The sequence below is a fragment of the Microcaecilia unicolor genome, chromosome 2, assembly GCF_901765095.1.
Source record: "Microcaecilia unicolor chromosome 2, aMicUni1.1, whole genome shotgun sequence".
Taxonomy (NCBI): Eukaryota; Metazoa; Chordata; class Amphibia; order Gymnophiona; family Siphonopidae; genus Microcaecilia; species Microcaecilia unicolor.
In genome coordinates this window covers 91,277,650-91,547,279 of record NC_044032.1, presented here as the reverse complement: position 1 = coordinate 91,547,279, position 269,630 = coordinate 91,277,650, and the positions used below count along the sequence as shown (strand labels likewise).

General features: G+C 43.0%; 1 protein-coding gene across 1 annotated transcript; it reads right to left on the bottom strand.

Moving 5' to 3' along the window:
- Nucleotides 1–29,692: 29,692 nt before the first annotated feature.
- Nucleotides 29,693–230,961, bottom strand: NDUFS4 (NADH:ubiquinone oxidoreductase subunit S4). The gene is made up of 5 exons (XM_030193122.1): nt 230,800–230,961; nt 175,346–175,424; nt 80,244–80,416; nt 53,223–53,296; nt 29,693–29,910 (listed from the first exon to the last, which is right to left on the bottom strand). Exons 1-5 carry the CDS (start codon nt 230,910–230,912, stop codon nt 29,807–29,809), a joined length of 543 nt encoding a protein of 180 aa, XP_030048982.1. The 5' UTR covers nt 230,913–230,961; the 3' UTR covers nt 29,693–29,806.
- Nucleotides 230,962–269,630: the final 38,669 nt, after the last annotated feature.

Sequence of the window (269,630 nt, the reverse complement as noted above, 5' to 3'; positions counted from 1 at the left end):
GGTAAAAGGGGGTGTGTGCTGATGCTAGCGCAGGCTCCTTTTTACCGCAGCTTAGTAAAAGGACCCCAAAATGAGCAAAGCAAGATCCTCCCTCATCACAGAAGCAGGCCAGCTTGAAGGAGTCTGAGGTTGCTCTGCAAAACCACTAACAGAACTAAGAGTGGAAATTTAGGACATGAAAAATGCACTTGGTTTGCAGATGGTTCGAATGGAAGTGATGGAACAAAAAACATAAGCACATACTGTGCAGCTAGCAGTACTGTAGCAGCAAAGCAAGACCTGTCAGTCATATCAAGGAGGGCTTTGTACCAGGCATGGCAACTTATGAAGTCTAGGGGTACTGAAAGAGGCTGAAGGTTTCTGATACCATAGCTTCCATGAATTTTAGACACCATCTTTAAGTTCCCGCTAGAGGTGAAAAGAAAACATAGAATACCACAAAGCACCTGTGCTCAATATTTACAGACACACATTACCTGGCTTGGTGTGCCTCCAGGAGAGGTTTGAGAAGCACTGGTGTAGGGCAATGGAGATGCCAATGGTCTGAAAGACCCAACTGTTTCATTACTGATTGCAACACTGCTGAAACCTTAGATGACTTACCAATACATCTAGATTGATTATCCAGAATCCAATCCAACAGTTTAAAATCCCCCCCCCCCCTCAAATGGTCTACCAAGGTGAAGAATCTGCTGCAGTACACCTCACAATAGCCAGCCCCCCCCCCCCCCCCCCAGTCACAGAATCTATGGCAAGGCAGAATTGATGTGTAGAGCCTGAGCTCTTTCATTAAAACTTGGGGTCCATGGGTCAATTTTAGTAGACAATGGAAAAGGTGCCAGTACTCAGTACCCCCAAATACCCCCACAAAAAAGCCCTGGTTATACATAAAGCCATGTGTTTGAAACTGGCAGATTGAGATTATGAACTAAAGGCATTCACAGTTGCTCAAGGTAAAGAAAACAGGGTTGCCATTTTCTTTAAAATACCGTTGTAGGTCAGTATTTTGCAACAAGTCTCTGACAATGAGGGGCAAGATGGGTTAAGCTGATTGTAAGTAGCAGAGTGGAGAAGTACATTTTGGGGGTAATTCTGTAAAGGTCACCCAAATTTGGGAGCTAAAATATAGGGTGCTTAGTGTGAATTCTAACATGGCATCTGAGTGCCCTGATTCTCTTTTGCAATAGAGGGTAAGTCGACAGTCATATGCCAAGATTTAGGTGCTATCACTTATATGCCATATAAAAGACAGGTGTAAATGGCAGCACATAGATGTTGCACTTTAGAGCATAACATAGCATTCTTTAAGTTATGTGCATAAATTTGGAACCCAACTTTGCCCCACCCATGTGTATACCCCCTAAAGGTTCAGCAGTGTTGTGTTTGGTTATGAAACAGTTAGGTCTTTTAGACCAATGGCAGATCCAATATCCTACAGCAGTGCTTCTCAAGCATTTCCTGGAGGCACACCAAGAGGGGCATAATCAAAAGGGGCGCCCAAGTTTTCCTGAGGACGTCCTAGCAGGACGTCCCGGCAAAGGGGCGGGGAAACCGCTATTATCGAAACAAGATGGGCGTCCATCTTTCATTTCGATAATAAGGTCGGGGACACCCAAATTGCGAAGTTTAGGTTGACCTTAGAGATGGTCGTCCCCGATTTTCGCCGATAATGGAAACAGAGGACGCCCATCTCAGAAACAACCAAATCCAAGTCCTTTGGTTGTGGGACAAGCCAGCATTCGTAGTGCACTGGTCCCCCTCACATGCCAGGACACCAACCGGGCACCCTAGGAGGCACTGCAGTGGACTTCAGAAATTGCTCCCAGGTGCATAGCTCCCTTACCTTGTGTGCTGAGCCCCCCAAAACCCACTGCCCACAACTGGACACCACTACCATAGCCCTTATGGGTGAAGGGGGCACCTAGATGTGGGTACAGTGGGTTTCTGGTGGGTTTTAGAGGGCTCATATTTACCACCACAAGTGTAACAGGTAGGGGGGATGGGCCTGGGTCTGCCTGCCTGAAGTGCACTGCACCCACTAAAACTGCTCCAGGGACCTGTATACTGCTGTCATGGAGCTGGGTATGACATTTGAAGCTGGCATAGAGGCTGGAAAAATATATTTTTTTATTTTTTTTGAGGGTGGGAGGGGGTTGGTGACCACTGAGGGAGTAAGGGGAGGTCATCCCCGATTCCCTCCGGTGGTCATCTGGTCATTTAGGGAACATTTTTGTGGCTTAGTCGATAGAAAAAAAGGACCAGGTAAAGTCATCCACGTGTTCATCAGGGATGCCCTTCTTTTTTCCGTTATCGGTCGAGGACGCCCCAGTCCCGCCTTTGCTATGTCTCTGATACGCCGCCCCTGTGAACTTTTGTCATCCCCGTGACATAAAGCAGTTGAGGATGCCCAAAATCGGCTTTCGATTATGCCAATTTGGGCAACCCTGTGAGGACGCCAATCTTGTGATTTGTGTCGAAAGATGGGCGCCCTTCTCTTTCGAAAATAAGTCTGCAAGTTAGGTGATTTTTCAGGATTACCACAATAAATATAAATGAGACAGATTTGCAAGTAATGGGTCTCTGCTATATGCAAATTTATCTCATGCATATTCATTGTGGCAATCCTGAAAACCTGACTGGTTAGGTGTTCCTCAAGCAGAGGCTTGAGAAGCACCGAGAAGGTTGGATGAAAACAGGAGATGGGATGATGTCAAAAAGTTGAAGCCAATTAGGTTAATTTTTTCCTACTCCTCCACAGAGCCATCGTCCCCTTACACTCAAAACAAAGCGAACAAAAGTATGAGTTCTGCATCCATGTGGTCATTCTTTATTGCTGGTAGCATTTTTATTTGATACCGCTTATATTTTCAAACATGCCGGCTTGTGCAGCATACAGATGTCAAAAGAGGAAGCATAATAACAGAATAACATTTCATAGGTAGAGTAGTAATGTGTTGTAATCAGTGTGTCATTTGGAGAGGCTGGTTAAAGGGACACTCTACCACGTGCTATAGTCATGCAGAGTTTTTTTTTCACCTGGTAAATGGCCACTAAAACAGACATCATACTATGAGAATCAGGTGCTCAAAATTTAGAGTTTCTATTTACTTCTTTATGACATTTATATCCCACATCAAACATGAATTAGGTTGAAACCTAGGAGCATTAATTTTTTTTTCCTTTGCCTCAATGAAAGGAGAAAGATGGTTTGTGGGAACTTGCTCCTTTTCTTTTGTGGAATGCAGTGGTATACTATAAAAATGCACTTATTATTACTACTATTTATAAGAGAAAGATATTGAATAATGTATATAGATGCATCCTGGCAATAATGATGGTTAAAGGAAAGCAGCAGTAGATGCATAGCTTGATGCGTTTTCTTTGTTGTAAGACCAGAGTAAATAATTTCTTAGCCTCTTGTTTAAAAACCACGGAGGAACAAATCTGGTGGAGGGGAAATGAGTCAGTATGAGTTCAGCAAACAAAATCTAGCCTTAAAACCATTAGCTGGTTGATATTCAGCAGAAGTTAACCAAGAGGGGCATAATCGAACCAGGCACCCAAGTTTTGCTGAGGGCGTCCTCGCAGGACATCCCGCGAAGGGGCGGGGAAACCCGTATTATCGAAACAAGATGGGCGTCCATCTTTCATTTCGATAATACGGTCGGAGACGTTGAAATCTCAACATTTAGGTCGACCTTACAGATGATTGACATAAATGTTGAGATGGTCGACCTTAGAGATGGTCGTCCCCGGTTTTTGGCCATAATGGAAACAGAGGATGCCCATCTCAAAAATGACCAAATCCAACTCACTTGGTCGTGGGAGGAGCCAGCATTCATAGTGCACTGGTCCCTCTCACATGCCAGGACACCAACCGGGCATCCCTAGGGGGCACTGCAATGGACTAACGATGCACTAACTGAACGGAAAAAGCCCTTCCCTTACCGATCCCTTAGCGATTCGGAAAGGAATGGGCATGCATGAAGGAAATTGCATGCAAATGAGCTGCTCACTGGTAGCTCATTTGCACACGATTTCCTTCCTAAGGAGGGGAAGCCAATGCAGAGCAGCCAAGCATTATGCGTGGCTGCTCTGCGCATGCCAAAGATGGCTTTATACATGCAGACAAGCTGCGTGTATAATAGCCATCTACAACCTTAGAAAAATACAAGTCTAAGTGAAAACGTCCAAGTGCTTGTCAGGGACGTCTTTTTCTTTCTTTTTTTTTTTTTTTTTTTTGAGTATGGGTGAAGGACATCCTTCACTATGCCTCCGTCCCTGCGATGGCAGTTGAGGACGTCCAAAATGTGGATGTTTCTGTGAGAAGGATGTCCTTGCCTGGATGTTTCTGTGAGAAGGACGCCCATGCCTGCTATGCCTCTGACACCCCTTTATTTATTCGGATTTTGGATCACAAGTAGCAGCAGTGGGAATTGAACTGGCCACCTCTGGATTGCAAGACCAGTGCTCTAACCACTAGGCCACTCCTCCACTCCACTCCCTTGAAATTTTACCGTCCCTGTGGGGGGGGGGGGGGGGCAGTTCAGGACGTCCAAAATGTTTGAAAGAAGGACATCCACACCTTTGCTATGCCTCCGCTGACACACACATGCCTCCCCTCCCAGGGACCTGCATAGTGCTGTGATGGACCTGAGTATGACATTTGAGGCTGGCAAAAAAAGTTTTTAAAGTTGTTTTTTCAGGGTGGGGGGGGGGGGGTAGTCACCACTGGGGGAGTCAGGGGAGGTCATCCCTAATTCCCTCCAGTGGTCATCTGGTCAGTTCGCGCACCTTTTTGAGGCTTGGTCTTAAGAAAAAATGGACCAAGTAAAGTCGCCCAAGTGATCATCAGGGACGCCCTTCTTTTTTCCATTATCGCTCTAGGATGCCCATCTGTTAGGCACGCCCCAGTCCCACCTTCGCTACGCCTCCTACATGCCCCCGGGAACTTTGGTCATCCCCGCAATGGGAAGCAGTTGGGGACGACCAAAATTGGCTTTCGATTATGCCAATTTGGGCGACCCTGAGAGAAGGACGCCCATCTCCTGATTTGTGTCAAAAGATGGGCACCCTTCTCTTTCGAAAATAAGCCTGCAAGTCGACTTCAAGCTTCCTAATATGATTTGATAACAGCATGTTCTCAGGTATTGCCCAAATACGAACACAATTATAATGTTAATTATATGACCGGGTCTGCCTCTGATGATTGTTAGGCTAACCCAGTGTTTCCCAAACCTGATCCTGGAGGCACCCCAGCCAGTCAGGTTTTCAGGATATCCATAATGAATATTCATGAGACAGATTTGCATGCAGTGCATGTAAATATCTCTCATGGATATTCATTGTGGATATCCTGAAAATCTGACTGGCTGGGGTGCCTCCAGGACCAGGTTTGTGAACCACTGGGCTAACCCATCCATACAATAGTAGCCGCAGTCCACAATTTGGTAATTGTTAAATGGTTTTTTTTTTGCTTACGTTTCCATCAGAGCCCTTTCTTCAACAGCGTTGGATTTCTGCAGTGTTGTGTTTCTTGTTTTGAAATAGTGCAGCCTGTGTTAACAAACTTCTCAAACAGAACTATCTCCACCACATGTGTAAATATGATCCAGTAGGAAATCATGTGCTTTTGTTACTTAAAGCTGTGGCGGAAAAATATTTGCAAGTGCATTTTATTATGCAGGCAAACAATACTCCACCAAAATACAAAACAGCAAGCAGTACAGTATTAGCCACCAAGTTCATACAAAGTTAATTATTTCAGTAGAAAATAAATCTATTGCCTGTCTGCTATGTGAATATTCCATCACTATTTCATTATTACTATGAAGTATTACATATTTAGGGCATACACCTTAAACATAGATTGTTTAAATTCACTTATCTAGACCTTACATGCACATGGCATTGCTTGTTAAGCCCAAAGGAAACACCTAAGGGTGGTTAAACAATTTGATATAAACTGTTTTGTTTATGACTTTACTTTTTTTGTACTGCTTTGGGTCCTACTGATTTGTATATCGGTTTTGTTATTTTGGCGGGTGGAAACAGTCAGGTGGGCTTACAGGGAGGGAGGAGCATACGGGAGGGGAAGGGTTCTTCGGATATGTCCTCAAGTTTATATTGTTGTTTTGTATGAAGCTTATCAACCAACATGTTTTGCTTTTAATAAAGATGACTAAAACATAAAAAATAAGTTTTATGTGATTTCATGTGCCCCCTTCAATTTAATTTCAGTCTATTCCATCTTTATAATACCAGGCTTCCCAAGGCAGATTACAATAGTTAAGATGAACCCATCAGGAAACAGGATATCCTCACTGAAATTTGGCCGTCTGTATTGTATAGAACAGTGTAGAAAAATAGGCACAAAATACAGAGTTTATAACCACTGTTTCTACCAGCTACATTAATTTTTTAAAGCTTAGTGGTATTCAATTGTTATTTTATGATACTTATACCTATGGGAAGTTTTCAAATAAATTAAAAAGCTGTCACATAAGTTTATTAAAAAATTGTCCTCCATCGTTTAAGGTATTGCCTATCCAATTGGAACAGCTTTAGACTTTTTACAGATGGAGCACACAGAGAGTCCGCTATTTCTAATAATCTTTTGCTATTGTTTTTAATAGTGTTTGCTATTGTTTTGGGTGAACTAAAATGGTGGCAAACTCTACCTACTCACTTCAGCCCATATATAATGGGCTAGATAGGCACAACCCGTGTCCTGTTTTCATCCTACCTCCTTGAGAAGCACTGCCCTACAAGGAAGGAATTTTCTTTTTACTTCCTGCCCTATCAAACCTATTCTAGGATTATTTTCTGATTTCATCTTCCCTGCTTCCAAATCTTGTGAGCACAAGTATTGTCCCCTAATGCTATATCAGACTATGCCTCTATGAAAGTTAAGTATTAATCCTACTTGCACTTTGCCATATGTGGTGGAATGATGGTTCAATACAGCCCTCTTGGAGAATCAGGAGTGTCATGATCTAGTGAAAATTATTAGCGTTTGTTATTTCAGCAAAATCTGCCTAGTGATACTCTTATAGAGGTCTGGTGGGATATATATAAAAAGCCACCAAGTGGGAGAATTTTCTACTCTGGTGGAATACATTGGTGGTGGTGGGGGGGGGGGGGGGGGGGGGGGGGGGGAATAGCAGAATTGGAAGCAGAGATTGCATGGCTGAAGCACAGACATATTAGATAGAGAAGCAAATGCTCTCCTACTACTACATATCCTAAAATATAAATAGAATTGCCTGATTATTCAGTAAACTAGGATGGCTGATTATTATGAAGGTGCTAATATAAGTGGACTCTTAGGAGGCAATGTGACCAGGCATCACTGTGCCTAACATTTATGTGCCTGCAGTTATACCAACAACAAACCAAGTATAACTGCCGCTATATAAATGCAACAAGGGTGATGCTAGATGTATAAGTGAGAGAGAAGGGAAGAGAGAAAGGGCAATGGTGAACCTAGGGAGAAGGGGGAAAGAGCGATGCTGAACAGATGGGTGGGTGGGAGGGAGGAGAGAGAGATGGAACAATGCTGGACAGATCAGTGGGTGGATGGGAGGGGAGAGAGTAGGGGCAATGTTGTGCTGCGGTAAGGGAGAGAGATGGGATGATGCTAGACAGGTGGGTGGGAACTAAGAGAGGAGGAGCAATGGTAAATGGGGGGAGGAGGGAAGAGAAAAGGGAGATGCAGGGAGGGGGTGAGAAGGAAAGCAAAGGAAAATGGGGATATGCTGAATGGGGAGGGAAGAAAAAAGGGATTTTTTTAATAGCAATAATTTTTTTTTAAGTTTTTACTTCTGGTTACTTTCCACAATATGGTTCCTTCCTGATCTTGGTAAACATTCTTCAAAAAGATTTTAAGTGAAAATGTCACTATGTTTGCCTATGCAAGCTACTTGGAGCCATTTCATTTTTCCAACATGGTAATATGAGAATCGTGCTTCTCCACTGCATGTAGCTATATGCTGTGGTTTCCTCTGCTCTTTTCAACTATGCTTCAAAAATATATGTACACTTTTCTTGCAAATCTGTGAGAAGTTTCTCTCTCTTCACCGCTATTGTCCTGTTAAGATATTAACCAAGTCAAACCCTCGCTTACTGCATCTTGAGGGGTTTAACTTCCCTCTCAATATTCCACCGCCAATGCGTTTCTTTCACAGCATCTTCAAAAATTTAACTTTTCTCAAATTGTTGACTATATATTCATGATGGGACTCCTACAGCTGTCTGGAGCAATGGTGCCAAGGCTTCTCAAGAGGGGGAAACTTTACAACTTGTTGAACCATTTTACAATCAACTGCCAATATGGAACAACGCTGCGAATCCCTTGGCATTCCCGTGGCATCTGACCTCAGGGTAGCTAATCATGGGAGAATGATTTAAAACCTTCTCAGAACTGTGGCAAGAATTTGGACTCCTAAGTAAATTCTTCAATCAATTCTGGAAACAGCAACGCTGTATCCAGAATTGACCTTGTCCACAATAGATACAGAGTTATGTATGCTGCATTTGCCAAGTATGTTCTAGCGTCAAAGCAGTTTCACATTTTTTATAGTCTTCTGAATGAGAGCATGAGGAAACACCAGTTGGGCATTCAAAAGGTATGGGAGCTCTCTTGGAGTAAACTAATCCTGTTTTCTTTTCCTTGCTCTCTAGCTCAGTCTGCATTTCCTGGCTCACCAAGCATTGTATGCACTCCAAAGTTGCAGGACTTTCTGGTGATAGAAATGTGCTAAGCTGTGGCACTGGGGCATATTTTCCAATATGATTTCCTACTGTCTTAATCTCGCATTGTTTTGGGATCCAGTGTAGAGGCAAATTTGTGAGATATTGCAATTTCATGAAGAGCTGACAGATTGTTGTTTGGAGATCTCTTGCAATGCATACAAAACTTACTATGTTTAAATTGCAGCTACTCACACTGCTGATTAACATAATGCAAAAGTGATACTTTGCAACTGGAAAGATAACTCTAGGTTGGACTTTGATGCATGGTAGAAGACACTATGTCTTATTCACAGGTATGACAGGGCTGCAAAGGAGAAAGGCAATTGATTGCTCAAACACTGGGATTCTGTCAATGAATTTGTAAAAGGCTAACACCAGGGGTTTATTTCCTCTGTTAATCCTTTTCTGGTTGTAATGTTGGTGAAAAGTCAATAAAGAGATCTGAACTTAAAACAAACTGAAGATAGTTCAATGGACATTATACTATGCTCTTTTTTTTTTTTGGGCAAGGAGGAAGATAGAATTTTCTAGCTACAGATCGGGTGGTATAACAGATGCATGGTAACCTTGAGGATCTCTATTAAGTCTATATGGCACAGGTCACCATGGGGGTCTTTTTTTCCTAAAGGATGTTAAGCTCTTAATGTGTTTAGTGCGTGCAACCAGACTACAGCAGAAACACGTTAAAACATACTGAAATATTTTGCCTGTTTGCGTGCGCTAACCCACATTACTGACTTTAAAAAAATACTTGGGGGGGGGGGGGTCATAGGTGGAGAGTGTGAAAGCTGACATGTAGATTAAATGCTGGAGCACTTAGTGACTCCTAAATAGAAGGTGATAAGTGCTCCTGCATTAACTCTAAGCAGGTATTGCATGCTAATGACATTAATGCACAAACTGCGATGAAGTATGTTAAAAAAATCTCTCAAAAGTGTTGTGTTAAATTTGGGCTTAGTGCACATGGTAAAATTCTCTGTTACCACATGTTAAGCCCAGATTCTAGCACATTTTAGTAAAAGGGCCCCCAAATTCCTACAAACATAAGGCCTGATATTCAAACTGACTTATACATTTAGCAGCCACCACTAAACGTATAATCCAGTATCCATTGATTTTCAGTGCTGCTATAGAAATAAGTAGTAGTAACAACAATTACAATGGAAAGGTTAAAAGGAAGAGTATTTATTCAACTGTGGAACTGTCTTCATTGACCAATTTAAACTCTGTCACAAAACTTTATGGGCCTTATCAATTTAAAAAGAGTAATACTGAAATCAAGTGGGTGTTCAAACCTTTGGAAATAATGAGTGACTACAGTAGATGCAACCTGTTAAAATCTGAAAATAAATAGTATTTATGCATTACATTTTCATAAAGATGCTATGTATATAAATAATTGATGAGGCTCAGGGGATTCTTTTTATTCTTCTATTTGATTTTTTAAATTTGATATTTTCTTGCTTCTTAAGCCTTTTCATTGGATTTGTGGATTGTACTGTTGAAAATTAATAAAGACAAAGAGGAGGTGGGGTGGGGGAAGATGTCATGTTTATCTATGTACCAGCTTCTGTTTACTTAAGGGTTCATTGGAACATTTAAGTTGATCAGGAGTGCCTAGACTTTCACACACAACTATCTCCCACTGCAAAAGCTACTCACTCACTGTAAGCTCTTGTTGGTAAGGGCTATGTTTGTTGTAAAGCAACCTGATTTATAAGACTAAGAAAAATGTAATAGGTGTAGATTGTCTGCTTTGTTTTGGGGGTGGGAAAGAAGTATGGAGCTCAGGTTAGTGAACTTTCTTGTCCTCCCTCAGACTGGCACCCAAAAACACTTTCTCATTTTTCTTTTGTTTCACATTTCTTCACCCCTCTTATTTTTAAACAGGTCAACAAACACCAGCTATAAACATGTGGATACTAGCACTGAACATCTGGGTATGGTGGTGAATTCTATAATTATCCAGTTGACTATCCAGATAACTTAGGACAGCTTTTTCACTCCTCTGTTATCTGGATAGTTATCCAGATAGTGGTGGTGAATTTTCTGCTCTATTTTGTCTCTGCCCCAGAGTGCCCTGGTGCTTATCCAGTCTGCAAGGACTTTCAGCAGTACCATCTGGTAGCAGGTACTTCTACCCAGAGATAAGTGGTTTTACTGTGCCCTAAGTTTATTTCTTCTGTTACCCATTTTATTCTTGCATTTCCTCTAGATTTTTCCATTCCATTCTTCTTCTTGGTAAAGATACAGTTTCTTTACTTTTTCCTATTTCATTGTGTTTTCCTTTCTCACCTATTCTTTTCCCATTCATCTCTCCTTCCCTTCCTGCTTCCTCTCATACACCTCTCCACATTCTTCCTCCCTACTCACTCACCTTTTCCCATTTCACCATGATTTCCTCATCCTTCCCCTTTCCCTCATCTCTCTACCCCTCCCCTCCTTTCTACTCTATTCTCTACACCACCCTTTTCCATTTTCTTTCTCTCCCGTTCTCCTTCCCACTCATCTCTCCTCCCCACCCTTTTCCATTTTCTTTCTCTCCCGTTCTCCTTCCCACTCATCTCTCCTCCCCACCCTTTTCCACTTTCTTTCTCTCCCGTTCTCCTTCCCACTCATCTCTCCTCCCCACCTTTCTCTCAGCTCTTCTTCTCCATCTCACCTTTCCCTCTTCCTAATCCTCTCTTCTTCCCTATTTCTATCTTTCCTCCATCTTCTCTCCATCCTTTATCTCTCCTTCCCCCTCCTCTCATCCTTCCCTCTTATTTGTCTCCTATCGCTGAACTTCCTCCTCCCTAGCACTCTCTTTCTCTCACCCTCCCACTCCTCCAGACACACCTTCTCTTGAGGCACTCTATTCCTCAATCTCCCCTTTCTTAACCACCCTCTCAGCACACAAACATATAACTCTCCACTGCCAGATGCTGTGTGAAGTTACCATATATACACAACTATAAGTCAATCCCATGCATAAGTCAAGGGCAGTTTTAGACCTAAAATGGTGTAAAATCAGTGACCCTCATCCGGGAAAGCACCTCTTTCTCCCTCCCTTCCAACTCCGGGATCCAAATCTTTTCCCTTTCTCGCTCCCCTTCCTCTGGCAGCACGCAGGATCAGCATGTCAACCCCCTCCACCCTCCCTGTATATCTGAAAAAGTAGATTCCTCAGAGCCACTGAAGTACAGCAATCCTCCTAGGCTGCCTGCTTCCTGCACCACAGCACACCCTCTGATTCGTCCCACCCCCTTCTAACTCAACTTCTTGTTTGGCAGGATGAATCAGAAAGAGTGCTCCAGGACAGGAAGCTTAGGAGGATCACTGCACTGCAGTGGCTATATGGAAACTACTTTTGCAGGTACACAGGGAGAAGAAGTTGGGATTAATGGGCTGGGAAGGAAGAAAGAGAACAGTTTTGGACCCCAGAGGTGGAAGGGAGAGAGAGAGAGAGAGAGGTGCTGGCCCTATGACTGCTTCATAGATAAGAGAACTCTGATTTTAAAAAAAAATTTTTGAGCAAAATTTCTCAACTTATAGTCAAGCATATACAGTAATACAAAACCCTGGAAATGGACACTCGCCATACCATATCAGTACTATGACACTGAACCTCCAAGCATGCCACACCATACCAGTACCTAGCATCATTTTCTCATGTACAGAACAAAGTACAAGAAATGCACATTTTCCAACCTACATATTTCATTTTTTAAAACAATTTTTTATACCTTTGATGGCTGACCATTTTGTTTTTCCAATTGGGCTGTCGATCTCCCCTTTTGTTGATTTTCTCTTAAGTTCTTTTCCAAGATCTCATTTACCTTTTCTGTTTCTTCACTGTACTACTCCCTCTCTTCTTCCCTTCTATCCATCTGAAATTGATCTTTTTGTAGTAGTGGATGCTTGGAATGCCCTCCCGTGGGAGGTGGTGGAATTGAAAACGGTAACGGAATTCAAACATGCGTGGGATAAACATAGAGGAATCCTTTTCAGAAGGAATGGATCCTAAGGCGCTTAGCTGAGATTGGGTGGCAGAGCCAGTGGCGGGAGGCGGGGATGGTGCTGAGCAGACTTATACGGTCTGTGCCAGAGCCAGGGGTGGGTGGTTGGGAGGCGGGGATAGTGCTGGGCAGACTTATACGGTCTGTGCCCTGAAAAGGACAGGTACAAATCAAGGTAAGGTATACACAAAAATAGCACGTATGAGTTTATCTTGTTGGGCAGACTGGCTGGACCGTGCAGGTCTTTTTCTGCCGTCATCTACTATGTTACTCACACCTGTCTTTTGATCTACCTATAGATTTAATTTCTCCTTCTCCTCCATCCCCAGTCAATCTCTTTCCACCTTTCATTTATATGCCAGCTTTTCTCTTCCTCCACTTAACTCCCTAATCTTTTCATTTCCACCTGTGCCACTTATTGCTCTCCCCAGCCACCTATTCCCCTTGTCTTTCGTTCACTTTCTACCCACATTTTCATCCTCTGTACTTGTCACCTATTCAGCTTCTCATCCACTCACTAACCCCACTTCCTTCTCTATCAACTCCAATCTGTTCTTACCCCATTATCCACATTCTCCTATTCTCCCTTTTGCTTCCCCATTTCCACCCTCTCTCATCTCAGGGGCGTAGCCAAGGGTGGACCTGGGCCCACCCACTTTGGGCTAATGCTCACCCAGCAACGGTGCACCTCATAGATGCCCAAACTGCGACTTTCCCCTTCCTGCTGCTCACTTCAGCTTTCCCTCCTCTCAGCCACCCGCCGGCATGCTGCAGGTTTTGTTCCCTCCCTTGTCTTGTCTGGTGTTAGTTCTGCTGCTTCAGCAGAGCCGCGCGGTGCCAGGGCTGTCTGTATGCTGCTACAAATGCTTCCTCTGTGCTGGCCCCACCTCTTCAGAAAGAGTATCAGAGGTGAAGCCGACTGGAAGGAAGAAATCGCGTAGCAGCAGCATGCTGACGGACACGGTGCCATGTGGTTTTGCTGTAGACATGTAGAGTTAGACCGTGGCGCTGCCCGACGGAGATGGGAGGGGAAAGAAGGCCTGCAGTATGCTGGCGGGTGGCTGGGAAGTGGGAGAGAACAAAAACTGCAGTGGGTGGCTGGTGGGGAGAGAGGGGAAAATGTGCAGCAAGTCAGCGGGTGGCTGGGGGGAGGGAGGGAGGGAAAAAACTTGAAGCATGCCGGTAGGTGGTGACTGAGGCCTGGTGGAGGGAGGAATCAAAACCTACATCAGGTGGCTGGGGGGGGGGGGGGAGGAGAAAAATCTACAGCATGCCAGCTGTGGCTGGGGAAAGGGAGGGAAAAAAACTGCAGCATGCTGGCAGGTGGCTTGAGGGGTCAGGGAGAGACAGGAGTACTGTTGGGATGAGGGAGTGAGACAGAGTAGTGCTAGGTGGGGTGGAGGAATAATTGTTCGATGTGGGGAAGGGATGGAGAGATGCTGCAAGGGGAAAGAGAGGGAGAATTGTTGGATATGGGTGAGGTGGGATGGGGAGAGGGAGGGAAAGGCTGCATAGGAGTGTTAAAGGACCAGAGAGGAAAAAAAAGTGTTGGACATGGAAGTGGAAGGAAAGGAGGGAGAGAAGAGAGGGGAAACGTTGAACATGGCATTGAAGTGAGGGGAAGGAAGGATGGAGAGATGCTGTGTGGTAGGGGGTAGAGTGAGATGTTACTAGGGGCTCAAGGCAGGGAGAGGGAGAAAAGTTGGACATGAAGGTGGAGAGGAGAGGAAAGGAGAGATGCACAAGCGGGTGAGGGAAGATGGATCCAGGGAGAGAAGATGGATAATGGATGGTAGGGAAGAGAAAGGGAAAAATGCTGAACAATGGGGGAGTGGAGGGGAGAGAGATGGACAGGAAGATGCTGGTGGTGGGAGGTAAAAGGGATAGGGAGATATCAGGCTACGAGGGTGAGGATGGGAGAAAGAGGGAACAGATGTTGGGCTGGAAGGGTGGAGGGAGGGAGACACTGGGAATGGTGGAAAGCATGGGGGAGACGCCCAGGGAGTGGAGATAGCAAGGAAATAAATGAGAGAACAGTGATTACAGGGGGTAGAAATATGGTAATGGTGCGTAGATTGAAGATGGAAGGGAATGATAAGCTGGGAAGGAGCGAGATGAGGAATGGGAGAGCTAGTGAGTGAAAGGAAATGGAAATGTGATAGATATCTGAAAAGTAAAAAGAAGAAAAAGACTTAGAAAGAGGATGAAATTTGAGTGTACAGAGGCAGAAAAGGAAAAAGAAAGAGCTAAAATGGAAAGATCAATATTTCAGAGGCAGGTGCAGTGAGGAAATGAAACGACAGGAGAACAAAGGCAAATGGGCAGCCCCTTGAAGAATTAGCAGAAGACAGACAGGAAAGCGGGAAAGAGAAACTGGAACCAACATGATGGAAAAATAAAATGTCCAGACAATAAAGGTAGAAAAATCATTCTATTTTGAATGTTTTAAATGAAATATGTTAGCTTTGGGAAATGTGCATAGTGGATGTCTCTTTACTGTGTTAAGTAGAAAAGGAAATGCACTTTTGTTTTTTTTTCCCCTCCGGTGTTGCAGTGCATGCTGAGGTTCCCAGTTCAATTTTGTCTACATATTTTTATTTCTAATTTGTGATCCCTTGTTCTGTAATTTGTGAGGGTCTGTCAGTGTGACTGTAACAGCAGATGAAGAGATTGGAGAGGGAATTGGGGGAGGGGCTTCTTTATTTTCTGCCCTGGTCACCAGCATGGTTAACAGCAGCCCTGACTCTTGCTGTAGCTAGTGGGGATCCCCAAGCCCTACTAGCTGGGGATCTCTTATGAAGCTGGCCAGAGTTGCCTTCTACTGAGCTTGGCAGATGGGGGCAGCATCCTGGAGCCACTGACAACTAAGCATGTATGGGGTGCTGGCATCAGTGGCTCGAGGAGTTGCTGCTGCCTGCTGGGCTTGGTGGAGAGGAGGTCTGGCCATCTTTAGTGGAGGTCTTCAGCTGACAGAGATTGGGGATCCTCATCAGCTAAAGTATTTATATTTTGAGTTGGGAAGTGCTGGGGGAGAGGGGGGGGGGGGGGGGGGAAGAGAAAATTTTGTGCCCACCCACTTTGTGCTCAGGCCCACCCAAAATTGGCTGTCTGGCTACGCCACTGTCTCATCTCCTTCAAAGACTGGTCCCCTTTCTTTGTCTCTCAACCTCTTCATAGTTCTCTGCCTCTGTGTTCCCTTTATCACAGGATGCAATGCTGCTGTCTCTCCCCCATTCTTAGTGTTCATTCCCCCACATCTTGGTCCTCATAACCCTCCCTCCTTCTCCACTATCTGCCCACCTCCAGCATCGATCCCTGTACTTAAGTTTCTGCCCTCTTCCTTTTCTTTACCCCAGCCCTTGTATCAGCCTCCAGTGCTGCCTTTTCAGCCACAACATCAGATCCTTCTCCCAAATCATCCCCTTCTCCAGCATCTGCAGGAGCTGTCCCCCAGTCCTGGCATCAGATCCTTCTTTTAACAAGATAGCATCTCTCACCCTAGCATCTACCAACATTAGCATACTTGTCTCTCTCTTTTCCCTTACCTCCCTTATGGATCATCTCCCTATCTCTCCCCACAGGTTCCAACATCTCCCTCTCTCTCCTTCCAGATCTAGCATATCCCCCTCTCCCCCCGGGGTCCAGCATCTTCTCTCCACTTGGGATCTAGCATCCGCTCCTCTCTCTCCCTTCCAACTGGATCTAGCATCTCCACCTTTCTCTTCCTGCACCAAGTATCTCCCCCAGAGTCTATCATTTCTCCCCTGGGGTCTAGCATAACCCCCTTTCTTCTTCCCAATGTCTATCCTCTTCCCCTTTTTCATCATGGGTCTACAATCTGCTACCTTCCCCAGAGTCTAGAATCTCCCCCTCATCTCTCTTCTTCCCCAAGGTATACCAAGCTCTAAAGTGGGCCAAATTAGACCAGGGGTTCCAGAGAAATAAGCACCCCTTCCATGGCACAGTGAATGTCTACGGGAAAAGGAGTTTTAAAGGTGGAAATACCTACCCCAAACTGCTCCAACCCCTCAGAAATGCCTCTCCCAAACTGCCCAGCCCAAAAACTACCCTACTCTGTCACATCACCCTGCAAATTGTTTTATCTGCAAAAACTACACCTGCAACTGCTTCATCTACTTGCAAACTGCCCTATCCCAAAAACTGTCCCCTGTAATACCTCAGATCCATAAATGAATCCTGCAATTGCCACGCAGCCCTACATACTGCCCCCACACCCAAAAAATATCCTCAGCAGCTACCTTAATACCCCTAAACTGCCTACACCCCCTAAAATTACCTCCTGCATACTGTCCCATGGCAAAAAACTACCAACTGGCCCACCACCTTGTAGACATTCCCATCTCCAAAACCTACCCCTGCAATTATCCCACTACCCTGCAAACTACCTCTAAAATAACTTCCTACAAACTAATCCACACACCTGCCTCCATGAGCTAACTGCAATGCATAGTCCACACCTAGTCACCACCTCATAAACCTCTCTGCAGTTAGCACATACTGCCATATTAGCATAGTAATAATTACTGCACTACTCATGTGCTAGCAGCACAGGATAAATTAAAGCCCAGGGTGTGTTACAAACAAATATCTCCTCCTTTATCCCATTTTACAAGAAAATATACCCAATCTGCCCTCTAACCCATCTCAACAGAACTCTTCTTCACTTAACAAAGGCCTTGGTATAAAACCATGTTTTAAACTTTTCTTAAAATGTGGAGTACTTATTAAGCTGCAATTCCACCCACAATATATTCCACAACTTATGTTCAATTAATGTAAACACTCGTGAACAGGTGGACTGCACATTCCCAGGAACCAAAAGAAAAAACTTCCAACAAATGCAGCCTCCCAGGATGCTCATTCACCTGAAATAACTGCTTAGCATAATTTAGTAAAAATGACCCATAGGCTTAATATAGTATCTGTTGCTTTTATGATGTACAACAAAATCTTTAGTATTTACCCAGGCTATTACCAACCATTAATGCAATGCATTTTGAACTGCAGCTGCATTTTTAAAAAGATTGCTCATAAAATAAGCCTTTTGTCTCTAATTGCTTTCTGTCTGATTCTTATAATTATCCCATTAATGCCTGAAGAAATATGTCTAACCTAAGTATTAATTAAAATGGATTCCTACAAACTGTTATGTGCTATTGTATGATTTAAAGCAGAACAAACTTCTGTTTTATAAAATGAGAGATGGAAAAAGAATCTGAAAAAAAAAAAAATCACATTTATTTAAAAGTATTTTATATCCTGTCCTTGAGTGAACCCAGTAAAGATGGTTTACAGATTAATAAGCAATAGAGGTATAAGATTGAAAAATCAGGTATAGAGGCATCATAAAAGCTAAATACTATTCTGTGAAGATATTTTTGGGTGGAAGCATCCAAAAATATTAAAGTTAACCCTTAGTATTTGTTATGAAATAGAATGTTAATGCTGAACAGCATACCTGTGATCTGGAAGTCAGCAATAGAGACCTTAGAGCAAAGAGATCTTAGATTCTCTACAGGAAGAATTGTTCCAGCAGTGGGTGACGGAACCGACGTGGGATGGAGCTGTTCTGGACCTGGTGCTTATGAATGAAGAGTACGTTTCTGACGTCAAGGTGGCAGACCATTTGGCATCTAGTGATCATCGTATGGTATGGTTCAATATTAAAACAGAAGAGAGGGCTCACTCGAGATTGAAGGTCCTAGATTTCAAAGGAACTAAATTTGCTGAGATGGGAATTTCTCAAGGAACAGTTAGTGGGATGGGAACAGCTGAAGGATGTAGAACAGCAATGGCCAAGACTGAAAGGAGCTATATTAAAGGCAACTAACCTTTATGTTAGAAAATTACACAAAAGTAAGAGGAAAAGAAGGCCTCCCTGGTACTCGAATGTAGTAACTGAAAAGATAAGGGGAAGGAGGCTAGCCTTTGCACGTTACAAGATGTCTCAGAAAGATGAGGACAGGAGAGAATACCTAAATAATCGAAGAGAAGCTGGAAAAGCTATCAGGAAAGTGAAGCGGCAAATGGAGGAAAAGATAGCTAATACGGTAAAATTGGGGGACAAGACCTTTTTCAGATATGTAAGTGACAAGAGGAAGGGCCATAATAGCATTGTGAGGCTCAAAGCTGAGGGAGATAAGGATAAAGCTGAACTGCTTTATGATTATTTCAGCTCTGTGTTCACAAATGAAAGACTGGGGGTAGGGCTGCAGAAAACAAAGGCTAAAGGCGATGGATGTATGGTAGACCAAGACCCGTTTACAGAGGACTGTGTTCGTGAGGAGCTTGCCAAACTAAAAGCAGACAGAGCGATGGGGCCTGATGGGATACACCCGAGGGTGCTTAAGGAACTCGGAGAAGTTCTGTCGGCTCCGCTGATGGACCTCTTCAATGCTTCCTTAGATACTGGAGTGGTCCCGGTGGACTGGAGAAAGGCGAATGTGGTTCCTCTGCACAAGAGTGGAAGTAAGGAGGAAGTTGGGAATTACAGACCTGTCAGTCTGACCTTGGTGGTGAGTAAGCTAATGGAAACGCTTCTAAAGAGGAGGATTGTGAGCTTTCTTGAACTACATAGAATGCGGGACCCGAGGCAGCATGGCTTCACTAGTGGCAGGTTGTGTCAGACGAATCTGACTGACTTCTTTGACTGGGTGACCAAACAGTTGGATGTGGGAGGGGCGCTTGACGTGGTATACTTGGATTTCAGCAAAGCCTTTGAAACAGTTCTGCACAGGCGACTGATAAATAAATTCAGTGCCCTCGGTATGGGACCTAGAGTAACGGATTGGGTTAAAAATTGGTTGACTTGTAGGAGACAGAGGGTAGTGGTAAATGGAGCTTGCTCTGAAGAAAAGGATGTTGTCAGTGGAGTACCGCAGGGATCGGTCCTAGGGCCGGCTCTTTTTAATGTCTGTGAGCGATATTGCGGAGGGGCTGTCTGGTAAGGTTTGTCTCTTTGCGGATGATACTAAACTCTGCAGCAGGATGGACACCCTGGAGGGTGTGAATGACATGAGGAAGGACCTAGCGAAGCTAGAGGAATGAACCAATATTTGGCAACTAAGGTTTAATTCCAAAAAATGCAGGGTCATGCACTTGGGTCGCAAAAATCCGAGGGAACGGTACAGTATAGGGGGGTGAAGTGTGCAGTGTACGAAGGAAGAGCGGGACTTGGGGGTGATTGTGTCTGATGACCTTAAAGCTTTCAAACAGGTAGAAAAAGCGACGGCCAAAGCCAGAAGGATGCTTGGGTGCATAAAGAGAGGCATGACCAGCAGGAAAAAGGAGGTGATAGTGCCATTGTATAAGTCTCTGGTGAGGCCTCATTTGGAGCACTGCGTGCAGTTCTGGAGACCGCACCTACGGAAAGATATAAATAGGATAGAGTTGGTCCAGAGGGTGGCTACGAAATTAGTAAACGGTCTTGAATGCAAAAATGATAGGGACAGGCTTATGAACCTCAACATGTATACGCTGGAAGAGAGGCGGGACAGAGGAGACATGATAGAAACGTTTAAATATCTCAAGGGAATTTATGTACAGGAAGACAGCCTTTTTCAAATGAAGGAGAGCTCTGGAATGAGGGGGCATATAACAAAGTTAAGAGGGAATAGGCTTAGGAGTAACCTAAGGAAGTATTATTTCACAGAAAGGGTGGTGGAGGCGTGGAATGGCCTCCCGGTGGAGGAGCCTAGGACTCTTCTAGAATTTAAAAAGGCATGGGATAAGCATGTGGGATCGCTTAGGAACAGGTAGAATTGGGGGTTACTGAGGATGGGCAGACTGGATGGGTCATTTGGCCTTTATCTGCTGTCATGTTTCTATGTTTCTAGCTCTTCTGACATCAAAACTCTAGTATTAGTATTGCTTAATTCAGGTTTGAGTTGAATATTGACTTGTACCACACGGTGAAAACTAGACCTTACATTTTCCCTTACCATGAAGTCATTGGTACTGTCTCTATACATCAGTTTCAGATCTACCACTGCATCTCCTTGAGTGGGTTTTTCTGTAAACAAGATGAGAGCAGATTCCCCTCTTCCATAGTGGCTCCAGGTCTGTGGTTTTGTTAAAAGACTTCAAGCTTTGGTATACATAGTCCCAAAAGATACTGGTCCTCCACTTCTTTTTTTTCTCCCTTTTTATAGCCATCAAGATAGCTATTAGAAAAATGTCAGTTCTGATTTTTGTTTCATTTTTGTTGTATTTCTGTGACTGGATCACAAATGAATAATCAAAACGTAAAGACCTTCAAATCTTAAGAGTTGTAAATTAGGGCTGGCTCAGTGGCAGAGGATTGGCTCTTGGGCAAAGCTCCTCCTCAAGTCAGTCATAACTGGGAAAACTGTGGAAGCAGCATTTACAATCTCAGTGGCATTTAAGGCTGCCATCACTCAGTAGTGGCACCTAATAGGCAGACATAAGGTTCAACTTAGCCATGTTCAAAGAAGGAGCTGTGGTTTGTGACTCCTGGCCAAAGAAATCAAGAGAGCTATTTCACAGATCCACAAGAGGAGCCCATACCAAGCTCTGAACTTCATTCCCCAATCTCAACTGTTCCACACTACAAGTTGATTTCCTTCAAAGGGGAGAGCAATGTAAAATCCTCTGAACTGTCTGACTGCTGCCACAGTAAAGGTCTTCTCATGGCAACTGCCTCCTTTGCAATAGCCTGAGCTGGATCTTCAGAGGAGAAATTTCTACTTTTCCTCTCTTTCTTAGCCATATCCAGAGGTAGACAGAATGCTGCACACCACCAACCCCAATTAGGCATTTGTAACCCTGATGTCCAGTCATGCTGCCTGCTAATTCTATTTCAATTTCCTAACTCCTATTTGTTCTAGTCCATCCCTTTCTCCACACCCCTGATGCTTCAGGGTGACTCGTTGAAATTCTGTGATAAACTACATATTTTTAAAAGATATTTTTGACTCCCACCTGACATTCAAAGACCATATCAACAAGACTATTCAATCCTGTCTTTTATTTCACCTTTCAATGCATTAGATCTATCAGGCTGTACCTACCCTCTTCTTGCATTTGCACTCTGCTTCTTTCCTTTGTCATTACTCACCTTGATTAGTAAAATAAAGTAATTCTCTCTAAAGCAATTAGAACTCATCCACTCTACTGCTGTCAATCTCTTACATGGTGCCCACAAATTCAATCACGTCACCCCGTTACTCAGGTCTGAGCACTGGCTCCCAGTCTCATTTCACATTCATTTGAAGTTACTCACACTAGTTTACAAAGGACTGCTACCTTCTGCTCCAGATTATATTTCCAATTTGCTCTTCCCTTCTCGTACTTTACTCTCATCCCAATTATACATCCCTTCACTTATCCGTATCTACCTGTGCCTCTGCATTTGCCTACATTGGACCTCTATTTTGGAACACTCTACCCCTTGAATTCAAAACTGAACCTTCTTTCCTAGTTTTCAAGAAATTACTCAAATTTTTGCTTTTTAATCAGGCTCTCTCGGACTAATTTTGGTAGTCATCACCTTTCTCTCCATTTTTACCTTCCTCCTATCTCTGCAGCTCACTTCTGAGCTTTTATTTTTTTAAACCACCTAGATGTCATTTGTGGTGATTGGTGGTATATCAAATAAAAGGAAATTTAAAAAAATGATAATGCTTACATTGAAAGATTGATCAATGTTGACTTTTGCTCAGCGATATTTCCCCCCTTTTTTCCCAAATTAATATCATCATTCTGAAGCATTGGCATATTCTCGAGTTGATACCTATTTTTTTTGACAAACCCATTTTTGCATCCCAACGGAGTCCAAATATAGGGGAACTGGTGAGTTCATGGAAGGGCGCCTGGGTTGGGAATAAACAATGTGGTAACACATAACCCTTGTGGTCATTGCCAGTGGTGCAGTACACCTATTGCTGGACCCAGTTGGAATTATGTTGGAACGGATCAAATGTACTATTCTGAGTTTTATATCACATGTGATACAGCTAATATGGTTTATTTAGTTCAGTGCCCCTGTTGGTTGGTAGATGTGGGGCTTACCTCTCAACCAATCATATTGCACCTTAATGAGCACAAATCGTGGATTAATACTAAGAATGAGAATGCCCCTTTAGTAACACATTGGCTGAATTAACAACATTCAATTAAGGACATTAGATAGGTATCAGGCGAGTTCCCACCCACCAGACAGCAAACCTTCTCTATTTAAAGAGTAACACCTGTTAGTGGAGTCTTTCTTGGAAGCCCGCAAGATACGGGAGACACCCTCTGGAAATCAGAGGGTTTCTACGCTTTCAACATCCAAGCCGTGAGGGCCAGAGATTGGAGGCTGGGATGCAGAAGTGACCATTTGTTCTGCATGATGAGGGTTGGAAAACAATCCAATCTCCACGAATCTTCTGAAGACAACTCCAGAAGAAAAGGGAACTGTGTCTGCTGCAGTCAATGAGGAGTGATCAGTATTATGGTGCCTCGAGGTCTTGCCTGAGTTTCAGCAAGGTCTTCTCTATCAGAGGTATAGGAGGTTACACATACAGAAGTCCTCTTCTCCAATGTTGGAAAAAGGCATCTGATGCTAGTCTGCAGTGTGATCTGAGCCTGAAGCAGAATTGAGAAACCTTGTTGTTGAGATCAGTGGCGAAAAGATCCACTGAGGGGGTGCCTTATTCTTGGCAGATCTTTTGGGCTATGCCCATGTTGACAGACCGCTGAGTCTGTCTGCCAGGCAGTTGTTTTTGCTGGGAAGGTATTCAGCATTGAGGCTCATCCCGTGGAGAGCCCATTGTGACATATCTACTGCTTCCTGACACAAGGGGTCAGATTCTGTACCCCCCTGCTTGCTGACATAAAACATTGCTAACGTGTTGTCTGTCTGAATTTGGATAATGTGGTTTTGGAGTCAGTCTCCGAGCATTCAAAATGGCCTTTAGCTCGAGGAGATTGATTTGAAGATGAACCTCCTGAGCGGACCACTGACTGAGTGCGAACCCCATCCACATGAGTTCCCCAACCTAGGTTGGATGCATCCATTGTCAACACCCTTTGATGCAGTGGAATTCGGAATGAAAACCTCCAGAGTCAAATTGGGCCGGATCACCCACCAGAGAAGGGTGTGAGCCAACTCTGGTGGGACACGGAGGGCATCTGTTAGGTTCCCCATGGCTTGAGACCACTGGGAGGCTAAGGTACACTGGACCGCTCTCAAATGGAGCCATGCCATAGGAGTGACCTGCACTGAGGAGGCTATATGGCCCATCAGTCTCAACATTTGTCAAGCTAAAACCTGCTGGCTGCTGTGGATCTGTAAGGCAAGTGCTACCAAGGTATCTGTTCTTGAACAGCCAATCATCCAGGCAAGGAAACATATATGCTCCCAGTCTGTGTAGATATGATGCAACCACCACCATCAGGCACTTGGTGAAAACTCTGGAGGCAAACGCTAGGTGAAATGGCAGAACACGATACTGGAAGTGGCATTTCCCTATTCAAAATCTGAGATACCTCCTGTGACTAGGAAGTATCAAAATACACATATAGGCATCCTTTAAGTCCAGAGAGCATAGCCAATTGTTTTCTGAATGATAGGAAGTAGGGAGCCCAGGGAAATCATCCTGAACTTTTCACCAGAAATTTGGTCAGGGCCTTAAGTCTAGGATGGGCCAGAATCACCTTACTTCTTGATCACAAGAAAGTACCTGGAATAGAATCCCTGTCCCTCCTCCCATGGAGGTACAGGTTCGACCACTCTGGCCTGCGGAAAGGCTGAGATTTCCTGTATAAGAACTTGCTTGTGCCAAGAGCTTAGGTAAGACTTTCTCAGCGGGCAATTTGGAGGTCGCCAACACCAATTTACAGCATACCCCACGACGGACTATTTGAAGCACCCACTGGTTGGAGGTTATAAGGGGCTGTCTGTGGTGGTAAAAAGTCAGCCTCCCACCGACTGGTAGAGAACGGATACTCAGAGCGGCTATGCTCTGCTGGAGCCAGTCAAAAGCGTGTGCCTTACTTTGAATAGCTGGCTGGATTTCTGGGGACAGGAGCCCCGAGACTACTCAGGCCAAGTCACCTGAGTAGACTGAGTGGAAGGCTGGTACCTATGTCTTTGAGAGTAGTAGGAACTGTGTCTCAGCCAAGTTGAAAATCTTCTTGTTGAAGAAGATGCAGATACAGGTTGCTGAGAGAGAATCTGGATAGTATCAGTGTGCTTTTTAATGAGGGCAGCGACCTCTTCCACTTTCTCTCTAAACAGGATGTCCCTTCAGCAGGGCATGCCCACTAACCTCTCCTGAATAGCCTGTTCCAGGTCACAGACATGCAGCCTTGAGAGTCTACACATCCCCACGCTCATTCCAGACAGTCTGGAAGCAATATCAAAAGTGTTGTAAGCACACCTGCACAAATAATATAGACATTCCATCTCTTATTGGCCAACTGGGAATGTGCTGTTGACCCAGCAGTTAGCAGAGGTGCAACAGAAAACCAGTACAGAGTATGTCAATGTGCAGGAGCAACGGGAGAAAGTGGACCTACTGGACATTAGAGTACACGTACTGCACAACTAACTGGCACAGAGTCAGGTTCAGCTGGCAGTCTCCAGAGATGACACTTGGAAGGAGTTAGAGGATTTGGCTTCCCAGTTCACAAAGGTTTCACCGTAAAGGGTTACTTTGGAGAAATGTAAGTGTATGTTGGAGAACCAGCTGAAACACACCAAGAGGAGAGTAAAGAGAAGCAAAACGCTCAGGTCCTTACTCAAGACTTCAAAAGGCAATTGGAGGGAGGATCAGAAACCACAAAGGGCATAGCAGATGCCTTACAGATTGCTAACAGATTTGAAGTGGACTCGGGCACAACGGGAGCCGAAGACCAAGATCAGATGCCAGAGGTTGCTCGTCTGAGTGATTACTGAATTTGTTCAATAGCGAAACAAGTGTGTGCCTAGTGTGCAGCTGGAACCAGAAGTACCATGCAGGAAAGACAGCAGCATGACCAGTACTGAGCAAGAGGGCCAGTCCAGTGTCCCAGAGTTCTGGAGAACATTCACGAAGAATGTTTAAGTGTTCAGTGAATTGTTTCAGAAATATGAGGAAGCTACTGTAAAGCAGTTGGACGATATTAAATGAAGTTCTCCGAAAATGGGAAACCCGTGAGATTTGTGTTGGAATTTCACCCTGAACCCAGCATCCAGGGTGCAGTTACAGTGAGAAGTTGCAGAAGAGCTCACATAAGCCAGGGGTCCTCAAATCCAGTCCCTGAGGTGTACAACCCAGCCTGGTTTTCAGGATCTTTAGAATGAATCTGTATGAGATCTATTTGCATTTACTGCTTCCACTGCATGCAAATAGCTCTCATACATATTTATTGTGGAAATCCTGAAAGCCAGGCTGGGTTGTGCAGCTCAAGGACTGGATTTGAGGACCCTTTTACTAAATTGTGATGGTGGTTCCGTACCAGAAGTGGAAAGCAGCTTCCAACTGGGGTTGAGTAGCATAGAAGAGAGTGTCAGTGAACATGAGGATGCTGTAGTTGGAAGACGTATACTGACTATGCAGTTGGATCCCTGGGCAATGCTTCAGCTCCATATGGAAGAAGGAATGAAGCCAGAGTGTCATTTGATGAAACTAGGATCTCCAGTTGTAGAATTGGACAGTATGATGAGAGAGGTCTGACCTGCAAAGAGGCTGCTATATAGGAATGGGCTTGGAAGGAGCCAAAACATCTCAGACATGGACACCTTAAGAAAAGATAGTGTAGTCTAAGAACGTCCCTTGGTGTGAAACAGAGTCTGAAAGCGGTAGTCACCTGAAGATGTGGTACCAGAATGGAGAAGAGATGGTAAAAGATCTAGATGGTTTGAGAGTACTGGTGTGATGGGGTCCAATATACTGTGCCCTGTCTATGTAATAGCAATAAGAGTGGTTGCCTGTCTAGAGCAGGTTTCTGGAATTGGTCTAAGGACAGTTTTGGTGACCGGGTGTCAGTAGGAGCCATGGGTGCCCTAGTGAATGGCAGCCCTTGCTTTTAATTGAGGTGGTCCCTGTAGTAGCACATGCTCAAACTGGGAAGGTTGATCTCAGGGGGATGATACGTGAGGCAGTGGGTGGAATAAGGAAGTCTTTACTCAGGAACACTCCCTCACTGAAGCAGAGTCACCTTAAGAATAGGTATGTTAGCCTCTCTGACCAGGAGGGCAGGGCTCAAGCAGAGAGCAGGAAGTTAAAAACCCTCTGGCAGAATAGAACAGAGAGGCCCCCGAGCGAAGATCCTCCCAGAGTACTCTGGCTTGGCTGCAGTACTTGAGAGGAGTTCTAGGGAAGAGGAGTGGCCCTAGCTCAGAAGCTTGTGTTGTAAGAAGCCTCAAGTCCATGCCTCCAGGGATACTAGTGATTCCAGGCGTTGTGCGAGAGGTAACTGAAGTCTGTCAAGGTAGGCCAATTATCCCTTGGCAGTTGAAACTAATGAAGCCATGTCTGGAGACAGACTAATTGAACTGTGCTTATGCTAGAGAAAATTATTACATATTGACGTGTGTAGCCATGTCAGGGACAGGCTACTGAAACTGGGACTGTGCTTGAAGTGACTTTAGTAGAAGTACCAAGGCCTGTGAGGAAAATAAAGCTAATTATTTTCTTTGTATACATAAAGTGCTTTGAATTTTACCTGCAACCTGTGTATGCTGCATTTTTTTTAAGGTCCCACAGTCAGCCACTAAATTCACGCTACAAATAGAAATAGATGATAAATGAATTATTATGGACACTAGGCTATTTGGCTATGGAGCTCAGAATGCTAAATATCATGCATTCTCTTGCTCCTCGATTAAAGGTAGTCTGGTGATACATTGACAATTAGCCTCATACAGTTGTCTAGTGTTTACTCTCAAGCTTCTCTATTTTCTGAGAGGATAAAGTGAGCATATCCTCAAATTCCCTCACCCTGTATTTCACATCATCCAGCCAGCTGGAACTCTCCTGGAAAGTGGACACTATGCAACTTGGCCAACACCACAGCCACTTAAACATGGGAGTTCAATTTCTTAGAATCTTGGTTGCAAGGCTCTTCCTATGAATCCTTAATAGCATCTCAGTGGTGAAGAAAGCACACCAACCCAAAGTTCATCTTTTGAGCATCACACCTCACCCTCTCTGCAGCTGCTTTTTTGCTTGGTCTTGATATCTTGATCAGCCCACACTACTGGAATGGAATGTTTGGTTGACTCTTTAGATATACTCTCAGCTGAAAATCAAGCATTGAGACATGATAAAATAGCGAAAAATATTAATTTAATGGTGGGAGACATGTGAGCACACTGCCTATAGGTTCAGAGAAACAAGTGACCCCCTGAGTTTATCTAATGTTTTGATGAATCTTAAAATATATACTAATGCAAACTAATATTGCACAGTTCTTTTTTTAAAGTAGACACTAAAACTAAACAAATGTATGCATCTCTACCCTGTAAAGTATTTTGCCATTAGTTTATGTAACAAGATTTAGAGGTGGGAATGGCTTTGGGCATTACGATTGGTTTAAATATAGTATGAAACATGCCATTGGTATTCAAAGGAGAAAGCTTACTGTGGGAAAATATTTGTTCATTATATAGCTACATGTAAAATTCACAGGTGTGGTATATACTTATATAATTAGCACCAGTCTAATGCTTTGTGAGCACCTGCTGCTGAGTTCACTTCTCTAAGTTGCCTGATATGTATGGGGATTTTGATTACTTCACACAACTAGCTGCGCCTTAGGCAAATTCTCATTGACACACCCTAATCTTATTCTTTCTGACTCGGGCCTAGGGGACTATATATTTTCTTTTCCCAAAGATAACTAGACTATGCTGATTTGCTACCCTGACCATACATACTTTTGAAAAGTTATTTATACTTTACAGTTTTGTTGAGATTGTAAAACAACATATATTTCCTTTCTTACAACAAGAATTTCTGTGATTAGCAGATATGAGATTTATCTGATGTGCATGTCTTGATGTTTAGAATGTTTTACCAAGAAAAAACTATTTAAAAATGTGGCAGTTCCAAACAAGTTATCAAACTACAGAATTATTGTGAAAGGTGTGCCATAATCTCAAACTGAACAAAAATTATATCCCTGATACATGAACAAAAATCAAAATCAACTAACCCAACAGTTCAGTATGATTTGCCAATAAAAATGCTGCAATTAAGAAGAGGGACCATCAGAAACTCTGCTGACCCATATGCAACTACTGATCACTGTTGCTTTAAAGCAGGGGTTCTCAACAAAAACACTCAGATTTTCAGGATACGCGTATCGAATATGAATGAGACAGATATGCATACAATGGAGGCAGTGCAAGTAAATGTAGCTCATGCATATTCATTTGAGGGTATCCTCAATACCTGACTGGCTAGGTATGTTTCAAGGAATGGGTTGAGAATTCCTGCTTTTTATAAGCTTGCTATTTCTTCAATCACAGTTACCCTCAAATATTCTCCAAATGTGCAAATCACATGATTTTCTGTGTGTGTTGTGCTCAGTATTTTCACAATCCTCTGTACCTTCCTCTATTACACTTCCAATATCCAATAAAGCAGAATGAAAATAAATGAAACCATTCTACAACAAAAGCAGAAATATACTTAGTTTATAAATCACTCTTCATTAAGCAGAATGAAAATAAATGAAACCATTCTACAACAAAAGCAGAAATATACTTAGTTTATAAATCACTCTTCATTAAGCTGTTTTGCTAGTGCTGTTCCTTGTCCCTCTCTCTAACGCTGTAGCTAATATAAAATGATCCTGTTACCCAAATTCCAAGTATTACAAGTTCCTAGAGGTATGAACATCCCAAATCTCATCTCTATATAGGGAAGCTTGTCACAGGTTCAATCTGAGACATCAAAAACATTTTAAACAGACACTGTAAGATGCAATTGTAGTTTAAAGGTCAAATTTATTAGGAGATTAAGAGTTGTATTATACATGGTCTATAAATAAAGCACAGCTGACGTTATTCACAGTCAAGCTTTGAGGTAGTCACTACCAACTTATTTTGTGGACACCCTTGTTCTTTTGTTCCAAGAAAAGTTCGCTCCATAAGACTTGACTTTAGGTTTTGGAATCCTTCTTTCATCCACCTCATAGGCCCATCCTAGGAAGAAACAAACAGCAATAAAATAAATTTTTAAAAGGACAATGGAAAGGCCAAAACTACAACATACTGGAACTTTATAAAGAAAACAGGAGAAAGTATTTACAGTACACCTCAGTCTACAGGAAAATAAATAAAACCAGTATAACTTTATGGATATATACGTTTACAAAAAAAAAATGTTAAGCTTATAAACTAAAACTCGGTGGTTCTTTTACTAAGCTGCGGTAAGCAATAACACATGCTTACCGCAGCGAAATATGCCTTACAGTGGGCTGAGGTGCCCTATGGTAATGCGCACGCTACCCACAAAATAAAAAAAAATATTTTTTAGTGCTGGGGCAGAGTTGGCATTATCTATGCTAATTGGTTAATGCAGCTCTATATTGCCGTTCATTAACTGAATAGTGCATGGTTAGCATATGAGCCTTTACCGCTTACAAAATAACGGGTATTTTTAGAAAGATGTGTTAGCGTTTTTAATGCGCCTGTAAATTTAAGGCACGTTAAATGCTAATGCGCCTATACATTTCTATGGGCGCGTTAGCGTTTAGCGCGTGTAAACCATTTACACGTGTTAAAACCACTAATGTGCCCATATCGCCGCTTAGTAAACATAGGCGCAAGTGGTGGTAAGGGCTCATGCGCTAATGGCTACAATGCTTATGGGAAAATTGGCAAGTGGCCATTACTACTGGAAATACAAAAATTGGCCATTTTACCCCTGTTGTCTGAGGTTACAAGGAGCAATTGATTTGCAAAAAATTTCACCTCCCTCTTATCGGAAGGTTGTCTGAAAAGATGAAGGGACTGAAGCTACTTTATCCTGAAGTTTGTCAAAACCCCATCCCTGGATTTGGCTGCAGAGCTGCTTGGGACTTATGGTCCTCTGCTCTTTGGGATGAGAGCGAGATACCTATCTAATTTGGAAGGAGTGGGAGGGTGGAAGATGCCTATGCCTTTTTGGAGTAGAGGTCATCCATTGCCCACTACCCTGCTATCTCCTAGAAAAGGAGGCCAGGTGAAGGTCTTACAGATATCACTATACTGCCTGATGAGAATAGGAGCCTCTTGCATCTTAATATCTATGAAGAGATTCTCTACATAGCATGGCAGATAAGTGTACTTTAACTTTACGCCAAACCTTAGGTTTAAATGCCCTCAGCCAAGTGACAGGTGCTAATACCCATAGCAGAAACTCTTGATATTGAATTGAAAATATCACAGGTCACACATGGATCATGCATTTTCTGCACATCTTCCCTTTAGTTACTAGCCCAAGGAGTTCTTCAACCTTGTCTCTAAAGAGAAATCTAGCTGCGGTATTTTGAGCAGTTTGCAGTCATTTTTAGAAAGCTCACCTTGCAACCAGCAGTAAATGGAGTTACAGAGGCATATTTTCAAAGCACTTTGGGAGGCTAAGTTCCATAGGTTTCTATGGAACTTTGGGAGGCTAAGTGCTTTGAAAATGAGCCTCACAGTAATCAAGATGAGTTAAGACTAGGGACTGTACAAGTAACCTGAAGATATCTGGTGAATTGAAGGATCAAAAAGATATATGCACAAGAGCACAAAAAATCTAGCAAGTGGCCATTTTTGAAAATAAAAAATGATAAGCTGTTTTGCTGTTTTGAAAATGGCTATATTTCCTATTCAGATTCTGGACTTTTTGAGCAAAATTACAGAGGATATCAGAGATTCAAAAGTTAGATGCTGATCTATAACTACACCTAATATTTGTACATTAGTTTTCAAAGGATAAGACGTATGAGCTATGGTGAAACTGTTGTATGGACCACAGTCAAAAGGATTTATAATTACTAAGAATTTCTTATGGATTTAGCACCACATTATATAGAAAACCGACAGCCAAAAATCAATTCTTGCATTATGAAAGCTGTCACACCACCAGTCTCAAAAATAATTTACCATATTCTTAATTTTTAAGATTGGGACAACTGTGCAGTATCTTTGAGGAATTTTAAGTGCAGGCTGAAGAAATGAGCCAAGGATTTTTGAATAGGGAATCCTGAGACACATATATAGCAAGGTTTATTGAAAACAAGATCTGCAAGCAGAGAGGAACTTCAGACACCCATTACTATGTTGTCATAATGTTTTCGATTGTTTGGCATATGCATTCAACCAAATATACATTTTTTAACAATGATCTCACATGTGCAAACTTTAGTTTTATGATTTTTTGGAATACATGCATTGTTTGTTAGACACATTATATATTGTTATACCTATGTTTATGCTATTTGCTAACTTATTGATGATCCTTGTATACGTTTACAGTATTTTGACATCTGAATTTTGGGATCGTAGACCCCTATAGGAGGATATGACACATTACAACTTTGCTGTGGTATTTAAGTGTTGGTGTGATATACATTTCTAACACTTCACATGTGGCATGCAGTTTTAACACGATAATGTTTTTTTGAGACTTATTTTATGATGTTTTGATTCATTCATATATGTTTTTATATTTTTATGTATATAGATCCCTGACGCAGGCATTTGCCAAAACAGGGGCCATGTCGGGTCTTTGAAATAAATTGCTTCATTGACAATTTGGCTCTGCCTAGTTGTTTCATCTGAGACCCTCTACACTGGTACTGCATTGCGATTATGTTACTGTTTCCCTTTGACCTGCTTCACCTCTTCCAAATATAGTCATACTAGTAAAAAAGGCCCGTTTCTCAAAGAAATGAAACGGGCGCTAGCAAAGTTTTCCTCGGAGTGTGTATGTTTGAGACAGTAACTGTGTGAGAGAGTGAATGTGCGAGTGTGTGACAGAGAGAGAGTGAGACTGGGTGCGAGTGTGTCTGTGTGAGAGAGTGTGTGTGTGAGATTTAGAGTGTGTGCCAGGGGCCCTCCTCCCTCCCTCCCAGTTCCAGTGTCCCCCCCCCTCCCTCCGTGTTCCAGGGTCATCGTCCCATCCCCCTCCCTTCCTCCGAGTTTCAGGGTCTCCCTCCCTCCCAGTTCCAGGGGCCCCCTCCCTCCCAATTCCAGGGTCATCGTCCCTCCCTTCCAGTTCCAGGCCCCCTCCCTCCGATTTTTAAAACTCATATTCACTTACCAAGTCAGGGTTATGGCGGCGGCCAGCAGTGGTAAAACGCGTGCAGGCTCAGCCCTTCTCTCTCTTTCTCAGCTGTGGTCCCGCCCTTTGCGGAAACAGGAAATGAGGGTGGGACCACAGCTGAAAGAGAAGGGCCGAGCCTGCACGCGTTTTACCGCTGCTGGCCGCCGCCATAACCCTGACTTGGTAAGTGAATATGACTTTTAAGAATCGGAGGGAGGGGGCCTGGAACTGGAAGGGAGGGACGACGACAACCTCATGCGTGTGACGTGCCCTTCCCTCTCACTGTTCCACCCTTGATGGCATCACGTTTTGACGCGCGGGTGGGACAATGAGAGCCAATGAACCGCTGAATGACAGACTTATGAACCCTACACTGCCACAGTGGCACGGAGCCAGCTTAAGAACATTGGAGGTTGTTTTTATTATAGTAGATTAAATGTCTTTTTGTTCATAAGGCATACCGAGTGAGTAGGATTACCACTCTAATATCACTTAATGATCTAAGAGCTATCTCTGGTTGATATAACTGAGCAAAATCTTGTAGGTAAGCAAGGGCCAAACCATGAAGAATTTAAAAATCATAATCAGAAGTTTAAATTTGACCCTGGCTTTACAGGGGAGCCAGTGCAACTTTTTCAAAACCAGATTCAAACCAATGGCCTCCCTATGGGGGTCTTTTACTAAAGATTAGCTTGTGTTATGAGCGGCAGGTCCCATAGAAATAAAATGGGATCTGCTGCAGATAACTCGAACTAACCCTTAGTAAAAGACCCCCTATATTGGTTTAGCTACTGCATTTTTCACAATCTGTAATCTCTTTTATTGCTTCTCTGGAAGATCCAAACGTTATTATAATAGTCTAGAATAGTTATTACCATTGCCTGTACAATAACCTGAAAATAATTAAGTTCCAAAAAATATGACAAATCATCTTCAATTTTAAAAAGCATTTATGAACCACATTATTTATTTGTGAAGACATTGTCAGGCCTGAATCTAGACAAAGCCCCAATAACTTAGATTTTCTCTTTGAGGGATATCCCCACTCTTGTTAGCTTAGGGAGTAATTTCTGTATACTTTGTGTTGTATTCTTTACCTACAATATATTTGTCTTGTCTGGATTTATATTCAAATCAAAGGAGAAAAAACAAGGCAAATAGAACACCAAAAACTTCTTTCATTAGATAATAAACTGATGTTAAGTTGTTCTGCATAGAGAAATATCTAATTCCAAAACATTCTAAAATCTTTCCTATGTCCCCAAGATAAAAGTTAAAAAGTATATGGGAGAGCGGAGAACATTGTTGAACCCATTTCAGACCTTGTATATGAAAAATGCTTCTGCAAAAGTACCTGGACAGATCTATGTTTCAAAAATACGGTGAACCGTGTTTACATAGAATACTCTTATTTACTATTTTGCTTTATGATTTTAGAATAGATTTTATCTCCTATTTTGAAACCATTGTGATGTTTCTCAAGAATCTCCCTTTTCTTTTGCTCTTTAACATTTATATAAATTCATTAGGATCTGTTATTTGAAGAAGGTGTACATCTTTATCCATATGCTTACAATATTTTTGCTTTAGTTCTGGTGCAACATGAGTTAAATCAACGTACCTTCTTAGTCGAAATTACATTGAGAAGCTCGAGTTGGACATCTGCCTAATTACATTGCAAAACAATGGGGAAAGGAGTTGAAAATATGGGATAGTGGAATACTCAGATACCATCTATTTTAAAAAAATAACACATAAACCAACCAATTCACTTACTTTCATATTTTTTTGTATATGTGCTCATAGAATTTTCTTAAGGACCAGCACAGATCAACTCAGTCTTATATTGCCCACAGGCTGCTAATCATTGCACATATTTTTTTATATGTGCCATTACATGCTCCATTTAAACACACTTAACTAAGTAAAATGCCACTTAGCTTTTAATGGTCCTGGGTCCTGCCATGGTGTCAAGTATCAGTTACTGAATGTTTTAAGTGGGACTTTCGCAGCTGATATGTAAAGCTAGTCGGGTCCCTTGAAACAGCAGGTCAGCGAAACATGGTCCATGACGGAACACAGGACCAATGGAGTATGTAATGGCATGTATAAAAAAAAAATACCTCAAATTCCAATATACAGGATACAAACTGATCAACAATGTAATATATAAAATTTCAGTTTGTGTAAAAGCTACCAAACCCTCATGGTTCCCTAGCTACGAAAATGAAGTAAAGGATTGGTTTCTTCCTGAAACAGTAGGCTCCGGTGAAATAAGGCACTTTTGTTGAAGAAGAATTTTGAACAACTTCATTTTAGATTCAACAGTGGATCTGATATAATTTGAACTGAACATTGAAGCAGCTGATTAAAGTTTAGTCCGGTACATCATTCGACAACAGGATCCATGGGAGGATTCATGAAGCTGGAGTGTCAACATTCATAAGTACTAGTTGTTTGCAAAAATTGCTATGAATATTTCTAGGTCAGTTTTTTTGATATATAGATCTGTTGATTTTATTGAAGTGTATGGTCTACCACTTTCGATGTTTTTTTATACATTAAAAAGCACAGCCTTTCATGGTTTCTTAGTAATGTATAGGGTGGATTTTTTGGAATCAATCCTTTTTCTTCAGATTGTGGAGTTTTTTCATCGATTCTTTTTCCCCCCTTTTATGATATAGAAACCAATAATAATATCTCACTCCATTACAGTTGGAGATGAGCCTATTAGTGGCACACAAATTCTTGTTTGAATATCTTCATTGGGAGTTTTTGAGGTTTCATTTGTAAATTTTTTTTCTGTTTTGCGTAGCTAGGGAACCATGAGGGTTTGGTAGTTTTTACACAAACTGAAATTTTTTTTGACGAATAAAAAATATGTGTAATGATTAGCAGCCTGTGGACAATATAAGACCGAGTTGGTCTGTACAGGTCCTTAACAACTTTCTATGAGCACATACACAAAAATCATTATAAAATAAGTGAATTGGTTGGTTTATATGCATGTGTTATTTTTTGATATAGATGGGATCTGAATATAGCATTGAACATACAAAAAGTAAGATTCTTTGTTTTATTATTTCTGCCAAGTTTTGTCACACTATATTCTCTGGTGAGCAATTTTAAGTGGAAAGAACCACCAGGGTTTCAAGAGTAATTTTATATAGTTCACTGTCCATACAGCCTCAGGTAAATAACCTCTGCAAAAAGGTGTTCTTTAAGTTTAAACAACTGGGGCTCATACATCCTAATTTTCATGAAGAGCTTTTTGGCATATTAGTACATTTATTGATCTTGTCTCAGTTGGATTACTGCAACATTTTATATTCAGGAGTATATCAAAAATTGTTGAGGAAGCTACAGCTTTTGGAAAACATGGCAGCAAGATCAATTTATAGATTAAAGAAGCTGGAAAGTACTACTACTCCACTACTGATTCCCTTTCACTGGTTACTTATTCAAGCTCGGATTATTTTTTTAATTGGTTTTAGAATATTTTATAGGATAGGTCCTAAAAATTTAATTTCCCTAAGTGGTACCAGCTCCAGACTGCACCTCTCATTTCTCTCTTGAAATTTCCAATGGTTAAGGTATTAGCCGCATTGAGCCTGCCATGAGTGGGAAAGCGCGGGGTACAAATATAACAAAAATTAAAAAATAAAAATAAAATTATGATTTACATGTATACTAGATGCCTCCTTCCCTTATTGGGCAGCTTATATTTGGAATAGCCTACCTTTATATATCAAATGACAATCTTCTTGTTTTTCTTTTTCAAAGCAGTTAAAGATGTATCTTTTTGATAAATATTTGATTCAGAAAAATATGTTAATTAGTTATTGTAATTTCCCAGTGTCTTTCACTGGCTCTCTTTTTGTAACCTGCTTTGGACTTTATTAGAAATAAGGTGCCAGGGATCCTGTTGGACATGTCGTCTGGGAAAATAGCCATAGCAAAATCAAACAATTCAATAATGAAAAACAGCAGGATGAGCGCTTGAGGCCTAATATCACCCAAATCAAGCTGCTGAGAAAAAAAGAAAACTTACAAATGGCCAAAACGTAAGCATGCAACAGTGACAGGACTTATACAAAAGGAATATTTTCAGAGTGGAAGTAAAGCACTGAGGTGCCTGCAATATGAAAGATGTCAGATCAGTTCTATGAAAAACTAAGGACTGAGAGGGGTCTCATGTAACAGCAGCAGGTGGGACCAAATACATACACATGATTGGAGTATTCTGTAAAGGTCTGGCAAAGTGCTGGACAAAAGTTCCCCTGCAGGCTCTCTTGAAGTTACCTATATGTGAGAATTCAGCTATCTTGCTTTTTTTCAGAGAACATTTTACAATATTATACAAATGTGGACATTAACATGATATATATGATAAAACAGACTTTCTATGGTCACTGTAAATCTGCCTGCAATCATAGCTGTGATGGCCCTGGTGTCAAATAGTAAAATGGAAGTTTAAATACTGTTTGTGAGCAGTGTGGAAGGCAATAATATAACTGGGGAAGGATGTCTGGCACTCAGGGTGAGGCCAACAGAAACTGACCAAAGATAAAGATCATATGGCCTACCCAGTATGTTCCATCCATATCTACTAACAAACTCTACAATTTTTTTCTCTCCCTTAGAGATCCTCTGAGCTTGTCCCATATTTTCCTGAATTCAGATCAAGTTCTCATCACCATCACGCCTGCTGGGAGGCTGTTCCATACATTCACCACACTCTCCATAAAGGAAATATCCCCTTAGATTACTCCCACATCTATCCCCTTTCACCTTTATTTTTATATGATCAGATGCTTCAAAAGCCAAAGCCATATCTCTGTTAATCTCAATCGTAAACTGGTCTCATGATAAAAAAGTAGATGCTTCAGATCTGGCAAAATAAGACCAAAGAAGACCAACTTATTCTTGAGAATAAGTTCTATAGATTTGAGAACATCCTTTATGGGAGATTATAGCAATTTGTATACTACATGGAAACAGAAATGAGTCTGTGGGCTTGGCCACTTCAGCGTATGTGGAACTTCCACCATTTTGAAGACCTCTACATAGTAAAGTTATCTGGCATTTTGAGTCTCTGAGTCTCTGCCCAAGGCTTCATACTCTTCTGCTTGGACCAATGCTTTGAGCTCACTGAAGAAGTGGGCCTAGGTGCAGGATTGCACGAACAGGGCTTAACCACAAGTGGTATTTGTTATGCCTTAAGTGTTTTTCTTAGACTATGGGGTCTGCTTTAAACAAGATTTCTTTTTATCAACAAGATCTTTTTCTTCTAGACTTAAGCCACTCGAGACTAAAACTTTCAATATATGCTGCATCAACAGATGCCTTGAGGAAGCAGTAGAACTGTCCACAATGATTTGTGAGCAATATCTTAAATGCATCAGTCTATTGGGTTTTTGGATTTTCCTTGGTGGGTTGGTCATACCACAGCAGATGGATCCTCTTAAAGTAGAAGATCAAAAGGTGAAGATTTGGCATTGCTTTCCCCAGCCCCCATGGGGGCTGAAGATTGAAAATGCCTATGTTGCACCTCCTCCCAATGAAGTCCACTGGGGCCAGAGAATGAATACACCAGAATCGCATCCCCTGATCAATCAGCCTAAGGGGTCCTCAGCCAGTGGAGCCACTGATGCTGCAACTCGTGTCCCATGTGATATCCAGAATGAAAGAGAAGCTTCTGCACCACAGAAAACTTGAAACATCTTGCTCAATCTTCCTTGAAAGGTAAGAGAAGACAAAATATGTCACTGCCTAGGGGGACTCTTCCCCTCTCTTCTCCAGAAGGTCACTCCATCTACAATCTGCATTTGAATCAGAGCAACTCTTGCAGCTGCCAGCCTGCTTTGACAACATTTCTGAATAAGACATAGTAGAAATGAAGCCAAAATATTATATTTTGCTTCAGGAAAGACAACTTTATGACAGAGAAAAAGACAACCAATCAGTTTATGGACCTTGCTTGATGTAGTGTAAGAAAAAAGGATGACCTAATGAGAAAAACAATGGCAACAATTAAGAACATTTTAAAAAATACTAAAGGCATACTAAGTAAAGAGAAAAACAAGAGACGAGGAAGAACAATGAAAAAGCATAAAAAGAACAAAAGGTTCAGAGAAACTCTAATTGGAGAGCAAACAAGATTAAAGTGAAAGTTGGTCAGGTGTCATATAGGTCCCTTTCCATGCAAACTGAGATTTTCTGAAAGGTTAAGAATTTCTAGCAATAATGCAAGCAAACTTGTCATGGGACCCTTTTGAATGATTCCATGGAAGCTGCTTGTTATTAAAACACTGCTCTTTAAGTGTATGATATTAGGAATCAAAGTCATTTAACATCTAATATTAGCACTTGCCAAGGAATTGTTAAGAGGGGAGGGGGGAGAAAACTGGGGAAGAAAAGTGTTTGGCGATGTTGAATATGTTGTAAGAATGCTGTTTTGTATATCAAGCAATGCTATATGAATATTCTAAGTCAATTTGTACTGTGATAATCGTCAATAAAACAGTTTAAACATAAAAAAACACTGCTCTTTAGTTAACTTTATCATTTAATTTAATCCAATGAAACAGAACTGTTTGTTTCAAATGTACTACTTAGTAACTTCATGTTCTTTTAGAGAGAATAAACAATTGATTCACATTTACCCATTCCAATCCACTCAGGATTTTTATATACTTATCATATCTCCCCCTCAGCTGTCTTCACCAAGCTGAAGAATTCTGATGTCTTTAGCCTTTCCTCATAGAAGTCACTACATTCCCCTTATTTTGATTACTCTTCTCTGTACGTCATCCATTTCTGCTAGATCCTTTTTTGAGATGCAGTGACCAGAACTGCATACAGTACTCAAGGTGAAGTCACAGAATGGAGCCATTCAGAGGCAGTGATATTTTTTGTTTTCTACTCCTCTAGTAGTATGCCTTTAAATTATTATATTTTTTTTTTTTGGCCACTGCCACACACTGAGTGGAAGATTTCAATATATTGCCCATGACGTCACTTAAAAAAGCACCAGACCTAGTACAAATTCTTGGAGTAATCTATCATTCACCTTTCTTCATTAAGAAAATTGACCATTTAACCCTACTCTCTATTTTCTTTTAACCAATTTCTGTTCCACAACAGAATACTGCCTCCAATCACATGGCTTTTTAAAATTCTTCATGAGTGTCATGTTGTAGCATGATTTTTTTGATGACTGGCAGCTATTGCACTTAAACAAAGCTGTATTTAATGGACAAATATGTTCAGGTATCGCCTTAAATACATGGCAGATTTTGAGAATTAACATTCTCCATTTGAGGATCAGATTATATGGTAAGGTGTAGATATAACAATGATATTTTTATGTTGTGGAAAGGAACTGAAGGAGAGTTACTAAAAGGCTCATTTTCAAAGCACATTGACTTGCAAAATTATATAGGTTACTATCAGGCTTATTTGTGAAAGAGAAGGATGACGCCCATCTTTCGACACAAATCGGAAGACGGGCGTCCTTCTCCCAGGGTCACCCAAATCGGCATAATCGAAAGCCTATTTTGGGCATCCCTAACTGCTTTCCGTCGTGGGGACAACCAAAGTTCCCAGGGGGCGTGTCAGAGGCGTAGCAAAGGCGGGACTTGGGCATGCCTAACACATGGGCGTCCTCGACCCATAATCAGAAAAAAGGGCGTCCCTGATGAGCACTTGGACGACTTTACGTGGTCCTTTTTTTGTTATGACCAAGCCACGAAAAGGTGCCCGAACTGACCAGATGACCACCGGAGGGAATCAGGGATGACCTCCCCTTACTCCCCCAGTGGTCACTAACCCCCTCCCACCCTCAAAAAATAGTTTAAAAATATTTTGTGCCAGCCTCAAATGTCATACTCAGGTCCATCGCAGCAGTATGCAGGTCCCTGGAGCAGTTTTAGTGGGTGCAGTGCACTTTAGGCAGGCGGACCCAGGCCCCCCCCCCCCCCACCTGTTACACTTGTGGTGGTGGTAAACGTGAGCCCTCCAAAACCCACCACAAACCCACTGTACCCACATGTAGGTGCCCCCCTTCACCCATAAGGGCTATGGTAGTGGTGTACAGTTGTGGGTGGTGGGTTTTTTTTGGGGGGGGGGCTTTGGGGGGCTCAGCACACAAGGTAAGGGAGCTATGAACCTGGGAGCTTTTTCTGAAGTCCACTGCAGTGCCCCCTAGGGTGCCCGGTTGGTGTCCTGGCATGTGAGGAATGCTGGCTCCTCCCATGACCAAAGGGCTTGCATTTGGTCGTTTCTAAGATGGGCGTCCTTAGTTTCCATTATCGCCGAAAATCAGAAATGACCATTTCTAAGGACGACCATCTCTAGGGACGACCTAAATGTCAAGATTTGGGTGTTCCCGACCGTATTATCGAAACGAAAGATGGATGCCCATCTTGTTTCGATAATACGGGTTTCCATGCCCCTTCGCAGGGACGTCCTGCGAGGATGTCCTCAGGAAAACTTGGGTGCCCCTTTCGATTATGCCCCGCCACGTAACTTTGTAAGTCTATGTACTTTGAAAATTAGCAACTAGCATTTAAATTTCAGATGCTTGATGTTTTGTGGTCATACTTTGTTTTAGTTTATTTTTTGCACTGGAGTTTAATTATTTGGTGCTAGGAGCACTACTCTCCAATCTACTCATTTCCCCTCAAGCGTCTGCAAAAGACCCCTGAGGAAGGCTTTTTAAGCCGAAACATGGCACGTGTAGGGTCAAGATTGTATGCACATTGGAGAATTGTCAGAGAATAAAGAATTTTAAGGAGCTTTGGATTTCATGTTTTAGACTGATTTCCTGGAACTCGATTCTTCTACTTTTTTTTTTTTTTTTTTTTTGCTACTTACACTTTAGCCACAAAGAGACATAATTGGCTGTGTGGCTTTCACTGAAGTTTTTATTTTCTTCATCCATCTTCAACAGTAATGAACATACTTATAGGCTTGAGAGTGGTTTTATTCTTTACTGTTTTGATTGCACCACTTGCTTTCTCTTTTTATAGTATGATATCGTAGATATTGTGATCCATGTGTTTGGAAATAAGGTTCGTCTCTCATTGATAAGTGATGCTGACCACTGATGAGAGACTGTTTATGTCTGAAGTACATAAAAAGAGGCAGAAATTTGGATTGTGGTGAAGATGGTAGCTTTGTATGCCTTCTCTCTTAGTCTTTGCTGTTGCTGAGAGATTGGCCATGAAATATACTTAAAAACTGTTACTATGGACTTCTAGACAGGAGAGCTGTTCTGATGTTACTGACAGAGCCTGGAGTGTTGCACAATGGTCTTTCATGAGATCTACAGTCTACTCCTTGAATCAGATTTTTCCTTGTCCATAGTACATCAGTTAACTGAAAAGGCATTGAACAAAAACCTGCAAAGTCACAAAAAATACATTTTTGACAAAATCAGATCATGTATTTAGATTTTTGTTTCTGTGAAAGCCATCATTCACAGGTTACATTATTGTTGACTTACCTGACAAAGCAATGTCAGAATAACAAAAACGAAGGCAAAGACTACTGTCTAAAGCTTAACACATTTTGTCTAAATATTAATATCTGATTAATAATGCAATAGTTGTGCTAATAAAAGGACTGTTTATATCCTAAATTAATTCACAGTTCTCTTCCATTTCATTTGCTTAACTATTTACTGAACTACAATCTGATGGTAGAAGTCTAATTTCTCGACTAAACTCTGGACATCTTTCACCTTTGCCGCCTTTTGTGGAACAAGTCCAGAATACGCAGGAGTTCTTAGGTTCGATGACTGTTTTCCTTTCTTCAAAGCATGAAAACACACTGAATAAAAATGTTTAAATTTTCATATCCATGTCATGCTTATTGTACATCACAAAAGTAGCACTTGATACAACTGTCAGGTTAAGTCTTCTCATCTTAAATAGTGAGCTGCAGCTTGGTTTTCCATTTTCATTTTGGAATCGATACTGTTTGACATCTAATTTTATCATCATTCCTCACAGTTACAGATTCTGTGTGGCATGATCTCTGATTTTATTGAAAGGATTTCTTGTTTACTTTGGTAATTTAAACCATCCATACAGCAGGGCGTGCAACCACAGTCAAGGCTAGTAGACCGCCGCAGTACTGTCTGTCCTTTTCTATTCAGAAATTCCTCTCCCTTTGTACATGTAATTTTTGTTACAGTTCATTTTGTTGCTGTCATCATGCATTTGTTTTTTTCAAAAATATTTTGGCAGGATAATTTGACATTTTAACTTATGGCTGCCATGCTCGAAAAAACAAAGAATTGCTTTGCCTTGTAGTGTTGAATGATCAGCTAGGCTAGCGTGGGCCCAAACATATGTTACTATGCATATCACTACAAATTAAGTTGACCTAAATTAGCTGTTTAAAATTAATTATAGCATTTGTTAGCAGATACAAGAATATTGTGCATACAAAGTGATTAATATATTAGGAAATTAGTTTCTTTATTTCGTTTCCTGTGGGACTACTTCCTGTGGACTTAACAGGGTTTTGCACAAAGCAAAAGGCACAACAAAATTTTGCTATGGCTAATGAGGGACTTGATATGCTTTTCAGCAAAAAAATAAGTAGATAATGAATAGCCCTATGAAAAATATGTCAGTAAGAAAATTTCAGTTTGTCCCTAAAGTGGACTTATCGGGCTTTTGTGTAACACCCGTCAACTGTTGACACATGTCTTCTCTCAAGCCTAATACACTTAAAAAGGCTTGTTTCCTGGCTACCACAGCCACAGCTAAGGTACAGGCAGTGGTACCAAATGACTCATAGGTCATTAACAATCAAGTTTCTGCCACTCTCATAAGTAACTAATAGTTGAGAAATTGAGATTTCTCATTTTGTGGTAGGTGCTCTGTTTAAGCTGCTAGCTTTTGAATGAACTGATGCATATCCTCAGCCATATGTGGCTGGTGAGCCCCTATGCAGGAAACAAAGCATTGCTAATTTGAAAGCATTTCTTCCTAATTGGTCTAATGTTTTTGTATCTTTTCCAGAAGGTGCACCAGAATTAATTTTTGACAACTTTGCTTTATTTTTTCTCTTTAAATGCAGACTCGATGGAGCTATAGAATTACATGAAAGCCTATACAATGCACTGCAATGTAGTCAGAGTATGTCTGAAGACATGCCAGAGTTGGCATAGATATTCTAGAATTGTTTCTGGGTTACATTAAAAATAACCATGGCCACTCACAGAACACCCTATAGATAATCTCTTCCACTTGAAGGCAAAACATTCATCTGGAGGGCTTCTTTGCTACAAGAATGTCTTGAATTTGTGTTGGTAGATTAAAGGAGGCTAACATTCAGCTGTTCAATTTTCTCACTGTTAGAGCATGAGATTTGAGACTGGGATGCACGTACTTTGTTTTGTGCTATTAAGTCCAGAAACGCTTGAAGAGAGACTGGAAGTTAACTGAATACCTCTAAAGAAGAAAACAGTTTTGTTGAGGCCACTACAGCACTTTGAAAATCATAATACACAGTAGTGATTGGAATTTTTTAGCCATTAGTGGCACTGGAATATACTGATGGAAATGGGACCAAGTTCATTCCACAGCTACAGCATCATGATCCCGATGATCAAGAGATGGTCATCTGAAGCAGTACAGGGGAAGCTTGGCATTCTTGTTGGTGGTGAACAGGTTTATACAAAGTATTCTGTACTGGTATAAAAGATGGATTGTAGTATTACTGAGTTGAATGACCATTTGTGAGGTTAGAGACCTCTGCTGAATCTGCTAACTTGTTTTGCTGTCCTGTAATTAATTAGCTTAGATGAATATTTGGATCAACGCTAACCGACCCTGTAGAAGGTAAACAGATACCTAAGGAGAATAGTATATTGCTCTCTGTTCTAGATAAATCAATGTTGGAAGCATTGGTGGTGCATACACAATGAATGTTCCCGAGACATAAAGAAAAATCCATAAGGTTGCTGACTTGTACTATCCATCATTGGAAGTGGTTTGTAGATTAGCAAAAACAATGATTTTGGAGGGCAAACAATGTATAGCCTGATTCCACTGAAACTTTAGGCCCTATTGTGGTTATCTCATCTTGAGGGTGGGCAAAAATGGCTACATGTACCTCGGAAGCCCCATGACCCAACATTCTCAAGTAAGCTTTGGATGTAATAAAAATGAAGCACTGGGCCACATATACATTTTGGAGGTGCTGTTGTAGATTGTCTAGCAGAAGAAAGGCTTTGCCTCTGAAAAAGAATGACTCTCTGCTAGGAGCAGGTTAGATCTGACAAAGCTGAATAGAAACCTCAACAAATGAAGTGGAATTATGATTTCATTCCTTAGAGAGATTGCTAGATCTGACATGGACTGCAAGGAGACAGTCACCCAGATAGAGCACCAGCAAACTTTTCCATAGGTAAGATGCCATAATTGCTCAACATTTCAACTGAGGAGGGTATGAAAAGCAAGAATCATGATAGCAGGCCACATGTATAAAGTGAAGATATTTTCAGTGATTCTTAAGAATTGGAATGCCAGCGTACACATCCAGCCAATTCCCCCTTGTTAAGTAGGAAAGGCTGATGGATAAAGTATTCATTTAAATTTTTCTTCAACATGAAACAGTTTCAGATCTCTTAGACCACAGATTCCATACTATTTGACTTCTCTGGGATGGGAAAATAATTGGAATAAAACTCCTGAGTTATTTCTATGAATGACGCTTGTTCTATTGCCTTCACTGGTAAAAGCATAAAGGCTTCTTTAAAAAGCTGGAAATTAGACTGTACTGGAAAATTTGGCCTGAGCAGCCTTTGGAGGAGGAGCAAACGAAAATGACACTCTGTTATGACTCTGTAGAGCCCCAAGGAGTCTGTTATGGCCTCCCATGCTCTGAGGAAACATGGGGTTTTGTATTCAAAAGCACTTATGCACATAGCAGCAGCTGCTATACAGATAAGTGCCCAATCCAAGAATTTTCAGCAGCATTATACAGACAGTGCTGGAAATTTTTACAGATTTGTATACTGGAGAGAGGGCAGAGCATTGGCATTATACCTAACTCTATGGAGACAGCTGGTGGTATTCATCTGCTATCTATATAACTATGAAATTTAGGTTGTCAGTAAAACAGCTTTTTTTTTTTTTTTTGTCACTTTTATTGTCATTCACCAATACAACAATGAGCAAAAGTGAAACTCCAAGATCAGTGTTCTCCCCATCCCACACCCAACAAATATTTCCTCCCCTCCTCCCATAGGAGCAGCATGAACCCATAGGATATACACAGTCATAATAAATCACAGCCAGCTAATCCATCTCAAAAATACATCAATAAGAGCCTTTATTCACCGAGATTTAAAACACAGTTGGACTGCACATTGATCAGACTCGACACAGCTGTGTTTTGGCAATAATAACTGCGTCAGGAGTCAAAATGATCCAACAGTAATACCGCTTTGCACTTGTGGGCAATGATGTATAAATAATTACAACTGCAAGTTTCACCCAGTAATATGTCAGCACAACAAGTGTCTGTACTGGTAACTGCAATTTGAATCTGTGTGCTATTCAACTGTGTTTGGGATCTTGGTTAATAATGGCTCTCATTATATATAACGTCTTGTGTGCCTTGTTCTTCTTCAGTTCTAAGTGCTGTCAGTTTAGTCATTTCATAAACACAGTCAATCTTATGCCGCACTATCAGCATAGAAGGTATACTAAGTTGTTTCCAGGCCGCTAATAGAGCAATTTTGCTTGCTGTATAAATGCTAGTTGCTACTTTGTGATATTCCCGCTTTACTCCATAAGGTTTAAAGTGTAGCAAACAATACTCCACCTTGGTTGGGTACTCTATCTTGAGTATCCCAATAAAGTTGCACTTTAGGGCAAGACCACCAGATATGATACATATCTCCAAGTACTCCACATTCCCTCGAGCACAGACCTGAGCCATGCTTAAACATTTTGAGAAGCCTTTGAGGAGTGTAATACCACCTACTAGGTGGCTAGCTATAGATACCTTCAATAAATATTGAATACCTATTTCTCATCCCAAATGTAGTCCCCATATCCACCTTCCAGCAAATTAATATAACGTACTAATGGTGTTGCTACAGGAGAACAGAGAACCACATAAGTGAGCGATACAGTCTATGCCATTGTTCCCCCCTCAGCGTCCGCTCTAATAGTGTCTCTGTTAACTCAAGCTTTCCCCTGGCTCTGCGCTGAAGATAGTCCAAAATTTGTCTATAATGGAAAACATGATGTGGTAGTAACCTATGCTTCTCCTGTAGCTCAGAAAAAGGTAAGACTTTCCCCTCTTTCCATACAAAGCCTAATGTGTGGTCTCCATTTCTCCTTTGGTGCATAGCGAATAGCTGTATGTAGAAAATAATTTTTTCTATCTGGGAAGAATTTAGCTCAAATTTTATACCAAGTCATGAAGGGATGGCCACCCCCCCCCCCCCCCCCCAAAGGGGCTTTTTTAACATTCTCCAACAAATTGTGTTTGGGAACCCATAAGAAAGTCCAAAGTGGAACAGTGTCCAACCATCCTTGTTCCAATTTAATCCATATTTTGGCCGGGCTGTGTAGCCACTCTGCCGATACCCAAAGCTGGGCCGTCTGATAATATAAATGGAAAGCAGGGGACTCCCATCCCACCCTTCAGCCTAGTTTGGTATAACATCGTCTTGGGGGGGGAAGCACTTTTTTCCAAATAATAGGAGAAAGTTTTCCTCCAAAGCTGAACAAAAAATCTTATAGAAATAGGTAGTAGCAGAGCTAAAAATAAATGCAGGAGCTTAGGCAAAATCATCAGTTTGATATCCTGGACCCTTCCAAGTCAGGATAGGTTCTTTCCCTCCCATCTTTCAAGATCCTTAAAAAGTTCATTCAGATTTAGAGGAAAGTGTATCACAAAAGGAACAGTGTAGGTGTTACGTCTGTGTTCATCTCGCCCTCTGGTGGCCAGAACCGGTGGCTGCTGTGGATCGTCACCCGTTCCAGATTTCAGCCCAGTCCGGTCCAGATCTTCCAGGCTGCCAGGTTTGCTTGTGCCGTTTGAGCCTGCACAGCACCCGTAGCTGCCTGGTGATTGCAGCAGCTGAGTTCCAACTGCTTTTGGGCTTATCAGCCATCTTGGAACATTTCTACTTGCCTTTGCATTTTGTTTAAGGCCCTGGTATGTTGGGGTGCTGGTGCACTTCTGCTGTTTCCAGTTCTAGTTTTTGCCTGCCTTGATTCTTGTCTGTTCTTGCTAGTCTGTGGATGGATAGATTAGATTGTTGTTTATTTGCTTGTCTCTGAGTGGTAGTTTGGTGTTTAGTCCTTGTCTGTTTGTATCCTGCTGGCTGCTCTGCAGCTTTTAGTTCTGTGTCTTGTTAGTCAGTGTTTTGTTCCCTGTTTCAGTGGCTGCTTGCAGCTTCCAGTTTCTGTCCCCTAGCTTGTCCTGTCCCTGCCTTGTGTTGTATTGTCTAGCCCAGTTTTCTGCCTTACTGCCCTTGTTCCTTCCTTTCCCCTCGGACACTCAGTCCCTGTGCTGCCTAGCTGTTATCCAGCTCCTGCCCTGCAAAGTCCTGTCGGCCACCTGAAGCTGGGAGCTTAACTCCTGGTGGAAAGTGGCCAGGTACAGGTGAAGCCTAACTGTTGTCAGAGTTCTGCCTTGCCACTGGTGTGGGGTGGTTTTGCCTGCCACTGCCGCTCCTCGGCAGTGGCCCAAGGGCTCACAACCCAGTTCCAGATTTGAAAACGTGACAGTAGGTGCCATTGATTTTTAAACATGGTAGGGGGATTAGTATGCAGTAAATGTAGCCAATGAAGATGGTGCCCGGAAATCCCCATCTTTCTAATATCGAGAACACACTACCAATTTACATGATCTAACACTTTTTCTGCATCTAGAGAGAGCAAGAGCATTGGGATTGCTTTTGCCTTAGCCTGATACATCAAATGTAATGTTCTGCGGATGTTATCGAATATTTGCCTCCCTGTAATGACATCTGCTTGGTCATCATGAATAATAGAGGGCAAAAGGCACCATAGATGACGTGCCAAAAGTTTGTTAAAGATTTTATAATTTGACCCAAGGAATGAGATTAGCCTATAGGAAGTGCAGGACAATGAATTCTTCCTGGGATTCAGATAATTGCTACAAAGAGCCAAGAATAATGCAGTTCTCTAAGCTCTCTAGATCACTGAAAACCCTTAAGCAGTGGTGCCAAACGTTTGCTATAACATTTATAAAACTTGTTTGTGAATCTATCAGACCCCAGAGCCTTGCCGTTAGGGAGATCTCAAATGGTCCACTGAATTTTGTCCAGTGCGATAGGCTTAGAAAGGGCCTCCAGCTCAATCTCAGGATATCTGTATCTGTAGGCAAGATATCTGGCTGATACAGAAGTATTGTATTGTACAAATATCTTGTATATCCTTGGTTGTGTGTGATTGCCCATTCTCATGTGCAATTAAGGGGATGTGGTTACGACGCTCCAATTTTTTAAATGTATTGGCTAACAGATGACTAGCCTTGTTTCCAGATTCAAAATGTGTTTGTTGTGCTCTTTGTAGATTTTTAGAGATCTATGCTAATTGAATATCATGGAGCTCTAACTTCAATCTATGGAGTTGCTCATCTAAAGTTGGAGATTTGGGGCCCCTCTTTAGTTGTTGATCTAATCTCTATCTGGTCATGCAACTGCCCCTGTCTTGCTAAATGGATTTTGCACTGGTAGGCATGAAGGGCAATTATTTTCACACATATCACCGCTTTAAGCCCTTCTCATAATGTCCCTGAGGATACCTCTCCAGCATCATTCAGCTGAATATATTGTACAAGATCTTTCTCCAGTTGGGTCACATTACCAGGGTCTAGCAAGATAGTGTCATTTAGGCGCTGACAGCAGATTCCTCCTGGATCAGAGGATAAGGTTAAGGTCAACAGCATTGGGGCCTGATCAGACTATGTTTGTATTCTATATCTGGGTGTTTTGAACCCTATGTAATATAGATGGGTCCCCAAACCAATAATCAATACAGCTGTCCTAAATTAAATCACATACCTAGAGCCAACATAAGGAAAAATTCTAGACTTAGTCCTTAGCGGAGTGCATGTTCTGGTGCAGGAGGCAATGGTGCTGGTGCCGCTTGATAACAGTGATCAAAATGTGATCAGATTTGATATCGCCTATGGAGTAAGTACACACAGGAAATCTAATATGTTAGCATTTAACTTTCAAAAAGGAGATGATGACAAAATGGTGAAAATGGAGAAGAATGGTGAAAAAAAAAAACAACAAGAAGAGCAGCTGCGAAGGTCAAAAATTTACATCAGAGTGAGGTGGAGCAGACATTAAAGTTTTCACATTAATCGGAGGCTAAGCCAAGCTGAAGGCGGATGGTCAAGAATGGAGCCCCTAGTGGCAGCCCTAGAAGCTGCTGGAGTGATAAGTATTATGGATAGTTTTTTACTTGTATAAGCAGGCTGAGTTTTTGAAGAACCTGGTGGAAGAAAAAATGATTTTTTTAATTCTCCAAAAACTTGCCAGTTATCTCCAATGGAATTGATTAAAAAGTATTTTCAAGAGGTACTATAATTACCTGATGATTCTAGTGAGATATCTAAATTATAATATATTTCCTCTAGAGCTTCTGTAGCTGAAGCTACTTTGAATCTTGCTAACTGATACCCACTAGGGTCACTCTTCTGGTCTCCCTGGCTATAGAAGCAGATATAGGGGCCCTTTTATTAAGTTGCACTAGGAAATGGACTTGGTGTGCAGCAAAGTCCCGCATTAGCACTCACAAATCCATTTCTAGCGCAGCCATAAATTCAGCCTTTTAAAATTATTTCATTTTCCGGCCATGCGCTGATGTTAGCATTATTGTATGGCCACTGAAAAAAAAAATTAGCAAGAGGTGGTAAGTGTTCCCACATTAAGTTAGTGTTATTCAGTCAGCGGTGTTGAAGTTGAATAGCTCTTCCACGCTCATTCTCACAAGTAGGGAGTTCCACAAAGATGGGGCCAGGAAGCTGAAGACTGTACAATGTGTGGGCTCCAATCTAATCTTCAGTGGAGAAACAATAACCAGACGATTAGATTGTGATGATCTTAGTCCTTACAGGGAATAACAAGGGGATTTAAATCGTGGGGCAGACTGAAGTAAAAAGTGCAGAGGGCTAGAATCAGTGTTTTTAATGTTATTGTGCAGGCAATTGGAAGCCAGTGTTGATTCATTAGCAAGGGTGATAGAAGATCAAAGCATTTTGCATCATACAAATTCGTCGTGGTTTAGGATCATTCACTTCTATTTCACTTTAAAGCAAAGCAGATTATATGATAAAAGCGCACATAATAGTGGGCCCAAATCATTCTTGATATCTATAAATTGAAACTGTACAAACAGATAGTGTGACTTTTCCAAGGCACTTCTAGTACCTTTTTGTACTTCAGGTACCTCGAAGTTGATGACTGGCTTTAAACGAGAGCAACTGTAGCTGTGCTACTAGTGCCAAATGTAGGTCATTGAAACAAAAGGTGTGACTTTTGTGTTGAGTATTGTAGCAGCAACAACAACAAACTATAAATACAATGTATTTACTAAACTGTGTTAGCTGTTTAATAAGAGAATTACTGATGTTAATTGTTAATACTTTGTAACTGTACAATTACATAGCTAATAAGGAAAATGTCATTTTGGAGAGCTGGTGGTTGGGAGGCGGGGCTAGTGCCGGGCAGACTTATACGGTCTGTGCTGGGACTGGTGGTTGGGAGGCGGGGCTAGTGCTGGGCAGACTTATACGGTCTGTGCTGGGACTGGTGGTTGGGAAGCGGGACTAGTGCTGGGCAGACTTATACGGTCTGTGCTGGGACTGGTAGTTGGGAGGCGGGGATAGTGCTGGGCAGACTTATACGGTCTGTGCACTGAAGAGGACAGTACAAATAAAAAAGTAGCACATATGAATTTATCTTCTTGATCAGACTGGATGGACCGTGCAGGTCTTTTTCTGCCGTCATCTACTATGTTTACTATGGAGCTTGTAAGGGGTGCAGAATATGCCTTTCAGTTAAAGCAGATGTCATTACTATACATTCTCTTCTAAAATAACAGAGAATGTAGTGCAGTTGAAATGTGTGGCTATCTGTATTTCAGTTTACCTGCTATGCAGTTAACAAAGCATAGCAAATGTGCTAACCATTACTGCAGAGTATACCCTAACTTCTACAATTAACACAAGTTAGGTGTAAGACCTGGGCACACTTCATTAAATAGGGGCCTAAATGCATTCATATGGGGATCAAGAAAAAAAAAAAAAAAAAAGATTAAAAAGATGTCCACTGTTGAGTGAAACAGTTGAAAAAATCAATAGTCAAAAATGGTAACAGTTTGATGGGAAGGTGTCCTCCTTCAAAATACAAAGTACAAACTGATGAGCAGTGCGGTTTGCTAGGCTACGCATGCTTCAAGGATTTCCTAGACAGGACTTGGTTGAGAACCCAAGGGCTTGACCTCTGGATACACAGCCAGCCAGGTTTTCAGGATATCCACAATGAGTGGCCTAGTGGTTAGGGTGGTGGACTTTGGTCCTAGGGAACTGAGCTCGATTTCCACTTCAGGCACAGGCAGCTCCTTGTGACTCTGGGCAAGTGACTTAACCCTCCATTGCCCCAGGTACAAATAAGTACCTGTATACAATATGTAAGCCGCATTGAGCCTGCCATGAGTGGGAAAGCGCGGGGTACAAATGAACAAAAAAAAAATATGCATGCATGAGATAGATTTGCATACATTGCTTCCATTATATGCACATCTGTTTCATGCATAAACCCAACTGGCTAGGTGTGTCCCGAGGACTGGGTTGAAAACCCCTGGTCTAGACTAGCCTTGTCCAAGTTCAGTCCTCAAAGACCGCAAACAGGTTAGGTTTTCAGGATATCCCTACTGAATTCAATAGGAATAGCCTGAAAACCTGGCATGTTTGTGGCCTTCGAGAACTGAGCTCGGACATGCCTGGTCTACATGATGTTCTGTGCCAGCATGAGACACTTGCCTGGCTCAGCTGGGTGGCTCTGTACTTGTCTGTCAGATACGTCTTAATGATATATATTTAAATATGCACTGAAACAAAGTTCATGTATGTTGCCCACCAACAAACAAAACAGTACAAACTGGCTCTTGGTGAAACAATGTATTTAAAATGATATACTTACCATTCTTTTCTGCAAAAGCAATGGCATCTTCCTTACAAGAGAAGCTTAGAACCATATTGGACAAAGGATCGGCCCTATGTAAAGAAAAAAAAAATCAAAGCTAGAACTAAACATTTTGCCAGTACATTGTAGAATCAACATGATAGCTACATTAGATTAAATGAAAGCTGTACTTGCTGAAGAGTGCAATATAACTATGCTTTTATGAATATAGAAGGTTACAATCAATCAATCTGAAAGCAGCTACAGTTAAATTATTTTAAAAAACCCCAATGCAGTACAAGGAAGATTAATAGACAAAAACTTATTTTATCATAAGATTAACTTACACAATGAGGCTCAAAAACAATAAGAAACCAGGGCTATTATATTTTTCAGAGATCTCAGTGTGGCTATAGACTAGGTTCTCAAATGACATATCAGCTATCACAAATCTATCATCAAAAGAGTGATCAGCTGATGAAGTGACTGTCTTTAATAAAGGACTGTCCTATGTGCCTATCACTCTTCAAAACTGTTAAGAAATGAGTACACATTTTTGACTAGAAATAAAAACTTTTGTGCAGCATTACTGAGGATCAATCACTAGTACCCAGAAAGTTGACAAAAATTCAATATGGCTTGAATGATTGACCTATTGATATATTTCATTGAACAATTTTGGATGAATAGAAAACTTTGGAAACTATTCCTCAAATATTTTGGAACTATGTCACAAGAAATGTTGCAGGTAATACTGATTTGTATATCAAACCAGGTGGGATCACGATAAATACATAGCAGGTTCATGATCCCTTTTTATACCACAAAAAGGTTAATATATAATTATTATAAAACTAATTATCTGAAAATCCAAAATCTAAATTAGAAGGGTATTTAATAACTGGAAGAGATCAAGGCTTTTTAATAAAAAGATTTGAATTTTTGAAACTACAAATTGTGCCTAATTAATGGGTCATTTTCAAAAATTACTTAGTGCCCCTTTTACCAAGCTGTGGTAAAAGAGGTCCCGAGGTAGTGTTGGCGCGTGGATATGCCACATGCCGAGGCCCCTTTTACCGCAGTGGGTAAAAGGGGGGGGGGGAAGAGGAAATATTTGTGTGCTAAGTGAATACTTGCCGTGTGGCCATTTCTGGGGTAGCCCTTATTGTCACCTATTTAGGAGGTGGTAAGGGCTCCCATGCTAACCCAGTGGTAACTGGGTAGCGCCCAGAGCAAAACAAATTTCTGTCACTACAGAAATGGTGCATGATGTGGGCAGCACTACTGCCGGCTCCCACGGTGGGCCGGCGGAAGTGTTGGATTGGCACATGCCAACACTGTGGTAGCTCTACTGTGGCATTGTAAAAGGGTCCCTAAATGAAAAAGATAACTTATTTTTAAATGGGTCTTTTTATGAACATTTTCAGTGGACTCTAACTGGCTAAGATTTTGGCTAAAAATTTTCTAAATCTAGCCAGACAATGTGGCTGCTATATGTGCGACCACGGCTGAGTGGCTAACCTTAGCTGGTGAGTGCTGAAAATCAGTACTAGCTAGCTAAGTCATATGCTTGCCCTGTGAACACCCCTGGAAATAGCCTTTGTGCCTGGCTGAATTTAGCCACCTTATTAATTTTGGGTGGTTTAATTTAGCCAGTAAGCAGATGACAATTTCTTTTAAAGCAAAATTTTAACTCCCTTAATAGCCAGCTAGGACTTAAAAATTCATCACTAAGCATTTTTTCCATTGACACAGTAAGGTTTGGCTTTTAGGATGATAAACACAGATAAAACATCCCCATACACAGAAATCACACCAGAAAAATACTGCTACCCTAATTGCTTATCCTTTCTTTTTGCCTGCCATAGATTCTTCACTCTATGGTTATGCCTTGTCTGTCCTGACAAACCCTCCAGTCCCCAAGTTTTTAGCAGCTGCTGAGCTTCCATGGGAAAAGTGGAACAAATGCTGAGGTGGAGGAAACAGTGCAGATGCCGGTGGCAGCACAAGTATTGCTTTGTTATGGAAGTACATTCGGATTATAAGAACATAAGAGGTGCCAAACTGGGATAGACCAAACATCCATCAAGCCCAGTATCCTGTTTTCAACAATGGCCAATCCAGGTCACAAGTACCTGGCAATATCCCAAAACAGTACAGTTTATGCTGCTTATCCTAGAAATAAGCAGTGGATTTTCCCACAAGTCCATCTTAATAATGGCTTATGGACTTTTCTTTTAGGGGGCATCATTCTTCATTTTAGTGGGAAGGGTGAAGTTGCAGAGCCATTAACCACCACGTCAACTGTCAGGCTTCTGTAAAGTGCTTTCACTACTGTAAGAACCCCCCCCTCCCACCAAACCATAGAGCGTTTTACACCTGAAATAAATACTACCAGCCCACCCTATCAAATGCTTTCTTGACATCGAAGCTGATGAGTACGGTTTTTTGTCTGACAAAATTTTGTGTTCGCTATCACTTTCCTAGCACAAAGAACTGAATATCATCCCCAATCATCTTGAGCAGCTTCTCTGTGGCCAGGATCTTAGCTAAATCCTTGATATCAAAGTTAAGTTGGGATATGGTCCTATACAATCTCAGGTTGTAACTATTTCTTTCAAGGCTTGGGTTTCACTGTGATGAATGCATTCTTGGGACAAGAATCCTTGCTCTATTCCATCCTGGAACAGTTACCAGTGGTGGGAGTGGTGGGGTAACCTGATGTTCAACAATCTTATAAAATTCTCCTCTGAAGCCATTGGGCCCCAGCCTCTTATATAGAGCCACTTTCTGAATGGCTGTCTGTACCTCTGCTGCAGTCAGGGGTGCATTCAACTCAGCCTTCTGAGGGTAGATAATGGAATATTCTGCAAAAAACAGTGATTACCTCTGGATTTACTCTTTCTTCTTCATACAGGGCTGAAGTGAAGGTGCTAAAGTCCTACCAATATGCTGGGCACTATTAATATGGGTTCTTGAATCACACAGAATATGTACATAAGTAATGCCATGCTGGGAAAGACCAAAGGTCCATCGAGCCCAGCATCCTGTTTGCAACAGTGGTCAATCCAGGTTACAAATACCCAGCAACATCCAAAAATGTACAAAACATTTTATACTGCTTATCCCAGAAATAGTGGATTTTCCCCAAGTCCATTTAATAACGGTCTATGGACTTTGCCTTTAGGAAGCCGTCCAAACCTTTTTAAAACTCTGCTAAGCTAACCGCCTTTACCACATTCTCTGGCAACGAATTCCAGAGTTTAATTACACGTTGAGTGAAGAAACGTTTTCTCCGATTCGTTTTAAATTTACTACATTGTAGCTTCATCGCATGCCCCCTAGTCCTAGTATTTTTGGAAAGCGTGGACGCTTCACATCTACCCATTCAACTCCACTCATTATTTTATAGACCTCTATCATATCTCCCCTCAGCCGCCTTTTCTCCAAGCTTAAGAGACCTAGCCGCTTTAGCCTTTCCTCATAGGGAAGTCGTCCCATCCTGTTTATCATTTTCGTCGCCCTTCTCTGCACCTTTTCTAATTCCACTATATCTTTTTTGAGATGCGGCGACCAGAATTGAACACAATATTCGAGGTGCGGTCGCACCATGGAGCGATACAAAGGAATTATAACATCCTCATTTTTGTTTTCCATTCCTTTCCTAATAATACCTAACATTCTATTTGCTTTCTTAGCCGCAGCAGCACACTGAGCAGAAGGTTTAAACGTATCATCAACGATGACACCTAGATCTCATTCTTGGTCTGTAACTCCTAACGTGGAACCTTGCATGACATAGCTATAATTCGGGTTCCTCTTTCCCACATGCATCACTTTGCACTTGCGCACATTAAACGTCATCTGCCATTTAGACGCCCAGTCTCCCAGTCTTGTAAGGTCCTCTTGTAATTTTTCACAATCCTCCCGCAATTTAACGACTTTGAATAACTTTGTGTCATCAGCAAATTTAATTACCTCACTAGTTACTCCCATCTCTAGGTCATTTATAAATATGTTAAAAAAGCAGCGGTCCCAGCACAGAGCCCTGGGGAATCCCACTAACTACCCTTCTCCATTGAGAATACTGACGGAGACTGATCCAAGATGGCGTCAGGTTAAGACGTGATAATCCTACCTCGGATAGTCTTACCTTAAATTTTTTTCTTTTCCTCTTTAACTATGCCCAAAAGGAAGGGAAAGACGAGGGGAGGTAAAAGCTCCTTACCCTCCACGATACCTCCTCGAGGGCAAATTCCGATCACGGATTTCACTGTCTCTGTCGCTAATTTGGGCGCCCCGCCAGCCGAGGCAGAGAGGAGCCTTGGCCAGGAAAGTGAATTATCACTTAGCCCAAGAAGCCCCCGTTTGCCCCGTGTAGCAGGAAGTGACGCCGGAGGAAGTCCCGTCCAGCAGCCCGAACTCGAAGCTGCGGTCTTGGGGAAGGAGCACTCCCTCGACGCTACGCTGTTCCCGCCGAGTTTTTCCGGCGAAGATCCGAGTCAAACATCCACCCCTAGGAGTAGGGGTAACATGGATAACATCCAGGTGGAAGCCCGAACCGCGCAGGAGATGGCGGATCGACAGCTGGGACCTGCACTGCAACTCCTACCCCTAGAGAAGCCATCTAAGGTGACATCGGAGTCTTTGTGGGGGGCGATGGAATCTTTGCATAAAATATGTTTAACTTTTGTTTCTAGCTCTTAAGCTAACACTTTAAAGATAGAATCTTTACAGAACAATTTGGCTTCTCAAGCTAGTAATTTAAAGCAATGTGAGACTACCATCTCTTCATTGAAAGAACAAGAATGTAAACTGTTCCAAAATGCGGACTTGATGCACAGGAAGATTGAAAATCTAGAAAATGGGGCTAGAAATTTAAATTTGAGGTTTTTGAACTTTCCCTTTGTAAAATACACCCCATTAAGAGACATGTTTCATAAGTTGCTGAAGGAAATTTTCAATTACTCTGATACAAACTTTCCTCCAATACAAAAACTTTATATGATTCCTGCTCGAGCACCTAAGGAAAAAGATAATGAGCTTACTGAAAAAGTTTTGGAACATTTAGATGTATCCGCGTTACTCGAGCAATCACAAGAAGTGGTTGAGTATAGATCCACTTTGCTGGTATCTTTTGTTTTCTTGGTGGATAAGGAAGCTATCCTGAGGCAATATCTGAGACAAACCTCTTCTATGGTCTTTCTGGGGGAACGATTCCAACTATTTCCAGATGTATCGAGAACCACACAGGAACGGAGGAAAAAATTCCTGATAATGAGACAAGAGACAATACAGATAGGAGCTAAGTTTCAGCTCCGATTTCCTTGCAAATGTATAGTTTCTTATGAAAATAAGACTTATCACTTCTTTGAGCCTTTGCAACTTCGTTCATTTTTGAATGCAAAGTTACCTAACCCCCCATAAGGATCCAACAGTGCGGACTATATGTGTTTATTAGTGATAACTTGATGCCATACTTGTATTATAATTTTATATTTCTTTGTTAAACATCCTTATCCTCTTGTAAGGTTTCATTTCAGTCTCCCCAAGTAGAGGACTATGAAGACTAAGAGTTTCCTATGGGATTTTCCCAAATAATGATTACTGTTATTGACATTATTGTGTTATTTCTTGACAAAGCTTTGCTTTGGTATGTAATTTAAAACTTATAAATAAAAAAAAAAAGAAAAAAAAAAAAAAGAGAATACTGACCATTTAACCCTACTCTCTGTTTTCTATCTTTTAACCAGTTTTTAATCCACAATAGAACACCACCTCCTATCCCATGACTCTCCAATTTCCTCTGGAGTCTTTCATGAGGTACTTTGTCAAACGCCTTCTGAAAATCCAGATACACAATATCAACCGGCTCCCCTTTATACATATCTGAGACCCAACCATGCCCTTGTCAGATTTGTCATCCCATCCCCCCACCCTTAGCTTTGTTACCAAACTTATACCACTGAGCTTTATAATAAGAGATCTCTTTTTTTAAGTATGCTCATGAAATGGCTGTGTTCAGGGCCACTTGGGTAGCCTCAAAAGGCTCCCCTGCCTGGTCTGAAGGTCCCTCTGTATACATCTTCTTGTCTCACTCGAGCTGCCTCTCTAGAGCTAATATGCACCAAGATAGCACCTTCTTCTACCTTGACATAAGCTATATTTCCATGCAATACTACTTTTGCATTTTCCCCAAAAGAGGCCTGGGGTTGTTTGGTGTTCTGCATTAAGTCCCTGAAACTCCTTCCATTTATTGCTCTCAGAAGCCTGGAAATCAGTGTCCCTAAAAGAGACTGGGAATGTCCATTGCCTTACATCTGTTATCTCCCAGATTCTATATAGTACCACTTGAGTTGCGCGTGCAATGCATGTTGTATTCTGTATTGCACACACAATTTAATTATCTTAAAAAGCCAATCAGTGCCAACAGGCAATTATTGATACTAATTGGCTTTAATTAGAATTTACATGAACAACTTGCAAGCATATTCTATAAAGTTTTGTCCGTAAATTCTAATGTGCGCTGTCAAAAAGGAGGCGTGGCCATGGGCATTACTAAAAATTATGTATGTTGTAGTAAAATACACCCGCTCTGTGCCTAACCTCCACCAAATTTTACTTGGCGTTAATTCCCGTGACCAGATTTAGTCACGTGGATGGGCCCTAGGTGTATTCTATAAATTAGGCACGGTTTATAGAATGCACTTAGGCATTTTTTTTCCCAGTGCTGATTTTTATGGCACCATATACAGAATCTAGCTATATATGCCTAAACCTTTCAAGATTTATCCAAATGGGATATGGTCCAATACCCCAGGAGGACCAATCATTGTCCCAGTTACTTTACCAAAAATGATCTGACAAACAGAAATATAATCAATCCAGGACATGCTAGTATGGGCCCTTGTGCCATGTATATAATCCTATAAGGCCATGTTTAACAGCCAGTTAAGGCCATCTCTTCTCAAAATCGTCCTACTAAGACTATTTATTATGACTTCTATTCCACTTTGAACCCAATAGTGCAAAGTAGATTATAGAAGTAATAAGAAAACCTCAATTGGAAGGAATTCACATTAAACAAAAAAAAGCTTACAATCCTCTATTATAAATTCCAATATTAAATAAACTAATTCACTTACTATAAAATGAAAATAGGTACATTTAAGTGCTTTGTGAAAAAAAATAGATAAGATGTAACCAAACAAATTCATCTTAACAGAAGGAAAATCAAGCAAAATCATTGAATTCATGTGAGAAATTTTAGAACTTCTCACATGATTCATATTAGTCAGAAATAAAAGTAAATCTCCTACCATTTCTGAATTTAACCCAAAGAAACTTTTATAAAAACTAGACATACAACTTTAAAATAAATATGGGATTCCAGTTTTAGCCAATAGAGATTATTTGCTTATAGGTAGCTATCAAACCCCTCAAATACTGTTGAATTTGCAAATAGGGATACCAGTCCTGAGCCAACAAACCATATTGTTGTCTTAATACCATAAAATCCACTACACGGACTTCATCAATCTCTAAAACATCTGACACATCACGAATGCCCTTGCTACGGCAAAGTTTAAAAGTTGCTCTGCATCCCCGGAGAAAAATATCCATTCTTCAGCAAGAGCAAATACAGAGAGAAATGTGGGGTCAGCACTGCACATTTGCAAGCCAACCCCCAAACCTAATGCACAGATTTTACAAAAATGTGGTAAGCTAAAGCTTGGGGTAGTGAGCCCATCTTAGCATGTAAAACTTACTTGATAAGTCTAAGGAAGTACTAACACACCGCTCATAAGACATCATCACAAATATCATTGGTCTCAAAAACCCAATCTCTGGTATAAGGTAAACTACATGACTAACTTCATAGGCTTTAATGTATTACACAATTAAGCTATACCCATTTCACTCCTCCATTTAAACACCAATATTAGAATCTTAACTTAATTCTGTAAACCACTGGAAGTCAGAAGAGACTCTTAATAAAATGAAATGTGTTGGTTTGGTACGCCAAATATTTGAATTGTTTAGTGTAACTTACTTACCTTAGTAAAGCTTCCTCTCAGTTTTTCTAATAAAAATTGATTTCATCTTATTTTGATTAATTTAGTATTTTTCACCAAAATTCAACTATAATTCAGAATAATTTTGGAACATGGTAATTCAAGGGCCCTGTTTACTAAACAGCACTAAGGGCGTGTTAGTTGTTTTAGCACACACTGATTAGCATGCGCTAAACGCTAAGTCGCCTATAGGAACATATTTTTTATTTATTTTATTTTAGTTACATTTGTACCCTGTGCTTTCCCACTCATGGCAGGCTCAATGCGGCTTACATATACAGGTACTTATTTGTACCTGGGGCAATGGAGGGTTAAGTGACTTGCCCAGAGTCACAAGGAGCTGTGCCTGAAGTGGGAATCGAACTCAGTTCCTCAGTTCCCCAGGACCAGAGTCCACCACCCTAACCATTAGACCACTCCTCGACTCTAGCATTTAGCGCGCACTAAAAACTCTTGTACGGCTTACTGAACAGGGCCCCGAGTTTGTTACAACACATACAACTTAACCCATGGAAAAGTTGTGTGCTCTGTATTTCTTGCCATTACAACCTTATACTCCTTATTTTGCCTTATAGACTTCCAGAGGTGGAATTCACAGCAAGAAATGGGAGCAAGCAGTCCTACATTATACTTCATTCAAATTCAAAATTAAATGTATTCACTTGTACCATAGAGGATTTAGCATTTGGGTCAACCAGGAAGCCAGAACTCCTACCCTCCCTATAGTCCCTATTCGAACAATCTTAACCCATACAGTCAAAGCCTTCTGTAGCCAGTGTTACAGCTGGCGTGGTCAGAAATAAATTGGGAGAAGAGAGGACAAAGAGGCATACTTTCAAAGCACTTAGCCTTCCAAAGTTCCATAGGTTTCTATGGCACTTTGGAAGGCTAAGTGCTTTGAAAATATGCCTGAAAGTGAACATGGGTAGGCACTATACCATTTCCTCTGCCTCTTCTCTTTTCCTTTCTTCTTCCTTCTTTTCCCCCTCCCCCAAAGCCTTGCAGGCTGAAGAAATCCAACACACGTCAGCAGAGAGCCAAAGTAGTATAGTAGTCAGTGGCACCACTTCAAGATGCTATAGCTAGAACTGTTTATTTATTTATTTGTGACACTTATATCCCACATTATCCCAAATATGTTTGAGTTCAATGAGGCTTACAATAAACAGTATAGGATAACATAACAAAAAATAATGCGTAAGAAAGTAATTTGTTGTAAGAATCCAATTTTACAATACAATATCATAAACATACTGGGATAGCTACGGATGTTTAACATTTAGAAAATCTATTATGAATGAGAAATTGTACATGAAGCAAATGGTAAAAAGACTAATAACCAATTCAGGTAATAATTAATTGTTTGAGATATGGTTGTTCTTTGACAGGGTTTGTTTGAATAGGAACGATTTGAGGATTTTGTGGAATCTAGCATATTCCTGTGTATTTCTTATTTTGGGTGGTAGGGAGTTCCACCATTTGGTTCCTAGGTAAGTGAAGTCTGCAGAGTTTTGTAGATCACTTTTTTGCAATTTGGGAGGTGTAGTCTGAGATAGTTTCTTGCCTCATATTTAGTGTTTCTTTGAGGTAAGTTTAGTAATGGTACCATATAGTCTGGACCTGTACCATTTAGTATTTGAAAGATAAAGATACATAATTTGAAAATGATTCTCGCTTTGATGGGAAGCCAGTGTAATTTGTTAACATGTTGAGTAGTTGCAGTACTCACAGTGAAGGCATCAACAGCTTAAAGTGCTGCCACTAACTGCTGCTCTTCTTCTGAGCTCAGCCAATTACAGCAGTAGTGCATCTGGCTGCTGGGGGGCCTGAGGCAAAAGTGGAGGGGCACTGGCAATGTTTCTGATCTTGGTAAAACACTTTAAGCAGCAAAATACTTCTAAGACTGTCACAGCAGGATCACAAACCCTATCTATTTAGGATTAAGAATTAATCTGTGGTACTTTTGAGTTATCAGAACACACCCTTTTTTGTATATAGTAATAAGAGATTGCTGCAATGTCTGTCATAGTAAGTTCGCTTCCAAATGGCTCTTGGCTCACCCAGCTGTGTGTTTCTAATCACCAGGTAAAATAAAAATTATGTTCATGAATAGGCAGGTTATAACAAGATTGTCTCGTCTCCTGCTGTGTGGAAAAAAAACAACAACAAACAACATCCAAGTCGCAACATTCATTTCCTATAAATCTTGGGCAGACTTATACGGTGGTCTGTGCCAGAACCGGTGGTGGGAGATGGGGCTGGTGGTTGGGAGGCGGGGATAGTGCTGGGCAGACTTATACGGTCTGTGCCAGAGCCGGTGGTGGGAGGTGGGGCTGGTGGTTGGGAGGCGGGAATAGTGCTGGGCAGACTTATACGGTCTGTGCCAGAGCCGGTGGTTGGGAGGCGGGGCTGGTGGTTTGGAGGCGGGGATAGTGCTGGGCAGACTTATACGGTCTATGCCAGAGCTGGTGGTTGGGAGGCGGGGCTGGTGGTTTGGAGGCGGGGATAGTGCTGGGCAGACTTATACGGTCTGTGCCCTGAAGAGGACAGGTACAAATCAAGGTATACACAAAAAGTAGCACATATGAGTTTATCTTGTTGGGCAGACTGGATGGACCGTGCAGGTCTTTTTCTGCCGTCATCTACTATGTTATGGTTTGATTTATCCAGCCTAAGGCCAGAAAGGAGGTTATGGTGAATAGCAGTTAAAAAAGGTCAGCAAATATTTTAAGAAAATATTTTAAGAAAATATTTTAAAAAGTGGTGCAAAGGCTGTGCAGAAGGTTAAAAGCAGCAAATTAGGTGATTATTAGCATATAAACAATTAAATCAATGGGGATCACATCTTACTCTTACAATATATAATGCGTACTATAAAATGGATAAAGTGTGATGTATAATTTATGTTGAAGATGGCAATCCATATAAGAACAATAAAAACTAAAGCTGAAAATAAAATTAAATGTAGATCCACACATTCAACCTGTGAAATGAATTAGTAGCCTCATTTCCTTATGCATGCCTCATTATCACTTTCAGATATGCAAAGTCATTCAGATGGGGAAAAAGGTAGTAAAACCATTTTAAGCACCCATAAGCCATGACACTAGCTTAAACTGAGAACAAGCAGTCAAAACCACCTGTTCTCCAATTTCTTTCTTGGTTCTCCTCTAAACTGTAGACTATTGGGGTGAAAATTATTGAATTTTCAATTTATTTCCTTTGTAATGTTACTGAATTTCTTGTTCAACGTCTTATTCTTTGATTGTATAAATAAATACCCCCTCCTCAGCTGCTCTCACTTTGTCGCACTATCTCATTTAATATTTTCAGACCAAACAGTCCTGATAAAGAGATTCCTCATAATCTGGAGCTAGAGCAGAATATTCTGCCACCTGGGTACCAGAAAGTAGAAGTGGAGGAGGCAAGGGTGTCCTGTTTGTTGATGGAGGTCCTTCAGAGAAGGTATGGGGGACCAGCTGTGACTGGTGGAGGAGAATCACCCTATATTTTCCAGTAGGGATCCGTTACTGTCCCATCACGGCACCTAGTCTCTCAAGTGTTTTTTTTCATGCTGGTATGAAAACTACCATGTTCTCCTGCCTTCACACTGTGTGTCATTTGGTTCAGCTTTTTCAGAATACACCTGTTTTTCTTCTCTGTTGTGTATGCGTTGTGTGCACTGTGGCATTTTTCTCTCTGATTCTGTGCTCCATATAGTGGAAAAACACACACCATTTCTGTGTTTCCTGGGTAATACTGATCATGTTACCTGTCTTACTGTTTTTTTTTTGTTGCTTTGAATATCTTCTCTCATACATTTCCTGTCTTTGAATTCTCTTTCTATTTTTTTTAATGTGACTCATAAAATTACTTCCCTATTTCATGATCACCTTAGGAACTTTAAATAACTAAACTCATCACCAATACCAAGGAGCATCACCTTGGTGTGGAACAAATGACCCCATAGCCAGGAACTGCCATCCAGGTGATGAAATACCATATCACATCAAAGATGGGCATGTGCCCAAGAGGGAAGGGTTAGGATGGCTACTGTAGTTGAAGTTTCAATTATTAGGAACGAAAATAGCTAGGTGGCTGCTGGGATTGCTTGATAACTTGCCTGCCTGATGCAGAGGTGGCAGATGTCATGCAACATCTAGATAAGATTTTAGACTGTGATGAGGAACAGCTGGCTGTCTTGCTATTACTTGTAGGTAGCTACAGTATAGGAAAGTGCATGAAGAAGATTACAGAAGGCAGTTTAGGCTATTAAGCATAAAGTTGAAATCAAGAACTTTCAGGGTAGCATTCATCATGTCTTTATTTGATATACCAGTAATTCAAGAGAAGCTAAATGGTTTACAATAAGTAAGTTTAAAAAGGGAAACACAAAACTAGCAAAGTGTAAAAAGACATAACTGAAAACTAAACATATATAAGCTGGTCTAGGTTACACTAAAATGATTATAAATGCATAACATTCAGTAGGAAGGAGAAAACATTAATTAAAATCTCCAAAATCAATTATTTGAAATGCCAGAAAGCAGAGTTAAGACCCAAGATACAAGTGGGGAAGGCCTGCACTAAATAATAAGCCTTCAACTGAGCTTTAAACCTTTTAAATCTAATCTAAGATCCAATGGCAGCCTGTTCCAACATCACAATTTTATAATCTCTAGTTGACTTTTACAGCGAGAGGGTTATCTCAAGCAAACTTTGCTTCTGGACCTTAGAGATTGAGAGGGGGTATAAGGAACAAGTGAATTAGCAATAAAAACCAATATATGGTATAATCAATATTTTTGAAGTAATCTGATAAGATACTGGGAGCCAATGCTCATTCCTGAACAAAAGGTGTCACAAACTGTTTAGTTCCCAAGAACTGCATAGAATGGCAGTACAACCCTAACCTCACTTCTGGGGAGACTACCCAGACCATTCTGATCTTTACCTGCTGTCATTTATGTTAGTACGAGTAATTTTTTCTATATCTTTTTATTAACAATGTTCAATTTAAAATTCATCAAATAAATCATTCCAGATCAGTTAGTACAATGTTAACTTATTTGTAAGCCAATAAACCAAACAAAAACAACCAGTGTTTCACATTCTTGCAGCTTTATTATAAACCCCCTCTGCCACCTTCCACAAACATATGAAAAGAACTCCTAGATTCAGTTGGTTTCCTTACACCAAATCCAGAAAAACAGACAGTACATAGCATTACCCTTGTTCTTCTGGATCACAAAACTATCCTCTTCCTAGCTATTCAACTATGTGACACTGCTGACCACACAGGCTCCCCCACACCTCTGGGAACATTTCAATCTTCAGAACTGGTTACACCCAATTCAAAACCACTTTACTACTACTAGTACTTATCATTTCTATAGCGCTACTAGACATACACAGCGCTATACACTTGAACATGAAGAGACAGTCCCTGCTCAACAGAGCTTACAATCTAATTAGAACAGGACAAATAAGAGATAAGGGAATTACTAAGGTGGGGAAATGCATAGGGCATTGAATGAAGGCTATCTACAATGCCACATTTTCTGCTTTTACATTTTTTTATGAACGCTGGATCTAGTCAAACTGGTTTGGAACTTGAATTAAATGCCTGTACGTTTCCATTTGCACGTATTCTTCTGTTTTACAGTCAGGCTGATTGTAATCGATCTATATGGAGGGAGAGAAGTCAAGGAAACAGAGGAAGAGATACTAGAGAAATGCTAGCTTTGGGAATGGACAGCTTAGATCTTTATACAGTACAGTCTTGATTATCTGACCTTCGCTAATCTGAACATCCGGCATAGCTGATAGACCCCCCCCCCCCCAGTGACATCATCACATTGCTGTTAGGAAGCGTGCGCCTTCTCTTCCTGTTTTCTGAATTCACACACTGCAAGGAAGCCATCTTTGCGTCGAGACTGCTTCTCTGCAAGGGAACCATGCTTTGTAGCTGATGCTCCTTCATGCACCCCTCATCTGAGTTAAGAAGCACACGGCTTCTCTTCCTGTTTTCTGAATTCACATGCTGCAAGGAAGCCATCTTTGCATTGAGACTGCTACTCTGCAAGAGAACCATGCTTTGCAGCTGATGCTCCTTCATGCACCCCTCATCTCAGTTAAAAAGCACGCGGCTTCTCTTCCTGTTTTCTGAATTCACATGCTGCATAACCATTATAGTATATAATTATGCCACTGCGTGATATTTGGTGATTCTTGTGTCCTCCAATTAAGGAAAATGCTTTTTTTTTTTTTTTGTTACATTTGTACCCCGCGCTTTCCCATTCATGGCAGGCTCAATGCGGCTTACATGGGGCAATGCAGGGTTAAGTGACTTGCCCAGAGTCACAAGGAGCTGCCTGTGCCTGAAGTGGGAATCGAACTCAGTTCCTCAGTTCCCTAGGACCAAAGTCCACCACCCTAACCACTAGGCCACTCCTCCACTCCACTATATTAAAGAAGTTCTCTTTAATATATGTTCCTATTGCTTACTACATAACTAAAACAAAATCAGCAAACAAAAAAAGCTGGGGATGAAATAGGAGACTGATGCACGAAGTGAGAAAACCCCTTCTCAAAGAGGTGAATGTCCCCACAATTTCCAAAATAAATGGCCCAATATAGTTGTGGTCCATTTTCACACTTTAAACAAGTGGTATGCATGTTAATATCCATCTTAGCAGCCTAGTGGAGGAAATACATGCTTAAATAGAAATTTACTGCATTGTTCCTGAATCCTTGCATTTAATAACTTCCCTGTGGGTGGGAAGCTGTCAAAATTTTATAAAGCTATTCCAATTTAATTTCCACTCTGAAGTCTTTTGCCCATCCTCCCATTTACTCATGTCCAGAGGCAGGATGTCTGCTAGAAGAATCTTATACAACATGCCCCCTTGAAATTTGGACATCCTTGCGACGGACTTCAGTTAGAGATGTCCAAAATTGGGTTTTCATTATACCGATTTGGACGTCTCTGGGAGATGGACGTCCATGTTCTGATTTATGTCGGAAGATGGACGTCCATCTCTTTCGAAAATGAGCCTGATGGTAACATAGTAAGTGTCAGCAGATAAAGACCTGAATGGTCCATCCAGTCTGTCCAACAGATTTAAATCAATAATGAACGTCATATTATATACATGATCTTGGTCCTTCTTTGGTCTTTCTGGGACATAGACCATAGAAGTCCGCCTGGCTATGCCCTTATGTTTCAACTACTGGAGTTGCCATCAAAGCCCACTCCAAATCCAGCCTATCCAAATCCATCTTGTCATTTGCAGGACAAAGACCATATAAGTCTGCCCGGCACTGTCCTCATGTTCCAAATTACTACTACTACTTATCATTTCTATAGCGCTACTAGACGTACGCAGCGCTGTACACTTGAACATGAAAATTACTGGAGTTTCCGTTGAAGCTCTCTCCAGCCCATCCTAAATTGGATTGCTATATGTGGGACTCAGACCATACAAGCCAGCCTAGCACCGGCCCTAGCTGATGCAGCCAGTATCGCCATCTAAGCACCACTTGACATGCAAACTCATATGCAACCCTTTAAGTTTTGTTTTTTTACATCCATCATTTTCTAATTAGAGCTCCCCTGTGTTCATCCCATGCCTTTTGGAATTCCGCCAGTTTTTTTTTCTCTCCATCACCTGCCTCAGGAGGGCATTCCAGGCATCAACTACCCTCTCTGTGAAAAATAATTTTCTGACATTACTCCTAAGTCTACCACCCCACAACCTCAACTCATGTCCTCTAGTTTTACCACTTTCCCATCTCTGGAAAATATTTGTTTCCATATTAATACCTTTCAAGTATTTAAACGTCTATATCATATCTGCCCTGTCCCTATTAGTCCAGTTATTCAAAAACACAGTAACATAGTAGATGACAGCAGATAAAGACCTGCACAGTCCACCCAGTCTGCCCAGTAAGATAAACTTCATAGGATGTGTTGCAACATAACACATATATTCTTGATCTGTCCTTGCCATTTTCAGGGGTCAGACCGTAGAAGTCTGCTTGACACTGGATATACATCCTACTGTTGGAGTTACTGTCAAAACCCACTCCAGCTCATTCAAATGCTTCTAGCCATAGTCAGAGCACAAGCCATAGAAGTCTACCTGGCAGTGGCTTTATATCCAAATTACTGGAGTTACCATCTAAGCACTTCTAAGTTTGGTTTTGCTTCCATTCTCTTTCCATATAGAAATCCTGTGTGTTTATCCCACACATTTTTGAATTCTGTTACCATTTTTACTTACTGATATTACTCTTAAGTCGACCCCCTTCCCCCACACCTATCTTCTCTGCATCTGCCTTTTACTCTGGCTCCTCTGACACCACATTCTTCACAAGATATAACAAGGGCAGGCTTCTTCAGCCACATAGCCCTTTTCCTGTTCCCTCTAATTCTACTGTTGCCTCTTTCCATATGTTCACAGTGGCAGGACATTTCTCCTCACAATTCAGACTCTTTCACCTCAGATGAAGAGGCAATCCCTCTTCCAAGTACCTTGCCTGTTCCACCTGTATCTGCATCTTCCAGTTAAGAACTTGTAACAAAACATACAATTTATACAAAAGTTCTAAATAACCTAGCTGTAGGCTCTCCTGATAAATATACTGACAAAAAAGGATTTGGAAGAAATTTTAATATCTTTTGATACTCCCAGAGGTGTGATTGGGATGCCTATTCACTCAGTACTACAAGGTCTCCAGTCCAAAATATGGCAGAACCCCAATTCTTCACAACAAATATCAAAACGTTTGGATGCTAAGTACAAAGTGCAGCCTACCCCTGGTCACAAAAAAATTCTCAATTCTCTCCTCCCCTCCTTGGTAGTCCTTGAAGCACTCTTAAAAAGAAGTCAATCCAGTCAATCTACCTTCCAGTATCCACCTGGAAAAGACCCTAAAATCCTTAACACAGTGAGCAAGAAAGTTTATTCAGAAGCCATGTTAGTTGAAAGAATAGCAGCTCATGAACTACAGATACCACTGTCAGGACTCTAAAAAGCACTAGACATACTTGCTTCCAAATCCATCAGAATCTCTAGCTGAACACCTCAACAACATTGAGGAATGTACCCTTCATCTGATTAACATTAGATATGATGGAGAGGAAGTGACGTCACGGACAGGGATGGCAGCCTGAACACAGAGCTCCATTGGGGAGCTATTAAAAGTGAGCAAATCCCGTAGATTTGAGCAGCATCTCGAAGCTTGGATTGCAGGGCAGAGGCCCCAGAGCTATGCTGCCAAAGAAGGGGCTGGAGCGATTCCGTTTCACGATGGAACAAATCAAAAAAACGCCGGCGGTCTCAGCGGGGCCAGAGCAGAGCAAGTCCAAGATGGTGGCGATTCCAGCTGTAGCTAAGGAGGAGCATGCTGAGGAAGTACTGGAGGACTCTGGCGAGATTACTAAATTGGATGTGGTGGGTTGGTTTCAGGACTTGAATGCCGATCTGGCAGGGGTCCAAAAGGATGTCCAAAACGCCCTGAGAGAAATTAGGGCTGAAATCTGCGACCTGGGAACGTATGTCGGTGAGGTGGAGGAGGGGATGGAGACTCAAGCAGGACATGGGAAAACTCCATAAAGTAGTGAATGCTGACATGGTGGAAGTGCAACAACTAAAGGAGCAGTTAGATGATCTAGAGAATAGATCGCGCCGAAATAATTTGAGATTTAAAGGAATCCCAGACTTGGATATGTTCAGCAACTGTGAAGCAGTGATTCGAGAGCTGTGCGGGCACTTATTGAATTCCGAGGAAGGGGGTCAATTACCGGACCTCCACATCCAGAGAGCGCACAGAGTGGCTGGCTCGCAGCGAGATTCCAACCCAAGGGACATTGTAGTGTGTTTCGCTGATTTTCCCATGAAGGAGCAGATATTGTCTAAAGTGAGGCAGCAAAAAGAGATTCTTTGGAAGAACTGCAAGATTGGAGTGTTTCAAGATCTGGCATGGACTACTTTACAAAAGCGTCGATCCTTTAGAGAAGTCTCGATATTCATGAGGTCAAGAGGGATCCGCTACAGGTGGCTATTCCCCTTTCCGATGTGGCTAACAGTGGATGGGAAGTCACGCAAAGTGAAGACCCCGGGTGACGCCTGGTCAACATTGCGATCTTTGGGGTGTAGAGGTGTCCTAGTACAGACGAAGTTACCAGAGACCGCCAAGGGACCCAGAGCGAATTCAGCATGGCAGACGGTGGTAGATCGGGGAAAGACATCTGATAAGCAGGCATCCTGAAGGAAAACAGACTTAAGTGGACTGGCGACAGATTGATTAATTCGCTGAGGACATTATGCGGAAAAGCAACTATTTCAGGGGGTGCTATGCATAGGGGGTCGGGTGGGGAGAGGGGAGGGTAGGCATGGCACCCTGGTGAGAGTGGGGAGCATGTTGGAACATTGTGAGGGGTGAGCTGAGACACTGAATTGGGGGGATTTTGGGTGTGGGAAATATAATTGTGTGGGTCTGGGGGTGGAAGGGTGGAGGGATGCTAGACAGGAGGGTAATGGTTCAGTGAACGTAGTGGGTGTGGGGAGTGTGGGGTGACGGGAGGGCAGGGGATGGACTGTTGTGAGGCCAAAGCCCGGGAGAGTGCATTTATTTCTCGTGGGCTGATCTACTGATAGAGAGATCGGCTAAAGGGAGGGGGAGGGTTGGGGAGGGACTGTGGATAAGTTAAAGCAGGGGAGAATGGGTTTGGAGCAGGGGGAGGGACGAGGATTGGCCGGGGTGGGGAGGGCTCAATAAATCAGGGGAAGCGCAGTAGAGTATTTAAGGAGTTGAGCAGGCTGAAGTGGGACGTAACGTTTTTACAAGAAACACACTTAAGACCAAGAGATTCTCACATGCTGCGTTGTAGGCCTTTTCGGGAAGTGGTGGTACATCATGGAGAAGGACCAAAGAGGATGGGGGGAGTGGCCATATTGATAAGACAAAATTGTGGGATTGTGATTACCGAATGTGGGGCAGAAGAAATTCTTTCAAACATTAAAAGGAGAGATTCTGGGATTTGTGGGAGGGCAGGTAGTGGTGGGGGGGGGGGGGGGGGGGGATTTTAATCTCACCCTGGATGCAAGGTTAGACCATTCCGACAGGAGGAGGGCAGCAGAGTGGTCCTGGGCGGAAGGCATTGTTGCAATTTATGAAGGGATTGGAAGTGGTGGATTGTTGGAGGTTGCTACATGAGGTGCAGCGGAATTACACCTTTTACTCGCATGCAGCGCAGACCTATTCCTGTATAGATGGGTGGTGGGTGCATCGTAATGGACGCCATATGGTGGAGGCGGCTGGGATAGAGACAATTTGTGTTTCTGATCTTGCGCCAATGTGGATTAAACTAACTGGGCTGGGTCATTGCAGGCGACAAGGAGTCTGGAGACTTAATGAGTCACTGCTAGCGATGAGAAAGTGAAGTAAGATATTAAGCTTAATATTCAAGAGTTCTGTCGCTTTAATGATAATGGGGAAGTAACTGACAGGGTGTTATGGGATGCGTTGAAGGTAGTGGTGAGGGGGGCCTTGATTAAGTGGGGATCGCACAAGAAAAGGGAAAAAGGACAACACTTGCTAACTTTGCATATGAGGTTATTACACTTAGAAAAGTTGCACAAACGAAACCCTACACCACAGATATGGGAAGACCTTAAACAAGTGACAGGGGAAATAGCACAATTGCAGATGGTAGACGTTCATTTCATGAGAACTAAGCTAAAGCAGCAATATTTTGAGTTTGCCAATAAATCAAGTGCAATGTTGGCCCGTTATTTACGGGCAAGGAGAGGGCGCTCCCTTATTCAAAAGTTGAAAGACGGTGGGGGAGGTTGGCACTATGCTGATTCAGACATTGGAAAATGCTTTGTGCAATATTACCAAGGCTTATATAGTGCCTCTGAGGGTGCATCGGCTGCAGATATAGCTCGTTATTTGGATCAGGTTCCATTACAATGATTGGATGAATCTGAAAGGGCTCAGCTTAAGGAACCTATTAGACTAGGGGAGGTACAGGGGGTGATAAGAAGGCTTCCTAATGGTAAGGCCCCAATAGCTTGGTTACGGGCTTCAGGTCTACATGAGCTGTACAACTGCCTTGTTGATGCCCTGCATCAAAAATACAATCTATTTGGAGACAAAGTGAAAGGAGAAATTAGATCTCACCTGATAATGTTCCTTCCAATAGGAGTGGAGGAGTGGCCTAGTGGTTAGAGCACTGGTCTTGCAATCCAGAGGTGGCCGGTTCAAATCCCACTGCTGCTCCTTGTGATCTTGGGCAAGTCACTTAACCCTCCACTGCCTCAGGTACAAACTTAGATTGTGAGTCCTCCTGAGATAGAGAAATATCCAGAGTACCTGAATGTAACTCACCTTGAGCTACTACTGAAAAAGGTGTGAGCAAAATCTAAATAAATAAATAGATGGATACTCAGTGAGGTTTTACAAGTGTTTTGTGGAGGAGCTGGGAGATTTATTGGTGCGAGTGGGTAATGGCGTTTTGGAGGGCAGTGGGCTCCCGGTATCCATGTCTGAGGCTGGGAAAGACCCCACTGTTTGTGGTTCATATAGACCTATTTCACTTCTGAATGCAGACGCAAAGATAGTGGCTAAGATCCTGCCGAAATTGATTCATATACATCAATCTGGATTTATCCCAAAGAGGCAGGTAGGGAATAACATAAGGCGTACTCTTCATTTAATAAGGGAGGCACAAAGATCCCGGTCTAGTACAGCTATGTTAGCCATAGATGCAGAAAAGGCTTTTGACCAGGTCAGTTGGGGGTTTTTGCGAGCAGTGATGAATTGCATGGGCCTTGGAGATAATTTTGGTACCTGGCTGGCAGCCTTATATGCAGATCCGAAGGCATGCCTTAATATTAATGGGGGATATACATCTTTTTTTACAATTGGTAGGGGGACTAGGCAGGGGTGTCCCTTGTCGCCCCTTCTATTTGCACTGTACATAGAGCCATTAGCAGAAATGATATGTCAACATCCAGATTTCTGGGGTATTAGGGTTGGGGGGACGGAACATTGTATTGCGCGGTTTGCGGATGATGTGCTACTTTATTTGGTGGATCCGGAGCAGATGCTACCTATGGTGTTGGACATCCTTGGGGAATTTGAAAGATATGCTGGTTTAAAGGTTAAAATGGATAAAAGTGAGCTATTGGGGATTTCTCTAACCCACATGGAAGAGAGTAGATTGAAAGCACTGTTTGCTTTCAAATGGGCCAAGAATCACGTTCGATATTTGGGGATTCAGACTCCCAGGGATCTGAGAAGGGTGTATAGTTTAAATTATGGGAGGATCGTGGACCAAATTCGGGTGGAGTTATCCTGATGGAAGGGGTTGTGGCTTTCCTGGTGGGGGCGCATGGCAGTGGTGAAGATAAATTTGCTGCCTAGATTTTTATTTCTGTTTCAGTCACTGCCAGTGGCGGTTCCGAGGCTGACACTTAAACAACTGCAGGGTTTTCTGTCACAGTTTATTTGGGAGCTCCTGAGAGGGGGGCTCCTGAGAGGGGGGGGTAGAGCGGTGCCCAATATCGAGTGGTATTATTTTGCTGCCCAACTGCGGATGATTATAGACTGAGAGAGGGGGAAAACAAAGCCAGCTAGACAAGTGGAGCAGTCGTATAGCCCTCATAGGCCAATTAGTTCCTACTTGTGGATTATTGAAGGAGTGGGAGTGATTTTGGCTGGGATACAAAATCCGTTTCTGAGGCATCTGGTGGAATGTGGGGAGAAATGCAGAGGAAATGAGGCCAGACTGATAGGGTATCTACACTTGCGTCTTTGCGATGGGAGCCAGAATTTGGGGCTGGGAGAGAAAATGCATATTTGTTAAGTGGGAACAAATGGGTATATTGAATTTCCGAGCTGTGCTGCAGAGGGGTAGGATAAAGAGTTTTGATATGCTGTGCTCCATGCATGACCTGCCCGGGGGGAGATATTTTTTCCTATTTACAGATTCAACACTTTGTGGGGACATTGGGTTGGAGGGGGGAGAACCCTCAAGAGCTGAAAATATGGAAAACCTGTGGCTTTGGTTCAGGAGGGTGCCCCGACCAATATCAGTGATATATAAATTTTTTAGGGGATGTGATCCCAGACCATTTGGTTTTCAGGGCCCTGGGAGGAAGATTTAAACTGCCGTTTTTCTGATCAGGAAAGCTATTTGTGGGGAGGTCCAGAAAGCTTTGGTATGTGTTTTGGTGCAGGAAAATGCATATAAAGTCTTATCCAGATGGTATTACACACCTGAGAGATTGAAGCGGATGTACCCTGGTACATCAGACATAAGCTGGAGGTGTAAATCCCAGCTGGGTTCTTTTCTACAAATATGGTGGACTGCCCAAGAGTGGGTCCCTTCTGACAGGCCGTTATGAAGGCATTAGTAATAATCTCTCTTGTCGTCCTCCTTCTCCTCCACTGCTAACTCCAGGCTTCGCTCCTTTTCTCTCGCAGCACCTTATGCCTGGAATAGACTTCCTGGACCTATACGTCTAGCTCCATCTCTACCTGTTTTCAAATCTATGCTGAAAACCCACCTTTTCACTACTGCTTTTGGCTCCTAGCCACAATTGCCCTCCCCTTGTCCCTTCCTCCCTTCTCACCCATTACTTCCCTCACCTGTAACTGTCTTGTCTGTCTGTATTATTTAGATTGTAAGCTCTTTTGGGCAGGGAGTGTCTCTTTGTATCAGTTGTTCAGCGCTGCGTGCGTCTGGTAGCGCTATACAAATGCTAATGCTAATAATAATAATTAGTAATATTGATTGAATCATCATTGGTGTGTAGTCCTGTGGTATGCCGCATGGGTTTGTATAGCGAGCGGGATTCTTGGGAGGAGAGCAAATGGGTGCGATGGGGGTTGGCAGCAGCCAAGTGCCTTATAGCACAGCATTGGAAAAAGGTAGACCCCCCCCCCCCCCCGACATTGGGTGACTGGAAATGCAAATTGGGTCAGTTAATACAAATGGAGCGCCTCACGGCTTATCGCAGGGAGGGGGGTCTGCGACATAAGGGTGGGGGGGGGCTCGATTCCAATAGCGATTACTATGCATTTAGGATGATGGAGAATTAGAGGATGTTTATTTATTTGTTGCACTTGTATCCAACATTTTCCCACCTATTTGCAGGCTCAATGTGGCTTACAAAATGTTACAACGACATATACACATTATAGAATAAGAATTTCAGAATAAAGATACAGATAGGTGCACAAGAATATCATGTTGATGGGCTTGGGGGTGAGACAGCGTGCCTCAAAGAACCAAGGGGCATTCTGAAGTTATGAAGGGGCCGGAAGAGGTTGGAGGGTTTGGGGGGGGGGGGGGCACATATTATTGGTGCACAGTCTATTTGGGGTGTGGAAGTTGTTTAAGGGACTAATTATATAACAAATAACGTAGAGGAGTTCAACTAGCTGATAAGCTTCAGTGTGCTGTATTAGTCTAGAAATTGTTAGCCCCTGTGTGGGCACAAATGAGCAGGATGTGCTCTTTCTGAAAGTTGACTGTTACAAAATTATTATAATAAAAATTTAAAGTGGAAAAAACCCCCCATTAGATATGACATTTCTGATACTGCTTCATGTAACATACCGGTAGTAATATAGTAGATGACGGCAGGAAAAGACCTGCACGGTCCATCCAGTCTGCCCAACAAGATAAACTCATATGTGTATACCTTACCTTGATTTGTATCTGCCATTTTCAGGGCACAGACCGTAGAAGTCTGCCCAGCACTAGCCCCGCCTCCCACCACCGGCTCTGCCACCCAATCTCGGCTAAGGTTCTGAGGATCCATTCCTTCTGAACAGGATTCCTTTATGTTTATCCCACGCATGTTTGAATTCCATTACCGTTTTCATTTCCACCACCTCCCGTGGGAAGGCATTCCAAGTATCCACCACTCTCTCCGTGAAAAAATACTTCCTGACATTTTTCTTGAGTCTGCCCCCCTTCAATCTCATTTCATTGTCCTCTAGTTCTACCGCCTTCCCATCTACGGAAAAGGTTCATTGTGGCCGTCTTCATTGCAATCCGCACAATAGTTTTGTTACGGGCTTCAGGTCTACATGAGTTGTACAACTGCCTTGTTGATGCCCTGCATCAAAAATACAATCTATCTGGAGACAAAGTTAAAGGAGAAATTAGATCTCACTTGATAATGTTCCTTCCATTAGTCCTTCCCTCTATTCCTGAAACTATGGGATAGTTGTGTCCATTAACCAGCAGGTGGAGATAGAGAACTGAAAACTGAGCTGAGACATATCTTTTTTGGCATCTAACCCAGCTCCTCAGTATTTACGTAGACAAACAGTAAGGATAAACTCAGAATAAACACAACAACCTTAAACAACCCACTAAACTAACACTAACCAGAGAAGCAAACATGTGTAGACCTATCTCATTTCTAGACAACTTATACAGAACAAGAGATATGCAGGAAGCACCATGCAAGGTGACGGTCATTGTTTGACCCATTACTTCGCAATGCCTAAATATCTCAGAAACATTGAGTGGGCCCTCTGGAATACTAAGAAGGACTAATGGAAAGTACAGTAACAGGTAAGATCAATTTTCTTCCATTATGTAACTTCTCACTATTCCAGAACCTGTGAGATGTTTAAAAGCAATCCCTAGAGTGGGTGGGATCTTGGCGTTACCACCCTGAGGACCGAAGCCCTAAAACTGGTTTCTGTTATCTTCTGCTTGGTTGTTATTATTTTTACTTAAGGCCATCTGATCCACTACGGTCTCTTTGACATCCTTACCTATAAGGAACTTTTTCTTCCCTGTTCGGGTGATATCCACAAAAGATACCTTATCCTGAACCATGCGCTTTTGAGCGACTGTCAGCCTTCCCCCCCGTTTCTTGTTTAAAAGCTGTTCTAGTTCCTTTTTAAATGTTGATGTCAGCAGCCTGGTCCCACCCTGGTTAAGGTGAAGCCCATCAGATCGGAATAGGTTCTCCCTTCCCCAGAATGCTGCCCAGTTCCTGGCAAATCCAAAACCCTCATCCCCGCACCATCGTCTCATCCACGCATTGAGACTCCGAATCTCTGCCTGTTGCTTGGGCCCTGTGCGTGGAACAGGTAGTATTTCAGAAAATGCTACCCTGGAGGATCTGGATTTGAGCTTCCTTCCTAAAAGCCTAAATTTGGCTTCCAGAACCTCTCTCCCACATTTTCCTACGCCGTTGGTACCCACGTGTACCAAGACGGCCGACTCCTCTCCAGCACTATCTAAAATCTTGTCTAGGTGCCGCGTGAGGTCCGCCACCGTCGTACCAGGCAGGCAAGTCACAATGCGATCCTCACGTCCACCAGCCACCCAGCTATCTACATGCCTAATGACTGAGTTTCCAACTACAACAGCGGTTCTATCTTTTTCCCTCTGGGCTCTAATCAGAGACATATCCTTGGTGCGAGAGGATAATACATCCTGTGGTGGGCAGGTCCTGGGTACAGGAGCACTTCCTACTTCACCAGGGCAATGCTCTCCTTCTAGGAGACCTCTCTCCTCCGAAGTAGCACAGGGGCTACCCGGCTGGAGGTGGGACCTCTCTACAAAATCCCTGTAGGTCTCATCTATGTATTGTTCTATCTCCCTCATCTCTACCAAGTCTTGTACTCTAGACTCGAGAGAACGGACCTTCTCTCTGAGAGCCAGGAGTTCTATGCACCAGGCACACACATAAGACTTCACACCAACTGGGAGATAATCATACATGTGACAGTGCAAAAGACTGGGTAGCACCCCTCTTGCTGCTGGACTACACAATATATATTCACAGGACAAATTATTTAAGAAATAAGCAATAAAGTCTAGAGAACATAAGTACATAAGTAATGCCACACTGGGAAAAGACCAAGGGTCCATCGAGCCCAGCATCCTGTCCACGACAGCGGCCAATCCAGGCCAAGGGCACCTGGCAAGCTTGCCAAACGTACAAACATTCTATGCCTGTTATTCCTGGAATTGTGGATTTTTCCCAAGTCCATTTAGTAGTGGTTTATGGACTTGTCCTTTAGGAAACCGTCTAACCCCTTTTTAAACTCTGCTAAGCTAACTGCCTTCACCACGTTCTCCGGCAATGAATTCCAGATATTAGATAGCTAAACCTGTAGCCAGAAAGTTGAGAAATTAAGAATAAAATATCTTAAAACACTCAGCAGTATTAGGGTTCAGGTCCAGCACATGAAATGCTTCAAAGTAGTCTGTTTCCCTATGCAGAGCCCAATCACCTCCTGCTGGGCTGATGATTACCTCCCAGTGAGTCAGCCAAATCCTCTATCAAAAAGTTCTCTAGGAGGTGCAAACAATGATGGTGACACAATTTGGTACAAAAAAATCAAATTCAGTTTGATACCTCAATCCAACTCAGTTACAAAATAACTTCTTTAAATCTAAATATTCCCAAGAATTAAAGCAGTTTGCAAATTAAACCAGTTGTAAGACTAAAGCTTTTTTTATAAACCTAGGACTGACAATGGACAAAGACAGAGAAGCACACCACAACACAGATTCACAGGACAAATTAATTAAGCAATGAGCAATAAAGTCTAAAGAACAGATAAATCAGGTAGAGCCCAGTTCTGGAGACCGTCTCCAAATGGGTATAGAAAGTGTGGTCCAGAGAAGAGCTACCAAAATGATGTGAACATACATAATTTGGGACTTAAACTTTATGAACTGATACACAGTTTTTCTGGCTGTTGTAGAAAGCATCATAAAGTAACAGGAAAGACATGAATTGTGCAGTTAAAACGCAAGACCATGCTGAGAGAGTCTTTTTTTTTTTTTTTTTTTAACATGAGATGGCTACAGAGAAACCCGATAAACCACCTTTCTGTGTGATCTAGTCTGGAAGGACTGCACTTCACTGAAAAACGTTTTGTAACTTTAGAATTTATGTGAACTTACGTAGATGCCCAGCCCATCAAAGGATTTTCCCAGCGCTCCCGGGTATCAAACTCCATCTTCCACTTCTTTGTGTTGTTTACGCCAGACTGCATGGCATTTCGTGTGGGAACAAAAATATGAACTTTTCTTGTTCTTATGTGTTCCTCTGGCACACCAGTTAAAGATGTGATATCCTAGAAAAACAAAAAGGCAAATATTCATAAATAATAGCACATTATAGTGATCACGTCAATGTGTTCTTTTATCCAATAAATACTGAAATACTACATTCTGAAAGATTATGTCAAATTCAACAGCAAAGATTTGGCAGCTATCTTCCTAAGAAGCTACATTAAACTGTATAGAGTAATTGTAGGTATATCATTGATGAAATAATATGGCCTGATGTTCCAGACACCATCTTTACTAATTTTTCTGGCTGTCTGAATTACTACAAACTTCATAGTAAATCGTGAGAAGGAGTCTAAGTATGCCTTAGTAGAAGACCCCCCCTTTAGCTTTTTTACAAGTATGGGACTTGTAAAAAAGCTAAAGGGAGGGGTCTTTTACTAAAGCACGCTAGCATTTTTAGCACGCGCTAAACGTTAGTGACGTCCATAGTATTCCTATGGATATCGCTAACGTTTAGCATGCCCTAAATATTAGTGCGCACTAAAAATGCTAGCGTGGCTTAGTAAAAAAAGAAGCCCTAAGTTATTACTGTAGCAGGTGTTCTCTGAGGACAGCAGGCATAAATTCTCAAATGTGTTTATATTTATGTTTATTGATTACTATACCGCCTTTCTGTACAAAACAACAAAACACATTCACAGAGTTTGATGTAGAAACTGTCAAGTGCACTGTTCCAATGATTGTGCATCCCCCTCCCATACAAAAAAATAAAAATGTATAGTCAAGAAACCTTTTCCAACGTTCTATATACTGAAACCATTCTGATTGATAAATATACTTTTCCTCAAAAGCTGCAACCACTAGTGACCACTGAGGATGCTGCTGAAGCTCCCATGGTCACTCCTTGAATTTATTGATAGCATTTTCCTTGAAACCAAAAATAATGTTTTTGAACTACTAAAAGACGCTAAATCCATTAAGAATGCAATAGGGATCTTTTGTTGCTGTCCTTTACGTAAAACATTCTTTATGTCTGCTAAAGCCTCACTTTGTGAATTTGAGTATATAAAGATACTACAGACAACAACAAAAACAACAACAACAACAACAACAACAAAAAAACAGTTTTTGATGCTAATTTAAGATCTTGAATCAGCCTCAAAAAGTGTGTAGTATCTTGTATGTAAGATTTCACCAGTTTCGCCTCTTATCTCAACAGATTACTTACTGACTCCAATATTGAATCTCTCATCAACACTATGGAAAGGCCCGAAGGTGATAAAACATTTTTATATATCTTTGGTACAAAGTATATTCTGGGAGTTTTGGGATGTCTTTTGCATAAATATGCATCTCTTTTGATGCTAAAATGTTTTATAAAAATGCTTCTCCCACAATTTGTCTATTAATTTGTTGTAACTGAATCATAGGATCTCCATCCAATTATTTATAAACCTGTGTATTAACCAACTGAGACTAGCCTTCTTCGAAATACAAGACTATAGGTTTAATTATGGTTGCTCCTTCTTTATCTGCTCTCAAAATCATTAATCGTTTATCATCTTTAAGATGTTATAATACGTTTCTTTGATATGTCATATTCTGCCATCCCTTAAAATATTTGATTGATTTCTCTAAAATGGTTAAATCTCTGAACACTAATTTCTGAAATGTTTGTATTCTTGGATCAACAGGTCCTACTGGAGTTCAAGTCAAGTCAATTTTGGTTTCATAATAGATATTTCTGATTGTTCCACTGCTTGTTCAAAATGCTTCCTTAAATGTAATTTGAATATGAACCGATGTAATGGTATTACACATCTTAAATGAATCATATCTCTGTGTAGGGACAAAATCCAAACCTAGCTCCAACAGTTTCCCATTGTCGATAAGAAATGTTTGCTTCTGATATAGTGACTACTGTCGATCCAGTCTTTCCTTTGTCCTCCTGGTATGAGTCCATGGTCCTGGGCCTTGTTGTTGTTGCTCCTTAAAAGCTGATTCTCAGGAGGCTGCCTTGATTAACCAATTGTATGCCCCATTTGAATACTGCTGCAGATACTACTATGAGACACTTCATGAAAACGTGAGGAGCTGAAAAACAAGCCAAATGGTAAAACCTTGTATTGATAGTGCAGAGTTCCACAGCGAAAATGGAGGAATTTTATGTGTGCAGGGAGAATAGGTATATGTGTGTATGTGTCTGAGATCTAGAGAGCAAAGCTAATCATTGAGTTGTATCATGGGAAGTAGTGATCCCGGGGATACCATGCAAAGCTTTTGAGTAGAAACATATTTAAGTCTCGTAGATAGAGAATTGGACACACTCCCCCCCCCAGTCTTTTTTGGTATGAGAAAATACCTGGAATAGAACCCTCAACCCTTGTCTGGCATATGAACTGTTTTTAAATGCATTCTGACGGAGGAAGGCTGAGAGCTCCTCCTGAAGTAGTCTCATTTGGAGGGAGTTGAAACGAGATACTCTTGGTGGATGGTCAGGTGGTCTTCTTTGCCAATGCAGAGTGTAGCCATGCTGAATGGTATGTAGTACCCAATGGTCGGAGGTTATGAGAAGCCACATCTGTTGTTATAGTGAGATCCTCTCTCTGACACGTAGGTCACTTGGCATGGACAACTGTACTGTGGAAATGCTTTCTAGGAAGGAGTCATAAATTAGGTTGTTTAGACAGAGGGTGTCTGGGTTTTCTGACCCCACTGCAGGTCTTGGATGTGAGAACTGGGGCACAGTCCTTTGAGGTGGAGGACGAGTAGGAGTGTAACGACACTTAGTAATTTGAGCGCTGATATCCTTCTGCAGAAGTTTGTGGCCTGGATAAAGTCTTAATAATATCTGTATGTTTTTTAAATTAGGTTAGCCACCTACTCGACTGTCTCCAAATAAGCTTTCTCCATGACAAGGGACATCTGCTAGATGGTCCTGGGCAGCAGATTCGAGGTCGGAGACCCAGAGCCAGGAGAGACGTCTCATTGTTACTGCTTAGGCAGAAATACGTGATGAGACATTGAAAGTATCAAAAGCGTGTCTGGCCAGATATATACAACAGTCAAGATGTTTTCTGTGAAATTTATTGATGTTGATGAAGAACCAAAATGTTTTTCTTGCAGGCTTTAAGGGTCCTTGCTTGCATGCACAGGCAGAGGTTGCACTGTATATCTCAGTGACCTGGACACATCAGTTATGGGGTTTCTGTGCTTGAAATTGTCCTATTACATCGAGTACACTTCTTAAAGCCACTCAGTACCGTCTCTGACATGGAGGGAAAAATGGTTGCTGCTAGGTCAAAAGGTCCTATGGACCAGGGTGCTCGAGTAATTGCATAACCAAAAATAGTCTATGCTTCCCAGGTAAGAGAAGGGCTCAGAGGCACTAAAAGGCCAAAAATTGAAAAATGAAAATAATTGTAAAAAAAATATGTATAAACTGAATAAATTAATACTGAAAACAGAAAAATACAGCATAAAAAAAGGTCCCCCAAAAAAGGGAAGGCACCAAAAAGGCAAAAATTTGATGCACTGAGGAGAGATCAAAAAGTCAAGCTCTCTGCTCTGTGGAAAATGACAGACTGTTGGTGTGGTGCATGAGTGTTGGGCGGGAAGGCACCCATGCGTGTGTGGTGGGGGCACTGCCTCAAAGATTTAAAGTGACAGTGCACTTGGCAGTGTCTACACAGGCTCCGTGGATGACATCACCCACATGTGAGAACATTATGCCTGCTTGTCCTCGGAGAATACTAAAATAAAAAAAATAGGGACAGTACCATAAATATCATTATACACTAAAATTTATGCAAAATACATTCCATTAAATACAAAAATATGAAATATGTGCTCAGACGCAAGTGATCATCAAATGGTACAGGCAACTTGATATTCCATCACTGCACTCAACTTTTTCAAAAATCTTCAAAATCGCAAAAACAATAAACACTTCTCTTAGTTGTGTAGATTGTACCAGTCTCAATCCAAAGTCTGAAGCCTATACCGCAGAGAATATGCAGTGAAGAATAAAAAATTTCCTGCTCCCTCAACACAAGACTGTGTTTCACTAACAGGACTTCATCAGGAGGAAGCAAGAATCAACCTATTAGTCTCTGAGAAACATTACCACCACGATAAGCATGCAATTGACATAATACAACAAAGTAAAATTCTAATCTGCTGATCACTTCCCTCAGACATTTAGAATGTGTGTGTAAGTTCTGGATTTATCCGCCACAGTACAGGCAAGGTCAGAAACCCGACTTCAGTGTCAAGACACAAAGCACTGCCAACAATTCAGGCACAAGGCTGGCTCATAATATGATTTTTTTATTCCTAAGTCAAAAATTATTTTCCACTATAAATCTTTTGTGATCCAAATGTGGGTGAAGTAAGCCAATAGAGAGGAATGTCTGTAATTTCTCTGCTTTTTTTTTTTTTTTTTTTTGCAAAAACTCTGAACTCGTATAATAGACGCCTTAGGGCCCTGTTTACTAAGCTGCGTTACAGACACGTTAGCATCTTTAATGTGCGTTAACCATGTACACACAAACTGTATGCACCTACAACATCCTTATAGGCGTCTACACGGTTAGAGCGTGAGCTAATTGTAGGCGCGTGAAAAATGCTAACGCGCCTTAGTAAACAGGGCTCTTAATGTTGAACAACCTGAATTTTTATCTATTATTTTGAGGCCTGCCAATTTCTTGCCATCCAATTTTAAGCTATTTTGAGTTTGGGTCCTATGAGCCATTTTCAATTGCTCACCCAGCTTTGGCATCAAAATAAAGATTCTTCATGGAGGGGGTCCTTTTATTAAGCTGCGCTAATGGATTTAGCGCACGCTAAATGATAAAGACGCCCATTATATTCCTATATACGTCTTAAGTAGCACGCGCTAAATCTGTTAGTGCATCTTAGTAAAAGGACCCCTGACATGTTCATCTTTCCCTCTGTAATTCTCTGACAATAGCTGGTGAGTTCCACTAATGCAGGAAGGCTGTACTCCCTTTCCTGGGGATGCGATTACTGGATCAGTCTCAAGAACGAGAAATGATTTTTCACATACTTTTTAATCTTTCTGTCCTGCCATAGTGTAGCATGGATGAATTAGCATCAAAGTAGCAACATTCACAGACCTCCATCCAAACTACTAGCTCTGCCTGTTACAGGTTACCTGCTATTTATTTTACTCATGCTTATGACAGGCACTTATATATATATTGCTGAAAATTCAAGCATGTTAATGACTGCACCTGGAATATATTTTGAATTTTAATAATTAATACTCTTTATTAAGTCTAATTTATATGCAAAAAGTTGCAGCCTGTAACACTTGATCCGTGTTGAAATACATGTACTTAATTAAGTTTTCAGGATCTAATTCATGTTAAACATTTAAAAAAATGAAAATAATAAATGTCTATGAAAAAACAGTAACTTCTAAAGGTGTGGAGATCACAGACCTGAATTTCTAAAACAATACAAGGTTTACAGGAAACATTTATGGCTTGATTTTATAACAGGGCAACTATATGAGAAGTTCAAAAAGGTACCCATTTTAACAAGGTATCATGTGCAACAATGTACCTTTTTTTTTTTTAAGGCTCCAGGATCCAGCCCCAATAGCACACAAATGCTGACACAAATTTACACCTGCTCCATGTAGTAAATGTGTGTTCATTTGTATTTTATAAAACTCTTGTGTACATCACAACCCAGCCTCATATGTATATCACAAAGTATATGCACATTTTCTGTGTGCATACTTTTTACATGCATATGCAGTCACACTATTTTATAAAAGCCCTTTTCTGAATGTTAAATAAGCTTTATGGACCAAATTCTATAAATGGCACTGAAAAAAATGAGCACTATTCTAAAAATGGCAATGCGAGTTGGGCACCGTTTATAGAATAGGAACTAGCACCAGGATCTGTGCCTAACTTCTAGGTGTAAGGATTGACACAAACTGAAACCTGGTGCAAATCCCTGTGCCTAAATAAGGTACAGATCGGGTGTATTCTATAACAGTGTGTGCAATTCTTGGAACACCCATGACCTGTCCATGGCCAAGGCCCTTTTCAGATCCATATGCTAGAATTTAAATGCACATCTTTATAGAATACGCCTAGCAAGATGTGCACGTAAATTCTTAATTGCTGCCAATTAGCACTAATTGATTAGTAGCACCCAATTATCAGCACTAATTGTTTCATTATTGAATTAACTTGTGTGTGGAAATTGGGCGCACACAATTTTGAAAGCTATACATAAAATTTGGGGGTATATGCAGAAATAAAATTTACAAAAGATGAAGACCACCACAAACGAATGCAACACAGCATATGAATAATGGAATTTTTCTAACCATCTTCTGTGTGCACACGTGTGTATCTCTGTCCTGAAGGGGATGTAGGAAGAATCATGTAAATTGAGCAGTTTCCAAATATTTCATTGGCTTTGAAAGAATAAAATAAAATTGAGAAAGATATTCCTAACCATTAGATGTCACCATCAACAGAATTCAATATTTAAACCACAGGGTGCAAGCGTAACAAGGCAAAAGGTATAGCAACCAGTAACAAAGTATAAAGTTCAGTTACATTCACTAGGCTTCCCCACAGAGCTTACAGAAAAGCCAAGTGAGGAACTGTGCACAGCTTGACTAATTCATTCTTTGTTTGTGCGTGCCTATTTTGGTTTATATGTACAAGTGGATATGTTTCTGAAGATATGTGAATCTACGTTGGCTCTATGTGACAGTGACAAGGACAGTACAGAAGAACAGAGGCAGTGCTGTAAGAACCAATTCCCTATCTGCTATGTTTGAGTGTATTAAAGTTTCTAATGATGCAGAAGTTGGAATGGTGCCTCCAAAAAAGAAATGCAGTGTGCCTTTTTTTTTGGTGAGTTTATTTCTCTGGAACAACTGGTATAATCTGGCCCATTTTAAGCTTGATGTGTCTTTTCATCAAATCTTGTCCAATTCTGCTGCGCTCTTGGAGTGCCATTCCCCCTGGACAGACAATCTTGACCCCTTAAGCATAATCTCTTTCCAACATTCCATTGGAAATAGGCTTGGCATCACATACTTGACTGGGCATCTAAATGGCAGATGACATTTAATGTGAGCAAGTGCAAAGTGATGTATGAGGGAAAAAGGAACCCGAATTATAGCTACATAATGCGAGGTTCCATGTTAGGAGTCACCGACCAGGAAAGGGAACTAGGCATCACCGTTGATGATCCATTGAAACCCTCTGCTCAGTGTGTGGCGGTGGTGGCTAAGAAAGCAAACAGAATGTTAGATATTATTAGGAAATTTATTTATTTATTTGCATTTGTATCCCACATTTTCCCACCTATTTGCGGGCTCAGTGTGGCTTACAATACATTGTAAATAATGGAAGTACAATTGGTTGCAGTACAATAATGGGTTACACTGTGAAGAGTTATATAAGACAGAGTAAATACAGGATATTATTAGGGGATGGAACAGTGGAATATAACAGTGGTGAGTTGAGAGGGGGACAAAGCAGTATCGAGGGAACAGGGAGGTCTGACAATTTTATCTGTGAGTAGGGTTTAGGAGTGGTGAGAGCGCGGGAGAAGAGATTTCAGAGAGTGTATTGGTGCGTGTCTATGAGATTGTATGGGCTTCATGTGTTTTGATCCTTGCCGTAGATTTTCTCGAAGAGATAAGTCTTTAGTAGTTTGCGGAAGTCGGTCAGTTCGTAGGTCGTTTTCAGGCTGCGTGGTAGTGTATTCCAGAATTGTGTGCTCATGTATGTGAAAGTCGATCCGTGCAGTACTTTGTATTTTATGCCTTTGCACTTAGGGAAATGGAGATTGAGGAAGGAATGGAAAACAAAAATTAGGGCGTTATAATGCTGCACCTCGAATATTGCATTCTGGTCACCGCATCTCAAAAAAGATATAGAGGGGCATAATCAAAAGGGAAGTCCAAGTTTTCCTGAGGACGTCCTCGCAGGACGTCCTGACGAAGGGGCGGGGAAACCCGTATTATCAAAACAAAATGGGCGTCCATCTTTCGTTTCGATAATACGGTGGGGACGCCCAAATCTTGACATTTAGGTCATCCCTAGAGATGGTCATCCTTAGATTTGGTCGTTTCTGATTTTCGGCAATAATGGAAACTAAGGACGCCCATCTCAGAAACGACCAAATGCAAGCCCTTTGGTCGTGGGAGGAGCCAGCATTCGTAGTGCACTGGTCTCCCTGACATGCCAGGACACCAACCGGGCACCCAAGGGGGCACTGCAGTGGACTTCAGAAAAAGCTCCCAGGTACATAGCTCCCTTACCTTGTGTGCTGAGCCCCCCACCCCCTCCAAAAACCCACCACCCAGAACTGTACACCACTACCATAGCCCTAAGTGGTGAAGGGGGGCACCTACATGTGGGTACAGTGTGTTTCTGGTGGGTTTTGGAGGGTTCACATTTACCACCACAAACATAATAGGTAGGGGGGGATGGGCCTGGGACCGCTTGCCTGAAGTACACTGCACCCACTCAAACTATTCCAGGGACCTGCATACTACTGCGATGGACCTGCGTATGACATTTGAGGCTGGCAAAAATATTTTTAAAGTTGTTTTTTGAGGGTGGGAGGGGGTTAGTGACCACTGGGGGAGTAAGGGGAGGTGATCCCCCGATTCTCTCCGGTGGTCATCTGGTCAGTTCGGGCACCTTTTTGTGCCTTGGTCGTAAGAAAAACTGGACCAAGTAAAGACGTCCAAATGCTCATCAGGGACTTCCTTTTTCTTTTTCCATTATGGGTCGAGGATGCCCATGTGTTAGGAATGCCAAGTCCCGCCTTCGCTACGCCTCCGACACGCCCCCCCCGGGAACTTTGGTCGTTCCTGCAATGGAAAGCAGTTGGGGACGGCCAAAATCGGCTTTGGATTATACTGATTTGGGCGACCCTGTGAGAAGGTCGCCCATCTTCCAATTTGTGTTGAAAGATGGGCGTCCTTCTCTTTCGAAAATAAGCCTGATAGTGGAATTAGAAAAGGTACCGAGAAGGATGACGAAAATGATGAAGGGGATGGGATGACTTCCCTATGAGAAAAAGCTAAAGTGGCTAGGGCTTTTCAGCTTGGAGAAAAGATTGCTGAGGGGAGATATGATAGAGGTCTATAAAATAATGAGTAGAGTGGAACGGGTAGATGTGAATCACTTGTTTACTCTTTCCAAAAATACTTGGACTAGGGGGCACGCAATGAAGCTACAAAGTAGTAAATTTAAAATGAATCAAATTAACTATTTCTGCACTCAACATGTAATTAAACTCTGGAACTCGTTGCAGAGAATGTAGTAAAAGCAGTTAGCTTTTAAAAAAGGTTTGGATGGCTTCCTAAAGGAAAAGTCCATAGACCATTATTAAAATGGACTTGGGGAAAATCCACTGCTTATTTCTAGAACAAACAGCATAAAATGTATTGTACTGTTTTGGGATCTTGCCAGGTACTTGTGACCTGGTTTGGCCACTGTTGGAAACAGGATGCTGGGCTTGATGAACCTTCGGTCTGTCTCAGTATGGCAATACTTATGTCTAATGGACAGAAGACCCAGGAAAAGCAGAAGAGTCACAGACCAAATCAAAAGGAAAAAATAAAACGCTCAGATTACAAAAGGTAGAAAAAGAAATGTATTTTGAATTTATCAGTTGGAACATGTCAGCTTTGGGGAAAAAAAATTGCATCTCTGATATCTTGCATTTCCATTTCTGTTTGCTGTATATGCAGAGTCTGACTCCTTGAGGTTTCTGGTTCAGTTTTTTGCCTTCATATCTATCACTGCTCTGTGACTCCTTGTTTCATATTTGCTGACAGTCTGTGTGTTTTGCATGTGTGAACAAGATATGTTACTCTGCTAGCATTTTATTTCTGTCTAGAGATCTGTAGCAGTCCCATTTGTTCTGTTTTCTCACTAGATACTGTTTTGGGATTTTAGGGTCTGTGCATTTTCACAGATAAGGTGGTTTCTCTGAGTCCTGGGAGTTAGTGCTGCTATGGTACAGTATGGTTGAGTGTGTTTTTGCAACCGTTTGTGCTTCGTGTTTTGCAGTGGAGGGATTGTGTGACACCAAAGAAGGAGCTGGATGATGTGTAGTTCATGCAAAAGTTTTATTCAAACATCTAATGGACTCGATATGAATTGTGTTTTGGCCACATAAGCCTGCCTCAGGAGTCCCTTGAGAATGGATGTGTTCAACCCTCTAGCCCTCATATAGAATCTAAAGTCAATGCACCTTTACACATACAGTGTAATTGATGGAGCTATCATAGCTACTGGCTCATATGTGAAGCAGCAAAACTACACATCTAGCTCCTTCTTTGGTGTCACCTTCACTGTGCTTTGCTTGCTTGTTTGATTTGTGTAGAGGAGTGTGTGTTGGACTTCACAACTTTAAATCAATTTTAGTTTGTTATAACATCAAACAAGGTTTGTGAAATAATCATCACATCTCTCTAAATAAAACGCACCACCAACGTTCTGAAGCCTCACTTTTCCAACGTTCTAAATGTGAGGCGCCAGAGATCTATTTTTCATCCATGACTGTCTGCCCCGCCCACACGTCAAACGTGATGACCTCGTGGGCGGAGCAATGACACTCACAGACCGTGTAACACGTCTGATTGGCTGAGTTGGGTGAAGCCACGGATGACGTCGCCAGCACAGCTGCTCCACAAAAAAGCAAGGAAAGGGGGAGGAGTAGGGAAACTACTCCTCCCCCTGCCTAGGAATTCATGCAACTCAGCACCCCCCCCTTCCGATACAAACACAAAACAAAACTCCCCCCCCCCCCAATGCATCTCATTTTACAACTACAGGCAATGCGCAAACACGAAGATCAGCCTCCTTTCCTTTCCAGGGTCACAGTTCAAATTCCTCAACTCCACCCATGGATCTCATTTCTCATCTACAGGCAACGCACGAGCACGAAGATCCGCCTCCTTTCCATCCCAGTGTCAGAGTTCAAATTCCTACAGCTCACCCAAACCCCCCCCCCTTTCCGATACCACAACTACTACTTATCATTTCTATAGCGCTACTACACGTACGCAGCACTGTACACTTGAAACCTCTCCCCCCCATGTATCTCACTTTACATCTACAGACAACGCACGAGAACGAACATCCGCCTCCTTTAAGTTATGACAGCAAGCAAGGAATCACCCTGACAGCAACAAATCACCCACTCCTTTTCCTAGCAACCAGGAAGAGATTTTGCAGCCAATCAACGATGGTCTTATTGTTGGTGCTCCTGCCCTTGGGGCTGACTACTACTCTGTGCTCTGAAGAATTGTTTTCGCGAGGCAGGGTTACAAATGACACAGCTTCCCCATAGCAGATTGGGAAACACTTAACATGATCCTAAAAGAAGCAACTCCTCCTCCCCTCTTCCAACAGCAAGCAAACCAGCCGAGCAAGCTCGCTCCTGAAGTGTTAACGTTGATGTGGCAATAAAAGGGTTAAGGGCTGCAGTCGCTGACACGGTACCATTGTGCTTCTGAGGGGGAGACGGGACAGAAAACACAGATTTCTTTTACATTCAATGTGTATTTCCCATGTTAACATGAAAAATACTGAGGGTTTGGTTGGCTTTTTAGTTTTCCACTTTGCAATTCACTTTGCTGCGGTTCTGTTTCCTTGGGAAGTACTGTGCATGGTAAAGCACTTTCAGCACTGCTTTTGCACTAAACCTGTAGTTCACAAAACAACATTTTTGAAAGCTTGCTTGCCTTTTACCATATGCTTACAAACATTTAATTACTTGAAAGGAGTATTGACAATTCTTTTACCAGCATTTCATTCCTGAAATACCTCAGTCAGAAATCTCTTTTCTTCACACTCACTATCGGTCTCACACAGTCTGTCTCTCTCTCTTACTCACACAAACACTCTGTCACAGTGACCGCCCCTGTGGTCCACACACACACACTCTCTCTGTATCTCTCTGTCACACAAACACACACACACTCTTTCAATCCCTCTGTCTCACACACACTCACTGTATGATTCACACAGTCTGTCTCTCTGTCTTACACACACTCTCACTCACACAAACATTCTGTCACAATGACCGCCCCTGTGGTCCTGCACACACACTCTCTCACATCAGATGGAAGGAGAGCAAGGGAAGGATGGAGTCATGGAACTCAATTCCACACACACACTCTCTGTATCTCTCTGTCACACAAACACACAGTCTCTATCACACACACACAGACACACTCTTTCAATCCCTCTGTATCACTCTCACACACACACACTCTCGGACTCACACAGTCTGTCTCTCTGTCTTACATACACAAACACTCTGTCAAAAAGGACCGCACCTGTGGTCCTACACAGGGCCTCCTCCTTCCTCATTATACACCCTTCACTATTACTCCATCTCATTACAATACTTTAATATTAAATATTTGGTTAACAAAAAACAACTAATCAATATAACCTTGCTAGCACCCGTTTCATTTGTGTCAGAAACGGGCCTTTTTTACTAGTCTATATAAATAATTCTCACCTTGAACATTCTGAAGCTCACTATGTGGTTCACTCTGTGGCAGGGACACACTGAAGCCCTGCAGTGTTGGTAGGCTAGGCTGTCAGCACCACTCACCTCATGTACCCTCACTCACTCTCAGTCAGAGACCCACCCACAGCTACGCCCCTTCCGGACATAATTTGCAACCTCAACGTTCTAAATGAAGCTGCAACTTCCGCTCTTGCATGGTGGTGTAGATCGAAATTTGGATGTCACACAGGACTGTCTGCCCCGCCCTCGCGTCACGACGTCGTGACGTGGAGGGCGGAGCTATGACAATCAACGAGTCCCATCGCACAGCAGCCCCGCCATTGCGTCTACACGTCATGACGTCGAGGGCGGGTCATGGAAAAAACTAACGTACTGCAGAGAGACACTGACGAAGCGACGCCCCTTCCAGGCTCCGAAACGCTCTGCCTGTGCGCCCCCGCCCCCCATAGCAACATCAACCCCCTCGCCACCCTTCCCTCGCTGTCCGGCCGCTGCTGCTGCAAAAAACAGACACAACTTAAAGGTGAGAGGGAGGGAGGCGAGCAGGCAGGCAGCCTGAACGTCTGAAGAAGGGAGGGAGGGAGCGAAGCAACCAAACAACCAGCCAGGAATGGAGGGAGGGAGCCAGCTTGATCATCGCAGTGCCAGGGATGAAAACCTTGCTAGCGCTCGTTTCATTAGTCTCTGAAACGGGCCTTTCTTACTAGTGTACATATATGTGTCAATTTTTTCTTCTGAGATGGCAACCTAGTGTGAACATTTGGTTGTAGAGGGGCAGGGTGAGGGAAGGGTGCAACAGTAGGTGTGGCAAGGGACTTGGGGGGGGGGGGGCATATGGAGGGGTTAGGTTTTTTCTTTCAAAAAGTTGGGAGCCTGACCTGTGAGGTTTCCCTAGCTACTCTGACTTGCTATAGCTGAGGAAAAATTTGCTGTGTTGTCTTGTGATTGTCTTTAGTGAAATATGTCTTTTTGGGAACCTATGCACTGGACATCTTTTTTGGATACTAGGGGGCTTTCCAGTGTTGCCTCTCTGTATTGGTGAGTTACAGTAATGGGGAAATTTTAAAAGTACTCTGCCCACATACCTGGATCGTTTCTTAGTAAATATTTATGCTTTATTCTTCTCTGTTATGAGAATTGTAACTCCTAATTGTAATGGGCTTGAACGGAACAATTTCTGGTTATTTTCTTTGTGTGTGTGTGTGTGTGTGTGTGTAAAACAAACCCCTCCATATCATTCTCCCCCCCCCCCCCCCCCCCCCGAAAATAAAAATTATACAGTCCAACAAAATCCGTACTGGAAATATAAAAATACAGAGCATCAGCAACCCCCCCCCCCACCAAAAAAAAACAACAACATTAACCAACCAACATACAAGTGTATATACTGTGGTTTATTCAGCAAACACTCCATAAACTAACCCCCTTCCCCCTGATCGAACAACCCTGTCAAATGAGTAAATTCCTCTTGTGATGGATCAAAAAAGCTGTGTCTGTGATCGGTCAATTGTTCCAGGTCCCACATCACCTTAACTCTCAAAAGTCAATCCTGCGAAGTGGCAATAACACACTTGGCTGCAGCCAAGAAAATACATTTAACTCTTCTATGCCACTTAGGTCCTCTCTTATTGCTGAGACTCAACAAACAAGCCGCTGCGTCCAAAGGAAACCAAGTTGTGGGGAGTGGGGTTTTGGGGGGTGGTGGGGGGGGGGGCATTGGGGGGTCTCAGCACTGAAGGTAAGGGAGCTATGTAGCTGGGAGCCATTTGTGAAGTCCACTGCAGTGCCCCCTAGGGTGCCCGGTTGGTGTCCTGGCATGTCAGGGGGACCAGTGCACTACGAATGCTGGCTCCTCCCACGACCAAAGGGCTTGGATTTGGTCATTTTTGAGATGGGCATCCTTGGTTTCCATTATGGCCGAAAACCGGGGACGACCATCTCCAAAGGTCGACCATCTCAATATTTAGCTCGACCTAAATCTTGAGATTTGGGTGTCCCCAACCGTATTATCGAAACGAAAGATGGACGCCCATCTTGTTTTGATAATATGGGTTTCCCCGTCCCTTCGCCGGGACGTCCTTAGAGATGGGTGCCCCCATTCGATTATGCCCCTCCACGTATCAAGTTGAAATTTTCTGTTTGAGACCCATGTATTTGTGTTAAATTTGGGTAACACTGAAGGGAATGCAGCTGCTCCACACTGAAATAACTGAATGATTAGCTTCTGCCTTCATGAAACCACAAACACTGGATTTAGCAATTATTTCTGTTTGCCCCACCTATGTAACCTTATTTATTTTTATTTATTTGTAGCATTTGTATCCCACATTTTCCCACCTATTTGCAGGCTCAATGTGGCTTACAGTTTATACTTGTTACTAAGGTGGTATGCACATTACTTTTTGTATGTAATATGAATTTAAAGAGGCATTTATTCTTCTGCATGTTTTAACAGATATTCTTTAAGAAAAAATATCTTTCCTACTAGATGTCTTGCAGACTTAGATTTTCCATATAAAACCTAATAGGACAAGATGAACATTGAAACATCTTTAAAAAATATGAATATATTGAGATCAGATAATCTTCTGTAATAACTATAACCATCAATATGGCTTGGTTAGGAGACTTACACATCACACTTGTTAAGTCATAATAAAGTAGCTCTAATTGTACATACTTTATGATTTATCATGTTCCTTCAGATATACACTAAGGGAAATTATTAAAACAATTTTGCATTAATATTCAGTGTTACACAAACAATTTTGTGCAGCAGTGAGTTTGAATTGTATAGCAAATTTAAAGTAATTTGATTAATATTTTACAGTTTTGTTCTCAAATATTTCTTGGGGAGTGCTAGCCAGTCAAATTTTCAGGATATCTACAGTTGCCAGGGGTGGTACACCACCAATCGCTCCAGCCTCCTGTGCCTCCGTCATACTCAAACTTACTTCTGGTCGCGGAGGGGCTGTATTCGGAGGAGGGCTAAGCGAAGCTCCCTCGATGCTATGGTCCGCTTCAGCAGGGGCGGACCTTGCAGAATCGAGTTGTCGCTCTCCGAGGATCGTCACTCCATAAGATTCCAAGACGGTCTGGCGCACAGTGGGGTTCACAGCTAAGCTCGGGGAGGTAAGAGCTTTAGCTTTCCCCTTTCGCTTTCCCAGTTATTAGGGAAACTTGCGTTCGATCATTTGGATACTCAGGAGCTCTGAGCCTCGCGTCCTTTCAAGCCGTCATCTTGGATCATTCACCCTGCCTATAGCATCTTGTATCATTGCCAATCAGGTGTTAGGTGATACCAAAGCGCACAAGCAGCACTATTGTTGCTAAGTCATGATTTGTTGAACTACCTGAATAAGGTGATAATTCTTTGTTGGTACTGCTCTACTTAATTCTGTGTTTGATACAATTAATCAAGCTATATTAATGAAGATTTAGCTGCTATCTGGGCAAGCCATTGGTTTGGATAGCCTTCTTTCTTTATGATAGGGTTTAGTTTGTGACAACTGGAATTCAGGTTTCACATTCTGATGTTCTCCCTTCTGGAGTTTCCCAAGGGATGCTTACTAACAGAGGTTTTACAAAAGTGTTTAGCACTTTTGTAAAGCCTCTATCAGTTATTATTGCCACTTTTGGCATCTGCTTTCACATGGCTGTGGATGATTTCCATCTTTTTATTCCATTGGGAGAGGCTCACAGATCACTATGGGCTATAAAGGAGTGATAACCCTGAATAAATTGGCTTTGATTCCTCCCAAAAAACAGAGGTGCATTGGATTCACCGTAAAGGATATGTGGCTTCATACCCCTCACTTGTTTTGGAAGGGGTTCAGCTATAAGGAAAAGATTAAGGTTGTACCTTGGGCATAAAATCGGATGGTGAATTGCATTTTGAGAACTGGGTTTCTCAGGCCGGGGGTGGGGGGGTGGGGGGTGGGGGGGTGTGGAATCAAGCTTTTTATCTGTGTCAGTTGAGAAGAATGTCTTTTTTGGAACAGGATTTTGTCTCAATTGTGCATGCTCTCTTTTGTGGGCCTACTGTAAAATTCTTATATTCTGGTCCAAAATGTTGTAATCAAGATATTAGTCACTGCAGGTACAAGGAACCATGTTTTTCCTATCCTTAATTTAATAGAAGCACTTCTATCCTGCTTAACCTAAAAGTTCAAAGCGGGTTAGAACAATAAAATCTTTACAATACAAAGCAGCAACCTGAAGCACGAAATAGCTCATATATATTGGATGTCTCCAATTTTCACCTAAATGAGCGTGCATGTCGCAAAAATAAGACAGAGCTAGCGCTGGAAGCTTGGAAAGTCAACCATGGCAAATGTAAGTATGCCATCAAGAAAGCCAAATGGTTTTATTTTTCCTTGAAACTAAAAACTGCAGGTAATGATTGCAAAAAGCTAAACCAGCTCTTGAACTCTTTTCTCGCCACAAATAAGCTAGAGATCACTCAGGATGATCCACCTTCGGCGGACCAACTTGCAACTTATTTCAAGGACAAAATACAAGTTCTCAGGTCAACGCTAACTAGTTCCCCAGCGGATGTGGATGACTTCTTAGATTCACTGAATCCGGGCACTGCTTCCTGCCCAGCCGACCGCACATGGACTGCCTTTGAAAGCGTTCCTGTAGACCACGTTTCTAAAACACTCCTGAAGTTTTCCAACAAGTTTTGTGGTTTGGATGCTTGCCCCAGTCACCTTTTAAAAGCGGCCCCGAAGCGCTTCATCGTTGACCTAACTACCTATCTTAATTACATGTTGAGCCATGGCATCTTCGCCCCAGAGCATGGCAGAATCCTTCTCACGCCTATTCCGAAGAATCCAAAGGTAAGAGCCGACGTCACTTCAAACTACCGACCAGTGGCGCCAATACCGCTGTCAAAGTAATGGACAGCTTGGTGAATACTCAGTTAAATGAATTCCTTGAAACCTTTGACATTCTGCACTACTCTCAGTCAGGTTTCCGTGCTCAGTTCAGCACTGAAACGGTTCTGGTCACAGCTCTGTCTGATTTTAAAAGGGGCATTTCTGTTGGTAAGAAAATATTACTCATGCAGTTCGACATGTCCAGCGCGTTTGATATGGTGGACCACAACATCCTACTACATCTACTGGACACCCTAGGCATCGGAGGGTGCGTGTTACACTGGTTTAAGGGTTTTCTGTCCACCAGAACTTACCAGGTCAAAGGCACTCCAGATCATTCAGCTCCTTGGAAGGCTTCTTGTGGGGTTCCCCAAGGTTCGCCCCTTTCTCCAACCCTATTCAATATCATGCTGTTTCCCCTTGCAACCGCTCTAGCCAACCTAGGCCTGAAACCATTTATCTACGCAGATGACATAACCATCTCCATCCCCTTCCATTCCTCATTAGATGAAATCACAGATCTGATCGAAGCAAGCTTTTCTATCTTGGAACGTTGGGCTGAGGTATTTCGGTTTAAGTTAAACAAAGACAAATCTCAGTGTCTTGTGCTCTCATCCGTCCATGCCAGATTTTCCTCAAGCTCCCTTGTCATTAAAGACCAGACCCTCCCCATTTCACAGAGCCTTAGACTTCTGGGTGTTGAGCTGGACCCTCACCTGCACCTGGATCTGCAAGTGCGAGCGGTCACCAAGCGGTTGTTCTATGCAATGTGGAGGCTGCGGCGTGTTAGGTTTTGTCTCACCAGAGAGCTCTTCCGCACACTCGTCCATTGGCTGGTTCTGTCTCACCTGGACTACTGTAGTGGGATTTATGCAGGTTGCCAGGAGCACCTACTAAGGAAATTCCAGACTGCCCAGAATACTGCTGCGAGACTCATCTTGGGCGAATCGCGCATGGTTCCTGCGCAGCCCCTACGTTTCCGACTACACTGGCTACCTGTGAGAGAAAGAATCGCATTCAAGATCTGCACATTGACACATAAAATAATTTACGGATTAGCACCGGAATACATGATTCCTCTAATAGATCTCCCACCTAGAAATGCCATCACTACAGCCCGTACCTTTTTACAACTACATTACCCATCTTGCAGGGGTGTTAAATACAAGCTTCTATTTGCCTCTACTTTCCACTACTCCAGCCCGAAGACTTGGAATGCTCTTCCCCTGTTCCTGAAAACGCAAGCTGACCACCATCTTTTCAAGAAGCTGCTGAAAACGTATCTTTTTGAAAAAGTGTATCCCATTAGTAACTCTGCTGTTTAGCCTTCCTAATTGCTGCTAGCATATTATCCTTTTCTACTGTACACTTCATATGTTGTGTCTTTTAACTTTTGTAATTCATGGAAGCCACATTGTGCCTGCATTTGTGGGAAAATGTGGGGTAGAAATGAACCATAAATAAATATATATACTTCTTTAACAAAGCTTACAAAAGTCACCCTCAATGACACAAATCATCCCCCAAACCACCCAAGCACACCTAAAACACTTCTCACACAATCCACCCAACATCTGCCCATCTAAATCCTCTTTTACCTCAACTTATGATCTACTGAATTTAAATCATGTACTGACTTTATCATAACCTTACTCTGTAAGCCTCATTGAGCCTGCAAAAAGGTGGGATAATGTGGGGTACAAATGTAATGTAATAATAATAATTATATATATATATATATATATATATATATATATATATATATATATATATATATATATATATATATATCAGTAAAATATCCCAGGTATAAAATACCTTTACAATCCAAATACTGAATGACGATCCTTCTCAAAAACTCATATAATGAGGACTATTTCTAATAACAGAAAAAGTTATTTATCCTTACAAAAATAGTTGAAATAGCCAGGTCTTTATAGCTCTTCTAAAACTCATATAGGAAGAAATAATTCTAACAGCAGAAGCGAGGTGTCACGTCTGTGGTCGTGACCCCTCTCAGGCTTACCTTATTTCTGGCGGTCAGCTTCTAGCTGGCTTCTGTTTGGTCTTTGTAAGTTAGCTCTGTCTCTGTGTGCTGGCTGCTTCCAGCATGGCTCTGATTATTCTACTATACTGCACCTGTGTGTGTTAAGCTTCTCTGTGCTTCAGTATACTTTCTGCCTGTGTCTTGGTTTGTGTTCCTCTTGCCCTCTGGTGGCCAGACCTCGTGGCTGCATTGGATTGCCTGTATGCTGTTCCAGACTTCAGCCCAGTCCAGTCCGGATCTTCCGGTCTGCCAGACTTGCTTGTCTTGTTTGAGCCTGCACAGCACCCGTAGCTGCCTTGTGATTGCTGCAGCTGAATCTCAGCTCTGCTGGGCTTATTAGCCATTTGGAAACTTTCTGCCTTTGCATCGTCTAAGGTCCCTGGTATGTTGGGGTGCTGGTGCACTTCTGCCTAGTCCAGTGTATAGTCTGTAATTCTTGCCTGATTCTAGTTTAGTCTTTGTGTAGCTTCTTGTTCGGTATTGCTTGTTTTCCAGTCTTGTTTCTTGTTTGTATGTCTTTGTCTAGTTCTTAGTTGCCTGTGTTTCTTGTTCAGTAGCTGCCTGGCAGCTTTCAGTTCTGTTTCCTGTCTATCTGTGGTTGTTCCCTGTTTCAGTGGCTGCTTGCAGCTTTCAGTTCTTTCCTTTGTCTGCCTGAGAGTCCTAGTCTAGTCTTCTGCCTAGCCTCCTTGTGTGCATCCTGCTGGTATCCTGTTCTGGCCCTGTCCGGCAAGTCTTGCCGGCCACCTGCACCCAGGGGCTCAACTCCTGGGGAAGGGTGGCCAGGTGCAGGTGAAGTCTAGCCGTCCCTGTCAGAGTTCTGTCTTATCCCTGTGTGGGGTGGTTTTGCCTGCCACTCCTCGGCAGTGGCCCAAGGGCTCACGATCCTAGTTCCTGCTTTGGAAAACATGACACGGGGCTATTTCAAGATTCTGGAGAAGTGCCGATAAAGCATTTTTAGTATGGCTTAAACAACAGTCAATGAAGGTAATGCCAACAGTAGTTCTCTCGCAGATCTTGTACATCTAGAGGATTTATACACATTCACAAATCTGGTCAAATATACAGGACACAGATAATATAAAATTTTGAACACAAAAGACAACATTTTGAATTCAATTCTGGCGTGCATAGGTAACTAATGCAAATCCCATAAAAACGGTGCTGCATGATCATATCTACTACCATTCAGTATCAGTTTGGCAGACACATTCTGTAATGCAATCTATACAAATGCTTTGAAGAAATTCCTAATAAATATTACAATAATCAGGAGATGTAAGAATAACTGCCTAGATAATCATCACTTGACTGGTTACACCAAAACAAATTGATTCTTAATCCAAATAAATCAAGCTGCATCTTTTCTCAAATTGTTCCAATGCCCCTCTATCTCAACCTATCCTTCTTGGTACAACCATTATTCCTCAATTACCAAATACAAACATTTTAGGTTTCATTTTAGCAGTGCATTTTTTCTAGCGAAAAAGGTGCCAGTACTCAAATGCCGGGCTACCCTTCAGAGGGTGAGGTGATCACTGAGGAACCCATCCCACAATAGCTAGGCCCCTTGCAACCAGTCACAGAATCTATGACAAAGCAGAATTGGTGTGTACAGCCTCAGCTCTTTCATTAAAACTTGGGGAATATGGGTCAATTTTAGTAAGCAATGGAAAAGGTGCCGGTACTCAGTACCCCCAAGTACCCCCTCAAAAAAAGCCCTGCATTTTACATGAATCACTTTCTTTCCAGCTGCAAATCACTAATGTAATCAAGCACTGTTTCCATAGACTTCGGCAAATTCATTCAATTCGCTCTCTTCTTGATCCACCTGTGCTAAATATACTTATTCATTCCTTTGTCATCAGCAAACTTGATTACTGTAACTCATTGTACCCGGGTCTCAAAACAACTGATATCAGGCATCTACAAATAGCCCACAATACCACAAACAATTATTGGAAAAAAGAAATTTGACAACGTTGATCCACTCTCCACTCTTGAAATTGGCCCATTGGCTCCCCCTGCCTCACTGTATTATTTACAAAACTCATCTGTGTGGTGAACCACCATAGCTCTCTTGCATGTTAACCCCATTTTCTAATTCAAGAACATTGCGATCATCATTCCAAAATCCACTGATAGTGCCAACACATTCATCAACACACTAGGAAGGTAATTTTCTCAGTTCAGGGTCCTGAACATTAGAATAAAGGGAAGGGAAATGGGACTTGATATACCGCCTTTCTGTGGTATTTTGCAACTACATTCAAAGCGGTTTACATATATACAGGTACTTATTTTGTACCTGGGGCAATGGAGGGTTAAGTGACTTGCCCACAGTTCACCCCAATCTCTTCGGTATCAAACATCTCTTCAAAAAAGAACAATCCTCTTTTCTGATGCTTATCCCTAGTCTTTCTATTGTAGTCCATGGATGTGCATGCAAATCTGTTTCATGAATATTCATTGTAGATATCCTGAAAACCTGACTAGATGGTGCCTCCAGGACCAGGTATAGGAACCACTGTCTTAGTCTATGTAATAATTTCAGCTTATACATAACCTTTTGAAACAAATGGATAATGTGCATTTCCATAGTGAAATTAGAATCGAACCAAATACCCAGAAGCTTAATTTCTGATTTAATAAGTATGTCAGCATTGTGAAGCCGTACAACCTATTATCCTTCTGATGTCCAATATCTTGAACCTTTGTTACTTTACTAAAAAAAAAAAAAAAACAAACCCCACCCTTAAAACATTTGTTTAGTCTGGATTAATCTTTAAAAAAATGCTGGGACATCCAATCACATATTTCCAGAAAAGTAACATTCATCTTAACCACCCTGTCATTACCGGAAAACTCAAAACATCTGCATATAAAAAATATTCAATGTTTTGCCTCCCTAGCAATAAACTCAATTCACTCATATACTTTAAAAAGAACAGGGGACAAAGGAGATCCCTGAGGTACACCCTGGCTCATATGCTAAGGGTCAGAATATTCATTCTGCCAACAAACCTTCAGATGTCTCTTTTCCAGAAAACCTTGGAACTATTTTAATACATACCAACCTACTCCTAAATCTTCTAATTTACACAACAATACCTCATGGTTCAGCAGGTCAAATATTGCTGACAGATCTAACTGCATCCGTAGCACTTCAACTCGCCTATCAAGATAACCCCGGAGTGGACATTAAAGCTAAAATTACTGTCTGTGTATTATATAGTGGGCAAAAGCCCGACTGGCATAGATCTAGTAAGTCAAAATGGTCCAAATATTCCTGCAGCTGAGATGTAATAATAGCATCAATCACTTACTCAGAGTGGGAATATTCACTATTAGGCGATAGTTATTACAATCCATGGGGTCCAAATTACCCCCTTTCAGCAAAGGTTTAAACGTAGTAACTCCCATCTCCTCTAAATAATCACCATCCACGAGCACAGAATTAATTAAATCTGTGAGCCAGTGATACAGTGCATCGGGCAAAGATCTAAGGTGTTCAGCTGCACAAGGATCCAAAATACAGTATCCTTTAGCAAATCTATTCACGGTGTCTTTAACATACTCTTTATTCACTAATCTGAAAGAAGTCCATAAATGATCAACAAGTACATCACTCAAGGATACTCCAACACTGAAGAAACAACAGGTATTATCTTTCATTTACTGCACTGGTTAGCCACAGCTCAACATGTTTAGTTCAAGTTACTAATATTGGCATTTAAGATTTTGCATCAGATGGAACTGTTCATATTATGGAGAAGGTGTGAAGGTATCAAACTGGGCAGGTATAATGATCTCAAGACCACCAAGTTTTTGGTCTTACCTGCAGCTAAATCATGGCAGCTTTCACTAGCTAGGGTTTTGCATTTTCTTGTAGAATTTTATCGCAATTATATACCATCTATAATGAAACATCAGTATCTCAGCATTTGATGGCAATCTGGCTAGGTCTTATTTGCCTTAAAAATAAAGTTATTTCCATCAGCTGAGTAACTGAAAAGGGTCTTAGGACTGCAATATAGGACTGTTGTCCTTAGGCTACTGGAACTGATGCTATTACTATTATATTTGTGATTGTTATTGTGTTTTCTGAGTGTTTTTATGTACTCTGCCCTACGTATTTTCAAAAGGACAGGTTACATATTAAAAATAAATGAAATGAAGATATATTTCATGTATATTCATTGCAGATAGCCTGAAAATGTGACTAGATAATGATACCCCTTTGTGTGAAGTAGTGGACATTTCGATGTAGGCATACTTGGCGATGTGAACTCTGAGCATGAGGGTTGCAGATCACTGTATGCACTACAAACACTGTAGTTCACACTACAGTGTAATGTAATTATACAGGCCTCAACAATTTTTCATTAAATCTAGGAGCCTGCCAATATAGAACACATGAATTACAGGAATATCAGCAAATAATTTTTTTTTTGCTTAATTATAATAAGGAATAGCCAACTCTTCTTAATTAGACTACAATAAGTTGGGGCGCAAAAACCTGAAATACAAAGAAAAAAGGAAAAGGCTATTAACACGATTATCTCCCTAGTCATATTTCTTATCTGCAAACAAGGAGAAAGCGTAGATAGTTGTTTTTTTTTTAACTCAACAAAAAAGAAGCTGATTAGGAGCAAAAAATACATATTTAACCCCTAGATAACATCACACATTTACAAGGATAACTCAAAAGGAAAGAAGCTCCAAAATCCTTAACTTGTTGTTTCAAAGAGAAAAAGGTCTTCCTCCTGTCCTGAGATCTTGTAAAATACAAATGAAGTTTAGATCTTGCTCAAATACAAATATCACCACAGTTGAACATCCTAAAACTGCAACAGTACTGTCCTCCAAAAATGCTGTTAAATTATTCAAATCCACTCTATGTTCATTTTCAATCTTCTGCCGTTCTTCTATATAAGCTAAATCTTGAGAGGTATTTCTTCCAGACTTAGAGGAAACTGGCAAGAAGTAAATTTTGGTAACAGCAGGTATCTGGTGTGAAGAATAATGTAGAATATCTACCAAGAGTATCTTAAAAGTATCCAAACGAGTCATACCACTCATTTTTGAAAAGTTTTAACAAGCGTAGAGTCAATCTTCTGTTAAAGTTTTCTAATTGTTCTAGTTTCCTACGTATCAGCAATTTGTCTGTAACTAAAGCAGTAATCGCTTTCTGATTAATTTGTCTTTATCTGCTGTATCTGTTCAGAAAACTACTCTAACATTTCCCATGTATGTAGAGATTAAATCGATTTTACTCACTTGTGATGACACTTCAGCTGCAGGTTTTGCTGTTGTCACTTCCAACTTTGACAACACTCTCCAGATGCCTTGCAGAGACACCTCACTTGGGGCCGAAGATTGTTCCAGGCCTCCAAGGCCGCCAGCAAGTTCCATAGAGGGCAGAGGTCTCCTCCACCCGATCGCCGGGAGTGCCTTATGCAACCGGTTCAACTGGCATCCAGTGTTTTGCATAGTGGGGAAAAAGGATAGTCCATGCCCAAGACCTCCTTCAAACTCCATTGGGGAGGGCAGCAGGCACACCAGTCCCACTGACACCTTGGGAGGTCACGACCACATATTTGGTTGATTGTCTGTTGGACAGGGGTTGAAGTACACTCCACGGAGGTTGTGGGCTAACTCATTCCCTTCCTCTTAGTATGCGGCATGATGTTCCAAGGAGGAAAAACACCTACAGACAGAGCTCTTGTGATAGCAGTCAGGCTCTTGCGGCCATCTTGGTTCCACCCCCCCCCCCCTTCCAACATTGCCCCCAGTGAAATGGGTTTTTTTTTGGGGGGGGGGGGGAGGGGGTGTTGGAATCCACTCCCAAATTGGCAGTAGCTTTTTTAGAAATTGACTTACTAAGGTTCTACCTTCCCCCCTTTTGTGTCTGTGGGCAACAAAACTTTAGCAAATCAGTTCTTTAAAGTGCCTCTGCTAACCAATGCAGAAGTCAATAGTCTCCCTTACCAAAGCATGTTGTCAGCTGTGTGACAGCACCCTCTGGTCTAGATAGTAAAGCAAAGAGGAAATTACCTCTGTTTCACCTATCATGATGAAACTGATGGGGTCCCTTCTCTCATACAACCTCTCCCAGATTTCACCCAGTCTCTCTCTCTTATTCCTCTCCCTACCGAACAGACTTCACCCAGCCTCTCTCGTGCCCTCCCCTCCATCCTTTACTCAGCCTCTCTCATGCTCTCCTCCAACCACTGCTCACAGCACTGCCTCAAACTCCTTCTCTCTCCCCCTGCTTGGTAATTGGGCTTTACAGATACTTGAGACACACAGTACAGGAAGTTGGGGAAGTCTCACAGTTTCAAGTCCCGCAAAACTTTCCAAACTTCCTGTACTACGTGGCTCAAGTATCTGCAGTGCCCAATTGCCATTCAGGGGGAGAGAAGGAGTTTGAGGCAGCGCTGAGGAGAGGAAAAAAAACAACAGTAAACATCGGAAGAAAGAAATCCTGGATGCCAGGATGAAATTTCTGGGCACCATGGTGACCTGGTACCCAGGATTTGTCGAGATCTGATGTAATATATGGTTATTGGTTATAATAAAAAGTTTAGCCCATGTATCATGCAATGAAAATAGTAGTTATCTGTTATGTCGAAGTTTCTCTTTCACTCACTCAGTGAAGGAGTACTTGCATCCTGGCCAGAGGCAAAGTCCCTCAGGGTCTGATTGTGGAGTGATTTCATCATGAATGGTGGTGTTTGCCAATGCAATAAGCCAGTTGTATGAATCCAATGCGTATTCCAATACCTTTTCTATTACAGAAGTTCAGGACAGGATTACATAGCCAGTGTGCTTCTCTTACTGGTCAAATAAGCTGTATAAATCTTACTGGTTGCACCAAAGCGTGATATTTCTTGTTGGTCAAGTCAAGGTAGAGCCTTCTTGCTGAGCAAACTTCATGAACAGTATTTATATCTGGCTTTCTAGCTAGGTGTTGGTATATGCACTCTTGGAGGTGGTCAATTGCATTCTACACACGCAGAATGGAGCAGACCACTCATATTACAGTGTCCATCTCAGTGCCAATCACCATGGGCTGTTCATGCATGAGCCCTTTTGCTTTCTTAGCAGCCTTCATGCCATGTTTATGCTTCTTATATTGCTGCTTGTAGAAAATCTCTTTTGAAGAAAATTGCCAACTATATGCTCTGGCTTATAGGACAGGCACAAGAACACGTGTTGCTAAAGCACAAGGAATCCAATATTTGGGGTAATACTGTGGACAAAGGATTTTCAAATGCTGAGTTTCCCTGCTCTCATTTCCCTTGAGTATCCTAGTGGTTCGTGCAGTAGGCTTTGATCCTGGTGAACTGGGTTAGAATCCCACTACAGCTCCTTGTGATTCTGGGCAAATCATTTAAACCTCAATTCCCCCAGGTACAAAATAAGTACCTGTATATAAACCGATTTGATTGTAACCACAGAAAGGCGGTATATCAAGTCCCATCCCCTTTCCCTATATTAAAAAAAAAACCCAAAACCATTATGTATCAAAGCACTGATCATAACAACACAGGACAGGTTTGAGACCCATTCTCAGTCTTTCATTGCCATGCAGGAACTGCTAGCACAGCTTGATAAAAGAGAACCTTAGTTAAGTAATTTTTTAATTTATATTTTTACTGTAATTTTAAAAATCATTCTGAATTAAGGAGCTCTTTTACTAAGTTGCACTTACAGCATGATTAACGGAACAATTAATGTGCAGTTAAGTGCAAAACCTGTGCGGAAAATGCAGGGGTGTGCCCTTTCTGTGTAAAAAATATTTCCTGATAATTATGATTCTACTTCCTTGTAACTTTGGGTTCCTTTTACAAAGCTGGCATGGCTTTGGAAAAGGAACCCTTTATATCTATCATATCCTCTAATTATATAAGCTTCTCCTCCTTATCATAAAACACCCCCTTTCTAATCTCCTCTATTTAGAGTATATTTATTTAGGGTCCCTAGTCTCTTCTCATATGTGTTCTTATAGATGCCTCTTACCATTTTGAGTCACCAGCCTCTGTATTCTTATTGAAATATGGCCTCCAAAGTTGTACTGCAAGTATAGCCTTACTAACAGCCCAAATGGGGCATTATGATCTCGTTCTTTCTGCTGGTTAGACTTCTGTCTATGCAGCCTAGCATCTTTCTGGCCTTTGCCCTGTCACATTCTTTCACCACCTTGATATTCTCAGGTAATATCACCTCAAGGTTGCTTTCCTAGACTGTGTAGGCCAGCTTCTTCCCTCATAAAGCATACAGCTCCTTGGGATTTCTGCAACCCAAATGTATATTTGCACGTCCTGTACTTTTTTGAGATAACTGCCAAGTACTCAACTAGTCCTCTAGTTTTGTAGACCACTTCTTATTTTACCTGTTCCCTCAGGGATTTCAACTCTGTTACAGATCTTCATGTCATCTGGAAAAAGGCAAACTTTCCCTTCGAAATCTTTGGCAATATAGCTCACAAAGATACTGAACAGAATCACCCTCTGGGCTGACCCTTGAAGCACTTCACCATTTACCTTTTTTCTGAATGAATTGTTTTACCATTACTCTCTGGCATCTGTCAGTCAACTAATTTGTAATCCAGTTCAACAACTTGGAACTTACCACCAGGCTGCTTAGTTTATTCATAATTCATACTATGGAAACTTTACTGTGTAGAGGGGTTGATATATTTATTTAAAAAGATTTTTATACCCAACAAACCTGAAAACTCACTCAATGGTTTACAATAAAATTTAAACTGTAAGCCATGCATTAAGAGTTGTACACTGAAGCAGCACACAGTTTCCTAATGCATGTGTAAAAATAATGTGTTTACATCTAATGCAGTAAAAATATTGTATACAAAAATGTGCACAAACACAGAAAGCATGGCAATTGCAATGGAAACATTCTAGTACAGATACTGTACTGGGACCTAGAGAAGTGCCGCATGCACATACATTATTATGTGGAATGCCAAAGGCATATTCTAAACACCCTCAGAATATCCAATACTCTTTACAGACACCTGTGAACTCCAGTAGATCAACACAAGTAAAAGTGTTGGTCAATGAACCTCAACAGTAGCGCACTGTGTTTGGTCTGTTCATACACAGTGTCTTACATATTCAAGTCTTCAATGGTTCCATGACTGTCACCTTCCTATGTTGTTTATATCTTTCTAAATAGTTTTTTGCATACTTGTCTTATAATTTTGTAAGCTTATCTTATATCTATGCATAAATTGTTTTATTTATTCAAGTTTTTCAATATGTTTCACAAATAAAGAAATATGCAAAGAAAAAGAAAAGAAAAAGATCGTTTACACATTATTGAATCCTAGTTAAACAAACATAAATATACCATACTGGATCAGACCAATGGTCCATCTAGCCCTGTATCCTGCTTCTAGCAGTGGCCAATCCAGGTCTCAAGTACCTGGCAGAAACCCAATTAATAGCACCATTCCATGCTACCAATCCTAAGGCAACTAGTGGCCTCTCCCATGTCCATCTCAATAACTATGGACATCTCCTCCAGGAATTTGTCCAAACCTTTTTTAAACCCAGATATGCTAACTTCCGTTACCACATCCTCCAGCATTGAGTTCCAGAGCTTAACTATTCTTTGCGAGAAAACATATTTGTTTTAAAAGTATTTACATGCAATTTCATTGAGTGTCCCCTGGTTTCTGTACTTTTGAATGAGTGAAAAATCGATTCACCTCCACCCGCTCCATATCACTCAGGATTTTGTTGCCTCAGTCATACCCCTGTCCCCCCCCCCCCAGCAGTTTCTTTTCCAAGCTGAAGAGCCCTAACCATTTTAGCCTTTCCTCATATGGGAGCAGTTCCATCCCCTCTTATCATTTTGGTCGTTCTTTGAAGCTTTTCTAATTCCGCTATATCTTTTTTGAGATATGGTGACCAGAACTGAACACAATACTCAAGGTGAGATCACGCCATGGAGCAATACAGAGACATTATAATATTTTTGGTCTTATTTTGTATTCCTCTCCTAATAATTCTTAGCATCCTGTTTGCTTTTTATTCACACTATGAATAATTATTATTGGTATATCATGTAATTTTCTGTAGTGAAGCACACTGCCCATCAATTCACAGCCTCAGGACCCTCCCCCCTTTAAACCCACATTCAGCAACACAATCACCTCAGCTGCCCATTCCCCCCCCCCCAGACCTTTTTCATTTTAGTCATTAAATATTAAAACAAGAGATGAGCATGTATCCACCCATTCCCTTCAATAAAACATGAAATAAAGCTGAAGGGAGTTAATGGTGGCACAAGAAAAGAAACTGGCACAAAACAGTGAGCTAACATTTTACTCCTCTTCCAAACAACATGGTAAGTCATCAGTGCAAGAATATCAAATATTAAGTTTTCAGGTAGTGTGCCCACTTCTTTACACTGGGTTTAGTAGCTAATGTCTTCATTACCACTAGATTTAAATAAAGTGTACTGATGTCTATGAATTCTTTGTACACAGTTTTCTTGTGCGCTAAACTCCTCTCTGCATAGGGCAGACATAACAGCAAAGAAGACTGAGCACAAACCAGTGCTAAGCCATGCGCTAAACCTCCCCCACAGTTACATCGGTCTCAGAATGCACATAAATTAAAGAAACCGCTGTGGTTTTAAGATAATATAATATCCAAATGTCAACATCTGTTTCATTTTGTGTCATTGCCAATCCAAAACACAAAACCTAAATACATTGAGTTTCCCATTAACACCAGTGGGGCAGGAGCTTTGTGGGTTGTTTTTTTTTTTTTTTTTTAGGTAAGACAGTCAAGGGGACAACAGAAATAAGACTCCATGGGTCATGACCAATCACTAAAAAGCATTCTTCTACATTCCCAGCCCTTTGTTTGTGCTGTAACCTGAGACACAGACAATATGTATGGGGCTTCTCCTGGATATGTCTCTCTGCTATGTGCTAGTAAGATATGTGTATTTGGGGGGGGGGGGGGGGGGGGGGGGGGAAGAGAGAGGGGAAAGAACAAAGTTTCACAAATATAGACGGAGAAAGGCAAAAGTTATAGGAAACTCAGATAGTAAACATGGTAAGCTTTACTGCTCCTATGCCTGCATATTATATTCTTCCCAAGCCTATGAATGATGGAAATATGTAAGGGGTTGAGAATATCTGTTGGAGGACCAAATAATAAGAGACCAAATTTGTCATGGGCAAACAGTGAAAAAGACACACCAAGTTAAAAAAAAGGGTCAGTTTATTTTATTTAAATCATTTGATTTACCATTCCTAATAAAATGAAATCAAAGCAGTTCACATACTTGTCAAGTCATATAAAACATTTATTCAACTACAATAATGTAACAACATAGCAACACTGATAATTAAGAATTAACTACTCATTAAAGGTCAATCAAACGGCCAAGGTCTATATTGCTACATGTCTGCAAGAACGTCCTCCTATTCATGACTCTGGAAAGGTCAACATGAAAAAAATCTTTTTATAAAAATGCTCAAGATGAACCTCACACTGGAGATACTGAGGAAGGCAATTCCACAACATAGGTGCTAAGAACAAAAATGCAGCTCCTCACATAGAATCCAATCTAGCACACAAAAGAGGTAAAATAAGGCAGTTCTGGTCTATAGGAAATTAATTTGGATAAATAATAGGGTTGTCCCTTATAAAAAGGTCTTTTGGCCAAGAACCAAAATTTTAAACTTCATGCAACAAGCACATCGTAACCTCTTGCTGTGGGTCTCTCAAGTATAGTGTTATATGATAGAACAGTCAGGCACCTACAATACGTTTGATGCCTATATTCTGGATAGTATATAGATGACAGTAAATTTTGGAAGCCTATTAGAGAGGGAATTTCCATAATCTAGTCTGCATAGGATGAAAACATGACCAATTTACGCAAAGATGATTTATCAACAAATGGACGCACAGCTCTGATAAGGCACAGTGCTCCAAAACAATTACATGTAGCTAAGGCAAAGTGTGGTTCAAAAATCAAATGTGAATCAAAGAGGATAATAGAGGAATCTAATGATAAGGTGTGTTCTAGTAGGTGTGGAGCTGTAGCTCTCATCTATTATCTATCCATTATCCACATCACTCAAAATTTAGATGGATTTAGCTTCAGGAAATTTTCTAACGAGGATGGAATAGATTGAAAGCTCTCATTAAAAACTGGGAGATGGATCAACATAAGTCACCAGTTGAATACTGCCAAAAACAAAAAAAATGCAGCGTTTACTACTACTACTACTAATCATTTCTATAGTGCTACTAGATGTACGCGCTGTACACATTATATGCAGGTACTTTCTCTGTCCCTAGAGGGCTCACAATCTAAGTTTTCATACCTGGGGCAATGAAGGGTTAAGTGACTTGCCCAAGGTCACATGGAGCTGCAGTGGGATCCCCAGGATCAAGGTCTGCTGCACTAACCACTAGGCTACTCCTCTACTCCTATTCAAAAAGTATTAGATATCTTATCTGCCGGGGTTCTTGCAGATAAGTTATCTAGTATAAAGAAAATATGCTGCAATTCTTAATTTTGGGGTGAGCAGTGCTAATGGGCTTAGAATTAGGTTGAACAACAACGGTGAAAACAGAACCTTGTGGCCCCCCCTTTTACCACTGCCCAGAGAAATGAAATTCCAGGGAAGAACGTAAATGGTCACGTGGTAAATGAAACACTTGCTGCTTGGCCATTTCCCGGGGCAGCTCTTACTGCCCCTTATTTAGGAAGTGGTAAGGGCTCCTGTGCTACCCGATTAACACAGAGTAAGCCCCTGATGCAAAAAAAAAAAAAAAAACGAAAAAAACCCCATCTAACATGGTGGATTGGCACGCGGGTGCAGCCACTATCGTTGGGCTCCTGCAGTAGCCTGGTGGTAGAGCCGGATTGGCAAGCGGCAAAGCGGCGGTTTTGTAAAAGGGATCCTTAGTAATTCAGATATACATTTAACTGTTATTGTTGAAAATTCAATTGTGAAATCTTAAGACTGGACTTCACAGCTCCCTTCTTAATGGTTGGTATGTATGGTGACACTTAGTGACTGAACTGTGCAGTTTGATTTGATCTGATTTTATTAACTTGATATATTCACTAATTAGCCAGAATGATCAAGCTACAATCAAATTAAAATACATAACTATAATAAAATATTTAAAAATAAAGAATATTAGAGCCACATTTCGATTAAAAATTTTAATCGCAATTTGGTCACACAATTAAAAATATTTTATCTGTCTATTTCCCGCTGAAGCTCCTTGTGACTCTGGGTAAGTCACTTAACCCTCTATTGTCTCAGGTACAAAATAAGTACCTATATATAAATATGTAAACCACTATGATTGTAACCACGGAGAGGCGGTATATCAAATCCCATCCCCCTTCCCTGCAGGACTGAAATCTTCCTTTCTGGGGTCCATTATTTCTCTTGCTCCCTCCCCTTCCATTGTCCAGCACCTCTCCCTTTCTTCCCTCCATCCTCATAAGCAGCACCAAGCTCTTCTTGTGGTTGTTGTTGCTCACTTCCTAGGCCACATCTACCACAGGTGGCCCCTCCAGTTCTGCTTGCGGGTCTGCAGCTCACTCCTCTTCCTCCACCTGGGGGTTTGGCATTTGCCCCCCTCCTCTGCCAGTCTATCTTAAAGGTGATTTTCTGTTGGTTCCCAGCAGCATTGCACATACACTGCCTGTGGTCTGCTCTAAAGCTTTCCCTCTGGCTCCTCTCACCTCCTCTTTTTTGCATGGGCAGGACAGGTCAGAGAGAGAGAGCTTCAGCCCAGTTTGCAGGCAGCATATATGCAATGCTGCCGCTGCTGGGGACCAACAGAAGACCATCTTTAAGGTACACTGGCGTGGGGGGAGGGGGTGTATGAAAATGACAGACTGTGCGAAGGACAGGAGTTGGGAGTGCAAGAGAGCAGAGATGTTTTGAGGAGACAGGAGATGCTACAACATGATTTTTTTTAATTATGAACAATAATTAATGCATTACAAATGATGTCAGATAAAGACCTAAACAGTTGATCCAGTCTGTCCAACAGTCACACAGAGTTAAACTGCAAACCTACTTTATGTAACAAAACTGTAAAACCCATCCCAGAATGCAACAGGCAGAGCCTGGGCACAGCCATTTTGAGAAGGCAAGCCCAGAGGAAGGAGGGGGTTGCTCCTGCCTCCAACATTTTAAGGAACAGGAGGGGGGTGTCCAGTAGACCATCAGGGATTTTTTGCATGGGGGGGGGGGGCTGGGAGGAGTGCATTTGACAGCTCAAGTTGCAAACAGCGACCGATGCACAAATGGGGATCTGTGAATCTCATTTGCATGAGCTCCCCTCTGTGCACTGGTCGCTGTTTGTGACTCGGTAAGCTTTTAATGGATGTCTTTGTACATCAGCCTGTAAGTTTGCAAGGAAGGAATAGTCCCACATAACTTTACACCACCACTTCTGGAGGAAGACAAACATTTATATTTATGTTTACTTAATATGGAAGTCCACCTTTCAATAGGCATAATGAAGTAGTTTACACGGCAATAAACTATATTAAAACACGAGAAGATTAAATCAAACGTAAATGCAACTAGTAACCAACCAAGGAAACTAGACAGGAAAGTAAGAGGAGAGAAAAAGACAAAAGCATCTCATTCAATGAAGGACCAAAATAGAAATTACTGATCATATTGACTCCTCTACCCATTTCTTCCCATCATTTTACACAAATAGAAAGAACTACATAAAAAAGAAGAAATACTTTAAAATGCATAAAAGTCTGTCAAGACAATTCTCAAGAGAGCTCCATAATTGGTAATGTACTTGTATGCACCCCCTTTGGCAAGCTGCCTGATTGTATCTGAACAATTTTGGAACTCCACAAAGATGACTTTAAGAGAGGAATGTCTAGCACTGCTTTATCCAAAGAGCAGTATAAAAAGAGCCACAATTGCTGACAACTCCAGTGGGCACAATTTCCCTTCAGGTAAAACTCCTTTCAGCCTGAATCACCAGTCGAATGTTGCAGATGGCTACAGTATACGCCAATCTCACTCTTGTACTGTAGTCATAGGGAATGGAAGTAGTGGCAGCTAAAGAGGTGGGATGAGAGGCGGCTGGCAGGAGGGAGAAAGACTGGTGAAGATTGGCTAGGGCAAAGCTTCCCAAACTCATCCAATGTGATTCCATTGAACGTGTAAAAATTCATGTGACCCTAAGATAACAATGAAACAAAAGAGAAGTCCTTCACTCCCCTCCCTCCCATTGTCCTCTTCCGCCTTCCTTCACTTCTCCAAAGCATGAAGGCAGCAGTGGTGGAAACGGTAGCAGCGGTCAGCATACAGCCCAGCGTTTCCCTGTGTGCATTCAGACCTTAGTACCCTGCATAACTTTCCAATCTAACAGGAAACCTAAACAAGAGGAGGGGGTAAGGCCTATCACTGTTCACAAACATACAGACCCCGTGTTAACTCCCACTACTGGGCATGTGTCAAGAGTGAAGTCCAGAGAGTGAGACAGCAGCTCTGTTTCTGTGACCCCATCCACTGGTGATGTGATCCCAATTAGGGTCCCAACCCACAGTTTGGGAACCACTGGATTAAGTGGTGGGGGGGGGGGGGGGAGAGAGAGAGAGAGAGACTGGTGGAGACAGAAAGGGGATGGGTTACTTAGGCTTGGTACTGAGGGGAGGGATTCAGGAAGCGTGGTGGGGGGATGAACTGGGAGTCCTAGAACTTTCTGGCAGGTAATAAAGGGTCAAAATAACCAAAAACGTTGGGAACCTCTATTGTACAATATTTTTCAGTTGTGACCCATATTAAGAATTCCTCTATAACTTCGTTAATTATATTAAATATGGAAGAGACTTCAGTAGTCCAAAACATTTCCATTTTTAAATATTCATGATGTTGTACAAGGATTCCCTCTAGCCTACTAGTTTGCTCTTTTTTTAAACTTTTATTTATGAATTTCAACATTATTACAAGCATACACTTGCATAAGAAAAGGAAAAGTGCAACACAAAGTGCAAGACACTTAGGCCCAGATGCATCAACCATACGTAAAAAAATTACAAACGTTAAAGTCCGAACCGAATTTAAAAAAACGAACAATGCTCAAAAAAAACAATTTGCACAAGTTCGGTGCGAATTTAAAAAGCACAATGTATCAATGCTGTTCGGTAATCGGCCCTTAAATCATGCGCAGAGCAGCCAAGCATTATGCTGGCTGCTCTGCGCATGCCAGAACCGTCAGAACAACAACAACAAAACCCCCACAAACACGTGGCTCCCCGAGATGAAACAACGGATCGTCGCTCCCTTATGCCTCCACCGACGTCTCTCTCCTTCTTCCTGTGCACGCCCTCCTCTGACGTAGGAAACTTACAAAGGTGAGAGGTGCTGCACGGCCGGTAAGGCGGAGGGGGGGGGGGTCCTTTGGAAGGGGGGAACGGCGGTGACGAACTCGGGGGGGGGGGGGGGGGCGGAGCAGTGTTGGGAAAAGAAGAAGATGACCACAGGAAGGGAGGGGGGCCCGGCGCTGCTAAAGTTTAACTTTTTATTTTCAGTTTTTAATTTAGTGAAGGGCGGAACTGTGGAACAGCGGCGATGTGTGGGGGGGCAAGGCCGTCCATACAGGACGCTTCTGATGAGCACCTTTGCCCCCTCCCGATCCTTTTTTAAGGTATGTTAATTTTTTTAGTAATGCAGGGGAAAGCGGGGAGCCAGTGTTTGTGGTGTTTTTATTTTTTTTTCTCACTTTTCATGTTTAAACATGCCAGCTTTGATTTTTCTGGTACAGGGGGCAGCGGGGAGATGACAGCTCAGGCCTTTACGACTGGTCTGACCACACGTTAAATATGTTGCGGAAAATGATTCGGTGTAATCGTCGGTATTGTTAGTGCATCCCGAATCGCCCACACTACAATGGTAGTTACTCCATTTTCGTTAGCTGCTTGCTTTGTTGGAAAAAGGCCTTTAATGCATGCAACGGTTGGGAATTTCGTTCGTTAAAGGGTTGTTAGAGGGTCGTTAAGGTTTAGTGCATCTAGCCCTGTGTTCGCTATATCAATTAATTATATATTTGGGGGCAGGTGACCGGGGGCAGGGGGAGTGTTAAAATTCCCTTGTTCCCAGACATTATGTCTGCTAATATGAGTTGTTTTATAGCAAACTGTGGTTTCATTGTACTGCCTTAATCTACATTTGCTTGAAGCTGATAAATTTCATGATCTCTCTTTATATCTTTCACAACTTTGATAGTGGGCCTGCAGAGCTAAGAACAGCTGCAAACCCCATATTCTCTCTAACTGATTCCTATTCTCTGGCAGGTCAAGTTTCTGTTTATAAAGCAATGCCGACTGTTCTTTTTCTGCATCGTAACCAGGTACAGCATAAAGGAAAATAAAACAAACCAGGGCAATCCATCTAGCACAGCAAGCACCGTTTAAATAGTACACATTATCATAATGTTTTACAAATGCTTTTTCAACCAGCCTTTTCTCTGTTCCTTAGGGTTGCGGCCCCTGGATTTTTGCTCCAGATTAACCATAACACTTCCCCCGAGTGTTTCCCCCCTTTCCCTCTACCATTTAGGTATGTATTTAGTCTTTCTTAGTTGGTGTATGGTTGCCTGTATTATGCTTTCCTAGTCATTATTGTAGCTCTTTTCCTTACTTTGATTATATGTTTCATGATTACTGTACACCGCTTTGAACAGATTGTTAGCAAAGGCAGTATAGAAAGTATGAATAAATAAATAAAATAAATGTATAAATTTTTCCAATGACATTTGGAAGTGAAAAAGCTGTGTTTGGAATGTGTGGATCAAAACGATAAAGTCATAAATATATACTTCCTATCTATTTCTAACCTGTGGATGCCTGTACTGAGCTCCTTAAGCTACAGTATCAGACAAGTATTTGCATGTTGATTAATTCTTTTTGAAGAACAAAATATCATATTTGCATGTCTTCTTTTGAAACTATTCTAAGCTGCCACTGAAGTAGGCTGTCAAAAGACATTTATTTGATGTAAAATGAGATACTACTTGGCAAATAAAACAGAAAAAAAGTTCTCCCGTCTATCCTTCAAAGAGACACACCCTTTGACCCAGTGCTCCAGACTAAAGCCTTGAAATTTCTGCACAAGAATGCTGCACCAGGGACATCCAGACAAAACAGACATGAGATGGTAGAGGATTGTATAACATTCAGAGGTACCTCCTTCCAATAATTTAACAGAGATAGTGCTACCTAGTACCACACCAAATAATCTCACAGAAGCCTAAACCCAAAAGCATTCACAAAATTTTTTAATATATCACATTATTTGTTTTTCAAAATATAAATCAACTGTTACAGATTGTTTTAATTCTTCACAACTACCACTAGAAAGTCTGTCTAAAAGTTTGCTTCCATTGAAAAAGAAATAAAAACTAGCACACGTTTGAAATGCAAAGTACTTGCGCAACAAATGCTAAGAGAAATAATTTTTTAAAGTCTTGACAGATTGCTGAAACCAAGCTCTTTACAAGCACCATAAAAGCTTTACAAGTGATAATGGATCAAATGAGTTCTTTACTTGGATTGTCAGAGCTACAGAAAGCTTCCCCTTTCTGTCTGTAGATAGATCTGTGCAAAATGTCTGCAGGCAGTATGTTATCACTAGCCAGACAGCTGAGCTTGCCAACCTCACAGCATGCTTAATCAAACGGTAATTATTTACAAAAGCAAGTTACAGCAAATACTAGAGGTGTATTTGATATAGTATTGTAATTAAAGAGTAGCTATTTCAAAGGGAATGAAATAAATTAGCAATCTTAAAAAATATATGAAAAATGCTGAGTATATTTTATTTATTTATTACATTTTTATCCCACATTTTCCCACCTATTTGTAGGCTCAATGTGGCTTACATAGTACCGGAGAGGCCTTTGCAGGCTCCGGTGTGAACAAATACAGGGTAGCCCTTCTCTGACATCTATATGCAGTTTGTATTTCTCCAGAGGTACAGGGCATCAAAGAAAAAATAATTCAGTTACCATTCCAATTCACTCCCTCACTTCTGCTACGACTGGATTAATGCCAATAATGTTAGATTTTTATTGTGACTTTCATGTCTACTTACTAGAAACCAGGCTCTCGACAACTGCTCAATTTCACAGATACCCCAAACGGCCACGAGATAGAATCCATGCAAATAAGGTAGACTCTTGTACAGTGATGTTAGAACGTGTACTTTATTGGTTTTACTAAACATGTTAAAGAATATTTGCTTTGTATAAAACATTTTTTAGGACTATACTTGGAAAACTCATTTTCATGTATCATATTATTCATAGACAGTTGGTGGCTCAGCCTGTTAGGGAGACTAAAGTGGGTGGGGAAGCGGCAGGGCCTGAGTCCTTAACTGTCTACAACATGCAGAAAGATAGATCAGCAATACATATCTTAATATCTAAATTTAAGAAAAGGTATCAAATGCCAAAGCATAAAGTGACAAAGAAAATTAAACAGTGCAAACTTCACTAAATATATATGTCTCTTAGACAATCGAATTAAAGTGGATTTTTAAAAAAAGTGCCAGTAGATGATGCCTACACCTTATAGAGGCCTGCAGCCAGTTGGCATCAATCTCTTTCAGCTCTCCCACTTACCTGCAGCCCATCTGCCTCTCTCTTTCACATCCCACTTGCCCCTCTCTCACACGCACATATATCTCCCCCCCCCCCCAAAAAAAAAAAAAAATACCTCAGACAGCTTGTTGATTTTGATGGCTCATGAGATTGGGAACTAAAAAGTCAACAGGTTCTTCATGAACCTTAGGTTGCTCCAACTGAGAGCTTCTTGGCTGCACAGTGCAGTTGGAAGGCATGGGGGGTGGGGGGGGGGGGGGGGAGGAGGAGATAAGGAAACTGACAGACATTAGAGCACAGGAGGGAAGAAATATGCTGGACCAGAGGGCAGACATGCCAAGGGTGACATGTACCACCCCAATAACTGAAACTGAAGGTCAATGAGTGAGGTTTTTCTAGCAGTGCATTCAATATATAAATCTGAAATGGTGGTAAAGGGACTGAAGTCCAAGGAAGGGCTGCTGGCTACTCTTATTGACACATGCAATGCTCAAGATGAGGTCACACCATGGAGTAATACAGAGGCATTATAGTATTGTTGGTCTTATTTTTTATTTATTATTGAAACACAAACTGTTGGGTCCTTCAGTAAAAATTGCTTCACCCCTTTCTTTTGGCCAACCACGCTCCTTTTGTGTATGTACCCTACTAAATCAGTGCAGATAAAAGACCAAAATGATTCATCTTGTCTGCCCAGCAGTAAAATCTGCCCCTTTCTTTCCAAGCACTCTACCAAAACCCTCATCCACACCCTTGTCACCTCTCATTTAGACTACTGCAATCTGCTTCTTGCTGGCCTCCCACTTAGTCACCTCTCCCCTCTCCAATTGGTTCAAAACTCTGCTGCCCGTCTCGTCTTCCGCCAGGTTCGCTTTACTCATACTACCCCTCTCCTCAAGTCGCTTCACTGGCTCCCTATCCATTTTCACATCCTTTTCAAACTTCTTCTACTAACCTATAAATGTACTCACTCTGCTGCTCCCCAGTATCTCTCCACACTCGTCCTTCCCTACACCCCTTCCCATGCACTCTGCTCCATGGATAAATCCTTCTTATCTGTTCCCTTCTCCACTACTGCCAACTCCAGACTTCGCGCCTTCTGTCTCGCTGCACCCTACGCCTGGAATAAACTTCCTGAGCCCCTACATATTGCCCCATCCTTGGCCACCTTTAAATCTAGACTGAAAGCCCACTCTTTAACATTGCTTTTGACTCGTAACCACTCGCCTCCACCTACCCTCCTCTCCTCCTTCCTGTACACATTAATTGATTACTTTATTTTTTGTCTATTAGATTGTAAGCTCTTTGAGCAGGGACTGTCTTTCTTCTATGTTTGTGCAGCACTGCGTATGCCTTGTAGCACTATAGAAATGCTAAATAGTAGTAGTAGTAGTAGTAGTAATTTCAAGCATCGAGTTTGCTTTTTTGGCTGTCGACGCAGACTGGGAAGAAGATTTCAACGTATTGTCTACAATGACACCTAGATCTTTTTCTTGGGTGCTGACTCCTAAGGTGGACCCTAGCATCAGGTAACTATGATTCGGATTATTCTTTCCAATGTGCATCACCTTGCATTTGTCCACATTAAATTTCATCTGCTAATTGGATGCCCAGTGTTCATTTCCTTCCTACAATTTTTATTTATTTACTGCATTTGTATCCCACCTTTTCCCACCTTTTTGTGGGTTCAGTGTGGCTTACAATATATTATGAATTATGGAAATACAATTTGTTACAACTCGGTTATGGATTACATTGTGATGAGTTATGCGAGACAAAGTCAAAGTATCATTAAGGAAAGTAATAATGGAAAAGAGCATTGAAACACTGGAGGGAAATAACGGAAGCAAAAAGGGGCAATATATAATAACAGGAAAACATTTGGTATACATTTTCTGTGGGTAAAGGTATGAGTGTGGTGAGATTACGGGGGATAAGAATTCTGAAGTGGCTGTATTGATGCAGAAACAATACAGTGAGTGTGGGTTTTATGTGTTTTGGTTCTTTTTTTCGTAAATTTTCTCAAAAAGATGGGTCTTCAATAGTTTGCAGAAGGTGGCTTGCTCGTAGCTCGTTCTCAGGTTGCGCGGCAGTGTATTCCAGAACTGCGTGCTCATGTAAGAAAAAGTTGACGCATGCGTTTTAAAATAGTACAATAGTACAAACAGGGGGAAGGCCAACAGTCGCTCAAAAGCGCATGGTTTGGGATAAGGTATCTATCAAAGATATCACCAAAACAGGGAACATAGGCTTATCCTGATAGTGAGATTTCAAAAGAGACCATAGTAGATCAGGTGTCCTTAAATAAAAATAAAAATCAGACAAAAGATTGCAAATTAATACTGTCAAGTACTGAGCACGATGTAAATAGGAACAACAAACAGTTTGAAATGTTTATATGCGAATGCCAGGAGCCTAAGAAATAAGATGGGAGAGTTAGAATATATTGCACTAAATGAAAAATTAGATACAATAGGCATCTCTGAGACCTGGTGGAAGGAGGATAACCAATGGGACACTGTCATACCGGGGTACAAATTATATCGAACAGGTGGAGGGGTAGCATTGTATATTAATGACAGACTTGAATCAAATAGATTGAAAATTCTGCAGGAAACAAAACACTTCTTGGAATCACTATGGATTGAAATCCCATGTGTAAAGGGGAAAAGGATAGTGATAGGAGTGTACTACCGTCTGCCTGGCCAGGATGAACTGTTATGTTAAAGGAAATTAGGGACGCAAACAAACTGGGCAACACAATAATAATGGGTGATTTCAATTACCCCGATATTGACTGGGTAATTGTAACATCGGGACACGCTAGGGAGGTAAAATTCCTTGATGAAATCAAGGACTGCTTTATGGAGTAGCTGGTACAGGAGCAGACGAAGAAAAAATTCTAGACCTAGTCCTTAGTGGAGTGCATGATTTGGTGTGGGAGGTAATGGTGCTGGGGCCGCTTGATAACAGTGATCATAATATGATCGGATTTGATATTAGCTCTGAAGTAAGTATACATAGGAAATCAAATACGTTAGTGCTTAACTTTAAAAAAGGAAACTATGATAAAATGAGAAGAACAGTGAAAAAAAACAAACTTAGAGGAGCGGTTGTGAGGGTCAAAAATTAACATTCAGGCGTGGATGCTGTTCAAAAACACCATCCTGGAAGCCCAGGCCAAATATATTCCGCGTATTAAAAAAGGAGGACAGAAGACCAAACGACAGCCGGTATGGGTAAAAAGTGAAGTGAAGGAAGCTATTAGAGCTAAAAGAAAATCCTTCAGAAAATAGAAGAAGGAACTGACTGAAAATAATAAGAAACAGCATAAGGAATGTAAAGTCAAATGCAAAGCGCTGATAAGGAAGGCTAAGAGGGACTTTGAAAAAAAGATTGGGTTAGAGGCAAAAAACTACAGCAATTTTTTTTTTTTTTTTAAGGTATATTAAAAGCAGGAAGCCGGCAAAAAACCACAGCAAAAGAATCAGTTGGACCGCTACATGACCGAGGAGTAAAAGGGGCTATCAGGGAAGACAAAGCCATAGCGGAGAGATTAAATAAATTCTTTGCTTCGGTCTTCACCGAGGAAGATTTGGGTGGGATACCGGTGCCAGAAATGGTATTCAAAGCTGACGAGTAGGAGAAACTTAATTAATTCTCTGTAAACCTGGAGGATATAATGGGGCAGTTCTACAAACTGAAGAGTAGCAAATCTCCTGGACCGGATGGTATTCATCCCAGAGTACTGATAGAACTGAAAAATGAACTTGCGGAGCTATTGTTAGTAATATATAATTTATCCTTAAAAATCGAGCGTGGTACCGGAAGATTGGAGGGTGGCCAATGTAATGCCGATTTTTTAAAAAGGTTCCAGAGGAGATCCAAGAAATTATAGACCAGTGAGTGACGTCAGTGCAGAGCAAAATGGTACAGACTATTATAAAGAACAAAATTACCGAGTATATTCAAAAGCATGGATTAATGAGACAAAGTCAACATGGATTTAGTGAAGGGGAAACTTGCCTCACCAATCTACTACATTTCTTTGAAGGCGTGAACAAACATGTGGATAAAGGTGAGCCGGTTGATATTGTGTATCTGGAATTTCAGAAGGCGTTTGACAAAGTACCTCATGAAAGACTCCAGAGGAAATTGGAGAGTCATGGGATAGGAAGGAGTGTTCTATTGTGGATTAAAAACTGGTTAAAAGATAGAAAACAGAGAGTAGGTTTAAATGGTCAGTATTCTCAATGGAGAAAGGTAGTTAGTGGGGTTCCCCAGGGCTCTGTGCTGGGACCACTGCTTTTTAGCATATTTATAAATGGACCTAGAGATGGGAGTAACTAGTGAGGTAATTAAATTTGCTGGTGGCACAAAGTTATTCAAAGTCGTTAAATCGTGGGAGGATTGTGAAAAATTACAAGAGGAACTTACGAGACTGGGAGACTGGGCATCTAAATGGCAGATGATGTTTAATGTGAGCAAGTGCAAAGTGATGCATGTGGGAAAGAGGAACCCGAAATATAGCTATGCAAGGTTCCACGTTAGGAGTCCCAGACCAGGAAAGGGATCTAGGTGTCGTTGATGATACGTTGAAGCCTTCTGCTCAGGGTGCTGCTGCGGCTAAGAAAGAACATACAATGTTCGGTATGGAAAACAAAAATGAGGATGTTATAATACCTTTGTATCGCTCCATGGTGCAACCGCACCTCGAATATTGTGTTAAATTCTGGTCGCTGCATCTCAAAAAAGATATAGTGGAATTAGAAAAGGTACAGAGAAGGGCGACGAAAATGATAAAGGGGATGGGCCGACTTCCCTATGAGGAAAGGCTAAAGCAGCTAGGGCTCTTCAGCCTGGAGAAAAGGCGGCTGAGGGGAGATATGATAGAGGTCTATAAAATAATGAGTGGAGTTGAACGGGTAGATGTGAAGCGTCTGTTTACACTTTCCAATAATACTAGGACTAGGGGGTATGCGATGAAGCTACAATGTAGTAAATTTAAAACGAATCAGAGAACATGTTTCTTCACTCAACGTGTAATTAAACTCTGGAATTCGTTGCCAGAGAATGTGGTAAAGGCGGTTAATTTAGCAGAGTTTAAAAAAGGTTTGGACAGCTTTCTAAAGAAAAAGTCCATAGACCATTATTAAATGGACTTGGGGAAACTCCACTATTTCTGGGATAAGTAGTATAGAATGTTTTGTACTTTTTTGGGATCTTGCCTGGTATTTGTGACCTGGATTGGCCACTGTTGGAAACAGGATACTGGGTTTGATGGACCTCTGGTCTTTCCCAGTATGGAAATACTTATGTACTTCTAATAGTTTTGTGTCATCTGCAAGTTTAATCAACTCACTTGTCATTCTGATTTCCAGATCATTTATAAATGTTAAATAGCATCAGTCCCAGAACAGATCTCTGCAGAACTCCACTATTCACCCTCCTCCACTGCGAAAAATGGCCATTTAACCCTACCCTCTGTTTTTTTTTTACTTTTTATATTAATCAACAATACAATACAATCACATAATCAATGAAACTGAGGAAAACAGAAAATAAAATACAATTCAAGAGATATAAGAAAAAATAATCTTAGTACATTTGTCCACCATACAAGAAATATAGAACCAAGATACAGAAATAAATCAAAGAAAAAAAAACACCTTTTACACACTTAAGAGCAGAAACATAATTCGGGGACACCTCAGTCATCCCTACAATGTACCCAAATTAACTGCAAGAATCATGTCTGTACTTTCAGCTCCTCTTAGAAACCACAAATTCTAATACTTGCTTAGGGTCATGAAGGATGTAGGAATTATTCTGCTCCTGTTTTACTGGTGTGTTCCGTCTTGTCTGTATTTTTTTTTCTTGGTTTCTTTTCTCTGTTTATTTTAGATTGCAAGCTGCTCAGACATGCGTTTGATAGATGGGATAGAAAATTCTTCAATAAACTTGAAATGTGAACTTGAATTATTCTGAAAAGCAAGGCAACAAGTGCAAGGAAATCGAAGCAAAAAGGTCAACCCCAGAACTTGAGCACGAGGGCGAAGAGCCAAGCAATCTTGATGCCTCTTCTGGGTACTTCTCAATAAATAAGTTCAGAACAGTGGTCCTGTCCAGTTCCAAGGCAAATGTCACTAAACGAGTGGTCCATTGAGTTACTACAAGTTCCAAGGCTGATGACTCCACGAACTCTGTTAAATTCATCTTCTCCTGATCTACATTTGTTTATATAAGTGACACAAGTAAACTTACACTTTACAAAGGAAATACAACCATAAACAATATCATCACAATCTTCACTAAGACCTGAAATATCAGAAGAGGATCCAATTAGGAAAAAATGAGATTTATAATACAAATTATGTTCAAATCATTTTTATTGGTGAGAAACTACTTCATACACGTTATCATATCATCATCAGATAAACATTTGTCAGTTATTCAGATACCCTCAGTTAGCATTTGGTAATCTTTCATTTTTATGAACATCAACCCTATATAGTATCCTTTCCCCTTCATCCAAACTGTCCTCCCACCTCCCTACCACTTCTCTTACAACGATCTAACTCCCCACCTCCCCCCCCCCCAACTATAAACATCCCCCCTTTCCCCCCTATGTCTCTTTGGGATTCAGTTCATTGGGATTCATTTCTTTATTCAAGTCTCACACTCTCACACACCTCAGGATCTTATACATTCAACAGCCTGCTTCGTGCTGCTGGAGTCAGGGTTCTCCAGAAGGGAGCCCATCTGTTTTCAAATGCTTTCTTCAATGCTGCCTGTGCAAAATTTGCCGCTATCCGCTCCATCCACATTAACTATCATTTGAATTCTCCATTGCTGCACAGTTGGAGCTTTCTTTGACAACCAGTTCAACAATATCACCTTCTTGGCCATGAGTACCACTCTCATTACAAATTCACGATAGCCCGCAGGTCGCGGGCTGCTCAAAATGAGTTGTCCAAATAATAGCCGCACTTCGTACTGCCAGCCCATTTCCCACATGTGCGACACCGTGCGTAATAGAGACGTCCAAAATTGTTCTATCTTCGGGCAGAGCCAGAACATATGTCCCAGTAAAGCTCCTTGCGCACCACATTTGCCGCATTCTCCATCTGGCGATACTTCCATATAAAAGGCTCGCCTAGGTGGTGTATACCCTCATTACAAACTTCTACTGCAATTCCCAATGTGCGGCAAATATGGTGCTTTTCCTTATTGTCAGTACATGCGTTTTTAATGTATCGCTCGTTATAAGAGTCCCCAGTTCTTTTGTCCAGGTCATTGCAAGTTTCCTAAAATTTGGTTCGGGAATGGAGTGCCTGATATGTTTGTGATGAGATGAGAGCGACACTTTTTGTTGTGCCTCTAGGAAGTATGCAGAGGACAATTCTTCCTGTATATCCTCCGTTAGATTCTCCCAAGGCAAACTAGCTACATAATGCTGCAACTGTTGGTAATGAAAACGATCTCCTTCCTGGAGCCTAAACTTCCGCTGCAGTTCAAATGATTTAATCTTCCCTTCCTCTGTCAACACATGTACTAAGTATATCATTCCCTGAGCTTTCCATCTTTGAAAGGCATCATATAGAGTTCCCGGGGGGAAAGCAGGGTTATCGCATATTGCCAGAAATGGTGTTGTCCTTGCCGAGAATTGATGATGTTTGCATAGCCATCGCCATTACTGAAATTGCCTGGTTCTCTCTAACCACATAAGCCCTATCTCAATATCATGCAATCCCCACGTAAATACATTAAGACATCTCTGAAACTGCACCTACATTTGTAGACCTGTTCCTACTTTCAACAAACTTCTAAAATTGTGGATCATCAAAAAAGATATACCTATTATTCTCACAGGTAACAAAACATTTTCACAGAAATTGAATAAATACTTGCAAACCAAGTTACAAGCCTCCTGGGAGGCAGAAAGAAATTCTTTACGCCTCTCCTGTGTAGTTCTACATAAATCAGGAAAATCCCACAATTTCTGACCTAGGAACAATGCTGTTCGATGGCGACAGTACAAAGTAAATATTTTCTCTTTATCCTGTTCAAAAATGAATACTACTAACAGTGTAGCTCTATTAGTCTCTTCATCTCCAGATCTCTGCAGGATGGCTGACACATCAAAATTATCACCTGAGATGTTAACTCTTTCAGGTCCACCTTACAGGCAAGAAATAACATTAAGCACAGGAAGGATTAGGAGAGGAGGAATCTTCAAAATATCTATAAAAAGTACCTCTTCAGGGTGTCCCTAGGTAACTCAAAAGGCACCTTGGGAAAATTCACAAGTTTCAAATTAAAGATTTCTTAATTTATTCTTCAAGATCTCAATCCTCCAATTAGAAACAAGTCTTTCCTGGACCAAAGAGTTATTTAAATCCACCTGTTTCAGCGACTACTCAACCTTCTCCACTCTCCCAGTCAAGGCTCCAATGCTCTCCTCCTGTTGTGATGTACCATTTCCAACTTATTTGAAATTGCAGCAAAATTCAAGGAATTTTTCAACACTGAGGTTTCCAAATGAACCAACGCTGTCCAAATAGTCTCAACTGCAATCAAGGGGAGTTTAACCAGATCAGGATTAGGGGTAAAACCCTAAATACGGGCCCCCACTTGCTGATGCTGTGAATCAGGACTCACTGATAGTAACTGCTGACCGAACTGCTGGTTATATCCTGCAGGTATAGGATCCCCACTCTTATCACACTCTCCAGACCCTGAAACTCCCAGTGAGGCTTCCAGTTCCACAGAGGGAACAACCCCATTAGGATCCTCTCCAAGCGATGTTACACTTCCTCGCACTTCGGCGGTCAGCACTTCATCCCATAGTCTCTCCACTCTGGGAGTTGGTGGAGGGGGTAAGCTCCTTGCATCTGGGCTCAAAGAGCATTCCCGCACAAGCTAGCAAGCCAAGGCCTCCTTACCAGCGGTTCATTATCTGGAAACAGCTTACAATCAGAGGGAGCCACGAAACGTAATTAAAGGATGACATGCGCGAGAGAGTCAGGAGGCTCTGAAAGGTGGCTACAGCAACAAAAAAGAACAGCTTACGTGGCACTCCAGGCAGCAGCCATCTTGGATCTTCATGATCTACATTTCTTTTAGCACTAGATAATGTTAAATAATTTGCTCTTACTAACTGGGGCAATCTTTCAGAAGGGAGCTTATGCACTTCACAGAAATACTTCCTAACCATCTCAACTGGTGCTATTAATGGTGACTGTGGGAAATTTAAAAATCTCAGTGTGTTCCTCCTTAGTTGGTTTTCCATATAATCCATCTTCCTACTAATAAAGTTCTTAGTCTCACAAAGTCCTTGTAGCTTGGATACTTTTCCCTCTAAAGCAGCCACTTTTGGACTGCTGGTTCAATGCTTGAGACTGGACAGCCAACATCCCTGGAACCAAATTAATTTCAGATGAAAACTTAGTAGCCACCTGCTTTAAAGATGAATTGAGATTATTCATTGCATCCCACAATGTGTCCAATGTGACAACTGCTGGTCTCATTAGCATTTCCACTACAGTCTCAGAAGCCACTTCTCATGCCACAGCTTCTATACTCACAACTAGATGATCCAAATACTGAAGATGCGAGCCAGTGTCAAAGTCCTCCCTAGAGAAGGAAGTGAAAGCTGGAAGAGCCTCCACAATCAAACCCAGAGTAGGTATACATCCTCCCACACTGTTCTGTCCAGCTTCCAGGCTAAGGTGGAAACGGCCTGGGAGCAGGTCTCAGAGGAATCTGATTTACATCGTTGTCAAAAAGAACATTCACCGGCACAGCCGAAGAGGTCAAAACTCCTGAATAAGCAAGGAATCTAAACAGATCCAGTGTCAACTGCCACAAAGCCTGGTCTCTACTCAGCATCGGCACCAACTGCCACTTTCCCATCAAAGATGGGTAAGGCGCTAAAAGGAAAAAGTCAAACACTGCAAAGAAGGTAGTGCCTGCATGAGTATCCACTCAAGACGCCATCCTGGTTCCAGCCAAGCTTCCTTTCCTACCCTCTGTTTTCAGTCCAATAACCAATCCTTAATCTACAATAGAACATTGTCTCCTATCCCATGACTTTAAATGTTCTCAGGAGTCTCTCATTAGAAACTTTGTCAAAATCTTTCTGAAAATCTAGATACACTACATCAAATGGCTCATCTTTATGGACATGTTTATTCACACCTTCAAAGAAATGAAGCAAATTGGGGAGGCAAGACTTCTCTTGGCTGAATCCATGCTGACTCTGGCCATTAAACCATGCTTATTTATGTGTTCTATAATTCCATTCTTTCCACTATTTTGCCTGGCACTGAAGTCAGGCTTACTGGTCTGTATTTTTCCAGATTACCCCTGGAGCCCTTTTTAAAAAATCGGAGTTATATTGGCCATCCTCCCATTTTCAGGTACTAGGAATGATTTTAACGAAAGGTTATAGATCATGAACAGCAGATCAGCAATTTCATGTTTGAGTTCTTTCAGTACCCTAGGATGCATGCCAACCGGTCCAGGTGATTTATTACTCTGTCAGTTTTGCTCAGTACATGTTCCAGGTTCACTGAGATTTCTTTCAGGTCCTTCGCATCATCACCTTTGAAACCATTTCTGGTAGATATCTTACATCTTCTTCTGTGAAAACAGAAGCAAATAATTCAGTCTCTCCGTTATGGCCTTGTCCTCCCTGAGTGCCCCCATTTACTTCTTTATGATCGGATGGTCCCACGGATTCTCTCACAGGCTTTCTGCTTATGATGTACCTGAAAAAGTTGTTACTGTGAGTTTTTGCCTCTGCGGCATGTTTCTCTTCATATTCTCTTTATCAATGCTTTGCATCTAACCTGGCAGTGATAATGTTGATTCTTATTTTCTTCATTTGGGTCCTTTTTCCATTCTTTGAAGGATTTTCTTTTGGCTGTTTCATTTCATCATTTAACCATGCTGATTGTTTGTTTGCTCTTCCTTCCACCTTTCTTAATACGTGGAATACATCTGGTCTGGGATTCCAAGATGGTATTTTTAAACAACGTCCATGCCAGATTTAAAGTCCTAACCTTTGCAGTCTATTCTTTTAGCTTCTTTTTAACCATTTCCCTCATTTTATCATAGTTACCCTTTTGAAAATTAAATGCTGCTACAATAGGTTTCCTTTGTGACTTCACTCTAGATATTAACTGAAATTTGATCATGTTATGGTCACTGTTTCCCAGTGGACCCAACACTCGAACTATGCCCCACATTCTACTATTATTAGCATTTGTATAGCGCTACCAGACGAATGCAGCGCTAAACACATGACACAAAGAGACAGTCCCTGCTCAAAAGAGCTTACAATCTAAATAATACAGACAGACAAGACAGTTACGGGTGAGGAAAGTAATGGGTGAGAAGGAAGGAAGGGACAGTTGAGTAGTGGCTAAGAGCTAAAAGCAGCAGTGAAAAGGTGGGTTTTCAGCATAGATTTGAAAACAGGTAGAGATGGAGCTAGACGTATAGGTCCAGGAAGTCTATTCCAGGCATAAGGTGCCATGAGAGAAAAGGAACGAAGCCTGGAGTTAGCAGTGGAGGAGAAGGGGGATGACAAGAGAGATTTGTCCAGTGAGCGGAGTTCACAGGGAGGAATGTAGGGAGAGATGAGAGTGGAGAGGTAATGGGGGGCTGCCGAGTGGATGCATTTAAAGGTCAGTATGAGAAGTTTAAACTGTATGCGGAAGCGGACAGGGAGCCAGTGAAGTGATTTGAGGAGTGGGCTAGTGTGGGTATAATGGTTCTGGCGAAAATAAGACGTGCCGCAGAATTTTGAATAGATTGGCGAAGAGAGAGATGGCTGAATGGAAGACCAGTGAGAAGTAAATTGCAATAGTCCAAGCGAGAGGTGACAAGGGTGTGGATAAGGGTTCTGGTAGCGTATTCAGAAAGGAAGGGGTGAATTTTGCTAATGTTGTAGAACTTCCATTAAGGACTAGATCTACAATAGCTCCTCTTCTTGTCGGTTCCTGGACCAGTTGCTCCAAGAAGCAGTCATTTATTACATCTAGGAATCTTATCTCCCTAGCGCTCCCTCATATAAACATTCATCCACTCAATATGGGGTAATCAAAATCACCCATTATTATACTGTTGTCCAATTTGCCAGTTTTCCTAATCTCTGTAAACATATCATCATCTGTCTGTTCTGTCCTGGAAGACAGAACCTATCAGTATAATCCTTCTCTTCACATATGGAATTTCTATCCATAAGGATTTTGTTTGACTCAATTCTCTCTAACATATAGTGCAACCCCCTTCCAATTTGATCCACTATCATTGCGATATAATTTATACCATTAACACAGTGTCCTATTGATTGTGCTCCTTTCACCAGGTCTCCGAGATGCCTATTATATCTACCTTTAGTGCTAAATACTCTAACCCTTCCTTCTCATATTTTAGGCTTCTAGCATCTATATACAGACACATCAAATTGTGCTTTTTTTTTTTTTCTTGTGTCTACAAGCTGCTTAGAATTGACAGGGATAATTTGCATCTTTGCTCTCCCCATAAACACTCCTGGCTTTATTTCACCAATGTTGAAACCTCTCTATTGGGATTCCCTAAACGTTCTGTTTAAATAGCTGGTCTATCTCTCTTCTAGCTCCGGTGCAAGGTGGGCAGTCAGTTCACAGTTTTCCAGAGATGATTTTGGGTCATATCGAGACACTAGTGGGCACTTTGGAAGTCAGAGAGATAACATGAGCTGTTGTAGCTTGAAAAGATTAGACTACCTCATGACACCAAACTATTCAAGGTTGTTAAAACACATGTGGACTATGAAATATTGCAGGAAGAGCTTAGGAAATTAGAAGACTGGGCATTGAAATAGAAGATGAAATTTAATGTGGACAAATGCAAGGTGATGCACATTGGAAAGAATAATCCGAATCATAGTTACCTGATGCTAGGGTCCACCTTGGGGATCAGCAACCAAGAAAAAGATCTAGGTGTCATTGTAGATAATACACTGAAATATTCTGCTCAATGTTCAGTAGCTGCCAAAAAAGCAAACAGGATGCTAGGAATTATTAGGAAAGGGATGGTGAATAAGACAGAAAATACTATAATGGCTCTGTATCGCTCCATGGTGCGACCTCACCTCGAGTACTGCGTTCAGTTCTGGTTGCTGTATCTCAAAAATGATATAGAGGCATTAGAAAATATTCAAGGAAGAGCGACAAAAATGATAAAGGGGATGGAACTCCTCTCATATGAGCAAAGGCTAAAGAGGTTAGGGCTCTTCAGCTTGGAAAAGAGATGGCTGAGGGGAGATATTAATGAGGTCTACAAAATCCTGAGTGGTGTAGGACGAATAGAAGTAAATCGATTTTTTACTCGTTCCAAAAGTACAAACACTAGGTGACACTCAAGCAAGTTACATGGGAATATTTTTAAAACGAATAGGAGGAAGTATTTTTTCACTCAACGAATAGTTAAGCTCTGAAACTCTTTGCTTGAGGATGTAGTAACAGCAGTTAGTGTATCTGGTTAAAAAAAGGTTTGGACAAGCTCCTGGAGGAAAAGTCCATAGTCTGCTATTGAGACAGACAAGGGGAAGCAACTACTTGTCCTGGGATTGGTAGCACGGAGTGTTCCCACGATTTGCGTTTCTGCCAGGTACTTGTGACCTGGCTTGGCCACTGTTGGAAACAGGATACTGGGCTAGATGGACCATTGGTCTGATCCAGTATGGCTACTCTTATATTCTACCTGTATCAAGGAAGTCTGCTGCTGTTGCATCTACTCTTGTTGTGCCTGCAAAACCCTTTGCAGCTACTGCTGCCATCTCACTAGGGCTTGGAATAAACATTCATTCCTTCTCACATTCCCCAAGCATCAACTGACTGTGCCAGAATTTCATGATTTGAACAGAGGAAAGGAGTTTCCCCCCCCCCCCCCCTCCCCAGTCAAAAGACCAAACCAAACAAGCAAAAAATTAAATTAAATCATTCCTAGCTTATTCAACTCTAAACTTTTAAATTTTCTGTTCTAACTGGGCAGAACTAAGCCCAAACAAGATAATCTTACCTAGGGTAAGAGATTTGATATGCTGCTTTTCTGTGGTGTAACCAAAGCAATTCTATATATTACTAGTAAAAAAGGCCTGTTTCTGGAACGAATGAAACGGGCGCTAGCAAGGTTTTCCTGGGAGTGTGTATGTTTGAGAGAGAGCCAGAGTGAATGTGCGGGTGTGTGACAGAGTGAGACTGTCTGTGTGACAGTGTGTGTGTGAGAATGAGAGTGTGGGGCAGGGCCCCCTCCCCTGTTCCTAATGCCCCTCACCCCGTTCCCTCCCCTCCTCCTTCCCACACTTTGGGTTCCTTAAGGCTTTCAAAAGTCTATGTACCCCCGTGGCCCTAACGCCCAGTATCCGGATACCCCACCGCTTTCCTCCTCACCCCTCCCCCAAGATGTAACACTTTCACGTCCTTCATTTTTTTTTTTTTAAAGTGTCCTATCTATCTACCCTGTGTCCAAATGCTCGGCATTCAGATTGTGTTCCTCTCATAAATTTTCATTTCTTTCATTCATTCAGAACTTGCCCCCCCCCCCCCCCGAACACTTTCGGTTCCTTCAGTCTTTTAAAACTCTCCTATGTACCCTGTGTGCTAATGGCCAGCATTGAGATTGTTTTCCTGTCCCAAATTTGCATGTCTTTCAGTCGTTCACAACTTCCCCCCCCCCTTCTTCAGTTCTCCAGTTTAACACTTTCGTTTCCTTCAGTCTTTTAAAACTGTCCAATCTACCCTGTGTCCTAATGGCCAGCATTCAGATTGTTTTCCTTTCCCAAATGTTCATGTCCTTCAGTCATTAAGAACTCCCCCCCTCCCCCCATTTAACACTTTCGGTTCCTTCAGTCTTTTAAAACTCTCCTACATTACTGACGTCAGTGCGTGCCTGCCTAGCAGACCACTTCCGGCAGGCACGGTCCCAGGCACATCCTGTTGGAGGTGAGAATTATTATATAGGATATACAAGTACTTTCTCTGCCCTTAGGGGGCTCACAGTCTAAGTTTTGTACCCGGGGAAATTGAAAGCTTAAGTGACTTGCTCCAGGGTCACAGGGAGCTACAGTAGGAATCAAACCCAGTTCACCTAGTTGTCAGCCCCCTGCACTAACCATTATTAGACAACTCCTCTACTCCTTTTTACTAATACAGTCTGGCCTAGAGCCCCTTAAAACAAAAGTAAATGTCCCTTAGTCATTAGAGGGGAACAGATAAGCATCCCACTTCAACCACAATATGAAAGCTTGAGCGGAATCACTTAAAAGTTCTTGCTCTGGGTGAGGCCTGCAAGAAATTAGAGCCAGCAGAGCCAGGTTCAGACCAGGACACAAAGCTTTAATTAGCACAAGAAAACAAACAGAATGACTGGCATATCCTTGCAGGCTTTACAACAGCATATCCTCCATTGAAATATAAATCATGTGAGCATAAGCTGCAGAACTCCCTCTTCCAGGTTTGAGCTTCCCAGCTCCTCTCTGGGCCCTACCATCTGAATCAGGTCCCCCCCCCCCCCCCCCCACTATATTTATGTTAAGATGGGCTGGGCTGTTTCCCTTTGAGGAGGATCAGATTTCTCCCATATACTCCTTCACAGAGGCCTTTATACTTACAAAGTCTGGCTCTGGCAGTACATTCCACTTCTAAATTAATGCCACAGGGATTAAAATAGTAAACTCATGCTTATCCCAATGAGGTCTATTCCATTCTTTAAGGTCTAAATTTCTCCCCAGAAAGATGTATCTACAGCATGTAGTACTAATGACAATGATTTTAAGGGAAGCCACAGCTGTTGGAATAGGTCCCATCTATAGAAGTCGCTAATTGTGAATATGTATACCACATACTGTAAAATATGCAGCCTCCTATTCCCTCCTCTATACAAAACAATCCTGCATGATTTGAAGCTATTAGCTTTTTTTTTTTCTAGATGAAATTATGAAAAGCAATGAAGCTATTTTTGTCTGGTCATGTAATATCTCCTATGCATTTCTGTTCAATACTGTCCTTAATTACAACTGAATTTTCATATTATAAGTACAAATCACTTTGCCTCCTTGTTCAGACAGGTATTCAAGATTCTGATCACGTATCTTATTCTGAGAAAATTATAAATAATAAAAACAAAATTTGTTTTTACTTACATGCCAAAAAACAGCTTGTTTACTAAATTGTTTTAATTTGTATCTTGGCAAAGTGCTAGTGAAGCAAACTACTCTGCCAATTTGAGATGACAATAGCTCTGTTGAAAAAACAGGATTCACAATGCCGTCTATGCCTAGTCGAGCAGCTTTATAAACTTTAATGTCCATTCCTAACTGAATATAATTTCTTTCAACCTCCTCAGTAAAGCCAAATTTAGTGGAAACTGAGGGTCAATAAGTACTACTACTACTACTACTATTTAGCATTTCTATAGCGCTACAAGGCATACGCAGCGCTGCACAAACATAGAAGAAAGACAGTCCCTGCTCAAAGAAAGTATTTTAGAAAAAGCACCATTTCCTAAATGATTCTAAAACTGAAAAAAGAAATTACATTTACAAAGTGCATGTTGGGATAATGATACTGGATAGATAAGCATAAGTGAGCATACACATCTATCACCTATGCCTTATTATCAAGCTCTGTAATAATCTAATCTAAAGAGCTACCAAATGTAATAATGCTATTTCTCAAACACCTAGCTTTCTCTGTTCCTTGGCCTTCCTGAATGGAATCTGGTCACCATTACCCTGCTGATGTTGACCTAATTATTTTCTGATGAGTTATAGCATACGTGTACTTGTTGTTGCCCTTCCCCTTTACTTACCCCTTATTTTCTTATTACCTTTCTGGACATTATTTGGCCACAACTAATCTGCTTGCACCGACCTAAATGATTTTTGGAGATTTCCAACCTGGCTACTTTGTCTGCAGGTCGTTTTATATTCTCATTACCTCTCCTCTTGCTTCTGGCTTTTCAGAGAGTAAAAGGTCAGTTATTTGCAAAATGGTAAGCACCCAAACCTATTCCCATCATGGTCCTCTATATCTGTTCCAAAGATATTTGAATTATGTCATAGTACTAGGTTTCTACCATTTCTATTAATATGTTATTTTAGGCAGTGAACTTCCTTCATTTGGCTTCATGGAATAACCTCTTGCCCATGCAATTCCTTTTCCAGAGAAAGTTCTTGTGATTTATTGAATCCTGTTAAATACTGGAAAGTTTTTAACCAATTTCTCTTTTTCCTTCTTTTCTCCAGCTTGCTTCAAGTTTATTATTGTAGGCTTTGTGTTGCATGCCTAATAATCGCTTCAGTAGCTCTTCTCTCAACTGTTTCCATTCTTTCAGTCTCCATAAAAATAGTGATCACTAGTGAACCTACCGGGGGCGTAGCTAGGTGGGGCCACGGGAGCCTGGGCCCCCATGAATTTTGTCCAGGCCCCTGGTTTTGCTGGCGGGGTTCCCCAACCCCCACCAGCCGAAGCCTTCTTCAGTGCCCGTCTCCAGCGCACTGCATTCCCTGCCCTGTGCTTTTTCTTCCTTCTTACGTCCTGCACGTTCCTTTAAGAGAAACTGAGCATACTCAGTTTCACGTAAAGGAGCGTGCACAGGATGTCAGCAAGAAGAAAGAGCAGGGCAGAGAACGCGGCAGCGCCAGAGACTGGCGCTGAAAAATGCTTCGGCTGGCAGGGGATGGGGACCCCCGCCAGCAAAGGTATTTGCGTTTTCGTGGGGAGCAACGAGGCGGTGAGGAGCGGCGAGGTGGCAGACTAAAATGTGCCCACCCCACCTTGGGCTCTGGCCCCTTCCCACCGCGAGTTCTGGCTACGCCCCTGGAACCTACACCAGAGGTTCTCAGATTGGTAGGTGTGTTCCCCCTAGACTGTATATTCAAAACAAATATGCATAAGATCACTGCAAACACTGCTTCCATTGCATCCAGATCTATCTCATGCATATTCACTGTGCGTATACTGCAAATCAGAAATGACTGGGAGGTATTCTAGGACTGGCTTGAGAAACACGGACCTATATGTTAGCAGAATTATCTAAACTTTTCCTAGGATAAAGTAGCATTGCTGCTATGTTAGTCCACCTGGAATGCACAGAACTGAAGGTTTACAGATTAAAAAAAAAAAATCCCAGTTTCTAATTTGAGGATTGACATATCGACGAATCAATACAAATCAAAATACATGAAACAGAAGAACTACGAAATGCTATAGGAAAGAAAACACAGACACACACAGACACAACAGAGGAAAAAAAACACTCCTCCCACAGGACAAACAACAAACAGCACCATCTCTCAGAAACTCCACTGCTCTCATGAGTTATGCAGCCAGCTGAAAAGCCTTCAGACCTCTTATGGGATGGCTCAGGTCACAGGGGCAAAGTGTGACCATTCCACAGAGGGTGGGGGAGAAGTCCAACCATAAAAATGCACTGAACACATGGCCACAAGGCAAGCCCTAGAAATAACTGCTACAGATATCTTATAAGCCAAGGAAGATCAAAGTGGCCTGCCTGGTACTTAAAAAGCAGCAGGTCTGCCAAATATGGAGGGGTTCCACAGTGAAAGAACCCAAACATGAGGTCAAAGCGGGCAACCCAAGTGACTTGACAGTCAGCAACTTTGGCCTTCTCCACACTGAGCACAAAATGATGCTCCTCCAACCAACAAGACACTGTCGAAAGACAGTTCTACAAGCACATCCACAGAGACATACGAGACAAGTAAAATATCATTTGCGTAGTTAAAAATGCTAAGGCGCTCTTAGCTAGAGCGGCTGATGGGACCAAGTAAATATTAAAAGGAAAGGAGACAGGGATGAACCCTGCAGCACTCCACAAACTAAGGGTGTGATGTAGAGATCTGCGATATGTCTCTGATGTGTTAATATCCTGTCAAAAATGCAGCAAATCAGCTAACACCACATCCATAAAATAAAAAGCAGACAGATTTTAAAGAATGCACTTATCACTGTCAACTGGTGAGCAAGTTGTAAATAGGAATAAAAACATTGTCTGAAATGTCTGTATGCAAATGCCAGAAGTCTAAAAAATAAGATGGGAGAATTAGAATATATTGCAATAAATGAAAAGATACAATAGTCATATCTGAGACAAGATAGAAGGAAGATAACCAAGGGAACACCATCATATCAGGGTACAAATTATATTGCAGGGATAGGGAGGATAGAATTGATGGAGGGGTAGCGTTAAATGTTAAAGAGGGCCATGAATTAAATAGGCTAAAAATTCTGCAGGACACAAAATACATCTTGGAAATCTTATGGATAGAAATTCCATACATAAAGGGGAAAAGGATAGTGATGGGAGTGCACTACTGTGCACTTGGCCAGAACGAACACACAGATAAGAGAAATGACAGCAAATTAATAATGGGAGATTTTAACTACCCAGATATTGACTGGATAAATATAACATCAGGGCATGCTAGGGAAGTGATGCTCCTAGACAAAATCAAGAAAAGCTGGTTGAGGAACTAACAAGAGGAGGAGCAATTCTAGACCTAGTCCTTAGTGGAGTGCATGATCTACTGCAGAAAGTAACTGTGTTGGGGTCACTTGATAACAGTGATCAAAATATGATCAGATTTGATATAACTAGAGCATTTACATTTGCATTTAACATTCAAAAGGAGACTATGATAAAATGAGAATATTCAAAACAAAACCTTAAACGAGCAGCTACAAAGGTCAAAAATTTACATCTGGCATGGATGTTAAACAAAAATACCACTCTGAAAGCCCAGTCCAATATATTCAACCTATTAAAAAAGGTGGAAGGAAGGCCAAATGTCAGTCAGCATTTTAAAAAGTAAGGCGGAGGAAGCTATTAGAGTTGGACCTGTTAAGGAAAGCAAAGAGAATATAAAAAGAAGATTGCATTGGAGGCAAAAAAATACATGATGAAAACAAGGTATATTAGAAGCAATACGCTAGTAGAAGAATCAGTTGGACCACTAGATGACTGATTGATAAAAGGAGTACTCAGGGAACAAGGCCATAGTAGAGACTAAATGAATTCTTTGCTTCAGACTTCATCAAGGATGATGTGAGGGAGAAACCAGTGCCCAAAACGGTAATCAATGGTAATGAGTCAGAAGAACTAAAACAAATCTTTATAAACCTGAAAGATGTAATGGTGCAATCTGATAAATTAAAGAGTAGCAAATAGCCAGAGTACTGATAGAACTAAAAAATGAACTTGCAGAATAATTGTTAGTAATATGAAATTTGTCTTTAAAATCAGGCATGGTACAGGAAGATTGGAGGGTGGCCAATTTTTAACAAGGGTTCCAGAGGTGACCCAGGAAATTATAGACTGGTGAGGTTGACACTGGTGTCAGGCAAAATGATAGCGATTATCATAAAGAACAAAATTCCAGGGCATATACATAGGCATGGATTGATGAGAGAAAGCAAACATGGATTTAGTCAAGAGAAATCTTGCCTCACCAATCTGCTACATTTCTTTGAAGAGGTAAATAAACATGTGGATAAAGATGAGCCGGTCAATATTGTGTATCTGGATTTTCAAAAGGTATTTGATAAAGTACTTCAAGAACGACTCCTAAGGAAAGCAGAGGGTCAGAAAATAGAAAGCAGTGTCCTATTGAGGATTATGAACTGGTTAAAGAGAGAGAGAGAGAGAGAGAGAGAGAGAGAGAGAGAGAGAGAGAGGGGTTAAATGGTCAGTATTCTCAAAGGAGAAGGGTAGACAGCAGGATTTCCCAGGGGTCTGCACTAGGACCACTGCTTTTTAGCATATTTATAAAATGATCTAGAAATGGGAATTACTAGTGAGGTAATTAAATGTGCTGATGCAAGGTTAATCAAAGCTGTTAAACAACAAGAGGATTGTGAAAAATTGCAAGAGGACCTTGGGAAACTGGGTGCCCAAATATTAGTTGACACTTAATGTGAGCAAGTGCAAAGTGATGCACGTAGGACAAAGGAACCCAAACTATAGCTAGGTGATGCAAGGTTCCACATTAGGAGTTACCACCCAGGAAAAGGATCTACGTGTTATTGTTGATGATATGATGAGACCCTCTACTCAGTGTGAAGCAGCGGCTGAGAAAGTAAATAGAATGTTAGGAATTATTAGGAAAGGAATGGAAAAAAAACCTGATATTATAATGCCTTTGTATCGCTCCGTGGTGCGACTACACCTTGAATATTGTGTGCAATTTTGGTCATCACTTTTACAAACAAAAGATATAGCAGAATTAGATAAAGTACAGAGAAGAGGGACGAAAATGATAAAGTGGATGGGATTACTTCCCTATGAGGAAAGACTAATGAGGCTAGGGCTCTTTAGCTTGGAGAAGAGAGGGATGAGGGAGATATGATAGAGGTCTATAATATACTAAGTGGAGTGAAAATGGTAGACATGAATCACTTGTTTAACCTTTCCAAAAAGGACTAGAAGCTACCAAGTAGTAGTAAATTTAGAACAAATTGGAGAAAATATTTCTTCACTCAACGTGTAATTAAACTCTGCAATTTGTAGCCAGAGAATGTGAAAAAAGTAGTTAGCTTAGCAAGGTTTAAAGCAAGTTTGGATAATTTCCTAAATGAAAAGTCCGTAAGCCATTATTAATATGTACTCAGGGAAAATCCACTGCATTTTTCTGGGATAAACAGCATAAAATCAGTTTTACTCTTTTGGTATGTTACCAGGTACTTATGACCTGGATTGGTCACAGTTGGAAACAGGATACTAGGCTTGATGGACCTTCAATCTGTCCCAGTTTGGCAATGTTGCGTTCCTATGTTCAAATCCTCTATACCCAATTCTGAAAGCCTACCTAACATGAGCTGGTGATCCAACAGGTCAAATGTAGCAGAAAATTCCAGGGAGATGGCTAAAGCCACCTATCCACCATCTACATGAACTGTCACTTCACCAAGCAGTGCTGCCAGCGCTGTCTCTGTACTTTATGGACATGGAGATTCCAGTACATTGACTGGAATCTTATAGCCGACATCCTCAAATACAATGAGTTACAATAATCAATTCTTGTTAATACTAGTTTCTGCATGATCATCCGAAAATCCAAAACAGGCACCGTCCCTTTCAACTTACTGAAAAGATGAAGCTGAACAAAGGATATAGAAATAATCTGATCAATTTGTTTCTGCATTGTGAGATCCGAGTTTAACATAACCACAAGACTTCAAAGACAAGATTTCACTATGAAATTCTCCCCTTGATACTTTAAAACTGTAGGTAATGCAGGGTTTAATGATCTACCAATCACAAAGGAGTAGAGGATGGATAATGGACACTCCAACACAGGAATTGGTGCTTAACAGATGCTTTATTCGGTATTTGTACAGTAGGACCCGATACGGTCCGTGTTTTGGCATGATGAAACACCTACCTCAGAGGTCACAAAGGTTTTCGACAGAATGTGTAGAAATATCGAAATACCTCCGTTCTCAAGGTGTATGAACAAACAGCGCAGCCTGAAAAAGAGGTCTTTCGATAGTTCTACAAATTCTTTTCGAAAACCTTTGTGACCCCTGAGGTAGACGTTTCATCGTGCGGACCATGTTGGGTCCTACTGTACAAATACTGAATAAAGCATCTATTAAGAACCAGTTCCTGTGTTGGAGTGTCCATTATCCATTCTTTACTCCTTTGTGTGTGATTGGATTTTCTACATGGAGGCTTTTTACTGTTTAATGATCTACCAACATACATAATTTCAGAATTAGCCAAATTAAGGGACAACTTATGCTGACCCATCCATTCTGTAATTCTGTCAAAAAGTGTTAATTTTAGACTTAAATCTTACATGTCTTTCCCAACAGGAAAAAAAAAATTTGTATATCAGCAGCATACATTTTAAAAGACACACTGAATGCCTGAATCACTGAACTCAACGATGTCATGAACAAGCTGAGAAGCAGGGCAGACAGCTGATCCCTGTGAAACAACTCGATTCATTTTAAATCAGAAAAAGATTTCATATCTTAATCTTCTTGTTAAATATGAATCAAACCATTTTTTTTGTTACATTTGTACCCCGCGCTTTCCCACTCATGGCAGGCTCAATGCGACTTACATGGGGCAATGGAGGGTTAAGTGACTTGCCCAGAGTCACAAGGAGCTGCCTGTGCCTGATGTGGGAATCGAACTCAGTTCCTCAGTTCCCCAGGACCAAAGTCTACCAACCCTAACCACTAGGCCACACCTGTCCTCGGATTCCCAAATCATAAAGTGTTAACAACAGGACATGATCAATCAAATCAAATGCAGATGCAATATCTAAAGTAATTCAATAGCAGCATACATTTGGAACCATTGCAGTCCTTAATTCATCTATCATAGATAGTAGTAAGAAATCCACACTATGATCTTTCCTAAATCTATACTGATGCTCATCTAACAAATGATTTCCATCAACAAATTCTAACAATTGCTTTAGAACCTCCTTTTCAATCACTTTTGCCAATAAAGGTTGGACTGAAATTGGTCTATAATTGCTAAATATAGTCACATGGGCTTAATATTATTTTCAAAGGTTTTATAGTCACTTGCTTTAAAAAAAAAAAAAAAAAGATAATTGTCTTTCCCCCAGCAACTATTTATTCACCATTTTCACTAAGGGCAATGCTATCAAATCTGTTAGAGAGCAAAACATTGAAGGATAAGGATCATAATGAGCTCAAATTGGTATAAAGACTATGTATTGTTGCCTCAATGTCATCTTCACTCACTTCCTGAAATTCAGACCAAACCTCTGGCAATGCATCACAAGGGATCCCAACTTCCAAACTGGTGGCAGACTGAGATTCATCAACATATAACATTTTTTGCAGCTACTCATCATAACTGGGGAAACAATCCCTGATCAACCCCATCAATGTTCCCACTGATCAAAACAGTCACTGTCTGAAACAACTCTTTTGGACTGTTCAGTGCAGTGACAATTTTCTCTTGGTAATAACAATTCCTAGTAGTCTCACTTAGGGCATCTTTTACAGAGCTGTGCTACGGATTCTTGGTTCTGCAAATGAGAGGAAGCCCATTCAATTCCTATGAGCTTTCTCTCATTCCCTGTGCGGGAATCACCAGTGCGGCTTTGTAAAGTAACTCCTTAATACTCAGCCAACCTCAATATACATGAATCATAATTATCAACTTCCTAAGATTTCCTCCAAGCACATTCAGTTATTTTTACTCTTCTATGCACTTCTCTCAATGCTTCTGTTTACCATCGATCTATCTCCACAGATTTAAGTATAACAGATTTCTGTGGCACAATTAGATCTAAAGACTCAATGAGCTTGTCCATCTATCATATTGTCTTGTTCCATGTCATCTGTAAAAACTAACTGCTGATGCCAAAGATATTTTAGGACAATCAGATCAAATTTACGTCTAATCGTCATTTCTGATGGTTCCCTACACGGATCATCAGTAAAATGAAATTCTAAAGTGATCAAGTAATGATCTGACCAACCTAAATCTTGACTCACTGGAGTGGAAACTAGTGCATGGAATAACTGAGAAACAAAACGCTAAATCCAACATATGACCTGCTTGATGTGTCACCTCCTGCACTACTTGTTTAAATAGACATTCCTGCAAAACTTTAACCCATACTGGCTGTGATTGCTGGAAACAGCAAAATAATTCATCAAAAGGCAAATTAAAATCTCCTAAAATATAAACCTTATTAAAATCCACAGACAATGAGGGCATAAGTAGTTTCCCTGGAGGGCAATACAAAAGGCAAAGAGAATGATCTTTATTCTCCATAATCAAAATCTCAGCAAAGTCAGATGTCTCAGCGAGAACCAGCTTAAATGCCAGAATTTTTCTGTGAAAAATTATCACTCTTCCACCCCTTTTGTATGACCTACAGGCTCATTCCCACCCATAATCTTTCAGGCAACTGTCCAGTATTAATCAAATCAGATTTTAGAAGCCAGGGTTCAATAATACAAAATATATACATTTCCCTTCTGAAATCAAATCACAGATAAGAACTGTTTTATTTCTAACTTACAAATTGCTCCTTCTTGTCTATAAAATCCAAAACTCTGGCGAAAGAGCTTATCTCATCTTCTCACTCTGAACTGCCCATCCCAAACACTCAGGTCATCCCAACAGAATCAACTTGTAATCCCTTCTTTCCATGAAATCAGATAGGACACTACAAGACAATCCATTTTCTCAGGTCAGAGCCCTAAGCTTTGGAATAAACTGCCAGTTCACTTGTGTCTATCATCACCCCTATTCAAATTTAAGGCCGACTTGAAAACCTTTCTATTCAAGGATGCATATAGCTAGTTACTTGTACCAACTTCACCCACTGAAAGAGCAGGGGCATCCTGGACACTGCAACTTCCCCATCCCTTTATACTCCCCCACCCCTTCCTTTAATCATTGTATTTCCTCTACTCTTCCCTCACTATCAGTTATTTCTTAGTACCTTTTTCTTATTTATCTTTCATTTGTTATTGTTTGTAAAGTGCTCAGATATTGCTTGATGGGTGGGGTATAAAGCCTTTGTGATAGAACAGTGTGTTTTAAACCTGTAAAATTGCCTTTTAATAACTCGAAGTGCATTTCTCTAGTTTGGCCAGCAGGTGTTGCATATTTTATGTTAAAGCTGTTATAGAAAACTGCATGCCCTCTTTTAGTTTCATTTAGTGAATAAGTGATTCTACAGTACTGTGAGCAGTATACTTTTAAAATGTGTCGCTGGGCTCTGGTTGGCCTGGAGTTTGAAAATTACCCAGCAGTTGTTGCTAGCTGTTGCTTCAGTCTTAGCCCGGGAGAAAAGAGAGACAGATCTCTTTGCTGAGGCTCAGTGAATTATATGTCCTGATCTTCCCAGGTACTTTTTGAGAAGTAACAAATGTTTAGTTAGTGTTATAATTGATCCATATTTCAGTTACCTGTTATTGTTTGCTATTTGCACTATTTTGTTCCACAGTTCAATTTTTAAAAGACAATTTTTATTTTATTTATTGGATTTGTACCCCACATTTTCCCATTTGCAGGCTCAATGTGGCTTACAAGCACCTGTTATGGCATCGCCATTCCAGGAAATAGATACAATTGGTGTTACAAAAAGATTCTAGATGAAGAAAAAAGGCCTAAGCAAAGTTACAGAAAGATGGATATTGGAGTAGGGTGGAGTGGTGAAGTGTTGTGATTAGCTATGGATTTCCATTGTAGGCCTTGTTGAAGAAATAGGTTTTCAAAGATTTACGGAAGTTCGTTATGTCGTCGATCGTTTTCAAGTCGGTTGGTAGTGCATGTCATAGCTGCGTACTCATGTAAGAGAAGCTGGTCGCGTGTGATAGCTTGTATTTTAATCTTTTGCAGTTGGGGAAGTGCAGATTAAGTAATTTGCGGGATGATCTTTTAGCATTTCTGGGAGGCAGGTCAACGAGGTCCAACATGTAGCTCGGGGCATCTCCGTGGATGATTTTATGAACAATCGTGCAGATCTTGAATGCGATACGCTCTTTGAGTGGGAGCCAGTGGAGTCTCTCTCGTAGAGGTTTCACACTTTCATATTTTGTTTTGCCAAATATGAGTCTGGCTGCGGTATTCTGGGCTTTTTGAAGTTTCCTGATAGTCTGTTCTTTGCAACCAGCATATAGTGCGTTGCAGTAGTCCAGGTGACTTAGCACCATTGACTGTACCAGGGTACAGAAGATGGATCTTGGAAAGAAAGGTTTAACTCTTTTGAGTTTCTACATGGAGTAGAACATCTTTTTCGTTGTGTTCTTCACGTGGGTGTCGAGTGTGAGATTTCGGTCTATGGTCACTCCCAGGATTTTCAGATTGTTTGAGATTGGAAGAGATATGTTTGGTGTGGATATGTTGGTGAAGTTGCTTGTGTTATGTTGTGAGGTGAGTATAAGGCACTGTGTTTTTTCTGCGTTAAGTTTTAGCTGGAATGCATCAGCCCAGGAGTGCATGATTTGGAGGCTTTGATTAATCTCATTGGTGATTTCCTTTAAATCATGTTTGAACGGGATGTAGATTGTGACATCGTCCGCATATATGTAGGGGTTGAAGTTATGATTGGCCAGTAGCTTGGCCAGGGGTATCATCATTAGGTTGAAGAGGGTTGGTGAGATCCAAGATGGCGCCTGAAGCGATGTGCGAGTTTGGACTCCTTGAGCTCCTAACGGGGAAGACGCCAGAAACCCGTAACAACAACTTGGGGAAAAGAAAGGGGAAGGCGAAAACTCTTACCTCCTCGAGTCAAGCCCTGAGTCCCGCTGTGCGCCAAACCGTAATGGAGAATTTTGGAGTTCGGACACTTGGAGAGCGGATACCCGCGACCGCGAGATCAACCTCATCTGAAGCTGATCATAGCATTGAGGGCGTTTCGCTTAGCCCGCCCTCTAGCACAGCCCCCCCCCGAGGCCAGGAGCAGGTATGCCGCTGACGGAAGCTCAGAACGACGGGGTGATTGGTGGAATACAACCCCTGTTGTCTGAACCAGGAGGGCCCGTTAGCGCCTCAACGCCGACCAAACTAACAACGAAGGATAATATTTCTTCTATGGATCGTGCACCTGCCCCTGTGGAAACCCGTGGTGTTGGAAGACCGGCTGTGATTACATTGGAGATGCTCTGGGACGCCATCCAAGGTATTAACACTGCTTTACAAATTAATTTAAACTCCTTCGGGGAGAAGTAATTGTCTTGAAACAAAACCATCAAGAAACTTATGGAAAAGTCCAAGATAATATAAAAAAAGGTAGCAACTCTGGAAGCTGAGGTCAACAAATTGCAAAACGTTTCAGCCACATTGATCAGGGAGAAAGAGGTTCAACATCGTAAAATAGAATTTCTTGAAAATCAAAGTCATAGGAACAACTTGAGATTTATAAATTTCCCTAAGTCTCCACTAATCCCCGCTTTAGATATGTTGCGCAAATACTTTGGAGAAGTCCTGGGTATACCAGCAGAGGGGTTTTCCCCTATTGCTAGAGCCCAGTACATTACAGGACAAAAAAAAAGTGATTGATGGACAGTCTCAGGCTCAACCGGACTTTGATTTGACTGGATTTTTGGAGTCATCCCTGGAAATTGTGACTGAAAGAACTACTCTAATTGCTACCTTTGCTTTGGAGATAGATCGTAACAACATTTTCAAGACTTATTTTCGTCATGCAAATGCAAATTTTATGGGTTCAAGGATACAAATTTTCCCTGACCTAGTGAGGGATACTCAAAAGAGAAGGAGAGAGTTCCTGTCTTATAAGACAAGAGCTCTCAACTTAGGAGCTGTCTTTCAATTAAAATTTCCTTGTAGATGTTTGATATCCCTAAATGCTAATAATTATGTATTCTTTGACCCTGTAAAATTGCAACAATTTATTGAATTACAGGAAAGCGCTGTTAAGCATTGAATGGTTAACCCAGTGAGAAATGCTATAAGTGGGCTAGCGGGATAAACTGCTCTCAAAGTTTCTTTGATAGATTAATAATATTTTCTATTTTTCCTAGTACTTGGATCATAGAATTGTGGACAAAGTTTATAAAGAACCTTATTTCCTTTAAAAAGTTTATTTTCTTTTCCTGTGATTTTCTGAACATTTCCATTTACATTTGTATTGTGAAATAAAATGTAAAAGAATAAATAAAGAATTGAAGAGGGTTGGTGAGAGGGGGGATCCTTGGGGAACTCCACATTCCGGTGTCCATGGGATTGAGATATCCTCTTTCACTATTACTTGGTACGATCTTGTGGTTAAGAATCCTCTGAACCAGTTGAGAACATTACCTCCAATTACAAAGTATTCAAGAATATTTAGTAGTATTCCATGGTTGACCATATCGAAGGCGCTGGACATGTCTAATTGTAGGAGGAGTATGTTATTGCCAGTTGCAATTGTTTGTTTGAATGAATTCATTAAAGTCACTAGTACAGTTTCAGTGCAGTGGTTCGAGCGGAATCCTGATTGTGATTCGTGTAGAATTGAGTATTTATCTAGGTAGTTCGTGAGTTGTTTCGTCACTATGCCTTCCATAAGTTTGGTTATTAGTGGGATACACGCCACTGGGCGATAATTGGTTAGGTCATTTGTGCTTTTCTTTGCATCTTTAGGTAAAGGAGTGAGTAGAATGTTTCCTTTATCCTTAGGGAAGAGGCCATTTTGCAACATGTAGTTGAGGTGCTTCGTGAGGTCTATTTTAAATTGCTGAGGAACAGATTTTATGAGAGTGATGGGGCAGGCGTCTAGTTTGCATTGCGACTTAGCATATCTCCCAAGTGATTGGGAGATGTTGTCGATCGAGAGTATATCAAATTTAGTCCATGATCGGTCTGCCGGGAGTTCCCCAGGTATTGGATCTAGACATTCAAGGAGGTCAACATAATCTGTTGTGTTGGTAGGAATCATGAGTCGTAACTTTATAATTTTCTCTTTGAAGTGGTTTGCAAGTTTGGTTGCTGATGGAGTGTCTGTGTTGTTGGTAGTAACTGGTGTGGTATTTAGTAGTTTATTTACAAGTAGGAAGAGTTTGTGTATCTTTGTAGTTTGGTCCGATTTTAGTTTTGTAATATGTTCTCTTAGCTTGTCTAATGGTGTATTTGTATTTTCTTTGTAGTTGTTTCCAGTAGTTGAATGTGGTGGCGTCTTGTTTCTTGTTCCATGCTCTCTCTAATCTTCTGACTTGTGTCTTTAATTCTTTTAGGTCATCATTGAACCATGGTATTGAGTTTTTTCTGTGTGAGGTTCTAGTTTGAAGCGGGGCTATATTGTCTAGCACGATTCTGCACCTGTTATCCCATTCAAGAAGAAATTGGTACGAGTCTGTTGGGGCTGTCCATTCGTCATTATAGAATTGTTGCCAAAAAGTTAGCGGATCTATTTTGCCTCTCGTGGTATATGTTTATTGCCTCTCTGTCTGGACTGATAAAGCATCCTGGTGGTTGTGTGTTGGGTCTGTGAGTGCTTTCTGGGAACTGTGGGACCACTGAGAGTCTGGCTCCAGTAACCTAGAAATCACTGGGGATAATTGAAGATCGGGAAACTTGCCCAGAGGCGCTTGTGACCCAGTTATGGGAGGAGGGTGCTAGTGTACAGCACAAGCGGCAGGTGCAAGCGGACCTGAGCTGTGCTGGGGAGAGACCCTCTAAGTAGCCACAGTATAAACCCAGGCAAGTGGCTAGGCGTTTCGTGACACCCTTAATAAACTTGGAAACTTGCATTAAGCAAACCAATCTTTAAATTATTGATTTTACCCTTAACAATAGTCTACTGATTTTAGTGCCAATATTACACCTGGCCACTGTCTCTGACAATCTTGTTTAAATGATAAACAGCCATATCGACCATTTCCCATAACAACTTCTATCAGAGCAAACTTATAAATCCTATACAACATACACTTATGTAACTCAGTTGTGAAACACTAACAAACCACCTGAGGCTTTCCCAAATTACTGCCAAATTAATGCCCAAAGTTGCATCCAAATAGCCGGAGCATGCTTCTTTGGCACGCCACTTCGGCACGATGCCTAGGGTGCAACGCCTCATAAGAACATAAGAGTAGCCATACTGAGTCAGACCAATGGTCCATCTAGCCCAGCATCCTGTTTTCCAAACAGTGGCCAAGCCAGATCACAAGTACCTGGCAGAAACACAGGAAAAGTCTCACAAGTCTCACTCTGTCTCTCAACACATTGTGGAGTTTAATAGCTAGAAATGGATAACGAGCCTTAGGGCCCAGCGTCTCTTTAAACCTGTACAGGTGATATCAGTAGGTGCGGTCTCACCAAGCTGGAGCACCAGGGCGCTGAGTCCTCCTGAACACAGGAAAAGTCTCGCTTAAATGTTAGTCGCTGGGCAGAAAAAGCTGACAAACTCCGTCTCTCAACACACTGTAGAGATTAATGGCTAATTTTAGATCAGTGATTCATAGTGATGATATTTTCTCACTACTGACACATTTTGGGATTCTTACCAGGTGCCCACGATTTGTACATATTTCCCCAGGGTTGAAACAATTATACTGGTTGCCTGTCAATTAAATTTAAGATTGTACTATTGGTTTTTAAAGCTTTCAGCAATTATCTATCAGCCACCAAGGGCTTTGAGATCAGCCAATATGTCATTGCGGGATGTGCCCTCTTTTCATATGGTTAGATTACAGTAATATTGATCCTCAATTTACTATATAACGGGTCCTAAATTTTCTATATAATTGGTCCTAAATTATGGAATGTTGTACAATATGGAGCTGTTTAAAAAAAAAGGATGAAAAACAATGTTATTCCAAGCAAGCTTATAGTGAAGATTTAACACTGCAGGAGCAGCCAAGCAGATTAATTATGAGTTTAGACACATGAATATCACATTTATGATGAACTTTCATATAGAGTACTGAACTACATTATCTTGGTGCAATAACTGTGTGTCAGTATAACATCACATACTATAACTTGGATTAATGTATTGTTCATCTTACCGAATAGCATATTTTACTATTCGTCTGAATACTAAAACAACACGAATAATGAAAAATATTATTCAGCCCAATATGAATACCAAATACATGCAAAGTAATATAGTAGATGACAACATATAAAGACCTGTACGGTCTATCCAATCTAAACTCATAACATAAGGTATGATGCGATACTTCATATGTATACCTGATCTTGATTTGTCTCTGTTATTTTCAGGGCATAGACTATAGAAGTCTGCCAGGCACTGTCCTTGTTCTAAAACTTCTGAAATGTCCATCCAAATCTGTCCAGCCACAATCACGGCATAGATCGTAGGGTGTTGTCATCTAATCACTGCTAAGCTTCTATGGATCCATTCCTTCTAAACAGGATTCATTTGTGCCCTGGGATTTGTAGCATGGAATGTTGCCATGATTTGGGTTTCTGCCAGGTATTTGGCTTGGCCACTGTTTGGAAAACAGGATACTGGGCTAGATGGACCATTGATCTGACCCAGTATGGCTACTCTTATGTTCTTATCCCACACATTTTTGAATTCTGTTACCATTTTCATCTCCACTACCTCCTAAAGAGGGAATTACAAATATCTATCTAAGACCCTCTCCGTGAAAAGTACTTTCTGACATTATTCCTGAGTCGGCATCCCTGCAATTGTGCTTCATGTCCACTAGTTCTACCACCTTCCAGTTTCTGGAAAGGTAAAATTGTACCTTACCTGCTGATAATTTTCTTTCCTTTACTCGCAGCAGATAAATCAGAAACTGATGGGTTGTGTCCATCTACCAGAATGGTGGAGATAGAGATTAACAAACCGAAGGCAGTGGTACCAGATGGCCAGTACCTCCTCCCTCCTTCACTCAGTATAAGTCACATCACAGGGCCTCGAAGCCCCCAACCTCGGTAAGGCCTTGGGTTTATCCTCAGGCAGTCTCTGACACTTAAGAGACACACAAATCTTTTACAACTTTCTCCAGATCTTTGCCAAAGAGGAGTTTTCTGTGAAAAGGGAGCCGAGTGAGGTGTTGCATGGACACCAGGTCTGCTGCCCAATGATGGAGCCATAACAGTCGGCGTGAGGAGAATGCCACCTGTTTGGCCGACACTCACCAAATCACAAAGAGAGTCTGCCAAAAAGGCAAAGCCCGACTCCACTGGGGAAAAGAAACCTCAAAGTCAGTACCTGGATCCTGCTCCTGTTTCAAAGCCTGTTGCAACCAACGAAGGCAAGCTCTGGCAGCATAAGAGCTATAGAGGCCTAAAGAGCTAATGCGGACACCTCAAAGTCATATTTATATTTCAACATTTTTATTGATGACAATTCAAAAGAAACACATTCAACAATATGATTTACAGATAGTCAGTTATGAAAATGTACTCAGTAAATACAAAGTAATACTATCCGTCATCAAACTTTTCACATTTTATCCCCCCCCCCCCCCTTACTATTAGTGTTTCGCTATTATTGGCAACAAAGGAGAACTGGGAAACATACAGCTGGTGAATTGACATCTTTGTTAACATCCTCTCGTGAGTTAATATTGTACTATATATTCAACTGTGATATAGTGATGACCGGACCTGACTGTCCCCCCACACACCCTTCTGGTAATAATCAAAGTACAACCACCGAGTACATCTAGCGTGTCTTATAAGTACTTGATGTCATTAAATTATTATGCCCAGCATTTTATACAGGATGTAACAGAGTTCCATCAAATATCTCTTATACCAAAATAAATAAAAATTCAGATGTCTAGTGCATACAAAATGAACCTTCCCAATTACAAAACCTTTTCCACCTTCCTAAATCCCCCCTACCCAGCCTCCCGACCTCTCCCTCCCCCCTACCTAATCCCTCCCCCCTCCCCCCCTTCTCCCGAGACCTGAAGGATCTTAACCTATTCCTCATGGAAGAACTCAACCTGCATTAAGAAGTAGACTCCGACCTCTAGGGCTTAAGATGTGTAAGTAGGGACCCCAGAGAGCCAGAAACGTCACTCTCTTTCTCTGCGAGAGTCTAATCTCACTAGCCTCCCAAGAAACCAGCTGATGCAACTGATTTCTCCAGTGCCAGTATGCGGGAGGGTCTTTAACCGTCCAATACTGTAGAATACATTTCCTAGCTATTAAACACATCTTACGAAGCATCAGAGTTGTAAAGCGGTTTTGACCTCTAAAGGACCCCGGAAGATCTAAGATTAATTGCTCAACATTCCCCAGGATCTTAATCCCCAGTCGTCCTTCCCAGAAGCCTCGAACCTGAGTCCAAAATCTTTGCAATGCGGGACAACTCCAGAACATATGCAGCAGCGTACCTGGGCTCACTCCACACTTAAGACAGTTTGGGCTACGGTCCTCTCCCATATGCGCTAGTTGGGTCGCTGTCACATATCCCCTATGGATACATCGGTATGCACATTCTCTCAATCGGGCATCCGATACCAACAGGGGTATGCGCGCCACTGTCCTTGGTATATTCCAAGACTCCAGTGTCATTCCCAGCTCCCTCTCCCATGCACACCTCATTGATCCATATTCTCTGGGGGGTTGCCATCTAGTTAATGTTTTACAAAGCAGAGAGACAGTGACCTCTCCCTCGCCCCCTGAATTGAAAAAATCTTGAATTTTGCCCCCCAATTGACCTGACAAGGAAGCCCCCGGTAGTGAAGCCATATAATGTTGTATTTGTCTTATGGCAAATCTATTGCCCCAGGAATCCCCCACCTTATTTAACAAATCTGCAGTTGAGAGGGGCTGCCCATCTTCGCCCACCAGATGTGCCAAACATGTTACCCCCCGACTCACCCAATCAGCAAAATGTCTGCTCGACATCCCAGGCAAAAACTCACTATTCCCACAAATGGTGAGTTGATCAGTCACCGTCGGATCACCTCCAAGCCTACGTACAAGCCTTCTCCACACCTCACGAAGTGGTCTTAACATCACACTCTTACGTAGTCTTTCTGGGATATTACTGGTTTTATGATGTAGCAATGAAAAAAGCCAGTAGGGTTCAAAATACGCCTTCTCCAGCGCAATTGGGGTATAACGTTGTGTACCCAGGAACCAATCTCCTAAGTGACGTAGCTGACATGCCTGATTATAGAGCGCTAGATCAGGCATTCCCATCCCGCCACGGCTCCAACTGCCAATCAGGTGGGAGAATCGAATCCGTGGTTTCCTACCTCTCCAACAGAAGTTCGATGCTAAAGCATAGAATCTCTGAAGGTCTTTCCGATATAACCAAATTGGTATTGTCTGCAGTACATAGAGCCACCTCGGAAACAGTACCATCTTTATGAGATTTATTCTACCCTGCAGTGACAGTGGCAAATCCATCCAACCCTGTAACACCTTCCTGGTCTCCTCCAGCAACCACTTAATATTTAGCTCGTGTAAACGAGAAGTATCCATGGGTAACAAAATTCCTAAATATTTAAAAGAGGTTTGCGCCCTTTTTAGAGGAAATTCTCCTCTCCAACCTCTCCAGACCTCCTCTGACGAGGCCAAAGCCTCTGACTTGTCAAGATTTAACCGGAGCCCCGCATAATCTCCATATTCCGAAACGATCTCCAGTAATGCACTTAAAGATTCTTGCGGATTCGTCAGATGAACCAAAATATCATCGGCAAAAGCTGCCACCTTAAATGCCTCTTTTCCTATCTCCATCCCTGCTACTGCAGGCTGTCTCATTATGTCCCTTAATAAAGGGTCCAACGTTAGCACAAACAGTAAGGGCGATAGAGGGCATCCTTGTCGCGTTCATCTGCCTATTGCAAAGTCTGATGTTACAAACCCATTGACTAGTATGCGGGCCCTCGGTGTCGAATATATTGCTTTGATCCCTGACAAAAATCTCCCTGAGAATCCGTATTTTCGAAGGACCGCGTATAGAAATTCCCAATGGACCCGATCGAACGCTTTTTCTGCGTCAAAGCTTATTAATACAGACTGTTTGTTCCCTCTTTTGCTAGCTTCCAAGGAGGTCAACACTCTGCGGACATTTTTTGCGATTGTCCTTCCCTTTACGAACCCTACTTGGGCATCGTGTATTAATTCCGGCAAAGTTTTCGCTAATCTGTTTGCCATGATCTTAGCCATTAGTTTGACCTCAAAATTCAGGAGTGAAATAGGCCTATAAGATGCTGCTAATTCCGGGTCTCTTCCTTTCTTAGAAATTACAATAATACAGGCAGTATTTAGATCTGGAGGCACCTGTTCTTGATCTATTAAAGTGTTGAACATTGCAGTTAAAGGGTCTATTATCTCTTCCCCCATTATTTTGTAAAATTCCGCCCTATAACCATCCACCCCCGGCGTTTTAAACAGCTGGCTTTGGTTAATGGCCAGCAGCACCTCCTCTGTTGTGATGGGATTGTTGAGCTTCTGCTCCTCTTGTGGAGTGAGACTTGGCAGTTGTAACTGCTCTAGATACAGGTCCCCCGACAAACCTTCATCTGTTGGGATTCCATATAGCTCTTTATAATAGTTATAGAAGATCTCACTGATTCCTTGATCTGTGGATACTCTTGTCCCCTGTCCTCCCTTCATAGTGAGAACCCTAGCTTTCCCTTGTTTAGCCGCTATCAGCCGTGCCAACAGCCTCCCCCCTTTGTTGCCATGCCTATAAAGCTGATATTTGTAATAATTCTGCGATTTCACAGCTTTTTGATGGAGGGCTACATTTAATGCCGTTTGCAGAGATAGTAAATGTTGTTTATTCTCTAGGGAGGGTTGGCGACCATAGTATCTCCGAGCTTTGCACACTAGCTGACTAAGTCGTAATATTTCTTTAAGTCGGGCTTTACGTTTATGTGCCATATAGCTGATAATTTCTCCACGGAGTACTGCCTTAGCTGACTCCCAGTAGAGAACTGGATCATTAGCATGTATTTCATTATGTAATTTATAATCCCGCCAACTTTGAAGTATGGACGCCTTAAAGTTTGGATCCCTATAGAGTTCTATTGGAAACGCCCATCTACCATATCCTCTTTGTTCCCCCCCGGGTGACCAGCACATTTCCACCCAGGCGTGATCCGAGATTACAGTGGCGCCTATTACCGAGCTCTCCACTGAGCCAAAGAGCTGCTCTGAGACCAGCAAATAATCAATTCGGGCTTGCGTTCCATGTACTCGGGATAGATGCGTATAATCCCTTCCTTGTGGGTCAAGTGTCCGCCAAACGTCTACCAGCCCCATCTGTCGACAAAGATTGGGCAGCCCCCTATTCTCCTGGACAAGATTCTGTCTCCGGGCCCCTGTGCTGTCCACCAAAGGATCCATCACTGTGTTGAAATCTCCGCCCAGTATCACCGGCAAAGTGTTATGTCGTAACAATCTTAAGGTAAGCATCCTATAAAACTTCCTGTCATATTGATTCGGGGCATATACATTCCCAAACAACACCTTTTGGCGGTTTATGATAACCTCACATATCAAAAATCTCCCTCCCGGGTCAGTGAATCGTACTTCCAATTTGTCAACTATCCCTTTTCTGAACAAGATGGCAACCCCTCCTTTTTTCCCCTGAGCTTCTGCGGAGACACATTCCCCCACCCACCAGGTACGTAATTTGGCATGCTCCACTGCTGATAAGTGGGTCTCCTGCAACAGAGCTATGTCTACTTTGTTTCTCTGCAAGTGTTGTAATATTTTAGTACGCTTAATGGGAGACGTGATCCCTCCTACATTCCACGTCACAACTCTCAGGGTTCCCAGTTCTCGTGAGATACCAGTCCTTGAGATCTATATCTCTCTTGCCTAGAAGAGGGGTGTCCCAGCCACCACCCCCCTCCTATTCCTAACATGTTCCATCTTCTTCCTTTCCAAAACCTTATTAAACAAAACCTCCAGGTCCCTGCGTCCCCCCAGTCTCTAACCCCCCACCCTCACCCCTACAGCTCCCCTCCCCCCCCTCTAATCCCAACCCCTCATTTGAACTTCCCCTGTCCCCAAACGGGACCATCACATATAACGCCTCTTACCCCTTCACCCTCTTGTAAGCCATTACCACCTCAACCACCCAACCTTAATTCCCTTACAGTTATAACAGAAATATATGAAGATAAAAGGGGGTGCTCACATAACCTATATATTAATAACTTGCATGTCACAAAACCTCTGCCTCTGATTCCTCAGCAGATCTCCACTGCTTTGCGGGGTAGCAACCACTTCTGTCGAGTATCTTGAAAGTCCTGCGTCCCCACCAGCACTCTCATTTCGTCGGATTCCATATTCTTAAACCAAGGTCGTCTCGTCCGCTTCCCACAGAACGGAAGATTATTCTCTCTGGTGAGGCCCAGTTGCCAACTCCTCATGCCTCTCAGCTCCATGTTAACTCCCCCCAGGGGTGCTCATATGCTAGGTTTATTTTAATCAATGGTGCATTGCACTCTTTCTCTTAATGTATAAGCATTTGCTGAGTCTGCATATTGGAATCAACAGATAACATGCAGTATTCTACTGCTGTAACAGTCATTAATAATCCAACTTCTAACAGTAACCATTTGTAATCCTTGCCCTGGAAGGCTGTTCGGTCTTCAGCACTCCTTCATGGGCCATTTATTGATCCCCTGATATCTTATGTTCAGCGTTCCTCTAGCGAACTCAGAAAGGCCTGCGCTTGTTCCACGGCAGTGAAGGTTTCTATCTCCGCCTGATAAGTTACCCGCAGTTTCGCCGGGTACTGTAAGGCAAATCTAATCTTCTTTTCAAACAGCTTCGTGCAAATCGGGGAAAACTTCCTTCGTTGCATCGCCACTGCCGTGGAGTAGTCCTGAAAACAAAGCACTTTCTTGTTTCCATAGCGTAACTCCCGATCCTACCTCAAGGCCTGCACTATAGCCTCTTTGTGTACAAAATTCAGCAAACGGCAGATCACCACTCGCGGCCTCGCATTGTCTGAATGCCTGGGTCCCACCCGGTGTGCTCTTTCCACCTGGATGGCGCCGAGATCCTCCGGAAGCTGCAGCTGTTCTGCTAGCCAGTTTTCTATAAAAGTTCTTAAGTTAGTAGTTTCTATAGCCTCAGGCAGCCCCACAAATCTTAGATTGTTTCTACGAGACCTGTTCTCAAGGTCCTCCAGCTTCTCTTCATATGCCTCCACTTGGGTTCTGAGTTTTTTATTGTCTTCCTCTATTTTTTGTACTTTATCCTCCAGGGCCCCGTGTCTCTGCTGAAATTCCGTCAGCTCCTTGTTTAATTGTCCCAAGTTTTCCTGGACCTGAGATAGTTTGTTGTCAATGGGCCCCAGGCGCTTATCTAGCAGCGGCTCCATAGCGTTCGTCACCTCCGCTACCACCTCCGCCACCCACACCGAACTTACAGTGTGCGCGGGCGGGCTCGGCGGGGCCGCCATTTTCTCCTCGCTGCCTCGCGTCTTTTCTTTGTCTCTTCGAAGAGTCTTTGCCGCCATAGGGTTTCGCTGCGTTTTGGTCGGCTGGAACTCTTCACCGTAAGTTCCTGTGTTGTAGGTGTAAATTTGGTGGTTCGTTGCAAGCTAATTCCCCAGTTTTTGAGGGTTTAGCGGGTAATCCGGCAGGAGCGGGTTTTTCAGCAGCCGCTCCTGTTCATGGCGTCACGTGATCTCAAAGTCATATTTAAATGAAGCCTCTAAACACCGATCTTGCATGCCCTTTAACGCCACCCCACCCTCCACTGGTAGGGTGGTCTTCGCAGACACGGCCATCACCAAGGCATCCACTTTAGGCAGGAGAAAGCTTTTCCGCAAGGTCCTTGCTAACCGGATATAAGTGAGACATCGCTCTGGCCACTTTCAGGCCCCCATCAGAATTGGCCTACTGGGCTGTAATAAGCTCCCGAATGGCTTCATGCACAGGAAAGTCATTAGATGGCTGCCTCGTGCTAAGCCACCTTAGATTCACTGCAGCCTCCAAGGCACTGAAAATAAGTACAGGAAATGCCTCTCGATTAAACAGGTGCACTGCAGAAGGGTTATCCGGCTCCTCCTTGAGCAATTCCCCTTACTCCAGCTCATCCACCCTAGAGGGGTGTAAGGACTCCCCAGCAAAGGTAGCTAGTGAGTGGGAGGCAGACCCGATGCCCAACGACCCCACTTCAGATATGGAGGCCAATCACCTCCTCTTTTGAGCTGGATCTTCTGTAGGGGGCAGCAAAATGTGCCCCAAGTCTCCAGAGGGAGAAGTTATAGGCAAAGGCTGGGACTGAAGCAAGGTCCTCTTCAACACTCCTCAGCACATCAGGGTGCTGCAGGATGCCCCTCCCAATGATGTGACACCGGTCTGCTCTTTGGACAGCAGGATAGGGGGGCTAAAGTGGAGGAGTGGCCTAACAGTTAGTGCAGTGGACTTTGATCCCAGCATCCTGGGTTCAATTCCCACTGCAGCTCCTTGTGACCCTGGGCAAGTCACTTAACCCTCCATTGCCTCAGGTACAAAAACCAAGATTGTGCGCCCTCTAGGGACAGAAATAGTACCTGATAATAATTGGATTGTAAACCACATTGAACCTGAACTCTGTCTGAGATAATGCAGGATACAAATGTCATAATAAACTAACAAATAAGCCTGGTGCACAAGGAGGACAAAATCCGGGGAAAATCAGTCAGAAGATCCTGCAGGCACTGTCAGCATCTCTGGAGCAGCTTCTATCAAATAGCAGGGACCCCCCATGCTCCAGGCTTCAATGTCTCTGAAACTGCTATCATCTGACAGGTGCCTGCAAGATGGCGTGTGCACCCGATGCTTCTGAGCAGGAAATGGACACTCAGGAGAGAGAGAGAAGTACTGTCACCCACCGGGGCCTCAGAACAGCCAAAGTCCCACTGGGCATTTCCATTTACCACAATGGGAACACCTCTTCACCGTCTCTGCCGCCATGCATACCGCGCTCTCTCCCACCACCGAAAACAAAACATCCAGGGAAGGCACTTACCCATGCAGGAAGAAGCAGCACAGAGGCAGCAGCGGTTCCCCCCAGCAAAAAGCCTGGCGCCAAGCCGGCTCAACAGGCTGCGTCTGTTTTCACTCTGTCTTTTTCCTTTACTTTTTTCCCCAACAGAAGCTGAAAACAAGTCTGACTTTTTTTTTTTTAAGTGAGGAAGGCTTAAAAGACCTGCTCTGCTCAAACAGACTGGGAGGCAGTGACCCAGTCTACCAGGTATACCCTTAAGGCTGGCTCTGACCGGCCAAACGCCCCTGGAAAACTCAACTGGCCAAGGTAGCCCAGGAGGAGTCCCACAACAGAAGAATCCAGGAGCTGGTGAGAAGCCATCCACCACCTGCTGGAGACAGAGATATACTAAGCTAAGGAGGGGCAGGACGTCGGGTACCACTGCCTTTAGTTTGGTAATCTCTATCTCCACCTGCTGGTAGATGGATACAACCCATCAGTTTCTGGCTAAGTACTATATAAAGGAAAAAAAGCTCCTTATTGGTACTTTGGCCCCTCCCTGTGAATCCCAGGATGCACCGGGCAAGGGGGGGGGGTGCCATTTTGCAGTGGGTGGGCCTCCAGCTATGCAAGGTATGTGGAGGGGGGTGGGGTGGGGATTACACTAGACCATCAGAATCAGTGTTAATTGGAGGTGGAGGGGTGGGCCTGCTGGACCACCTAGGTATTTTTTTTTGGGGGGGGGGGGGAGGGGGGTTCCAATTGTTACTGAAGATATGCACAAGAGCTGTGCCTACCACACAGCTCTTGTGGGTAAGCACTGGGAACGCTTGGACCCCTTTGCCGACCGCTGCTCAACATTAACAGCATGCATATAATTTGCATACTCTTAGTGTTGAGCATTGGTCGGTAATTATGACTCATTAGTGAGCCGTGTTTCTCCTTTATAGCGTCGGTGTTCTATCCATCAGGCCCTGAGTGACATTTGGAAAGTTGGACCGATAGATGGATTTAGTCTTCAATATCTCAGTTATGTCAGTTTTCTCACCAAACTGTAAATAATTTGTCAGATGTTGATAAAAAAGATATCGTTTGAAATCTAGAGTGGTTCAGTTGAATCACCGGCTGCTAAGTTATTAAGCAGTAAGTTAATCTATAAAAAAGACAGCCTAGTGACACAGGCAGTTAAAATTGCTCTAGGGCAGTGGTTCTCAAACCTGGTTTGGGGGACCACCAGCCAGTTTGGTTTTCAGGATATCACCTGTCACCTCCATTATATGCAAATTTCTCTCATGTAGGGATATCCTGAAAACCTAACTGTCTGGTGGTTCCCCAAGACAGGTTTGAGAACCACTGCTATAGGTCAATTATATTGAGATTTAGAATTTTCTGATATCAGTTACTGTATCCTGCAGTTCTATTACATAAATACCTGAAGGAAGTATGCAGGTTGAAAATGTTGATTGTATGGTAATAAATGCTATAACTAACCCCCTCCTTCTATATCTTGACACCTACTATTAGTTTACAAAACAGCGAAGTTTACAGACTACTAACACTTACACACATTAGAGGCATCAATAATTGGTAAACACTAGGTGCAATTTTATAAAGTACACATCAAAGTTGCTTAGCGCGGAACTGTGAGGAAGGCATAGACATGGGTAGGTCACCAAGGGAATCATGCAACTTATAGATTATCATCAGTTGTGCACGCTGCATGCTGTATTTAGGCCAACTAACTTACCCCAGCAGCCGACTTATGCCAAGAGTATCAAGAGTTATTTATTTATCATTCTTTTTTAAAGAAAAAAGCTGGTGTAGGTAGTAAGGATATTTTATCACCGATTTCTGAGAACAGTTTAGATCTTACTGACTTTCTAGGTAGTCTACAGATGAAAATGCAATACCCTCAACAGTGTTAGTTACTTTGAAATTGGACCTAGATAGAGACTGGCTAAATTTGAGGGTGTTTCCTGATGTGACCTAAGATTCTTAAGAAGTCAACAGTTTCAATTCTTGTGTTAGCTTAAGATAGGTGGACTGGATAGATTAATATCAATTCCCTGTGAAAAGATGAGTATCTTTCTTTAATTTGGATTTACTTTGATTTGTGATCTTGCAACCAGGTTACAATAGTATTGAGTTTCTTATTAGGAGCTAATATGAATTGCATTTGTGAGGGATCCAGACTAGTCAAAATTTGTCATCTACGTATATGAATGAAGTTAGATCCAGTATCTGCACTGATCCAGCTAGGATGGTTGCTAATAATGAGCCTTGTGAGACCCCACAGGTAAGAGAGTATGATGGGGAGTGAGTCATGCTATAATACAGAGTTAGATCTGTAACTGAACTAAGAATATACTTTATTCATGATTCTATTTCTAGAAGTCTGTTGAATAATAGGATTGTGTGTCAGCCTTACAGAGGTGACTTAATTTTAGTTTGTCAACATCAGACAGGATTTTGTAGCATTTTATAAGATCTGATATGTGTTTACAACAGACTTGTCTCCGAGCATGTTTGAATGAGACACTGCCTCTTCAGCTACAATTGTTTATGCTATTTTAGTGATTTTCAATGTTATTTCACGATATATATGTACATCTATGGGAAGATTTCACATAAAAAAAGCTGTCAAAAAAAATCCTTTATCCTCCACCTTTTAAGGCACTGCCTATCCAACTGGAACGGCAGTAGACTTTTTACAGACACACCACACATAGGCAGTCGTAAGCATTTGCTATTGTTTTTATTTAGAAATATCTTTATTGTCATAAGCAAATAAAAAGACATATAGCGCAGCTCTGAAATCTACAACACATTATTGTAAATAACAAAGAAAGCTCTAGAGCACTAACAAAAACATTTTGAATAAAATCTCCCGTCACAGACCTCTCAAAAATTCTTCAACCCCTCCTCCCTAAACTCCCTTACATCCCCCCCAATCCCCTCCTAACAGAAAGGATGCAAAACCAAGGTGTATTAAAAAAAAACCAAAAACAATATAAATCTCACAAGTTTGCTATTGTTTTCAATAGCGTCTGCAAATGTTTTGGACATACAAATTTGGCGGCAAGATCCGCCAACTGGCTTCAGCCCAGATAATGGGATTCAGGACGGATTCCAAGATGGCTGCTAGCACCTAGACGTGTTTGGACCTCGTTGTTCCTTGAAACGCAATGTCAAAAAGACGAGGGCGAGCACCAGTACGAGCTTCCCTGACTCCTTCCCTCTTACCTTTGGGCCCGATGAACCTTTTTGTGAGGCCCCGAGGACAAGCTACGGTGGTTGGGAGCGGTACCATTGGAGCCGCCGGCGTCGTTGAGGAGGTTTTGGCGGCTCCTGGGCTCGATATTACACTAAGCCCCGACTCACGAGTGCCCCCTCTGCAGCCGCAGATGACCAGCTCCCCCTCACTCAGATCGACGGGGCCCCCGCCACATAGCGAAGAGGGAACACCATCGAGAGAAGCCCAGGAACAACTAGTGAGGGGGATTCAACTGGATTCCCTCTCTAGGAGCCAGACTGAGACTGAAGAGGTACATATTCCTGCTTTAGGAACTGCGGAGCAAAGAGGGACAGAGCGGCGTAAGGAACCAGAACATGGAGACATACCTCTCATGCAGAAACCGGCAGAGGTAACTTTAGAATCCCTTTGGGATTTGATTTCTAACTCAATACAAAATTCTACATGCCAACATGAGGCATTAACTAAAAAGATAACAGAAATGGAAAAAAAGATTTGAAAAAACAGAAGATGTGAAATATTTGGCAATTCGTGTAGATACTGTTGAAAAGAATGTAGCTAATTTGACAAATTTACAAACAGATATGCTAAAAGATTTAGTTATAATGAGGAAAAAATCTGAAATGTATGAAAATCATATGAGAAACTATAATTTAAGATTCTTGAATTTCCCAAAAGTAAAAATGGTATCCCCAATTGATATGTTAAAAAGATATCTTGTTGAAATTATGGAAGTTCCTGAATCTGCTATGCCACCATTCACTCAGGCATATTATATTTCTCAAAAAGAAGAAATGATTTAAACTTGACTGCTTTACTGGAAACCTCTGAAACAGAGCAAACCAAACCGGCAACGTTGGTAGCCACTGTGGCTTTATTGCCTGACAAGCAGTGGCTTTTTAAGATGTTTTTCAAAAACAAGGATAAGTTATTCTTGGGACTGAAAATTAATTTGTTTCCTGATGTTTCAAGAGAGACCCAGAAAAGGCGGAAACAATTTCTGTTACTGAAACCGGCTGTTCTCCAGATGGGAGGTGTATTTTACCTAAGATTTCCCTGTAAATGTATCATAAGATACAATTCACTTAAATATGTCTTCATGGAGCCTTCACAGTTGACATCATTTGTTGCCTCAAAAAGGGATGAGATAGCTCAAATATAAGAAAAATTGTTTGTTCTTAGTTCTAGGTGTATATTCTTTGAATTTGATTTTCCTTTTCTCCTCAATTTGATTATCTTGAAATCCAATATTATGTGGACTTGAGTATCATTAATGGGTTATAAATTGTTCTTGTATAATTTTCTTTGATACTGTTCTTGATCAAGTGTTAATTCTTGAGAATGTAATGTGAAAAGAGAATTTAAAAAAAAAAGCATGGGATTCAGTTAGCTAGGGCATGTTTTTTTTTTTTTTTTTTTTTAAGTTCTAGATAATGAAGGGTCAAATTCGTGGGGAGAATTAGAAGAAAATTTAGTTCTGAGCTCTAAATGTAACGGTGGGTTTATTGCACATTTTGCAATCCTTATTTCTGTAGAAATGTACTCTTCTGTTAATCTTTCTTCACTCCTGAAATGTAGACTATGTTTATTTCTGTAACTATTTCTATTTGGACGTACAAATAATCAAAACAAAAGAAACAAGGTGTTGCCTTTTTATTGGACTAAATATATGCAAAAGAAGATATTACCGGAAAATACAAGTGACTAATAAGAAGCATTCAGTAATAATCTTAAAAGAAAAAGCTGAGGGTGGAAAGGGGTGGGAGAGAAGGTTGATGGGTGATCAGAAGATGAAGGTTCATAATGCGTTAGAAAGCCAAAGTATCTTGTTAAGTCCTTTCCTCTTAGTTCCATTTTAATTTCAGAAGTCCAAAGTCCCCTTATAGTTTTAAAATTTCCTTAGTGTATCCTGATTGTAAAGTTATTGATAAATGTAATGAGCATGAGAAAAATGCATCATAGTGATCAAAGTCTATATGAAAATATTGAGGGCATGTACCAATATAGCTTTTAAGTTTAAATATGCACCAACCAGCTTTTACAAAAACCTACGGATTTAACAGAAAATATGATAAGAATACAAATAATAACGATCATCTCTGTGGAGTACCTTTTGCATCATGAGGATAAATGTTTTTAACAGGTTGCTTAGGTCAGGAAACAAAGCAGGCAACATCAAGAGAGACACCATCTGGAGTGGCAACTTCAGGAAGGCCATCAATTAAAACACTAATGAACATGGCAACCAGGATAAAATTTATTAGCACTTTGACACAATGCGGCCATGTTTCAGCTTCTGCCTGCATCAGGGGTAATAAATCTAAAAAAAAAAAAAACTCTATAAAATACATTAATAAATGTTTGTTTAGTTCACCAGTATGTCTTTATATCCTGGTTAACCACTATCCACTTGAAACCCGGTTGTGTTGCAGTGAAAGGATTATATATTTAAACAAAACAAGCCTCAATTCTCCAGGGCAAGATTACATAATAGCAAACACCCTCTATTGGACTAGAGATTTGAACGGGACAGAAATCTTACCTGTCCCTGCTGAAATCTTACCCATCCCCGGAAGAATTTAATGGTACATAAAAAAAAAAAAATTCTGGTCAGCTCTCTTAGTCTCTTCTCTGGGTTCAAACTGCAGCACTGCAGGCAAGGAAGGAACAGAAGTTGGAACTTGGAACACTCTGTGCACACATGTAAGACTTGTCTCCGATTCACTGGCGCTGTGTGCCGACAGGTCTCCACACTTGCCAGTAGATCAGGTGACATCTGACGCTTGTGCCTGTGTCAGAGCTGAGGTCTGTGCATCAGCCAGGGAGCAGAGAGGATTAATAGTAACACAGTAAGTGACAGCAAAACCTGAATGGTCCAGTCTGCCCAACAGTCACGCTCATTATCAATTCATAATTTAATCAACAATGAACATATTATATACTTGATTATGGTCTTTCTTTGGCATTTCTGGGACATAGACCATAGAAGTTTGCCCGGCCCTATCCTTATGTTCCAACTGCTAGAGCTGTCATCAAAGCCCACTCCAGCCTATTTGTCTTCTCATTTGCAGGAAACAGACCATAAAAGTCTGTCCAGCATTGTCCTCATGTTCCAGCCACTAAAATTGCTAAGCCCTTTCCAGTCCATCCTAAACCAGTTTGCCATATATGAGACACAGACCATACAAGTCTGCCCAGTATTGGAGTTCATCACAGCTGGAGTCACCATCTAAGCATCACAACACATCTGCACACATGCAGCCATTTAAGTTTAAGTTTTTTATAACTTCCATTTTCTAATTAGAGATCCTCTGTGTTCATCCACATCTGTGCTGTTAAAGCAAAGCGGAAGGAGACAGCACTCAAAGAACTTGGTACTTGGTAAGTGAGAGGCTGGTGCGAGTGCAGTGTATAGTTCCACGGGAAGTCTGCAGGAACGGCTTCCGTCCCCGTGGGATTTAGTTTCCATGAACACTGTTAATGAGACAGGGAAAAACCTCAAAATTTCACATTTTTTCCTGTTTCAGGTTAATGCAACAAGAAATTACATGGAAAATGCATTACTAATAATTACCAGGGTTGTGCATTCGTTTGAAATGACATCTCATGATTTTAAAAATGATGCATTAAATTTGTGGACTATATTTTGTAATTTCCTATTACTCTTTGGCTAATGATGCTTAATTAGCATATCTTATGTTTCTGGAATTTCTTTTAAAGTTGTAATTTTTTTACTTTGTATATTACAAATGCAAATAAATATGATGTATTATGCTTTGTTAATTACTTTGGCTTTAAGAATTTGGAGAGGACTTAATGTAGTAGGAATCACATATAAGCTAATCTTAGATTATTAAAAATGTTGGAATACATGTTTCTCTCATAACTCCCCACTTTCAGTCTCTCAAGTATGCACTTTCACAGCCAGACTTGTACAGAGGCATTCATAGCCATCACAAACACAAGTGCCAGCTCTATGGGTTCAGTGGGTACTTCAGAACTCTTAATATTTAGCAAATTCCTACACTGAGTCCAGGGAGGAGTAGTTTGAGTTGTGTTTAGCACTCATAACCACCTTGAAAGGTTGGCTCATATGATCAGACGCACAAACCACTAAACAAAATATCTGTAACCTTAATAGGGATATATTGCTGTTTTTGTAAACCAAACGTAGTAAACTTAAATATAAAAAAGTATTGAAATACTGAGGATCTAGTAAGGATACTACAAGTCTTCAGGTGAGATTTGTCATGGTTGTTTCTATATTTTCTATTACTTTTCTGGTAAGCAGTGAGGAATCAATTTAGGCAGGTGAGTATGGGAAAATGTTTATGAACCATCTACCTAACACATACCCCCATGATAACAACATTGACCCAGACTTCATCTCCCACCTTACTCCACTTTCCATTGCCTTTTTCTACCTACTCATCTCGTCTATTATTCTGGTATAATTAACTTTTACCCTCTCTAACAATATTCTGTATTCCTTTTACTATGTAAGCCGCGTTGCACATGCTTTGAGTGGGAAAGCGTGGGATACAAATGTAATAATAAATATACAGAAGAGCTTGTTCAAATCAGAGAGAGGATGAGAGAGAGAGAGAAAAAAAGCTAATTGTCTTCTGTTTCTCAAGGACTTCTTTCAATATTTAGGGCCCAAATCATCAAGGTTGAGACGAGACAGAGCGTTTGTGAATCATCTCATAGCATTATATCACTTTTTTAAAAGATCTATTTGAAAATAGAACATAGTAGTCACATAACAAATTCCTGTTACAACTCTTCCGAATGTAATTCATAGTGCCAAATGCTTGTCCCAGGGTAATTTTACAATATATAATTTGGTCTGAGAGAATTAAATAGCACAAATTTAGGGGGAAAGTTAAGGATGTCCCAAAATTTCATGCCTGGGCTCATCCTCAACCCCCAACTTAAAAGGGATGGCCTAACAAAACTGGTGAAGGAGAAACGCTCAGGGGAGGCTTTTTCCTCTCAAGAGATATAGAAGGATCTGAAGGACGGTGCAAAGACCCCTCCTCCAAGAGAACCTCTGGCTCTTCCTCAGAAGCCCTAATAGTTCTTTGTCTAAGTCCTCACCTGCCTTGGATGATTGGACCTATGTCCACACTCCAGACGAGAGTGCTGAGGAACAACATGGAATCTCTACCTCGAGGAAGCTTCCTCCCCCAAGGAGTCAGACAGTGACACTGTCTCAGCAGGTGTTGACCCAGACACCCCTTTGGCCATTGTTGTGGATCCGTAGCCAGTGAGAGCCTGGGTCTCCAGGACAGGATGGGCAGACATCAGCCCGATGTTGACGCCTTTGATGCTGTAGTATCACACAGGCCAGGAAGAGTTCCAGTTCTGCCTGGAACATAGCCAAAACTGCTCCTTGCAGACCACTACAGGTAAAGGCTGTGGCTCAGTCGGAGTGGTCAGGTCCACAGAAGGCATCAGAAGGCCGGTCCCAGCCCAGAGGAGGCTGATGTATCGGGGCACTCCCTAAGTGCATCACTTTGCATTTCTTCGCATTGAATTTTAATTGCCAAACCTTAGACCATTCTTCTAACTTCTGCAGATCCTTTTCATGTTTTCTACTCCCTCCCGGATGTCCACTCTGTTACAAAACCTTAGTATCATCCGCAAAAAGGCAAACTTTACTTTCTAACCCTTCGACAATGTCACTCACTAATATATTGAACAGAATCAGCCACAGTACCGATCTCCTTGATGCCGATGCATCCCCAGTATCCAATGCAGCTTCAGGGCCACAGGGACTAATGCCTCCAATGCCGAAGTCAATGGACTAGACTTTTTGATGCCAAAAATACTTTTGCGCCCTTGGCCTGGATTGGCCGCTGTCGTGGACAGGATGCTGGGCTCGATGGACCTTTGGTCTTTTCCCAGTGTGGCATTACTTATGTACTTATGTGAATTGTTAATATTGTTACAGTATAAATATATAGCCATTTATTGGTTTGATAAAATGAAGTATCATATTTATTTTGCTCAATATGAACTGCGCATTTCACATACAGACGTTCTTACATGTTATCAACTTTCTGACTTGAATGCCATGTATTATACTCAGACGTGGCAAATCAGCCTTTATGTTATTAATCATATCACAGTGCTGCCTACTTTCAGGCATAGTTTTGATTGTTTCTTTCTAAAAAATTTTTTATTTTTGTTCATTTTTTTTATCTAGTCATCTTGTGTTGGTCTGTGTCAGACCTTTCATCAAAAATAACGTCACCCATACTTGAGGTTCAGAACTGAAAGTGATAGCCCAGCACCTCAGAAACTTCTCATGTGGCAGCAATATGGGTATATGCAAGTACACTTCCCTGAGATCAAGGGTGGTGAGAAATTCTCCCAATTGAACCAAGGTTATGACTGCTCTTAGCATTTCCATACAAAAGCGGGCTACTCGGAGGCAGCTGTTTAGACCTTTGAGATCTAAGGCTGGACAAAGGTGCCTCCTTCCTTGGGACAATGAAGTAGAGGAGTTTCTGCCTTTTCCCTGTTCATCCTGGGGAATTGGAACAACCTCAACCGCCTTAGTTCCATTTCAACAAAGAGACTGCAAGAAGAAAAAAAAAAAAAAAGGAGTGACCCTTTGTAAGAATATCCAGAACCCACATCTCCTGAAACTCCTGAAGATGTCCTCCCATCAGAGGAAGAGCACAGTGAACTAGCCCCACATCATTGCAAAGATCGGGAGGCATTGGGTGCCCTAGCTGACAGAGCAGGACTTCCAGTCCACATGAAAGGAAGATTGGCATGCCTGAAAGAAGGAATTCTGACCATACTGCTGATGACCAGGACGGTGCCATCTGCTGTCTTGAAAGAGAGCCCCCTGAAGACGGATGACCAGAAGCTTTTGGTTTATCCTCTGGCAACCGCTGTGGCTTAGTTTCCCCCAGTTCTTTCACCAAGTTACTGAGATTATCTCCAAATAGTCAGTTGCCCCAAAAGGGCAGTTTAACTAGACATGACTGAAACTGCATCTGGTGCCCAATACCGGAACCAGAGCCGTGACAGCCAGACATAATGTGGGCTGTAACATGTTTATGCTTATTGATTACTTACTGTACTGCATTTTGGTACAAGGCAACAAAAGGGAGGGAAAAGAAAGGAACTCTACTGTACAATAGGAAAGTGGAAAATCAATAGTGAGAGTCAAATAGAAAAAGAGTAGTGGAGAAGGAGGAAGGGGAAAAAAAAAAAGAGAGAAGTGCCAACTACCTACTGGGCCCATGACAGGGCATTCACCCTGTACTGGATGTTAATAGAGAGGAATCACTGAAGGCTAGAGAAAACAGATGCACTTTTGAGAAGACAGCAGAAGCATCCACTAAGTAGGCCAATCCTACTTCCAAGCCAGGTGTTATGGTGCCCTTCTTATGGTTCAGATTGCTGATCCCACTTCAGGCATGCTCGTGCCACGAATGAACTTTACACCGTCGCTTGGAGGCCTAAAGGGGCCACTCAAAAGCTTGTTTTAATCAAGTCTCCTAGTTTCTTAACCTGTAGGTTCTTTAGGGCAATGCCACCTTCCTCCGGCAAGGTGGTTTTCTTAGTCACCGCCCTAACAAGGGAGTCTACCCAGGGAAGCTGCAATTTCTCTTTGTCCTCCGGAACCAACAGGTAGAGGAGAGTCATGGCTCTTCCCACTCTAAGCACCACGTCCGGTGAGACCCATTCTGATGTAATAAGGTCCTAAATGTCAGGATGCATGGGGAAGGCCTTAGAAGGACCTCTAAGCCCCCTCATGATAGACGAAGCTGGAACTCCTGATGCAGAAAGCTCCTCAATGGAAAGCACTGCCTATGCATCAGAAATAAGAACATTGAGCTTCTCTTTTATGAAATAACCTCAGCACTTTTGGGTCATCCCCTTCCTTAGAAGGGGAGTTATCCCTCCTCTAATGGCTCCTTCAATGATAGCTCCTCTGAACAGACCAAAGCCACATTAAATAAGGAGGGAGAAGTAGAGAGCCTCATCTGCCATTCCTAGATGTCTAAACGGATCTCTTAGGAGCCGGAGGGGCAGCCCGGTGAGCAACTGAAGCACCTTGCAGCAACTCCTACTGTCTCTGCTTCAGTCAACAGGCCTGGTTTAAAACCAATATAAACTCTGGAGAAAATAAAGGTCCCGATGCAGCTGAATGCTCTGTCGGGCCCTGAGGTTGTAAAATGATGGCTGTGCTCTGGATGTGATCAGCTAGAGGCTGTTCCTCACTGCCAGTCAGCCCTGGCAAAATGGCACCATTCCCATGCTCTCCTACACACCGTTCCTGCGCTCTCCCTGCTGGAGAGCCCAAAGTCCATGGCATATTTTGATGCTGCGCCAAATCCGAAGACGTGATGCCAACGATTGTTTCCTTCACATCCTGTGGAATTCCTGGCTTGCCTGCATTGCAATGCCCCAATGCCAACTGGTGGTCCCACAGCAGGAACATCGCTTAACTGCCTCCATGGAAGTTGCCATTCATCCCCATTGTCACAAGCGCCGCACCACGTGTTGCCAAGGGGTGGGTTATGATCCCTTCCCTTGCACCAACTAGAACTTGCAGCCCTCCAAGTGGTTCTGAGTCAAACTTTAGTCAGGCTTACCGCTGCTGGCTGCTTCCCCCAAGCTCACACAGTCTCTACAAGTCTTACCCCAGATGAGACAGAATCAGGACTGATACTCTGTCCCATGCGCTCTAGTAAAGCTCCTTCCTTTTTTTAAAAATTTTTTTAAAGGCTGTTGTGCTGGGAAAGGAGAGCACCACAGGAAACAGAAGAGAAGTGAAGTGAAGGGAAGAAGTAAACTCGCAGGGCACCAGAAACAGGGATCTGAAGACCTCCAGATAGGACTCTGCAGACTCAAGACATCTGCAAAGCTCAACTGGGGACTAGGAGCAAATCACTCAGAACCTGAAAAGTGTGTCCACCCACCTGCTGGAGACAGACAATACTGAGGAGCTGAACTGGATGCCAAGAGATTTGTCTCAGCTCGGTTTTCAGTTCTCTATCTCCACCTGCTGGTTGATGGACACTAGTATCCCACAGGCTCTGGAATACTGGGATGGTACATAATGGAAACTGCACTCTAGTGGTAAACACTAGGCCAAGTGGAGCGTACCCAATAAGGATCATTCAGCACACCACTGCTTAAAGTTCCCTCTTCCCAGCACAATGTTAGAATGCTGGCAGAGAAAACAGACTTATCAACAAAGACCTCCGCTTTCAAAGACTAAGTTCTCCTGAAAACAAATGCAGACACCTCTCACATTTATTTAACTCTTAAGAGAATTTCATAGACAAAAGGACGAGAATAGCAGTCGAGAGGGTAAAGGAAGGGAAGAGGACTCAAGACTTCCAGATATATCCAACAGTTGTTATCCTCTAGCCTTTGTTCAACTGGGAGCTAGCTAACTAACTGGGCCAGGAATAGGCCTGCCCAACTAGAGCAGGAGCTGCAGAGCACATTCTCTTACACCTCCTGAAGACAGAAAAATATTGAATAGTAGGAGCTGCATACGGTTCTAATAGAGCACAGCACAATTTTGTATTTTCAATCTCCACCTACTTGTCGATGGACAAAACACCCACAAATTCTGGACTGGTCTGGAGGACGCTAAAGAATTCATTTGTACAATATGTAGAGAAAAATACTTAGTAGACACTAGGGCTCTATATCAAGACAGACAGGACTTTCAAGTTCATAAATATTCTGATGTCACACTATTTTATTTTTCTTAAGGACTGTCTTCCCTGACCATAGCCTTTGGGAGGCTTTATGAGGTTACTACTTGAATTCTCATGTTTGAGCAAAGCCCCTTTCCAGGGTTGTGATGTTGGTCCCTTACATGCCTCTCATCCCACCTCCTTGTCATATCTCTCCACCCCTGTCACAACTTCCACACCCTCTCTCTCAAACAAATCCTGCTTCATCAATACCCCTTACCTTCCCAACCCCTCCTTTCTAACCATTTTTCTTCTCTCTACCACTGAATCTCTCCTATAGTGAGTCAGACTGATGTTTGAAGAAGAGGAGAGCAGCAATGCTTCAATTTATATTTTCATCCTATGCCACAGAGCCATATCTTAATTGATCAGTTTCTTTCTTGTGATTGCCAAATTTCCAAAGTAGTCTCGAATGTATTTAATTCACTGTGGGAACTTAAAAGATTATGACCATTCTTTTCAATATCAGTCTTTCGAACTTTAGTTAGGTCGTTAGTCTTAACTAAATTTGACTACTGCAATTCAATTTATGCAGGTATTAAGCGGCGTCTCCTAAGAAAACTACAAACTGCACAAAACACAACTGCCCACCTTATATATAGATCGTCGCATTACGGTAAACCATCTCCTCTTCTTAAGGATCTACATTTGTTACCTATCAATGAAAGAATTTCATTTAAGGTCTGTGTTCTTGTTCATCAGATTCTTTATTTATTTGTTGCATTTGTATCCCACATTTTCCCACCTATTTGCAGGCTCAATGTGGCTTACATAGCCATCTTATATGATAGATCTCATTAAGCTATCACCACGAAATGCCACCTCATCAACTAGAAAAAAAAAACTCATATTACATTTCCCAAGTTATAAAAACAACCTACAAAACTATCCACAATGCTAATTTTTCTTACCAAATTCTAGAACTCATTACCCAAGTATATCACTCAGTCGATTATATGTCGTTTAGAAGTTTACTTAAAGCCCACATCTTTAGATCTGTGTTCAGCTAATATGAAAAGAATTTTTTAATATAGTTGTATTCTTATATTAATAATTGTTTTGTAATGCTTCTTCTTAATTTGTAATGTAAGCAGCATTGAACCGAGCTTTCTTGGGAAAATGTGGGGTAGAAATGTCATAAATAAATATCAGTGGTTTGATCCACATGGGACAGAACAGTGTTTTGCAATTATTCAAAGAAACCTTCTCCTCTAGTGTGAAAGAAGGAACATGTGCACTTATGCATACCTGCTGTCCTGCTGAATTGAAGGAGGTGAGGAGCAGTGAACCTGTTGCTTCCAACTCAGCTCTGGGATTTCTGCAATTCTACAGTAAGCACCAGAGTCTTTAGAATCACAAGATATTGAGGACCCTGATATTTTAGTGGTATTTATTGCTCAATTTCCAAATCTCTGGATTCAGTACTGTAGTATACATTGTATGTGGGACAAATCAGATCATATATATCCAGTGTAGAGGACACTGGACTTATCAATCTGTCTGAAATTTGAGTTTAAGATTTTGGTAATGACTTAAAAATTGGTAAACCTTACACATGTCTAACAGTAGCTATATGATCTACTAGAAGTGTCTGAACCAAATTCATACATCCACAATTTTCTGGTGGTACAATGGCAGGTACATAACAAAATTACAGATATGAAACAGGTATAAACCACATCTTTCAGCGTACATTAGATTTAGTATTTGGTTAATCTAGGTTTAAACCTCTCTGTAATTAAGCAGAATATAAGCAGAGTATGTGCAGAACAATTTAAGACTTATGGGGTGAAAAAACGTGCATCTGTTATGAACTGTTTCCAAGAAGTCTTGGATGCTTTACAAAAATGATACTTTATACAAAGTAAGCATAAATATCAGGTTGTATCTAAAGTAACGGACCACACATTGCTGAAATCTATGAGAGACGACTGCCAAAATTCTAATCTGCTACTGATTAACAGAAGAATGCCATGTATTTTTCTAATTGGAGGTTATCTCTGCAGTATATTCATAAATTTGTTAGATATTCTGTTATTAAAAAGAAAACTAGAGCGATGAAAGCACACATTTTAAAACTTACTCTTTTCTGACAGAGCATCAAAACAGTTGCAAATGTACTAAAGAAAGGAAAACCTAGCAGGTTGAACAACACACAAATTAATGGTTACGTGTATCACAAGGAAGAAAATACTACAATATCAACTTTCTATCTAAGTGACATCTCTACATCTAAAATATCCTTTTCCAGTGAAGTAATGTTTTCACATTTCTCTCTCTCTCTTTTTTTTTTGAACGTCTGGGAGATTCTTACTTTGCCCTTGCAACAGACATCTATATGGCTTTCTTAGAAGAGCACAAGATACTATGCTGAATGCCTATTGTTCAAAAATAACCCTGAAGGCAGTATCATAGCAGTATGCAGTATAAAACCCTTACCAATTTTTCATCCACTGTGATGAGCTGTGTGTCTTGAACTTGGTTTTGTGCCAGCCGCCATGTAAAAGTGCTCAATGACCTGCGGTGCAAGACATGAAGTTAAAAAATGATTCATACAATGAGACAATAGGGCAGACAAATCTTACATAAACAAGTTACTTTAACAATATCCGTCTTGTTAAAAAATGAAAAAAGGAGAGATGAGGGCACAAAATCCTCTGTCTTCCCAATTAGTTCTGTCTGCTGAGTTCTTGGCAGACTCCCACTTAGCTGTTCACAACAGGCTGCACTTTATATCTGCCTAGGAGCTTTCTGTTGCATAGACTGCCCGTGACAAGGACTCCACTGCTCTATGTGAATGTACAGTAGCTCAGTGTTTCCCCAAGTCCAGTCCTGAAGTACCCCTTGCCAGTCAAGTTTTCAAGATATCCACAATGAATATGCATGAACTTGATTTGTATTCACTGCCTCCATGCAAATCTCTTTCATGCATATTCATTGTTGATATCCTAAAAACCTGACTGGCAAGGGGTACTAGCAGAAGCAAGAAGTAGGAAAGGTAGGCTCTTCTAAAAACCGGAGGAGATGTCTATAAAGAAACAATTCTTTATTGCAAGCAAAGTGACAACGACTCGTCACCGCCTGCAATAAAGAATTGTTTCTTTATAGACGTCTCCTCCGGTTTTTAGAAGAGCCTACCTTTCCTACTTCTTGCTTCTGCAACCTTTTACGTAGGAACGAGTGTACCTCCACCCCTTTGGGGTGGTTTTCTTTGCTGGCAAAGGGTACTTACTGGCAAGAGGTACTCCAGGACCGGACTTGGGAAACACTGCAGTAGCTAATTTGTCTTGAACAGACAGGCAAAACTCCACAATGCTGTTACAACTATTTTGTAATTCAGATTTCTAAACAATGGCAATGGAAAGAAAAAAAAAAAATCTTCAGTACATGATACAAGAAGCATTTATGAGTAAGGTTTAATGACAGGATATTAAACTGAACAAATTTCCTCTTACTAAGGTGCATAGGTGTGGTTGAAAACTGGTTTCACTTCAATAAATTAATTCTGCTACCTTTTGAAACCTGAAAGAATATTCTCTTAGAGATATGGGGAAAAAAGCTTGATACATGCGAGTTCTATAAAAGCAGTGGAAACGCACGTACACACACACACACAGTTCAGAGTAGGAATAAGTTCAACCAACAAAAATATTGTAGTTTTTTTTACCCCTCTGGAAAACCAAAAGCTGGCACATGCCACTAGATTCCACTGGAATGGAACTATGGAAATGCAAAAAAATGATCAGGGAAAAACTACAAACAAGACCTATTTGCAGTTATTTTTACTGCTTTTAAAGAAACCGTACTATGGCCATCAGTACCTTCCTGCCCCATATTCATAACTCTCACATAGTTGCTCTCATGTATTCACTATTGGAACCTTTCTTGTACACAAAGAGATCTTGGATTCTCTATAGGGAAACTGTTCTCAGCAAATCCCAATAAAATAAATAAGATGAAAATGGAACCCACACAGAATGGGGCATACTAGACCTGGTGCTTATAAACATGGAGAGTGGTGCTTAGATAGCAACTTTGGCAGTGATGTTTTGATGTTTGATTAATATTTAACTACTCTCATTGAGCGGGCTGTTTTCAGATGAAAAGAAAGGAGGTTTTTTGCAAATGATGAAGTCCTGCCCCTGCAGTTTATAACGTACAGCTGGGAGCTTCTTGAGGCCTTTTCCTTCTTTTACAACAAAACCCTTCTAGATAGCTTACTTTCTATAAGAGAATCCATATATTTTGGTGGAGTGGAGAAATAAGGCCAGTGCAGGACACACTTCTACATTCTTTGTCCCATATATGGCAAGACATATCAAGATGGGCTGGAGTGCCAGTGCCAGGCAGACATTTATGGTCTGAGCTCTGAAAATGGCAAGGACAGATCAAGATTGAGTATTTTATACAACATTCATATCATGTGCTGTGAGTGCAAGTGCAGTATATCAGTGGGGGAAGGGAAGACATCTTAAAGTAGAACTTAGTGAGTAAAATGTTGTTAGTAATCCTATTAAGATTGCTGGTTCAGTCATGAATTGATGATATGACTGTTGGGCAGACTGGATGGACAATGTAGGTCTTTATGTAGGAGTGGAGGAGTGGCCTAGTGGTTAGAGCACCGGTCTTGCAATCCAGAGGTGGCCGGTTCAAATCCCGCTGCTGCTACTTGTAATCTTGGGCAAGTCACTTAACCCTCCATTGCCTCAGGTACAAACTTAGATTGTGATACCTCCTGGGACAGATAAATATCCAGTGTACCTGAATGTAACTCACCTTTAACTACTACTGAAAAAGGTGTGAACAAAATCCAAATAAATAAATAAATTTATCTGATATCATTTACTATGTTACTATGCCATCATAGTGGGTTATCATTTAGTATCTAATGGTCAGTTTATGTGTATGACTGGAGTGTTACTTGGAGCATTCTTTTTAAATGATGTATTATTGGATTTTTCAGACCATTTATGTGTTATCGACAGTGGCTAAAATCCTTGTACTGACTCCTGAAGCAAGTGTGGTTGGTGCCGACATGCAGGACTGTGTCGATTCTTTGGATTTTACGTTTGAATAAACCTGCTGCTTGGATACACATACTACTACTACTAACTAGCATTTCTAAAGCGCTACTAGGGTTACGCAGCGCTGTACAATTTAGACATAGAAGGACGGTCCCTGCTCAAAGAGCTTACAATCTAAAAGACAAGAGAACAATCTAAAGACAAGTGAACAATCTAGAGGACGAGTGAACAGTTAATCTGATAGAGTGGATAGATAGGGGCATTCTGTCTATCTAGAGCGGTTAGGCGCCGAAGGCAGCATAGAAGAGGTGAGTTTTAAGCAGAGATTTGAAGATGGGTAGGGAGGGGGCATGGCGTATGGGTAAAGGAAGATTGTTCCAGGCATAGGGTGAAGCAAGGCAGAATGAGCGGAGCCTGGAGTTGGCAGTGGTGGAGAAGGGTACTGAGAGAAGGGCTTTGTCCTGTGAGCGGAGGTTACGGGCGGGAACATAGGGGGAGATGAGGGTGGAGAGGTAGTGAGGAGCCGCAGACTGAGTGCACTTGTAGGTAAGGAGGAGGAGCTTGAATTGTATGCGATATCTGATTGGAAGCCAATGAAGTGATTTGAGGAGAGGGGTGATATGAGTATATCGGTTTTGGCGGAATATAAGACGTGCAGCAGCGTACTGAACTGATTGAAGGGGGAATAGATGGCTGAGTGGGAGGCCGGTGAGGAGTAAGTTGCAGTAATCAAGGCGAGAGGTAATGAGAGCGTGGACGAGAGTTCTGGTGGTGTGCTCAGAGAGGAAAGGGCGAATTTTGCTGATGTTGAAGAGGAAGAAGCGACAGGTCTTGGCAGTCTGTTGGATATGCGCAGAGAAGGAGAGGGAGGAGTCAAAGATGACTCCGAGGTTGCGGGCAGATGGGACGGGGAGGATGAGGGTGTTATCAACAGAGATAGAGAGTGGAGGAAGAGGAGAAGTGGGTTTGGGAGGAAAGACGAGGAGCTCGGTCTTGGACATGTTCAGCTTCAGGTGGCGGTTGGACATCCATGCCGCGATGTCGGATAAACAGGCCGATACCTTGGCCTGGGTCACCGCGGTGATGTCAGGTGTGGAGAGGTATAGCTGAGTGTCATCGGCATAAAGATGATACTGGAAACCATGAGACGAGATCAGCGAGCCCAGGGAAGAGGTGTAGATTGAGAAGAGAAGGGGTCCAAGGACAGATCCCTGGGGAACTCCAACACATAGTGGGATGGGAGTGGAGGAAGATCCATGGGAGTGTACCCTGAAAGTGCGGTGGGAGAGATAAGAGGAGAACCAGGAGAGGACAGGGCCTTGGAATCCAAAAGAGGATAACGTGGCAAGAAGTAAATCATGGTTGACAGTGTCAAACGCGGCGGAAAGATCGAGGAGGATGAGGATGGAGTAATGACCTCTGGATTTGGCCAGGAGCAGGTCATTGCAAACTTTAGAGAGTGCTGTTTCTGTCGAGTGCAGAGGGCGAAAACCGGATTGAAGTGGATCGAGGATGTCATGAGAGGAGAGAAAATCAAGGCAGCGGCTGTGAACGGCGCGCTCAAGTAATTTGGAAAGGAAGGGTAAAAGAGAGATGGGGCGGTAGTTAGAGGGGCAGGTAGGGTCAAGTGAAGGTTTTTTTAGGAGAGGTGTGACAACAGCGTGTTTGAAGGTGTCAGGGACAGTTGCCGTGGAGAGAGAGAGGTTGAGGATGCGACAGATGGCGGGGGTGACAGTATGGGAGATAGTGTTGAGTAGGTTGGTGGGGATGGGATCAGAGGAACAGGTGGTGCATTTCGAGGAGGAAAGAAGGCGGGAAGTTTCATCCTCGGTGATCTCAGGAAAGGAGGAGAAGGAGACCTGGGTAGGTTGGTTGAGGGAGAGGGTTAAAGGGTGAAGGGGAGGTGGAGGTTTGGTCGTGAACTCAAGGTTGATCTTTTGCACTTTGTCGCGGAAGTAGTCGGCCAGTGATTGAGGAGAGAGAGAAGGGGGAGTAGGAGCGGGGGGCACTTTTAGGAGGGAGTTAAGGGTGGTGAAGAGACGACGAGGGTTGGAGCTGAGAGAATTGGTCAATTGGGTGTAGTAGTCCTGTTTTGCACGGAATAGGGAGGAGTGGAGGGAGGATAGCATGAATTTGTAGTGGAGGAAGTCTGAAAGGGTACGAGATTTCCTCCAGAGGCGCTCAGCGGATCGGGTGCAGGAGCGAAGGTAACGGATGCAAGGAGTCAGCCAGGGCTGGGGATTGGTGCGCTTTGTGGGACGGGAGATGGATGGCACGAGGGTGTCCAAAGCAGAGGAGAGAGCGGTATTGTAAGCGGAGACCGCTGTGTCGACAGTTACGAGGGACGTGATGGAGGGGAGGAGATTAGAGATAGTAGATGATAGGGTGGAGGGGTCAATAGCCTGGAGGTTCCTGGAGGTGGTGGTTAAAGTTGGACGGGGTGGAGGGGGGGGGGAGTGAAGAAGTGTGAATGTGATCAGGTGATGGTCGGAGAGAGGAAGAGCTGAGACGTGGAAATTGGAGGGTGAGCCGGAGGAGGAGAGGACGAGGTCAAGACAATGTCCGTCACGGTGAGTAGGGGTGGTGGAGCACAGCTGGAGGTTGAAGGAGGATGTTAGGGTGAGGAACTTAGAAGTATGGGGGTCGGATAGGTCATCAGCATGTACGTTAAAGTCTCCGAGAATGAGGGACGGAGATGAGGGGTCAAGAAAGACAGAGAGCCAAGCATCAAAGTCGGTAAGGAAGGAAGGGAAGGATTTATCCGGGGGGCGGTAAATGACTGCCACTCTGAGTGGTAGCGGGTAAAATAGCCGGATGGAATGGACTTCGAAGGATGGGAAGCAGTGCGATTGCGGTAGGTGGAGGGGTTGGAAACTACAGGAGGGTGATAGTAGTAGCCCAACGCCTCCGCCGCGGCCGATTGGGCGGGGCGTGTGGGAGAAGAGATAGCCTCCATGGCAGAGGGCTGCAACTGAGGCAGAGTCTTCCGGGGAGATCCAGGTTTCGGTTAGGGCGAGCAGTTGAAGGGAGCGAGAGATAAAGAGATCGTGGGTGAGAGGCAGTTTGTTGCAGACTGAGTGGGCATTCCACAAGGCGCATGAGAAGGGGAGGGAGGAGGGGGGAAGGAGGGGAATAGAGACGAGATTGGAAACATCCCGGGACCGTTCACAAGGATAGGATGGGGACAGGTGGGGGGGACCCGGATTAGGGTTAATGTCTCCTGCGGATAGCAGGAGGAGGAGCAAGAGAGTGCGGAGGAGGGTGGGGGAGGTCGGGCGACGAAGACGGGGTGTACTTAGGAGGAAAGGGGATGGGTTAATGGCAGGAAGGAAGTGCTGAAGGTTGAGAGCCAGGAAGGAGGAGGGGGACAAGAGGGATGGTGATGTGAGGGATGGAGGTGAATAGGGTATTGTGGTTGCGGGCAGGGTGGGAGGGCAGCGGGTAGTTCTAATGGTAGACAGTGGGAGTGGGGGGGAAAGAAGATTAGGAAGGGACAGGGCAAGGAAGAGAACATGGACAGGGGCCATAGGTAGTGACTGAGGTGTAGCAGGTGACTATATAGTGACTGAGGTGTTGAGCAGTTAACAAGTGTTGGTGGGTGAGTCTGTAATGACTGAAGTATTAGGCAGATAGATAGGGCTTGAAGCAAGGTTTTGGGTTGGCGATTAGGTAAGTCTATGGCTGAAAATCTGGCAGGCAGGTAGGTAAGTCAATGGCTGGTTTTGGGTTGGCGATTAGGTAAGTCTATGGCTGAAAATCTGGCAGGCAGGTAGGTAAGTCAATGGCTGAGCAGGCAGGTTGATTGGCTAGCAGGCAGGCGGGAACAGGTGATTGGCTAGCAGACAGGTTGATTGGCTAGGGGCTGGATCAGGCGAGTTGAAACATGGTGGAGCAGATGGACTGGAACAAGCAGGCTGGAGCATGTGGACTGGAACAGGCAGGCTGGAGCATATGGACTGGAGCTAGCAGGGGATGCAGGTTCAGGCAGACTGGAACACGTTGGAGCAGCTGGACTGGAACATGCTAGAGCAGCTGGGACAGGCAGGCTGGAACACGCTGGAGCTGATGGACTGGAGCAAGCAGGCTGGAGCAGATGGATTGGAGGGAGCAGGGAGAAGCTGGGTCAGGGGACTGGAACAAGTTGGAGCAGACGGACTGGGAGAGGCTGGGGGAAGCTGGAATAGACGGACTGGAACAAGCTGGAGCCGATGGACTGGAGCAGCCAGGGAGAAGCAGGATCGGGCAGGCTGGAGTAGATGAACAGGCAAGAAGTAGCTGGATCAGATGAACTGGAACAAGCTGGAGCCGATGGACTGGAGCAGCCAGGGAGAAGCAGGATCAGGCAGGCTGGAGTAGATGAACAGGCAGGAAGTAGCTGGATCAGTTGAACTGGAACAAGCTGGAGCCGATGGGACAAGTTGGAGCCGATGGACTGGAGCAGCCAGGGAGAAGCAGGATCGGGCAGGCTGGAGTAGATGAACAGGCAGGAAGTAGCTGGAACAGATGAACTGGAACAAGCTGGAGCCGATGGAACAATCTGGAGCCGATGGACTGGAGCAGCCAGGGAGAAGCAGGATCAGGCTGGCAGGAGAAGATGAATAAGTAGGAAGAGGCTGGATCAGTTGAACTGGAACAAGCTGGAGCCGATGGGACAAGCTGGAGCCGATGGACTGGATCTGGCAGGCTGGAGCAGGCTGGACTGGGGCAGCCAGGGAGAAGCAGGATCAGGCTACCTGGAGCAAGCTGGGGTAGTTGGACCGGGGCAAGCAGGAGGATGTTGGATCAGGTAAACTGGATCAAGCTGTAGTTGGTGGACTGGAGCAGGCAGGGAGAGGCAGGATCTGGCAGGCTGGAGCAGGCTGGACTGGAGCAGCCAGGGAGAAGCAGGATCGGGCAGGCTGGAGTAGATGAACAGGCAGGAAGTAGCTGGAACAGATGAACTGGAACAAGCTGGAGCCGATGGAACAATCTGGAGCCGATGGACTGGAGCAGCCAGGGAGAAGCAGGATCAGGCTGGCAGGAGAAGATGAATAAGTAGGAAGAGGCTGGATCAGTTGAACTGGAACAAGCTGGAGCCGATGGGGCAAGCTGGAGCCGATGGACTGGATCTGGCAGGCTGGAGCAGGCTGGACTGGGGCAGCCAGGGAGAAGCAGGATCAGGCTAGCTGGAGCAAGCTGGGGTAGTTGGACCGGGGCAAGCAGGAGGATGTTGGATCAGGTAAACTGGATCAAGCTGTAGTTGGTGGACTGGAGCAGGCAGGGAGAGGCAGGATCTGGCAGGCTGGAGCAGGCTGGACTGGAGCAGCCAGGGAGAAGCAGGATCAGGCAGGTTGGAGCAAGCTGGGGTAGATGGACCGGGGCAGGCAAGCAGGGAGAAGCTGGATCGTGCGGATCGGAGCAAGCTGGAGCAGCTGGGCTGCCACACACGCCGCCCTCAGAGCAAGAGAGCAGATTGAGTGCTCGTGGAAGTCAGCGCCGCAGGGACCAAAGGATTGTCACTCACTACATGCGGATGGGGGCAGGCCGCGACCACGTGGCTGGTCGGGTAGTGTGGGGATCGGGCTACAGGGCCGGTCGCGCCGCGACGTAGGTGGACGAGCGCTCCCTTGTTATATCCACCTGGGTCGGCTGCACTGGCCTGAGACGGTCCCGGGCAATTCCTGCCGGGGAGCGCGGTGAATATGGGCGAGCACGGACAGATCCGGCAGACTCGGCGACCGGCACTGCGAGGCCGCCTCACACCCTGAGCCCCTACACCGCAGCGGGAGCGATGGAGAGCCGATCCTCGGATCCGGGTTCGCAGCGCGGATCCCGGGGTCAGCGAACTCGGCCTTTGAGCGGCGTCAAGCTTTAGTTCAGCCCGGTTGGTTCAGGCTGACCTGGGCAGTTCAGCTAAGCCATGCGGTCATGTCTGGTCGGGGATGCGGCGCGGCCTTGAGGTTCAACAGGCAGATCGCCTCCGCCGGATTCGGGCTCAGCAATGCCACCCCGCAGTTCCCCCGTCGGCTGTGGTTAGTTCTGGTCCACTTCAGTCCGGTTTTGGACGGCGTTGGATGGTCCAGGTAGGTCTACCCCCTATTTTTTCTTTTTTTTGTATACTCAATATTAAGACACACGTGAAGAAAGTATGTTCAAGATGGTTTATAATCTCACACTACAAAAAATTAATTAATTTATTTATTTATTGTGAACATTTATATCCCACATAATCCCACCAAGGCAGGCTCTATGTGGTTTGCAAGATGGAGCAGAGAGTAGAGAAGGGGACGAGAGGGGGTCAACAGGGGAGAGGAATGAAAAAGATTATACCAAAAGAATACCAAAAACAATAAAAAGTCATGACATACCCTCCCCATATTTAAACAGGTAAGTTTTCAGTGCCTTCCAAAATCCAATAAGTGATAACATCTTCTGGCAGCTGTTTCCACCCCTCAGCTGCTAAGTGTTTTTCTTCTAATTTTGTTTTCCAAAATTCTTTTTATTAGGGTATGCAATGGCATTAGAAGGGACACAGAGACCACTACACACAAAGGCAATGTGTAGGGTGGAGTAATGGAAGGTGGAGGGGGCAAGGATTTGGAGGTATGTGGAAGATGGGGCAGGAAAAGTTGGTGAAGGTTAGGATACTGGATAGGTAGAGCAAGTATATGGATGCCAGGCACCAGCAAAACGCACCAAACAACGGAGAGAGGAGGGAGGGAGGGAGAGAGAGAGGGAGGCATCGAATGCAAGTGTGCAATTTATGGAATAGGCCATGTGTGCCCACTTTCCTATCATGCTCTGCTCACATCCACACTCCACCCCAGGGATATCACAAATGAACAACCCCCTTTGGAAACTGGACCCCCCCCCCCCCCCATGAACTGCCAGAGAAAGACCTCTAACTCTGCACTGAAAACTGGGAAAGGCAGCCACCTAGACTTTTAAGGATCTCAGGGCCAGGCCCTGATCCAGACCTTGCTCCAAAACACCTATGACCTTAGGAATCTGTGCCTTCAAGGGAGATGGTGTGCTGAGCAGGCACCAAGTCTCGAAAACCTTCCATCCCCGAACATAAAGCTAAAGACATGGAAGGCTTTCAGGCCCTAAGCAAGGCAGACAGAACTTTGGGTGAAAAAATCATGCCTAGCTAAATGCCTCATTTCAACCATATGCCAGAAAGGATCCAAATCTTCCATTACCACTAGACCTTGCTGAAGGAGACTGCAACCCCTAGGTAAAGAGAGTGGCTCTTCCACCAATAATTGCACCAAGTCTGTATACCATGGCCAACAGGGCCAATCCGGGACACCAGAAAGACGAGATGAGGGTGGTGCGATATTGTGTGCAAGAGCCGACCTATCAGAAGAAAAATATACAAGAACTCCTCTGCTAGTCACTGCTGAACTGAGAAGTTTATCTCCTGTGAGGCTTCCTCCATCTGGCAGCTGAAGAAATGCTCTATCTTGGCAACAGAGTGTGTAGCCAATCACCCCCAAGTCTCGCTCTTCTTTCGTACACAGCAGCACTTCACCCCCTATACTGTACCATTCCCTTGGATTTTTGCAACCCAATTGCATGACCCTGCATTTCTTAGCATTAAATCTTAGTTGCCATTTATGGGAAAATTAGGTTCTTACCTTGGTAATTTTCTTTCCTTTAGTTATAGCAGATGAATCCATTACGAGTGGGTTGTGTCCATCAACCAGCAGGGGGAGATAGAGAGCACTGAAAAACCATAGTGCCTCATGGCCAGCTAGCTCCATCTGCCTCTCCAGTATTTGAAGCTTCCAAAGCAGTGTTACACCGCAAAGCATAATAACATGAACTTTCCTCACAGCGGATGAACGCCCCAAAACTGGAGCTATAAGTCAAAGGAGGGAATGGACTCATCCTCTTGGAAGGAATGAACTCATCCTCCTGTAACTGAACAGAAATCCTGAAGACTGTTTTCCAACTTCTCCCAATGAGGGAACATATCTACAGGAAAAACTGAACATAAAAGTAACATGAATTGCATAATGAACCACTGAGGGAGGGCTCATGGATTCATCTGTTATGACTAAAGGAAAGAAAATTACCAAGGTAAGAACCTAATTTTCCCTTCCTTGTTATCAAGCAGATGAATCCATTACAAGTGGGATGTATCAAAGCAATCCCTAGATAGGGTGGGAATAGGCCACACCATGCGCCAGCACTTGTACTCCAAAATGCGCGTCCCTCCTGGCAGCCACATCCAGCCTGTAATGTCGGGCAAACGTGAGCTTAGAAGCCCAAGTAGCTGCACTACATATCTCTTGAAGAGAGAGTGCTCCAGTTTCAGCCCAAGAAGAGGAAATCGCTCTTGTGGCCACCAAAAATACCGTCTTTAAGGTCACATCCTTCTCCGAAGCTCGCCTAAGTGGCTCGAAGGGCAAACACTGAAGGGCCTTTAAACTAACCCCAGGTTCCAGGCCGGACACGGAGACCGCACGGGAGGATGGAGCCGAAGCACCCCTCTAAGCAACCGTGTCACATCCGGGCAAGCAGTCAGAGAGAGGTCAGCGACCTTCCCTCGAAAACATGCTAAGGCTGCCACTTGAACACGCAGGGAATTATAGGCCAAGCCTTTTTGTAAACCATCCTGCAAAAAGTCAAGTATCGGCGAGACAGAAGCCCACATGGGTGTGATCACTTTAGAAGCACACCAAGCCTCATATTGGCGCCAAATCCTGACATAAGCCACGGAAGTGGAACGTTTGCGGGCCTGTAGGAGAGTGGAAATTACTTTACTGGAATATCCCTTGTCTCTCAATTGCGCCCTCTCAATAGCCATGCTGTAAGACCTAAGCGGCAGGCGTCCTCCATGGTCACCGAGCCCTGTGACAACAGGTTCGGTACCAGAGGTAACGGCAGGGGATCCTCTTCAGCATCCGCCGGAGGTCCGCATACCACGGCCTCCTGGGCCAATCCGGGGCAATGAGAACCACCTCTCCTTGGTGGAGCCAAATCCGCAGGAGTACTCGCCCTATCAAGGCCCAGGAGGGAACACATACAGGAGGCCCTGAGGCCAGGGTTGAGCCAAGGAATCCAACCCTGCCGAGCAAGGATCTCTCCGTCTGCTGTAGAAGCATGGGACTTTGGCATTTGTGCTTGACGCCATAAGATCCATTACAGGCTTTCCCAATTTGGCACATATCTGCAGGAATACTTCGTCTGCAAGTTCCCATTCCGCTGGGTCAATTTGATTCCTGCTCAGATAATCGGCTTGCACGTTGCTCTGACCTGCAATATGAGCTGCTGACAGAAACTGCAGATGAAGTTCGGCCCAGTGGCAAATCTGCGCAGCCTGCGCTGCTAGTGCTTTGCACTGAGTGCCTCCTTGGCGATTTATGTAGGCCACTGCTGTCGTGTTGTCCGACAGAACTCTGATAGCCAATCCTTCCAGGGTCAATTGAAAGGACAGTAGCACCTGGAAAATCGCTTTCAACTCCAAGCGATAGATGGACCACTCCGACTCCTCGGGTGTCCAAAGACCCTGGGCATGCCTTCCCCGGCAATGTGCACCCCAGCCCTTCAGGATGGCATCTGTTACAACCAGGCACCAATTGGGGAGCGCTAGCAGCATTCCTCGCTGTAGCATGTTGTCTGAGAGCCACTACTCCATACTGAGCCGGGCCGCAGGGAGCCACACGAGTCTGCATTGATAATCCTGAGATATTGGAGACCACTGTTGAAGCAGGGAGCACTGCAGAGGTCTCAGGTGCGCTCTCGCCCAAGGCACTACTTCCAAAGTGGCTGTCATCGACCCCAACAGCTGGACTATGTCCCAAGCTTGCGGGCGAGGCATCCTCAGGAGCAGACGGACCTGGTTCTGAAGCTTGCACCGCCTTTGCTCAGGTAGGAAGACAATCCCCAAGGCTGTGTCGAAACGGACCCCCAAATATTCTAGAGATTGAGAGGGGGTCAGGTGACTTTTGGCTATATTGACGACCCAGCCCAGAGATTGCAGTACTGAGATCACTCTGGCTGTAACCTGATGACTCTCTTCTGCAGAGTCTGTTCTGATGAGCCAGTCGTCTAGGTACGGGTGAACCCGGATACCCTCTCGCCTGAAAAAAGCAGCTACTACCACCATTACCTTGGAAAAGGTTCGGGGAGCTGTGGCGAGGCCAAAAGGCAAGGCCCAAAACTGGAAATGTTTTCCCATCACCGTAAAACGCAAAAACTTCTGGTGCGGGGGCCAAATTGGTATGTGCAAGTAAGCTTCTTTCAGGTCCAGAGACGTGAAAAACTCTCCTGGCTGCACCACCGCTATGAAGGAGCGCAGGGTTTCCATGTGAAAATGCCGCACGTTCAGAGACTTGTTGACTTGTTTTAAGTCCAGGATAGGCCGAAAAGACCCTCCTTTTCGCGGCACCACGAAGTAAATGGAGTAACGGCCAGAGCCGCATTCGGCGGGAGGCACGGGGGAAATCGCCCCAATGTGAATCAAGCCTTGCAAGGTCTCCTCTACCGCCGCCTGTTTGGCAGCAGAACCGCATCTGGACTCCACAAACACGTCTCTTATCGGGGCATTGAATTCTATTCTGTAGCCTTCTCTGATCAGGTCCAAGACCCACTGATCTGAGGTAATTTTGGCCCACTCCTCGAGAAAGAGGGAAAGTCGTCCTCCTATCACAGGAATCGAGGAGGGGGCCGGTGCACCATCATTGAGAGGGTTGCCCTTGAACTCCAGGTCTTGAGCCTGCTGCTGTGGAACGTTTGTCCGAGCAAAAGGAGTTCCTCTGCTGAAAACGGGCAAGCGAACTGAACCCAGCAGAACGCCCCGGGCGGTACCTTCTAGCTTCACGGAAGCGACGTCTGGAAGAGGAGGGAACCGCCTGACCCTTGGAAGAAGGCCGCGGCCTATCCTCGGGTAAGTGCTAGGGTTTGGCATCCCCCAGGCCTTTCACAATTTTCTCCAACTCCTCACCAAACAGGAGAAGGCTTTGAAAGGGCAACTTCACCAACCTTTGCTTAGAGGCCATGTCAGCTGCCCAATGCCGTAGCCACAGAAGACGGCGAGCTGCCACCGCTACAGCCATCTGTTTAGCCGAAGCTCTGATCAGATCATAAAGGGCGTCAGCCAAAAATGACAAGGCCGACTCCATCTGCGGTGCCACCTCCGTAAGGGGCTCCGCTCCATCTTCGGGCTGTTCCACTGCCTGTTGTAACCAAGCGAGGCAGGCTCGGGCAGCGTAGCAGCTGCATGCATACCCCCGTAAAGACAGGCCTGAAATTTCAAAGGACCGTTTCATAGCTGCCTCCAGGCGACGGTCCTGCATGTCCTCAAGGGCAACTCCTCCTTCCACTGGGAGAGTAGTTTTCTTTGTCACAGCCGTGACTAGGGCATTCACTTTAGGCACTGCTAGGCGCCAAATGCTCCTCAGAGGGTATAATTGCCCTGTAGCCCTGGCGACTTTTAAAGGCCCCTCGGGGTCAGCCCATTGAGCCGTGATAAAGCTCTTGGATGGAGTCGTGCAAAGGAAAGGCTCGAGCAGGCTTCTTAGTACTTGCCATCCTCGGATTACCGGAGGAGGTCTCGGTACTCCCAGGGTCTTCTATAGAGAGGACCTGCAAGGCATCAGTAATAAGCGCTGGCAGCTCATTGCGGTGGAAAATCCTCACCGTGGAAGGATCATCTGGATCCGGTGACAATCCTGCACCTTCTTCTGGCTCTCCAGACCACGAAGGCCTGCCAGACCCCTCAGAGTCCTCACATCCCGGCCACGGGGGGGGGGGGGGGGGGGGGGGGGGGTGCCACTCTCTGAAGGGGAATCCACCCTTCTGTGCTTATCTTGTGGCCATCTGTCAGGGGAAAACGCGCCTGACGGTAATCCAAGGCCAGACTCCACTGCAGGGAATACAGAAAGCAGGGCCGCAGAGGACCCCTGCGGAAGAGCTCTTTTTAACATGTATGCATTATGCAGCAATAAAACAAATTCAGGGGGAAATGGCTCACCCTGGCCTCCCGTTTCCAGTCCGGGGGAAACAGCTCTTTTATTAGACTCTACACGAGGCGCCCCTCCAGGCTCAAACCCTCCGCTTCAGTGGGGGTCGCACCATGCTGTTCCAAAATGGCGCCCGCTGCAGCTCCACGGAGCGGGAAGGAATATCGCTCGCCATGCTCGGGTCGGCTCTACCGTCTGAAAAGCACGCCTTACAGAGCCCCGCTGCAAATTTGCGCTTGCCACAAACGAAATAGTGCTTTACTTTCTCAGCAGCCATCACCGAAAATGGCGAATTCGCGCCAAAATCGTCCCGAACGTGGGCTCTCCCCGAAGGAGCTACAAAATGCTCTTACCTCACCAGACCGAGTCTCCGAGCTCCGGTCATGCTGCACAATCAAAAGAAAACCTCTTTTCTGAGATCGCAGCGCCAAAGCGCGACGAGACTTTTTTTTTTTTTAACGCTGTAAGGAAAGTTTGAGGCAACAGCAGAAAAGGCAGATTTCCAACTCCGGAGGATCAGTAGCGTGGGAAAGGCAGGGAAAGGGCGAACCTATGTGCCTGCATCCACAGCGTGGGCAAAGACAGGGACAGGGCTTGCCTATTTGTCTACTTCCACATCGGGGGCTGGGTAAGGCAGGGAAAGGGCTAACCTATTTGCCTTTAAAGTGGGCACCATCAGCCACAACACTCCTGCTACAACTGGCAAAAGCACAGGAGCCACCCCAGGCAGATTTTCTGAAGGAGCTTGAACAAGCTGCAACCACCCTGCTGGGGAGATAGAGAATACTGAAGAGGCAGATGGAGCTAGCTGGCCATGAGGCACTATGGTTTTTCAGTGCTCTCTATCTCCCCCTGCTGGTTGATGGACACAACCCACTCGTAATGGATTCATCTGCTTGATGACAAGGAATGGACCATTCTTCAAGCTTCACTAGATCCTTCCTCATGCTATCCACACCCCCTGGGGTATCTACCCTATTACAGAGTTTGGCATCATCCATAAAGAGAGAAACCTTACCCGACAGTCCTTCTGCAATATCACTCACAAAGGTGTTAAGAGCCAGCTGAGGACCAATCCCTGTGGTACACCACTGATTACATCCTTTTCCTCGGAGCAAGCTCCATTTACCACTATCCTGTCTCCTTCTATTTAACCAGCTTTTAACCCATACAATTTCTGAGCTTCCATTCTGGCAGTATAATTAGACCGTAGTTGTAAATTATAATCTTCCAAAGTTGGTTGACAAAGACACTTTCTCCAAGCTCTCTCTGCCTGTCTAAGCTTAACGCTTTGTTTTAAGTTTCTAACTGATCTGTAATACCAGAGCACATAATCTGAACAAGAAATTACACGCATATGAATTGGGGCTATTTCATCCAAGGAAATAGTTAAGACTCTATCTATCAGGGTTGTCACATCTGTCTCAGGACAATTATCAACTACTAGATTAGCTTGAAGTGCTTTTCTTAAACCAGGTAGCTCATAATGACTTCTAAAAGGTAATTTAACATTCCAGTCTTTGGGCAAAAAAGATCGCTCTAAACAAATACTGAAACAAATAAGAGAATGATTGAACCAAGGAACAAACTTCTGTTGCTTAAAAAAATGAGCTAAAAGGAAGGTTACGATCTTAAAAAACAAGATCAAGCAAGTGACCCCCAGAATGGGTTTTCCCCTTAACGTATTGAGACCAACTTAAAGAATCTAAAAAAATTAATAAAAGCTGATACTACATCATTCTGCAAAATATTATCAACCTGCAGATTAAAATCACCCAAAATAATAGTCTTGTCAGTAGATAAATTCAGATCTACTAATAATTCAACAAACAGTGAAAAATCAGATCGCAAAATTCCAGGAGCATTGTAACACAATAAAATGTTAATCAAAGGAGAGGTCAACAGTAACAAATCATGACCTAACAAAAGAAAGATCATCACGAAATAATACTCCACCATCTGTTTTACCTAGCCTTTGTTGAGAAAACACCAAATAAGATGGACATAACCAATTCAAAATAATTAGATCTTCAAAATAACTAGACCTTCTGGAATCAACCAAGTTTCAGTGATACACATAATATCAAGTGTGTTTATCAACAAATCATAGATAATAGATACATTGTTTCTCACAGACCTAGCATTAATCAACAAAAAATTCAAAGTAGAACTTGATGCTCTAAAAACAGCAGATTATAATGGAATATCTTTTATAACTCTCAAAGAATGAACAGGTTTCTCAAATGATACTAGATCTCCGTACCTGCCATCATGCCCTATTATTAATGGGACAGAACTAAACCACAATCAGTAGACCAAAGTCCCAACCACTCACGTCCACTCAAAGGAGCTCCTTAATTGTGCTCCTTTATCTGCATGACAGAAGAGGCGATCACTCTCCAGTGCATTGTGCCACCAGCACTTGCCTGCCCTTCTGCTCACATCCTCGAGTGATGTCACCCGGGGCGGAGCTCGCAATAGTCCAAGGACAGACAGCTGGAAGGCAGACAGTGGAGGAGCCTTGCAGATAGAAACAGCACATCCCAATTGATAGAACAAACAGCGTTGGGGTACAGACCTCCCCATCTGACGCATGCCTGATCTTCTGCTCATGCCCTCAAGTGAAGTCACCCAGGGTGGCAGAGCTAGCAACAGTCCTGGGGCAGACGGATGGAAGACGGCAGAGGAGCCTCACAAATGGAAACAACACAGCCCAATTGATGGAAATGTACTAAGATAACAACTATACCAGTTTCCTGGTCAGATCACTTTATTCTATATTTTAATCTACTACTTTCAAACCCTATACAAAGATCTGTTCCATCAAACATAAAGTCAAGGGGTCTGCGAAAAATAGATCCCGCTACTCTACCTTTGCTGTCAGGAAATTTCCCATCAAATTTTTTTTGATTTATCATTAGAGGAACAGATTAATACCTGGAACCAGGTCCTTTCTACAGCGACTACATTGCCCCCATAAAAACTATGAAGCCAAGGACTAAGCCCACTCAGCCATTGTACCACCCAGGTTTAAAGTTGTGCAAACAACAGGTACGAAGAGCTGAACAGATCTGGCGAAAGCAAAAAACGGAAGAACTAAAACATAAATGTAAGCAATGTCAACGTTATTTTGTAGCACAGATAAAACTAGTGAAAACTACTTATTTTTCTAGACAGATACAAGAGGCAGCAAATTCAAGTTATGAAATTAACAACAAATCAAAAAATCAATACTGTGAAAACATATAGACTCTGAAACCTTAGCAAATTTTTTCATTTCTAAAACTGAAAATTTTCTCTAAGACTATCGATATAGAAGAAGTGTCTACTCCACCACTGTCAGCGTCATGGCATTTATTTGAGATACCATCATTGACATCAATTCAGAACATGTTAGCGCATCTTTCAACTACTTATAGTCTATTAGATCCAATACCATCAGATTGGCTAAAGATTCCTAAATTGGGACTACAAACTTATCTATATTCTATCATTACAACTAGCTTGAGAGAAGGAATAGTTCCACAAGCTCTTAAACAAGCCTTAGTAAAGCCAAGTCTTAAAAAATTGTTTCTTGGGGAGTTCAAAATGGTCGCCGAGTAGAGCAGACGTGTTACAGACGCTCCTGCGATTTTTTTTCCTTTCTAAAGGCTTCTTGTGTTAGCCATACCTTAAAAATGCCTAAGAGAAGGGGGAAAGCTGCTGCTACAGCCTCCCAGCGGCTTAGTACCCCAACTCGAAGCGGTCCGATAGATTCTTTTTTGCAGCGAGTTTTGGACGCCAGAACGCCGGTGAGCGGCTCGTTGTTGTCTCCTGTGCTGGTTGAAGGAGCGCAGGAGACCTTAGAGCTGGAAGTTTCTCTAAGCCCCGACGCTCGAACACCCCCTCCCCCTCCAATGCCGTGTGAGATTGAAGCTCTAGATATGGCATCTCCGAGTCTTACCCTAGAACGGGGGATAGATGACGGACGACGGGAGACACATGAAGATCACCAAAGAGCTGAATTGAACTCACAGGCTGAAACATCAATCGAGGAGCAAAATGCCTCGACTATGGAAGGAATTTCCTTACAACAAACGGGGGTAGGTGACTTTTCACTTGCAGTTTTTCAAGTTAAACCTCCCGAAGTTACGTTAGACTGTTTGTGGACACTTATTGCAGATTTGGGCAAAGCACTAATTCCTCAGATTCAAAAAGTGAAACAAGAAGTTGTCTGTATAGAGGAGAAGGTAAAGCAATTGAATGTTAAAGTTGAGAAACAAGATAAAGAAGTACAACGACTGCAAGAAGTTCAAAATAATATGGTGAAAGACTTAATTAATTTAAGAAGAAAGGCAGAGACAATGGAAAATTTTTCAAAAAGTAATAACTTGCGATTTATAAATTTTCCTTTGTTGGATAATGTGGCTCCTAGAGAGATGCTGAAAATATACTTTAAAGATATCTTACAGATCAGTGAAGAAAATATACCTCCTCTAGCGCAAGTTCTTTATCTTCCATCTAGACAACAACAAATATTACAAAATCAACCTTTGGATGTTACAGCTTTCTTAGAAACCTCAGACTCTGAACAAGTAATACCAGCCACGTTATTGGCTACAGTTGTTTTGTCTTCTGACAAACTATGGATATTAAAATTGTTTTACAAAAATCGTGAAAAAATTTTCAAAGGGTTAAAAATTAGTGTATATCCTGATATATCAAAGGACACACAAGTGCGCCGGAAAAGATTTCTTCAAAAAAAGCAGGAAACGATTCAGCTGGGAGCGACTTTCTTTTTAAAATTTCCGTGCAAGTGTCTGGTCACATACCACTCTGAAAAGTTTGTGTTCTATGATCCATCCCAACTCGAGACATTTATTACATCTAGGAAGACTGTTGGAATAGTAATTCCAACTAATGATGTTGTTTGAAATTGGAATATAGTGTCCTCTGTACACTTCTGCCACTCTTTTTGAAATTGTTTATTTCCTATTAATATACCTTCAATGATGTTTGTATTTTGAACTCCCCACTTGTGGACTTGTATTGGTTTGAGGGAATTTTCATGTATGATATATTTTCTTATATTGTAACCTCATTATATCCAATTTTTCTAAACAAGTTTGTAAACTTGAAAAGTTGAAAATCAATAAACAAATTAAATAAAAAAAAAAAAAAAAAAAAAAAAAAAAATTGTTTCTTGATCCATGTTCTCCAAACAATTATCGTCCAGTATCAAATCTTCCGTTCCTATCTAAAATTTTGGAAACGACGGCGCTTACACAATTACAATCTTGTATAGAATCAAAATATATATTACACCAGAGACAATCAGGCTTCAGAAAAGGATACAGTACAGAGACAGTACTTACTTCACTTAAAAGTGAAATACATTCTAGACTTGAACAAGGTTATATTGCGCTAATCATTTCACTAGATCTGTCCGCTGCATTTGATCTTATAGTTCATGATCTTCTGTTATATCGTTTGAGAAAAATCGGTATCTCGGTTACAATTTACAACTGGTTTACATCCTTAGTAACCATTCATTCAAAGTTGTTCAAAATCAATGAACTTCAAAGTCCCACAATATTTCTTGTGGGATACTTAGGATTAGTTTTATCACTCATATTATTCAACTTATACGTCAGTCCGCTCTCGTTACTTATCCAGTCATTAGGCATTAATTCGTATTCATATGCTGATGACTTTCTTCTTATTCATTATGTACAATCGTCAAATATTGATTTGACGCCGATTCAAAATTGCCTTGACGAAGTTGCTGCCTTGACGAAACTGCCAAGTGGCTCACAAAACACCATTTAATGCTAAATCAAGACAATAACATCTTGGATAACGGGGCATGGACCAATACCGTCAGTAATACCTACCTTGTTTAATAAAAAGATTCCTACAGCAAAATCTTTTAAGTATCTTCGTGTCATTACTGATTCGACGTTAACATTCACTGAACAAATATTCGATGTTGTAAAAAAATCCTTTTATCACTTATGGAAGATACAATCTCTTAGAAACTCAATTGACAAAGATTTGCTATGCACCCTTACATATGCCTACATCATCACCCGCTTTGACTATTGTAATACTATCTATGCAGGGCTTACAAGGGAAAATTAGGTAACCTTGGTAATTTTCTTTCCTTTAGTCATAGCAGATGAATCCATTACGAATGGGTTGTGTCCACCCACCAGCAGGAGGAAATAGAGAGCACTGAAAACCACAGTGCCTCTTGGCCAGCTAGCTCCATCTGCCTCTCAGTATTTGAAGCTTCCAAAGCAGTGCTACACCACAAAGTAGAATAACATGAACTTTCCTCACAGCGAACAAACACCCCAGAACAGGAGCAGTAATTCAAAGGAGGGACGAACTCAACCTCCTGTAACAGAGCAGAAATCATGAAGACTGTTCTCCAACTTCTCCCAATGAGGGAACATATCTACAGGAAAAACTGAACCCAAAATCAATCAGGGAGGGCTCATGGATTCATCTGCTATGACTAAAGGAAAGAAAATTACCAAGGTAAGAACCTAATTTTCCCTTCCTTGTCATCAAGCAGATGAATCCATTACGAATGGGATGTATCAAAGCAATCCCTAGATAGGGTGGGAACAGGCCACACCACGTGCCAGCACTTGTGTATCCCTCCTGGCAGCCACATCCAGCCTGTAATGTCGGGCAAATGAGAGCTTAGAAGCCCATGTCGCTGCACTGCATATCTCTTGAAGAGAGAGTGCTCCAGTTTCAGCCCAAGAAGAGGAAATCGCTCTTGTGGAATGTGCCTTAAAGGCTTCAGGCGGAGGCCAGCCAGACAGCAGATATGCTGAAAAAAATAGCTTTAGACGCTGGAAACCCTCTGCGAGGACCTGACAACAAGACAAAAAGGTGATCAGAGGTCCTGAAAGCATTTGGCATGCGCAGATACTACAACAGAGCTCTTTGCACATCTAGAAGGTGCAATTGCAGAAATGGGTCTCGACAGGACAGCGCCTGGAGCTTAGACACCCCTCTCGCCGATGTAATGACCACCAAAAATACCGTCTTTAGGGCCACATCTTTCTCTGAAGCTCACCTAAGCGGCTCGAAGGGCGAACACTGAAGGGCCTTTAAAACTAACCCCAGGTTCCAGGCTAGACACGGAGCCCGCACGGGAGGATGGAGCCGAATCACCCCTCTAAGAAACCGTGCCACCTCCGGATAAGCAGCCAGGGAGAGGCCAGCCACCTTCCCCCGAAAACATGCTAAGGCTGCAACTTGAACACGCAGGGAATTATAGGCCAAGCCTTTTTGTAAACCATCCTGCAAAAAGTCAAGTATCGGCGAGACCGAAGCCCGCATGGGTGTAATCGCTTTAGCAGCACACCAAGCCTCAAACTGGCGCCATATCCGAGCATAGGCAACGGAAGTGGAACGCGTGCGGGCCTGAAGGAGAGTGGAGATGACCTTGTTGGAATAGCCCTTAACTCTCAATTGCGCCCTCTGAATAGCTATGCCGCAAGACCAAAGTGGCAGACGTTCTCCATGGTTAGCGGCCCCTGTGACAACAGGTTCGGTACCAGAGGCAAAGGAAGGGGAGCCTCCACCAGCATCCGCCGGAGGTCCGCATACCACGGCCACCTGGGCCAATCCGGGGCAATGAGAACCACCTCTCCTTGATGTAGCCGAATCCAGAGGAGTAATCGCCCTATCAAGGGCCCAGGAGGGAACACATACAGGAGGCCCTGAGGCCAGGGTTGAGCCAAGGCATCCAACCCCGCCGAGCGAGGATCTCTCCGTCTGCTGTAAAGCACGGGACTTTGGCATTTGCGCTTGACGCCATAAGATCCGCTACGGGCGTCTCCCACTTGGCACAGATCTGAAGGAACACATCATCTGCCAGTTCCCACTCCGCTGGGTCGATTTGATGCCTGCTTAGATAATCGGCTTGCACGTTGCTCTGACCTGCAATGTGAGCTACTAACATAAACTGCAAATGTAGCTCGGCCCAGTGGCAAATCTGCACGGCCTGCGCAGCCAGTGTCCTGCACTGAATGCCGCCTTGTCGATTTATGTAGGCCACTGCTGTCGTATTGTCCGACAGAACTCTGACAGCCAGTCCTTCCAGGGTCGTGTGAAAGGCCAGAAGCGCCTGGAATATCGCTTTCAACTCCAAGCGATTGATGGACCACTCCGACTCCTCAGGTGTCCAGAGACCCAGGGCATGCCTTCCCTGGCAATGTGCCCCCAGCCCTGCAGGCTGGCATATGTTACCACCAGGCACCAATTGGGACGCGCTAGCGGCATTCCTCACCGTAGCATGCTGTCTGAGAGCCACCACTCCATACTGAGCTGGGCCGCAGGGAGCCACGTGAGTCTGCGCTGGTAATCCTGAGATATTGGAGGCCATCGTTGAAGCAGGGAACACTGCAGAAGTCTCAGGTGCGCTCTTGCCCATGGCACCACTTCCAAGGTGGCCGCCGTCGTCGACCCCAACAGCTGGACTATGTCCCAAGCTCACGGGCGAGGGATCCTCAAGAGCAAATGGACCTGGTTCTGAAGCTTGCACCGCCTTTGCTCGGGCAGAAAGACAAACCTCGAGGCTGTGTCGAAACGGACCCCCAAATATTCTAGAGATTGGGGTGGGGGGCAGGTGACTTTTGGGTATATTGACGACGCAGCCCAGAGACCACTCTGGCTGTTACATGACTCCTCTCTTCTGCAGAGTCCGCTCTGATGAGCCAGTCGTCGAGGTATGGGAGAACCCGAGCCGATCTCAGCGGGAGGCACAGGGACCACCGCCCTGAGGTGCAACAAGCCTTGCAAGGTCTCCTCTACCGCCATCCGTTTGATGGCAGAGCCGCATCGGGACTCCACAAAAACGTCTCTCATCGGGGCATTGAATTCTAATCTGTAGCCATCTCTGATCAGGTTCAAAACCCACTGATCTGAGGTAATCTTGACCCATTCCTCGAGAAAGAGGGAAAGACGTCCTCCAACTGCAGGAATCGAGGAGTGGGCTGGCGCACCATCATTGAGAGGATCGCCCATGAACTCCAGGACTTGAGCCGGCCGCTACAGAACGTTTGTCCGAGCGAAAGGAGGTCCTCTGCTGAAAGCGGGCACGTCAAGTAAACCCAGCAGAACACCCCAGGCGGTACCTTCTAGCTTCACAGAAGCGAGGTCTGGAAGAGGAGGGAACCGCCTGACCCTTGGAAGAAGGCCGCGGCCTATCCTCGGGTAAGCGCTGGGGTATAGTTTCCCTCAGGCCTTTAACAATTTCCCAACTCCTCACCAAATAGGAGAAGGCCTTGGAAGGGCAACTTCACCAACCTTTGCTTAGAGGCCATGTCAGCCGCCCAATGCTGTAGCCATAGAAGGCGGCAAGCGGCCACCGCCACAGCCATCTGTTTAGCCGAAGCTCTGACCAGATCATAGAGGGCGTCAGACAAAAATGACAAGGCTGACTACATCCGCGGTGCCACCTCCGCAAAGGGCTCCGCTCCATCCCCGGGCTGTTCCACTGCCTGCTGCAACCAAGTGAGGCAGGCTCGAGCAGCATAACAACTGCATAAAGATGCCCGTAACGCTAGGCCTGAAATCTCAAAGGACCATTTGATTGCTGATTCCAGACGTCGGTCCTGCATGTCCTTCAGGACGACCCCTCCCTCTACTTGGAGGGTAGTGTTTTTCATCACAGCCGTGACTAGGGCATCCACTTTAACCACGGCCAAGCGTGCCAAGTGCTCCTCACTGAGAGGGTATAAGTGCCCCATTGCCCTGGCAACTTTCAAAGGCCCCCTCAGGGTCAGCCCAGTGAGCCGAAATAAGCTCTTGGATGGAGTCATGCAAAGGAAAGGCTCGAGCAGGCTTCTTAGTACTTGCCATCCTCGGATAACCAGAGGAGACTTCGCCCATCACAGGATCTTCAATAGAGAGGGCCTGTAAGGCATCAGAAATTAGCGCTGGCAGCTCCTAGCGGTGGAAAATCCTAACCACAGTGGGATCATCTGGATCCAGTGGCAATCCTACACCTTCCTCTGGCTCTTCGGACCATGAAGGCCTTCCAGACCCCTCAGAATCCCCACAGCCCGACCACAGGGGGGGGGGAAGGGGGTGCGCCACTCTCTGAAGGAGAATTTACCCTTCTGCGCCTGTCTTGTGGCCAACTGTCTGGGGAAAAAAACGCCTGACGGCAATCCCGGACCAGTCTCCACCGGAGAGGAACCAGGTAGCAACGCAGAGTCAGACATCTGCGGCAGAGCTCTTTTAACACCAAACTCAGGGGAGAAAGGCTCACCCTGGCCTCCCGGTTCCAATCCGGGGTAAGCAGCTCCTCTGGTAGCCTCCATCCGAGGATCCCCTCCGGCCTCAGACCCCTCCGCTCCTGCGGGGGTCGAGCTCTGCGGCGCATCCAAGATGGCGCCTGATGCCAGCTCCACCAAGCAGCAGCGCTTAACAACCTCCGCAACCATCGCTGAAAAATTTCAAAATGGCGGATTTGCACCAAAAACGTCCCGATCGCGGGCCCTCCCTGGAGGAGCTACAAGACTCTCTTACCTCACAAGACCGTGTCACAGAGCTCCGGTCACGCTGCACAGACAGAAGGAAGCCTCAGAATCGCAGCGCTAACAAGTGCGTCGCTTTTTTTTTTTTTTTTTAACGCTGTGAGGAAAGTTAGAGGCAACAGCTACAGAGGCACTCCGGAGGTCCAGGAGAGTGGGAAAGGCAGGAAAGGACATACCAATGTGCCTGCATCCACATAGAAAAGTGTAGGAAAGGCAGGGAAAGGACACACCAATGTGCCTGCATCCACATAGAAAAGTGTGGGAAAGGCCATACCAATGTGCCTGCATCTACCTAGAAGAACGTGGGAAAGGCAGGGACAGGGCAAACATATATGCCTGCATCCACATAGGGGGATGGGTAAGGCAGGGAAAGGGCGAACCTATGTGGCTTTAAAGTGAAGCTGCAATAGCCACAACACCCCTGCTACAACTGGCAAAAGCCCAGGAGCCACCCCAGGCAGATTTTTGAAGGAGCTGAATAAGCTGCGTCCAACCCTGCTGGGGAGATAGAGAATACTGAGAGGCAGATGGAGCTAGCTGGCCAAGAGGCACTATGGTTTTCAGTACTATCTCCCCCTGCTGGTAGGTGGACACAACCCATTTGTAATGGATTCATCTGCTTGATGAGAAGGAATAGTAGTATACCATTTCTTGATATTCAGGTTAATTTTCGTGATGGTGTGTTCTCAACTGACATTTATAGAAAACCTACTGATGTGAATAAATTATTGGACTATCGTAGTTGCCACAGTAGAGCATTAAAAACAAACCTACCATATAGCCAGTTTCTTAGATTGAAAAGACTATGTTCCAATCCTGTAGCATATGAGAAAAGATCCAAGGAGATGAGTAAAAGATTTAAAGAGAAAGGATATCCTAATACAGTAAGTGTATCTGTTACCAGCGTGCTCCTGTTACAAACAGGGAAGAATTGCTTAAAAACAAAGAAAAACAGAAGGATGATAAAACTGTATGTCCATTGCCATTCACACATATGTCTAATGACTTAGTGAAGATCCTGAGAAAATACTGGCATGTTATTCAAAGCACAGATCACTTTTAGATAAAAGGTTTAACAATAACATAAAAAAGGTAGAGAAAATTGAAGGTCAAGATGTGCCCTCTGCACTACCACCTGCTAACATAACAAAGAAGAGATTGCCGTTTTGTATTTTCAAATGGGGCTCTTGCACTGTGTATCTGGTTTAATATGCCCCTGCAATCCATCTATATTGGAAAAACGAAAAGAAGATTTGAGAATTATGGAACACAAGAACACAATCAAATACAGATTAAGGAGAAACCACTTCTGGAACACACCATCCAAGCTCGACAAATGTTTGAAGATTACAGATGTTTTATTCTGGCTGTCCCTCATACATTACGGAGAAGAGATGTGGACAAACTTCTATTACGGACAGAACAAAAGACTTACCTTCAAGTTCCAGACAATGGCCACTGGAGGATTGAATAAGTACATAAGTACATACTGTAAGTAGTGCCATACTGGGAAAGACCAAAGGTCCATCTAGCCCAGCATCCTGTCACCGACAGTGGCCAATCCAGGTCAAGGGCACCTGGCACGCTCCCCAAACGTAAAAACATTCCAGACAAGTTATACCTAAAAATGCGGAATTTTTCCAAGTCCATTTAATAGCGGTCTATGGACTTGTCCCTTAGGAATCTATCTAACCCCTTTTTAAACTCCGTCAAGCTAACCGCCCGTACCACGTTCTCCGGCAACGAATTCCAGAGTCTAATTACACGTTGGGTGAAGAAAAATTTTCTCCGATTCGTTTTAAATTTACCACACTGTAGCTTCAACTCATGCCCTCTAGTCCTAGTATTTTTGGATAGCGTGAACAGTCGCTTCACATCCACCCGATCCATTCCACTCATTATTTTATACACTTCTATCATATCTCCCCTCAGCCGTCTCTTCTCCAAGCTGAAAAGCCCTAGCCTTCTCAGCCTCTCTTCATAGGAAAGTCGTCCCATCCCCACTATTCAGACTTGTCAGAATTCCTACATTTTCATTATTCTTAATGTATTTAATGCATTTGGTTAACATTTTTCAAGTTATTTATTTTGTGGGTTTTACTCATATTTATATGTATGATAGTTTTACAGCTCTCAAGAGAGGTGAAATAAGGGCATTTTATTTTCTACATTTATATTTATATTGTTTTGAGTAAAAACGATTTTATGCAGATTTAAGCTGGCTCCGACTGTCCCCCATTGTTTTAACGTCCAATGACATCACTATCATGTGATAATGTCACTGGAATGCACAAACTGAAGCGCATAGTTTTTGTGGCTTTTGTAGCGTTTTTCCGGTGTTTTTAAGGTGTAAAAATTCCAAAAATAGGGTGAATCTGCTAATATAAGCATGGTCTTTCATAATTCATAGTTGTTTTTCAATTTGTGTGTTTTTAGAATCACACAGTTTTAAAACAATGGGGGTTCTGGGAGAGTGATAATAATGCTGTTTTCTTAGTAATCCTGATCTTAGATTAACCGAACTCTTTAGTGAGGCATAATGCCTTCCTTCGTTCTTTAAGATAGAGGCTTGTATGTACAATTTTATTCAGCAGTGCTGTGACCTATGACAACAGCAAAGACAGTTACAGCTAGTACTTGCACTGCTGGGGCAGATTCTCCACAAGCTGCTGCTGGATAGATGGAAGGTATGTTTGTGATATTTTGATTAATGAATTGATTTTACCAGTTGCAGCAAGGATTGCTTCTCCAATTAGATTATTTTTCTATTTGGGAGTAGTTTTATAATATATTAGTAAGCTTTCAACAAATATATATTTTTTTAATTTGCCCTCAGCTTTAACCATTAAATGGCACACTTGGAATACATCTTTTGGGTACATGAGCCTTATTTTATCTCCTTTTATCTATATGTATGCTCTTAGTAGCTATTATGATTTCATATTGCCTTTTATATGTCCTTGATTTAGTCTGTTGTTAAAAACATAAGAATAGTCATACTGGGTCAGACCAATGGCCCATCTAGCTCAGTAGCATCCTGCTTCCAACAGTGGCCAATCCAGGTCACAAGTACCTGGCAAAAACCCAAATAGCAGCAACATTCCACACAACCAATCCCGGGGCAAGCAGTGGCTTCCCCCATGCCCATCTCAATAACAGACTTTGAACTTTTCCTCCAAGAACCAATCTAAAACTTTTACCGCCATTACCACATCCTCCGGCAGCGAGTTCCACAGCTTAACTATTCACTGAGTGAAAAAATATTTCCTCCTAATTGTTTTAAAAGTATTTCCATGTAATTTTATTGAGTGTCCCATGGTCTTTGTACTTTTTGAAAGTGAAAAATCGATTTACTTCTACCCATTCTACACCACTCAGGATTTTATAGACCTCAAATCATCTCTCCCCCTCAGCCATCTCTTTTCCAAGCTGAAGAACCCTAACCTCTTTAGCCTTTCCTCATACGAGAGGAGTTCCATCCCCTTTATCATTTTGGTTGCTCTTCTTTGAACCTTTTCTAATTCTGCTATATCTTTTTTGAGATACAGCGATTAGAATTGAAGGCAACACTCAAAGGTGAGGTCGTACCAAGGAGCAATATTCTTGGTCTTATTTACCATCCTTTCCTAATAATTCCTAGCATCCTGTTCGCTTTTTCGGCTGCCCCCAAAAACTGGCAGAAGATTTCAGCGTACTGTCTACAGTGACACCTAGGTCTTTTCTTGAGTGCCGATTCCTAAGGTGGACCCTAGCATCAGGTAACTATGATTCGGATTATTCCTCCCAATGTGCATCACTTTGCATTTGTACATATTAAATTTCATCTGCTATTTGGATGCCCAGTCTTCCAGTTTCCTAAGGTCTTCCTACAATTTTTCACAATCTGCATGTGTTTTGACAACTTTGAATAGTTTTGTGTCATCAGCAAATTTAATCAACTCACTTGTCGTTCCGTTTTCCAGATCAAGTATAAAAACGATAAACTGTACATCCCAGTACAGATCCCTGCGGCACGCCACTATTCACTCTCCTCCACTGAGAAAAATGGCCATTTAACCCTACCCTCTGTTTTCTGTCCAATAACCAATTCCTAACCCACAGTAGGACATTGCCTCCTATGTCATGACTCCTTAATTTTCTCAGGAGTCTCTCATGAGGAACTTTGTCAAAAGCTTTCTGAAAATCCACGTTTATTTACGCCTTTAAAGAAATGAAGCAAATTGGTGAGGCAAGACTTCCCTTGGCTGAACCTATGCTGACTCTGTCCTATTAAATCATGTTTGTCTATGTGTTCTGCAATTTTATTCTTTATATTTTCCACTATTTTCCTTGGCACTGAAGTCAGGCTTACCAGTCTGTAATTTTCAAGATCACCTCTGGAACCCTTTTTAAAAATCGGCGCTACATTGGCCACCCTCCAATCTCCAAGTACTACGGATCATTTTAACGACAAGTTACAGATCACTAACAACAGATCAGCAATTTCACGTCTGAGTTCTTTCAGTACCCTGGGGTGTATGCCATCTGGTCCATGTGATTTATCACTCTAACTTGTCAGTTTGGCTCAGTACGTCTTCCAGGTTCACCGAGATTTCTTTCAGTTCCTCCGCATCGTCATCCTCGAAAACCATTTAGGTACAGGTAGATCTCTTACATCGTCTTCCATAAAGACCAAAATAAAGAATTCACTCAATCTGTCCACCATGGTCTTGTCCTCTCCGAGTGTCCCTTTTGCTCCTTCATGATCTAACAGTCCCACGGATTCCCTTGCAGGCTTTCTGCTTCTGATGTACCTGAAAAAGGTGTTACTATGAGTTTTTGCCTCTGCAGCAAGTTTTTCTTCATATTCTCTTTTAAACTTCTTTATCAGTGCTTTGCATCTAGCTTGTCACTGGTTATGTTGCTTCTTCATTGGGATCCATTTTCTATTCTTTGAAAGATGCTCTTTTGGCTCCAATAGTCTCTTTCATTTAATCTTTTAACCATGCTGGCTGTCGTTTGCTCTTTTTCCCACCTTTGTTAATACATAGAATATATCTGGTCTAGACCTCCATGATGGAATTTTTAAACAAAGTCCACGCTTAAAGTCCTAACCTTTGCAGCTGACCCTTTCAGCTTCTTTTTAACCACTTTCCTCATTTTGTCATAGTCAGCCTTTTCAAAACTGAATGCTGCTACAGTAGACTTCTTTAGTGACTTCACTCCAGTTATCCGCTTAAATTTGATCATGTTATAATCACAGTTTCCCAGTGAATTCAACACCGTTACCTCTCGTACCAGGTCCTGCATTCCACTAGATCTAAAATAGTTCCCTTTCTTGTCGGTTCTTGGATGGTTGTTCCAAGAAGCAATCATTACATTTTGTTATTCATTTTATTTATATTGTCTTATAGGTTTTTGTCATTTATACTAACCTGTTTTTAATGTAGGTATTAAACAGTTCTCATTAGCCCCTGACGCAACCCTTTAGAGGGCAAAGAATGGCCATGTCAGGCTTTTAGGTATTTATTTAGTTATGGGTTTATGTGAACAAAATTTGGGACTTTTATCATCATCGATCTTCCGTTTTGCTGCATATCTCAGTACCCTATGCCTTGTGGGGTTAAATGAAGAACTTGAATGGCTGTCACTACGTTGACTGACTTTCATTTGTAGTGCGACGATTGTTCCTTCCACCTCTGCTCTGACTGGTTGTATGGTTTCGAAAATTGAATTTTACTCAAACACCATTTTTGAAAGGTAGCATGATCAAGAGAAAATAGATGGACCAAAGCTTAAAAGTATGTGTTGCACCATTGTTGATTTATATATCTTTTTAATGGAGGATTCACCAATATGGAATATTTTCTTTTAGACATTTAGCGCTGACACAGAATTGTGACTGCTTGAAATACGATTGGTGTTAGTGCTGCTGAGCGCCTTATTCGGCGTCTTTGTGATTCAAGGTGCTATTATAAGCCCTATTTGGCATTTCTGCTACTACAGTACAAGTCCAAGAATCCGGACTGCTAGGGGATTGGGTCAGTCCGGATTTTTGGATTTTCTGGATTCTCAGGCAATACATTTAAAATTCAAATTTTAGGCAAATGTTGTTCATTTATTCATTAATACAGAAAACATATGTAAAAGCTCAAATTGTGGGCATTCAAAATGGCTGCCGAGTGAATTGGACGTGTTTGAGCTCTCGCAAAATTTTCCTTGTACTTGAAGTTATGCCTAAGAGAAGGGGAAGAGCCGCTGCCTTAGCCTCTCAACAGAAGAACCCCCCAACTCCTATTGGCCCGATTGATACTTTTTTTGCAGAGGACTCCTGATCCTAGAACGTCAGTGAGCGGCCCGCGGACAGTCTCCGAGGTAGTTGAAAGCCTTCAGGAGAGTCCTGGGCTGGAAGTTACGCTGAGCCCTGATGATAGAGCACCTCCCTCCTCTGCCTCAGCCATGTGGAACTAGCTCTCCAAAGCTGGCATCTCCGAATCAGAGTTCCGAAGCGGTCACAGGAGTAGAAAGACGAGAGGCGATATTAGATCAAGCAGAAGCTGTGCTAACCATGGCGGTCGAAACAGCGACAGCGGAGGAAAATGCCTCAATTTTGGCAGGTATTCCTATACAGCAAACAGAGGTAGAAACTATTTCATTTGCAATGTTACAGACTGCTAAACCTCCTGAAGTGACACTAGATAGTCTTTGGACTTTGATTGTTGATTTGGGGAAGGCGTTAGTCCCCCAGATTTAAAAGATAAAACAAGATTTTGGACAGGTAGAAGAGATGGTTAAACTATTGAATTTACAAGTCGAAAAACAAGAGAAGGATATTCGACAAGTTCAAGATGTACAAAATGCTATGTTTAAGGACTTGACAAATTTAAGACGGAAGACAGAAATTTTGGAGAATTATTCTAGAAACAATAATTTACGATTTACAAATTTTCCTTATTTACTATCTGTGGCTCCAAAAGAGATGTTGAAATCTTATTTTAAAGAAATTATTCAGATAGGGGAGGAAAGTATTCCCCCCTTTGCTCAAGTCTACTATCTACCTTCCAGAAATTTACCAACACAGGAAAATCAACCCTTAGATGCAACAGCTTTATTAGAAACTTCAGATACTGAACAAATAGCACCAGCTACATTGGTAGCGACGGTAGCTTTAATGCCGGACAAAATATGGATATTAAAAATGTTTTATAAAAATCGAGAAAAACTATTTAAGGGATTAAAGATCTCTGTTTATCCAGATGTCTTGAGGGAGACCCAAATACGCCGGAAAAAGTTTCTTCAAAAGAAACAAGAAACCATTCAATTGGGAGCAACTTTCTTTCTTAAATTTCCCTGCAAATGTTTAGTTAACTACCATTCTGAAAAATTTATATTTTATGATCCCTCCCAATTGGAGTCATTTATTACATCGAGAAGAGTAGTTGGAGTAGAAGCTCCAATGATAAGTAGCTCTTGAAATATTATAAATAGGATTAAGCGCATGACCGTTAACGCTCTTTAATTATATAATGTTTATTCTTCAACGATGACATTTTGAACTCCATTTGTGGACTTATGCTTGGTTAATAGAGAAAAAGATATATGTTTTATTATAATTTCTTGAGATGTCTTGAGGGAGACCCAAATACGCCGGAAAAAGTTTCTTCAAAAGAAACAAGAAACCATTCAATTGGGAGCAACTTTCTTTCTTAAATTTCCCTGCAAATGTTTAGTTAACTACCATTCTGAAAAATTTATATTTTATGATCCCTCCCAATTGGAGTCATTTATTACATCGAGAAGAGTAGTTGGAGTAGAAGCTCCAATGATAAGTAGCTCTTGAAATATTATAAATAGGATTAAGCGCATGACCGTTAACGCTCTTTAATTATATAATGTTTATTCTTCAACGATGACATTTTGAACTCCATTTGTGGACTTATGCTTGGTTAATAGAGAAAAAGATATATGTTTTATTATAATTTCTTGAGATGTTAATTAAGATTCTTTAACCAACTTTCTGGACAAGTTTGATATGCTTGTATATATTGATAAATTTAATAAATAAATAAAAAGTAAAAGCTCAAATTATATTCTGTACCCATTTCCAGCATCTCTGCTTCTCCCTTCCCCATCCAGCATCTCTCTGCTTCTCTCATCCCCATCCAGCATCTTTCTTCTTCTCTCTTCCCCATCCAGCATCTTTCTTCCCCCTGTGGCTATGCCTTCCCCCTCCCTGTACGGTTCTGTGTCACTCCCTCCCCTTCTGGCCCTACCAGTGGCTCCCCCGGTGTACAGACCTTTTCAGAAGTCTTCGGTGTAGCAGCACCTCCGCCTTGTACCGTGCCTTTCCCTCTGACTCGTCCCATCCCTTCTGATGCAACTTTCTGAATTTGTAGAGGTGGGACAGTCCTGAACTTTACAAATGTACCTCTCCCCTCTTCACAAGAGGAAAAGGAATACCCCTTGACTCACCACTGTTACTTCACCATACTGCAGTCCAGTTGATCACTAGAACTAGAATCCTAGGAGTTATTCTTGACAATACACTTTCTTATCACATGCACCTTTCTCATATAATTGTCGAATAACAAATTGAGGCTCATTCGCTCAGTTTGACCACTTCTACACCTCCCAACCCTCAGGGTCCTTTTACTAAGGTGCACTGAAAAAATGTGCTGCGCTAGTGTAGGCGTGTATTTTGGGCGCACACAGATCCATTTTTCAGCGTGCCTGTAAACAAAAGACCTTTATAAAAGTTTTGCAAAAATGCACATGCGGCAAAATAAAAATTGGCGCACTTCCATTTTGGGTCCGAGACCTTACCGCCAGCCATTGACTTAGCAGTAAGGTCTCACACAGTAACAGTGCGGTAATTGTCTATGCACGCAGAATGACGATTACCGCCCAGTTTCCGCCACACACCAGAAAAAAAAAATTATTTTCCCGGCGTGCGTAGCGGACATGCATAAATTACCACCTGGGCCTTGCGGTAGCCAGGTGGTAACTCGAAACTGACATGCCCCTCAATACGCTAGTTCACTCTCTTGTCACGTCAGCTTGATGTAACTCCCTCTACAAATCTGTATATATAAAAGGCACCTCCAACGTTCGAATGAAGCCTCAAGCCGGAACTTGAGGCGCCCGAGATATCCGGTTTGGCCTTAAGTGTCCGCCCCACCCTCGCATCACAACGTGACGACGTCGAGGGTGGAGCAAAGACACTCGCCGAATCAAGGAAGCCCAGCTCTGTTTCCACGCCCCACGAGGTTTGTCACCTCCTCTCTCCACCCCGCCCCAAGTACGCAGCTTCCCCGCCCTCTCCACTCGCCCACGAGGTCGCCGCTTCCCCTCTCCACCCCCCCCCCCAAGGTCGCCTCTTCCATTCGCCACCCCCCTCCCCTCCCAGTTCGACGGTTCCCTTCTCCATCCGCCCGCGAGCGAGGTCGCTGCTTCCCCTATGCTAGGCACCCCCCCAAGGTTGCCTCTTGCAAACTCCACCCCGCCCCAGAGTTCGCCGCTTCACCTCTCAACCCCACCCCCTGAAGTCGCCGCTTCCCATATCCACCCGCCCCCCTCAAACATCACCTCTTATCTTTAAAAAAAAAAAAAAAAAAAACTGAAACGCAGGCAGCCTTCAGCCACTCACTGTCTGCTCGGCAGCCACTCATCTCTCCTCTCAGTGGCCCTGGAGCGCAGGACCAGGAAGTTCAAAACAACTTCCTGGTACCTGTGCTCCTATGGGGACAGAAAGAGGAGAGAGGAGCAGCAACACAGCACACAATCAATGCCTGGATGCTGCATTCAGTGCCTGGGAGCAAAGAACAGGGAGGGAGGAGGGCTGACTGGAAAGTTGACGGTCAGCAGAGGGGGAGGAAGAAGAGCACAGAAGGGGAAGGGGAATGCACCACCTGCTTAAAACACTCACACATACACACACACTCTTTCAAACACATACACTCACTCTGAGGGGGGAGGGTGGCCTAGAACTTGGAGTGTGACTGGGCCGGTGAGAGGAGGGGGAAGAAGAGGGGCACGGTAGGAGGACGGGAATGCACCACCTGCTTAAAACACTCACACATACACAGAAACAAACACACACACTCTCTCTCTCCCTCAATCAATCACTCACTCACTCACACACAAAGTCTATATCAAACACACACTCACATTCTCTCTCACACACACACTCTCATTCTCACACAGACAGCCTCACTCTATGTCACACACACTCGCACATTCACTCAGTCTCTCTCACACAGTCACTCTCACACACACACACTCTCTCGAATATACACACTACCGATGAAAACCATGCTAGCGCCCGTTTCATTGCTCTCAGAAACGGGCCTTTTTTACTAGTCATTTATGTTAAAGGATCTCCACCGTCTAGAGCTTGTCCTAATACAGCAATAAAACTTATACATGGTACACAGAAATATGATTACTTTGCACCTCTGTTATAGTCCTCTCACTGGCTTCTTGTTTCCTTTCGTATTACAAACAAAATTTTGCTTCTGGTATTCAAAATACAGTCCACTGAAAATCCTTCCTTTCTCATGTGTCTACTGTCTCATTAAGTCCCGGCTCAATCTCTTCGTTGGCCCACTCAACACCGGATGATTGTCCCCACCCTTCAAGATATTGTACATGCTAGAATCAGACGTGCCATTTTTTTCTGTACAAGGCCCAGAGCTCTGGAATTGGCTTCCACAGAACTTGAGGTCTCAAACTTCCCTGGAACGGTTTAAGACCGAACTGAAGACTCACCTCTTTCTATAGGCTTTCCAACACTCCTAATACCCTAAGGTTTTGAGAGTACTCCCCCTTCCTAGTGTATTTTCCTTCCCCCTCTTTACTATCATGATTATTGTAGTTCTCCCTCCTTCCCTTTGCTTGGTGTGTGGTCCTTCTCTCTTTCCTGATCCCTCTTTCCTCTTTTATAGTCTTTAATCCGCTTAGTTGGCATCACCGATAGGTGGGATTGCAAGTGCACAATAAACTTGAACCTTGCCTCATCCAAACTACATGCTTAGCAAAACACTTAGACTCAGATCATGTAGATGTAGGCGCACTCTTTCCATCTGCCTTTGCAGTCACATAATTTCTAAAAGCCCTTTCCACATGCAAAACATGCTTTCCATGTGAAAAAAGCTTTACTGTCAGGTGTTTGCACAACACAGGGTAATTTTACAAAGCAATTTTCATATGTAAAGCCTGTTTGATGAAGAGGAATGGATATTATAAAATTGCACACAGTACTTTTATATAGACCATGCCTACGTATTTCTGGAGGCGTAATCTGGACAGAGTATGAAATATAAATCCATATGCATACCTACAAAAAGGTGAAACTTTTTGTACATGCTGTTTCTGAGCTGGTGTAACCATGTAGAGGTATGTGTTTGCTCTGGGGGAGTATTTTTATAAAGGTAGATACATACATACGTTACCATTATATAAAAGACAAGTTTTCTAAATTTTATATAATCATTCTATTATAAAAATTACCCCGTGTGATTTTGTACAAAGCTGCATACATCTAATATGAACTATATAAATCATGATCATTTATCTTTCCATCTCATTATTTTGTACTGTATACCTCGTTTCTTTTCTATGGATATTCCTGGCCTAATTTTCATCTCTGTTCCCCTACATTTTGCGCCCTTAAAATGTACTGTGGCTCAGATCTGAGAGACAGTTTGGATAAGCAACAGCAGAGCCAAATAAATCATACTGAGAGAGAGAGAGAGAGAGAGAACACGAGAACTAGTACTTACAATGTATCTCTTGTGATATAGACAAATGTAATTCATACCCTAGCAACAATATTGAGATCCTAGCTAACACTGTCAACAGCAGATATCTCTCCACAACACATCAATGACGCTATAGCTCAGAACAAATTCACACACTGCTTTGGAAGATTCCATCAGAGGATTACCCTTGAGTTTCAGGTTACTGTATTAAGGGGTAAAATTTAAACCATGGTGGATGGGAGGAGGAGGACCATGTCAATTTTTCCTAAGGATTAAATGAAAGCGGGTGATATTTTTGGACAGGTGATTCATACTTTTCTACAGTATCTTGATAGTATTTATGCAATTTCTTCACTAGCAATTATATATTGTTTTTAATTAACTTGTATGTAAATTAGTGGTAATATGAAAGAGTAAAATAAAAACATTTTCAAATGCAGAACCACAGCTCAAGCATGCTTTTGTATAAATTCAGTACTAAAGTCATAACACTAATTTTTTCCGCATTCACTGTTAAATTAAAGTTAAAGGAAAAATTAGCGCATACCTGATAATTTTATTTTCATTAGTCCCAACAGATCAATCCAGAGACTTGTTGTCCCTCTACCAGCAGAGAGAGAGAACTTTAGAGGTTTGCTATATGCGGTCATGTGCAGCCAAGCCAACCTCAGTATTGTTGATACCAAAGCCATGGAACAACAGAAATGCAACCAGATGCACACTCTCCGGCCTCTATGCCATCCTAGTAGAAACCTCAACTGCTCAAGCAGGAGTCATAATTCAACTATTCAAGTGTCACTCCACTACTGTCTATGAAGCAGTGTCTTTGTCGTCGTTTTTTTGTTGTTGTTGTTGCTGTTTTTAAACAAACAAAATAAAAGAACCTGAATAGAACCAGAAACCAAACAAAAACCAACAGGACCATATAGGGTGGTCCTCTGGATTGATCGGTTGAAACTAATTGAAAGAAAATTTATCAGGTAAGAACTAATGTTTCCTTCTATAGCATCCCACAGGTCAATCCAGAGACTTGTGGGACACAGCCAACCCTGAAAACAGAACTGATGCGCCAAACTCCACGTCCTGACGGCCACATCAAGCCTGTAGTGTCATGCAAAAGTATGCACCGAAGCCCACGTGGCGGCTCTGCATATGTCATCCAACAATACTGAGAATCTGCCTGGTAGGTTGCTTGCGCCCTCGCAGAATGGGCTCAAATCTGCAATGGAGGAGACCTCCCCATGACCATATATGCTGAAGCAATTGCCTCCCATAATCAGCATGCTACCATGGCTTTCGAGGCCATATCACCTTTCTTGTGACCAGCAAAGAGGACAAAAAGAAGATCAGAGCCTGTAGCTCCAACACTCATCCAGCTGAAGCGATAGCCACCAGAAACACTGTCTTCAACGTAATATCCTTCAAAGACAAATGATCCAAGGACTCAAAGGAGGGACGCTACATAGCCTGCAACAATTCCAATTCAGGACCACCAGCAAACGTGGTGGCTGGAGATGGTTAACTCCCCTGTAGAAAACAGACCACATCCGGATGTGCAGCAAGCGAGGCACCATGAAGGCGGCCCCGACAACAAGCCAAGGCCACCACTTGAACCTTCAAAGAGTTCAGGGAAAGAGACTTCAAGACCCTGCTGCAGGAAAGCTAGGATAACCTGAACCGAGGACAAAGCGGCCAAGATTCCTGAAGAAGAGCACCAAGACTCAAAACTGCACCAGACTCGAGTGTATACTGTGAAAGTAGAACGCATCCTTGCCTGAAGCATGGTGGCAATGACCGTGTCAGGATAACCTTTCCGCCTCAAACATGCCCTTTCAAGTGCCAGGCCGTAAGACCAAAGGGGGAGGGATTCTCCATCCTGATGGGCCCCTGAGTAGGCAGCACTGACAAGGCAAGCGCAAAGGGCTGTCGACCAGGAGCTGGATGAAATCCACGTATTGCGGGCACTTCAGCCAAACCAGAGCCATTAGAATCACCCAGCCTGGGTGCCTGGCAATGCTGTTCACCACACTCCACCACCTTAGGCCACGACAGAAAGATGTACAGAAGACCCAAGGGCCAACGATGGAGTAGGGCATCGGATCCCTTCTGACCCGAACTCTCTCCCCGTGCTGAAGAAGAATGCTTTTGCGTTGGTTCTGCTTGCCATGGGGTCTAGAACTGGCATCCCTCAAGGATCTGCGATCTGCTCGAAAGCCTTCGTCGAGAGTTCCCATTCCCTCAGGTCTAACAAGTGCCAACTGAGGAAGTTCGCCTGAATATTCAGAGACCCCGAAATGTGTGCCACTGACAGGAGGGCCAAATGGTCCTCCGCCCAGTGGCAGAGGAGATACACTTTCCGAAAAGACCCTCACCTGATGATCCTGAAAAAGAATCAGGAACTCCCGGAGCGCCAAGCAAATGGCCCAAAGCTCCAGCTGATTGATCGACCAGGTCGTTTCCACTGGAGACCATGGCCCCTGGGCCGTGCGAGAAAATGAGCTCCCCAACCAGCAAGGGAGATGTCCATGGTGGCCACCACCCAATCCAGTACCGCTAAGGGAAAGCCTGTTGCAGACTCTGCGGAAGCAGCCACCAGCGCATCGCCTGCCAAGCGCGTGGAGTCCACAACACACTGACCATAAAATTGTCCGACAGAGGAGACCTGCGGCTGAGTAAAAACAACTGCAGGGGGAATGCATCCTGGCTGTCATGGACCCCAACACCTGGACATATTTCCAGGCCCAAGGAACCAGAATCTGCAGTAATCTCTCCAGCTGTCTCAGAAACCTCAGCCTGTGCGCTGCTAAGATCACACCCAGGTACTCTTAGAGTTTGCGAGGGTGACAGGTGGTATTTGGGAAAACTGATCACCCAGCCAAGGAAGTGCAAGAACTCGGTCACACTGTCAGCCGCCTTTAGACTCTCTGCATAAGACAGTGCCCAAATAAGCCAGTCATCCAAATAGGGATGAAGTTGAATCCCCTCCTTGTGGAGGAAGGCAGCCATGACCACCATGACCTTGGTAAAAGGTCCTGGGTGCTGTAGCCAGGCCAAAGGGTATGGCCTGGAACGAAAGTGTTGACTGAGTATCTTGGAGCAAAGAAAATGCTGATGAGGGGGCCAGGTAGGAATGTATAGATAGGCCTCCTTGAGATCAAAAGCAGTCAAGAACTCTTCCAGTTGCACCGCTGCAATGACTGAATGCAAGGTTTGCATCCAAAAACGAACTTGAGCTCCAGGACGGGCCAAAGCGAGCCCCACTTTTTGGGGACCACAAAGTAATTGCAGTAACAGCCTAGCCCACATTCCTCCGGGGGGCACTGGATGTACTGACCCAGCCGCCGTAAGTCTACTCTCCTCCTTTTTTCTCAGGGTCAATCCCATGAGCTTGCTTTATGGCTCTCCTCACTGTGAACCCTTTCACTAGCTCTTTCCCCACCTACTTCCTGCTTCTCGGTCTCTCTTACGCACTTCAGCCTTTTCCCAAGTTCTGTGTCGTCTCCTTCTCCAACACCATCATCCTCATCATCATTTCTATAGCGCTACCAGACATACGCAGCGCTGTACGCTGAACATGTAAGAGACAGTCACTGCCCAACAGAGCTAATCTAACCAAGACAGACAACAGCACAAATAAGGGATAAATGAATTACTTAAGGTAGGAATTATTAAACAGACTTGGGTACTGAACAAGTGAATAGGAGTTTGGAGATAAGAGTTAAAAGCTGCCTCAAAAAGATGGGCTTTTAGTCTAGATTTGAAGACAGACAGAGCTAGAGCTTGATGTACTGATTCAGATAGTCTATTCCAGGCACATGGTGCAGCAAAATAAAATGAACAGAGTCTGGAGTTCACAGTGGAGGAGAAAGGTACAGATGGGAAAATTAGGTTCTTACCGTGATAATTTTCTTTCCTTTAGTCATAGCAGATGCAGCCATTACAGATGGGTTGTGTCCATCAACCAGCAGAGGAAGATAGAGAGCACACTTTTTTCAGTGCCTCATACCAGCTTGCTCCACTGCCTCTCTTCAGTATTTGAAGCTTCCAAAGCAGTATGGCAAACCGCAATGGGAATAACATAAGCTTTCCTCACAGCGAACAATGTCCCTACAACAAAGGGCATTAACTCAGAATGGAGGGAATGAAACATCCTCCCAGAGGGCATAAACTCATCCTCCAAAACATGAAACTGGAGGGAATTAAGTCATCCTCCTTTAATTGAACAAGAATCCTGAAGACTGTTTTCCGACTTTCTCCCAAGGACGGAATCTCCAGGAAACACGAACAGAACCTGAAATAGATTTACAGCACATAGCATCAGACAGGGAGGGATCATGGCTGCATCTGCTATGACTAAAGAAAAGAAAATTATCACGGTAAGAACCTAATTTTCCCTTCCTTGTCATCAAGCAGATGCAGCCATTACAGATGGGATGTAAAGGATCAAAGCAATCCCTAGATAGGATGGGAACAAGCCACACCACGCGCCAGCACTTGCGCTCCAAAATGTGCGTTCCCTCCTGGCAGCCACATCCAGCCTGTAATGTCGGGCAAAAGAGAGCTTAGAAGCCCATGTTGCTGCATTACAAATCTTTTGAAGAGAGTGCTCCAGTTTCAGCCCAAGAAGAGGAAATTCCTCTAGTGGAATGCGCCTTAAAGGAATCAGGCGGAGGCCGGCCGGCAAGCAAATAAGCTGAAAAGATAGATTCTTTAAGCCAGCGGGCAATAGTGGCTTTAGACGCTGGAGACCCTCTGCGAGGACCTGACAGCAAAACAAACAGAAGATCAGAGGTCCTGAAAGAGTTAGTAACTCGCAGATACTGCAGCAGAGTCCTGCACACGTCCAACAGGTGCAATTGCCCAAAAGATTCTGGAAACTCCTCCTCGACAAAGGAGGGCAAGAAAATAGGTTGGTTTAGGTGAAATGCTGAAACCACCTTAGGCAAGAAGGAAGGCACGGTCCGAACCGTGACCCTGGACTCTGAAAACTGCAGAAAAGGATCTCTACAGGACAGTGCCTGGAGCTCTGACACCCGTCTCGCCGAAGTAATGGCCACTAACAAGACGGCCTTCAGTGTCAAATCTTTCTCTGAAGCACGCCGAAGCGATTCAAAGGGAGCACCCTGAAGGGCCTTCAGCACTAGCCCCAGGTTCCAAGCTGGACAAGGTGCACGCACGGGAGGACGGAGCTGAAGCACCCCTCTAAGAAACTGTGCCACATCCGGATGAGCAGCTGAAGACACACCTTCAACCTTGTCACGCAGGGAGGCCAATGCTGCCACTTGCACCCGCAAGGAATTATAGGCCAAGTCTTTTTGTACACCATCCTGCAAAAAGTCCAGAATCGGCGAGACAGGAGCCCGCAGGGGTGTGATCTCTCTGGAAGCACACCAGACTTCAAACTGGTGCCAAATCCTGGCATAAGCCACGGAAGTGGAATGCTTGCGGGCTTGCAGGAGAGTGGTAATTACTTTGTTGGCATAGCCTCTGCCTCTCAATTGCGCCCTCTCAATCGCCAGGCCATAAGACCAAATCGGCCGGCATCCTCCATGGTCACCGGACCCTGTGACAACAGGTTGGGAACCAGAGGTAACTGAAGGGGATCCTCTACGAGCATCTGTCGGAGGTCCGCATACCAAGGCCTCCTGGGCCAATCCGGGGCGACGAGAACCACTTCTCCTGGATGCAGCCGAATCCGCTGGAGCACTCGCCCTATCAAGGTTCATGGAGGGAACACATACAGTAGGCCCGGAGGCCTGGGTTGAGCCAAGGCATCCAACCCCGCTGCGCGAGGATCTCTCCGTCTGCTGAAGAAGCACGGGACTTTGGCATTGGAGCTTGTCACCATTAGATCCATCACGGGCTTGCCCCACTTGGCACATATCTGCAGAAACACTTCGTCTGCAAGTTCCCACTCCGCTAGATCGATCTGATGCCTGCTTAGATAATCGGCTTGCACGTTGCTCTGACCTGCAATGTGAGCTGCCGACAGAAACTGTAGATGCAGCTCGGCCCAATGGTAAATTTGTTTGGCCTGCGCGGCTAGAGCTCTGCACTGAGTGCCGCCTTGTCGATTTATGTAGGCCACTGCTGTCGTGTTGTCCGACATCACTCTGACAGCCAATCCTTCCAGGGTCACTTGAAAGGCCAGAAGCGCCTGAAACATCGCTTTCAACTCTAGGCGGTTGATGGACAACTCCGACTCCTCGGGTGTCCATAGACCCTGGGCATGCTTCCCTTTGCAATGTGCACCCCAGCCTTTCAGACTGGCATCTGTCACCACTAGGCACCAATCGGGGAGCGCCAGCGGCATTCCTCGCCGCAGCATGCTGTCTGAGAGCCACCACTCCATGCTGAGTCGGGCCGCAGGGAGCCAAGAGAGTCTGCATTGGTAATCCTGAGATACTGGAGACCATCTTTGGAGTAGAGCATACTGTAGAGGTCTCAGGTGCGCTCTCGTCCAGGGCACCAGTTCCATAGTGGCCGTCATCGATCCAAGCAGCTGGACAATGTCCCAAGCTCACGGGTGGGGCATCCTCAGGAGCAGACGGACCTGATTCTGAAGCTTGCACCGCCTTTGCTCGGGTAGGTACACATACCCCGAGGCTGTGTCGAACCTGGCCCCCAAATATTCTAGAGACTGCAAGGGGGTCAGGTGACTTTTGGCCAAATTGACGACCCAGCCCAGAGATTGAAGTACTGAGACCACTCTGGCTGTTACATGCTGACTCTCTGCAGCAGAGTTTGCTCGAATGAGCCAGTCGTCCAGGTACGGGTGAACCCGAATATCCTCTCGCCTTAGAAAGGCAGCTACTACCACCATAACGTTCAAAAAGGTGCGGGGAGCTGTGGCAAGGCCAAAAGGCAAGGCCCGGAACTGGAAATGCTTTCCCATCACCGCAAACCTCAGAAACTTCTGGTGCGGAGGCCAAATTGGAATGTGCAAGTAAGCTTCTTTCAGGTCCAGAGACGTGAGAAACTCTCCTGGCTGTACCGCCGCTATGACGGAGCGCGGGGTTTCCATGTGAAAATGCCGCACTCTCAGGGACTTGTTTAATTCTTTTAAGTCCAGAATAGGGCGAAAAGACCCTCCTTTTCGCGGCACCACAAAGTAGATGGAGTAGCAGCCGCAGCCGTGTTCGGCGGGAGGTACCGGGGACACGGCCCCTATCCGAATCAGACCTTGTAAAGTCTCCTCTACCGCCGCCCGTTTGGCAGCAGAACCGCATCGGGACTCCACAAACACGTCTCTTACAGGGGCGTCGAATTCTATTCTGTAACCGTCTCTGATCAGGTCCAAGACCCACTGATCTGAGGAAATGTTGGCCCACTCCTTGACAAAGAGGGAAAGACGTCCTCCGATGACAGGACTCGAGGACAGGGCCGGCGCACCATCATTGAGAGGGTCGCCCCTGAACTCCAGGCCTTGAGCCAGTGGCTGTGGAACGTTTGTCCGAGCGAAAGGAGTTCCTCTGCTGAAAACGGACACGAGAAGTGAACCCAGCAGAACGCCCCGGGCGGTACCTTCGAGCTTCACGGAAGCGAGGTCTGTAAGAGGAGTGGACCGCCGCACCTTTAGAGGAAGGCCGAGGCCTATCTTCGGGCAAGCACTGGGGTTTAGCCTCACCCAGGCCCTTCACAATTTTCTCCAACTCCTCACCAAACAGGAGAAGGCCTTGAAAGGGCAACTTCACCAACCTTTGCTTAGAGGCCATGTCCGCCGCCCAATGCCGCAGCCAAAGAAGACAGCGAGCCGCCACTGCTACTGCCATGTGTTTAGCCGAAGCTCTGACAATATCATAAAGGGAGTCAGCAAGAAAGGACAAGGCCGCCTCCATCCGCGGAGCCACATCTGAAAAGGGCTCCGCTCCATCACCGGGCTGTTGCACTGCCTGTTGCAACCAAGCCAGGCAGGCTCTAGCAGCATAACAACTGCATGCAGACGCCCGAATAGTGAGACCTGCAATTTCAAATGACCGTTTAAGTGCTGATTCCAGTCTACGGTCTTGAATATCCTTCAGGGCAACACCTCCTTCAACAGGGAGGGTAATTCTCTTTGTCACAGCTGTGACTAGGGCATCCACTTTAGGCATAGCAAAGCGAGCCATATGCTCCTCACTCAGAGGGTATAATTGCCCCATAGCCCTGGAAACTTTCAAAGGTCCCTCGGGGTCAGCCCATTGAGCCGAAATAAGCTCTTGGATGGAGTCATGCAAAGGAAAGGCTCGAGCAGGCTTTTTGGTACTAGCCATCCTAGGATTCACAGAGGAAGCTGTGCCACTGGCAGGGTCCTCAATAGAGAGAGCCTGCAGGGCATCAGAAATAAGCGCTGGCAGCTCATCACGGTGGAAAATCCTCACCACGGAGGGATCGTCCAGAACCTGAGTCACTTCTGCACCAGACTCTGGCTCCTCAGACCATGAAGGCCTGCCAGAGTCCTCCGAATCCTCGCAGCCCGACCACGGGGGGGGGGGGAAGGAGGTGCAGCACTCTCTGAAGGGGAATGAGCCCTTCTGCACTTCATATTCTGCCAATTATCAGGGAATAACGCCTCAGAGGGCATACCCAGGCTAGAATCCACCGGGGGGAGGCATTAGAAGAGGCCCGTGCCGGGCTTTGTGGGAGAGCTCTTTTAAGCATGTATGCTTTATGCATTAATAAGACAAAATCAGGGGAGAAAAACTCACCCTGGGCACCCAGATCTCTGCCGGGGCTAGTAGCTCCCATATCAGCCTCACTCCGAGGCCTCCCCCCGGGCTCAGGACTCTCCTTCTCAGCGGAGATCGCGCCATATGGTAAATTCAAAATGGCGCCCGCTGCCAGCTCAGAGCGCGAAGAATCGTCGCTCGCCATGCTCGGGCCGGCTCTAACGTCTGTACAGCACGATTTACAGAGCCCCGCTGCTGATCTGCGCTTGCCACCCTTGGAACAGCGCTTTACTGTCTCCGCAGCCATCGCCGAAAACGGCGGTAAAATTCAAAATGGCGGTTCGCGCCAAAATCGCCCCGATAGCGGGCCCACCCCGGAGGAGTCAGAAAACACTCTTACCTCACTGGACCGAGTATCAACGTTGTCAAGTACAAAATATAGATCACTCATTTAAGAGGCATGGAACTAGGTCTGGTACTAACCTGGTTCAATCCTTTCCTTCAAGAAACATTCCCAGACTGCTCTCTCTTTTTCTTCTGTAGAGAACCACAGGGTTCTATCTTTATCAACATTAAAAAAACAAAAGTCTCTGTTTTTGCCCTGAGAGGCCACAGATATATCAGATCACTTACTATTCATATATTGACAACACTTAGCTACTGCTCCCTTATGGCCCAGAACCAGACCGAGACAAAATGACTGCCAACCTGAACATCTGGGAAAGACCTCCAACTATCTATGCCAAAATAAACAGACTAAATCCACAAAACAGAAATACTGTTAACAGGAAAAAGACCCCAGTCAATTAAGCTGCGAAGTGATACCAGAAGGGACATCTTTTCTTCTGTTATCAAATCTACAGTCTGGGATGCGTGCTTTTAATTATGCTAATTTTGTCACCTTCTTTTCTTTAATTGTTTTGAATTTGCCATAGAAAAATCACAGACCTGGATGGCCATCTAGATTATTGCAACGTGCTCAACACTGGTATTCCAAAAACACTCCAGACTCGTACCCTACACAATTTCTGCATTGGCTCTCGATACTCTGTTGGGTCCAATTCAAAAATTTTGGTTATGATCTTCAAACCCCTACATGGCTCTGTACCGCCCTATCTCAAATATTTGCTTCACACCATATATGTCTTCCCGCTTCCTGCGCTAACAATGACAAAATTTAAGGAACTGCACCTCAGTCACTAGACAGAGCACCATATTGGCTCAGTATCAACCCTATTCGCTCAGTATCAACCCTATGAAACACTCTGCTACCTATCATCAGGATATAAAGAGGAAAGGTCCCACTGAACTTCCTTTTTGAGAAGTTCCGAGAGAAGAGGACATTTCTCTGGTAAGTGAACGCTATTTTGCTTTGTGCTTTGGGAACTTAAAGAATGGAGTTTCAAGGAGGAATTGTAGGTTAGTGTTAGGCAAAATAAAAATATAAAAAGCAAATTTTATCAACTAATCTCCACAGACTTTTCCACTTAGTTTTAAAAACTCTGTGCCACAGCATTAACAGATAGAATCTAACAGGCACTGTAGGATCTAGTTTAGTTTTAAGGGAGAATAAAAAGAGAGAGAGAGAGAGGGGCAAGCAAGCAGGACCTAGTTTAGTATTACAGGGGGAATAAGCAAGCATCATTAACTAGTTTCCATGGAGGAGCATAATCGAAAGGGGTGCCCAAGTTTTCCTAAGGAAGTCCTCGCAGGACGTCCGAGCGAAGGGGGTGGGGAAACCCGTATTATCAAAACAAGATGGTCGTCCATCTTTCGTTTCGATAATATGGTCGGGGACACCCAAATCTTGAAATTTAGGTCGTCCCTAGAGATGGTCGTCCTTAGACTTGATCCGGCGATAATGTAAACTAAGGACGTCCATCTCAGAAATGACCAAATCCAAGACCTTTGGTCATGGGAGGAGCCAGCATTCGTAGTGCACTGGTCCCCCTGACATGCCAGGACACCAACTGGGCACCCTAGGGGGCACTGCACTGGACTTCAGAAAAAGCTCCCAGCTACATAGCTCCCTTACCTTGTGTGCTGAGCCCCCCAAAACCCACTACCCACAACTGTACACCACTACCATAGCCTTTACAGGTGAAGGGGGGGCACCTAGGTGTGGGTACAGTGGGTTTCTGGTGGGTTTTGGAGGGTTCACATTTACCACCACAAGTGTAACAGGTAGGGGGAGGGATGGGCCTGGGTTCGCCTGCCTGAAGTGCACTGCACCCACTAAAACTGCTCCAGGGACCTGCATACTGCTGTCATGGTGCTGGGTATGACATTTGAGGCTGGCATACAGCCTGGCAAAAAAATATTAAAAAAAAATTTTTTTTTTGAGGGTGGGAGGGGGTAAGTGACCACTGGGGGAGTAAGGGGAGGTGATCCCTAATTTCCTCCGGTGGTCATCTGGTAAGTTCGGGCACCTTTTCGTGGCTTGGTCATAAGAAAAAAAGGACCAAGTAAAGTCATCTAAGTGCTCGTCAGGGATGTCCTTTTTATTTCGATTATGGGTTGAGGACGCCCATGTGTTAGGCACACCCAAAACCCACCTTCGCTTCGCCCCCGGGAACTTTGGTCGTTCCAGCGACGGAAAGCAGTTGGTCATCTAGCAGTCCAACCGATTCTTTTGCCGGCTTCTTGCTTTTAATATACCTAAAAAAAAAATTTTACTATGTGTTTTTGCCTCCAATGCAATCTTTTTTTCAAAGTCCCTCTTTGCCTTCCTTACCAGCCCTTTGCATTTGACTTGACATTTCATATGCTGTTTCTTATTATTTTCAGTCGGTTCCTTCTTCCATTTTCTGAAGGATTTTCTTTAAGCTCTAATAGTTTCCTTCCCCTCACTTTTTAACCATGCCGGCTGTCGTATGGTCTTCCGTCCTCCTTTTTTTAATACACTGAATATATTTGGCCTGGGCTTCCAGGATGGTGTTTTTGAACAGCATCCACGCCTGATGTAAATTTTTGACCCTCGCAGCCGCTGTTTTTTTTTTCACCGTTCTTCTCATTTTATTATAGCGCCCTTTTTAAATGTTAAATGCTAACGTATTTGATTTGCTATGTATACTTATTTCAAAGCTAATATCAAATCCGATCACTGCTTCCATAAAGTGTCTCCATTTCATCACTGCGTTTGGTGAGTCTGAACTGTTAGTTCAATTTTCAACTGCACCAATCCATAACTCTGTTTCTGATGAGTTTAATTTAAGGCAGGGTCCAGAAGATCACCATAGAGAATTCCACCAGAGTGGCCAGAGTATATACAGGAATACCCAGAAATGTTCCTCAGGGTTAATATCCTGTTGACCACCTATTCTAGGTCATACAGAGAAGATAATGGTGGTGGAGATGGCAGACTTCATTTCCCCTTTGTTGAACTAAAACGGATAGTTATTAAGGTTTGGTACAAAAATTGGACTTTTACTGCACCTTACTTTTCTGCTGTAATGATTAAACTGTGGTATTTCAGTACCATAAGATAGGGCTAACACGGTTTGAAATCAACCCCAAAAGCAGCATTATTTTTCTGTCTTGGGAGCATCAGGCTGCAAAGCTGCCTGGACACTCCATTCTCCCTCATAGCCTCCAATTTATATACTAATAAACTGGTTTGCATGCTTAACCCTCCATTGCCACAGGTACAAAGATAAAATTGCGAGCCCCCCAGGGACAGACAAATATCCAGTGTACCTTAATGTAACTCACCTTGAGCTACAACTGAAAAAGGTGTGAGCAAAACCCAAAATTTATAAATAAACTGGAACAAGTGGGGTGATTAAATCTGCAGATGACTCAAAACTATTCAATGTTGTTAGAACACATGCGGACAGTGAAAAATTGCAGGAAGACCTTAGGAAGATGGAAGATTGAGCATCCAAATGGCAGATGAATTTTAATGTAGACAAATGCAAAGTGATATACATTGGGAAGATTAATCTAAATCATAGTTACTTAATGCTAGGGTATAACTAGGGGGGTCAGCACCCAAGAAAAAGATGTGGTTATAGATAATACACTGAAATCTTTTGACTAGAGTTTGGCAGCAGCCAAAATGCAAACAAAATGCTAAGAATTATTAGGAAAGGGATGGTAAATAAAATCAAGTGTTCTATAATGCTTCTATTGCTCCGACCTCACCTTCAGTATTAAGTTCAGTTCTAGTCGCCGTATATCAAAAAAGATACAGCGGAATTAGAAAAGGTTCAAAGAAGAGGGACCAAAATGATAAAGGGAATGGAACTCTTCTCATATGAGGAAAGGCTAAAGAGTTTAGGGCTCTTCAGCTTATGTATTTATGACATTTGTACCATTAATTATCCCAAACAAGTTCAGGTTCAATGTGGCTTACATCACTACTACTACTACTAAACATTTCTGCTACTAGACATACGCAGCGCTGTATACATTATATGCAAGTACTTTCTCTGTCCCTAGAGGGTTCACCTGAGGCAATGGAGGGTTAAGTAACTTGCACAAGCTCACAAGGAGCTGCAGTGGGAACTGAACCCAGGTCTCCAGGATCAAAGCCCACTGTATTAACCATTAGGCTACTCCTTTCACCTTTTAATGCAAATTACAATAAGGGAACTATAATGAAAATACAAAACAATAATAGGTAAAACATCCAAGCAGTAACTAATTAAATAAAAGAACATAGGTACAAAAGTATTGCCACACTGTGACAGACCAAAGGTCCATCAAGCCCAGCATTCTGTTTCCAACAGTGGCCAATCCAGGTCACAAATACCTGGCAAGATCCCGAAAAAGTTCAATACATTTTATGCTGCTTATCCCAGAAATAGCAGTGGATTTTCCCCAAGTCATCAATTTAGTAATGGTCTATGGCCTTTTCCTTTAGGAAGCCATTCAGACCTTTCTAAAACCCCGCTAAGCTAAACGCCTTTAACACATTCGCTGGCAAAGAATTCCAGAGTTTAATTACACGTTGAGTGAAGAAACATTTTCTCCAATTTGTATTAAATTTACTACTTTGTAGCTTCATTGCATGCCCCCTAGTCCTAATCACTAACAGTGGTGAGGAATTCAATAAATAAGAATGCTTTCAATAATTTACTTAATTTCAAGTAGTCAGTGACTTTGTAAAGAATGTGCCTCCTATTGAAGTTTGCACAGTTTAATTTTCTTACCACTTTATTCTTTTGTGTTTGATACATATGTTATATCTAAATTTAATAGAGGGTGAACCCATGGGCTGCTGCTGAACCAGCAGCTACAGGTGAGTCATCTGGGCCTAATACAGTACTGGGCAAAGAGTCAGGCAAGCAAGGCATAGACAAGAGACAAAGCAGGAGAGGCTGGAACTGGAGCTTGAAACAAGGTAGGGCTGAAACTGGAGATGAGGCAAACAGGATGCAAAGCAGACAAGGCACCAGAAAGGACCCGTTGCAAAGGTGAAGCACTCAGGGTATAGGAGCCCTTTAATGGCCTCAGGCAGTGGCATCCCACCATGGGATTCAAAAGGCCAAGCCAGGGCATGCGCTAAGGAAGGTGGTAACGCTGGCCCAAAGGACATAGCAACAGCCTGGGAACCCACGTGAGCACCACCATTGGACGGCTGCAGGTCCCGAATTGCTTACTGATATATGCCACCTCTGTCGCATTGTCGGAAAAAAATCAGACCAGGCCCCCACCAGAAAGTGAGCGGTCGCACAAGGATTTCCAAACTGCACTGAACTCCCAAGTGATTATCAACCACTGAGACTCCTGTTCTACCCACGTGCCCTTTGTCAGATGGAACTTGTAATGAGCTCCCTAACCTGACTTGCCGGTTGGTGTCCGTTGTCACTATCTCCCATTGTGTTATGAGACAGGGACCTCCGATGATCAAATTCCTGGGCGACAACCACTACTGCATACTCAACCAGTGTCCAAGGAAGATGAAGGTCATACTTCTGTGACAGAAGAGATTAGCAGCTGAGAACAAACTCCTGTAAAGGCCACATATGAGCCCTTGTCGCCACCACTGAACCCAGAACTTGGAGGTATTCCCAGACCATGGGCCTGCCGTGAATGAGAAGACGAACCTATTCAATCAGCTTCAATCTCCTGCATTCCGTCAGAAAGATCCTCTTTCTTGCTGTGTTGAACAAAATTCCCAGACACTCCAGCATCTGTTATGAAGTTAGTCTTCTCTTCTCAGAATTCACTCACCCAACAACTGCAAAGACAGACAACTTTATCTAGGACGACACACGAATGAGTCATTCGTCGCTATACGGCTAAACTCAGATTCCCTGAAGTCCGCCACCATCACCACCATAACCTTGGTAAACGTTCTTGTTACCATGGCAAGATCGAAGGGTAAGGCCCTGAACTGGATGTGGGCGATGAGAAATTCTCCCCCTTGCTAGGAGCAGTCATAGCCTCGGTTCATTTCCATGTAAAAACGGGACAGTTGAAGGCAGCGGTTTAGACCTTTTGAGATCTAAGACTGGCTAACAGATGCCTTCCTTCCTTGGGACAATGAAGTATAGGAATACCTGCCTTGTCCCTCTCCAGCCTGGGGAACTGGAACAATGTTTTACCCAGTACAGAACTTGCAGTAAATACTGATGTCAAATACAGGTAACCTAATACTGACAAACAGTTACACCAGTATAAATCATTCAAACTGAGCTATAAATAGGAAGACAATCCTTGGTTTAACCTGGTTATGTAAATTAACCAGCATTTTAGTTTCTATCATGGGGCTAAAAAACTTCAAAATAAAATTTTCTTCTTGTTTAATGATATAGATTCACAGCATCATGTGTCAGTGCTTAAACTATAATATGACGTAAATCAAACTTTTCCTGAACACATATGAATGTCTACACTGAAAAGAATTTTTCAAACAGCAGCATTTAGCTTAGATTGTTCAACGGGGCCACCATTTAACCCCCTTCTAGGCTTTGTCAGGAACAAGTGCTGTGTATCTCAGCGCTAAAAGGAACAGCACAAAGCTTGTCGTTCAGACAGAATCTGATTGCTGAATTCATGTCTCTCAGTGCTGATACAATAAAGTTTCTTATAATTCTATGAGAACTAGACATTTAATTCTCTGGAGACTTTGAATTGGACTGTTTCGAGTTGTTTAGAGATACCGGTTACCGCTTGACACCAGATAAGATGTTTGTTGTTATTGTATGTGGTGCTGTGTGTGTGGCTGGGTTTTCTTGCTGGTCCCTTCAATGCCTTTTGATCTCTCACTTTTTTTCCTCCTGCTAGTACAAAGCCAAAATAGCATTAAAAACTTTGAAGATGGTTTATTTAACTGAATAATTTGGCCAAATAAGTATTTGCTTGCATTTTTTTTTTTTTACTTCTATCTCACAGTTGGGAATTTCTCTGTTCTAATCTCAGTGTTCCACTCTCAGGGTTGGTTTTCAGGGATTTCTTCTTTCCTGGTTGAGGGATCCTCAAGCCCCATCTAAGTGATGACCCTCTTTCCCGGTTGAGAGACTTCCAGGTCTATCCCATCGTACACCATTGGTAATGGCCTTATCCTTAAAGTGAACTCCATTTACCATTACCCTTGTTGCCTTCCACTCAACTTTAGGGCCCACACTAATGGTGTTCAATTTATTTATAAGTTGCCTATATGGAACTATGTCATATGGGGGTCATATAATTAATTGAACTATGTCAAATGGGATTATATAATAGACAAGATCATAATAAACAGCACCCAACCCCAAATCTGCTCCAACCTGCAACTGGTAGTGGCAGCTGGTGATGGGCCTGGAAGTATGCATGCTCTCATAAGCTTACCAGTACATTCAACATAGACTTCCTATTACACCAGAAACCCCTGCAGAGGATCAGGGCATATGGGCACAAAGCACAATTATTTTCTGGCAACAAATTGTATAGGTTGTTTGTTGTCAAGGCAGGTAGTATAGCCAAGTTTAAAATGGTTTCAACAAGTTTCAGGAAGAAAGGTCCATTAGCAATTATTAGTCAAATACATTTGGGCGTCTCCAAATCTTTACATGTGGGCTGAGCAATGGGAAATTAATTTTTCTGTTAGGTATTCTAATGAGTATTTCCAAGACACCAGGAGTCGCCACCATTTGAGGCAAGATGTGGAGTTTAATGGACCATTGATTTGCTGCAGTATGGCACAGTTATGCTGCATATTACTTCAGCTAAATTGGTTGGGGAAGTTGGGTAACTGCTATTTTATTCTGGTTGCCATATGGGGATGTGTGAATTTTCAAGTGCTCAAACAGGGCCATAATGGATAAAAGTTTAGGAAGCATTAGCCTTCTTAACCCGTGGAGCACGGATCTGAAGGTGAAGAAACAATGTGACAAGGCGACGGCCGTGGACAGAAGGATGCTAGACTGCATAGAAAGGGGTATAACCAGAAGAAAGGAGGTATAGATGTCCCTCTACAAGTGGTTGGTGAGGCCCCACTTGGAGCATCGGGTTCAGTTTTGGAGGCCGTATCTTGCTAAAGATGTAAAAAGACTAGAAGCGGTACAATGAAAAGCTACAAAAATGTATGGAATTTGTGTTGCAAACTGTACGAGGAGACCTGAACACGTATACCTTGGAGGAAAGGAGAAACAGGGGAGACATGATATAGACATTCAAATATCTGAAAGGTATTAATCCACAAAACAAACCTTTTCTGGAGAAGACGGTAGAACTAGAGGACATGAATTGAGGTTGAAGGGTGAAGACTCCGGAGTAATGTCATGAAGTATTTTTTCATGGAAAGAGTAATGGATACGTGGAATGCCCTCCCATGGGATGTGGTGGAGATGAAAACGGTAATGGAATTCAAACATGGGTGGGATAAACACAAAGGAATCCTGTTTAGAAGGAATGGATCCACGGAATCTTAGCGGAGATTGGGTGGCAACACCGGTAATTGGGAAGCAAAACCAGTGCTGGGCAGACTTCTATGGTCTATGCCCTAATCATTACTTAATAGATATGGATGAGCTGGAGTGTAAATTTTAAGGAGCTTCAACATTAGCTTCAGAACTTTTAGTACAAGAACAGTGCTGGGCAGACTTCTACGATCTGTGCCATGAGAACAGAAAGGATGAATCAAACTCAGGTATAAAGTATTAAATACCATGTAAAATGAGTTTCTTGTTGGGCAGACTGGATGGACCGTACAGGTCTTTATCTGCTGTAATTTACTATATATGTAGAATAATCTCAAAATCCAAGAGTTTATTGAAACTTTCTAGACAGTTATTGGTAGTACAATTGTATATACTGTACTTGTAGAGTTCAAGCAGTTATTGGTAGTACAATTGTATATACTAGTAGCAACCTGTTATCCCTAGTAGCTGCTAGCTAGACTATCTGTAGTCAGTAGTCACATGGTTTAGGAAGGGGGTGAGAAGGTTTCACTGATGAGTTAAAGGGATGCAGGGGAAAAAAAAGTTAAGAACCCCTGTTCTAGTGGTTGTGGAGAAGCACAATATTTTCTTCCACATGTACCAAAAAAAAAATCATAATCTATATTTCCAAATTTCCACAAACAAAATTAAACAGTAAAATATTTGGCAGCAGAACAAGTACAACAAACAGCAGATAACAGAAACTTGAAAGCGAGAAGGCATATTTGTCTTTTCCAGAAATGATCCTACTTGGTTAGTATTTCAAATATATTCAAAACCATGGGATTCTAGAGAGCAGTAAAGAGAGGAAAAGTCACCTTAAATTTGGACGCTCTAAAAATTACATGACAACACGCACATGCAGTCTAAATGTGGACACTAGAAAACAGCAGAAGTATGTAATGTCGTGCTATAAAAATACAAGCAAAGGAAAGAGGAGAGGAACGACTAAAATGAAGGTAGCAGATTTCCTATTTTGGTGCAGGAGTGTCGAGTTCGGGGGGGGGGGGGGGGAGGTGAATAAGCGAGCCAAGCAACGTCCGATTGAAGAAGAGGACAAGTCAGATTCTAAGGGGCTCGTAATGCCGACGCATAACCGTAGAGAAGTACAGGGTAGTTACCTGGTCGGGCTAAGACAAACGGCGACAGCTCTGTTCTTTACAAAACTCTGTCTTAAGGCCAGCAACATCGGGGACGCCATCTTGTGCCGGATAAGCTGAGACGGAGGCCGCATAGGGACATTTCAAGACCGTTGCTAGAAAGACAAAGTGCGCCAAATGGAAGGGCTAAGGAGTGGACAGCTTGTTGTGAGGGCTGGAAGAAGGTGATGCCAGCCCGTTTAGTAACGACATCATAAAACATTGAATATCCTCGAGCCCTGGCCCCTTTTATTGAACATCATGGTGTTTGTATTCAAATGTTAGGTATTCACATACGAGTAAAGTGCTAATGTGTTAAAATACTATAGTCAGCCTTAGGAGGAAGATCAATTTTTTTGTGTTCCTTGTTATGTCATGAAGAAAAAATATTAGGCCCGCTTTTAGCAAAACTTTAAAAACGTACATGAGATTTAAATTCAGACTGCATCAGACTGTATGTGTTGAGGTACAGGTAATGCCACCTAATTTTTCTTATATATACTCTTTTCAAAACTTAAGTTCTGGTACTCCTTGTTCATTGCCTTCTTTTGATTTTAATTATTTTATAGTAAACAACATTAATAAAATCTTTTCTTTGACTATTCTAAATGTCTTGACTAGAATATAACCTCCATAAAGAAAGGGCTGGCCCATATGACTACCAGCCACAGAAAACCCAACACAAATTCAGTTCTTAATATCTCATCAATGTCCCCTCTGCTTTCAATCTTGTTCATGCAGACAAAATACAATATTCAGTATTTGTTAGACCATCAGAACACAAGCGACTGCTCATGTCCATACTCAATCCAGGGCTGTAGTGCCACTGTGCTTCCTCATTTGTCTCAATCGACTTTTAATCATTTTAATCAAAATTGTACTGGCTTAATATCCACTTAAATCAATAGTAGTAATTGTGAACTTATTGTGGCATATAAGTTCACAATTAATGAATTTTGTATGTAGGAACAAGATTGAAAGCAGACAGAACATTGATAATGAGATATTTAAGAGCTGAATTTGTGTGAGGTTTTCCAAGTTGAATTTGTGTGGTGTTGATCAAGTTAAATATCACTCCATGTGACTGTACAGCACTATAGCCGCCGAGAGGAGGGGGCAAAATTCCCCGGGGGCGCAGGGGTCTCTCTCTCTCCTGCGGGACCCGGGTGATCGCGTCCTGACAGGAGCAGGAGAGAGAAAACTCTGGGGCCGGGCCCCCCTTGCATTGCTTGCCTAGCAGCCGTTGGGCCCTCAGGCCACACATACTTAGTTTTGAGACTGAGCATGTGTGACTTGAGGAAAGCAGCCACAGGGGCAGGTAGTGCTGGGCAGAGGAAGGAACCACTTTGCCTGCAGCTGGTGGGGCCAGCCAAGGTACTTCAAGCGGGCAGGTGGCGGTGTTGATTCTGCCCCTGGCCCAGCAGCAGCCCTGCCCCAGGCCCGGCTGAGTCTCTCGGCGGCCCTGTACAGCACTACATATGTCTAGTAGTGCAGTAAAGCGAAGGTACTTACCTGTAGCAGGTATTCTTCGAGGACAACAGACCTTATATTCTTACAGATGGATTGCTAGTCTGGAACTTGTAGCAAGCTTAAAAGTAGGTCTTTGAGTATGAGATGAGCTCCGCTGCACATGTGCCTTCTTGCCTTCCGTGAGAGCGCGAGACCAGCAGTACAATGTAAAGCATAATAAAAACAAATTTTTTTTGTTACATTTGTACCCCGTGCTTTCCCACTCATGGCAGGCTCAATGCGACTTACATGGGGCAATGGAGGGTTAAGTGACTTGCCCAGAGTCACAAGGAGCTGCCTGTGCCTGAAGTGGGAATCAAACTCAGCTCCTCAGTTCCCCAGGACCAAAGTCCACCACCCTAACCACTAGGCCACTCCTCCACTCCATAAAGGAGACAACTCCAAGGGGAAGGTGGGAGGGTATGTGAGAATATAAGGCCAGCTGTCCTTGGAGAACACCTACTACAGGTAAATACCGTCACATTCTCCCAGTTCAAGCAGGCCTATAATTCTCAAAGATGGGAATCCCTAGCTACCAGGCTCACCAAAATCAACAACTAGTGGTCAATTGGACCTTGCAACAGCGAGGGCAAAATAATAACCTGAAACTATATCCAACTGGGTGAGAGTGCAGCCTGGAACAGAACAAAATGGGCCTAGGAGGGTGGAGTTGGTCTATAGACCCCAAACAAATTCTGCAGAATTGTCTGTCCAAACCAACTGTCACGTCAGGTATCCTGCTCAAGGCAGTAGTGAGATGTGAGCATGTGGACTGAAGACCATATTGCAGTCTTGCAAATTTCTTCAACGGAGGCTGACCTCAAGTGGGTTATCAACGCAGCCATGGCTCTGACATTGTGAGTCCTGACATGATCCTCAAGGGTCAACCCAGCCTGGGTATAAGTAAAAGAAATGTAATCTGCCAGCCAATTGGAAATAGTGTGTTTTCCATTTGCAACCCCCATCCTATTGGGATCAAAAGAACCAAAAGGTTGGGTGGACTGTCTGTAGTGCCTAGTCTGCTCCAAGTAAAGGCCAATGTTCGCTTGCAGTCCAAGGTGTGCAGTGCGCTTTCGCCAGGATGGGCATGAGGTCGTGTGAAGAATGCTGGACTGAGCAAGCATCTTGAGTGTGAAGCCTGTCTAAATGAGCTCCCCCCCCCCCCTCCGCCGCAGGCAGGATGCATCCATTGTCAGCATTTTCGTGGGTTGTGGAATTTGTAATGGGAGTTCCAAAGTCAAATTGGATCAAATTATCGACCAGAATAGAGACTGAACCAGCTCTGGCGGTACTCGCATGACATCCCTAGGTTACATGGGGGCTCATTTTCAAAGCACTTAGCCTTCCAAAGTTCCATAGGTTTCTATGGAACCTCCCAACCACTAGCCCTGCCTTCCACCACCGGTGCTGCCACCCAATCTCCGCTAAGTTTCTGAGGATCCATTCTTTCTGAACAGGATTCATTTATGTTTATCCCATACATTTTTGAATTCTGTTACCATTTTCATCTCCACCACCTCCCACAAGAGGGCATTCCAAGTATCCACCACTCTCTCCATGAAAAAATTTCATATCCTCTAGTTCTACCGCCTTCCCATCTCCGGAAAAGGTTTGTTTGCAGATTAATACCTTTCAAATATTTGAACATCTGTATCATATCACCCCTGTTTCTCCTTTCCTCCAGGGTATACATGTTCAGGTTAGCAAGTCTCTCTTCTATTAGAAGACGAGCACAAGATGAGCTAGATCTAGAAGAGACAAACCTCGAATTAGCTATGCGTAGGGGAGGGGGCAGAGGCAGCATATCCCGGATATATCTGGCACTGCTTGGTAGGACGGATCCCCAAGTTATATACCACAAGAGGTGGGAGAAAGAAATGCAATGTCCTTATTCTAGAACGACATGGATGAGTAATTATAAATACTTACTTAGAGCCTCCCCAGCACAATCCATAAACGAAAATGGACATAAAATACTATACTGGTGGTATTACACCCCAGACAAATTGCAAAAGATATATCCGGGAACATCGGGACAATGTTGGCGAGAGTGTGGCCTTCGGGGCACATTTTACCATATATGGTGGACATGCACAAAAGTACAACAGTTTTGGGAGGAAGTGGTACAATTGGTAAATAAAGTGCTGCAACAATCATACCCGAAAAAGGTAGAGCATTGCCTTCTCCACTTTCGGCCCCGATCAGTTTCCAGTGGACAGCACAGACTAGCTACTCAATATTTTGTAGCGGCTAAGATAGCACTGGCTCGGAACTGGAAGCAAGCAGACACACCAGCATTGCAAGTGATAACTCAACGAGTGGACTTTTTATACCAAATGTCAAAATTGACTGCTAAGAGGAAAGGCACCATGAAAATTTTCACAAACATTTGGTCATCTTATGAACAATTCCATAATCAAGAGACAGCACCACTGGACTGAAGGAGGGAGGGAGGGGATGGGATTAAAAAAAAAAAAAGAGTTTCTGGTTAATGATAGCTGTAACTGGAATGATATGTTTATATACTGTTCAATTGTTAATAAAAGATTTGAAAAAAAAAAAAAAAGCAAGTCTCTCTTCATACGCCTTGTAACGCAAATCCCATACCATTTTTGTAGCTTTTCTTTGCACCGCTTCAATTCTTTTTACATCCTTAGCAAGATACGGCCTCCAAAACTGAACACAATACTCCAGGTGGGGCCTCACCAATGACTTGTACAGGGACATCAACACCTCCTTTCTTCTGCTGGTCCACGTGGTCTGACACCACTGGGAAGCTAGGGTCCACTTTGCAGTTCTCATGTGAAGACGTGCCATGGCCCGGGTGTCACATGAACAATAGAGGCTATCCACCTTATAATTGAAAGAGAAAAACGCCTAGATTTCGACCCAAATCGGGAGATAGACGTTTATCTCACAAAAACGAATAAATCGGTATAATAGAAAGCCGATTTTGGACGTTTTCAACTGCACTCCATTGCGGAAGCGTACAAAGTTGACGGGGGCATGTCAGAGGCGTGGCGAAGGTGGAACTGGGGCGTGGTTATCGGCCGAGGAGAGATGGGCGCCTTTCGCCGATAATGGAAAAAAGTATGCGTTTGTAGCTAGAATTTAGGGCACTTTTCCTGGACCCTGTTTTTTCACGAATAAGGCCCCAAAAAGTGCCCTAAATGACCAGATTACCACCAGAGGGAATCGGGGATGACCTCCCCTGACTCCCCCAGTGGTCACTAACCCCCTCCCACCACAAAAAATTATGTTTCACAACTTTTTATTTTCACCCTCAAATGTCATACCCACCAGCAGTATGCAGGTCCCTGGAGCAGTTGTTAGGGGGTGCAGTGGACTTCAGGCAGGTGGACCCAGGCCCATCCCCCCCCTACCTGTTACAATTGTGCTGCTTAATGCTTAGTCGTCCAACCCCCCCAAACCCACTGTACCCACATGTAGGTGCCCCCCTTCACCCCTTAGGGCTATAGTAATGGTGTAGACTTGTGGGCAGTGGGTTTGAGGGGGATTTGGGGGGCTCAACACACAAGGGAAGGGTGCTATGCACCTGGGAGCTCTTTTACCTTTTTTTTTTTTTTTTTTTCTAAAAGTGCCCCCTAGGGTGCCCGGTTAGTGTCCTGGCATGTGAGGGGGACCAGTGCACTACGAATCCTGGCCCCTCCCACGAACAAATGCCTTGGATTTATTCGTTTTTGAGCTGGGCGCTTTCATTTTCCATTATCACTGAAAAACAAAAACGCCCAGCTCACAAATTGTCAAATAAAACATGGACGTTTATTTTTTTTGAAAATACGGTTCGGTCCGCCCCTTCACGGACCCGTTCTTGAAGATAAACGCCCATGGAGATAGACGTTTTCGTTCAATTATGCCCCTCTATGTGTGACCCAAAAACCTCAACAGTGGCTACCAGACTGGATGTGGGACTTCTCTACAATGTCCCTGTAGGTCTCCTCTAAATACCTCTCTGTCTCCCTTAGCTCTTCTGAGTCTACTACTCTAGCTCAAGAGAACAGACTCATTCTCTGAGAGCTAGGAGCTCTTTGCAGTGTGCACACACATATAACCTCTCTCCAACTGGGAGATAATCAAACATGTAACACTCAATGCAAAAGACTAGATAGAATCCCTCTTACTGCTGTCTGCATCTTGGTATTATTGAGTTGTTTAATTAAAATTTGTTAAGGTACTAGAGACTTGTGATTTATATAAAGAGCCTTAAGATTATAACATATATTGTATGATTTATTTAGTGCTGTCTTCTTAGAAAGTAGTGAAACTTCTCAGAAAATAATGAAACTTATTTATTAAAACTCTGTAATTAAACTCCCCTGTTGTTATCCTAATCAGAATAACTGACTATAAATTAAGGCTATAAATGGAGAAGTGCTAAGGATGGGCAGGAACAAAGACTGAACTTGGCCTTGCTGTGCCTTTTAGAGACTATCTGTTAATGCTGTAGGCTGAGGCAGAAAGATCAAGTTTAAAGCTATGGGGAAAAGGGTTTTATAGTATGGAGACTAGTTAAAGTTTGTTTATTTAAATTCAAACAGTCTTTATCAGTGAACCTATAATTCCTCTTTTATCCCCAATCTTTAAATCACCAAATCACAGAGCAAAATAATGTTCTCTTACCCAGAGAAATGTCCTCTTCTTTCAGAACTTCTCAGAAGGGGTGAAGCGATTAAAAGGAAGAGAGGGTTTTGAGAGGTGACCATATTTATTTATTTTATTTGTTACATTTGTATCCCACATTTTCCCACCTATTTGCAGGCTCAATGTGGCTTACATAGTACCGTAAAGGCATTCTCCAATTCTGGTATGAACAAATACAGTAATGTTGTGGTAGAATAAGGTGCGTGTGTACAGACACATTATATAGAATATGGGGGTTAGTGTGTAACTGCGAGGGAGGAGTACACTTGGGTTGAGTAAGGAGAGGCCATGAGCATGTTGCCAAGCGATATGTGCAACTTATAGAATATTAATTGCACATGTAAGTTAGTGCACCCATTGTAAGCAGATGCACCTATATTTTGTCACGCCAACATGGCGTTACTCTAGTATTCTGTAACACCTTGTGTACCGTGAAGCCAATATAGAATTGGCTCTAAGCGTGCCCAATTGTGATAACTACATCTTGGCTCTACGTTATAGAATTGCCCCTTTCCTTGTCATCATCAGCAGACAAATCCAGAAACTTGTGGGTTATGACCACCTACCAGAAGGTGGAGATAGAAAGTACCAAACTGAACTTTGCCACATAGGACAGTATGCTCCTTGGTCAGACAGTATTCTCTATCTCCAGCAGGCTGTGGATGGTCTCTCACAAACTCCTGGTTTCTTCTGCTTCTGTGGCTCCTGTTCGGGTTTCCTGGTTCAGTTGAGCTTGGGGATGTCTTGGTCAGTAGAGGTGCCTGACTTTTGGTACACCTGGTGGTGCCAGGTCCCTCCCCTCCTGCCACTCCTTCCTTCCTCCCTCCTCTTCACAGAACTTTGAAAAAGAAATTCTGGAAGAGAGCAGATTTCTGCTTATGTTGTATTCTAGAGGAGAGGTGGGGGGATGTCTGCACCCCTGCAACTGTCTGGATTCAGCCACCTGATCAGATTTAGAAGGCCTGTGGGTACTGATAAGGCCGGCAAAATTGTGAGTATGAACTTTCATTCTTCCCCTCTGTTGGGTTTGTGCTGTTCAGGTTAGTACACATCCGGTGGTACAGTATTTCTTTTTGTGCAGCCTGTTTGGGGGTTTGCCTATGTTTTTGGAAAACTACTGTTGGGCCAGCGCGGAAGTGATTTTGGCGCTTTTTTACAGTACCTCTCTTCAGTCGGTTGCAGCCATTTTGGTGACAGGCTGTAATGATTGCTCTTTCTCTTTTTCTCTTTGGAGCTTTTGGGCCATTGTGGTACAGATGGCACCAGTTCCCTTGATTGGTGGAGGTTTTTTGTCTGCCTTTGTGGTTTCAGGTCTCGGCTACTTCTCGCATGGCAAATTTCTGTACAGAAGAAGCCTGGACCTTGCTGGTCTCAGGTCACTCTTGGCTGCCCTTGCAGCCTTCTCTTCGGTGGACTTCTCCAGGCTACTCCTGCCGGCTGCGTTTTCAGTAGGCAGCTCACTTCTATTTCTGAGGTCTTGGCTGTGCTGGCGTGGGCTGCCCTCGTTTCCTGGGGGGGAGTGCATTTCATTCTTGCCTCGAGCTAAGGGGTAACATCTCGTCATGGTTGCCTGGCTTGCTTTTTCCCTGCTTCATAGGCAGCTTTTAGCTTGTTCCTGCACTTGCAGGAGCGTTTGCTGCCCTCTGCTGCATTTATTTCAGGTACTGGATTGCGGAGTTCCTTGTTTTGGTAGCTGTGGCTCTATGCCACTTTGGCTATTTTTTCTTCTTCCTGAGGCATGGCCATTTTTCTTCCCTCTGATGCAGGGGCAGCTGGTGGTCTGTGTCTCTATGAGTATCTAATGGTGTACTACTGCAGCAGCCGCCTTTGGGGCACATTAGGCATCCTGGCATGGCCTCCCTGAGGTGGCAGTCCCATAAAGAGTTGGGAGCCTTCCCTGTTTTGCTGTCTGATCTGTTTTTTGGTGCCTTGCCTTGCTTTCAGCTGCCTACTTCATTTGCGGAGTTTGAATTCAGCATATGGCAGCTTTTTGATCTCGCAGCTGCCTGGATATATTGGATAAGCAGTATAAAATGTTTTGTACTTTTTTGGGATCTGCCAGGTATTTGTGACCTGGATTGGCCACTGTTGGAAACAGGATGCTGGGCTCGATGGACCTTTGGTCTTTCCCAGTATGGCAATACTTATGTACATAGTGGATTTTCCCCAAGTTCATTTAATAACGGTCTATAGACTTTTCCTTTAGGAAGCCGTCCAAACCTTTTTAAAATTCCACTAAGCTAACCGCCTTTACCACATTCTCTGGCAACAAATTCCAGAGTTTAATTACACATTGAGTGAAGAAAAATTTTATCCGATTTGTTTTAAATTTACTACATTGTACTTATGTACTTAGCTCTTTGCGCCTTTAGCTACCTTGGGGCAATTCTTGCATGGGCGATTGCTTTTCAGATTATTTAGCACTTGCAGTATTGCCTTTGGACTGCTTTAGCCTTGTGACATGGAGTAGGTGCCAGGTGTGATGCCCCCTGGGTACCTGGCAGATTGCAGCCTGATATTTTATGCTGCTGATCAGCGGAAGACAGTTTGTGGCGCCTTTATCAGCTTCTTCATGGTCACTGTTACAGGACCGTCATGTTGGGGGCTACACAGGCTGCTTGGCCTAGCTGACCACAGCATACTGTTGGGTTCTTGCTATCTCAAGTGCTGTCGTTTCGCTGGACAGGTGGCGAGGTTGTGTCTTTTTGCTTATACAGGCATTCTTTCGCTGTTTGCAGCTCCATCTTTTTTGGCCTCTGGCAGTTCCTGTGGCTGCTGTTGGCCTTTGGCTCACAGTGACAGCTTCAGCTCAGTGCATGGCTACTGCTGCTTGGCTAGCACATGGCTCTACAGTATCTTCAGAATTTGGCTCTTTCATGGCTGTTGAGTTTCTTACATTGGCACATGTGGAATGTAGTTTCATCACTGTCTTTACAGCACAGTTTCCCCTTTCCACATGCTGCGTTGCTTGGTATTTGGTTTTTGAGGATAGTTGTGGCTACATCTGGTGGCCACATCATCAAATCTAGCATAGTCTTCTCGTGCTTCGTTGGTCTCAATCTCAGTTCACTTTCATCTTTTAGTCTGTTCCCAGTTTCCTCTCTGTTGATTGGAATGGCTCCATATCTGAATGTGGAGCAAACACCTTTTTTCTGTGTGGTATGCAGTGCTAGTCCTGATTGTGAACAAGACCACAAATGCATGGTGGCTGCAGCTGCTTTGTGGGGCACAGTTCCATTTCTGATGACTATCTGAGCTCCATCTCTGCTGGTTGAGCGTGACTGTATCGCTGCCTGTTGAGTGTGACTCTATCTTTATCTTCTGAACCTTCTATCACTGTTGAGCACAGCTCCATATATACCAGTTGGGTGCGGATCCATTTTTGCGTGGTGAGTATGACTCCATCTTTGCAAGTTGAACACAGCTCCATCACTGAATGAAAGACAAATAGAACAGGAAATGTGGGGTACAAACGTTTTACACACAAAAACAGCATTGGACATTCCCTGTTTTTGCATTCCAAAATTGTGATTTGGATGTTTTTGGCATTAGGACATCTTTTTGGCCATTATCAGGCTTATTTTCGACAACAATCGTTCGACAAAAATCGAGAGATGGACGTCCTTCTCCCAGGGTTGCCCAAATCGGCATAATCGAAAGCTGATTTTGGGCGTCCTCAACTGCTTTCCATTGCGGGGATGACCAAAGTTCATGGGGGCGTGTCGGAAGCATATAGAAGGCGGGACTGGGGCATGCTTAACACATGGGCGTCCTTGGCCGATAATGGAAAAAAGAAGGGCATCCCTAACGGACACTTGGACGACTTTACTTGGTTTTATTTTTTTTACGACCAAGCCACAAAAATGTGCTCTAAATGACCAGATGACCACCGGAAGGAATCGGGGATGACCTCCCCTTACTCCCCCAGTGGTCACTAACCCACTCCCACCTCAAAAAATTTTTTAAATATTTTTTCCAGCCTCAAATATCATAACCAGCTCCATGACATAGTAACATAGTAAATGACGGCAGAAAAAGACCTGCATGGTCCATCCAGTCTGCCCAACAAGACAAACTCATATGTGCTACTTTTTGTGTATACCCTACTTTGATTTGTACCTGTTCTCTTCAGGGCACAGACCGTATAAGTCTGTCCAGCATTATCCCCGCCTCCCAACTACCATATCCCCACCTCCCAACCACCGACAGCAGTATGCAGGTCCCTGGAGCAGTTTTAGTGGGTACTGCAGTGCACTTCAGGCAGGCAGATCCAGGCCCATCTCCCCCTACCTGTTACATTTGTGGTGGTAAATGTGAGCCCTACAGAACCCACCACAAACCCACTGTACCCACATCTAGGTGCCCCCATTCATCCCTAAGGGCTATGGTAGTGGTGTACAGTTGTAGGGAGTGGGTTTTGGGGGGCTCAGCACACAAGGTAAGTGAGCTGTGCACCTGGGAGCTTTTTCTGAAGTCCACTGCAGTGCCCCCTAGGGTGCCCGGTTGGTGTCCTGGCATGCCGACTTCGTGGGTGCTGTGGGTGCTCAAGCACCCCCAATAGTTGAGGCAGTGGCACCTGGGCATAAAATGCCTGTCCCTCCCGCTCCCTGCACCGTCCCAACTCCCACTCCCTGCCTAGCACCGCTGTCCACACTCCGCTGTCCTTCAATGTATCCAAGCCACTGCACCGTCAGTGACTCAGTGTCAGTGCAGTAAGCACACTGCCTTTGGCGGTCCAGAAGCTTTCCCTCTGTTACAGTTTCCTGTCCCGCATAGGCGGGATGCTGCAACAGAGGGAGAACTTACGGAACCACCAAAGGTAGTGTGTGCTTAGTGCTTACCGCCCAATAATTGAGGCAGCAGTGGTGGCGCGTGGGCATAAAGTGTGTCCCTCCCGCTCCAGTCCCTGCACTGTCCCGCTCCCTGCCCTGCACCACTGTCTGTTGTCCTTCAATGTTCCGGGCCGCAGGCAGGGTCAGTGCAGTAAGCACACTGCCTTCGGCGGCCCGGAAGCTTTCCCTCTGTTGCAGTTTCCTGTCCCACATAGGCGGGATGCTGCAACAGAGGGCGAGCTTCTGGAGTCGCCGAAGGTAGTGTGTGCTTACCGTGTTGATGCTGCCGGGGGCCTGGAACATTGAAGAAGGGCAGAGAGCGAGCCAGAGAGATACAGGGAAGGGAACCAGCCCACCCCAGAACAGAGCCAACCAGTCAGCCACCAGACAATGTTAAAAAGCTGAAGAAGGTAACTTTTCCCTAAGTCCCTCTCCTCCGCGCAGCTGTCGGGTCAAAGTTTGTTTTCAGGCCAAAAAGCACTTGTTGTTTATAGCTTTATTTAAAGTAAGCTTGCTTCACTCTGAAATGTGGAATTTTTTGTATAGCAAAAATGTAGGAATTTGCTCCTTTTTGTTTTATGGAATGCAATGGTTATTATGAAAATGCACTTGCCTTTTTTTATTACTGCTGTTTCACAGAGAGATATTGAATAATGAGGAGGGGAAGGAGAAGAGGAGGAGGGAAATGCACCACCTGTAAAAAAAAAAAAAAAATTTCAGCACCCCCAATCATTTTGAAAAGTTGGCTCCTATGCTCTAGGGTGCCTGGTTGCTGTCATGGCATGTCAGGGGGACCAGTGCACTACAAATGCTGGCTCCTCCCACGACGAAATGAGTTGGATTTGGTCATTTTTCAGATGGTCGTCCTCGGTTTCCATAATCTCCGAAAACCGGGGATGACCATCTTTAAGGCCAACCATCTCAACATTTATGTCGATCATCTCTAAGGTCGACCTAAATGTTGAGATTTGTGCGTCCCTGACTGTATTATCAAAATGAAAGATGGACGCCCATCTTGTTTCGATAATACGGAATTCCCCGCCGCTTTGCGGGGATGTCCTGCGAGGACGCCCTCAGGAAAACTTGGGCGCCCCGTTCAATTATGCCCTTCCACGTGACCCCCCTGACAAAGGTTTTTCTGAAATTTGGCTAGGTTGGGTTCTGTTTCCATTAAAATTGACATTTGCTTTAACTCTTGCTGTGTTTGTTCTTTGGATCACTACTGCTGTTTGGTTGTCTGATCTGAGTTTTTACCTTTCTGCCAAGTTTCTTTTCACATTCTCATTTGGTCTGCCTTATTGAACTTTTATATCTGACTTCCCAGTACTAATGGTCTTTTTAATTTTCTTTATTTGGATCTGCTTTCCATTTTTTTTCAAAGACATCCTTTTGGCTTTAAAATACTTTCATCTCACCATTTAATTTAATTAAAACTGACATTTTTTTCCATTTAACCTGAAGAACGACTCAAGGTGGATTATATAATACAATAACTTTTTTATAGTCCACAAATACTTTTAACAGTTCAATGCAGAGCACACAAAAGAGACTAGACATTACTAGGAATTACAAAGTATTAAATATACTTAACTCAAAGTTTTACAGTCATATATTTCTGAAATAATAATGTTTTTAATTGCTTCCTACATAGCATATAATTAGTGGTCGATCTTAACTCAAATAGCAGACCATTCCATATCTTCATTGCCTAATAGGAGAAAGATAATACAAACATCTTTTTATTTTTCACACCTTTGGTACTTGGAAACTGTAATATCTGTTGATTCTGAAGTCTCCAGTCTCCAGACGTTTCACCGTCAGTTTGATCCACCATATCATTTTGATATAATATTTGTCCTACTATGTTCCATTTGTTATCCTCCCTCCCAAGGTCAGCCCATAGGTAACTGACACCCTAGGTGAAGCTTCAGCTGTGTGCCACCCCACCAAGAGATGGGTTGAGGTCCTCCGTCCATCTTATGTCTAATATCTCCCCTTCCCTTCTCTTTCTTACTCACATATTTCCCCTTTTCTTTCCTACTCCTCTATAGTCCAGCATCTCCCCTTTCCTATTTCCCCCCTGAGGTGTCCAGTATCTCTCTCCTTCCCTATACCCTTTTCCTCCCCACCATGTTGCCCTGCATCTATCTCTTCCCTGACTCTTCTCCCCCTATGGACCCCAACATCTCTTTATTTCCATGCTCCCCCTGTCCCAATGGAGTCAAACATCTCTCTCATTTTCTACCTTAATCTTAATGACCAGCGTAACCAATAAAGATTCAGTACTATGCATTGTTCTAAATCCATATTGGGAGACATGGAGACAATGATGCTGGTCTAAGTAGGACCTCAGTTGTGCTACAACTACCGATTCAGATAATTTAGCAAGCCAAGGAATGCTGACAGCAGGTCGAAAAATATCCACTTCAGTCAAATCCATTCCTTGTGACTTTGGCATAGGAGTCAAAATAATTTTCCCATGTTCCTGGGGAAAATTACCTTCTCTTAATAAAGAATTAACTAATAATGGGGACCTTTTACAAAGGTGCATATGGGCCTACGCGTGTCCAGCATGCACCAAATCATCATTACCGCCCGGCTATCGTGCCCTGGGCGGTAATTCTGAATTTGTCATGCGCCGAAAACACTCAGTAGAAAATATTTTCTATTTTCTACTGTGGTGCTTACCTGGCGGTAAATGGCAGTAGATGCATGCTACATGCCTACCGCCTGGGTAGCATGTGAGACCTTACTGCAAAGTCAATGGGTAGCAGTCAATAGGTGGCGGTACGCGCCCAAAAGGCATGCTCATACTGCCACAGGCCACTTTTTGCCACAGTTACGTAGGGTATTTAAATTTGTGATCAGAATTTTTAGTTTTACACCAGACTCTTTCTAAGCGTCTACACACCCTACGTAACTCTCTTAACTTATCATTAAACCAAGGAGATTTTTTTACCAATTTTTTTCTATAGGAAATTGGTTTTTAAAGCACTATCTACAATATTTCCCTAATTTGTTAACATCTGGGTTGAGTCTGCAAAAGTAAAACCTAAATGATTTATTATATGAAACCAGAAGCAATCAGTATCCTTCTAGGATTATAATTGAACTTTTCCTTATTAACATTTGACTTGCTTTTTTAGTTATATTGTAAATACATTGTAAAACTAGCCATATAATGATCGGACCGAGCAATTGTAGTCCAGTCTATTTGCGATAGTAAAAAATCCTGAGCCATACTAACACAAACAAAAAAAAGCAATTAAATCAAGTGAATGGCCCATCTCTTTCCCTTATGCTGTCCCTCCACTTTGAGGTATTCAACTGCTTCCCTTCTCCTTCCTTCCCTAGTGCCTCTGGGTGTCAGTGATGTAGCACTCTGCATGTTCATGGAAGACTCATGGCAGCCCTACATAGGACCTTGAGTATCCTTGCATTCCCAAGGCACACTGGGTCTTACCACATCTGAAACAAGAAGTTTGGAGAGGGTTGGACCTGCAGGACCTTGAGTACAGGCAAATGCTAAAAGAATCATGCCAGCCCCATGCGTCTTCCATAGATATGAACACTGCCGCATCAGTGCCATCCTCCAAATTGTGCCTAGTAGTTAGGCTGGCCCTGCTCTCTCCACCACATTTCTGAGGTGCTTAATAATGTCTATATCTCTATTTAATATCATTCATTATGACTTTCCAATTTTATTTTTGAACTTCTGGTATTTTCATACAGCCAATTTAAAGTATGCTTTTTAATTGTATTCACAACCTGCTTAGCAGTTGATAGAGGTGTTTTGGCATCATTTATCTCTGTCTGCCCTTTATTTAGATGCATGTTGGATACTCCCAGCTTTATTTTTCTATCAGTATATTCTAATTTCCATGTTTTGCTAGGAACCTTTGGAGATATCACTAGCCAAATCATGTGCTGCTGAGAGATTATCAGCTATCCCCCATAGTCTAATTTAAAATCTGCTATATCTTCTTTTTTTAAAATATTAGCTCCAGTAGCCAAATTCCACATTAATTAAGACTGAGCCCATTCTTTCAGAATTGGTTCTCATTGTCCAAAATATTATCCAGTTTTAAAAACATGTAAAGCTGTTTTCCTTTTACCATCATTTCATCCACACATTGAGATTCTGGAGCATTGTCTACCTCTGAGGTCCTGCACGAGAAACAGGGAGCAGGTCTGGAGTTCAGCTTAAATTTTACTTCTTGACCTCTTTTCTGCACCTTTCTATTTCATTGGTGCCCACATGTACTATGATAGCTAGCTCCTCCTCGGAATTATCGTAAAATGCTATCTAGGTGATGCATGACGTTTACCATCTTCATATGAAGCAAGCAAGTTTTCAAGCAATCTTCATGTCTGCCTCATTGACAGTTTGATTTGCTGTAATGGAACTAAGAAAAGGAAAGAAGAAAACAGACACAAATCTATATTAACAACTACTGGGCTGATGGACAGGCACGGGTTGTGTTCCAGCCTGGTCTAGAAGCTTCTATAATATTGAGGCTCAAAAGGACCTTCTCTGTGAACTGTAGGTGATGCTAAGCTCAGGCAGCAGGATTTCCCTGTTTCTACCCATGGTTCAAATTCATGCAGACATTCCAGCAAGGGCCCTGACTGCATTTCAATTTGATGCAAGTGCAAATGAAGTAGCCACACAAGCACAAGGACTTTAGGAGGCTTCTGATAGAAGGTGGTAGATCATTTTGCATCCGAGTTCTCAGGCTCATTCATTAGTTGACTGTGATGAAAAGAGTGGGATTCTTTCCTGTCCTCGCAGAGACCACTAGGCCACCTGGGCCCTTCAAGGTAGGACCACGGAGGGCCCACTGATGCTGGGGGGGGCAGTAATGTGTGGCAGTGATGTGCAGCTGGGTAGAGCCTCTGACCCCCTAGAGCCCCTGGGCCCTCGGGCACTGCCCAGTTACCCAAATGGTCAGTTCACCCCTGCCTCTCATTCCCCTAAACTGGGAAAGAGGACGCCAGGATGTTCCCCTCCATGAAACAGCAAACCATACTCCTTCTCGGACAGTGAGCCCTCTTGAGCTGCCAGCCAGAGTGATTCTGTGTTGCGGAGGTCGCGCTTCATATGTCAGTCTAGCCAACGTATATTTCAAGGTCTGCCAGTCTGCCCCAACCTCTTGGGCTGCCTGAAACCACACTTCCCTCCGTTACGGGATGGACATTGCGATTCTCAAAGGCTGGCCAGACAATGAGGGGAGTGTCCTTGGGCATGGAAGGGTAAGTCCAGCGTTTTCCTTCTCTTCCCCCATCTCAGAACTGGAAGAACTCTGATGATCATGGAGCTCTGTCCAACACAACCTCTTCTGACACTGATGCCTTTTTTTTTTTATTGGACTAACAATACATTTTTTGATTAGCTTTCAAAAGCTAATCAACACATATTTATACTGAAAATGGTGATACCTTTTCATGTTAACAAGGAAGTAGTTCTAGTTTCTGCCTGAAACCTTATAAGAATCAGTGTGAGAAAGCCCTCCACACTCTGGATTGTAAATGGGCTCTGGCTTACTACCTCAAAATAGCTGAATCAGTCAAAATGTCTGCAAAGCTGACCTCAATAACATCGATATTCCAGTTGCTAAAAGAACTTCAGCTACTTTGTTGACATCACATATCAAATCGGATATGAACAAGCTTGTTTTCCTCTCACCTCTGAAATGAAATCTCATCAATTCAGAGCCACTGCAACTGTTGAAACTCTTCCAAAGTCTGCTTTGCTGAATACTATTTTTAAAGTAGCTATCTCGTCCTCCCTTTGTACATTTAGGGGTAGATAGTCAAAATGATTTAACCTGGCAGAAGATGCTCCCATTCAGTTAAGTTGCAGTCAGTGAGTCTGAGGATATTCAGCAGCACTTACCCAGATAGTGCCATTGAATATCCCTATGTGGATAGTGCTGGGGTGATCTAGGGACGGAGTCAAAGTGGAGTCAACAGTTAACTGAATAGCAGTGGTTTTCAGCCTGCCATCCAGTTAGCTAAACAGGTAGGACAGCAAAAAATATATACTCTGGGGGTCTTTTACTAAGGTGTGCTTGTGTTTTTGGTGTGCACTAAAATTGTAGGCGTGCTAAACGTTAGAGACGCCAATGCATTCCTACTAACTTTTAGCGCGCCCACAGTTTTAGCGTGCACTAAAAACATGAGCGCCTTAGTAAAAGACGCCCTAAGTTTACTCATCTAACCAAGTAAAGGGCTGCTGACTCTCCCCCCCAAGTCCCCCAAGACCATCCCCTTCCTGCAACCCTTCTCCAAGAGCATGCACCCACTCCTGAAGACCAACTCAGAAGAACTCCCTCTCCTGAAAACACCCCTGAGTATTTATTCCTCTCCTAAAGACCCCCATCACCCCCTGCAGACCTCCCCTGCCCCAGGTCTACCATAAAGATATGGGCAGGAGCAATCCCAGTTGCTCCTGGCCATGCCAAATTGAGATTCAGCATTGAAAAAATGCCCTCAGTACCATAGGACCTTAGATGTAGTACTGTGAAACTACTGCTAAAGATCTCAACTGCTATTTTGAACCCAGAGTCAACATGGGCAGATGTGACTGGGGATTGCTGCTGCTTGCCCTATCTAGACCACCAGGATAACCTTAAAGTAAGCCTGGGTGGGCCTACAGGGATGGGGGTGGGTATTCAGGAGGAGTGGATACTCTTGCAGGATCTTTTCCAGGGAGGGGGGCTATTTGGGAGGATGCTTTTGGGAAAGAGCTTTGTGAGGGGATGGATGGTCTTGTGGAGGGACTTCAGGAGGATTAGCAAAGCTAAACCCCACCAATATTCAGCTCGCTACTCAGTTAAATGGGTAGTGGGCTGAATATTGCTGCTATCTGGTTAACTTCTGAGAGACAACCAGAGCCTGGACATTTAGTGACTGGACCTGGATATGTCCTAGTGCTGAATATTGGGGCTCGATTCAGCCAACGGCAGTCAGCATTGAAAAATATGCTGACCTCTGTAGGCTGAAAAATGTCACATTACATCACATTACAGCTTGAACCGTCCACAATAAGAGACAATGCATTTAGTCAAGCTGTGCTGGCCAACCTATCAATATAATATTGCAACTCTCCCACTTTTATATCATGATGTGTGGCCTGCTTCTGGGCAATAGACAATAAATGAAAAGTTTTTATTTATTTATTTTTTATCTATCTATCTATTTATTTAGTTATTTTCCACACTATCACAAAAGTTCTAGGTGGCTCACAATTCAATATATACACAATATAATCCAGACTCTACAATATGACAACTACAAGCAATATCCTTCTTAAACAAATATCACATGTACATCAACATATGTGCAAATTTTTCACTCAACAGCATCAGTATTTGCATGACTTTTGTTCTCATATTAAAAAGACAAAAATTATATACTCCTTCAAAGGCCTTCACAAATAAAAATGTTTTAAATTCTTTTTAATCAGTAAAGTTCTGAATTCCTCTTAATTTAAATGGCAGTGTATTCCAAAGCATAGACCCAGCTATATAAAAAACCATGGTCCTGTAGTCTTCCAACTTAACCTTTTGGTAGGAAGGAACATCAAATAAAAATGTATTTTCAAGTCTCAAGGATCGTCTGCGTTGGTAGACATGTAATTTGGTTGCCAACAATGGTGAAACTTGTCCTATAAACACCTTAAAAATCATACAAAGAATTTTAAATTTGATCTTAAAAGCAATTGGAAGTCAGTGAAGCTCTTTTAGTACAGGGGAAATATGTTCATACCAATTCCTACCAGTTGAGCAGCACTGTAACAGGTGTTTTTGTAGATAGAAGAATTGATCAGGTGCACGATCCCTCCAGAGAATTGCATTTATTCTTGAACTATGAAACTAATTCCCATGTTTGCTAACCCGCTCTAGTGGCTGCTGGGCGCTAATGATGACACATCTTGTTCACTTTAAATGGACTGTGTTAGCATTGCCGTGCGGCAGCTGCTAGCACAGCTTAGTAAACAGGAGAGTAACTGAACTGATGAGGAGCCTGCTGTATGCAGGAAGGGCCATGTATATTCGGAACTATACACTAAGTTCTGATCTCTGGGGCAGCTGTTCCTTTTTGGTTATGTGTGGTGATTTAACTTACTTGTGTGCCTGATCAATCCTACTGTCTATGGAAAATATCTCTTAGAGCTAAGGAACAGTGCTATCTCATGTGGAGTGTAATGTCCTCCATATGTCAACTACATTTAAAGAGCTGGAGTGATATGATACCAATGCCCACCACATTTAGCCCCCAAGGAAGAGGAAGATCTCTTTAACTCAGAATTAGAAATGCAGTTAAGATCTCCTGCCACGATGAGTTCTTAGTCAATGGTGCTCATTTTCAAAGTAGATGGACATCTCAAAATTCCCTCCAAACGTCCATCTGTCCAAAATGTCCAAATTGCAATTTTGGAATGGCAAAATTTGGACATCCTACACTGCAGTGTGTTCAAATAGCAAGGGGACGTGTTGTGGGTATGTTTTGGATGGGACTAAGGAGGGCCCAAAATTAGGTTTTCCAACAGAGGTAATCAAATGGAAGGAAACTTCCAAGTCAGAAGGACATTTTTATTTAGACCTCTTTCAATCACATCTAGGATACAAAAAGGTGCTCTGAGCAGCTGACCACTGGAGGGATTAAGGCATGACCCCTCATGAATCCCCCCAGTGGTTACTGTCCTCCTCCCTCTCCCCTGAAAATGACCCTGGAAAGAGAAACTAGGCTCCCTGACAACATCAGGTGTTATGGGCATTCTGAACACAGCAAGAAGCAGGTCTGAAGGGTAGCCTAGTGGTCAGTGCAGTTGACTGTAAACCAGGGGACCCAGGTTCAAAACCCCCTTTTGCTCTTTTTTTTTTTAATCTTTAAATTGTGAACCCTCCAGAACCAGAGACATACCTACTGTACCCAAATATTAATGCAACCGCCTGAGTGCTATTGAGGTGGTACACACTGAGGTACAATAAGTATTTCTCTTTCACTAGAGTGGTCACCATTTAAAGAAACAGTTGCAGTGTAATATGAACCTAGGTGCCTTTGATTAAAGACCATTGCATTGCTCTGCAGAGACATCTGTGTGGCAATTTTCATACAAATGCTGCCAGACAAATGTCTATGTCCCTGGTTTTTGACACTCATAATTTGGATGTTTAATTTTGGAAAATGGCAGTTCATTTTGGCTGTTGTTGAACAGGAAACCCTGACATTCTTTCTGTTCGAAAATGACTGTGAGATGGACATTTTGTTTTGGATGTTGTGAGTGGAATGTTCCAATTCTGACTTGGATATTCTTTCAAAAGTGCCCCTCCAAATCATGCAATTGTCATTCTCTGAAAGAAGTATTGATCATATTCAATAGGAGTATACACATTGGTCAAGATGAACATTTTATCATAAATCATGGCCTTTAATAGTAAATGCCTCCCCAATGGGTCATTACATTTCCTCAAAGGATAGTCCTGAAGAGGTGCTGAGAGAGGACCTGCTAAGGGGAGGAAAACTTCACTGGTGTATCATACCTGTTGGAAATTGTATTTAAACTTGGGAAAAGATATACTTGGGGTTGAATAGATAATTTCATTGTTTTTTTTGTTAAATTACTGTACTTATTTAGCAAAGTCAGTTTAGACAATAGTGTAGCCTTTTAAGTCTCTGTTTTTTATATAAATAGTTTTTAGAGTCTAGTTTAGTATTTTAGGTTACATTTTAGAGCTTGGATTAACATCCATTTAGAGCATAGATACCAGTTGAGGGAAACCTCTGTTTAAAGCCATACAATTACAGGAACTACAGGGTAAGGAAGAAGCACTGTGGGTCAATATGGAATGAGGGAATGGCAAATGTATTTACATTGGTATGATATACAGGTCTTTATAGACAGAAGAAAGGGACAGAGATTTAATTGAAGACATTCAAAATATAGCTGTGAAAGGGAAAGTACTACTAATAGGTGATTTTAATATGCCAGATGTTGATTGGGGTATCCATATTGCAGGATCTTTTAGAAGCAGTGAGTTCCTGGATTCTCTACAGGGGGAACTATTCCAGCATGCAGGATGGGGCCATACTAGATTTAGTGCTTGCTAATGGGGAGAGTGTTTCTGATCTTATAGTAGGTGATCATCTGGCATCCAGTGATCACCAGATGGTGTGGTTTAATATTAAGAAAGGTGTGGAGAGGGTTTATTCAAATGTGAAGGTTCTAGACTTAAAAAAAAAACTAACTGTATTCAGATGGGGGATTACCTCAAGGAATTGCTGTCTGGATGGGAACATCTGGAAGGAGTTGGAAAGCAGTGGGCAAAACTGAAAGGTGCTGTTGTAAGGGTGACAAACCTTTTTGTAAGGAAATAAATAAAAGTAAGAGGAAAAGGAGGCCACTTGGGTTCTCAAAAGTAGTAACTAAAAAGATAAGGAGGTTAGCCTTTATAAACTATAAGAGAGTGCAGAAAGAGGAAGACAAGTGACAATATCTGGAAAAGCTAAGAGATGCTGGTAGAGTAGTCAGGGAAGCAAAGATGCAAATGGAAGGAAAAATAGCTAAAACGGTAAAATGGGGGGGGGGGGTCAAGGCATTTGTTTAGATATATTAGTGATAGGAGAAAGTGAAAAAGTGACATTGAGAAACTTAAAGGTGAAGGGGAGGAATACGTAGAAGCTGATAAAGATAAGGTGGAATTGCTTAACAAATATTTCTGTTCTGTGTTCACACAAAAAAGGGCCAGAAACAGGACCACAGAAGACAAACACAAATAGGAGTGGGGGGATGGTACTCCCTGAATGATTTTCAGAGGATTGTGTTCAAGAGGAGCTGGCAAAACTAAAGGTGGGCAAAGCAATGGGACCGAATGGCATATATATCTGAGGGTACTGAACTTGGGGAAGTTCTAGTGGCTCCGATGGCTGACCTTTTCAATGCTTCTCTAGAGTCAGGACTGGAGTGATCCTTCTCCACAAAAGCAGAAACAAGGAAGATGTTGGGAACTACAGGCTGGTAAGTCTGACTTCAATGGTAAGTAAATTAATGGAAACACTTTTAAAAGAGAGAATAGTAAAGTTTTTTGAATCCAGTGAATTACTGCACCTCAGGCAACATGGTTTCACTAGAGGCAGATCTTGTCAGACAAATCTGATTAATTTGTATGACTGGGTAACTAGAGAGTTGGATTAAGAGAGAGTGCAAGATGTGACGTATTTAGATTTTAGCAATGTTTTTGACATGGTTCTGCATAGACAACTAACAAATAAACTGAGTGCCCTTAGTATGGGCTCTAAAGTGACTGACTAGGTTAGGAATTGGTTGACAGAGGGTAGTAGTAAATGGAGCTCATTCTGAAGAAATGGATTTTACCAGTCGTGTGCCACAAGATTTGGTTCTTGGGATAGTTCTTTTTAATATTTTAGTAAGCGAAATTGCTGAAGGGCTGTCTGGTAAAGTTTGACTCTTTTTGTGAGTAATACCAAAACCTGCAGTAGGGTAGACACCCCTGATTGTGTAGATTACATGAGGAAGGACTTAGCAAAGCTAGAGTAATCATCTGGAATTTGGCAGCTAAGATTTACTGCTAAAAATTTCAGGGTCATGCACTTGGGTTGCAAAAACCCATGGGAACAGTACAGTTTGGGGGGGGGGGGGTTGAAGAACTTTTGTGCATGAAAGAAGAGTGGGACTTGGTGCGATTGTATGTGATGATCTGAAGATGGCCAAACAGGTAGAATAGGCAACGCTGAAAGCTAGAAGGATGCATAGGTGCGTAGGGAGAGGAATGGCCAGTAGGAAAAAGGAGGTCATGATGCCCCTCTGACTCTGGTGAGACCTCATTTAGAATATTGTGTACAATTCTGGAGAGCGCACCTTCAAAAAGATATAAACAGGATAGAGTTGGTCCAGAGGGTGGCTACAAAAATGGTTAGTGGTCTTTGTCATAAAGCATATGGGGACAGACTTAAAGATCTCAATTTGTATACTTTGAAAGACAGGTGGGAAAGGGGAGATATGATAGAGACATTTAAATACTTATGTGGCATAAATACAGAGGAGGCAAGTCTCTTCAATTGAAAGGAAGCTCTAGAATGAGGAGCATAGGATGAAGGTGAAAGGGGTTAGACTCAGAAGTAACCTGAGGAAATACTTCTTCACAGACGTAACGATCTACATCCCATTTAAACAAGATCTCAGTGAAATTACCAATGACATCAACCAGAGTCTATATATCATGCATTCATAGGCGGATGCATTCCGGCTGAAACTCAATGCAGAAAAAACCCAATGCCTAATACTCATCTCGCAACACAACACGAACAAATTCACAACCATCAACACACCAAAACTGAAAGTTCCAATCTCAGACACCCTAAAAATTCTTGGAGTTACCATTGACCGTCACCTCACACTTGAGAATCACGTGAAAAACACAACCAAGAAGATGTTCCACTCAATGTGGAAATTAAAAAGAGTAAGACCTTTCTTCCCAAGGAACGTCTTCCGTAACCTGGTACAATCAATGGTACTCAGCCATCTAGACTATTACAACACACTATATGCTGGCTGCAAAGTGCAAATAATCAAGAAACTTCAGACGGCCCAGAACATAGCAGCCAGACTCATATTCGGTAAAACAAAATATGAAAGTGCAAAACCCCTACGAGAAAAGCTACACTGGTTACCACTTAAGGAACGTATCATGTTCAAAATATGTACCGTAGTTCACAAAATCATTCATGGAGATGCCCTAGACTACATGTCAGATGGTGATAGGAGTGTACTACCGTCCGCCTGGCCAAGACGAGCAGACGGACGCGGCAATGACAAGGGAAATTAGGGAAGCGAATAAAAGGGGCAATGTAATATTAATGGGTGACTTCAATTATCCGGATATAGACTGGGTGAATGAAACATCGGTACAAGCAAGGGAGGTGAAATTTCTTGATGAAATCAAGGACGGCTTTATGGAACAGCTGGTTCAGGAGCCGACGAGAGAAAGGAAAATACTAGACTTAATCATTAGTGGGGCTCATGATCTGGTTTGGGGGGTAACGGTGCGAGGGCCGCTTGATAACAGTGATCATAATATGATCGGTTTTGATATTGGCTACGAAGTAAGTGAACTCAGGAAATCAAATACACTAGCGTTTAACTTTAAAAAAGGAGACTACGATAAAATGAGGAGAACGGTGAAAAAAAGACTGAGGGGAGCGGCTGAAAGGGTAAAAAACTTGAATCAGGCGTCAGCTGCCTCTCTGATGTGGACGACTTCCTGGCATCCTTGGCCGTGCCTTCGGGTGCTTGCCCTGCTGACCGCTTTTGGATCAAATTCAATCGCCTGTTGCCCGATAAGGTGGCTGCTGCTTTACGTAAATTCACAAATAAAAGCTGTAGCTTAGATGTTTGTCCGACCCATCTCCTAAAAGTCGCACCAAAATGTTACATCGAAGATCTGACTTGTTACCTCAACTATATGTTAAGCGCAGGATTTTTCCCGCCAGGTCATGGAAACATCCTTCTCACTCCAATCCCAAAGAATTTAAAGATCAAGCCAGATGTCATCTCTAACTATCGCCCAGTGGCTTCGATACCTCTAGTTATCAAGCTGATGGAGAGTCTGGTCAATGTTCAGCTCAACGAATTTTTGACTAATTTTGATATCCTCCACCATTCGCAATCAGGTTTTCGAGTTCATTACAGCACGGAGACTGTCCTGGTCACCCTCTTATCTAACTTTCGACGAGAACTATCTGTTGGACGGAAGATTCTTCTGCTGCAATTTGACATGTCTAGCGCTTTTGACATGGTGGATCATGAACTCCTGCTCCATCTACTGGACTCTTTTGGTATAGGAGGGCCAGTTTTGCATTGGTTCAAGGGTTTCTTGACTTCAAGGTCCTACCAGGTCATGGTGAACTCCTACACTTCTGAACCGTGGAATGCTTCCTGTGGGGTCCCTCAGGGCTCTCCCCTTTCACCTACCCTATTTAATATTATGATGATGCCTTTAGCCACAGCACTTGCAAACCTGGACCTCAACCCTTTCATCTATGCGGATGATATTACAGTCTACATCCCTTTTCACTCCACAGTATCAGAAGTTGCCAACCTCATAGATGCCTGTTTCTCCACTTTAGAACATTGGGCCACGGTGTTCCGCTTCAGGCTAAACAGGGAAAAAACTCATTGTCTCATCCACTCGTCCACGCAAGCTCATGTATCTGACACAATGCTTCCAGTTCTGGGCTCTGCCCTCCCGATTGCCAACAGCCTGCGACTTTTAGGAGTGCACCTGGACTCACATCTCCAGCTGGTTGATCATGTACACTTGGTCTCCAAAAAAATGTTCCAGGCCATGTGGAGGCTTCGGCGCATCAGATACCTCCTTCCCAGAGACTTGTTTCGTACCCTTGTCCACTGGCTTGTCCTATCCCATCTGGATTATTGTAGTGGTATTTATGTGGGTTGCTAGGCCTCCTTATTGAAAACGTTCCAAACGGCTCAGAACACTGCGGTGAGGCTCATCCTTAGAGAAAGGCGTTTTGCACACGCCGAACCCCTGCGCTTTAAACTTCATTGGCTGCCTGTACAGGAGCGCATTGCTTTTAAGATCTGCTCCCTAACACATAAAATCATCTATGGGGCTGCCCCGGATTACATGCTCCCCTTGATCGACCTTCCGCCTAGAAATGCCAACCCTGCTGCTCGGTCCTATCTCCACCTCCATTTTCCGAATTGTAAGGGTGTCAAGTACAAGAAAATCTTCGCCTCGTCCTTCCGTTATTGGAGTCCCAAACTCTGGAACACGTTACCTCGTCACCTTAAAGCTCAAGTGGACCATGCCCTTTTTAAGAAGTTGTTAAAGACATTCCTCTTTGCTAAGACTTACCCCTCAACTTACCATGTTGATTGATGCATCCCTTGTCCCTTACCCTGCCTAGTTCACGCTGTTAGTTTCTCCCCTCCTACTTGCTTCTTTTATGCTTGCCTAAGCTTTTAAGTTTGTACTCTTATTTAATTCTCTGTAAGCCACATTGCGCCTGCATGAGTGGGAAAATGTGGGATATAAGTAACAAACAAATAAATAAAATAAATAAATGCTGTTCAAAAACACCATCCTAGAAGTACAGGACAAATATATTCCGCGTATTAGAAAAAGAGGAGAAAAGACCAAACGTCAGCCGGCGTGGCTAAATGGTAAGGTAAAGGAAGCTATTAGAGCCAAAAAACAATCCTTCAGAAAATGGAGAAGGGAACCGACGGAAGACAATAAGATAAAGCATAAGGAATGTCAAGCCAAATGCAAAAAGGAGATAAGGAGGGCTAAGGAGGACTTTGAAAAAAAGATAGCGATAGAAGCGAAAACACATAGCAAACATTTTTTTAGGTATATTAAAAGCAGAAAGCCGGCTAAAGAATCGGTAGGGCCGCTGGACGACGGTTGTGTTAAAGGGGCGATCAGGGAAGACAAAGCTGTAGCGGAGAAATTAAATGAATTCTTTGCTTCGGTCTTCACCGAGGAGGATTTGGGAGGGATACCGGTGCCGGAAAAGGTATTTGAAGCGGACGAGTCAGAAAGACTAAATGATTTCTCTGAGATGGGAGTAACTAGTGAGGTAATTAAATTCGCAGATATTCCGCGAATTAGAAAAGAAAGACGGAAGTCCAAAAGACAGCCGGCCTGGTTGAAAAGTGAGGTGAAGGAAGCTATTAGGGCTAAAAGAAACGCCTTCAGAAAATGGAAGAAGGAACCGTCTGAAAATAACAAGAAGCAGCATAAGGAGTGTCAAAGCAAATGCAAGGCGCAGATAAAGAAGGCCAAGAGGGATTACGAAAAAAAGATAGCATTAGAGGCAAAAAAACATAGTAAAAAAAATTTTCGGTATATTAAAAGCAGGAAGCCGGCAAAAGAATCGGTTGGGCCGCTGGATGACCGAGGGGTAAAAGGGGCGATCAAGGAGACAAAGACGTAGTGGAGAGACTGAATGAATTCTTTGCTTCGGTCTTCACCGAGGAAGATTTGGATGGGATACCGGTGTCGGAAATGGTATTTCAAGCGGACGAGTCGGAGAAACTTACTGACTTCACGGTAAACCTGGAGGACGTAATGGGGCAGTTCAGCAAACTGAAGAGTAGCAAATCTCCTGGACCGGATGGTATTCATCCTAGAGTTCTGATAGAACTGAAAAATGAGCTTGCGGAGCTACTGCTAGTGATATGCAACTTATCCTTAAAATCGAGCGTGGTACCGGAAGATTGGAGGGTGGCCAATGTAACACCGATTTTTTTAAAAAGGCTCCAGGGGAGATCCGGGAAATTATAGACCGGTGAGTCTGATGTCAGTGCCGGGGAAAATGGTAGAGGCTATTATTAAAAACAAAATTACAGAGCACATCCGAGGACATGGATTACTGAGGCCAAGTCAGCACAGCTTTTGTGTGGGGAAATCTTGCCTGACCAATTTACTTCAATTCTTTGAAGGAGTAAACAAACATGTGGACCAAGGAGAACCGGTTGATATTGTGTATCTGGATTTTCAAAAGGCGTTTGACAAGGTACCTCATGAAAGGCTACAGAGGAAATTGGAGGGTCATGGGATAGGAGGAAATGTCCTATTGTGGATTAAAAACTGGTTGAAGGATAGGAAACAGAGAGTGGGGTTAAATGGGCAGTATTCACAATGGAGAAGGGTAGTTAGTGGGGTTCCTCAGGGGTCTGTGCTAGGACCGCTGCTTTTTAATATATTTATAAATGATTTAGAGATGGGAGCAACTAGCGAGGTAATTAAATTTGCTGATGACACAAAGTTATTCAAAGTCGTTAAATCGCAACAGGATTGTGAAAAATTACAAGAGGACCTTACGAGACTGGGAGACTGGGCGGCTAAATGGCAGATGACGTTTAATGTGAGCAAGTGCAAGGTGATGCATGTGGGAAAAAAGAACCCGAATTATAGCTACGTCATGCAAGGTTCCACGTTAGGAGTTACGGACCAGTGTGCTGCCGCGGCTAGGAAAGCGAATAGAATGGTGGGTATTATTAGGAAAGGTATGGAAAACAGGTGTGAGGATGTTATAATGCCGTTGTATCGCTACATGGTGCGACCGCACCTTGAGTATTGTGTTCAATTCTGGTCGCCGCATCTCAAGAAAGATATAGTAGAATTGGAAAAGGTGCAGCGAAGGGCGACTAAAATGATAGCGGGGATGGGATGACTTCCCTATGAAGAAAGATTAAGGAGGCTAGGGCTATTCAGCTTGGAGAAGAGACGGCTGAGGGGAGACATGATAGAGGTATATAAAATAATGAGTGGAATGGAACAGGTGGATGTGAAGCGTCTGTTCACGCTTTCCAAAAATACTAGGACTAGGGGGCATGCGATGAAACTACAGTGCAGTAAATTTAAAACAAATCGTAGAAAATCTTTCTTCACCCAACGTATAATTAAACTCTGGAATTCGTTGCCGGAGAAAGTGGTGAAGGCGGTTAGCTTAGCAGAGTTTAAAAAGGGGTTGGACGGTTTCCTAAAGGACAAGTCCATAAACCGCTACTAAATGGACTTGGGAAAAATCCACAATTCCAGGAATTACATGTATAGAATGTTTGTACGTTTGGGAAGCTTGCCAGGTGCCCTTGGCCTGGATTGGCCGCTGTCGTGGACAAGATGCTGGGCTCGATGGACCCTTGGTCTTTTCCCAGTATGGCATTACTTATGTACTTATGACACAAAGTTATCCAGGGTCGTCTCGTCGCGGGAGGAGTGTGAAAGATTACAAGAGGACCTCGTGAGACTGGGGGATTGGGCGTCCAAATGGCAGATGAAGTTCAACATTGACAAGTGCAAAGTGATGCACGTGGGAAGGAGGAACCTGAATTACGGCTATGTCATGCAAGGTTCCGCTTTAGGAGTTACGGACCGATAAAGGGATCTGGGAGTCATCGTGGATAGAACGTTGAAATCTTCCGCTCAATGTGCTGCGGCGGCTAAGAAGGCGAACAGAATGTTGAGTATTATTAGTAGAGAGGTGTGGTAGCCATGTCAGTCCACTCTTAAAGGTTATCAATAGAAATCAAACAAAATAAAACATGGAAAAGAAAATAAGATGATACCTTTTTTATTGGACATAACTTAATACATTTCTTGATTAGCTTTCGAAGGTTGCCCTTCTTCCTCAGATCGGAAATAAGCAAATGTGGTAGCAGATAGTATATATGATAGAAACATCAAAGCATTACTTTGACAGTCTGACAGACTACTACTACTACTACTATTTAGCATTTCTATAGCGCTACAAGGCATACGCAGCGCTGCACAAACAGAGTGGGAGGGTGGGGGTATGCATGGGGACATCAAAGCATTTCATTGATATTCTAACAGAATGGGTGTTGGTAGGTGAGAGGAGGGTATTAAACAGAGAAATACAGCTTTATGTTTTATAATGAGTTATTATTAGAAAAGGGATGGAAAACAAGCATGAGGATGTTATAATGCCATTATATCGCTCCATGGTGCGACCGCACCTGGAGTATTGTGTTCAGTTCTGGTCGCCTCATCTCAAAAAAGATATAAAGGAATTGGAGAAGGTGCAGAGAAGGGCGACGAAAATGATAAAAGGGATGGGACGACCACCTTATGAGGAGAGGTTAAGACGGCTAGGACTCTTTAGCCTGGAGAAAAGGCGGCTGATAGAGGTCTACAAAATAATGAGTGGGGTAGAGCGAACAGTTGTGAAGCGTTTGTTTACGCTTTCTAACAATAATAGAACTAGGGGACACAAGATGAAATTAGAATGTGGTAGGTTTAAAACAAATTGGAGAAAGTTTTTCTTTACTCAGCGTGTGGTTAGACTCTGGAACTCATTGCCGGAGAAGGTAGTGACGGCAGCTGGCCTTGCTGAGTTTAAAGGGGGTCTGGACAGATTCCTGAAGGAAAAGTCCATTGATCATTATTAAATTCTGGGGTTTTGCCAGGTTCTTGGGGCCTGGATTGGCCGCTGTCGGAGACAGAGTGCTGGGCTTGATGGACCTTTGGTCTTTTCCCAGCGTGACAGTGCTTATGTACTTACGTACCACCCAGGAACGCCAAAAAATCATCCCGCACATTCCTTAATCTTCACTTCCGTAACTGCAAAGGCCTAAAATACAAACTAATGCATGCATCAACCTTTTCCTACTTGAGCACACAACTCTGGAATGCACTGCCGCGTAACTTAAAAAAGATCTACGAGCTAACTAACTTCTGCAAACTACTAAAGACCCATCTCTTTAACAAGATATACCACAAAGACCAACAAATGTGAACTCCTACACATATATCCAGAACTGCCTTACGATAATTGCTTATTTTACACTATCATGTTTTATCTTTGTCATGTGACCCAAGATTCTTATGCAATACAAATTATCTATTCTCTTATTTATTTCCACTATTCATGATGTAATGTAAGCCACATTGAGCCTGCAAAGAGGTGGGAAAATGTGGGATACAAATGCAATAAATAAATTCATGGAATGGCCTCCCGATGGAAGTGGTGGAGATGAAAACAGTATCTGAATTCAAGAGAGCTTGGGACAAATTTATAGGCTCTTTGGGGAGTGAAAGGGAGAGTAGTTAGTATGGATGGGTAGATTGGATAGGCCATATGGTCTTTCTTTGACTATATTTTTCTTTGTTTCTATGTTTGTATATGTATTAAAATCACCACTACTGCCTTCATGGTTCCTAAGGAGGGAAAAATACAAACACCACCCAAACTCTCTTTAGTCTTTTATATCCTGCATCAGATAGTAGGTTTCTTCCAAATAAACAATGAGCACCCCGAGCCTCCTCAAGATCTGTAAAACTTTTATTTTCCTAATTGGGTAGCTGATCCCTGTGATGTTCCAAGACATCAGCTGGACTCTATCCATGCCATGTCACACTATGCCCGATGTAGTTAACTAAGTGTGTACATGCGGAGGGCATTTTCAAACGGGGGCGCCCATCTCTAAGGACGTTCCGGCGAAGGGGCGGGGAAACTCGTATTATCGAAACAAGATGTGTGACCATCTTTCGTTTCGATAATACGGTGGGGGACGCCCAAATCTCAACATTTAGGTCGACCTTAGAGATGGTCGACCTAAATGTTGAGATGGTCGACTTTAGAGATGGCCGTCCCTGGTTTTCGGCCATAATGGAAACCGAGGAGGCTCATCTCAAAAACGACCTGCCAGGACACCAACCGGGCACCCTAGGGGGCACTGCAGTGGACTTCACAAATTGTCCCGGGTGCATAGCTCCCTTACCTTCGGTGCTGAGCATCCCAACCCCCCCCCAAACCCACTCCCCACAACTGTACACCCCATACCATAGCCCTAAGGGGTGAAGGGGGGCACCTACATGTGGGTACAGTGAGTTTTGGGTGGGTTTTGAAGGGCTCACATTTACCACCACAAGTGTAACAGGTAGGGGGGGATGGGCCTGGGTCCGCCTGCCTGAAGTGCACTGCACCCACTAAAAACTGCTCCAGAGACCTGCATACTGCTGTGATGGAGCTGGGTATGACACTTGAGGCTGGCAAAAATGTTTTTAAATTTTATTTTTTGGGGTGGAAGGGGGTTGGTGACCACTGGGGGAGTAATGGGAGGTCATCCCCGATTCCCTCCGGTGGTCATCTGGTCAGTTGGGGCACCTTTTCGAGGCTTGGTCGTGAAAAAAAATGGACCAAGTAAAGTCAGCCAAATGCTCGTCAGGGACACCCTTCTTTTTTCCATTATCGGCTGAGGACGCCCATCTCTTAATCACGCCCCAGTCCCGCCTTCGGTACGGTGCCAACACGCCCCCATGAACTTTGGTTGTCCCCGCGATGGAAAGCAGTTGAGGGCGCCCAAAATCGGCTTTCGATTATGCCAATTTGGGCGACCCTCAGAGAAGGACGCCCATCTCCCGATTTGTGTCAGAAGATGGGCGCCCTTCTCTTTCGAAAATTCCCCTGATAGTGTGAGCTACCCTCCAATCCAGTTCTCCCCCAACTATATTACTCTTCTATTGCTGGCCCAAGCCCATTCTGTCTGGCAGGGCCATTGTCAGCCTGGGTCTTCCAGCCAGAATTGCTTGCACCATATTGAAGACTTGAAACCTGCTGCATCAGCCTGCCTACATCTCCACCTTGATACCTTCGTATTGATACCTATGTATGTGCCCAAATACTCCTTTCCCTCCCCAACTCCCCCATGCCCCAAACCTCACACATACCATACACAATATCAATTGTAAACCGAAACTCAGAACCCCACACACCTCCTCCACTTCCCCCTTTTATTGAGGATAGATCACTTTCAACTGCATTCAGCAGCGGCCCCCTTCTGAATATGAACCAAATAGCAGTCACAGGGCAGTCCCGTATCCTCAGTACGTATGGTAGAATAAAACCTCTACACATACTTTTAAGTACCATAATAGCTGCGCATTATGGCTCTGTTTTTCTCTTCAGCAGTGGTAATCCAGAAATCACATGTTTCTGTTACTATATTCTCAGCGATAGCTCCACTTAGCCTCATGGTTTCTTATTCAATCAGTCAAGAAATGTCAATTCTGATAATGTAGTTTTCCCTGAGGGCTGGATGTAAAAGCATGCTGTATATTGAAGCATAAATGTTCTTTTCTTAGAGCATCAAGCATATTGATGAGAATTCCCTCCATTTTGCTGTGACTCTGTGGAGTAGTCTTGGAAAATTTATATCTTAGAGCAGTGATTCGCAAACTTTTCCAGTTCAGGGTGCCCTCAGTGTTTATGTAATTTTTTCAAGGTGCCTCTAGGCCACACATTTTCTCTCAGGTCTGCTTCCCCCCCCCCCCCCCCCCCCCTCAGTGGCAACAGCATCAGCGACAATGGCATGGAATCCTACTTTTTCTGGTGGGGATGCCTAAGCCCCACCAGCTGAAGTTGTTTGCTGCGTGATCCATGAGCTCCATGTTGCCTAAGCAGTGAAGATATTGGTGGCATACTTCAGCCAATGACTCCCAAACATACTCAGTTCAACATGAACTGAACATGGGTGAAAGTGCCAGTATTGACAGCTGAAGCATGCCGCTGACATCCTCAGGATGCTGGGCTTGATGGACCTACTACGGTCTGTCCCAATATGGCAACGCATATGTTCTTATGAAGCTGTGGGCTTGGACAGTGAACCACTTCATCTGGTGGGGCAAAGGTATCACCACGAGCCATTCCATAGGTGCCACAATTTTGAAGGGTCTTAAAATATGGCACTGCTCCCCTGTGAAGTTTGGGAACCGCTGTCTTAGAGTTTTTCTAATGTAAATCTCATTTATTCCTATAGGTTTGAAGGATCATGATTCTATGTGACTCAGCAGATGTTCTATCACCACTCATAGCCTGTGCACCTCCTTGAATATCTGGCCTATCCATTGTGCTCTTTTTGCTTGCATTCTCCCCTTGAGATCTAAAAGACCCAACACCTGTATTAAGATTTCTAATACAGTTTTTCAGGGCTGCATCTGTTACAGAATCTGGTATCTTGATGAATCATAGATTGTTGTATTTTGACCTGCTTTCCAAATTATTAGTCTTCTCAAGCATTTGGAGCAGTCCCTCTGGACCGACTCCATCCTGTTTGTATCTTTTTGAAGGTGCAGTCTCCCAAATTGTTCACAGTACTTTAAATGAAGTCTCACCAGTGACTTATACAAAGGCATTATCAGCTCCTTTTTCAAACTGGTCATTACTCTCCATATGCACCCAAGCATCCTTCTAGCTTTTGTCATTGCCTTTTCTACCTATCTGAATATCTTAAGATCATCACTTTATGATCACACCTAAGTCCCCCTCCTCTTTTAAGAACAAAAGTACTTAATTCCCAAACTGTACCTTTCCCTTGGGTTTTTGCAGCCCAAATGCATAACTCTGCTTTTTTTTTTTTTTTTTTGCATTAAATCTTAACTTCACTAGGTCCCTCCTCATGTTATCCACACCACCAGAGGTATCTACCCTAGTGTAGATTTTGGTATCATCTGCAAAGGTGCAAACTACCAGAAAACCCTTCAGCAAATATTGCTTACAAAAAATATTAAAAAGAACCGGCCCAAGAGTCGAACCTTGTGACACACTACTAGCAAAATCCTTTTAACCCTCCGTCACTGTCCACTGAATCAGTTCCTAATGCAGTCATTCACTTTATGGCCCATATTGAGGGTATTCAGTTTGTTTATAAATCCTCTGTGCGAAACTGTGCCAATGGCTTTGCTAAAATCTAAGTACACCACATCTAGTGCTCCCCTCGATCCATCTCTGTGGTCACTCAGTCAAAGGCATTAATCAGATTTGTCTGACAAGGCCTGGCTCTAATAAAACCATGGTGCCTCAGGTCCTTTAATCCACTGGATTCCAGAAACCTCACTGTTCTCTGTTTTAGAAGCATTTCCATCAATTTACTTACCACAGAGGTCAGGCTAATTGGCCTGTAGTTCCAAACTTCCTCCTTACTTCCACTTTTGTGGAGAGGAACCATATCCACCCTTTTCCAGTTACTCCTCAGCTCTGTAAGGTCTATTAAGAAGTTAATTTAAAAAAAATGTAGTACCATGAACAACCATAATTCATGAAGCTGTCATAGAGCCCTGTATTGCTAGTTTCACATTTGGGGGAGGAAGAGGGACAGCAACCACTTGGGAATGAAGGAGGTGGCTTGCCTTAATCCCTCTAGTGTACAGCTGCCCAATCAGAGCATCTTTCTTTAACCTGGACATGCCAAGTTCCAAGTTTAAGTACATAAGTATTGCTATACTGGGACAGACCGAAGGTCCATCAGGCCCAGCCTCCTGTTTCCAACAGTGGCCAATCCAGGTTACAAGTACTGGCAAGATCCCAAAACAATACAATACATTTTATGCTGCTTATCCTAGAAATAAGCAGTGGACTTTCCAAGTCAATCTTAATTATGGCTTTTAGACTTTTATTTTAGGAAGATATCCAAACTTTTTTTAAACCTTGCTGCTAGTGTCCATCTTTTTGGACATAGACATCCCTTCCCGTTTTGAAGTTGGACCTCTATATTTTGGCCTTCCCTTGTCCTGCCCACGACAAACCCAGATGATGCATCCTTGCCATAAGGACATACTGCAGTTTTAGATGTCCATATCCTGGCTTTATAAAATCGGGATGTAGGTATCCATGCAATACGGATATCTAAATGCCAGTTTTCAGATGATCAAAACATGAATAGAGCTTTTAAAATATGGTTACTCAATCAGCACTTAATGAGCTAATACATCAGTGTGCCAAAAAATCAGCTGCTTATTATCAGCATCAATTGTATAAATATGGTCATAAAACGGGTAGATTATTGACTCGGTTGGCTAAGCCGAGGACTTGTTGCCACAAAATCTTAACTTTGAGGAATGACAGTGGGGACATGGTTACTTCAGATGTTGAGATTAATTTGATTTTCACTGAGTTTTACATGAATCTTTATGGTTCTAGGGATACTGAAGATTTGGATCCTGATACTTATTTAGACAATGTCGACTTCCCCTGACTTATGCCCTCACAGTCGGCTTCTCTGGGATGACCGACAGGGGAGGACAAGATCAATGGGACCATCCATCAAAGTGCATTGTGTAAGACACCGGGTCCAGATGGCTATCAGGCTGAATTTTACAAACTCCTTATTGTTGATATTGCCAAACCTTTGACTGATGTGTTTAATAGAATTATTGCTGACCAATGTCTGCCGGATTCCTTACAGTCAGCAAGAATTATAGTGTTCCCCAAACCAAGGAAGGATCCTTCTTTACCAGAGTCTTATCATCCCATCTCCTTGATTTGCTATGAGGCCACGTTGCTTGCTACTATGCTATCTACCTGCCTAGCTCATGTGCTTCCACATCTCATTGCAGATCCACAAGTGGGATTTATTTGAGACCAACATGAGGTTAAAAACATTAGACAGATTTTGGTCACTTTGGCTGTTCGCTCCCATAAGGAACCCTCACTGCTTATCAGCTTTGATGATGACAAGCTTTTGGTCAGGTACAGTGGGGGTTTCTGTTTCATGTGATTCATAAGTATGGGCATGGGGAGTTCTTTGGTGTGGCCATTCATACTTTTTATCATTCCTCACAGGCTACGGTTTCGGTTAACGGCATTACATCTGCACCCTTTCCTATCCTCAATGGCACATGATGGGGTTTCCCATTATCCCCTTTGTTGTTTGCACTGAACCTGGATCCCTTGATTAGGGAGATTTTGGCTAAACCAGAAATCGTGGGGATTCAGGTGGGGCACTTTGAATTCAAGCTCTCCGCTTTTGCGGATGATATCTTAGTTCATTTATTATTAACAGTGGAGTGTCACAGGGATCTGTACTGGGACCAGTACTATTTAACATATTTATAAATTAAATGGAAATCACAACGTGTCACGGTCTCAGATACTAGAGGTATGTGAGCCCTTGGGCTACTGCCATTGAGCGGCAGCAGAAGGCAAAACCCCCCAACCAGAACTGGAGTAACAAACAAACAAGACAGAAGCTGCAGATATAAATAAGCAAGCAGGACCACATAGGACAAGAACTATCAGACTGGAACACAGGACTGGAGCAAGACTTCACCTGCGCTTGACCGCTATTCCCTAGGGGTTGAGCCCCTAGGTATGGGCAGCCAGCAGGACTTATGGGATACAGGAACTCACACAGGGTATAGGACTCTAAAGCAAGCTTGACTAAACAAGGACCAGGAATCAGGTCTCAGGACTGAGGGTACTCCCTCGGGTGACAGGATACAACAACAAGTTTGATTAAACAGGGACTGAGGGTAAAGGCAGAGGGGACTAGAGAAACAAGACAAGGCACACAAACACTAGAGGGAACAAGACAAGACATACAGGCACGAACCAAAGCAAGGCAGATGTGCTCCTAACAGCACCAAAGTATAAAGCAGGGAAGCTCAGACAAAACAAAGCAGAAGTGCTCCTAACAGCACACCAACAAGACAGAAGTGCTCCTAACAGCACCAACAAGACAGAAATGCTCCAATCAGCACCAAAAGGAAAAGCAGGAAAGCCAAAAAGGTAAATCAGGGAAGCTCAAGCAAAGCAGGCAGAAGTGCTCCTAACAGTACACCAACTCACCGTGACCTTTGGCGTTGCAAAGGCAAAGCAGCAAAGCCCACAGGTGCTTAATGAAGACCATCACCAGCTGAGGCTCAGCTGCAGGAATCTCAAGGCACGTAAGGGTGCTGCTTAGGTACAAACAAGCCAAGTAAGTCTGGCAGACTGGAAAATCCGGACCGGCCTCTGGAACATGCCTGGAAAATAGCAACAGATAGTCCACAGCAGTCACCGGTACCGGCAACCAGAGGGTGAGGGGAGCACAACCCAGGAAAAGTGTCACAATCGTGACACAACGACGAGTGAGGTGACAAAATTAGCAGATGATACAAAACTATTCAAGGTTGTTAAAACACGTGCGGACTGTGAAATATTGCAGGAAGACCTTTGGAAATTGGAAGACTGGGCATCCGAATGGTAGATAAAATTTAATATGGACAAATGCAAGGTGATGTACATTGGGAAGAATAATCCAAATCATAGTTACCAGATGCTAGAGTTCACTTTGGGGGGTCAGTGCTAAAGAAAAAGATCTGGGTGTCTTTGTAGATAATATACGGAAATCTTCTGCTCAGAGTGTGGTGGTGGTCAAAAAAGCAAACAGAATGCTAGGAATTATTAGGAAAGGGATGGCAAATAAGACCGAAAACACTATAATGCCTTTGTATTACTTCATGGTGTGTCCGCACCTTGAGTATTGCGTTCAGTTCTGGTCACTGTATCTCAAAAAAGATATAGCAGAATTAGAAAAGGTTCAAAGAAGAGTGACCAAAATGATAAAGGGGATGGAACTCCTCTCATATGAGGAAAGGCTGAAGAGGTTAGGGCTCTTCAGCTTGGAAAAGAGACAGATGAGGGGAGATATGATTAAGGTTTACAAAATCCTGAGTGGTGTAGAACAAGTAGAAGTAAATCAATTTTTTACTCATTCCAAAAGTACAAAGACTAGGGGCACTCAAGGAAGTTACATGGAAATAGTTTCAAAACAAATATTTTTTCACTCAATGAATAGTTAAGCTCTGGAACTCTTTGCCGGAGGATGTGGTAACAGCGGTTAGTGTATCTGAGTTTTAAAGAGGTTTGGACAAATTCCTGGAGGAAAAGTCCATAATCTGCTATTGAGACAGACATAAGAAGCAACTGCTTGTCCTGGGATTTTTAGTATGGAGTGTTGCCATGATTTGGGTTTCCGACAGATACTTGTGACCTGGCTTGGCCAATGTTTGGAAAACAGGATACTGGGCTAGATGGACCATTTCTCTGACCCAGTATGGCTACTCTTATGTTCTTATCCGGCTACCTCCCTTCCAGTTCTGCTAGAAAATGTTTAGGAATATGGAGGCTTTTTGGGCATTAGGCTTAATTTGGGTAAATCCGATGCACCTCCTATCTTTCCTTCACTATAACAGAATTGGAGGGGGGACTTCCCATTATTGTGGGCTACTGGGGGCTTTAAGTACTTGGGCATTCACCTTAGTGCTGATCGTCTCCTACTTTATCGCACTAATGTCAACATTCTTCTCCAATATACTAAGCAGAAATTAGCTATAGCCTTACCCCTTTCGCTTTTAGGCAGAATTAGTTTGTTTTGCAAGGTGCTTTTCCCTCATTGGCTTTATGTCCTTCAACATCTCCTGCTTCATCTTTGTCAGTGGGATTGTCACATTTTGTAACATAGTAAATGACTGC

Excerpts from the sequence above, each read along its gene's own strand:
- NDUFS4 (XM_030193122.1), bottom strand. The coding sequence starts at position 230,912 with ATGCGGCCTCCGTCTCAGCTTATCCGGCACAAGATGGCGTCCCCGATG. Across the intron at positions 175,425-230,799 it reads GTTTGTCTTAGCCCGACCAG|GTCATTGAGCACTTTTACAT; the intron begins GTAACTACCCTG and ends CTTGCACCGCAG. Across the intron at positions 29,911-53,222 it reads TGCTTTTGCAGAAAAGAATG|GATGGGCCTATGAGGTGGAT; the intron begins GTAAGTATATCA and ends GTTTCTTCCTAG.